General features: G+C 60.9%; 5 protein-coding genes across 21 annotated transcripts in view; 3 read left to right on the top strand and 2 right to left on the bottom strand.

Annotated features, from left to right (window-relative positions):
* Positions 1-111917, top strand: part of PRDM16 (PR/SET domain 16) — a 328143-nt gene extending 216226 nt beyond the window's left edge. The window contains exons 4-17 of one of the 3 annotated variants that reach the window (XM_081305191.1): positions 60833-60967; positions 71557-71659; positions 76826-77036; positions 78539-78686; positions 79179-79332; positions 86121-87522; positions 91486-91570; positions 94499-94668; positions 95251-95328; positions 100325-100494; positions 100620-100794; positions 104692-104928; positions 105682-105856; positions 107113-111917. In XM_081305191.1, coding sequence (XP_081161317.1) covers positions 60833-60967; positions 71557-71659; positions 76826-77036; positions 78539-78686; positions 79179-79332; positions 86121-87522; positions 91486-91570; positions 94499-94668; positions 95251-95328; positions 100325-100494; positions 100620-100794; positions 104692-104928; positions 105682-105856; positions 107113-107247 — 3378 coding nt within the window. In that variant the 3' untranslated portion in view covers positions 107248-111917. Of the gene's footprint in view, positions 1-60832; positions 60968-71556; positions 71660-76825; positions 77037-78538; positions 78687-79178; positions 79333-86120; positions 87523-91482; positions 91571-94498; positions 94669-95250; positions 95329-100324; positions 100495-100619; positions 100795-104691; positions 104929-105681; positions 105857-107112 lie in introns of all 3 variants that reach the window. The other 2 variants (XM_081305190.1, XM_081305192.1) reach the window with 2 other exon arrangements.
* A 9992-nt stretch (positions 111918-121909) lies between these two features.
* On the top strand, positions 121910-142405 carry ARHGEF16 (Rho guanine nucleotide exchange factor 16). Its single transcript, XM_081308601.1, has 15 exons — positions 121910-122245; positions 129013-129603; positions 131884-131929; positions 132821-132990; positions 134332-134388; positions 134738-134898; positions 136962-137114; positions 137192-137321; positions 137853-137927; positions 138194-138286; positions 139811-139962; positions 140260-140448; positions 140892-140965; positions 141518-141619; positions 141961-142405. Exons 2-15 carry the CDS (start codon positions 129031-129033, stop codon positions 142098-142100), a joined length of 2115 nt encoding a protein of 704 aa, XP_081164727.1. The 5' UTR covers positions 121910-122245; positions 129013-129030; the 3' UTR covers positions 142101-142405.
* Positions 142406-147612: 5207 nt separating this feature from the next.
* MEGF6 (multiple EGF like domains 6) lies at positions 147613-242275 on the bottom strand. 12 transcript variants are annotated; one of them, XR_014023505.1, is made up of 40 exons: positions 241999-242275; positions 235659-235793; positions 230283-230392; positions 218587-218691; positions 196645-196767; positions 176882-177004; positions 169052-169177; positions 167857-167979; positions 166829-166951; positions 166565-166702; positions 164711-164830; positions 164178-164300; positions 163776-163949; positions 163313-163444; positions 162481-162609; positions 160768-160896; positions 160065-160199; positions 159621-159755; positions 157295-157420; positions 156656-156787; positions 156440-156568; positions 156186-156317; positions 155627-155755; positions 155399-155527; positions 155035-155163; positions 154613-154741; positions 154323-154451; positions 153844-153969; positions 153564-153692; positions 153342-153473; positions 153058-153186; positions 152507-152635; positions 151357-151485; positions 151031-151159; positions 150522-150650; positions 150287-150415; positions 149526-149654; positions 148958-149031; positions 148464-148511; positions 148155-148247 (listed from the first exon to the last, which is right to left on the bottom strand). XR_014023505.1 is itself a non-coding variant. In XM_081305746.1 (39 exons), exons 1-39 carry the CDS (start codon positions 242133-242135, stop codon positions 148192-148194), a joined length of 4878 nt encoding a protein of 1625 aa, XP_081161872.1. In that variant the 5' UTR covers positions 242136-242275; the 3' UTR covers positions 147613-148191. The 12 variants fall into 12 exon arrangements, 11 of the variants coding, with proteins under 11 accessions (XP_081161872.1, XP_081161876.1, XP_081161880.1 ...); XM_081305746.1 differs by lacking the exon at positions 148958-149031 and having other exon boundaries at positions 147613-148247; XM_081305750.1 differs by lacking the exons at positions 148464-148511; positions 148958-149031 and having other exon boundaries at positions 147613-148247.
* Positions 242276-253738: 11463 nt separating this feature from the next.
* TPRG1L (tumor protein p63 regulated 1 like) lies at positions 253739-258718 on the top strand. 3 transcript variants are annotated; one of them, XM_081306034.1, is made up of 6 exons: positions 253739-254023; positions 254293-254384; positions 254499-254675; positions 256044-256197; positions 257531-257708; positions 258586-258718. In XM_081306034.1, exons 1-6 carry the CDS (start codon positions 253826-253828, stop codon positions 258696-258698), a joined length of 912 nt encoding a protein of 303 aa, XP_081162160.1. In that variant the 5' UTR covers positions 253739-253825; the 3' UTR covers positions 258699-258718. The 3 variants fall into 3 exon arrangements, with proteins under 3 accessions (XP_081162160.1, XP_081162162.1, XP_081162161.1); XM_081306036.1 differs by having other exon boundaries at positions 253740-254023; positions 257531-257752; XM_081306035.1 differs by having other exon boundaries at positions 253740-254023; positions 257531-258718.
* A 479-nt stretch (positions 258719-259197) lies between these two features.
* Positions 259198-273818, bottom strand: WRAP73 (WD repeat containing, antisense to TP73). 2 transcript variants are annotated; one of them, XM_081306031.1, is made up of 12 exons: positions 273664-273818; positions 270600-270752; positions 269780-269896; positions 265741-265813; positions 264227-264330; positions 263784-263870; positions 263365-263499; positions 263207-263284; positions 261680-261785; positions 260749-260874; positions 259822-260013; positions 259198-259538 (listed from the first exon to the last, which is right to left on the bottom strand). In XM_081306031.1, exons 1-12 carry the CDS (start codon positions 273730-273732, stop codon positions 259396-259398), a joined length of 1383 nt encoding a protein of 460 aa, XP_081162157.1. In that variant the 5' UTR covers positions 273733-273818; the 3' UTR covers positions 259198-259395. The 2 variants fall into 2 exon arrangements, with proteins under 2 accessions (XP_081162157.1, XP_081162158.1); XM_081306032.1 differs by lacking the exon at positions 270600-270752.
* Between the last annotated feature and the right edge of the window lie 2609 nt (positions 273819-276427).

The raw sequence follows: 276427 nt of genomic DNA, 5'->3' as shown, positions 1-276427 counted from the left end.
GCCGCGTTGTCACCGCTGCTCCGTGGACAGGTCTTTGTGAGGATTCCCAGCAAGCATGCAGCCATGGCTAGATCTGCTCTTTTGCTTTCTTTTACTTTTGGAGTAAACATGAGGAGCCGGGGACAGAGAAAGACAGACTCTTGGGTGGAATTCTGTTTCTTCCCGAAGCTGCCAGGAAACCCACTGCCCGGATGGCGCTCACCTCGCCGTCTGCTGTGCCCAAGGCTCTGGGGTCACCCTCGCTCCTGGGGGACTTTCTGGGCCACAGCGCTGCAGGCCCAGTGGACAAGTCAGCAAAGCCCAGGGCTGCAGTGGGAGAAAGAGAGGCGATGACCAAGGGTCCCTCGTGGGCCAAGGACCAGGCCAACCACAACACATACCCCTCGCTCTACCTCCTAAGTGGTGGGGAAACTGAGGCATGGGGATGTTAGTGAGTTGACTTGGGTGGCATGGCCAGGAAGGCTGAGAGTCTGTGACACCTGGCCTGCTGACCTCACAGATCCAGCCCTGGAGAAGAGCACTGGCCCTCCCACTGCATTGTCCAGGAGAGGGCCAGAGCTGAGGGAGGCCAGGTCCACCTGGGTCCCCCACATGCCCATACTGCCCTGCCTCTGAGTCCAGAGCCTCGGTATCTGGGTGCCCCTCCCAGCTTTGAGGGTCAGCTCCTGGGCTTCCAGCATCCGGGCTGGTGATGTCCAGGGCATGGCTTGTGCTGGGGAGCCCAAGCCTGAGAAAGCTCCAGAGCGTGAAACTCAGAAGTCGGCCCAAAGGGTCCAGCGCAGGTCCCCGACCCATCGCAGCCACACCCTGACAAGAGCCCAAGCGCTGGCCCTGCCCCTGGTCCTGGCTCCCCGTGGCCCAGGTGTGAAGGTCATACCGTGGGCCTCCTGCAGGGCTTGGGTTGAATGTGACTGTGCTGGAGTCAAAGGCGGAGCTGGCCTGGCCCCACTCGGGCACCCAGAAGGCAGCACTGTCCTCCACCCCCCATCAGGTGTGTTCCCAGGCCCACCCCCTGTCAGAGCCTGTGGTCAGAGTGGAACCCAGAGAGGAAGCAGTCCCAGAGCAGGAGCCCACAACCTGGCCTGGCTGGGTACAGCAGCCCATCGCAGGCCAGGCCATGTGGGGGCAGTAGGGCAGGCAGAGGAGCAGGACTGCAGACCCACCAGGCCAGGGGCCACAGCCCTCCCTCCCCAGACCTGCGGCAGCCACCCTTCCCAGCTGACCCTCACCCCCGCTTCCTTGGGCTGTCACGTCTGGCCTCCTCCTGTCCCTCCTGGGAAGCAGCATAAACCCATGGGGAGCCTGGGGCCAGCAGGCCAGGGTCACCAACAGGGCCAGCTTGGTGAGGGGCTTCCAGAAAGGACCCTCATCCTCTCCCCAACACCCGGGGAGAGCCAAGCTGCTTTGCTCTGGAGGCTGGAATTTCAAAGTGACACGAATATTCCGACGCTCCTGGAGCAAGTTCCAGAGAGACATTTACATTGGCTCCGGCTGTATTTTCCTTTTATTGCTGTTATGAGATTCAACATTTTTCCAGCAATAACTTCTGAAAAGTGTGCCTGGATCTTGAACATGTGTGATGCTAACATGCAGGGGAAGGCTTCTCAAAACACTGTGCATACACACGCAGGCGCACACCACACACGTGCCCAGGCCCACCTAATTGGACATGCCTGTTAGAGAGCCAGGGTGCGCTCGTCCCCACGAGGGCTTTCGGGAGGACCCAAGTTTTCCTGTGAAGGGTCATGTTCACAGGTGGCAGCTCATGCATGTGGTGCACGCACGTGAGCGCCAGGCCCTGCTCCCGGGCACCCCTCAGGGGAACCGGCAGACTTGGGCGCTGCTGCCCGCGGTGCAAGGGCTCTTCCCTGCCAGCTCCTGATGGGAGGATGTGGTTTCTGCTGCCTCCTCCTGGGCCTTCTGCCCACGAGGGTCAGACGTGGAGGCGAGAGTAACTGCTGAAGGAATTTAACTACTCTCTGTCTACGGTGCTCTGGAGCCCGGGGGCGGATCCACAGCCAGGAGTGAGAGTCACCAAGGCACTGAGTCATGGGGGCTGGGCTCACGGGGAACCTTAGAGATCCGCCACGGGGGTCTGGGCGGCTTTGGGCAGAGAGGAGGGCATCTCGGTGGGTCACAGCGTGACCTCCTGTTGCTCAACGGCTGCCACCGAGTTGGGCCCAGGTAAGAGGAACCGAGTGGAACTAAAATATGCACAGAAAGGCTTTCAAAATCAGGAATGCCTGTGGGGGCCAGTTGTGCCCGGGACCCACCCCAGGCTCAGGAGGCCATGCAGACCCCTCCTGTGCCCCTCTCAGGGCCAGAGTCGCCTCCCAGGGCTGTGGGGCGCGCTGCAGTCTCTGACCCCGGGCAAGCCTGGTGCTGCCTCCTGCGCCCGGGAGTGTGGGATCCGCGAATGTGTGAAGGTATTAGCTGCCAGTTAGGCCTGGAACGCAGCCTAGAGGCCCGCTCTCCAGCGGGGAGCTTGTAATGCAGCGGATCTGGCCCCGGCCCAGCGTCCAGAGACAGGAAGCATTAATGGGAGTAAATGTGCGCGCTGTTAGCACTCGGCCACGATTTATCGCCGATTGTAGGGGAGCCCAGGCTGGCTGCAGAGATCCGTCCACTGGAAAATAAAATACAATTAATGAAGCAAGCGTCGGGCTGGGAAGGAAGACTCACTGACCACAGGCCATCCCCGCCAGGGCCTGGAACACAAAGCAACCCAAGCCACTGTCCCTAAATCTAGGAAAGAAAAGCAGGGCTCCTGGGACAGCCCCGAGGTCAGGGAGTGTCTAAGGCTGGCCGCAAGGATGTCTGGGGCCAGGGACCCGTGTGCCTGGAGGAGGTGGGGGGGAGCTTGCCACTGGGTCACTCCTGGTGGCCCTTCTTGACCCCTTGCTGCCCAGCCTGTTTTTAAATGGTCCCTGGAAATTGAGGAGAGATAGGGACAGAGAGAGGCAGGTGGCATCTCGTGATGAGGGGTAAGGCTTGCCGTCCTGGCCTGGTGACCAGATACTAGATGAGAGGACCACAGGCCCGAGGAAGGCCAGGGCGAGGACCCAGAGTGCTGGGGAGACCCGCAGTCTAAGCCGCCCTCACCCGTCGCCCCTCGTCACCAGGGCCAGCTTCATCTGCCAGGCGTGTGCGCTCCTGTCTGTCTGTCTCTCCCGCTCCCCTGGAAGGCAGTTGGGGTTTCGGTGGCCTCTCGCCCCCCACCCGCCCACAGCCAGCTTGTCCTCCGAGGGCCCCTCCCCCTCCTCTCCTCCTGAGTTCTTTGATCTCCGTTCAGGTTCAGTGGCTTCATTTTTTGCAATTACCAGCCTAGAGGGAGGGTGCCCCCGACCTGCAGCCGCAGTCTGGCTCACAGATGGGGCAGGAAACCGGGAGTTTGCTCCAGCCCTGGCCCCTGCTCATCTGGATGGATTACAACGGTAGCAGCTCCAAACGTTTTCATAGCCCACTTATGATAAAGCGGTGGTAACATCACACGAGAGGAGAATGTGCAGATTAGCCGCATCCGGGGGAAGATGGATTGGCTGAGTCGGCTGCTCAGAGCAAACCCTCCCTCCCCAGAGGGAGCGAAGCCCCTCCTGGAGGCCAGGGGACAGGAGCCCCCAGCGGGAGGGAAGGACACTTGCCGCGGCGCTCCTGCTCTCCCGTCCTCGGTCTCTCTCCTCCCCGCCATCTCTGCCTTTCCAAGTTTTTGGAAGTCTACAGAGCAGCCTGCAGCAGCCCAGATAAATCAAGCTGCCGTGGTCGCTCCGCAGAAGGCCGGGGATTTATATTTGAATTTCAGAAAGAGGCCACTCCATCAGCCCCAAACGCTCTGCTGAGGTCAGAGTTTGCTGAGTGTTCTGGGGGGCTGCGTGGGGAGGAGGGGTTCAGAGTAAAACCCAGTAGCGCTGCTGCCCCAGAACAAGGACTTGGAGCCTGGGGAGCCTGGAGGGGGACGTCCCAGCCCTGGCTCCCCTCCATCCTCTGGAAGAGGAAGCACTTAACAAGTTGTTGTTCCTTGTTGTACTTTTCTAATGAGCCGGGAGAGCGGAGTCTTCTCCAGCCCTTGGGGGGGGGGGAGGGGCCCGCAGCTTCGGTCGTCTGCATTTTTCATCGTTTTACTTTCCATGAAAACTGACAAGAAATTCCCCCGTGCAGGAAAGCCGATCTGCCCAGACTGGTTTCAAAGAGCACCAATTTAGAGCATCCCCAGTGACTTCATTTCTAATCACGACTGTGCTCTCCGGCCACCAGTCACCAGCCGGAGCCTCCCAGGTCACTCTGGTTTATGTTGATTAGAGCTGTGCTGGAGGTGAGGGCCCAGGACGAGGGGAGGGGAGGGAGGCGCAGGGATGCTCCGGCCCACGGTGGCCCTGCCGGCAGAGCTATCTGAGGGTTTGAATGACATCTCAGGGGACAGTATCGGGCTTCCAAATTCCTTTCATCCATCAGATGAGAGAACAGCAGCGGCTTTCAGTGGGCCGGGGAGGGGCCTTTCTGCTGGGGCCACACAGATAAGGCTGCCCCTGCTCCCCCACGGACTGACTTGGGCAGGAATCGTCTGTCACCCACAGAGCCGGTGGGGGCGGAGGCACGGGCACCGTTCAGCTCTGATTAGAGTTGCAGTCCAGGGCCGCAGCTGGGCCCCTCTCCCGCCTCTGACCAGGTTGACCCCAGGCCACTAGGGCTGTGGGGGTGGTCGGCCAGCCTCGCCCTCCCCAGGGAGCCTCCCTCTCCCCCCACAGGGTCCAGCACAGCCTGAGAAAAGCTCAGGCCCCTCAGGCCTCAGTTGCAGGTCACCCACGTGCGGGGAGAGTGGGTGGTTTGTAGACATCAGGTGGCTGCAGTGTGTTTGGGAGGGCACCGGGACTCCGAGGAACAGAGGCCCAGGAGGTGCCATGCGGCCAGGAAGCTGAGACCGTCCACACCTGGAGGCGAGACAGAGGCCCTCCCAGGCCTCCCACACAGAGAGTGCTGGCCTCTGAAGGTCTGACAGTGTGGCTGACCTGGACCATCTCTGTCCTGCCATCCGACCCAAGGAAGGCTGGCCCCTGGGCTGCCTGCTCCCACGATGTCAATAGGTGTCCCAGCGGACACCAGCAGCCCTGACGGGAGAGGTGAGAGGGAAGAGACGAGGACAAGGACGTTCCCCACTGGCCTTCATGACCCTCACAGGCAGAAGGCAGTACAGCCTCTCTGGGGCGCATTCCTTGCTGCTGGCCTGGCGACTGAGCAGGACTGTGGGCCCAGCTGCAGGTGCAGTTGGAAGTCTCCCGGTCCGGCTCACTGGGCTTCAGTGATCACCTCCTGATCCAACTTCCGTTCAGGAACCAGCCTTGTGGTGAGTCCTTCCTGCCCGGCTTCCGGCCACCCTGGCCATCACACACGGCTGCTCCAGGAAGCCCTCTGAGGGCAGTCAGCAGGACTCACCAGCCTCACCCTGGCCCAGAGCCTCTGCCCACAAACGCCACCACCAACTGCTCCTCCTCCTCCGGACACCCCTGCACCACGAGAGATGCACATTTCTTATAGGATTATTTCCTTTAATAAAGACCCAAAAAAGTTTCCAAAGGCAAAATGACAGGCTGGTTAACTTTATATCCCAACTCCAAAAAGATACATTTTCCTTTTTGTCATGCGCTGGTTAGTGGTTACTGGCACATTACATTAACTAATTTGAGATCGAATTATCAAATTTGCTCATTGCTGCTAGCGCTAATTTGAAACCTTACAATAAAGAAGGGTTTGAGAGGCACATGAAAGGGCACCACCCACGGCGGCCCCCAGGCCCGTCCCCGGAGCATCGCAGTGAGACTCGCAAAGGGTTCGGGGTAATTGCAGTCATGAGCCAGAGTTGATTGAAGAAAATTATACCCCGGCTTTTTACTACAAGTTTTTTTTTGTGTGGCTTTTCTTAAATTATGCGGTGAAACTCAATTATAAGGGAAGACACACACAGGACTTTAATGACTGTATTAAGGTGTCCTTGGAGCCGCTTCCTGCTCGTCTTGTCGGGTGCTGACCCTCAGCTTCTCAGACCTGTTCCTGCACTCTGGGACTTTGGGGGTCCTTGGTTGGTTGTTTTTTAAGAAAAATATTATCTGGTTCAAATTCACTTTTTCCCAGATCCGCTTTCTTGAGTCTTTCACCATTTAGAGCAGAAAATGTGGGTGAAGAAGACGACCCATCGCATCCATCTAGAATCCAGTCTCCAACACCAGACAGCTCCATCCCGCCAGACAGGCCCCCGAGCCCTTGACTCTCCCCACAGGGCGACAAATCTCAATGGCCACGTCTCCAAGTTGCAAGTAACAAAAATAATTTATAAATTCCAAGCATCATCGGGATATTTAAGGCATGCCAAGAGGGAGGGTCTCCCCTGCTTATTGAAAGATTTGTAACAATAAAACGTCAGAAAATGCCAAGAGAGTTGAGCTTGCTGCCAGCATTTTCTACCCACTTTCCCAGCGAAAATTCCACTGAGTGAGAGAGACAGGCCTCTGGGCTCCGTAATTAATTCATTTACATTTTTAATGCTGCAAATGGCTACAAACGTGGCGTGACATTTGGAGTGACACCCAGGAATTCCAACCCTGAGCCCTGCCTGACCCTGCTGAGAGGACACTGCCCAGAGGTCCCCTCCCGAGGGCCCATCCTCCCCGCGACCCACAGGGACCAGGAGCCAGGCAGCCACGCGGGGCTCAGCTTGGTTGGCATCTCTTCCTCTGAAGGCCAAGGGAGAGATCAGGGGCCAGCAATGAGGCTCAAACTCAAGGGCCAAGGGCCACTGCTTTATTTTGGCCTGTGGCTTCGGAGGCCAGTCTTGGGCAGGAGGGTGGATGACACTGGGTGACAGGGCCTGTGCCTTGGATCCTGGTCCCAGTGCAGCTGAGCACAAGTCTGAGGTCATCGGCCAGGCTGGGGAGACTGTGGGGCAGACAGGGGAGAAGACCTCCCAGGACGGGCTGGGAGTCCACACCTCACTGCGGGCCTAGCACCGGGGTGGGAGAGAGGACGGGAGGTGTCAGGAGCACATCTGATGAATCACCGACAGGGGAAACTGAGCCAGGGTCCTGCCAGACCCCGGTCACCCTGCTCCCAGGCGGGGGGCCTCTTCTCTCTACCAGCCCACTCACATGCCACTCACCTGAAGCTACAGTCCACAGTAGGTACGTGACTCCCCACTGGGCTGAGGTGTCCCCTGCCCACAGTCCACAGTAGGTAGGTGACTCCCCACTGGACTGAGGTGTCCCCTGCCCACAGTCCACAGTAGGTAGGTGACTCCCCACTGGGCTGAGGTGTCCTGCCCACAGTCCACAGTAGGTAGGTGACTCCCCACTGGGCTGAGGTGTCCCCTGCCCACAGTCCACAGTAGGTAGGTGACTCCCCACTGGACTGAGGTGTCCTACCCACAGTCCACAGCAGGTAGGTGACTCCCCACTGGACTGAGGTGTCTTGCCCACAGTCCACAGCAGGTAGGTGACTCCCCACTGGACTGAGGTGTCCTGCCCACAGTCCACAGCAGGTAGGTGACTCCCCACTGGACTGAGGTGTCCCCTGCCCACAGTCCACAGTAGGTAGGTGACTCCCCACTGGACTGAGGTGTCCTGCCCACAGTCCACAGCAGGTAGGTGACTCCCCACTGGACTGAGGTGTCCCCTGCCCACAGTCCACAGTAGGTAGGTGACTCCCCACTGGACTGAGGTGTCCCCTGCCCACAGTCCACAGTAGGTAGGTGACTCCCCACTGGACTGAGGTGTCCTGCCCACAGTCCACAGTAGGTAGGTGACTCCCTACTGGACTGAGGTGTCCCCTGCCCACAGTCCACAGTAGGTAGGTGACTCCCCACTGGACTGAGGTGTCCTACCCACAGTCCACAGCAGGTAGGTGACTCCCCACTGGACTGAGGTGTCCCCTGCCCACAGTCCACAGTAGGTACGTGACTCCCCACTGGGCTGAGGTATCCTACCCACAGTCCACAGCAGGTAGGTGACTCCCCACTGGACTGAGGTGTCCTGCCCACAGTCCACAGTAGGTAGGTGACTCCCCCCTGGACTGAGGTGTCCCCTGCCCACAGTCCACAGCAGGTAGGTGACTCCCCACTGGACTGAGGTGTCCTGCCCACAGTCCACAGTAGGTAGGTGACTCCCCACTGGACTGAGGTGTCCTGCCCACAGTCCACAGTAGGTAGGTGACTCCCCACTGGACTGAGGTGTCCTGCCCACAGTCCACAGTAGGTAGGTGACTCCCCACTGGACTGAGGTGTCCTGCCCACAGTCCACAGCAGGTAGGTGACTCCCCACTGGACTGAGGTGTCCTGCCCACAGTCCACAGTAGGTAGGTGACTCCCCACTGGACTGAGGTGTCCTGCCCACAGTCCACAGTAGGTAGGTGACTCCCCACTGGACTGAGGTGTCCTGCCCACAGTCCACAGTAGGTAGGTGACTCCCCACTGGACTGAGGTGTCCTGCCCACAGTCCACAGCAGGTAGGTGACTCCCCACTGGACTGAGGTGTCCTGCCCACAGTCCACAGTAGGTAGGTGACTCCCCACTGGACTGAGGTGTCCTGCCCACAGTCCACAGTAGGTAGGTGACTCCCCACTGGACTGAGGTGTCCTGCCCACAGTCCACAGCAGGTAGGTGACTCCCCACTGGACTGAGGTGTCCTGCCCACAGTCCACAGCAGGTAGGTGACTCCCCACTGGACTGAGGTGTCCCCTTGCCACAGTCCACAGCAGGTAGGTGACTCCCCCCTGGACTGAGGTGTCCTGCCCACAGTCCACAGTAGGTAGGTGACTCCCCACTGGACTGAGGTGTCCTGCCCACAGTCCACAGTAGGTAGGTGACTCCCCACTGGACTGAGGTGTCCTGCCCACAGTCCACAGTAGGTAGGTGACTCCCCACTGGACTGAGGTGTCCTGCCCACAGTCCACAGCAGGTAGGTGACTCCCCACTGGACTGAGGTGTCCCCTTGCCACAGTCCACAGCAGGTAGGTGACTCCCCCCTGGACTGAGGTGTCCTGCCCACAGTCCACAGCAGGTAGTTGACTCCCCACTGGACTGAGGTGTCCCCTTGCCACAGTCCACAGTAGGTAGGTGACTCCCCACTGGGCTGAGGTGTCCTGCCCACAGTCCACAGTAGGTAGGTGACTCCCCACTGGACTGAGGTGTCCTGACCACAGTCCACAGTAGGTAGGTGACTCCCCACTGGACTGAGGTGTCCCCTGCCCACAGTCCACAGCAGGTAGGTGACTCCCCACTGGACTGAGGTGTCCTGCCCACAGTCCACAGCAGGTAGGTGACTCCCCACTGGACTGAGGTGTCCCCTTGCCACAGTCCACAGCAGGTAGGTGACTCCCCACTGGACTGAGGTGTTCCCTGCCCACAGTCCACAGTAGGTATGTGACTCCCCACTGGACTGAGGTGTCCCCTGCCCACAGTCCACAGTAGGTAGGTGACTCCCCACTGGACTGAGGTGTCCCCTGTCCACAGTCCACAGCAGGTAGGTGACTCCCCCCTGGGCTGAGGTGTCCCCTGCCCACAGTCCACAGCAGGTAGGTGACTCCCCCCTGGACTGAGGTGTCCCCTGCCCACAGTCCACAGTAGGTAGGTGACTCCCCACTGTACTGAGGTGTCCTGCCCACAGTCCACAGTAGGTAGGTGACTCCCCACTGGACTGAGGTGTCCTGCCCACAGTCCACAGCAGGTAGGTGACTCCCCACTGGACTGAGGTGTCCCCTGCCCACAGTCCACAGCAGGTAGGTGACTCCCCCCTGGGCTGAGGTGTCCCCTGCCCACAGTCCACAGCAGGTAGGTGACTCCCCCCTGGGCTGAGGTGTCCCCTTCCCACAGTCCACAGCAGGTAGGTGACTCCCCCCTGGACTGAGGTGTCCCCTGCCCACAGTCCACAGTAGGTAGGTGACTCCCCACTGGGCTGAGGTGTCCTGCCCACAGTCCACAGTAGGTAGGTGACTCCCCCCTGGACTGAGGTGTCCCCTGCCCACAGTCCACAGTAGGTAGGTGACTCCCCACTGGACTGAGGTGTCCTGCCCACAGTCCACAGTAGGTAGGTGACTCCCCAGTGGACTGAGGTGTCCTGCCCACAGTCCACAGTAGGTAGGTGACTCCCCCCTGGACTGAGGTGTCCTGCCCACAGTCCACAGCAGGTAGGTGACTCCCCACTGGACTGAGGTGTCCTACCCACAGTCCACAGTAGGTAGGTGACTCCCCACTGGACTGAGGTGTCCTGCCCACAGTCCACAGTAGGTAGGTGACTCCCCACTGGACTGAGGTGTCCTGCCCACAGTCCACAGTAGGTAGGTGACTCCCCCCTGGACTGAGGTGTCCCCTGCCCACAGTCCACAGCAGGTAGGTGACTCCCCACTGGACTGAGGTGTCCTACCCACAGTCCACAGTAGGTAGGTGACTCCCCACTGGGCTGAGGTGTCCTGCCCACAGTCCACAGTAGGTAGGTGACTCCCCACTGGACTGAGGTGTCCCTTGCCCACAGTCCACAGCAGGTAGGTGACTCCCCACTGGACTGAGGTGTCCTGCCCACAGTCCACAGTAGGTAGGTGACTCCCCACTGGACTGAGGTGTCCTGCCCACAGTCCACAGTAGGTAGGTGACTCCCCACTGGGCTGAGGTGTCCTGCCCACAGTCCACAGCAGGTAGGTGACTCCCCACTGGACTGAGGTGTCCTGCCCACAGTCCACAGTAGGTAGGTGACTCCCCACTGGGCTGAGGTGTCCTGCCCACAGTCCACAGTAGGTAGGTGACTCCCCACTGGACTGAGGTGTCCTGCCCACAGTCCACAGTAGGTAGGTGACTCCCCACTGGGCTGAGGTGTCCTGCCCACAGTCCACAGTAGGTAGGTGACTCCCCACTGGACTGAGGTGTCCTGCCCACAGTCCACAGTAGGTAGGTGACTCCCCACTGGGCTGAGGTGTCCTGCCCACAGTCCACAGTAGGTAGGTGACTCCCCACTGGACTGAGGTGTCCTGCCCACAGTCCACAGTAGGTAGGTGACTCCCCACTGGACTGAGGTGTCCTGCCCACAGTCCACAGTAGGTAGGTGACTCCCCACTGGGCTGAGGTGTCCTGCCCACAGTCCACAGTAGGTAGGTGACTCCCCACTGGACTGAGGTGTCCTGCCCACAGTCCACAGTAGGTAGGTGACTCCCCACTGGGCTGAGGTGTCCTGCCCACAGTCCACAGCAGGTAGGTGACTCCCCCCTGGACTGAGGTGTCCTGCCCACAGTCCACAGCAGGTAGGTGACTCCCCCCTGGGCTGAGGTGTCCCCTGCCCACAGTCCACAGCAGGTAGGTGACTCCCCCCTGGGCTGAGGTGTCCACTGCCCACGTTTGCAGGATAACAAGGTGAGACCAGCCATGTGAGGCTAACAGGGCTCCGGGTCCCTGAGGAACACAGCCGAGGGTGCCAGGGACAGCTGTTCTCCCGGTCAGCAAGACACTGGCCACACATGGCAGGTGACTGGAGGGAAAGACTAGCAAAGCCATCCCCTAGAGAAGGGGGCTCAGGGCGGGCAGCTCCTCCTGGGGGGCTCCCGAGATGTGCCTCCGTTTCTTGGAGGCAGCAACAGGCCAAGTGTGCACAGCGCCCTCTGCTGTTGGCTAGCTGCATTGTGGCACCGTGATGACACAACATGCATGTGCCAAATAACACGCCCCACACCGTGGACCAACAGCAAAAGAAGTGTCTGTCTGTGAAGGACCAGACCCTGCAGGAATTTGAGTGTGAGGCATTGAGGCATTGGGATTTGCAGGGTTTAACTCAAAATGGACAGTATTCTGGTTGTGTGCGCACGTGTGTGCATGCGTGCCATGGGTGGGTAGGTGTGAGTGAGTGTGGGGTTGGTTTCTGAAAGGTGGGCTCCCGTGTGCAGAAAGCTACTGTGACAGGAAGCAGGTGGGCCAAAGGGCCTCTGGTGGCTGTGACAGGCCTTCTTGGGGAGAGCCTCGTCTTCCAGGTGGCCCAGGACACGGTTATTATTGTCTCGGGGCACAAAGTCTGCTCAGGTCCCCCAGCCCGGAGACGGGAAGAGGAGGAGTTGGTAGTGCAGCCTGCCTGCTGGAAGAAAGCCCTCGCTCTGCTAGGAAGCTCTGTATCCATCCCCAGCACCCACAAAGGTCCTGCTGAGATAAGACAAAGTTCTTCCATCTCCATTGATCCCTAGGTGACTCAGGCCCTGCCCACTGCCCACTGCCACAGTGACAGGAAGAGCTTCTGGGCCACATCTGCCCTGTCTTGGCTCCAGTCAGGCCCTGGGAGGATCCAGGCCAGGTCGGGCCAGACAAGGCTTTGAAGGGCCACAGCGGACGTGTCCCTGCGTGCTCCCCATCCCTGGCAAACAGTGGGACCGAGCCAGACACCCAGGGAGATGCCCAGCTCCTCTCCCGCTTCACCCTGTTGCAGCCCAAGAGGGGTGAAGGCTAGATTCTGGCTTGCCCTCCTGAGCACTTGGGTTGTGTTTCTAACACCTGCAGATTCTCCCAGAGGACGGGGAAGGCAGGCATCTGAGAAGTGACAGTGCGTGAGCGTGTCCACCCCTGCGTGACGTAGCAGGGGAGGGCAGCTGTTCATGGGTGTGCGGGCATGCAGGGCACACGTACGCGGAGCGTGGGGGAGTGTTTGGAGTGCAGGAGTAGGTGTGAGTACTCGCGTGTGTGTCTCTGTGTGGCGAGTGTGGGTGTGAGTGTGGGGTGTGTATCCGTGCCTGGTGTGCTCAAGGGTGTGTGTTAGAGCACAGAGGGGTGGGTGGCTCTCTGCTAAGGCCTGGCGCTCAGCAGATGCCTCTGGACTTGGATGAGGACCCAGCCCTGAGTAGACGCCTGTTGATGGGCTCGGGTTTCACCGTTTTCTTCCCCTCCAGAGCTATAAACCTCACACTCCTTGTAAAAACAGAATTTAAAGACAGTCAAGCCTCCCGGGCGGGCGGCTCTTGGTCCAGCCCCTGTGGTGTCGAGAAGGGCTGTGGAGTGCTCCCAGGCCGGTCCCTCACCCTCCCTGTGCCCCAGCCCCTGGTGCCCTGCCTGGTGAGCAGACAGGGTCCTTCCCACTGCAGCCGTTTCCCAGGACAGACAGGCAGTTGCCCCGGGCTGCACCCGGGCCTCAGCCAGCGCCAGCCCACACTGCACTTTAACGGTGGCAACTGGTGTCCGGGCCTGTCAACTGTCCTCGTAGGCTGGGTCCCTCCCTGCTGGGCCACCTCCCATCACTTCTCAGGGCCTGAACTAGCCAGGGACAGAGGAAAGACCTGTGGCTCATTCTCCAGAATCAGGGTCCGCGGGGTTCGGCTGTGGCTTCCGGCTGTGGTTCCGTTGTCTGGTCTCCGCCATGTCGAATAACCCATGTGTGCTCCAGGTGTAGGTGGACTCAGAGGCCATGGGGGCTGCTTGGAGGGTCCCTGTCCTCACTGCTGGATGGCGCACAGCTCTCTCCAGAAATCCTCCACTGGCCGACCTCTGGGCCAAGCTTGGCTGGTGTGGGGACTTGGGGGGCTGCTGGCCCCCCATGGGTGTGGCACTGTTTCCTGGTGGGCTGCGTGTCTTCCACGTGCGTGTGGGGGTGTGAGATAAGACATGAGCGCCGTCTTCCCAAATCTGGGATTCTGTGCAGCTTGGGACTAAGCACTCGGGCATCTGGGACCCAGTCCTTAGGTCCCCAGGACCGTGCTGGTCTCAAGGCGGGCACCTGCCTACTGCAAGACCACCTTCACAGTCTGTCCTGGGGCTTAGAACAACTCGGGGAAATCTAGAAGGCTCAGGCTGCACCTGTGGGGAGCCGGCCTTCCCAGGGTTCCCACCTCCACACCACGCTCTGTGGTGGAGCTAGATTCTGGCCTTGCTGCCAGAGGAAAGGGACACTCCCGTCCAGCCAGGTGGTCCTGGATGAGCCCTGACTACTGACAGAGTGCACTTTCCAGCCAGAGCCAAGAGGACAGTGCGGGCACAGGCCAGTGTCCTGGGCAGCCTGGCAGTGTGGCCCGCTGGGGCTCAGGCAGCGCCTGTCTATCTGGGCCCAGTTCTGAGACCAGAAGTCCAAACCAGGTGTGGGCGGGGGGTTCCCTCGGGGACCCAGGGAGCCTCTCCCCTGCTCCTGGTCCTCAAGCCTCACTCCCACCTCTGTCCCCCCTTCTCCTGGCCTCCCCTCACCTGTCCCCTAGTGTGAGGACACCCATCATCAGGTCAGAGCCCATCCTGTGGATGACTTGTCTTGACCACTTACATCCCCAAGACCCTCTCCCCAAAGCGGCCACATCTTGAGGTTCCAGGAGGACATGAACTTGGGGGGACCCTGTCCAGCCTACTGCTTCCCAAGGTCAGCTTCAAGGAGGACTGAGGTCCAGGACAGTGGGGGCTGCCTGAGCTGGCTCAGCTATCTCTGACCTGCCCCATGGCCAGCCAAGGGAAGTGGCCAAAAGGGATCTGTCCCCTCCCCATGGCAGAACCTCAGCCCTGCCGCCCACAGCCCCAGCGAGGGCTGACCAGAGGAGGAGGAGCAGAGCAGAAGGCCCAGGAGGGAGGCCTCTGGGCAGGGCCACCTGCGGGCAGCAGCAGTCAGACCCTAGACAGGTGTCTCTCCTGGAGGCCTAGCAGTGCTGGAGGCTGCTTTGTCTTGGGTGGGGACGCAGAGGTGTCCCCTGCCCCTGCAGGCCACTCTTGGCCTCCCTGGGCACAAGGTATCCTCTGTCTCAGGCAGATAATGGCTCCTGAGGGGAATCGGCTTTCAGTCCCCCCCAGGCTGAGGCCCGGCAGATAACCTGCCCTGGGAGGAGCCTGTGGATGGGGCCCAGGTGGCTGGGTGGCCTCAGACCCCAAACCCTCTCGGAGTCCCGCGGACAAGGCGGGAAGCCCAGCGTGATCGGGAGGCGGATCTGAAGTGCTCTCTGCGTCTACACCGCGTCCTCCTCCTTTCTGAATCATCACTGGACAGGGAGTCCCCTCAGAGCCTTTCCTCCTGGCCTCGCAGGGCTTCAGGGACACAGACCACACTCACACGTCCCCTCTGTCCCCCCTCCATGGACAGTGTCCCCTCGGATCCTCACCGCAGCACACTCAGGAGTCATCTTTCAGTGACCTCTCTGTGCAGTCAGGACCAACAAGCGTGGTGGGTCCCCGGCAGGATTGTCACCCCGGCAGGAAGTCATTTGACCCGGCGCTGATCCGGTTACTGATGCTCAGCGGATCTGCCGCTGCACACGGCTGCCACCCGCAGACATCTGGGCGGGAAGCTGAGCCTCTTCTCAGAGGCCGAGGCCACAGTGGCAGGAGAGACAGCAGAGTGGACCCAGGTGTCCGGGTGGCCCAAGACCTCTGGTGCACCGCCTCGGCCTCAGGCCCACCTGCCCCGGGAGAGGGACAGCAAGGGTCCCAGTAACCCCACAGGGGTCTCAAGGCCTCCAGAAGATGCGGACAGCGTCCCGGAGGCAGGAGCTGCTGCCCCCAGCTTCACAGGGGGCGGAGGCACAGGCTCTGAGGTGAGCCGAGAAGCAAGTCTCTGGAGAAAACCAGAGAGGTGCTGGGTTTCCAGAGCCCCGGGGGGGAGCCTCCCAGTCCACCCACAGGAGGGGGGCTGGGCTGTGTCTGGCCTTAGCAATGGGGTCCCCCGGCAGGACCCTGCTCAGCTGGATGGGGAGCTGGCCAGGTGTGGAAGACACTGCCAGAGGCCCAGCAGTGTCCCTCAGGTGTCCATGGCCATGAGACCCCAGTGCTTCGGGTCAGGACCTTGGAGCCTGGGAACGGCTGACATCAGAGCCGAGTTCCATCATGGAAAACTGTCTCGTCTCCACCCTCAGTGACCCCCAAAACTCTGCCCAGTTGAGGGCTGTGGCAGGATGGCCTGTCCCTACCTGTGCTGGTGGCCTTCCTGGGGCCAGGGTCTTTAGTTGTGCCCCAGGAGCTGGGGCTCTTCAAAGCCAGGCTGGAACCTGCCGACGCTCTCCTGGATGGCAGCATCTGGGCCCCTGTCACTGCCGGCCAAAGGGTCCTGTCTGGCCGACGTGGTGGACCTCCTTGGAGGACCTTCCCCTCAAGGCTGGAGCACCTGGCGATGGCACATCCCCGACTCCTGACCCCACAGCACCCCGCTCAGGCTTCAGGGCCGCACCTGCCTGCTCTGCAGAGCTGGGACCGCCAGCCTCCGGGCCTCCGCGCCCTCCTGGGCCTCCTGCTCTGAGCCTGCAGGGCTTGGTCAGCAGGCCCACTCCACATGGGCACCATGGCTGGAGGAACGGGGCTGTGCCCAAGGCTGGTGGGAGGGGCTCTCCCGCCTTGGCTTCTCCAGGTGTCCAGGGGAACCTCCCGCCGGGGCCTCCACCAGGGACCACTGCAGCAGGAAGGTTGGGGGTCGCCAGGCTGCCGACTCCTCTCCCAGGGGCTCCCACACTGTCCCTGAGGCACCCAGACCACACAGCTCCATACGGGGGGTGGGGAGCAGCTGGGGCCTCAGACTGGGCCAAGGCAGGCAGGACCCAGACCACATGGTGACAGGCTCCTCTTCACCCAGGGACCTGTTGTGACCCTGTAGGTTCCCCTGAACACCTGGTGTTCCCGGTGGTCTTTGTCTACTCAGCTGCAGTGGGAGCTCAGGGGCAGGGCCCCCCTGGGCTGCAGGGAAGGCAGGAGCCTGCAGCAATCTGAGAAGGCAGGAGAGCCGCCGACAGGGCAGCGGAGGCCAGCCGTGGCCCAGGCCCCAGCGTGCAAGGCCGACGGGCCGTGTGCTGGGGTGGGGGCTTTCTTCTTGCTCATTCACCGGGGGTGGGTGGGCATCTAAGTAGGACACCCGGCTCCCTGCCACTGTGTCTCCCTGCCTGGACTTGGGCATCGACTCCGCAGAAACGGGGTGGACAGGTCCCTGGGTGTGAGCTAGGAGGCCAGAGACCTGGCTGTGTCCTCTTGTCTTGGCTGCACCACTGACCAGGGATGGTGTCCACCATCTCCATGTGGTCAACTGATGGGGCAGAGGCTCCCCACCCACCTCAGCATCCCCTGACCTCGCCGTAAGGAAAACCAGGGGCCAGACCGCGGGCTCATGAGGAGGTGGCCCTACTCGCCCAAGGAGGCTCCCAGGTGGCCCGCCGCCCATCCGGCTCGAGCGTCTGAGGTGAGCAGAGCTCCCAGGACAGAGGCCCTGACCCCCTCCTCACTTCTAGCCCCCGCTCAGGGGGTCGGCGGTGGTTCTGGCTGCAGGAGCAGGAGGCTCATGGGGGAGGTGGCGGGGAAGCGGGCTGGCGCTGAGATGACTCCGTCACTCGAGGGCCCCCAGCCTGGGCCCCCAGCAGGCACCTGCTGTCGGACTGAGCAGAATTCCTCTAGCTGAGAAGAAATGAGCGTGGGCCAGGGGCGGGCAGAGCTCTGGGGAGGAGGCTCCAGAATGCAGCCCCTCTCGTCCCCAACACCAGCGATGACCTCAGCCCTGCCAGGGGACTGCGAGAATTCTGGGCCAAGAGGGGTCAAGGAGGCCGAGGCCTCTGCCACTCACTTCACCTTGACTTGTCGCGTCGACAGCAGCACTTAACTCGCGCTGGCAGCTGGCAGCGGAGCTGGGGTCCGAGCCCACAAGCCTGCGCGCCAGGGGCCGAGGCCGCGAGCAGAGGGCAGTGGGGTCTCCTCCTCCTTCCTCTGCCACTTACCCCCTGGCACTGCCCACCCCACCCTCCTGGCAGGCCAGAGGGGACTCCTGGCCATCACGTCCTTTCTGTCTCAGGCTTCCAGTTCCGGGGGACTCTGGCGTGCCCTGAACCCCAGCTGCAGCTCCCAGGCCAGCACCCTACATTTCCCACCCTTCACGGCGACAGAAAAACGTCTCGGCTGCTGAGCCCAAGGGTCCAACTGGAGAAGCAAACAGCCCAGGAGAGGGGCCTTGGAGGACCTCTTGCAGCCCTGAGGGCTGAGCCTCAAAAGTAGGAGAGCGTCAGGCAGGGAGCCTCCGGTGTCTGGCCAGGCGGGGCCAGCTCAGGGCCCTGCAGTGGAATCAGGAACCAAGCCCCTGGGTGTGCCCGCCTGGGGTCAGGGGTGAGGCGATAAGGGGCAGCTTTTGTGTCCAGAGCTGGGCTTTCGGCTCACAGGAAGTACAACTGATGCAGGAGCAGCAGCAGCCGAGAGGAGAGGAGCTGGGCCCATGGACGTCCACGGCCCACCAGCCCAGGAGAGGGCCCAGCCTTCCCTGCAGGGCTGACGCCTGGGTCCACCTGCAGGCCGTCCTGCCGCCCGCAGACCACCTTCCCAGGAGCACCAGTGGGCCTCCTCTGTCCCACCACGGCCCACCCTCCTCGTTGGCCCAGCCCCACGGGACCGTCCTCCCTAAAGGTCTGCACGGCCCCCCTCCCAGCGCCGCGCAGCGTGGGGACGGGCTCTGCCTCACATTGTGTCCGAGTTCCCAAGAAAACCATCTATTAATTGATTCCAATTACTCTTAATTGTTTCTCATACATTTCAATTAGGGACCCTGTTGTTTCCCAGGAGCGGGATTAGACGAGCCGTCCCAGCGCTCTGATTGCAGGGCAGGGGAGGGACAGCAGGTGGCTCAGGGGCGGCGGGGTGGTGGGACAGCCAAGTGCGGCCCCCGCCCCTGACACAGTGGTAGGGAGGCAGCCTGGGCCTCGGCCCTCAGGCTGACCAGGTGAGGCCCAGGGGAGGGGAGAAGGCCCACAGGATGGGCCCTGGAGCTCCGGGAAGCTAGACTGGTTCCAGAGCAGCAGGGTGTCAAGCATTGATTTTGTTTTGTTTTGTTTTGTTTCTTTGGTGGCAAAACACACATATATTCACCATTTGAACCAAAATGTGTGATTTGGTGACATTCAGTACCTCAGGAGAGTCGTGTGGCCACCTCCCCTCTATGACACAGAGCGCTGGGTCCTCAGGAGCCTGTGACCTGGCCCAGGCCCTGGCCCCCTGCTCTCAGCTCTGTCCCACTCCTGTGACCTGCTGCTGTCCCTCAGTTTTGTCTTTTCAGGGTCACTTTGTGCGGGGTAGCTTCAGAGCCCCATTCCTTCTCAAATAGCACACGGGCTCGCTGGCCCCGGGCTCATCTTGGCTTCACAATGACACCCAGGTTGTGCCAGCCCTGGGGGCTGGGCACAGCTCCGCCTGAGCGCAGGGTTCAGATCCGTGGACGCTGCTTCTCAGCTCCTCAGGTGCAGATCAAGGTGTGGAACTGCGTGTCACATGTCTGTCTGTGTGTCCTGCCGCGAGGTTGGCAGGAATCTCTGTGTGGAACGGAGAGCTGAGGTGTCCTGGGGAAGTGGAATCCTGTCCCTGTGCAGACACCCTCCAGGGGAAGGGGGCTGGGGCAGCTGTGGCAAGGTATGGGGACTCCAGGCTGGCAGGGATCTGCTCAGGAAGCCCAGGGCCCTGAGAGCTCCCTGAGGGGTGGACGCATCAGACCCAGAGCCACAGGATCAGGGAAGAGGCGCTGCCTGCCGTGCCCACAGAAGGGCCCTCCTCCCGGGAGAGAATCTTGCTCCAAAGACTTCTGACGTCTTCTCTGCCAGAAGCCTTCATAGTGACGGTCAAGGACATGGAGCCCGGCACCTGCTGTGTGATCCCAGGCAGATCCTATGATCCCCCAAGCGTCCTCTTCCTCCACCATCAAGTGGACACAGGGTCACAAAACAGCCCTAACCAGGGACAGGCATCCACACAGCCCCATGCCTGACCAACGGGAGCCTTCGGGAAACGGCAGGGACCGAGCAGAGGCGCGGAGTGTCCTGGGCCCCATACCCAGGCCAGGGTACCGATGCAGGATGTAGGCATCACCTCTGCCCACTCGTGCCCGGGCCGGGGGAATAGCCCCCTCCTTCTCTGATAGGCCCCCTGCCTGACCTTCAGGTCACGTCCTAAGTCAGGTGTGAATAGGGCCAGGTCCTCAAGCTCTGGTCATTGTGGGGCCTCTGAGTCCCCAGTTGTGCTGGGCGCACGGCAGCCCATCAGCCCCAGCACCTCCCAGGAGCTGCCTGGGACCTCTTCTGGCGGGAAGGAAGCAGACAGGAGCCAGCCGTGTTGGCCCAGCTACTCCAGGGCTGGAGGAGACGCCGTCCCCGGCCCACCACCCTCCTGGAGGCGGCCAGGCTCACTCCCCAGGTACCCTCACCAGGGTCCTCCCCCTCTGGACTCTCCCCTCCTCCCAGCTTCTCTGTCTCTGCCCGTCACTGATGCCTGCTGAGTGTCCCCAGAGGCACACCCCCTCGCAGCGCACTCTGAGCTCACTGCACAGGTGAGACACAAGTCTCCTGAGGTCACCACCTAGGATGTCCTGCACCTTCACCAACCACCCTCCAGGCCCACCCAGGGGACTGTGCACGTGTGAACAGCCTAGTGGGGGGGGGAGGAAGGGACATGGAGACCCAGCACCCTGAGAGGGCCCAGGACTGCTGCGAGCCCTCAGCGTGCGGATGCAGGGAGCCACCACCCCCAAGCCCTCTGCTCTGTGTGGCTTGAGCGAAGGCCGGACCTGGGGAGTCAAGGGGGTGACTGGAATTCTAGGCCCAGGGTTCCAGAGCCAGGAGGCCCGAGCCTTTACACAGATCTCACTATGAAAGAGCATTATGGATGGAGGGCAGGGGAGGCCTGGGACAACAGGACACAGGAAGTCCCAACCCTGGGGCAGGCCCGGGAGCCGTCCCTACTTCAACCACAGTTTGCAGACAGCGCGTCCTAAGCGTGCAAGCGAGATCCTAAGAGGAGCAGAGCTTGTTTATGTTAACGTTCACCCGGCCAATCCAAACACGTAAACAGTGCTTCAAACAGGAGAGGCACTTGGAGACATCTGAACTCTAACGTTTGGCTGAGGTTTTAAAAAAACACGCCCTTGGACATAAATCTGCAAATAAATTTCCAAAGAAAAGCACCTACTTCTTTTAAAATCAACCCTTAGTGGACTGTCCATCCTGTGTCATGGTAGATGGTGCCCACCTGGCAAATGGAGGGGACTCCAGAGCTGGCCAGGTGGGCCATAGCAGGCCTTGCCGATCACCCTTTGCCCACACTCATCAGCATGATGGGTGGCTCCTACAGCAGAGGGGTTAGGACTCAGCCTAGCCCCCGTAACCACTGTCCCTCTGAACCTCCGAACCTGATGTCAACTGGGTGTGTAGTACATGCTTGTAATCCCAGGTACTGGGGAGGCTGAGGCAGGAGGATCACAGGTTAGAGGCCAGCCTCAGCAACTTAGTGAAACCCTGCCTCCAAATAAAACATAAAAAGAGCTGGAGACACAGCTCCATGGTAAATCACCCCTGGGTTCAATGCCTGGTACCAAAAACAGGACCTGATGTCACCACAAGTCCCCTCACTGGGTTCCAGATCCTGCGAGGAAGCAGGGAGCAGGCTGCAACATCCCCGTCCACTTACACCTGTGACTGACCTCCACACAGGGGCCCCGGGCAGCTGTGCCAGGACCAGTAAAGGGCAGGAGGATTGAGGTCTGACCGCAGGCCAGGCCCACCCATGCACGGGGCTTGAGACCCGCCAAGACTGTGGGGCAGGTGTGTTTTCGTCTTATGTACAGGTCTGCCTTCGCGTGCCTGCTTACACGTGTGTGTGTGTGTGTGTGTGTGTGTGTGTGTGTGTGTGTGCATGTGCACGTGCATTGCTGCCTCTGTGTGCGCACACACCCCTCTGTGGGAACTGAGTGCAGGAGGAAGGAGAGGAAACCTCGGGTGGCCGCGTCCTTCTCCCAGGGCTTCGGGCCTCCCAGATGCCCCGGCTCCCGAAGCAGGGTGACTGGCCCCCGGGAGCTGCAGCCTCCCTTACCCCAGCTGTGTTCCTGGAAGAGCCTCCTTCAGAAGCTGCAGTCCCACCCCGGGCAGGGCCTCTGGGTCCTGGGCAGGGTCGTCAGGTGTCTGAAGATTCTAGTTGACCCAGTCGTCACGCGTGTGGCCTGACACGTCCGTGCACACAGCAGCGGGTGGCGAGCAGAGAGGGGCTGGCAAGCCCTTCGCCTCCGGACTCACTGTTCTGTGTCCTGGGAGCGTTGGAGGTCCTCTCTGTGAGGGCTGGAGTTAGTTGGCTGTCACCGAGCGTGGCCGTCCGCTGGGCCGTGGAGCGCCTGCCGCTGTTCCTCCCTGCAGCCCCGAGCTGCCCCGTCCTTCCCCTCCCACCACCTGGCTTCCCAGCCTCTGGAAACCCCGGCTCTCTGCTCCTGTGAGGAGAAGCTGCTCTTTAGCTGCCACACACTGGTGAGGGCGAGTGGTACCCGTCTTCCCATGCCTGGCTCAGCTCACTGAACGCCATGTCCTCTGGGCTCGTCTTGTTGCTGCACATGACAAGACTGTCTTCTCTTCAGGGCTGAGTAATATTCCATGGGTATCTAAAGCACATGACACCTTCTCGTCCATGTGTCTGCCGGGCCCCTGACTTGGCTCTTGGGAACGGTACTGCAGGGCAGGTGGGATTGCAGGTATCTCTTGGGCTTGCTGATTTCAATTCCTCTGGGCATGAACCCAGCAGTGGGTGGCTGGCAGCTCTATTTTGGTGTCTTGAGGATGCCCCACACTGCTCCAAGCTTGCTGTCCTGTTTCACTCCCCGCAGGGCCAGAGTGCTCCCCTTCTACCCTCCAGCAGCTGTGGCTCCTCATCTTTTGGATGATGGGCGTCCTCCCGGGTGAGGCAGACTTCCATGCTGGTTTGGATTTGCATCTCCTTGATGATGCTGATGTTGCTTTTAACTTTGAGGTGAACCCCCTTGTCAGTTTTTGCCTGACCCGAACTCCCGGCCCAGTCTAACGTGCTGAGACATCTCCCCTGGTGTTCTCTTCTGGGAGTCTCAGATCTGACTTTTGAGTCTGTGATCCACTGTGCGTGGTTTCGTGACTCTGAGAGTTGGGGCTCCCGTGTCTTCCCAGAGCTGGATCCGGACTTTCCTGGCACCTTCTGCTGAGGCACCTCGAGTGCAGGCTGCTGCCCTGGGAGAAGCCAGTCGGCTGTCCACACGCGGGTCTGTTCCAGTGCTCGCTGCCGTCGACGTGGCCCATACCATGCAGCTTGGCCGTCAGGGCTCTGAAGCACGCTTTGCGATGAGGTGTTGGGTGGCTCCAGCTTTGTTCTCGTTGCTCAGGATTCTGGCTCTCTGGGGTCCGTTGTGGTTACCCGTGGATTTTAGGAGTGTTCGTTTTATTTCTGTGAGGCGTCCTCAGTGCCTTGGTAGGAATTGAGCTGAATCTGCAGGTCGCTTTGTGTACTGCAGACATTTTAGCAAAACTAACCCTTCCAGTCCATAAACATGGGTGTTTTCCCAGTTTCTGTGTGTGCCCTCTTAGATTTCTTTCATCTGTGTCTTCAGATCATGATAGCAAAGGCCTTTCACATTCATCTCTAGTTTTGCATGGGATCGCTTTCTGGATTTCCTCTGGGCTAGTTTACTGTTGATGTTCTCAAATACCATTGACTTTTGTGTGTCGATCTCATGTCACGCAACTTCACCGTCATTGATGGTTTCTGAGTTCTTGGTGGCGTCCGCATTGTCCCATACATTCAGTGTAAGGCAGGTCCTCTGTGCTGCCTCCTTCCAGCTGGGATGCCTCAGTCTGTCTCTCACGAGGACTTCCAGGATCATGAGCTCCTCCGGGCAGGACCTCATTGCTCCAGGTCTGCCTGGTGGAGCCATCAGCTGAGGGGACGTGCCAGCGAGGCATGACAGCTGCTTGGGGAAGCCTGGGCAGGCCGGGCCAAGCTCCGGCAGAGGCTGTGCTGGGCAGCTGACCTTCCCTCGTGGGATTCCTCTGCTTGGGGAGCCAGGGGGCTGGAGCTGGAGCCTCTCTCTGACTTGCGTTTCCGCCCCCACGTCCCCCGACACCCTGGGAGAAGAGCTGGAAAGAAAGAGGGAGGAAAAGAAGCGATCAGCCGCCAACCGGCCCCTGCACACACACAGACGCGCTAGACACAGGGCAGCTGGGGGTGGGGGCAACCTCAGCTGTCATTGGCCTGCCGGGACCTGACTGGGCTGCACTGGGAGCTGGCAACGAGGGGGACAGGACATGTTGCTGCCCCACCTTGCTGTGAGGGCCCGTGTCCCACCAGGAGCTGCTCTGCCCCTGGTGGCCCTCACGGGACTTGCCACCAGGACCAGCTGCTCCGGGTAGGGGAAGAAGAAGCCCGTCTAGGCCCCCGGACACTCAGCCTGGACCATACAAATGCACTGTCCACCAGCGTGCTCCATTACCCCCATTTATCTCAGTGACCAACCAAGGATGAAGGACCCCAGAGGCCACCTCCTCCCAGCCCAGCTCCCTGAACCCAGAGGCTCCATTTGAAGTCCAGGAAGGGTGGGAGCTGCCCGTCTTTCTGGGTGCCCAGGGCGCGGCCTCTGGGTGCCCAGACGCTCCATCTCCAGCCTCTATCTGCATGCCACAGGGAGGCACTTGGAACCCGGGGTCAAGGCCACCATGCCCTCGGGGACCCCAGATACAACCAGGGCTGAAGGTCTCTGAGCGTGGACAGGGCTGGGCCCTCCTGGAGCCGCTGCACAACTCACAGGCTCAGACCGAGGTTCCAAGCAGCCGGGTGAGGTTCCTGGCGACGATGGCAGTCAGACCCTTGGGGACCAAAGGGGCACTTGCTGTGTGTCCAAACCATTTCCACTCGGCTTGTGGGGCTGTGTTGAACCCCAAAGCCAAGAGTGCGGGAACGGCCCTCCCTGAGGGTGACAAGCCACCCACAGCCAACACTCAGGACAGAGAAGAGACGTGCCTCTCCCTCTGGGAAGAATCGTGGCTTCTGGCGTCCGTGTGGAGCCTCTGGTCTGCTCTTGCTGCCCTGTCCCTCCACACTGGCCCTTCCAGGCCATAAGGGCCTCCCCTGGCCTCTCGCCCCAGAGCAGTTTTCCGGACACACTCTCCTTTGGCCACTGGTGGCTAGCACTTCATAGGACACCGTCCCCAATGGGAGCTGACCGCCAATCGCCCCTAAAGGACAGGGGTGTACAGGACTTGGCTCCTTGACCCTGCCCAGGGCAAGGTTTGGGTCAGCCCGGGGGCATTGGTGCATGGGTGGGGACAAGTAATGACAAAATTCAGGCCTGAAAGTGCTGGGAGCGAAGAGGAGAGGGGCGTGCCCCCACCCTGCCCATGGGCTCCGGAGGTGGGCTGCTCAGCGGGGCTTAGCAAGAAGCCCCGTCCCTTCAGAGGACCCCAGGGGAGGCAGAGAGGGCAAGGGAGGGGCTTGGCGGAGACCATCGCCTGGCCTCAGGGCAGCGAAGATGTCACCTCCATGAGGACCTGTCTGCAGAGGGGAGTCCCAGGCCTCCTGAGAGCTGGGGCAAGGGGCCACCCCTGGACCCCGCAGCCAGGGTCCACAGGGACCCTTGTCTCTCAGAGGGAAGAACAGCCCCCCGGCCTGGGGGCGGAGGCCAGGAGCGCCATCTCCATCCCACAGAAGGGAGCCGCTCTGCACACACTCAGGGTGCAAGTGCCCTCAACAGGTGACCCGGGTCCCAGTGTGGTCCCCCGGCCCTCCTTCCCCTCTGGGACCTGCACTGTCTCTGCCCAGTGCCCAGCGGGCAGTGGATGCCCAGGGTGAATCCACGGCCTGGGTCTGGCAGGTCCACGTGGGGCATCTGCAGTGGCTCCGCCTCGCTGGCCCAACACGACCGTCCTCTTCCGGAGAAGCCCCCTGGGCGCTGGGGCTCGGGGCCTGGCAGTGCCACCTGAGTTCTCACTGGGGCACTGCCCACAGCACTTCCCCAGACCTCGGCACGGATCCTATGGGCAAGTCCCCCGCGTCCACCTGCCTGGGAGGGAAGGCCAGGGGAAGGGCTGCCCACGTCCCTCCTGAGGACCTGGAGGAAGGAGTCAGGATGCCGACCCACGTGCGCCCGCCCCGAGGGCCCGAGCCACGGATCAGCGCGTCGGGGTGTCTGAACACTCCCAGCGAAAACAGAACAATTATTTTTGACAAGGTGCATCGATACCCTCCACGCTCCCCGCCCGGCGCTCCTCCCCCACGCCCAGGCTGGGTCCCCGCGCTCGCCTGGATCTCCAGGAAATAGAGCTGGAAACTCAATAAGCCAATTGTCAGCTCCATCGATCTCCTCTGGGGCCGGAGAACGCAGCAGACAGCACAATGTTAAATTATTAACTAAATGTTTCCACTCGCCGGGACGCGCCTCGCAAAGACCATCCAGACGAACAACGGCCTCTTTATGAAATTAACAGCCGCAGGGGTCGGCGGGTAGGGGCAGAAGTCACCGTGTGGCCCAAGGAAGGCACCCCGGTGCCCGCCAGATGGGGGAAGTGGGGCCAAGCTGACCCTGGAGGGCTGTGCTCCAGGAGCTTCTCCCTGGGGACTCCATGCTGAGGGTGGGACACGTCCAGGCGCACACCTTGGCGGGCCAGGCCCGGCCTCTGTCTGAATCCCACTCCTCCTCGGCTGAGGGGGGATCAGCACCTGGACTCTACCAGGATGCAGTGAGGACCAAACCGGCTAGCCTGGTGACCTGCAGTGACCTGCTCCCGGCCCAGCTCGGCAGCTGACGGCCTTTCCCAGCCACTCCTGCCCGGTCGGCCAGAGGTGACGTGGGCACACTCACCTTCACACCCAGCAGGGGCCTCTGCTCTCTCAGGGAGCTTCCCGCCAGAGAGGGGACCAAGCTGCATGCTCCGCGTGTGGCCTGAGTGGGAAACCACCAGGACGGGGGCGCAGGCCAGGCTGGCTGCCCGACCTGCCTCGAGGGAGACAAAAAGGAGGACCCGGCTATCGGAGAACATCACACCTCTTAAACCGAAAGGTCAGAGATATCATAACTGATGTCCCACCAGGACGCTGAGCCCTCAGCTGGAAGAGCAGCTCGGGGAGCCGCGCACAGTGGCCTCAGCAAGGCCCCTGCTGCCCACAGGCTCCGAACAACCCCAGGGAGAAGCTCAGGGGCCGCCGTTCGGACCCAGGTCCCTGGGAAGCACACGACACTCCCAAGGAGGCCCTCCTGCGGCCCTAAAGCACACCGAGCTCCGTGGGAAGTTCCAGGAGGGGAACAACCCCACCCCTGGGGACACCCCGGGCAGGTGCAGCCACCAGGCCCCCGTCCAGAAGCACCTTCTGTGCCTGCGGGGAGGGCGCTGGCTGGACCGTGTCCACCGGTTGTGAAAGGACAGCAAGACGAGGCCGGCCCTCACAGCCAGGCACCTGGCCTCGGAGCCCACAGGGACAAGGCGTCCATGTGATAAAGTGCACACCCAGAGGCACGTGGCCCGGCTCTGACAGACAGCCACTCGCAGGGTCCGCACAGTGCTCTTCCGCCACTCTGGCCTCCTGTGGTCAGCATCCCCAGGCAGGCAGTCAGTCACTGTCCTGAAGCCTGTCGCCACAGGTGGTCCCACTGACTGTGACCTTCAGGAGGGCTCCCACGGGCGGTGCTGCTTGGTGTCCACCTGCTCTTTCTCAGCGCTGAGCTTGGGGATCCTCCCCCACTGCCTGTGCCCGAGCTGTTCCTTCTCACCGCAGAGCGGCCATCCCCCAGGCACAAGCGCAGGTCATGCCCAAACTTGGTCTGTTGTGGATACAGTCGCTGAAGCATCCCCTCTGCAGCCTTTCTGTGGAGCTGCATTCTCATTCCCTTGCGAGATCACCTAGGGTGGAATCGCTGGGTTCAGGGGAGGGTGTGTTTACATCCCTAAGACACCGATGGATGGTCTCCAACGTGTGGCACCGTCTTGCAGCCCTGAGTCCCAGCTGCACCCTCCTCACAGTGCCAAGGGTCATCCGTCTTCAGCGTGGCCCTAGGTGGTGGCTCTGAAGCAGCCGTGGTGCAGGGAGCATTTCCCGACGGGCGACCTCAAGCTTGGGCTCCTTAGCCCCGGGCACGACTGTCTCCGAGTGTGAGCTCGCGGCTCTGTCTGCGATCCGACTGATTGTGAGTTGGTTTGGGGAGAGCTTCCTAATCCCAGGCTCAAGCCCTGGTCCCCTGCAAGTGCCCTGCGCAGAGTGACGTGGCCTTCATTTCCTTACCCGAGCCTCGTGGTGAGGGCTTTAGATCCCTTTCTTTCCTTCCAAACTTCTTTCCTCTCCTTCCTGCTCCATCTCTCGTGCCATCTGCAGCTGTGCCCCAGCAGAAGCCATCCTGCGGGCTCCAAGGATGTTCCTTGTGTCCGACGTTCTCCCTGTATTTAATGGCAGAGCTCACGCCCTGTCCTTCCACCACCCCCGCCTTGCTGTTAGACGCCTGGGCAGGGACCAGGGACGAGGTCCGTCTTAGAATTCTAGAGTTTTCAGTTGCAGGATTTCCACTTGGTTCTAAGCTGTGGTCGCCGTCTCTCCGCTGGCATGTCCCATCTGTTCGTCCCTTATGTCACCTTTTCCTTGGTCTTTGGACTTCTCTAGCTACTTTAGGCCGTGGTAGCTCCAGCCCTGGAGGCTGAGCAGCGTGGGTTTGATTTGACTGATTTTCCCCGACCACGGGCCATGTTCCTGCCTCTTGTGCCTCCAGTAATTCTGTGATGACACCCAGCACCACAGTGACGCTGCAGGGGACCCTGTTCTGCGACCCTCTAAGTGGGCGGCTTTCCTTCTGCAGGCATCCTGGTCCCTAGCTGTCACCTTGGTGTTGCAGAGGCTCTATATAGTGGCCAGGTTGGGCCTGGCAGTCTCATCCTTTGTCCTACGACACCTTCTTGAAGCACAGTCCCCCGAGGTTTGCAGGGAAAGCCAAGGTTGTTCACCAAACCCCTCCCAGCTGCCGGCTCGGGTTCCACATGCCTTTCCTCGGCTCTGCTGAGTGCAGCTGAAGCTTTGCCCGGCCCCTTCAGCCTCCAGCAGCCGCTCTCCCAGGCTTCCAGCACCCCCCACCTATGGGCAACTCAGGAGTAAGCCCCAAATGTGAGGGGGTCCAGGTCCACATCAAGGGACCTCCTCCCTGTGGCTCCTTCCTCTCCCCGACTCTGTCTTCCATGCACAGACGCTATGGAGGCCTCCCGCTCCTCCTTGGGCACCCCAGGCCCACAAGGCTGCCCGGCTGAGTTCCAGCTGGACATGTCCTGGTGGACTGGGCAGTGGCCTCGGGGGGGAAAGATGACTGAGGGCCTTAGCAGAGCGGTTCCTTCGTCAGGGGTTAGGTGCCCTGTTTCTACCTGTTTGGGGGGTATTCTCTAGAGCCTTCAAGTACATTTTAAAATATTTTGTCCAGTGCATGTAAGCGCCATCTGCAGGGAAGTGAGACCCACAGGCCCACTCGGCCATCGCTGGCCTGGCAGCTCGGAGCACCTTCTCGGGTCCACACTGGCTCAGGTCCACTGTGCCTGACGCCCGCCCATGGCGCTCCTCACTCCTCGTCCCCACCACTGTCACGTGAGTGCCTCACAGGCCCCGTCCCGTCTCACAGGTGTCAGTGACGAGGTCATATCAGGGAAGCACTGCACCCATGGACAGCCTGCTGGCCAGAGAAGGGCTCGGGTCTGAACCCCGGTGTGCAGGCTGAGACCCCTGTTCTTCCTGAGCCACGTGGCTGCAGCAGGACCCCTTCCGTCACTGCCCCCCCCCCCAGTCTCCCCGCGCGGCCTCTGAGCCCTGAGTGAGTTTTTCTTGGCGTCCTCCCTGCTCCACCCAGTGCCGCTTGGTCCCCCACCCTGGGCTCCTGGGAGCCAACAAGAGCCCCAAAGAGGCCGTGTGGCTGCAGGCCAGGTCTCCCCCGCGTCGGGCAGTCGGAGGGGCTGCCTGCGAGCACCAGCATAGAAGGGGGCATTGAGGGGCGGGCTCCAAGGAGACTTGTCCTCCGTCAGCACCACAATGTGGGCTTTGTGAGCCCTGGCAGGGCCGAGCCGAGCGGGGACTTTCCTTTTTCTCCTGGGGAGAGATTATTTAATTTAAAAATAATTGAATGTGGAAAATGTTGGAGATGGAAACTGTTTATCAGGTTCCTTTTCTGCATTTCCCCTTGGCTTTGCCCCACGGCGGCGGCACAGCCTCCCTACCCCAGCGCGTCCGCTGAGGTGCTGGTGCTTGGACTTCTGCACCGAGCGGCAGAGGAAGCCTGAGGGTGCTAATGTGGAACCGTGGCCAGGGTGGGTCTCAGGAGGGTCAGGGTCTCAAGTGGACGTCAGGGCCTGCTGACGGGAGGTGGCGTCCCTCTAAAGGTACACGTCGAGCATCCTGGACACAGTGCTGACCCAGGGTTCCTCCCGGGAGTCCTGGGCTCAGCCAGAGCCCGAGGCTTCCCCGTGGCACACCCCCACCTCCGTTCCTGCCTGTCTTCCTATGTTAGTCTCTGCCTGGCCCAGTCTGCGGACGGCCTCCTCCTGCAGCCCTCTCCCGGTGGCCCATCCTCTGAGCACTCTTGGAACAGCGTCCGCCACCCTGGTGCACAGCAGAGGTGGCTTCTCACCCCGGCAGCCCCAGGCAGCACCCTCTCCCCTTCCAGGTGTGATTGGCACTCTGTGGGGAAGAGGCCCCCTCCCACATTCAGCCCATGCCCGGTGCCCGCCGATCCCTGGTGTGTCTGTTGAATGGCTGAACAGTTAGTTGACCAGGTTCCGAGCGAGCTCTGCTGCCTGTCTGTGTTACTGTTCCTTCATCATGTTTGCACCTGTAAAGTGAAGGGCACAGGCAAGACAGGCATAGCACCCAAGGCTCAGGGTGGCTTTGCAACCGGATCCTCCCCTGGAAGTCCTCAGCACTGGCCTCGGCCACCCTGGACTTGGAGGCACAGGGAAAGGCTTCCTGCTGAGCACCGTGACCTCAGACACGCTCTGGAGACCCAGCTTCCAGGCTTCCCAGGGAGGGTGGGATGCATCCCAGACAGGGTGCAGCCCTGGGAGCAGGAATCTGCCTCCCAGGCTGTTTGCCCCCGATGATGATCTTTCTGTGAGGTTCCACACCAGGCAGACAAGCCGCAGGCACGTGGCAGCCCAGGGCAAACCCTAATGCGGAAGGGATCTCGGCCATCCCAGGGAGGGAGATTCTGCACCCCCACATCAGCCCCTGAGGAGCCAGAGCCCTGCAGCTGCCCGTGACTGTCCCGGGGCGGGTGCTGCCTGTGTGCTCTGGAAAGCCTGCCTCGTCCTGCTGGTCCCTGGTGGTAGAGGGGTGCGTGGGACGAGGGCAGGGCAGTAGGGCCAGCTGGGGTGGGGCTGCAGTGAGTCAGAGCCGTCTCTTTTGCTGGGCAGAGCCAGCTCTCAGAGGACCTGGGACAGTCACAGGGGGGACCCCGCCCCTCCCCCATCCAGATCCTGTGTGATAGGCTCTGCTCAGACTTGTGGGATGCCCATGAGGAGTAGCAGGTTGTAGTCAAAGTTGTGAAGCCCAAGCCAGGGTGACAGGGAGTCTGGGGCTCCTCCAACCCCGCTCTAGCCCCATCCCAGTCCCTGAGAGCCCCAGACTGGGGGGAGCAGGGAGTCGCAGCTGCCGGCGGTATTGTTATAAGGAGGTTCACTCTGCATGGTGACCACCATGGGTCCATCTCCATGACTGTGGGGTTCTAGCACTGCCTCTGGGCATCCCCTGGGCCAGCCCAAGACACTGGGTGCCTGTGAGCATCTGGACCCTGGGCCATGTGCCAAGGGTTCACTCTGGTCCTGCCGAGGCCAGAGCTGGGCTACGGGTCAGGCTGCTCGGGTCTGGCAAGATCACTGGCAGAGGGAACCCACCTGTCGGCAGGAAGCAGGCTGAGTCACTCCAGCCCAGAACCCAGGCCTGGCCACAGTCCACAGCGTCCCCAGGGCTGCCGTGCCCATCTGGGCTGGAGGACTACACGGATCTGTGCGCCTGGTGCCCATGAACGCTGGGTCCTGGGCTCTGGGACTGACTCTGGGCGACGCAGGACTGGGTCACTTGTTAGTATTCGTGTGTGAGGCCCTGGGAGAAGCGGAGGGTGCCACAGAGGCGAGGGCGGGAGCAGCTATTCAGCACATCCCAAAACCCGCGGCCAAGGACACTGGGACAAAGAGCTGTCCTCATTCAGACAAGCAGCACAGCTTCTGCAGCCCACAAAGGCGGCTTGGATGTGCAGGGCCTGCAGGCGGCTCAGCTTCTCAAAGGCCCCCTCGAGGCTTCCCCAGAGCCTTTGAAGTCAAGAGCCCCTCTCAGGAGGTGACCTTGAACGTCAGGTGCCACTGAGCCCCATCCAGCCCCATCCTGACACCAGCCCTGCTGTGCTGGGGCCTGGTGTCCACCCTCCCACCCTCCCACAGGGCTCCGCTCACCCCCTGTTGGCAGCGAGCCACTTTCCTCCATTCTGGCCGGGCAGAATCAGCAAGAGGGCCAGCTGGGAGCAGCGTGGCCTGCAAAGAGCCCACAGGGACGTGGCTTTTGCTCCTGCTTGGGCCAGGCACACTGTGGCAGGAGAGGCAAGGGCTTCGCACACAGTCACCGTAGCCGTGACTGGATTTCAGGAGCCAGAAGTCAATGCGCTTCTGCACAATTTTTCAAGCAAGAGACAAACCCCCACCTGCTCCCCTGCCCCACCCTGCGGTGTCAGCTCCAATGGCCTGGCTGTCCGGACAGCATTCCTGGGCCTGCTCTCTGGCTCCCGGCAAGGGTCTCCGCCCCATGAGAGATAAGATAGAGCTGTGTTGGGGAGGAGGTGTGGACGGGGTGCACCGGCACGCTGTGAGTGATGAAAGGGGCTTTGGAAAGGTGCTGACGTGGCCACCGTGCTTAATGAGGTCATCGCCAAAGCTGCTGCCCGATAACCTGGAGGTCAGGCTCCCAAGGTGGCGGCAGCGGGAAGGGGCCATCTGCTCCTGCCTGTCAGCGCCCAGCACCCAATCACAGCGGCCAGCGCCCAGTGCCTGCAGGGCTCGGCTCCGAGCTCATTTCAGGGCTGTCATCCTAAACCCCAGGGTGCCCTTGTCCTGGGACAGCAAAGGGGAACCCCAGGCCCGGGTGCTGATGGGGAGGATGGGGGAGCCCCGGGCAGCTGTCAGTCAGGGGCCAGGCCTCCTGTCAAAGCCAGCCTCAGGCGGCCCTTCTCCAGCCCCCCAGTCAAGGGTCAGCTTCAGGGGTCTTCACAGCTCCCTGGCCCAGCTGCTCTGTCGGACCTCCACTGTTCTGAATTCTCAGAGGCCTGGGCTATGCTGGTCTCTGTGTTGGGCTTGGGGACTTGGGGACTTGGGCCTGACCTGTGCTTGCTTGGGCGCCCTCTGCCGAGACTTCAGTCCCGTTGTCTCCAACCATTCAAAAGGGCATCTTCCCTGCCTGGGGCAGGACAGTGCCACTCCTGGACCCTGCTGGGTGCCTGTCTTCCAGGGGGAGAATCAGGCAGCAGGCCTGAAGGCAGAGGGGAGGCAGCCTCTGCCACCCCATCTGGGTGTCCTTGGAGCAGCCGCCTGGCCCTCCGGCTCTGTGGCTGCCTGCATGGCCAGAGCCTGTGGCCAGGGCCCAGCCTGTGGAAGCTCCTTCCCAGATGTGACAGCTGGTCCCCATGCCTAGGTCCCTGCCAGGATAAGGGCAAGTGACTGAGGAAGCCAGGGCCTGGGGGTGGCCTCGACTGGGAGCAGCCCAAGGCAGGGCCATGTCATCATGGGGCTCTCCAGGTGGCCAGCTTGGTCCTCCTCCCTGGACAGAGCCCAAGGTCTGTGCAGCTCAAGGCAGCATCCAGTATCCCTTCAGCCTCAGCCTCCCCTGGGCCCCAGGTGGGGCTCAGTGCCCACTGGGCACTTCTGGGGTGCAGGAGCCCAGCTTTGCAGAGCCCACCCTGAAGGCCATTCAGGGCTCCAATGCAGCTCCCTTTTTACTCTGGAGCCTGGGAGAAAAGCAAACCACAAATCAATTTCCAAAAATAGCCGACAGAGAGTGGGAACCGTCTGGGTGGCAGTGCACTGGCCACCCTCCGGGTGGGCACAGGTGGGCCAGACAAGCCCTGCGTTCTGGGAGTGGCCCTCAGCTGGCTGGCCAGGGCTTTGGGAGTGAATTCAATTCATTGGCCTGTGGGCTTTGGAGCTGAGCGCAAGCAGAGGCACCTGCTTCCCACAGGGTCCAGCTGGGTCCTGGCCAGCACCAGCCTGGATCCCTGCTGGGCACTCATGCACACCAGGTGTCAGAGGGACCTTGCTGGAGCTTGGCCACGGAGTGCCACCTCTGGCCTCTCTGGATAGAAAGGACCTGATGCAGGTGTTCTGAAGACCCCAGGGAGACTTCTGGCACCAGAGCAGAAGTTCTCCTGGGCTATTGAGGGAGAAAACTCTGCCCACTTGGGGTTCCAGGTGTTGTGTAGAACCTCTGTGGGGATGTAGAGGACCCGTTTCCGGGCTCGGGGGCCGGACTCCAGAGGGGTGGTCTTCACCCCACCCGCCCACCCTGGTCCTGAGCAGGTGCCTGGACTGGCACTGCTCTCCCTGCTGTGTGGTGACTGCAGGGTTGGCACAGGCACCACAGACTGGGCAGCACTTGGACATCTGTTCACACAGGCTGGGGTTTATGTGAAAATCCAGAGGAATGTGTTTGTCTTCGAAAAGTTTTTCCCCAAGTTCATAATAACAGCTGCATCGACCCTGGAGGGTCTGCACCCTTCCAATACCCTCTGAGAAGCCCCAAGGCTGGAGCTGGGAATCTCTGCCCAAGAGCCACGTGACATGGGACAGCAGAGCCCTGACCGGCTCCAGAACCTCTCCTTCCCCTGAACGGTGCCGCCTCCTCCCAGACAGACACTCTGAAAACTTTCCCACAAAATTAAGCCTCCTGGAACTTGGCCTTCTTCCTAAATCCCAGGAGGGGAGCCTGTTGGGTTCCCCAGCACAGTCCCACACAAAGGGACATGGCTGCTGCTGGGTCGCCAGGAGCTGGGAGGCCGCCTCCATCTTGTCCCCAGGACAGCAGAGCCCAGGGCTGCCCGGGGGCTCCCCCCACCATGGCTCTCCTCCCTCTCCAGCCTGCGGGGGCCACTCTTGATCCAAGCCCCGAGGTGCCCGGTACAGGACAGGGTACAGAGAGCTGGCAGAGGGAGGGGTCAATGCCTCAGGGTGTCCAGGCTGTACCATGGGCTTCCAGGTGAGGGTCCCCCTTCCAGCTTCCAAGGACATCCTCAAAGAGCAGACCAGCCCAGGATTTTCATCCAAGAGGCCACACTCAAGAAGGACAGGGCGAATGCTCCATGAACAATTCCACTGGCTGCAGGTGAGCCCAACAGCCCTGGGCAAACAGGGCACTGGGTCATCCTGGGAGGGGACACCAGAGTGTCAGGGCTGATGGCCCCTGAAGACACACGCTCCCCCCAGGCCACCTTTCTCTCACTGAGCCTGGGCTCCAGGGCCGCTCCCCTGGCCCCCTGTCCCGCCCCTGCCCACGGGCTGGTTTATTTCTGCTCATAAGACTTCCCACGGCAGAGTCGAGGTCTCTGGATGCTGGCTTCAGGTTTTAATTGTTTTTCTCCCTCTCAATTCTCTGGTGGGCTCCCCTCGGGCCTGCCCCCAGCAGTAGCGGGGAGGGCGGGGCTGCAGGAGCATCTCCGCCCAGCTCTGCTCTGCGGCTTTATTTGTTCTCCTTCCCTTTCCCCTTTCTTCTCCCTGCAAGGGCCCAGCCTCTGTGATTAAGCCTCCAGGTCTCCTGCTGCTTCTAATAGGCCTGCGGGCTTGACCATCTGATGAGAACCGCTGCGCCAGCCTGCTCCGAGCTGGCGCTGGAATCTCCTGGCGCACGGTATTAATCATCACTGTCAGGCCACTCGGGCCTAAATACGTCCACCCAGCATAAAATTATACCAAACAGGAAAAAAGAGGCCATGATTGGCCACATATTGAAAACAGACATTAGACAGCCCCCGCCCTCAACCTGTCCCCCACACGCCAATTTCAGGGTCCCCACCAAGGCCGCTGCCCAGCTGAATGAACGGTCGACGGCTCAGGGTGTAGGTGGGACCACACTTGGCACTCACAAGGTCCCGTGTTGTGTGCTCCAGGGACTCAGAGGGAAGACGGGGGGCTCGCCTCGGCCGTGGGGCCTGTGTGCCAGCAGCAGGCGCCACTCTGGGTGCCCACCCTTGGGCTTTCCCCAGGGAGCCGCAGAGCATTTGTATACACACTGTTGGCCACAGAGGCTCCTGGGCCGAGCTCTGGCAGCGCCCAGGAGGAGAAGGAAACCAGAGCCTGGCTCAGGGCTGAGACCAGAGCTGCCTGAGAAGGCAGCCCAGGAGCCACGGGCTGGAGCTCTAGAAGCTGGCCCCAGGCCCAGACGCCCCGCAGCTCGGGCTGGCCCCCGGTAGCTGGGATTGTTTCCTCCCTCCCCTGGCAAATGGCGGAGCTGGTCATAAAAGTTAACCAGGTGTGAAATGCATGCTGCCTGAGGTGAGGGGCAAGCTTGGAGGACAGACGGTCCCCCTGGGTCGGCCTGCTCCCCACCTGGGTGGTTCTGGCCCAGACGGTTGTCTACAGAGCAAGCAGGGAAGCAGGGTGTTTCTTGTGACATCTCAGGGTGGACTCCGCCCCAGAACGCCTGTTCCAGAACCACCCGCAGCCCTCTCACCCCAAAACACCTGGCTGAGGAGTCTAGGTGCGAGTTCAGGCATCCCTGCTGGCCACTCCCTCGCATCCCAGTGAGTGCTGGACTGACCCTGGCTGATGTCTCGGCAGGGGATGGGCAGGACCCTGGGCAGCCTCCTGAGGGCAGAGCTGAGGCACCTCACCCTCACTGCCCCTGGGAGCATTGTCGAAAGAACTGGTGGCCCTAACTCGGGTCTGTGGGGCCTGGGGACATCTGGTCATGCAGCGGACTGCGGAGCTCGTGAGAGCAGCACTGGAGGCTGGAGCCCCTGCATACAGCCCCTGTGTCCCAATGACGCCCAGGGCCATGCTGGCGGCAGGCTGAGCTGGGACTCACGGAAACAGCCAGAAGGGCTACACAAGCCCAGAGGATGTCTTCAGACGTCCTGGAGGGCCCAGAGCACCTGCCCCATGGTGCTCTCCCTACTGGGGCTGAGAGAAAGGGGCACACCACAAGCCGCAGCCCCTGGAAGCTCTCCTGCGACCCCAGGCCCACAGGACGGTTCTAGTCGGTGCAGCCACCTCCTGGGACCACGTGACCTGCACCAGACACCTAAGACTAAAGTGCTATCAAAAGTTAAGTGGCAGGATTGCCCAATATGGGGGACTGGCTGATAAAGAGTCACCGCCTGCTCTTCACCCCTTGGGTGTCCTGGGCCCCTTGCCCCTGGACCGCAGGCATCTACCAGGGGTAGACCAGGTGGTGCAGGGCCTTAGGGCCCAGAGCCCCCTTTCTAGGTCATGTGTGTGGTGGCAGGGGAGGGCAGCACTGGGTAGGGCTGGGAGGTTTGCAGAGGGCGCCTTCCCCATACTAATTGGCTGAGTAGATACCGGTTGGTTCCGTGGCGTCGATGTCTGTAGTCCTGCCTGCCCTCCTCCCAGCAGGTCAGGGTCAGGACGGGCTAGGTAAGCAGCTGATGGCCCAGAGGCCGCGGTGCTGGACGCTGAGTGTGGGCAGGGCGCCATGTGCACCCAGGTGGGAGAGGAGGCCCGGCCTGCTCCCTGAAGGGCTTTGTGGCCAGGTTGGAGGAGGCTGGAGTGTGACCCAAGGCAGAAGGCCACAGTCGGCCTCTGAAGCCCAGCACTAGGAGGGGGGCACAGGAGGTCCTGGGCCACCCCTGGTTCAGGCAGGGACGGGGCACCAGGACCAGGCTGCGAAGGCTGAGAGTCAGAGTGGGGGATGGGTCTGGCCCACGGGACACCAGACCTGCAGGGGTGGGGCACAGGAGCTGCAGTCTCTGCCGCTGCACCTCGCACAAGGAGCGCAGGAAGGGGCCCCCAGGCCCCCAGTCAGACATCTTGGTGTCTTGTCCATCGAGCCAGGGTTACACGGGACAGTCCAGCAGAGCTTTCTGAAGGGTGTGTGTGAGGCGGCTGGACAGGTCAGTCCCTTCCCCAGTGTGATGTCCAATGCCGTGTTCTCTTTGGATGATGATGAAGGAAAGGCTCAGTGGCCCCTGGAGAGGGGGTGCCATGCCCCGTGTCAGTCTGTTGGTCTCTCAGGCTTCTGGACCACAGTCCTCACTTGAAGGAAGGTGTTTTGGGGGACCCCGAGTGAGATGGTGGCGCCACAGCCGAGTATGAGACACCAAGACCACCGGCGGCTCCCGCTGCACGGCGGCTCCCAAGGGCTGTTCTGGAGCCCCCAGAACCCCACCCAGGGCCCCTCGTCATCTCTCAGGCCACACAGGAGAAGCCAGCGCCTGGAGCGCCCCAACAACGCCCTGTGAGCCGGAGCCGGGAGGTGGCACAGGGCCGGGGCCATGTCCTGGCCACCAACACCTGCTGGGTCATACCCCATGGTCTCTGAAAGTTGGACACCTTGTGGGTCTAAGAACCTCCCCCCCAAAAAAAAAATCCCTGCCTAAGCTCTGCAATGAGTGGGGTGCAGACACCGAGGAGCAGCCCCCCTTGGGGCCTCCCGAGAAGACCGCAGGACTGCCCTCCCCGAGCGAGGCAAGCGCAGCCGTGGCCCAGGACCCCTCCGAGTTCTGGAAACAGCACAGTTTGCTTTTCCCAGGAGCCCCATGACGGCATTAGTAAAACTTACTTAATCTTAAGCACACACCGCCCTCACCGGCCTGGGTAGGCGGGCGTGTGGGTGGGCCACAGCATCTGGGATGGGTGGAATTGTTCCAAAGGTCCCAGCCCCCTGGCCCCTTCACCAAGTCCTCAGTTCCCAGCCCAGAAGCCCAGGGAGAGAGCCCCGGGTGCACTCGGGCCAGGCAGGATGACCTTATGACAGGTGGCGCGTGTGATCAGCCCAGGGGGCCTGGCACCTGTGTTTGCTCCCAGTCCCCTCCCAGGAGACAGGTGGGCGGCGGCTTTGGAGAGTCCCCTCAGCCGGGGAGAAAGCTGCAGGGACACTGCCCTCTGCCCTGGTGGCCCAGTCTGTTGGAAGAGCATTTCCACCCCAGGCTGCTGGGCCGAGCCGGGCTGCGGGATCTGCGGTCTCAGTCCACGCGTGCGGTAAGGTCGTGCCTTATGGAGCAGCTCCACAGGGAGGCCCCGTTGACCGGCCAGTGAGCCCGTTTCACCCATGAGCAAGCCGGGGAATCCCCGCTGCAGGGACCCACAAACCCAGGCTCTCTGCCTCTCCAGGCAGTGGAGGGATCCGCTCTCCTGACTGTGGAGCAATTTCACTTTCGACTCCACAGAGTGGGGCAAACACGCTGCACGGCCAGTTCACCCACTGCAGCCCCCGGAGTCCCTCAGCCCAGAGACAGCCACAGCCATCCTCACCCTGCCGTGGACCATGAGCTCTGCCATGCAGACAGCGTGGCTCATCTCTGCTGTCTGGGCCAAGTACGGGGCTGTCCCAGCGGCCTGTCCACCTAAGACAGACCCAGTTCCTGTGACTCCAGGGCTGAGGACTCCCACCTCAGCCAAGAACAAGGACCTTATTCTCAGGCCGGGCAGGCCTCCCTGAGTCCCAGGCCTGTCCACGTCCACACACGAATGGAACAACTTCCTTCAAGTCCCTGTGACAGCTGCACACCCAGGCCAGCCAGCCTCTTTCCAGCTGGAGAACCTTCCAGAGTCCTCCTCCTTCCTCCCTAGAGCCCAGCTCCAGCCCAGGGAAAGAAGCACTAGGCTTGGTGGGACTGAGAGACCCCACCCAGGGCTGGACAGAGCCCCACCGGGAGCTCACATGCACCCTTCGGAGTCCCCCAGACTCATGGCCTCTGCTTCTTTCCTCCTCTGGACCAGGAAGCACCATCTTCCCTGGAGGCTGCGGCCTGCGCTGGAGCAGGAGTGTGGACGGCTTGCACGGGCCATCTTCCCGGTCCACTCCCACCATGGACCCACCTCCCACCCTGCCGCTTGGCACAGCACGCAACAGCAATAGCTGAGAGCACCTTTTGTCTACAAGATGGCCAGGGGTCCTCAACTGGCCACTGTGCGCCCCTGCTGGGGCCACGGCAAGAGTTTCAAATGGTTGTGGTTTTCTGCTGGGTCACTACTGGCATCTGATGGGTGGAGTCTGGGGAGCCTCTTGGACATCCCACAGTGCCCAGGAAGGAACCCCCTGCCCAGGACAGAAGGCCCCAGACCCAGAGGTCCCTGGAGATGCAGTGCAGAAGCCCTGCAGGAGGCCACAGTCTAACTCCACAAAGCCGCTGGCACAGCTCACCGGAAAAGACGTCCCGAGCAGGATTCCTGCTGCACCCTGGGGGCTACGTTAATGATTCAGGTGTGCGTCAGCCATTGAAGGGAGATGTGCTGGGCATGACCACAGGGCTCATGTCCTGGCCCCGTCCATCTGCGTTCATCCTCAGAGCCGAGGACGGGGGCGCTGGCCCAGGGCCAAGGGGACAACACAGACATGGTGCACCGGGCCAGTCCCTCAGTCTTGTACTCAGACCAAAACCACAGTAAAACCCCTGGCTTCACGGGTCACAGGCTCAGCCCACCGGCCAGGGATCTTGAAAGGGGCCTTCTCCGGATGGAAGAGCTTCACTCTCACCCTAAGAGCGTGGTGGAGGTTGAGACCAGGGCAGTGGGCGGCAACCAGGGAGGTGAGGGGCTGAAGACCCCGCGGCTGTAGACAATCACCTGCAGCCCCTGCTCCCCGTCGCCCCGGGTGGACAGCCCGCTTGCTCCTCCAGGTGTGGCTCCGAGCAGGTAGAACACAGCCTGAGCTTCCTGCTCCTCCCCAGTCAGAGCCTGGGTCTCCCACGACCCCGGAAGAGGCAAGTTGTCAACCCCCTCCCCGCACCAAGCCCTGCTTAAAAGTCTGTGACATCTCTCCAGTGTGTCTGCAAGGTGACGAGCTCGGGGGAGCCACTCGGCAGCCAGCCCCGGGAGGCAGGCGTCGCACACGGAGGTGTTGGGCCGACAGTGGGAAATCGGGTGCAGTGCCACCTCATCCCAAGTCTCCACAGTCATCGTGTGATGGTCAGGCCAGGGGGAGGCCTGCCCCCAAACCATCTCCAGGGAATGGACGTCGGTGGCCCTGCCAGCCTTGAGGTGTGGAGGGACGGCCACCGCCACGGCAGCCCAGGTCGTCATCGATCTTGGGTCCTCCCACAGCCGGTCTGCGAGCAGAGTCTGTCACTACTGCAGTCCCCAGCAGACAGACAGACAGACAGGTTTTAAGTGAAGAGTTGTTTTCTAAGTACACAAAATCGGGGTCCACAGCCCAGCCGGGCCCCTCCCTTCATGCTGGCTCTGGGTTCACAGAAACAGCCGTCCCGACCCCCTCGGATTCCTCAGGGCGTCCCCTGGGCCGGGGCCCAGGAAGAGGCACCACCCTGCCCCGCTCCAGGGCCCCAGTCAGAAGCGCCGCCGCAGCCCCAGTGCCGCCGTCCACGCCATCTGCAACACATCTCTGCGCAGTTACTGTGCGGCTCGGGTTTCAGCCCCTGCTCCACCTGTCAGCGATGTTTATCCTCATCCACGCTCACGCTCCTCTCCGCAGCCTCCTCTTAAAGGGTCTTTAGAAAGTTGTTGGCAGTCTTCACTTCTCTCCCCCTGGAAGGAACAGCTTCCCCTGTGTGCTCAGAGAACATGCAGGGTCTGTCCGTCAGCAGCCCAGAGCCGGAGGCATGGGGGTGGCCCAGCACACACCAGGTTCTCCGCGCCCAAGTGACGCTCACGAAGGAGCTGGCATCAGACACGGCTTCACACGTGTCCACTGTGCAGGCGCTGGGCAACGGTGCCACGGGCGTGAGCAAGAGTTGGGCCTGCAGCGCCCTCGGAGAGCACGGAAGTGCCCAGCCTGCCTCCTAGGTCGGTCCCTTCAGCCAGCTCAGTGGCCAGGGAGAAGAACAGCCAAGTGTGCTGGCCCCATGCATCCTACTAGCAGGCCACAGTCCTTGTCCCTTGCTGTCACATAGCTGAGAGCGCTGGTGAATGAATCAAACGCTGCTTTTATCTGTCATCCTGGACACGATGGTGACGTCATCTCTGATGATGACCACATGGGCAGAGCTTGTGTGTTACTGATCAGGGACTTCAGGCCAGGAGAGGGTCCCTCCTGCAAGCTGCAGGCTCCTGGATCCTGGGCCGACTCTTTGTTCCTGAATGGCAGGCTCGGCTCTGCTGGGACAGATGTCTCCATGATCTGTGACGGCCATGTGCACCTTCATCAAGCCACGGGTTCGCCCAGACCACGGTCCCTCTCCGTCAGGGACAACCAGGACCTGCGTGCTGTCTTTGGGCACCAGCACTGCCTACAAGCCACCTCAGAGGCCAGGACAAGTATTGGAGAAGACTCTGGCACAAAGTGTTGGGGACAGGCACCCACGGCTGCCTGGCTGCCAAACTGCTGTCCCCTCCACCACTCACGGAGCAGCAGAGCCAGACACTGTCCTGAGGTCCTCCCTGGGTTCTCTGGGAGGGAGGGGGGAAATCCACAGGGGCCTCTGGGCAGCGAGACAAGAGCGAACCTGGCCCAGCCACCGGGAGCAGGCTCCAACACCAAGGACCACGCTCATGACACCAGAGGTCCTCGGGAGCTGGAGAGACGGCCCTCAGCTCCCAGCAAGACCCTCCCGTCCTGTGGACCCGAGGCCACTCCGCGTCTCCAAAGGGGAACCTCCCGGGAAAGCCACCAAATGGAGCCAGATGTGCGGTGCCCGGCTGCTGCAGGAGGGAGGGGCCCCGCTGGCCGGGGTGCTACACGCTCTTCTCCAGCGGAGCCACTTGTGTGTGACGGAGCGAAGACACGATGCAACAATCAGGGCAGTGTCTGCAGAACAGTGTTCCACTGAGCGGCCTGAAAGCCCTTCTGAAGTGGGGGCGGCCTCTGAGGCGGCATTCCTCAGCTCCACGGGGCGACGGCAGGACCTCAGGAGCCCCGCAGAGGCCCCGGGTGGGTGGCCTTGGAAGCACGCATCTGCTCTCACCGTCCCCAACTCCCAGCAGGGGCTGGAGACAGGGTCTCTGGACCTCAGGAAGCCATCTGCAGCCAGAGCCAACACTGAGCATGAAGTACCAAACCCTTCCCCAGGGTCTGCTGCTGGGGTGCCCTGCTTCATGCCAGCCGTGCAGAGCAGTCCCTTGGAGGCTGTGTGGGTCCCAAAGGGTGTTCTTGTGTGTCTCCGGAGCAGTCCGAAGCCTACCCACCGTAACCCTGAACCTCATCTGGGGAATAGGAAGCCAAAACCCCACCAAACCAGAGGGGAACAGACCTAAGCCTTGGGGAGGAAGACCCCAGTGTCTGGGTAAGGAGTGACCCGTCCACCTGGCACCACCCCAGAGGGAGTATCTGTCTGCTGGTGGCAGTTCCCTGGACCATCTGGAAGCAGAGGAAGGCACCCCTCTGGACTCAGCCCCACCCCTGGCAGACTGCCCCCCAATAAGCATGGAGCCCCCATCTAGCTTTGTCTTGGGTCAGCTCTGGGGACCTGGCCCTTCTTCTAGCAAATGCCCCGCCCAGTGTTTGTAGAGCAAGCCTCAGACTCTATTGAAAACCCTGAAACCAGCCGGGGCATGGTGACCGAGGGCTCATCACTGGCACCCCCAGAAGGCTTCCTGAGGACCGAGGTGACTGAAGAAGACGCAGGCTCATGGGGGCAAGGCAAGAGGAGCAAAGGAACTAAGGCCCAGAAGTCGTCACACCTGGGAGGTCGGGAGGCTCCCGGAAGGGAGAGAGAGGGGCCCGGAGAGGCCAGGAGCACAGCAGGTGGGGACAGTGACAGAGAACGGGTGGGTTCAGATGGCCATCTGGGAGGCCAGTCTGCGTCTCTCTGAGAAGCCACGCAGATGGTGGAGGACACCCACACTGTGGATGGCCGAGGTCATGGGAACGCCAGGAAGTAGGTGCCGTGGGGTCTGCAGGGGCAAATCTTGCAGGAGGATTCCCAGAATCAAGCCCTAACGAAGGAGGCGGCTCCTCACAGCCTCGTGGCTCCTAACTTCTCCGGGACTACTTCCTGCTGACGTCCTAGGCTCCTCCAGGAGTCAGGGACACACGGCCTACACAGCTTCCCTGCTGGCTGCTCTCGGCCAGCCCCCAGGGTCACAGGTATTTGCTCAGAGCTGAGCCCCCCTCCAGCTCCATGTCAGCTCAGGGTCATGCAACCTCATACCTAGGGACCAGTAAGCCAGCCCTCCTCACTGCTCCCCGAGGAGCCAGAGGGACCCTGGGATCTGGGAGGCTGGCAGGCAAGGACCTCTCTGAAGGGGCCACCTGACCCTCAGCTGGGTCAGATGTCAGGTACAGCTGTGGGACCTCAAGCCCCAGGTTGGGGCTGCAGGCTGCCATCTGCTGCTCGCCTCTCCCCCACAGAGCTGTGTCCCTTTCACACTGTGTTCACAGCAACACCCCACACCAAATGGCCGTGTCACCTCATCCTTAATTAAACATTCCATGGGAAGGTACTCATCTCTTTGACCCCTCCCACCTGCGGAGGGTCCAGGCCCTGTAATGCTCATGGCCAGAGGAATCTGGCCAGCTCCAAGGCCCTGTGGCTCCCGGGCGCTGCAGACTATGTGGGCTGCTGTCTCCAGCAGGAGGCTGGCTTCCTAGGGTCCCCTCGTGTCACTCATAGATGTCTTCATGGCTGAGAACCAGACACAGCCTGGATCTCCTGAGTGTGAGATGTGAGCTCAGCTGTCTTGGCTCTGACCACCTCCCAAGCCCCGTGCCGCTGCCGAGGGGGCACACAGCTCAGAGCTGCCCTTCCAGGCTCAGCCACGCAGCGCTAACGGGCAGCTGTTTCCCACAGCACGACAGCCACCGTGAAGAAATACGCAGGAAGCTGAGATGTTAGGAGCAGAAGCCTCCCGAAGAAGGAGAAGGAAGAGGTATAGGAAGAAGGAGGAGGAGGATGGAGAGAGACCCGACCCCAAACATAGGCACGGCAGCCTGGGCAGAGGGCCCGGCCTGGCCCACGCACTGCCCGGCACCGGGAACTGTGAAGAGGCCTGTGTATGCTTCTGTCCATGCTGTCCTCTCGCCGTGTGGCCCTGGGCATAAGAACTGGCGGTGAGGTGCACACAGAGCTCCCAGAGCTCCGTGCGCTGGCTCCCCATGTCCTGTGGGCATCTGGAAGAGCACGCCGTCCACCACCAGCCCCACCCTGCCCTTGACAGCTGTGCTAGTTAATGCCCCCTGGGCCAGAGCTGTGCTCAGGTGGTTTCAAGGTGTTGGGGGCTTCCTGGCTTGGCCATCAAGTAGAGCCCCAGTGGCGCTGCCCAGCAGCCTCGTCTTGACCTGGTGACTTATGGACCCAGAGTTGCCTGGGATCGGCTACAGCCTCACGAGGCACCTGAAGGCCAACGTGAGCCCCTCACCCCAGTCAGCCGGGTGATGGCACTCTCCCACTACAGCTCAAGTCACCCCTCACCCTGGGTGCCCATCACCCACCCCACACTCCTGGCAACAGCCTAGTAATGACCCACACGTGGCCCCTGGTGTGAGGGAAAAATTAAACCAGGATGGGTGACCACATGGCTGTTTGCTGCCCAGCAATTGCCTCCTCCCCACTTGGCTGCCTGGGGACAGATGGCCCCGTAGAAACAGAGCCAGAGAGTTTAATGATCAGGCCAGCCAGGGCGACCCGAGGTCTGCGGCACAGGCCCTGTCTCTGAGCCCTGACGGGACACGTTCACTGCTTCAGAGGAAGCGGCGTGTCTTTGGTGGCCCTGCTGGTTCTGAGCCTGCATGTGCCACCAACAGGGCTGTGTGCTCTCCCCCTCTTCCCTACCCCAGCTCCGGCCAGGTCACCAGAACTTCCCCCAGGAGATCCCGAGGAAGGGACCACCAGGGATCTCTAGGGAATCCCTGGTTCACCTGAGCCAGGGACCCACTTGTCCAGGGATCCAGGGCAAAAACCTGGGTTCACTGGGCATCAGGAAGAGGAGAGCTGGCCACAGGTCTCCCAGAGCTCTGCAGAGACCAGGGGGCCGAGGGTGGCTGCTCAGGTGGGAACTGGCCTGGGGGTCCCATGTGCAGACAGCTCACCCTCAAGCTACGGCACTGAGAGTCACAGGTGGTTAGATGCTGTCTCCACCCTGGGTTGGGGGCCCTCCGTCCCCTGAGGATCAGAGAGAGGAAAGGGGTGTGTGGCTCTGTTTGGGAAGGAAGGAGAGGCACTGAGGAGGGGGCTTCCTGGCTGTTCCTCCTTCTCGTGACTGGGGCAGCAGCCTGAACTGCCGAGCCACTCGCCTCCTGCACTGGACCCGAAAGATTGGCCACTTTTCTAAGCTGTGGGTAACAGGGGTCCCAGAATCTGCTGGCATCCTCCAAGTCAGACACTGGAGCACTCTGGGCAGCTGGTGCCCCAGATGTCAGCCCTGATGTCAGCCACAGGCCAGAGGTGTCAGGCCCCAGTGCTGCTGCTGTACACACAGGTCATAAATACTGCCTAAGTGGCTCCTGTCACTTGACCGCAGCCTCATTTCCATTCCGCAGCAGCAGAAGGTGATTAATGAGAATTATCATTAGCACTAATCAGAGCCGTTTGGAGGAGGTGGGGGGTGGAAGGAAATGCCCTTTGTGAGGCTGCGGAGCCCACTTTGAAGGGTGTGTGTTGCATGTGTGTGGAGGGGGGCACACGCTCATGCCCTCGTGCACACAGGCACAGGACCAGGCTGTGGGGCTGGCCAGCAGGAGAGGGTCTGGGAAGATGGGGAGGAGGTGAGGATGAAAGTCTGAGGGGCCCTCACAAGGCCGTGGCCGCCCCGGCATGCCGACAGCCCGAGAACACAGGCTTTGCACAGCTTGGCCCGGCTGGAATGAATTCTCTCCTGCCGCCAAACACGACCATGACTTAATGCGCTTGGCGGCTGCTCGCAGACTGGACGGGCTTGGCCAGAATTAAAACTGGGCTGTGGCTGAGGCCCTGACGGGAGGTGGGCATTCTCTGTGGGTTCCGTTTCCTCCTTCCCACCAGCGCGGCCCTGACCGCTGCCCAGGGCCTCCTCCTGCCGGGGACGCCCTCTCCCTCCTGGCCGAGGAAGTGGCCGACCAGGGCCGTGCACCAGCCGTCCTTGCTGAGGGGGGGCCTGGAGTGGCTTCCAGATACAAAGTGTCCTTTTATTGGAAATATCAATTCAGAAAGGGGCTAGTAGTAAGCCGAGAATATTTGGATAAACTTGACAGCCCCAAAGACTGAAAAAAGACCTTTTGTTCCCCACAAGAAGAAGGCTGCCGTCCCACCCTGGGCTCCTGGAGCAGCTCCAGAGAAAACTGAGGTCGGAGTAGAAAAACGATCAGGGCGTCTCGCGAAAGATCTGGACTCTCGGCCCAAAGTTTATTATTATTTATTTTATTTTTTTATGAGAATGTGTGGTTAACATCCTATTGCGTAATACCAGACTGTAATCATGTCCACGAACACCACGGCCAGTCTGCGCAGCTCTGCTGGCGCACAAAGGGGACCTTGTGGCATTTGCGGGCGGCGGGGGGCTGCACCTGGGTTATGTTTTGCTCGGCTTTGTTTTTGAGATATCGATGACCCGTTTGCGAGGGTGTGAGCATCTTCTAGCGTTTGCACCCTGATCACAAAGAGGCTGCCGCGGCACGTCATCTCAGTGCCAGGGAGGGTCCCCTCTCCGTGCGGGGACAGGAAGCCACAAGTGTGGTGCGTGGTCATGGCTGGGAGGGGTCTTCCCCAGCACAGAGGGGAGCTGACTGCAGGCTGTTTGCTGTGGCTGGGGGCTGGGCACCCCTAGAGACTGCCTTTCCACTGAACCCAAGCCTGAGGCACCAACAGGCTTCTGGGGAGACCCTGGGATATGATGGGTGGCAAGTCATCGCACCTCCGCAGAAGAGCCAAGGTCAAAGATACACACCCAGCATGTGGCTCCTGGATTTCTTGGCCGAATCTCTGCCTCTGCTCTAGAACACGGTCGTCTCTTAGTACACGTGGGAGATGGGATGCTCCCCAGGGACCCAAATCTGCAGTGTTCAGGTCCCTTACAGGAAATGGCCTAGTATTTGCTCAGAACCCCTGCGTCGTCCCCCCACAGACTGCAGACCATCCCTAGAGGACCCGTAACACCCCAGACCCCCCTCCATGTGGGACAGCAGCTGCTACACCGTGTCATTCAGGGAATGATGGCAAGGAAGAAAGTCTGCTCACGTTCGGCACAGATGCCGTGGTTTCTGGAATGTCTTCAATCCCAGCTTCGTGGAATCCACGGACATAGAATCCAAGGCTAAGGAAGGCCAAAAAATGGAGGAAGTATATTTTAAAGTGATTACATGTGAATTTATTTTTTGAACTGATAATACTTAAACAAATTACTGGAACAGAGAGAGTACTTATTAAAAAGGTTATGATTCTGTAATAGTTCTCATTAAATTCTGTAAACGTTAATTTGGATATGAAATTGAAAAAACAAGCCCGTCTTCAAATCAAGGCACATGAGCACGATTCAAAGTGATTATTTTTATTTAAAAAGTCATCTAAAGCTGGGTGTGGTGGCGCGTGCCTCTGATCCCAGAGACTCAGGAGGTCAAGGCAGGGGGAGCCCAAGCTTGAGGTCAGGCTGGGCAATCAGTGAGACCTTGTCCTAAAACTAAAAATAAAAAGGGCTGGGGATGTGGCTCAATGGTAAAGCACCCCTGGGTTCAATCCCCAGTGTTAAGGAAGGAAGGAAGAGAGGGAGGGAGGGAGGGAGGGAGGAAATCACTTAGAAATGCCAGTGTTTAGATAGGGAGACTGACAACAGTGGCATGTGGAAAGAAAGAGGAGGTCCAGGAGAGGAGGGGGGTCAGGACACTGTGCCTCTGACATGCCAGAGCCGAATCTCCTCAGAGTCCAAGAACCTTCTAGAAAACAGTCCATCCACCCCCCCCCCAGGGGGTTGGGTAACATACAGAAACCACCTGGGACCACGGGGACCTGTTGTCCTTCCACAGCTGCCGAGGGCTGCCTGCTCGGGTCCCTGCCTGGACAGCGCTCACAATGGACTCCGGGATAGAAATCCTGGCTCAGGAGCCACTCCAAGTTCTGCTCTGACACCTCTCTCTGGAGGGAAGTTTGGGGACGAAGGCACAATGGTGGGGCTCTGGGTAGGACTGCCACTAGACCCAGAGATCCCCAAATTGAGCAGAGACCATTAGCCTTGCCTCCCCTTAAACTCATCTCCCCTGCTGCACCTGCTCCCCGAGGGGGAAGGAGCCATCTTCGCACGGAGCCCCCTTCTGGGGAGAGTTCAAGGCAGTCACCAGGGAAAGTGCCCCAACTCAGGACAGCCAGCGATGACATACCTGCCAGCCACATCTGCTCTGATTCTGCAGGAGATGCCCTTCCCATGGGCTTTTCTGCACATCCCAAGACGGTGGAGAAGCAGCCCCCCGGAGCATGTTCCCCCCTCCTGCTCCTGAGGGAGGACCAGGTCTGCTCCCATGTTTGTCTGTTCAAAGGAAAAAGGAGAGTAGCAGAATCCCCAGAGAAAGGTGCTGATTCAAACGCTCCTTGGCCCCCAGTTTGATTTCTGGGTAATGGGCTACACTGTGCCCTCTGCCCTGCAGCCCCTCCACTGGGTTGGTGGAAGCAGTTCGGGTCACCGGCATCAGGTGAATGCTTGTGATCAGACGTTTAGTAGACCACTTTGATTCTATTCCCTGGGCTTGAGTGGATGTTGGGGTGAAGCTGGTGAAGGGGATCTAGGCAATGCCGCTGTGGGGGATGCATTTGGTCCCTTTGATGTAGGTTGTCAACAATGACTAGCTGGGACATGGGAAAGAGGGACAGCTGCTGGTTGGTTCCACCCACGGCACAAGATTGATGTGGCCACACCTTTGTCTCTGAATCATTTCAAACTTGCTGATTCAACCTGTCCTGCCCAGTTTGGGAAGGAAGTTGGCTTTCAGCCCCAAGAGAGACATCACTGGCTGAGCCCACATCCAAGGGTAGACCTAGCAGGCAAAACCATCACCAGGACCCAGGTGGCCTCTGGCTGGGACAGTGCCACCCGAGAAGCTGATCTGACTTCCCTCTTGTCTTGGCTGCTGCATGTCCTGCAGCTGGGAAGGAGCAAGGGTAGGGGGGCACTGGGTTCCAGTCAATGGACCCTGGGGCTCATCCTCACTCTAAGGTTGGGCTCTAGGACCCCTGAAGACATCAGACATTCTGGAAAGCAGGGTCATCACCACAGACCATTTGGAGGAAGAGCACGTTCTGTCTCTACAGAGCCAAAGCAAGCCCAGGCCCCAGCGTCACTCTGTGCCACATACCTGGGAGAAGCTGGAGCTGGCCATGTGCAGTGCCTCCAAAGCCAACCCTGTGTGCACCAAGACTCCCTTGCCAATGACCATTTTTGTCCTTTGAAGAGCAGCGAGAGCTGTTTCTTGTGGGGATTGGCAAGGTATTTGCTTGGACTTGGTCTGTTGAGATTTGAGCTATTTGCAAGAGCTGACCTCAAAGCATCAGGCTGATATGGAAGGCGGTGAGTCACCAGGCTACCCTGCACTGGGGAGAAGGAAGAGGGATGGGCTCTCGGGGATGGAGTGAGTGGCAGGGAAGGCACCAAAAATAACCTGGCCACCCACCAGGCCTTTGCCAGGCACCCACTGTGTGCCAGGACCCACCAGCCAGCCACAGCCTCTGCTCTGGAGAAACAGGCCACCCCAGAAAACATCACAGCCACGGCACTGTCCTCAGGACAGGGACTCTGTAACACCAGCCCAGGAAGAACTGCAGCTGTGACTCCCACAGTGAGGGTCTGCAGCTCCTTCGGCAGAACACAGGGAGGGATTAGAAGGAAAAAGGCCCGGACCAGAAAGACAGAAAGACCAGTGGACACAGGAGAGCATAGGGAGTAGTCGGGGCTGTTCTTGGTTGTCTTCAAGTGCCGTGATCCATTCATTTGTTTCCTACCTATTCACACTGTCTTCCTGGCTCCGAGAAACAACCAAATGAACACTTGAGGTCCTTGCCATCTGTGAGGGGGAAGTGAGGCAGGCCATCATCATGGCCAGAGTATGCCATGTGATGAGGATCCTATTGGTGGGATATCAACTTAGATCTCACTGTGGGAGCTACAAAGGTTATGGGGGACACTGCCTCTCCTCCAGCCAGCCAGCCACTTATCCACACTTCTGTAATCTGTCCATTCAACATCCATCCGTTCACCCATCCATCTACCATCCATCCATCCACCCACCATCTATCATCCATCCATTTATCCACCCATCCATCCATCATTCATCTAGTATCCATCCATCCACCACCCATTATTCACCCACAATCCATCCAAAATGCATTCACCCACTCATCTATTCATCATTCATCCATCCATCCATCCACCCATCCATTCTCCATCGACCATCCATCATCTACCCATCCATCCATCCACCATCCATTCAACATCCATTCATCCACATATCACCCATTCAACATCCATCCATTTACCCTCCACCTGCCATCCATCCATCCCTCTATCTACTATCAATCTGTCCACCACCCACCCATCCAACATCCATGCACTCACTCATCCATTTATCTATCCATCATCCATCCAACATCAATCTATTCACCCATCTTTCATCCACCATCCATCCATCTACCATCCATCCATCCAGCCAGCCAGCCATCATCCATCCAAATATATTCACTCATTTGTGCATTCATCTATCCATCATCTACTCAACACTCATCCAATCCACTCATCCATCCACCATCTATCCATCCATGCACACACCCATCCATCCATCCATCCATCCATCTATCTTCTCATGGAGACCTTCAGTGAGTCTCAATGGACACTTGTTTCAGGCAAGGCTCTGGGGAAATTCTGGCTACCCTCGGCCCATCCTCAAGCAGAGGAGAGATTACCAAGGGAGGACAATGGGTATGTGTGATACTGGTCTTGACAGCATGAAAGCAGCCAGGAGGGCAGCCATACCTGCTGCCCAGTCTGTCCATCCCTTTTTGCTGTGTGACCTCTGGCCAATCACTAAAGTCCTTTCTGCCTCAGTTTCCTCACCTGCAAATGTGGAAGAAACAGTGGCTGCCCTGGAGTGGACGTGAGCATTCTGTCACTGGGTGACAGGTCTCAATGACCATGCTCAGCTGGAGCAGTGTGGGCTACAGCATCTGCAAACTCTAGGGGTGCAGAGGAATGGTGCCCTCCTCCTGCCCAACAGTGAGCTGGGAGAGCCCCCAGGACAGGCACGGTGGGCCTGGGTTCTGTACATGGCTGCCCTCTCTAGGAAATAACGGGTGGGAAGACTTGGAGCCGCGTCCAGCTGAGATCTGGTTCTCCTGAAGGTCCATTTGGAAGTCCCTTCCCATGTGAAGCCTGTATCAGGGACACACGAGAGGGTATGAGGGTTGGGAGCCTCCCTGTGGTTGTGTGCCAAGTCCTACTGGGCACCTGGCAAGGGTGCTTCCCAGCAAGGGGACCTGGCTGGGGATGCCCAGGGTCCCTGGTGGGCTCCTCATCCTGGTACTCAGCTTCCACTCAGTTTCTGTCCAGCAAAGCTGAGGCCCTGCTGCCATGGTGCCCAGGACCCCACATGCTGCTATATTTAGAAGCCTCTGCCGGTGACATGGGCTTAGCTGGTTGCAGGGGACTCCTCCAGCATCCGCTGTGGGGGTGGCCAGGTCTGCAAGCTCTGCAGTTTGTCACCATCTAAGAAGCAGAAAAAGGTTATGAGTGTGACACTCCCAGGACCTCGCCCGCCCCCCACGGGGGGTGGCTTCCTGTGGCAGCCCTGGCCCCACATACCCTGAGCAGGGGCGCAGCCACAAGCATTTGGTTTGGGGTTGTGGGACCTTTTCTTATTAATCTTCTTTATGATCAAAAACCAAACCAAAGCAAAAGCATCTCACTTCATAATGTCAGGGCTGAGTGCTGGGTGCCAGCTCCAGGCACAGGGCCGCCCGCTCCCCGCCTGACCGCACGCAGGCTCCAGTGTGAACTACTGATGGGCCCTTGGTGTCTGCACCCTCAGAAGAAGCAGAAACGGCCCTGTGTCCCTCCCTCCCCCGGGCCTGGGCCAGGGCTCTGGGCCTCACCCAAGACCTGCTGGTGGTGGGGGACAGGGGATAGGACAGGCCATATGTGGACACTGCACACTGGGGAAATACTTTGCAAACCAATTGGGGACCTGGAGGATGCTCCGAGGGTGGCCGTTGCCAGAGCAGATTGCCTGGACACTGCTGTGGTGGTGGCTTGGGCATTAAACTCTGGGTGCAGTCTGCCAAGAGCAGCAGGTCCAGAGGTGGGCAGCAGTGGGTGGGCTGAGCTCAGCCACATTCAAGAGGCTTCAGGAGAGGGTTTTTGTTGTAGCAGGCACAGGACTTGTCTTGGGCTCTCCCAAAGCAGTGCCTATAGGGGGTGAGACAGGGTGGACAGAGCCAGCCCTGGACCCTGCAGGGCCCCCCTGAGCAAGCAGACCCTGCGGCTCCAGCAGCCCCCACAGCTGTCAGAAGTGGTGTGCTCTGTGCCGGCTCTTTCATGGGCCCCTAAGCCCTTATTCTGACCCCGTTGTCCACACAGCAGCTAAAATCCCACCTATGCCCACACAAAATGCCCCCAGAGAGCAAAAAAGAAGCTCAAGGGGTCCTGAGTGGCCAGGGCTCGACTCACCCAGGTGGCCCTCCCCCCAGGCTGACCACAGTAGGGACTCAGGATGTCCTCCTGGGGTGGCAGGCAAGTGAGCAGTCCAGTGGAAAGGCCACAGGGTACAGTGAGGAACGAGCCCCTGGTACCTGCCTCCTGCTGCGTCCCTGGCCAGTCCCAAGAGGCCCTGTCGGAGGCTGTCTGCAGAGAGTGGTCAGAGCTGAGAGAGGCTGGAGCTCTTTGCTGGCATCAACAAGTCACCCAAACAGTTTTTGCTTTGAATTCTGGGTGTCATGGGACCTACTTGTGACCTGCTGGGCTTTCTCACGTGTGTAAGGCTAATGTGAGCGTCAAGAAGCGTTTTCATAGGAGACGTGTAAGCTGATCCTGTGGGAGTCGTGGGTACAGTGCTCAGATTCACCGGAATTAAACAGTTCAGAGAAGGATTTTGACAAAAGTAGACTGGGTATTTTGCGCATCAAGATCATGAAGTGACCCTAGGGAAAGGACGGTGGTCAGGGCTCTCACTGCACAACACTGGTAGGAGAGCCACTCCTCCTCCTGGCCAGAAGTGACCTGAGGGAGTGTGGTAGAATGGTCAGTGCTGGGCATGGCTTGGAGCTCCGAGTATTGCCAGGGCCTGGGGGGGCTTCTCAATATTGCCGCTGCCTCGACTTCCTCCCCTGGAAAGCAGACCTGCCCGCCATCATGACCAGACCCTTCTCTACCTGTCACACATCTCAAAGAGAGACTGGCACAACCAGCAATGGCCCCAGTCAGCTCACCTGGGACGTGCCCAAGACCTAGAACCCACGGCAGAAACCCGGGCTCGAGCAGCCTCCATGGCAGAACGCGGACTCCGTGACTTGTTTCCAGCAAGGGGGCCGAAGGCCCAGACCTCCTGGGCACACTTGCCTTTGGGGCACAGGCTGTGACAGCTGTCCACCACTCAGTAGGAGGGCCCTGGACTCCCATCAACTGGCCCCAGGCTCAGCAGGCACCCAGCAATGGGCCCAGTTCTGTGAAGAGCCCCTGGGCCCCACCCAGGAATCTCTCCAGCGACAGCGGGGTTTCACTAGGTGACCGACCCTCTAACCTGGGTGTCAGGGGGAGCTCCCCACCGCACCCAGGGTAGAGGGGACCCCCCCTCCAGGCAGGGCTGGACACACAGGGTTCCATCCTGGGTGCCTTCAGCAGGCTCTCCGGGCGACGCAGGTGCTCCTTGGAGCTCACCACGCGGACAGCACCCCCAGCAGCCGGAAAGCAGAAGTGGGGCTTCCTAGTGTCCAAGGGGCAGTGAGGCAGGACCCCAGGGGGGCCACGTTGGTTGGAAATGGCTGTCAGGGTGGGCCCCTGGAGGAGGGGACAGCCTCCAAGGCCTCCTTGGTCTCCCCCGGTTTGCACTCACCATCTCTGGCGGTTCTCGTCCACCCCGCTGGCTGCCAGTGCAGGCATCTGCCTGCTGGTCCCAGTTTCAGCAGACCCTGTTTCTCCTGGCCATTGTCCATCACCCCGAGAGGTCTCTGCACTCACACCAGTCTGTACCGTATTCCTGTTTCGCTGGGACAGGGAGCACCACGTGAAACTCCAGTTTGCCCCTTTATTTCCAATGGGTCAAGAACCACGGACCTGGCAACATGGACAAGCCACGTGCTACGGGGGAAGCCCCGCCCCCAAGATGCCTCACTGAGGCCACAGGGGCATGATGGCAGGGCAGAGTGTGGGGACACCCCTGGCATATGCTTCTGTTCAGGCCACAGGAAGGGCCTGAGATCCAGCTGCAGCAGGTGGCGAGAGACGGCCCTTGAGGCCCCAGGTTCGCACAGCCCCCTTCTTGGCCCCCTCTGCTGTTTACCTGAGATCCGGGTGCAGCTCGGGTGAGGCACACAGTCAGACCGCTGCCCACCTTCTGCTATTCAGCAAAGTTCATGGACAGCGGGCCTCTCCCTGCCAGGTGTAGCCCCAGCCCCAGGGGGGAGGGAGAGGTGCAGGCAGCTAACCTAGAAAAGATGGAGGGGACCTAGTGGCCAGAGGAGGAGGAGGAGGCCCCAGGGAGAGGGCTCAGGCTCGGGAACTCAGCATTGGGGGGCGCACAGGGTGTCACCCTGGTAGCTCCCTGGCACCTAGAGTCTGAGAATTTGTGGGAGTGACCCGTGAGCCCTGAGATGCTTACACAGCACCCCAGAGTCTGAGGATTTGGGAGGAGAGTGTCTGAGAACCCCAAGGTGTTCACATGCTTTTTGAGGTCTGATTTCTGATTGGTGGCTTCGATCAAATCGGGGACAGGATTTAGAGGCTCTTTTTCCGACATGTGTACTTCTTGGCCTGGCTTTGGGTAGAGAGGCTCTTCCCACACCAACTCAGATGCAAAGCCAACGCCTTCGCGGTCGGCAGACCCTCACCATCAGGCAGCAGGCCCCTCCTTGCAGCATCTGAATCCAAGGCCTGGGACCCTGGCCTTCCCTCCCCCACAGAGACCACGGCCCTGGGAACTCTTCAGTGGAGACCAAGGTCGCCTGGGGCCTAGGAGGCACAGCCAGCTTCCTCTAGGAGTGGGCCCCAGGCCTGCTGACCCCGCCCCAGGGCTCCCGTGAGCTTTGCAGCCCTGCCCTGCCAGCCGAGTTTCTCCTTCACTTGATCAGGTCACCACCCAGCCCTTGAGCGTCAGGATGGGGATTTATGAGCTCGTCCGGGCTCTGCGTCCACACTGGACAGAGGTGTTTCCAGAATGCCTTTCCCTCCTCCTTCTGTCACAAGAATGGACTCTCTGTTTCAGCTGCTGTGGTCGCCATAAGTCGTAATCCGTGTGTGCGCCTGTGCCCGTTTGCACAAGCATGCGTATGTCGTGTGTGTGTGCACCGACCGTCAGAAAAGGAGCCACCAGGCCGAGCACCCAGGCTGTTGCTTTGAATCACCTTGGGGTCCTTCAAGGAGGGGTCAGGGTGAGAAGCAGAGCTTCCCCTGCTTCCCCCTCACTGCTGCTGGCCCCTGAGAGGGTGGTGTGGCCATGGCACTCAGGACACAGGCCGAGGGTGGACGTGGGGCCTGGCTCCTCCCGCCTGCTCAGAATCCATCAGGTGAGCTGACGACAGACGCCTCAGGTCCTGGCTGCACACGCCCCGGAGGCCAGCCGTTGGCCATGCCCATTAAATGTGAGAGAGCCAGCCCAGCGGAGGGCCACAGCAGAGGCACAGGAAACCTCAAATGACGTGCGAAAAACATCGTCAAGGTTAAGAGAACTTTCCATCCCTTCGCTTCATAACTCAGCATTTCTGAGGGGGATTTATGAGCGGGGGGGGGGGGGGCTGGCAGCGGGTGGGGGTCCTGGGGGGGGCTGGCAGCGGGTGGGGGTCCTGGGAGGCCGGGTGGGGGTGAGCGGGCAAGAGGGCGGCTTCATCTGGAGGGTCTGGGACTCCCAAGGCTCAGCCCCAAACAGCCCAAGAATAGGCTTTCGGGTGGCTACGTGGACAGGGGGCCGGATTCCAAATCAGGAGGGAGGCTCAGTCCTGCTGCCACATCGGCCACCAAGCAGCTGGTCACTAAAGCTGACCAGGGGACCCCATGGCTGGGTTACCTCCCTCCTTCCCACCCCACGTCTCGTGTGTGAGCAGAACCAAGCACCTACCTCCTCCGTCCTCTCTCCCACCCAGTTCTTGTCTTCATCTACCTCCTGTGAGGCCCAAATGACCCTGAAACTGTCAGAGATAAATGACCTCATGCGGAGCTTAGGCCCAGGCAGTGGCCTGGCTTCTGGGCATGGCTGGACATGCCTGCCCCAGCGGGAGGCAGTGGGCTTCCCTGCCCGGGACGGGTAGGCACCGCTGTGCTGGCGTCAGAGCCTCTGTACAGACCACACTTGGCAGGCGAAGGGTCCCTCTGGGCGGCCCGCGGCCCCCTCACCTCCCCCGCCAGGCCTCCTCTTCCCTGTCCTTCCTGCAACAGCACCCGCGTCCAGGAGGCCCCATCAGAGGCTACTGGGGCCTGGAGGTTCACCACACCGAGGACTGGGGACAGGGCTCTGTCACTGTGGGGACTGGTGAGTCCTGCCCCCAAGGCAGCAGGACCCACTGGGCCTGCTCTGGATTCCAGAGCACAGAGAATCCTATGACTGTCTTCCCGGTGGCTCTCGAATGGCCTCCAGAGCAGTCTAGGTTGGAGGGGAGCAGGCGGCCCAGGGCTCAGCCTGGGTGCAGAGCTGAGCCCTGCGGCACGTATCCCGTCCCCTAACGTGGGGAGATACTGGGCACCTGCACACTAGTGAGCCCTCTCTGGAGTCGAAATGGCCCAGGCCTGTCGATGCTCCAAACAGGAAGGCAGCCAGGAGCCAGACCTGCAGCAGCCCCAGGCTAGGGCCGCCTTGGGCACATCCCCAGCTGGACAGAAAAGCTGCAGCCCAGGGCCCTGCCCCCACTCCTGCCCCTCCTGCGTCTGCCAGTATGCCCAGCTGGGCCCGGCAGTGCAGCTGTGGGGCTGGACTCCATGCTGGAAGGGGAACTGGCATCTCAGGTGAGGCCCAGCCACCAACCACTCACGCCCAGCCTCCAGCTCATCCACTGCTGGTCCAGGGCCCTGGGACAGGAGCTTCATGGGCATCCCCAGGGGAAGGGTCAGCAGTTCACTCGGCTCCACTCAGGCACTGAGGCTCTCAGCCTCTGGACAAAAGGAGGTAACTAGCCCAGGGTGCCCACCCAGGGAAAACATCTTGAAGCTTTAAGAGCCACCAGCGAGTAGCTGTGCGCTGTAACAGTGCCAAGAGCCGAGGTCTGGGCAGCGGGCCTTCCAGACATGAGGACAGGCCTGGGAGACAGGAATGGCTAGAAGGATGGGCTCTCAGCCCCGAGAGTGGTGCCTACCTGCTGGGTGGGAAAGGGCAGCCTGGCACTTGGGGTCAGTACCCTGGAGGACTCATTGCCTCTGGGATGTGGATCTCTGCACCCAGGAAGGACAGAGGCATACCAGAGGCTCTGGATAGTGTCCCATGCAGAGCAGCTGGCCAAGTCCATGTTCACACACTCTCAAAGAGCTGCAGATGTTGGCTGGGGCCTGGAGACAGCTAGAAGGACACGGGGCTGGGTCCAGATCCCTGCAGGTGTCCCAGGAAGGAGGCCTGCTCTGTACAGTGGGGGACACCATGGGAAGGTGGGCAGCCCACCCACCAGGATGCCGAAGCATGCTGCGTGCTGGGTCCAGGAGCACAGTGCTGCACTTCACCAACCTGCTGTCCAGGTCATGGTGGCAAAGAAGGTCATGTGCCCTGGTACAGCCACTAACCCAGGCTGATGGCCTGGGTCTTCTTAGCAGCCCCGGGTCTTCTTAGTGGTCTTCTTCATGTGACCTCATGTTTCACGTGAGGTCCTCAGTACCCCCACTCTGAGCCCTGAACAGTGGTCATAGAACTCCCTGTACAAGGCCCAAGCCTTCCACTGGGCCCCTACAGAAAAAGGTGCAGGCCACACTCTTGTCCTGGAGCTGAGGGTCCTGCTCTTGGGAGGCATCCTGAGCCCCTCCTGGTCACTGGGCTCAGGGAGGAGTGTGGTTGGGGGCACAGGGTCATGTGCCCTTATACACCAACAGGATGTGCCAACCTGGTACTGAGCTGGCCTCCCCACCCCCTGTGTGCTCAGGGTCCAGCTTCTGCCAGAGTCCCTGGAGAAGAGGAGCAGGAGGCACAGACGCAGGGTTTGGGACCATGGGTCTCCGCGTTGCCTCTGGCTGCTGTTGACCTTTATGAAAATAGAACTTCAGTGAGTTCCAAAGACTCCCATGGCCCACAGGGGCTCAGAAACCCAGCAAGCGTCCGCTGGGCAGGGGAGTGTTACATACCAGGCCAGGGATCTGCACACTGGGGATGGACACTCAGCACCAGTGGTCAGGGGCATGGCCTCCTGGGGCTGGAGGGCAGGGACAGAGCACCCCCCTTCTCTGCCCTCATGCTCTCCCTACCCCATCCTGGCTGGCACAAGGCCTCAGAGATCTCAGAACCAAGACCCCGGCCCCGTTCCAGGTTGGCTGGGCCTGAGCATTTCCCCTCAGAGACTTGCAGCTTAAAGCGCACCCTCCCACAGCGGCACCCCATGGGCTCCGGAGGGGCTGTGGTTTGGGGTGAATGGGGAGCCGTGCATAGACGGGCCCGACAGCACGGCCATGCACCCCAGCAACACTGGTCCCTGCCATCTCCGGGGGTGGCACTTCCCCAACAACTCTGAAGCCAGGCAGGCCCAGGCCATCAGGAAGGATCCCCGCAATTATGGGGGCACCGCAATCATATCCAAAGCACCTGACTGTGCGTGGAAGTGGGCAGTGCAGGTGGACAGGCCCTTTCCCACATCCTACTCCTCACAACAGAGTACCTGGGAGGACGTAGCTCGGGGCTCAGGATTCTGGAGTCAGCATCCACGGTCCCATCTGATGGTCACTGCCTCCAACCCTGACTCCCTGGGACCCTTTGGATTCCCTGTTCCCATCACCCCTGTCCACCTGGGCACACTGCCCACCTGAAACCTCCTGCATACCTGACATGCCTGTCTGTACCTGCCTGGATACACCTGTCCACCAAGACACACCTGCACACCTGGACTCAGCCTCTCTCCACATGATAGTGGCCTTATCCCTTGCCCGCCAGCCTCTCTCCCCCACTCCTGCCCTCGTGTGTCTATGACGCTGCTGGTTCAGAGGCTCTGGACCCAGAACCTGAGGCCGGCACCGAATGGGCAGGAGAGGCCGGGAGGCTGGACTCAAGTGCAGCTGCCCCAGTGGCCAGCAGGTCAGGTCAGACCTTCTCCCATGAACGGTGCTCTCAGAGGCACGACGGTGACACAGATCAGAAATCAAGCCTGAGAAGGTGCCACTTGCCTGTCAGGAGTGGGATTCAAAAGACAGCCTCGGCCACACCAGAAAGCCAGGCCAGAGCAGGTGTCCTGGGAGGGTGGTGAGAGCCGGGCATCCGCCACCGCTCGGCACCGGGAACGTTCCGATTTCAAGGAAACGGATGGTTTTCTGACTTCCAGGGCCATGTGCAGGCTGGTGTGAGCGTGAGCACAGGGTGGCAGGCACACACACTCGGTGACAGCACACACCCAGGCTCAGACACAGCTGCACCCCCAATGACACCTTTACCTTCAAAAGCGTTTTTTTTCCTAGCCCGACGCTCGGGCTGTCTTTAGCAGAGGGCTCTGTTCTTAGACGCAGTGGCCTCTGCTCACTCACACCTGGGTCAGCCTTGCTGGGGAGATTGCTGTGCCGAGACCTGCTCCGTGAGAAAGGAAAAGGGTCCCCCGCCCCCAAGGTCGCCGGGCTCAGCAGCTGGGCCAAGCAGGGCCTGGCTGATAACCACGTGGCTGGCTGAGGCCGGTGCTCACGTGCTGTCCCCCTGAGCCTGCGGGGACAAGGCAACGTGCAGCCCCAAGCACACTGGGTACCTCTGACCTTCGGTTTGCTTCTTCCCTGGCAGATCTCTGAAGACCTGGGCAGCGAGAAGTTCTGCGTGGATGCCAGCCAGGTGGGGGCCGGCAGCTGGCTCAAGTACGTCCGTGTGGCCTGCTCCTGTGATGACCAGAACCTCTCCATGTGTCAGATCAACGAGCAGGTAGGTCCAGGCTGTGTGCAGGGGCTCTGCCCCTCGGAGTTATCTTAGGGGACATGCTCCAGGGTGGATGGAGGTGCCTCGGTGAGGGACAGCTGAGCCCATGCCGGGGGCTTCTGTCCTGCTCTGGGGCAGCTGCCTGACACTTGGCCAATGCTGGCTCTCTGGGGTGCTTAGCTCCCCTGGGACACTCCCCTGGAGCCTTCAGTCAGCCATCTTGCCTGAGGCCAGCAGCACTGAGAGCTGAAAGGTGGTGGCCTTGAGAAGGGCAGCAGGGCAGGCAGGGTCCCAACCACAAGACCCATGCTCCCTGCGGATGCTGCTGCCCACGAGACACGAGAGAGGTGGGAAGAGAGGCCAACCGCAGGAGCCCTGTCTGAACCCGGGTTTCACCAAGCTCTCCAGAAGGGTCAGTGCTGGCCAGCAGGAAGCTGCTGGGGCACCTCCTAGGCCAGGCCAGGCTGAGACACAGCCCCTCCCAGAGCCCCAGCCTGGTGAGGGCTTGGCCTTGTTTTGACACGGTCCCTTCCCGCCAGGAGCAGGCCGGATGCCTCCTGAGCTGTGAGGTGCTCTCTCTGGCCTCAGCCCCACAGGGGTGAGAACCCCTTCCCTTCTGTTCCCAGCCCCGGGGCCAAGGGTTCTGCAGGCTTGTGGACCCTACCCAGGGCGGTCACCGAGGCCACATGCCAGCTGGGAGTGGAGATGTGTGGCTTCTTTAGACTCCAGGAGGCCACCCATCCATGCTGGTCGCCACTTCACCTCGCTTCACCTGGAGCTTGCAGGTGGGCTAGAGACCTCCACATCCAGCCAGGCCCAGCAGTGGCCTCCGTCCTGTGTTCCCAGGACACTGGGCTCCTCTGAGGTGCTGGACTCCCAGCCCCTTCCAGCAGGGCTATCTGCTTTGCCTGTCTTGGGGCTCTAAGGGAGATTTCATTTGCAAAATGAGGTCCTACAACTTTAAAAGACATTCATGGAGACCTCTGTTAAAAGACAGAGGCCACATTCTTGTGTAGACCATGCCAGCTGTTAAAGGCGCTTCAAGGCTCTTGACTCTGGAGAAACATTCTGTGTTAAGAAACAGCGCCTGAGACCTGGGCAGCCCCGGGCTGCCAAAGGTCCTTCCTCGTGGCTGGATCTCCCTTTGACTAAGGCTCGGTCTGGACCAGGCAGTGATTTTACCAGACACTGGACACCAGCTGGTTCCAAACAAGAGCATGGGTCCACCTCTCCACTAGACTTCCGTGGCCTTTGGTTAGAACCCAAAGCTTTGAAAACAACTTTTCCTAACTGCAAATAATAACAATACAGAAATGAAGCAAAAGAATAACCGTGGACATTAAAACAGAACTTTAAAGGGGAGACCTTTCCTGCCTCCAGATGAAAGTGGAATGTGAGTGAGAAGGTTCAAGGCACCCAGAGCTCTGCTGAGCCCTCCTGGAGCAGGTCCGGGGACGCCCTGTGCTGGCCTGTCTGGAGGATGCCGAGGGGCAGCGGCCAGTGCACCCAGGCTGGCCAGGGCAGCATCTGTGAGACAGACCAGGGTAGTGAAGGAGGCAGGCGTTTATATGGAGGGAATGAATGTTACTAGAACATCAAAATAAACCGAAGCAGAAAGGTGGGCAACTTGTGAGGCCAGGTCTGTAGAAACCAACCCTAAAGGGGAGGCGTCTACAAAGCCCTATCTTTATGGGGAATATTCCAGGGACTCGTTTATTCAGGCTCCACCCGGGCCTGTGTGGAACTGGCCCTGCAGCTCGCTGTCCTTCCACTGGCAGGACCCGAGGACAGAATGACAGACCTGCCCCTTCCTGTTGGCCTTTGTTAGCCCCACCTCCATCCTAGGACACTGCCGGCTCTGAAGCTCTGTGCTGGTGTGGGGCGCTTACCAGGCTCTGGCACCTACCCCACTCGACAGCGAAGCCCCTCCAACGCCCCTCTGCCTCCCAGGAGTGACTCTCCCTGCTTCAGGGCTGTGGTGGATCCACAGCCACACATTAGGGGCACTCGGGGTGTGCGGTTGACAAACACAACCCCTAATAGCCCACAGAAGTGGCCCCTCCTCCTGGGCATTTCCAGTGTGCCCAGGCCGAGGGAGAGAAGAGCAATGACCCCTCCCACTGCAGGTGTATGGGGCACCCGAGATCCCCTCCAGTGTCTCCCAGACTGAGCCTCGGAACTGGACAGACCACAGGGCAGTGGCCCCCGGAGCACAACAGAAGCAGGTGCAGAAGACCTGCAGGGAGCTGCAGGGGACATTGGGTCCAAGAGCCATCCCAAAACCTCAGCTTGGAATCCCAGCAACCAAAGGCAGACGAGCAGCTGGGGGATAGCAATTTCCAAACTATAATAATAAGAAAGTCACTCCCCGGAACCCACAGACTCCCAATAAATATTTGTTGGTTGAATGAAATGACTTTTGAAAACACCTTGGAAGGGAATAGTAGATCTCAAACTGCGTGTTCAGTAGTGGCCAAAAGCAGAGCAGCTCTCTCCCAGGACAACGCGGCCTTGGCAGAAAGCAACTTGGTTTCCTGGTCCCTCGGGGACACACATTCCTTCAAAGTAGCCTGCTTTGACCCTCTGTGGAGCTAAAATAAAAACCCTCCTCGAATATTAACAATAAAAAAGGTTCTGAAGACAGGTTTCTCTTTAAGAAGGAAACGTCACACAATATTAGCGGAGTTTCTCAGATCTCCATGGTCCCAAGGGCTTCTACCAGGATTTCTGGACAATTACAGACACCACACACTGACTCCCACACCTGCACACACACATGCATGCACACACACACGTGAGCACACATACACATCCATGCATGCACGGACAACACACACCCCACTACACATATGCATGCACACACACACATGAGCACACATACACATCCACACGTGCACAGACAACACACACACCCCACTACGCACATGCACACACACACGTGAGCACACATACACATCCACACATGCACGGACAACACACACCCCACTACACACATGCATGCACACACACGTGAGCACACATCCACATCCATGCATGCACAGACAACACACACCCCACTACACACATGCACACACACACGTGAGCACACATACACATCCACGCATGCACGGACAACACACACCCCACTACACACATGCATGCACACACATGTGAGCACACATCCACATCCATGCATGCACAGACAACACACACCCCACTACACACATGCACACACACACGTGAGCACACATACACATCCACACATGCACGGACAACACACACCCCACTACACACATGCATGCACACACACGTGAGCACACATCCACATCCATGCATGCACAGACAACACACACCCCACTATACACATGCACACACACACGTGAGCACACATACACATCCACGCATGCACGGACAACACACACCCCACTACACACATGCATGCACACACATGTGAGCACACATCCACATCCACGCATGCACAGACAACACACACCCCACTACACACATGCACACACACACACGTGAGCACACATCCACATCCATGCATGCACGGACAACACACACCCCACTACACACATGCACACACACACATGAGCACACATACACATCCACACGTGCACGGACAACACACACCCCACTACACACATGCATGCACACACACGTGAGCACACATACACATCCACGCGTGCACGGACAACACACACCCTACTACACACATGCACACACACACGTGAGCTCACATACACATCCACGCGTGCACGGACAACACACACCCCACTACACACATGCATGCACACACACACGTGAGCACACATACACGTCCACACGTGCACGGACAACACACCCCACTACACACGTGCACACACACGTGAGCACACATACACATCCACGCGTGCACGGACAACACACCCCTGCCTTCACTACAGCACCGACACTAGTGGAAGGAACCTGTGACACTCGGGTCAGCAAGGCCTGAGCCTAGTTTCAAAGTTCAAGACCCATGATCTCAGCCCCAATTTTCAGAAGATAAAGGAGCCAAGCAACAAGAGGCTGTCACGTCTTAACAGAAAGTTTGGAAGCTAAGTCCCCAGAGGGGATGTGGCCTCCAGATGCAGGGGAGCCTTCTGAACCGAGGACCAGGCTTTATTCTCCACCTGAATCTCCTGCTGGTGGTGGTCAGGACGTGTAAACTCGGAAGCCTGGCCTCAGGGACTGCAGGAAGCCCTCAGAGGCCCTGCTCCACGTTTCCACCCAGGTGATGGGATTCCTCTCCTGGTGCTCTGTGGCTGCAAGAGTTCCTGCCCAGGAGACCTCCTGAGAAGGGACAGGCCCTTCCATCACACCCACCTCAGCCCTCCCGGGCCTGACTCTGTCACCTGCAAGGAGACTTGTGGTCTCAACAAGCATAGAGAGACCACAGATGGCTCATGGCCAGGGGCAAGCACCTACCCCCACCTCAATTTGCTTTGGGGGCCTCAGACTGCTTACCCCCACCTCAACCTCATCTTCCAACTGTTCTTTGGGGGAAATTGAAGACATTTGGGTCACCCCTGGTGGTTCTTTCTCCTGCAATTATGAGCCAACGAGTTGGTTGGAAATGTCTGGGGAGACAGAGATAGGGTCTGTTCCTGAATTTGTTTTAATGTCGAGAGAAGAAAACAAGAGCTAGGAAATGAGGTCACAGAGCAGGCGGGCGGGAGAGGCCACTCTCCAGGGTGCTCTGTTTCTGTGTCTTGCTTTTCTCTGATGGGGCAAGAGAGTCTGTGGCAGGACATCCGCTGGCCAGAAGGTGTGGAGCACAGGCCGAGGCCACTCTCCTCAGCACACCTGGACAGGCTGGCCCCACAGTGCTCTGACCAGGAAGGGCAGCAACCCTGACCAGGAAGGGCAGCCCTAACCTTCCCTGTCTGGACAGCCCCTGGGCAGCACCAGCACATCCGATGGGCAGGGCGGAGGCCAGGGTGCTGCCAGCCACAGCTGATGAAGCTGAGCATGAGGGGCCGGGTCTCCAAAGTAGAGCAGATCATGGTGACCCCTCCTCAGAGCCATCAAGTAAAGACGCTGGCTTAGATGCCTGCTGTGGAGCTGGTGCCTCTCAGCAACCGCAGCCTGTCGGCCGAGGGCCGTTCTGCTCTGCTTTAGCTCCCCCTGGCCCATCAGGGACGCTCTTTCCATCAGAGCGTGTGGGCTGCCAGAGTGGGAGTTTGACTCAGGGTGTGTGACACCCACAATCCTGCTCTGACCTCTGACCTTTACTTCTTCTTTGACTTTATCTCACATTTTTTTTTAATTCAAAATCATAAATTTTTCATTCTGGTCAGTTCCAAAATTAGCCTCCAACAATTGGATGCGATTTTCTCTTTAGAGACGGGGAGGGTGGAGTTGGAGTTGGGGGACTCTCAGGCAGCTCACAAGACTGTTTTGATTCAGAAAAGCTGCCACCTGTTATGAAGCTCTCTTTGGAACAAACTGACCGTGATAGCAACAAGGTTTAAATTCAACCACGCCGTCACAGTGACCATTTGCCAGAATTCACTTCCCGCCCCTTCTTAACCAAACGCAGCATTTTATTAGAAGAAGCCACTCAAGAATCTTGATCATTTCACTATGGACTAATAATTTATATTTTTACAAACTGTACACAAGGAATAAGTATGTGGATTTTTTTTTTCTGTCTGAGCTGCTGGGAAGATGGCAGAATCTACAGCAACAAAATGATAATAATTTAGGCACAGATAAAATTGCATCTGCATGGCATGGGAAGAGAGGAACGTGGCGAATCCCAGGGACACAGATGAGCTTTTTCCTCTTGGCCAGAGGAAGGAATTGTCTGCATGTCTCTGGAGCCTGCCCAGGATGCTGAGCCCAGAACTGCTGTCCCTTTTCTCCTGCCCAGCTCTGAGAAAGCAGGCAATAACACAGACCAGAGGAAGGCCCCTGGGGTCACAGCATGCATCTGGGGAAGGAGAAATGAAGACCTGTGCTCAAGCCGCAGACAGCTGCAAATGCTGCTCCTGCTGGATCTTGGAGCATCTTTTAAAGTTGGTTTTTCAAAACCAAACGCTCAACCCTCAGCTGGCCTTAACAGCCCTGACCCAGAAGGTAACAGCTCAGCTGGGGGCCAGCAAGCAGTCAAAGTAAAGAGTGAGGCTTCCAAAGTCACCAAGAGACAGTGCTGGGACCCACCAAGTCTCTTCAGAGGTCTTAGACTCACAGGAAAACCCCCAGGGATGGTCCAGTCTGTCTCTAGGGGGACAGGAGAGAGGCATGTGGGTTGCTAGGTGAATTTTCTTCTCAGCAATGATTTTAGAGGAATCCAAATTCCACTTGCCAATGTGGGTTGTGGTGGTAGAGGCCTTGTCTGTGCCTCACAAAACCTTTGCTGGTGCAAGTCAGGGGGATTCCCAAGTTTGGGATGCTGAGAGATTGAGTTTTCTTTTTCTTTTGAATTTTTTTTTTGTAGTTGTAGATGGACAGAATGCCTTTACTTTATTTGTTTATTTATACGTGGTGCTGAGGATCGAACCTCACAGTGCCTCACACATGGTAGGCAAGTGCTCTGCCACTGAGCTACAGCCACAGCCCCAGGTTTTCGTTTTCTAAGAACAGGGAAGGACATTTCCATCCCCTTAAAGTGTCTTATACCTAGTCAAGGAAGAGGAAAAATACAGTTGTCCAGGACTTTAATTAATAGATTGGAAAAAATCAATGATTCCAGGGAGGAGACGGCCACCTGTCTTTGATCCGCTGACTTTGAACCTGACTTTGAATCTAGTCATTCAAACCCCCACATAATCTGGATAGAGTTTTTCATTTATTTAAATGTTAAAATTCTTAGATTAAGTGGGAATGAAAACTGTGGCACTTAACTCTTCAATCCAAAGGTGGGGACTCCGCTTGTGAATTGATCTGATACTAAAAAATATCCGTCAGGAACTCTATGGAGAAAGCACCTCAAAGCCTGGCGCCACTGTGAAACGTGTCTTCCAGAACACTGCTGGGGACTTAACAGGGACTTGACTGGCACTCAGGGTCACACACACAAAGCTGGTCCCTTGGCAGAACCCGGGCTGCACCCTCCTTCCCTGAGTGATTGCTCGGCTTTTGCAGAAAAGGTGGTGGTTGTCTGTCCCCGACCTCTGCTCACTCTGAGGAGCCGCCTGCAGGTCTGGAGAGTGACAAAGGGAGAAGGAACAGGCCAGGTCACACTAAGCATGGCTGTGATTCCAAGGACCTGTGCTCTGGGCTGTTCCCCAAGTTCAGAAAAGCCCTGTGGCTGCAGAGAGAAGCCGAGGGGAGGAAACGGGGCTGCCCTCCAGGCTGGTCTAGAACAGACAGCTCTGGGCACTAGCAACCTCAGCTATTGGTGGAGGCCACCGGCCACCCCAGGGTCACAGAGGATCCCAACCTTGCACAGGCCCAGGACCCACACCCACCTAAACAGTGCAGTGGACGTGTCCAGAAAAAGCCCGTGCGCTGGGACGCTGTCACCTGAGCAAGACGTGGTCTGGTGCCTCCCCAGTGCCAGGGGGTTGGGGGCTAAAGGATACCAGACTCCGGGGCTTCATTTTGCTTGAACGAACTTTCTTCCTTCCTGTGAAAACTCGGCCACAGCTGCGATGCTAATTTGCCGCCACACAATAAACCGTCTGCAGGAATTTTTAAGGGGCTGCAATATAATTTACGACGGGCCCTGCACGGAAGGAGCCCCGGGGCGGTAAGGCACACGGCCGTCGGTAGCGCCCGCCCTGCAAGCGGGAGATGCCCAGCCCCAGTCCGCCGCCGCCGCGCGTCCCACCGAAGCCGGCCTTTGTCCCGGGAAGTGCCGGACCGCGGACAAGGAACCCTGGCGCTCGGCGCGCGCCTGGCGGATAACGCCTCTTGTGCCATTTGGAACAGGCCGGAAACGCGGGCGGCTGTTCCGCGTACCTCGGCGCCGTTGGCAAAGGCGGGGTCGGCCGAGTTTGGAAACAGTGGCTCTGATTCCTGTTCACCTCCATGCCCACCTCCAGGTGGAGGCAGGTCGGGGACACCCCCGGCCCCGCCCTGGGCCCTGCGATTAGCGCTAATAGCGATTAATTCCGTCCGCGGCTCAAAGTCCCAGCGGCCACGGCTGCCCGGCCTGCCGCCCTGTGTCCCCTACGCGCCCCCGCCAGGCGCCCCGCAGCCGCGGTGTGGGTCCCGGGCCCAGGGACCCAGGACCGGGCGCCCGCGGCCGAACGCGCTAGATCGCGGCTGCGGCGCGGTGACCGCGGCGGCAGGGAGGGTCCCCCGGGAGGCTCCCGTCCTCGCAGCCAGGAGTTGGGGTCCTAGGAGGCCCGGCGATCCCAGGAGCAGAGGTGTGGGGGTGTGGGGTCTCGGGGTTCCTCCAGCCCTGGGAGGAGGCAGGAGGAGGAGGGCTGGGCAGTTTCCAGAGCCCGGGTGGGGATTCCAGGAGGCGCGGCTGCCCTGAGCCAGAGTTGGGAGTTGAGGTCCAGGGATCCGGGCAGCCCAGAGAGAAGCGGGTGGGCTGGGGCGGGATTCCTAGGAGGCCGACAGGCCCTCCCACGGGGTGAACGGGGTGGGGTCCCAGGGTTGCTGACGGCCTGGGGGGGTGTCTCCCAACCTCTGCGCCCACCTAAGTAGGCAGAGCTGCGGGAGGATGCACCCACCGCGCAGGTCGCCGGGTGGGAACGTGCTGGCCTCACAAGTCCCGGGACCCTCTAGGCTGGGGCGGGGCGGCAGGGAGGGTAGGAGCTGCCTGGGCGCACCCTCTGCTCCCGCCGCCTACGCTCTGGGGGTCCTTGGAGGCGCAGCACATCCACCTGCGGCAGCTCTGGCAGAGTGGGGGGAAGTGTGGACGCCCTGCTTGGTAACAACCCCTAACCATGCCTGCCCCTGTGGCTCCAAGTGGCCACTTCCTGGCCTTCTGGACTCTGTGTCTGAATTTGAAACACTGTGGCTTAAATCTGATTTTTTTTTAAGTTCAGCCAATGAGAGGTTTTTTTTTTTTTTTAGATGATACAAAACTGAGATTTTAATTGGTTTCATTAATGAAGTTAATTTGGTCCCCTTTAAAATCTACTCATTATTTTATCAATCTACCTGAAAATAACTGCCAAACAAAATAACTACTACCGACTGCTGGTAGAAGGACTTCACACACTGATAAGATATATGTGTGTGCACCTGTGTGTTTTCTACCTCGTGTAGGGTGGCCGCTGGGAGTCCTGGGAATAGGCAGCCAGTGAGTTCCAGGCTGTGGGGAGCCTCTCTTTGTGTCCTGAAAGCTCACTGGTGTCCTGTGGAGTTGGATGGGTAACAGAGCCCTCAACTTGGGGGACAGCATGTGCAGCCTAGAGAGGCAAGTGGCCAGCTGGTGCTCAGTTCTGTCCCTGCAGTGCTGACCACCTCTAGCCACCCACCCCAACCAGGGCCAGCTGCTATGGAGTCTGACCCATACTAACTGGAGAGTGCAGGGAGAAGTGTCACTCACAGCAAGGACAGCCCCTCCCCTCAACCCCTGGAGAGCCTGAGTCTACCCAGCCCTGTCTTCCTGGTCAGGGTTCCATCCTCTGCCCATTCAGTTCTATCCTGGACCCCTTCTCCAGGAGGATGGTGCTGAGGATCTCCCAGGGCAGTCCTCAGGCCAGGTGGCAGGTTCCCGGAAGCTCTTTGTTCCAGGTATCAGAATAGAGCCCCAAACACCCCTGTGCCACAGGCAGGCAGTCGATGGCCCCGACAGAAAAGTGCCCACACCTCTAGCCCTTCCAGCCTGAAGATGTCACTACGCCCAGGGAGGAGTGGCCCACATGGGGGTCCCGAGTCCTGGTGTCTTCAGATTGGGTCCTCCCCAAAGTCCCTGGGGACCTGCAGTGACAAGATGGCCTGCCTCCCTTTCTAAATTGCTAGAGGTTTCTTCCTCTGGCCCTTTGCCTTCACCACTGCCAAGAGAAGACCACTTTTCTCAGGAGACATGGCCCAGGTCAGAGCTGCTGGGCAAGACATTCCAGATGTGGTTCCCCTCGACCCCATCCTGCACCCCCACTGTGTTCTCAGGGCACCCCCATCTCCAGCCCACTGCCAAGTGCTGGGCATTAAGCTATGGCAGGTCCTCCATCCTCCCACACGCAGCCTTCCGTGACTCTGGCTGCATCTCTCCTGTGGGAATTTCAGGCAGTGTCCTTACCCACAGCCTGTGCCTGCCCTCGGCCACCTTCAAAAACAACCAGATGCACGCTGCACTCTGAGCCCCTGGTGGCCAGCTGGTGCTCAGTTCTGTCTCTGCAGCACGGGGCCTCTCGCTTCTACCCACAAAGGAAAGGACACGGAAGGGATCCAAACCCTGCTCCCAGTGAGAATTGCTCCAATCTGGGGGTTTCCAGGAGACCTCCTGACTGGGGACTTGACACTGACCCTCACCTCTTTCACCCTCTTCTATCAGTATCCCAAAACAGGATGAAACAAATTAAAACGGACTCCATTCCTTTTGTGCACACGCTGCTCAGCTCCTGAGGGAAACCTCTTAGCAGCAATTAGAAGCCAGGTCAAGTGGCCTGTGGGGCTGAGTGTGCCTCGGGCTCTGCGGACAGCAGCAGTGCCCAGACTTACCCTCCTCTCTGGTCTTTTCCTTCTAGATTTATTATAAAGTCATTAAGGACATTGAGCCGGGTGAGGAGCTGTTGGTGCACGTGAAGGAAAGTGGCTACTCCCTCAGCGCGGTGCCACCCAGCCTGGATGGTAAGACCCCACTGGGCCGCCGCCTGGGCCCCACCCCTCGCAGGAGGGTACCAGGTGTTTCCTCACGTCACACCACGTGCTGGGGGGCTGGGCGCCTGGCAATGCAGTGTCCAGTGTTTGCAGACCCCAGGTCAGCTGATGGAGTGCTGCTGGACCCCTCAGCCTGGGGGCCTTCTCCCTCCTTCCTTGGGACCTCGGAGTCTCACCCCAGATGTGAGAAGGGCTAGGACAGTGTGGCCATCGTAGCCTGCCGAGTTCTGTCTTTATGGTGATTTGTAAAGCTCTATTAATATTATTTCCATGATGAGTTTTCCCGCCCCCAGAATGATACATAGCCTACTTTGTGACTTGGAAGGCTGTCCCTGCCTACTTTGGGGCTTCCTGTCATCTCAGATAAGAGGGACATGGCTACCTATGGGTCTTTAGAAGTGATGTTCACTCGCAGTTCGAAGTTCGGGAGAGTCAGGAGCCTTTCCTGGGTGGGAGGGCAACTCGAGGGTGGAGTGGGTCTTCTGCTCCTCCCTGCAGGCCTGGGCAACCTCTCTGCTCTCCTTCCCTCTCTGTCATCAGAGTACCTGTCCCCTAGGATGTGACCAGCCAGTGCCCCTTTCTGTCTGTCTGTACCCCTCGAGGAGAAGCCAGCTCCCACAGACGCGGTTCCAAAGCCCAGGCTGGCATTCCTTCCTGGTGCTGAGCAGCCGGGGCTCCTGGGCCAGTGGTTTGAGGGGGGGCCCACACGGCCTATGAGCACAGGTCGGTGGCCCTGAGTGGCTTTGCTAAACAGATGTTCAGTAGCTTCTTTTTGGATGAGACCACACCAGTGGACAGAAAGGCCTTCTCTCCCTCCGTCTAGCTGTTTCCAGAACTAGCGATTCCTGCTCACGCCAGAGAAAGGAGGGCGGTTGGGCTCCTCCTCCCTGCTTCCTCTCCCTCCCCTGCAAACATACCGAGGTTTAATGATTAATGCCATTAACCCCGAGTTCCTCCAAGGAGCCCCTCCGACTTCCCGGTGACGGAGCCGTGTGGCTGGCCAGGCAGCTGGAATTAGCAGGAAGGCTTTAGGACCAGACCCCCAAGACTGCCTTAGTTTACCCCTCAACCCCTGCCTGGCCCAGCAGTCAGAGTCCCCCTCTGTGGGGCAGCAGTCTCTGTCCCTGACTCGGCAGAAAGGAAATCGCCACAGAGGACAGTTTTGCCAGCCGGGTGCTGTCTGTGCTCTCCTCTAAAGTTTGGTTTTAATTAGGCCGTTGAGAAAAGAAAAATAAATCTGCAAGATTTGAGTAGCAAGAGGGAGGTCTCATTTTCCCTAAAATAATTGTTGAGAAGACCTGTGAATCTTAGATGTTGCATGAGAGCTCCGGGAGATAAATCTACTTAACTTTAAGGAGAGCACTCAACTCCGGAATTTCATTTGTACAATGAAATTTCTTTCTTCCAAAGGTTTTTTAAAAACCTTGATTCCTGTTCCCACCTGCCTCCAACCCCCGATATTAAATAACTTGAGTCTACATTTTCCTAATAATCTATCAAACGTCTGTGGGCTAATTGCTTTCCACACACAATAGTCCAACATCAAATATTTGACTTTTCCACCCTCTGCTGTCAAGGTCGCTTCTTTGCCGCCCCAAAAGCCACTCCCCACCCCCACTTAAACTCTGAATCCAGCAGAAAGAAAATGCAAAAACGTTCCTCACTAAGATAATTATCATAAAAACTCTTTTATGCCAGCCTGGCTAAATGCAGAGGCCCCTTATCACTGCAGGAATTTGGAGTCAGCTCTCGAGCTCTTTCGAGGCTGGAGTCATAGATTAGCGTGTGGATGCCGTGTAATTGTGAACCCCTCCGTTCTTGAAGCCATTAGGCACTGATTTATTTTTCTGTTATGTTCCTGCTCTGCCGTGAAAGTTGCTGATGGAACTTGAGCTAGACAAGGAGGTGCAGGTTTGATGGGCAAGACACAGGCTGGGCCCGAGTGGCTTGGTTTGGGTAGAAGTTAGACTCTCCACTGCAGTTAGATGAAGAGAGCTCGGTTTCCAATCATTCTCTTTTGTGCTTTTGGGAGAGCAGGGCTTGGCTGGGGACCACATCAGGTGAGAGGTTGAAAGGGAGCTTGGTTTGCTGACCACGTGCAGATTCCCGGGTCCAGCGACCTTTCATTTTCTTTAGACGCTAGTCAAAAAGAATTCTTTCCCATGAGAACTGTCTTGGTCTTGGGAGAGAATAAAGTCCTTTGTATTCAAATGCGCTTTTCCATCTAGAGAGGCTCATAATAATGCACTGCCCCCTCTCCAGGGAAGGTCCAGAGGACACTGTGTGTGCGTACAGTGTGAGACAGACACACAACACCATGGGTTGCCACAGGACGCGCGTCAGGGTGTCGCACACACTTTTAGCACTTCTTTAACATGGGGTTGCTGTTGCTGCTGAAGGGAAACCCATGTGCACTCGGATCCCGCCTCCCCTGCCTGCAGGAAGCTGAAGGGCCCGTCCACACCACACACATGGGCTGGGGAGGCTCCGCTGTGTCTTCCAGGGAGGACACGGGAGTTTGCAGAAGAATGGGGCCCAGGACGATGGAACACCGTGTGTCACCATGGCCCACTGCACTGCCTGCAGTGTGCCCTCGGACACCACCAGAATCAGAATCTGGACTTTCATTCTAAACCTGTCAAGTCCTCTGCTGATTCTGTTGCATGGTGTCTTGTGTGCTGCTGCAGGACTGGGGATTGAACCCAGAACCTTACACATGCTCACGTGCTCTGCCCCTGAGCTACACCCCTAGCCCCCCAGATTTTTATTTTAAATCCAAATTTCAAATCAAAAATGGAAAAATGAGTTGGTCAGCGGGATGGGTGAGTGGAGGTGGCACTTCTTCTTGTCTTTGTTTTCAAACCTCAGCTTCTGCAGTTGTGCTTCTTTTTGGGTGGGGTAACTTAGTTCCGATGCTGGTGGTGTCCCTCATCTATTCTGTGATAAAGTGGGACACACAGATAGCACCCATGGCGCTCGGGTTAGTGCAAGGCTCAAATACATGAATCCCATGAAGCTCTTAGGACAGCACCTGCCCCACAGGTGCCCAGGGAACCTCCCATGTGAACATCGCTGTTTGCATAATTTTCACAGCAAACACCTCTTGAAAAGATACTGCACACTGGGTTATATTAAAGCCATCGTGTAGACCTGGAGGTGATTATTTCTGTAATATGAGTCACCTTTGCCCTCCTCCTCCCCCTCCTCACTCTGAGGTTCCCATTGGGGGTCACACCCTGGCACCCAAGGATGAGTCCAGGGCCTAGGAGGGTTTTTCTGGCTCTGCACCTGTCCAGGAATGATCCCAGGTGGCCTTGCCTACAGATGCTGGGATAGAGACTTGGGTGCCCGGTGTCCAGCATGAGGCTGCAGAGCACACCCCGTGTGGCCCAGCAGGGCTGTGTGGGTGAGGGTCTGCAGATCTGGAGGGCTCACTGCATTCTTTCTCTGTGGTCTCGTCCTCCCCAGCAAGTTCCTTGTTGGCCACAATCTCAGATGAGTCAGCAGGGACAGGACACCTGGTGAAACTGGGTTATCTGGACTAGAAGTGGCATCTGCCACGTGGCCCCAAACCCACGCAGGCCCAAGGCCCTCTTTTGGCCTGGCAGCCCTTCCTTGCCACCCAGAGATTAGCCCCTTTCCAAAGATTTGGCCAGGAGTCACAGCTGGTGGGCAGCACTGGTGTCCTGTAGGTATCACCCTGTGGGCTCAGCAGCAGCATCTTAGGGACTCAAGGGCACTGGGTTCCCACCATTAGGGGTGACAGTGCAGCCCAGGCCTTTACCCTTGGGCTCAGGAAGCCTCCAGTATCAGGAGGTGCCCCTGCCCATGGCTATCACAATGCCCAGGCTGCAGAGCATCTCGCCTCCTCCAGGACTTGGAGGTGGCCCCTGGTCATAGCTATCTCCAGCTCCAGCCTTCTCAGTCAGCCCAGTTCACCGAGGCTCTGCCCAGGCTGGGCACATGCACACCCACACGTTCACTTGAGCACATGCAACCCCTGACACACATCCTCACATCCGAACCTGTGCACACATGTTCATGCATTCACAATACACGTGGATGCACTGCACACGTGCACATGCGATGCGCACACTCAAAGCATACATGTGCACATAAGTATGTGCCTACATAACACATGACACAGTTATGTGCTCACAAGTGACAACACAACACAACATGCATGCATGACCCACCAAAACACATGCACACATGCAAAGTGCGCACACGTGGACACACAAAGATGGATACAAACATGTATATACCCCAAATGCAGGCACATTTGCACAGTACATGCATACTACACATGTGCAAGCTTGGAAATATGCCAGTACACAAATATTTGCACACACAGTTGCCTAGAAACCCATGAACACATGTTCACGTACACACATGTGCATGTAAACACAAATGCATGCTCATGAGTATGGGTGCAAATACACAGACATGCGCACATGTTCACACAAAGATGCACAAACATGGTACAGTTGTGCTGGGCTGGTCAGACTCCTGCAAATACACCACATGCAGCTGCACACACCATGCACAAGCATGTGTCTGCACACCCACACGTGCCCACAAGCACACGAATGTGCTGTGCTACTGTGAGAGGTCAGAGCAGGTGTTCTCTCTCCAGCCAGGTGGCAAGCAGGGTTCCTGGGTGGGGACACAGGCTCTGGGTGGAAGCTGTCCTCCAGCAGCACAGGCAGGGGAGGCGGGAGGGGGCCCAGACCCACCCCCGCGGGGTGACAGCTCCAGCCTGATTGTTTGGCTTGGCACCGTGGTCAGGATGCTGCTCATAAACTTAATAATAGCTGCCCCCCTTTTAATTTGTTTGACCTTGATGACAATAATTTATTATACGCGTTGGCGCTCTGTCGTCTCTTCCCCTGATTCATAAACAAAGCCTTGGCCTGGCTTCCTTCTGGCTCCCAGGCAGAGCCCCCTCTCGCCCACAGTGGCTGCCTGAGGCACGGCCAGGGCCCCCGTGCGGCTCAGTGTTTCCCAGGAGGCAGAGCCGGGGTCTTCCGTCCCTGTGGTTCCCAGGCCCCGGGGACCCTGGCTCCAGGATGGAGGCAGAGGAGAGCCAGGCAGGGGGGCTCTGGCTCTGCTGCCACCTCCTGTCCTGTCTTGCAGAGGAGCCCACGTTCCGCTGTGACGAGTGTGACGAGCTCTTCCCGTGCAAGGTGGACCTGCGGCGCCACAAGAAATACGCCTGCGGCTCTGCGGGGACTGCCGTCTACCAGGGCCTGGGGGAGGGGCTCAAGCCTGAGGGCCTCGGTGGCGGGGGCAGCGACCCCTCCCACGAGTGCAAGGACTGCGAGCGGATGTTCCCCACCAAGTACAGGTGCCACCCCCCGCCAGGCGGGCACCAGGGGCAGGAGGGCACCAGGGGCAGGAGGGCACCAGGCCCCAGCACAACGCGGGGACAGAAAAGGCACACCAGCAGCCCGTGCCGGAGCCTTGGTGTCGCCCCATTCCCACCAGAAAGTCTGAGCCCCAGAAAGACCTGTTCATCCCTGACAGGGAGGCCACTGCCCCTGCCGGCTGCAGGCCTGAGTTGTGGAGACCGCCTGGCAAGGATCAGGACTGTGGGCAGGTCCTGGGCATGCTGCGCTCTAGCCCCAGTTGATGCCAGGGGCCACAGTGCCCACTGCCAAGGACTACATGGGCAGCCTCCCCAGACCCCTCCTCAGGCCCAGGAAGGCATCATCCAGGACCCCTTCTACCCCAGACCCCAGGCTCTGCTCCCCTCAGGTGGCAGCCACCTGCGGAGAAGGACATCAGAGTGCCAGGCCCACTGGACAATGGCTGGACACAGACAGCAGGAGCAGGTCCACTGGCCCTCCTCCACCCTGAGGCTGGACAGGAGTCAAGACCCTACGACCCACTGGGGACCTACATGAAATCCCCAGGGCAGATAGCACCCAGGGCTCTGTGGGGAAGCAGGACACCCAGTCCCAGAGCTCCAGGAGCCAGTGGCTGAGGCTCAGGCCTCTCCCGCCTGGGAGGGCTCCCGCCGGGCCCGCCCTGCCCAGTGAGCAACCATCAGGCCGCTAACGGCCTGTGATTGCTGGGGATTTACAGCCCGTCCAGTCCCAGCCCCCTGGGATGCAGACCCTCCACCCAGACGACTGAGAAATGAGCGTGTGGGCGAATCCCGGCAGAGGCCGCCACAGAGCGCGCTAAAGAGGGTCCCTGTTTTCTTTACATAAACACATAAATCACAATTAACAACAGGCAAAAGATACAATCTCCGGGTGCCGGAGGAGCAGGCGTTCCTGATCTAAATGGATGGCTGGGCCCCGTAATTAGCGGGCCGTGATGTATTACTGCTTTGCTCATGAAGATTAACGGATATCCCGGGGACAGGAGGGGAGGCAGGGGTCCCCTGAGAGGAGGGGTCAGAGGCTGTTGGCTCAGCTGGGAGGGGCAGGACCCTGCAAGCAGCTGCTGTCCCCACCCAAGTGCGTCACCCTTGCAGACCCTCTGCCACTCCCGCTGCCTCCTGGGTGGCAGGCCACTGCAAGGGGCAGCCCCGGTTCCTGCTCAGCACCCCCCCCCCCCCGTCAGCTCATGGAAGCGTCCAACCTCCGTGACTCCTTTTTCCCTTGGCCCAAGTTTAGTTCAAAGTTGGGATTTCCCAGAAGGGTGGCCAGGACGTGGGACCTGGGGTCCCGCCCTGCCCCTGGCTGACTGGGGGTGGCCTTGGATGAAGGACTGAGCTCTGGGTAGGTACCGGCTTCCTCCTGACACAAGGGCGAGCTGTGTCTGCCCATGGGCAACCCCCAGAGGATGCAGCGGGAGGGGCAGGCAGAGGGCACCAGTGACTCTGACCCCTGTCCCCAGCTTGGAGCAGCACATGATCGTCCACACAGAGGAGCGGGAGTACAAGTGTGACCAGTGTCCCAAGGCCTTCAACTGGAAGTCCAACCTCATCCGCCACCAGATGTCCCATGACAGTGGCAAGCGCTTTGAATGTGAAAACTGCGTGAAGGTACCGTGCCAGCCCCGCCAGCCCGGCCCCGATCCCAGCTCCTCCGCCATCCTGTGAAAATGCCCAGGGTAGCGATAGTAGCTTAGGTCAGATGCCCCGGGGCCACTGTGGTCCTTCCTCATTCCTGGGGAGGACAGGAAGTCAGAGACCCTATCGCACAGCTCAGGAGGAACAGGGCCCAACCAGAACCACGTCCTCTCCAGGGAGGCCCTCGTGCCCCTGCCAACCCAAAGGAAGAGGCTGGCGGGGGTGGCCTCCCAGGTGCCAGCCCTCAGGGTCCGTGTCCTTCAGCAGAGACACTCTGCGGGGGTCACGTGTGGCCTGACGGCCCCCAGGTCCTCAGGAGTGACTGTGGGACCCAAGCCCAAAGGCTCTGCGGCTCCCCGTGGCCCCCAGCAGCTGCCCCGGCCAGCTCGGGCAGGGAGGGCAGCGCCAGAGGGAGGCAGGGCCCGGCCTTTCTGGCTGGACCCTGCAGCAGAGCGTCTCTCCCAGGTGTTCACGGACCCCAGCAACCTGCAGCGGCACATCCGCTCGCAGCACGTGGGCGCCCGGGCGCACGCCTGCCCCGACTGCGGCAAGACCTTCGCCACGTCCTCTGGCCTCAAGCAGCACAAGCACATCCACAGCACCGTCAAGCCCTTCATATGTGAGTGCCGCCCGCCGCCCGCGCCCGCCTGCGCCTGCCCGTCGGCCCATGCGGCCAGGCCTGAGGCTTCTGCCTAGTGGCTGGGTCCTGGCAGCCCTCAGGGGCCACTAGGACTGCCCACTCGCTCCACCCTGCTCCCCGCCCCCCTCCTGCCTGTGCCCCCTTTGTGCTTCCTCCGGTGGCTGCAGGTAGGTGGTGGGGCAGCAAGGACCTCGGGTCCTCGCCACCCCTCTGCCCCCAGCACTGGCTGAGCCACAGAGTGCAGCCGGGTGGGGCCAGCCACGGAGCAGTGTCCTCCAGAGCCACAGGGCAGGCCCGCTCCCAGGTGCCCTGTCCTGCTGTCCTCGTGTTCACATGCTAGAGGGAGGAGACGAGGTGACAGACACCAGCTGGGGATAGCAGTGCAGGGCTAGAGCCTCAGGGAGGCCAAGCTGGTGCTGGGTGGGCACTGCCCCTGCACCTTTGTGGGGAGGAGCCCAGCACAGCGGGGAGGAGCACGGGCCTGGGTGCCTGCTGAGAGGCTCAGGGTGGGGAGACGGGGGGCAGAGGTCACCAGGGACCAGTCCCGCAGGCTGTGGGCCTGCACAGGGCCTTTGACCCTGGTTCTCAGTGAGTTCAGCCACAGAGAGGCCATGTCCCCGTGTGCCATCGTCATTGTCACAGCAGGCCTAGTCCTCACGCCTCGTGCAGTCACACACTTTGTGCGTTCTCAAGCACATGCCTGCCCCTGCAGTCACCAACACACACATGCGTAGTGCAGGATCATCTCACACACACACGTGTGTCCAAGTACACGCCTGCCCCATGCAGTCACCTAACACACACACACACGTGTGCATCTCGCACACGCCTGCCTCGCACGGTCGTCTCACACGCACACGTCAGGCTGTCACCCCTCGCAGACCTTTGGCTGAGCTGTGTCACCTGTCTGCGCACTGTCCCCCATGTTATCCTGACACCCAGATCGGGCCTAGTGAGGAGGAGGAGAGCGAGGCCCTGTGGGCGGGTGTGCGTGTGGGCGTGAGGTGAGGGCTTCGAGGACTGGTGCAGCCTGGCCAGGGCAGGGCCCACTGGGGGAGCACCGTGGTCCTCCGGACGTGCAAACCGGCTTTGTAAAGCCCACTGGGTCCCGTGGAGAGCCTGAGTTCCAGGCTGCCGCCTGCCGGGCGGGCTGAGCCCACGGTTCCCCCGCGTGGCACAGGCTCCCCGCGGGGTGGGCCTACTCCAGGGTGGGGACACGTGCCCTCATGGGTGTCCAGGCCCCGCTCTGGACATCCTGGAGATGGCTTCTGGCAAAATCAATCCAGCTCTCAAGATGGAGTCTGTACCCGGGTTGATGTGGGGCCAAGGCCAGAGCTGGGCAGCACAGTCGGAGCCCCTCCGAGGGCTTCAGGTTTGGACGGGAAACTGCAAGGAAGTGGGGAAGTCCACGTGGGTCACTTGGAGGACAGTGAGGGCACGGGCACTGAGTACACACGGACGCCGTGTCACCCAGTGGTGAAACCTGTGTGCACGCCCAGAGCCCACCCGACTCCGGGAAGCCCCAGCCCCCGCCAGCTCAGAAACGGAGGTGATGTCTGTCCCCATGGGGAGCTGGAGTGTGCCCTGTGGGTGCCTGAGGGAGAGGTGGGAAGGAGGAGGCGAGAAGGCGCGTGCAAGTGGGTGGCTCCTCGGGAGCACTTTCCCGAAGAGCACCGTCCTGGAGAGGATGGGCGTGTGCAGTGAGGGTTTGTGAGTGGGTGACCACAGGGGGAGTGGGGGGACGTGTCCTGGAGACGGTGGGCGTGTGCAGTGAGGGTTTGTGAGTGGGTGACCACAGGGGGAGTGGGGGGACGTGTCCTGGAGATGATGGGCGTGTGCAGTGAGGGTTTGTGAGTGGGTGACCACAGGGGGAGTGGGGGGACGTGTCCTGGAGACGGTGGGCGTGTGCAGTGAGGGTTTGTGAGTGGATGACCACAGGGGGAGTGGGGGGACGTGTCCTGGAGAGGATGGGCGTGTGCAGTGAGGGTTTGTGAGTGGGTGACCACAGGGGGAGTGGGGGGACGTGTCCTGGAGAGGATGGGCGTGTGCAGTGAGGGTTTGTGAGTGGGTGACCACAGGGGGAGTGGGGGGACGTGTCCTGGAGAGGATGGGCGTGTGCAGTGAGGGTTTGTGAGTGGGTGACCACAGGGGGAGTGGGGGGACGTGTCCTGGAGAGGATGGGCGTGTGCAGTGAGGGTTTGTGAGTGGGTGACCACAGGGGAAGTGGGGGGACGTGTCCTGGAGAGGGTGGGCGTGTGCAGTGAGGGTTTGTGAGTGGGTGACCACAGGGGGAGTGGGGGGACGTGTCCTGGAGAGGATGGGCGTGTGCAGTGAGGGTTTGTGAGTGGGTGGCCACAGGGGGAGTGGGGGGACGTGTCCTGGAGAGGATGGGCGTGTACAGTGAGGGTTTGTGAGTGGGTGACCACAGGGGGAGTGGGGGGACGTGTCCTGGAGAGGATGGGCGTGTGCAGTGAGGGTTTGTGAGTGGGTGACCACAGGGGGAGTGGGGGGACGTGTCCTGGAGAGGGTGGGCGTGTGCAGTGAGGGTTTGTGAGTGGGTGACCACAGGGGGAGTGGGGGGACGTGTCCTGGAGAGGATGGGCGTGTGCAGTGAGGGTTTGTGAGTGGGTGGCCACAGGGGGAGTGGGGGGACGTGTCCTGGAGAGGATGGGCGTGTGCAGTGAGGGTTTGTGAGTGGATGACCACAGGGGGAGTGGGGGGACGTGTCCTGGAGATGATGGGCGTGTGCAGTGAGGGTTTGTGAGTGGATGACCACAGGGGGAGTGGGGGGACGTGTCCTGGAGAGGATGGGCGTGTGCAGTGAGGGTTTGTGAGTGGGTGACCACAGGGGGAGTGGGGGGACGTGTCCTGGAGACGGTGGGCGTGTGCAGTGAGGGTTTGTGAGTGGGTGGCCACAGGGGGAGTGGGGGGACGTGTCCTGGAGAGGATGGGCGTGTGCAGTGAGGGTTTGTGAGTGGATGACCACAGGGGGAGTGGGGGGACGTGTCCTGGAGAGGATGGGCGTGTGCAGTGAGGGTTTGTGAGTGGATGACCACAGGGGGAGTGGGGGGACGTGTCCTGGAGACGGTGGGCGTGTGCAGTGAGGGTTTGTGAGTGGGTGACCACAGGGGGAGTGGGGGGACGTGTCCTGGAGAGGATGGGCGTGTGCAGTGAGGGTTTGTGAGTGGATGACCACAGGGGGAGTGGGGGGACGTGTCCTGGAGAGGATGGGCGTGTGCAGTGAGGGTTTGTGAGTGGGTGACCACAGGGGGAGTGGGGGGACGTGTCCTGGAGAGGATGGGCGTGTGCAGTGAGGGTTTGTGAGTGGGTGGCCACAGGGGGAGTGGGGGGACGTGTCCTGGAGAGGATGGGCGTGTGCAGTGAGGGTTTGTGAGTGGGTGACCACAGGGGGAGTGGGGGGACGTGTCCTGGAGAGGATGGGCGTGTGCAGTGAGGGTTTGTGAGTGGGTGGCCACAGGGGGAGTGGGGGGACGTGTCCTGGAGAGGATGGGCGTGTGCAGTGAGGGTTTGTGAGTGGGTGACCACAGGGGGAGTGGGGGGACGTGTCCTGGAGAGGGTGGGCGTGTGCAGTGAGGGTTTGTGAGTGGGTGACCACAGGGGGAGTGGGGGGACGTGTCCTGGAGAGGGTGGGCGTGTGCAGTGAGGGTTTGTGAGTGGGTGACCACAGGGGGAGTGGGGGGACGTGTCCTGGAGAGGATGGGCGTGTGCAGTGAGGGTTTGTGAGTGGATGACCACAGGGGGAGTGGGGGGACGTGTCCTGGAGAGGATGGGCGTGTGCAGTGAGGGTTTGTGAGTGGGTGGCCACAGGGGGAGTGGGGGGACGTGTCCTGGAGAGGATGGGCGTGTGCAGTGAGGGTTTGTGAGTGGGTGACCACAGGGGGAGTGGGGGGACGTGTCCTGGAGAGGATGGGCGTGTGCAGTGAGGGTTTGTGAGTGGATGACCACAGGGGGAGTGGGGGGACGTGTCCTGGAGAGGGTGGGCGTGTGCAGTGAGGGTTTGTGAGTGGGTGGCCACAGGGGGAGTGGGGGGACGTGTCCTGGAGACGGTGGGCGTGTGCAGTGAGGGTTTGTGAGTGGGTGACCACAGGGGGAGTGGGGGGACGTGTCCTGGAGAGGATGGGCGTGTGCAGTGAGGGTTTGTGAGTGGGTGACCACAGGGGGAGTGGGGGGACGTGTCCTGGAGACGGTGGGCGTGTGCAGTGAGGGTTTGTGAGTGGGTGACCACAGGGGGAGTGGGGGGACGTGTCCTGGAGAGGATGGGCGTGTGCAGTGAGGGTTTGTGAGTGGGTGGCCACAGGGGGAGTGGGGGGACGTGTCCTGGAGAGGATGGGCGTGTGCAGTGAGGGTTTGTGAGTGGGTGGACACAGGGGGAGTGGGGGGACGTGTCCTGGAGAGGATGGGCGTGTGCAGTGAGGGTTTGTGAGTGGGTGGACACAGGGGGAGTGGGGGGACGTGTCCTGGAGAGGATGGGCGTGTGCAGTGAGGGTTTGTGAGTGGGTGGACACAGGGGGAGTGGGGGGACGTGTCCTGGAGATGATGGGCGTGTGCAGTGAGGGTTTGTGAGTGGGTGACCACAGGGGGAGTGGGGGGACGTGTCCTGGAGAGGATGGGCGTGTGCACTGAGGGTTTGTGAGTGGGTGACCACAGGGGGAGTGGGGGGACGTGTCCTGGAGAGGATGGGCGTGTGCAGTGAGGGTTTGTGAGTGGATGACCACAGGGGGAGTGGGGGGACGTGTCCTGGAGAGGGTGGGCGTGTGCAGTGAGGGTTTGTGAGTGGGTGGCCACAGGGGGAGTGGGGGGACGTGTCCTGGAGAGGATGGGCGTGTGCAGTGAGGGTTTGTGAGTGGATGACCACAGGGGGAGTGGGGGGACGTGTCCTGGAGAGGATGGGCGTGTGCAGTGAGGGTTTGTGAGTGGGTGACCACAGGGGGAGTGGGGGGACGTGTCCTGGAGACGGTGGGCGTGTGCAGTGAGGGTTTGTGAGTGGATGACCACAGGGGGAGTGGGGGGACGTGTCCTGGAGAGGGTGGGCGTGTGCAGTGAGGGTTTGTGAGTGGGTGGCCACAGGGGGAGTGGGGGGACGTGTCCTGGAGAGGATGGGCGTGTGCAGTGAGGGTTTGTGAGTGGGTGGCCACAGGGGGAGTGGGGGGACGTGTCCTGGAGAGGATGGGCGTGTGCAGTGAGGGTTTGTGAGTGGATGACCACAGGGGGAGTGGGGGGACGTGTCCTGGAGATGATGGGCGTGTGCAGTGAGGGTTTGTGAGTGGGTGGCCACAGGGGGAGTGGGGGGACGTGTCCTGGAGAGGATGGGCGTGTGCAGTGAGGGTTTGTGAGTGGGTGGCCACAGGGGGAGTGGGGGGACGTGTCCTGGAGAGGATGGGCGTGTGCAGTGAGGGTTTGTGAGTGGGTGACCACAGGGGGAGTGGGGGGACGTGTCCTGGAGATGATGGGCGTGTGCAGTGAGGGTTTGTGAGTGGATGACCACAGGGGGAGTGGGGGGACGTGTCCTGGAGAGGGTGGGCGTGTGCAGTGAGGGTTTGTGAGTGGGTGGCCACAGGGGGAGTGGGGGGACGTGTCCTGGAGAGGATGGGCGTGTGCAGTGAGGGTTTGTGAGTGGGTGGCCACAGGGGGAGTGGGGGGACGTGTCCTGGAGAGGATGGGCGTGTGCAGTGAGGGTTTGTGAGTGGATGACCACAGGGGGAGTGGGGGGACGTGTCCTGGAGATGATGGGCGTGTGCAGTGAGGGTTTGTGAGTGGGTGACCACAGGGGGAGTGGGGGGACGTGTCCTGGAGATGATGGGCGTGTGCAGTGAGGGTTTGTGAGTGGGTGACCACAGGGGGAGTGGGGGGACGTGTCCTGGAGAGGATGGGCGTGTGCAGTGAGGGTTTGTGAGTGGGTGACCACAGGGGGAGTGGGGGGACGTGTCCTGGAGAGGATGGGCGTGTGCAGTGAGGGTTTGTGAGTGGGTGGCCACAGGGGGAGTGGGGGGACGTGTCCTGGAGACGGTGGGCGTGTGCAGTGAGGGTTTGTGAGTGGGTGACCACAGGGGGAGTGGGGGGACGTGTCCTGGAGAGGATGGGCGTGTGCAGTGAGGGTTTGTGAGTGGGTGACCACAGGGGGAGTGGGGGGACGTGTAGTGGGCATGCGTCCACACCCGGCGGACGAGGGAAATGAGCCCTTGTTTCCATGATTAGGAAGCAAGCTGTCCTGTGGACACCCATGCTTGCATGTGCTCCTCACTTTCTTGTTAGAAAAGCAAGAGGAAGACGAGCGGGTGCTTCACTGACCCAGCTCACAGGACCCCTGAGCCAGGGGCACTTGACCCTTGGGAAGTGGGAGAGATCTGAGCGGTCAGGTTTGCTGTCACCCGTGGGGACAGCCGTGTCTGGAGCGGTGAGGAAGTAGGAGGCTGTGGAGCCCAGACCCCTGCGGCAGCCAGCTGAGGGGGCCTCACCCTGCTGTGGGCCCTCGGCCAGGCCTGGGCTGCCTCTCCCTCCCCCTGGAGACAGCCCCAGGGTGGGACACCTGTGCACACACATGCACACGCATTTATACGTGCACATCTTCCCTATAGTACACACAGACAGGTGAGCACATGCCTGTACATGCATGTTAGAGATTCATAGCACATACATGAAGAGGCGCGCACACAGAGGCACTCTCGCCCACACAGCTGCTCCCCCCTCGAGGTGCGGGTCCCCTGTAATTTCATACGGCCTGTGTCTGCTCTCTGCTGATGTTCCAGGTGAGGTCTGCCACAAGTCCTACACGCAGTTCTCCAACCTGTGCCGGCACAAGCGCATGCACGCGGACTGCCGCACGCAGATCAAGTGCAAGGACTGTGGGCAGATGTTCAGCACTACCTCCTCCCTGAACAAGCACCGGCGCTTCTGCGAGGGCAAGAGCCATTACACGCCGGGCGGCCTCTTCGCCCCAGGCCTGCCCTTGACCCCCAGCCCCCTGATGGACAAGGCAAAGCCCTCCCCCAATCTCAACCACACTGGCCTGGGCTTCAATGAGTACTTCCCCTCCAGGCCCCACCCCGGGAGCCTGCCCTTCTCCACGGGCCCCCCGGCCTTCCCTGCACTCACGCCCGGCTTCCCGGGCATCTTCCCTCCATCCTTGTACCCCCGGCCGCCTCTGCTACCTCCCACACCATTGCTCAAGAGCCCCCTGAACCACACACAGGACGCCAAGCTCCCCAGCCCCCTGGGGAACCCAGCACTGCCCCTCATCTCCGCGGTCAGCAACAGCGGCCAGGGCGCCACGGCGGCCACGGGGCCGGAGGAGAAGTTGGAGAGCCGCCTGGAGGACACGTACGTGGACAAGCTCAAGACCAGGAGCCCCGACATGTCCGATGGCAGCGACTTTGAGGACATCAACACCACGACAGGGACTGACCTGGACACCACAACGGGGACTGGCTCGGACCTGGACAGCGACGTGGACAGTGACCGAGACAAGGGCAAGGACAAGGGCAAGCCCGAGTTTGGCGGCGGCTCGGTGCCCCCAGGGTCCACCCACAGTGGGGCCGAGGTGCCCGTCTTCTACTCACAGCACTCCTTCTTCCCGCCTCCCGAGGAGCAGCTGCTGACCGCCTCGGGCGCCGCCGGAGACTCCATCAAAGCCATCGCGTCCATCGCGGAGAAGTACTTTGGCCCGGGCTTCATGGGCATGCAGGAGAAGAAGCTGGGCGCGCTGCCCTACCACTCTGTGTTCCCCTTCCAGTTCCTGCCCAACTTCCCCCACTCCCTGTACCCCTTCACGGACCGCGCCCTCGCCCACAACCTGCTGGTCAAGGCCGAGCCAAAGTCGCCCCGGGACACACTCAAGGTGGGCGGCCCCAGTGCCGAGTGCCCCTTCGACCTCACCACCAAACCAAAAGAGGCGAAGCCCATCCTGCCTGCGCCCAAGGTGCCCCCGGCACCCGTGTCCAGCGAGGAGCAGCCCCTGGACTTGAGCATCGGCAGCCGGGCCCGCGCCAGCCAGAACGGAGGGGGCCGGGAGCCCCGGAAGAACCACATCTACGGGGAGCGGAAGCCAGGGGCCGGCGAGGGGCTGCCCAAGGTGTGCCCAGCGCAGCTGCCCCAGCAGCCCTCCCTGCACTACGCCAAGCCCTCTCCCTTCTTCATGGACCCCATTTACAGGTATTAACATGCCCCGTCCTCACCTCCTCTTGCCCGGAGCCCACGCCGCAGGAGCTGGCCACATCCGCCCAAGGTTCTCTGCCTCTGTGGGCTTCAGGGAGGGGCCTCAGCTCCGGGGGCTCCGTACCCCTCTGGAGGGGCATCTGGCTTGGCCACTCCAAGGGTCGGTGGGCCGGGGTGGGGCCTCCTGGACACGTGTGGTTCCCTTGCACTGACTGCAAGTCAGATGTCCTCTGCCCCACCTTGAGCCCCTCCTGAGTACTGCCATCATCAGTACCCACGCCTCCCTGGGTCCAGCTGTCTTTCCTGAACCAAATCTGTGTTCCGGAAGAGGCCAGAGGGGCCTACACTGGCTCTGAGCTCTCTGTCCACCTCCCTGAGGCTCCACATCCCCAAGGCTGCCCCTGTGGTCCCACCCCACTCTTGAAGCCACACTAAGGGGCATTTTGGTGGCCTGGGAGAAACCACAGAGGGAGCTGTTGGTCCCCAGAGGGGACGAGGGAGAGGATAGGGAAGTTCAAGAGGGTCTGCAGGACATCAGCATCCCATCTCTCTGATGTCCTCCCAGCAAGGGGCCGGCTGAGTCCCGTTCCCCAGCCAGTGGGCAGGCTTTGCCCCTCCCTAGGTGGGGTCCACAGGGAAAGCGGGACCAGGTTCCCTGGCAGGGATCCTACCCTGCCAGCTTGCACCACCATCCTCGGCATGAAGGGAGACCCCAGGGGCTGCCCCCAGCGGGTGCCCCCAGCAGAGGCCGAGCACCAGGGCCAGCCCAGGCCTCGGAAGCCTGTGTGCTAAAGCTGCAGGGAGCGGACGGCGGCCCCTTCTGAAGACCGCGTCTGCTGGCCCCGCAGTTCAGCCCCATGGGGGGACAGAGGACAGCTTATACTTGGGTGAGGAGGTCTCACCTGCTGTGCTTTGGGATCTAGGAGGACAAAGATGAGAACAAGTGATGTCAGAGTGTGGAGGCCAGAGAGCTGCCTTCAGGGCTGGGCTGGCCTGGCCGCTCTGCCAGGGACACGGCGCCCACAGCACCGCTGGGGCCGAGGCCGCTCCCACCCAGACCAAGCCGCATCTGCAGCCAGCTCCTACCGTGTGCAGTGTGCCAGCAGCCTCATCGCAGGATCGTGAAACGTGCCCCCTGTGTTGCTTGGAAGAGGCCCGTCCACCGGCTGCGTGGGACGGGCCAGAGGCTCAGCAGGGAGGGTTGAAGCAGCAGCTCTGCTTCCAGGGCGCAGGTGGCCAGCACCAGGCCAGGGCAGCGCTTGCCAGTTGATTAGGGGCTCGTAAGACGGGGGAGGCCCATCCTCTACCCAGTGCCTCACTTTCTCTAGGGTGTCCTGGCTGTCAGGGAGTCCAGGGTGGCACCTGCCGTGACAGTTACATTGGCCACGTAGGCAAGTATGTACAAAGGGCCTCAACCTTGGAAAAATAATAATAATTAAGTAGGATCCCAGGACCTTCACAGGCCACCTTGGTGTGCACAGGACCCAGGCGGGTGACGAGCCTTCTGGCGGGGCCCCAGGGCTGGAGCAGAGAGACAGGGTGATCTGCCTGAGCCTCCCTGGCCTCTCTCTCGTCCTCTGCCCTTCCCCTTCAGACACCCCTCCCTCCACACCACTGGTTTAGGGCCTGGGCTTCCCAGGAAGCTGCAGGGGCCACGGGCAGCCTGGGAGGTGGAACTGTGAGGACCACAGGGCCCGAAGGCCCCCTTCACACACACCCTCACACATACACACCTGGGCACACCTACGTTCATAAACGTACACATACACTACACCCATGCACATGCCCACACATGCACAGTCGTATGTACATATGCACACATGTACACATCCATGTATACTCACACACATACACACACTCACCCTAGTCATACATACGTACATTCATACCCATGTGCATGCACACACATACGTACACGTTCACATACACAAATCATGCTCACATATACATTCATTCACATCTCACATATACACACCGACATGCACACTCACACACACACTATCACACACACACACCATCACACATAGACGCACGTGCTCACATGCACTCACACAACCACATACCTCCATGCCCACACTCTCGTGTGCTCTCACATGCCACACGCTCACACACTAGCACAATCACACATACATGCCCCTACAGGGCTCCTGGTGGAGGTGCTCTGGGGCTGGACGTGTCTGAACTCTTATCCTTGGCCATCAGGGTCCAGGCTGCTCACAGGGCTACCTGGGCATCCCTAAGAACAGAAGGCAGGGAAGAGATTGTCCACTTAGGGAACACCAGCCAGGGCCCGAGGTGGGTCCCCTCTACCCACCCCAGGTACAACCTGGGTAGACGTGGTGTGTGAAGGCACAGGGCCCAGCTGCCAAAGCATGCCAGGCTTGGGGAGAGGTCCCTCAGCATCCCGGCCCCTTCTACTCCTGGGTACTCAGCAAGACTCCCAAGCTTCCCCTGGCCACCCCCCATGGGGGACCCCCAGTCCTCCATCCCTGGCCAGAGGAGTGTAAGCATCCTCCCTGGCTGCTGCCCCTCCAGCCTCTGCCTCCCTGAAGCCACGCAGTGGCTGCATCCATCCTGCTGGGCTTTGTGCCCACGGGACACCCACAGCACCTTGGCTGTGTGCATGTCCACTGCAGTGGTCATCTGGGAGCCGGGTGTCAGGGAAAGGCAGAGGAGGACAGCAGCATCTGAGTTTGCTGGGCAGGGTGTCAGCCCCTCTGGGGGCACTGGCCTTGGGCTGAAGGTCAGAGAGAAGCGCCCACTCGTCCCGACAGCTTGTCCCTCCCAGCAAGCCCTTCCCCTCCCAGGTCCCATCCTCTGCAGGTGCCATCGGCCCAGAGCATGGGTGTCCCAGGAGGCCCTGCACAGCCTGCCTCTCCTGCAGGGCCACAGCCTTGCCGTCTGCCCCGCCATCTCAAGGATCTCCAGGGCCCTCCCCTGGTGGTCTCCCTGGGTCCCTGGTGGGAACGCCTGTGCCTGGGATCTGGCCAGGGCTGGCTGTGCTGCCTTCCCCTCTCTCTGCTGTCACTGGCCTGTCCTGCTCTGGTCCACTGGGGCTCAGAGCAGCATGGACTGCCCTTGGTGGAGTGTGGACCAGGGCCCGGGGGGCGGGGGGTCCCCACAGATAAATCATACATGGCCTCTCCCAGGGGTCTTCAGAGGGCACGTGGTCAGGCTGGGTTTGGCCAATGCCGTGGCACTGGGAGGCTCACAGCAGCCCTCGCTGGGGATGGGGCAGGGAGATCAGGCAGCCCGCTGCTGGGAGGCGTCGGCTAAAGGAGGCAGCATGGAGGCCCCCATGACCACCGGGTCACCTGGGAGAGGCCTATCTAACAGAGTGTCACCGGCCTTTGGAGAAGGTTCTAGAATTGCAGTCTCCAGCTGCCATCCAGAGTCTCAGATAGAGCCCTGCCTGGGCAAAAGCCCACAGTCACCACGGTCATCAGCAAAAATGGGCAGGCACCCCGTGCCAACGTCCAGGCAGGAGAGGAAGCTGGGCCCTGGGCCTTCAGGAGTGAGCCACACTGTGCTGTGGGTGGGCTCTGTGCCTGGACAAAGCAGCCTCCCACCCAGGCTGGCCCATCCAGGGCCAGTGGATGGGAGCTGGTGGCCCTGGCCAGTGGGCAGAGGGCTGGTGCCCAGGGCCTTCAGAGAAGTTTCTGGCCCCTGCACCAAGCCCCCATGACATGCCCAGGAGTCGGCAGCTGAGGTTGTTAGGGGTGACCTAGGGGAGCATGAAGGTGACGGGAGCATGGGAGGGAATTGACTATTTGGGTAGGAGGTGGGCTGGGGGTCCAGGCAGGTGAGTAGGCGAGCCAGGACCCCCACTGCCACCAATAAGGCAGTAAGAGCCAGCAGGAAGCTGTAGTGAGCCCCACACCGTGCCAACGGGCACAGATGTGCTTCTGCAGAGCAGGTGGCTCAGTGGGGCACGTAACCCTCTGTGTTGCTGTCCAGCAGGGTAGAAAAGCGGAAGGTGACGGACCCCGTGGGTGTCCTGAAGGAGAAGTACCTGAGGCCGTCCCCGCTGCTGTTTCACCCCCAGGTAAAACCCAGGCGGGCAGCTGGGCAGGCTCGGGGCCAGCACCCTCACCTTTCAAAGGCAGAGGATCCTGAAGGGTTGGAGAGGATGAGGAGGGGGTCCTCACAGTGCAGGCCAGCAAGGCTGTCCAGAGGCCTTCTACCATAGGAGCCCTACCCTCAGGGGGCCACTGACCCAAGACTGGTGCTCCAGGAGGGCGGGAGTGTGCACTGGCAGGCTGGGAGGGAGGAGGGGAAGAGGTGAGCAGCCCAGGTGGCTCCGGGCAGAAGCTGGTCCTCCTGGGTGATACCTGAGCCTGACGAACTGTGAAGTCCAGAGAGGACAGCTGCACGCAGAGGGGCAGGAGTGTGCACCTTCCCAAGAGCAGAGGGCCCCAGGCTCTCCTCAGGGAGCTGGGCAGGAGTCTGCAGAGGGACCCCTGCAGAGCACCAAAGCCTGGACCCTGGACTCAGCCCTACCAGCCTGCAGGCCCTCCTGCCCGCCCTCCTGCCCATGTCCTCCTGGGGGGTGGGCACAGCCCAGTTCAGAGTCTTCCTGGTGTCCCACCTGTCCTCCCTTCAAGGAGCCCAGGCCCCTCCTCAGAGCTGCAGGCCACTGCCCCAGGCCTCCCCCACCACCCGGAGGGTCCTGGGGCCTCCCAAGCCTGCCTCCGGAGCCTGCACGGGCATTGTTTGTCTGCCTTTCCCGCCTGGACACCCCTGGTTTGTGAAATCTGCGCCCTGGTTGAGTTCACAGCTAAACTTAGCACCTCCCATTGTTCTGCTGGGCCATGAGTTTGGTTAATGACTTCCCCTGATTTATCCTCGGGCAGGCTGGAGGGGCAGACAAGCCAGCCGCACATCCTGTTGGGGGCGGGGTGTCTCCACTGGGAATATTATAGGGCAGACCAGGCCGGGCAGGCGGACCCACCCAAGCCCCAGGAAGAGAGGCCCAGCGGGGGCCCAGCTGCCCATTGTCCCTCCTGCCCACCCCTTGTGGGCCTACAACACCCCTGGCGGTCCCTGTGTCCCTGAGCCAGGAGGAAGGGGCAGGGGAGAGATGACTGATTAAGTGGTCTGAGGTTGGGTTGCCACCTGGTAGCTGCTGGTCTCTCCCAAGAGGTCACGACTGTACCTGCCTGGGCTGCTGAGGTGCCCAGCAAACCCTCTGCCTCTGAGTGCCACGCGGCAGGTGTGCAGCCCTGGGGGTACAGAGCCAGGCCCCACCCAAGGGCAGCCCCTCACTGCTCTGGGGTTCCTGGGGAGTCTCTGGGTGGCTGAGAGTCAGCGTGTTCCTAAGCACTGCTGGGCCTGAAGGCAGGTGAACAGCAGTCTCTGTGCCAGGGCTTCAGTGCTACCTTGGGGCCCAGGCCAGAGGGGCCAAAAAAGGCTGGATGGTGGCCGAGAAAGCCAGGCACTTTCCACCTGGGGGTCAGCAGGTACAGTCTGGAAGCATCCCATGTCCTCTCGAGGGCTGTGTGCCTGCCCGTTCCGACAGGGTGAAGATGGAATCCCTGTGGCCAGGGCAGAGCCCAGAGCAGCATCCGAGGGGAGGCCCCACACAATCTCCATTCATCAGTGGCTTCCCCTCTGTCCCCCCACTGCCAACATGTCTCCACCACTGGAGCACGTAGCCTCGAGTCGCGCTGGGGCTGAGCCCTCTGTTTCCTGCCCTGAATAAGTGCCTGGCGAACAGCACCCTCAATGGTGCATGCCAGGCACTTGGACAAGGGGCCAAGGGGCAGAGGGGTGGATGCTGGCTGAAAGAACCCCCAGCCGCACCAGGGGATGGCTCTATTCGCCCAGGGAAGGTTGGGGCAGAGACTTGGCTGTAAATGAGCAAGTGCCTCCTGCAAAGACCTCCACCCACGCCCCTCTGTGGATGCTGGCTGCCAGGGCCCTGCCCAGGGCCAGTCTCTCCCAGTGATCACTGCACTTGAGACCTTGGGTGGCTCCTTCCCTCTATCTCCATCCACCCACCCTGCCTTCCTTCACCCCGCCTCACCAGTCCCTTCTCTGTGCCCTCCAAGGCAAAACAGGTCCTATGGGTGCGTGGAGCAGAGGTGTGTGGAGGGCTGCAGGGCCCCCTCCCAGGGCTAGTGACTGCTGCTGGGGCCTAGGCATCACTGCCTGAGTTCTCTCCTTAAACCGGGAGCTTTGGCTTGATGAAGCCCGTCCTTCCTGTGAGCCCCTGCACCCAGCTTTCCCAGTGTCCACAGAAGAGCTGGGAGAAGCATCACTGAGACCTGAGCAGCTCCTTCAGCCTCTCCCCTCTCCTGCCAGCACAGTCTGGGGTGTTGACTAGAACTCCACCCAACAGGTGGGAATGAGCAATCCTACCCCTCCCTTCCCCTTGAGCAAGCCCTTGACATCTCCAGAGAGCAGAGACAGTGACCTTTGCCTATAGTATGTGACTTTGGGCATTTTCCAGGGGATCTTGTCTTAGCTGTTGAATTCCTTTTCTGCACTTTGCCTGCAATTATGAGATGCAGCCACTAGGTGGCAGTGGTTCCCCGGGCCAGTGGTCTGTTTTAAACAGATTCAGGTAGCATCTTAATTTTTCAAGGCTTATAAACAAAACAGATAAACAAGAACTAGGTGTAATTCTGTGTATAACCCAAACTAGCCCACCAGGAGCGCTGCCAGGGATGTGCCAGCTGGGCATCGCTGACCTGGGTCAAAATAAGAGATTGGGTGATCCTGAGCATTGGCAGACTTCATGACTCATTTCCATGCAAACTGGACAGTGAGGCCAGACTTAAGGGCAAGTTCCAGCTCCCTCTGGCTAGACCCTGGGCTGTAGCTGGGGCTCCACGGTAGGGACAGGGCAGGCTGCAGAAGGTGTAAGACACTGGAGGCCCCTGGTTCCAGTGACCATCTGAGAACCTGCTGCTGTGCTCACGTCCCATGACGGAGGTCCACGCACTGAAGACAGCGTTTCTTGTGCCAGCAGATGTCAGCCATCGAGACCATGACAGAGAAGCTGGAGAGCTTCGCAGCCATGAAAGCAGACTCGGGGGGCTCGCTGCAGCCCCTGCCCCACCACCCCTTCAACTTCCGGTCCCCACCCCCGACGCTCTCGGACCCCATCCTCAGGAAGGGCAAGGAGCGGTACACGTGCAGGTGAGCCCCTGCGTGCCCCTGGAGGACTTGTGGGAAGGTGCCCAGGTGCCCACCTATGGCTGTGAACCTGTGCTTCTAGGAAGATTGCCATGGCCACAGGGAAACATGGAGGCCATGACTGGTCGGTCAGTTAGCTGCTTGAGGCATCCTCTGCAACACATGACACAGCTGGTTCACGTGAGCCCAAAACACAACCTTGGCTCACCAGCTGGAGGGGACCAACTGACCAGTGTTAGACCCTGAAGGACCCCAGCACTGAAGGACCCCAGCTGCCAGTTTCTATGGGAGGACACTCCCCAGCTGACCTTCTGGCTGTGCAGGCCTGTCCCTGCCGCTGTGTCCGTTGCTGGGCAGAGGGGCCGAGAGGCTTCCAGGCAGGGGCTGGTTCACCCTCCTCTGTGGCCCACATCACCAGTCTCCATAAGCCTGGGCCAGGCTCCAGGGCCCACGGGGAAACTGAAACCAGGGTGCAGAATGGGCCCTGCCCCGGGGGAGAGGCCTCCGGCGCTGCTGACCCAGCATGGAGAGAAGACGTCAGAAAGGACAGCCTGTCGCCTCCTCACACTTCCTCCTTCCACCCAGGTACTGTGGCAAGATCTTCCCCCGGTCAGCAAATCTCACGAGACACCTGAGGACGCACACCGGGGAGCAGCCGTACAGGTAGGAGCCGGGGCAGGGCGGCGGGGCTGAGCTCCGAGGGCGGGGTGGGGGGGCTGCGATTTTGGCTGCCTGCTTCCGCCTACCATTAACTCCCCTCCTTTGAGCAGGGACCCCCACCCTGCCTCTAGACCCTCAGAAGGGCCACAGCCCCTGGAGCGGCAGTGGGCAGGAGCCAGGGTGGTCTCGCTGAGTCCTGGGGTCTGGTCACTCTCTGGGCCTCTGTCTTCTGAGCCCACTGCTATCCTGCTCCCTCAGAGGTTGTAAGGAGGAGGCAAAAGTTACCCAGGAAGCTTCCAGAAGGCTCCTGCCATGCTCATGAAAGCAGGTGCAGGTAGCTGCTCTCCACCTGTGGCTGGAATGTCCATGGGGACAGCAGCCCAGAATCCGAGTGCGTCCACCTGAAGCTGGGGCCCCAGGGTGTCTGTGGAGCAGCTCAGTGTCATTGGCACCCACAGCTCCTCGCCTCTCACAACGGCTGCGGCTGCCGCCCCCTGTGGTGGACCAGGGAGTGGGTGGACCGCCGGGCAGGAGCTCTGAGCGAGCACGGGTCCCATCCTGGCTTGGGGGTGCCCCAGGGGTTCACTCCGGTTCGCAGGCAGGCTGAGGGGGGGGCACGCACCTGCTCCCACCTCACTCCTCTCTCCTGGATATGGGGGTCATTGAAGCAGAGCTCACAGCAGCCCCCAGCGAGTCCCACCACCCCCACTCCAGTGATGAGGAAGCCGAGGCTCTGAGATGTCCCTCAGCTGACTGCTGTGTCCCCAGGTCCCTGTCCTCTCTGTCCCTTGGGCCTGTGGGAAAGGAAAGGGCTGAGGGTGGCACCCTGACTCTCCTGAAGCCCTGCCCAGTCAGGGAGTGGACCTCTCAGACAGAGCCCAGGCAATTGTGACCCCGAGACGAGCGGGAAATGCCCGTTTCTCTGCCAGGACCGTTTTAGTAACGTCCTGGGGTGTGTCTGGCTAGCCGAGGCCTTGGGAATAAAGAGAATTTGGCACAGTTGAGGTTGACAGCAGCAGATGCCTGTACTGTGGCCACACAGAGCTCCAGGTCACCAGGAATTGACCCTATGATGCTATGCGCCCCGGGGATTCAGTCTGTGTGCCCATCCCTGGGGAGGGCGGCCACGGGGGCACGGTGTGCGTGCTGGTCCCCGAGCCCCACACAGATATATGGAGAATCTCCAGCGTCCATGGGGCTGAGTCCCTGGCAGGGTAGGTGACAGCCCTGACGGGTCCAGTGTCTGTGCCCTCAGCCCTCCCCACACACCGGCACCCGGCCCACTCTCCAAAACAGTGACTTACAACTTAACAAAGGTGAACAGCAGAAAGATTTATTTGGTCTGGTCCCCTCCCAGCAAACGAGCTTGTGTTTTTTCTGTAACGAGAGCCGACTTTTGGACAGTGTTGCGTGCTAAGAGCCCCCAGAGGGTCGAGCCGTGTTTATAGAAGAATTTAATTATCATTGATTTCTTTTGCTCTCTCCAATCTGTGAGTTTCGGCTTCGGTAACAGTGATTGCTTCACAAGTTTGTGCTGCAAATCCTGACTTGGTCTGGCTCAGGCAACCTGCTCTGAGGAGTAGCTGCCCTCCGTTTGGGAGCCCTGGTGGTCTCTAGGCTTGCTTTGATCAGCACAGGATTTTAAGTCAGAAGAGAAAAATTCATGGACCCTCTCAAAAGCCCACTGTGCAGGACACAGTCCCGCCACGAGGTGCTGAACCCTGATGCCGGCCCAGGTGCGAGCCCCTCCTCCATGGCAGCACTACGTGCATGCCCACTGCATGTCAACGTGCACATATGTGCCTCTGTGTGCCCGGGAGGGGCTGGCCCCTCACCAGCAGGAGGACACGGGGCTTTTGGCAGGATAATCAAAGCAGAGGATCAGAAGCATCTTCCTTGTAAGTCCTTGGATTATCTAGAGGCATCAGAAGGTGTTTCAGGCCCTGGCGTGGAGGGAGGCTGCCTCCCACCATCCCGGCAGCAGGGGGTCCTTGGCTGCGGCCTCCCCTGGGTGAAGCGGAGGACCAGGTGTGGCCGAGGTTGCTCACTTCCTGAAGCTCCAGCACTGGGCAGGGCAGGATTGGGGCTGGAGAGCGATGAAGATTGAATTGGGACACCAGGGCTGCCCCAGGGTCCTTCCTCCCAGCCACACTGAGCCCGTCTCGCCCTGACGGGAGACGAGCCTTCGCCGGCGCCCGGGTGCAGGCTGCTAAGCAAGGCAAGTCGTGTTTCCGTCAGGGGCTCCAGAGGCCCTCACAGGCCCTCGTTCTTGTTTATTTTAATTTTTAGGACTGGGCTTCAAAATCTCTTTTTTTTTTTCTTTCACTCTTAAAGTGACCAACAGCAGTTCCCTGGTGATGGCTGGCAGTGGCCCCGCAGGTCCCAGGGAGGGGCCCACTGGCTGGGGCCTGTTTCACCTTCCGCTGCCACCCCGTCCCTGCACACCCCCAGCCCTCCCGGCCCGGTGGCGTGGCCAGGTGCAGCTGGGCCCTCTCGCTCCCTGGCGTTGGGCGCTGTGTCTCCCAAGACAGCTCCCAGCACAGGCCCCACGGCGGGCGAACTCTGCTCCCTCACAGCCCTGGACTCGCTGCTCCCCTGAGTTTCACATGGACGTCTCTGTCTAGGCCAAGAGAGGCCACAGGCAGGACACCACAACCCAGTGGACTCTGGCCCTTCCCTGACCCCCAGACGCACAGCCCCACCCCCCACACCTGCATCAGGCTTAGTCTCTGCTCAGTGTTTGTGGGGAGATGCATCAGAGGGTCCCCACATTCCCAAAGGAACCAACCAGGAACTGAACTGGCTGGGTGTGAGCATGTCGCCTTCAGACAGGCTGGCCGGCGCCAGCCACCCCAGGGCTCTCAGTGCCGCTGCCCGGGAAGCCTTCGCTGGGCAGACACCAGATCAAGCTTGTCCTTTCGGAGCGATGGCCCCGAGGAACCAGAAATCCGGGGAGCCTGGCTCCCCGGGGTCTGCATGTTGGGGGGCTATGGGCCCCAGCGGGACAGTGCACTGGGATTAAAACGCCTCCTTTCTGGGATCTTTGTGGGTACACTGGTTGGAGGAACCCCAGCCTTTCTGGCCTAGTACTGGGGGAGCTCAGACCATGGCCTGCACCTGTTATTGCTCCGGTAGAAAAATCCAAGTCAGCCAGCACCTCTGGCCTCTCAGATGGTCAGTCAGGTTGCCGACGGTCCCCAGGTTGAGCCGGGAGAGGCTGTGAGCAAGCCCTGTGCTCCCTGGGACATCCACATGCCTGAGGCCCCTCAGCAGAGCCAAGGAGGTGCAGGGTCCTGCAGAGAGGTGCAGCCAGGATGGGGGACAAGGGACCGAGGAGGCAGGCATGCGGAGGAGCCAGTGCACGGCCCTGGAGCAGCATGTTGCCCATGCGTTGTAGAGAAGGCTGGGGTGGACCTGGCCTCAGGCAAGAGTGGGTGCACCATGGGAGCCGCGGTTGGGGCTGCCAAGCCCAGACAGAAGGCCTGGGCACGGGGGCCACTCCTTCCTGTCAGCACGGCCCCCCCATCTTCTGGGGTACTCGTTATCCACCTGCAGGGTTGTGTCAGGTGGCCTGTAAGTGGGGCACTTGCAGGCTGAGTCCAGGGACAGTTTAGTGCACCTGCACCCTTCACACAGGGTGTGCTTCTCTCCAGTCCAGCAGTGTCCAGATGTGGGGCCCAGGACCTGCCCTGAGGGCATGCTTCTGGCCCCTCAGGCTCCCTGGGCAGGGCCTAATCCAGACCCCTCCCATGGGTGGCACAGGGCTGCAAAGGCCACTCCTACAGAGACCCTCCCTGCTGTGTCCTGAAGTGCCCTCGGGCAAGTGTCCACATGACCAAGGCTCGTGACCAGCATGCTGAGCTGGAGTGTCCACCAGCACCAAATGTGGGTGAGGTGGGGCCTCACAGGGCCCTGGCCTGTGGGACTTCTGACTTTACAACAGTCAGACATCCTGAGCAGAGCCCCCACCCGTGCCCCCACCAAGGCTGGCTGCACCGGCCCTGCGTCCCAAAAGCCTCAGCCAGGCAGGGCCCACGGCCCAGAATGCCCTGTACCTTACACAGTGGACACAGCAGCGCTTGCTTTTCAAGCATGCAAACGCACACCTCATGTAAACAAAATTACCCAGTGCTCCCGCCCGAGACCCTGATGAGCCTCCCTTGAGGCTCTCTGAAGGCCAGGTGCACAGCATCCGCGGCCACCTCCTGCACACATGTGGCGCCCCTGCTGGCTCTGGTCACCTCCCCTCCACCTGCCCTCCACAGTGCAGAACCTGCTCTTCCCAGGGCACTCGCGGGTCTACAGAGCTCAGGAGACCCCTTCAGCCCTTGCCCCTCTGCTCGGCTCTTTTTTTCGGTTTGGGCTTTCTTGCTGCTCAGTGTGCGGGTCACTTCAGGGCCTTCAGGGTGGTGCACAGCAGGGACCCTCCCTGGGGAAGCTGTGCAGAGGGTGGGCTTCCTCACTTGTGTGTCAGGGCTCTGCTCTGAGGAACGGGGAGTCGGGACCGGCGTCCTCTGGTTGTGCAGAGTGCAGGCTGGTGAGACCCTGCTGCCCAGATGGGACATAAAGATAAACTGAGCCCAAGGGTGGTGACTAAGAAGGTCGGCATAGCCCCAGGCCGTCCTCAGCCTGCTGGCTGCAGGTCGAGAAGCCCCCCACCCCACCCACCAGGGCAGCTAAGCATTAACAGGTTTGTCACCCGACAGAGGGCCGCTCAGAGGGCACTTGGGAGCCTTCCTGCTGCAGAGCAGGGCTGGGGGAGGGCCTCCCTCCGCCTGGGAAGCTGGGGGCGGCTCTCAGCTCCTGCGTGTTGTAATGCTGCCCTCGTGAGGCTGCTGGGAGCATGTCGCCCCAGGCTGCGGACATGCCCGGCCCTGGACGCTGGAGGCCCAGCTGGACCTGCGGCACACTCAGGGCTCGTTCAGACAGGATCTGCTGCTTCAGGTGGTGGCCTGGGTGGAGGCCAGCCCCTGCCCACCACCGGGCGCCTGTCTTCCAGGTGCAAGTACTGCGACCGCTCCTTCAGCATCTCCTCCAACCTCCAGCGGCACGTGCGCAACATCCACAACAAGGAGAAGCCCTTCAAGTGCCACCTGTGCAACCGCTGCTTCGGGCAGCAGACCAACCTGGACAGGCACCTCAAGAAGCATGAGCACGAGGGCGCGCCAGGTGGGCCGCGTGGGGCGCCGGGGGCGGGCAGGAGGGGAGGAGCTCGGGGAGGCAGGCAGGAGGGCAGCTGAGAGCGCTCAAGGCAGGTCCTGCCGAGGGTGCCTCTGACACCTGCCTCTCCACAGTGAGCCAGCACGCGGGGGTCCTCACGAACCACCTGGGCACCAGTGCCTCTTCCCCGACCTCCGAGTCGGACAACCACGCACTTTTAGACGAGAAAGAGGACTCCTACTTCTCTGAAATCAGGAACTTCATTGCCAACAGCGAGATGAGCCAGGCATCCTCGAGAACAGACAAGCGGTAAGGGAGACGCACCGGCCCAGAGGGCTGACCTTGGCTACCCTCTGCCAGGGCAGGGGACCTTGACCCTGGACAGGACCAGGCCCCAGGGCAGAGGAAGGCCCCAGGCCGTGAGAGGCAGGCCCCTGCCTGGCTGTCCCCCCACCCCCAGCATCGCAGAGCCACCAGGTGAGGGACTTGGTACCTGGCACACAGCTGAGCGGCACTGGCTCTACCGCTGTCAACAGATGCGTGTGCAGAGTTCCTGCCACAGCCCAGCCACGCCCAGAAGCCCAGGGTGCTTCTGTCCACTCCAGGCACTCACTAATGGTCCCAGCAAGACTGCTGCCCCTTTAAACATGCTTGTACACACACACACACACACACACACACACACACACACCTACCTACACAGGCACACTTCAACTTACAGTGGGGCCATGTCCTCACAAAACATCCCGCGTTGGACATGTTGTAAGCAGAAGCTGCCGTCCGCAGCCTGACCTCTGAACTCCAGTGTGACCACACCTGCTGAGGTGTGTGCAGAACATGCACCTCAGCCTCAGGTGAGTGCTAATGTCAAATGTCATCCCTACATCCCGCACTGTGCAGGCCTGGCTGTCCCTCCTGACCATAGGGCTAATGGAGGCAGTGACTCACTGCCACTGCCCAGCGTTAAAGACATGTCCTCCTGTCTGAAGTCCAAAACTCAAAGTAAGGTTTCCAGCAAATACAAATCACTTTCATTCCACTGTAAAGTTGAGAAATCCTGAGTGGAACCACTAAGTCAGAGACCGTACACACAGCAGGCATGTGACACACGTGTACACATGTGCATGCATGCAGGGCACACACATGCACACACATGTGCTTATGCATATGTGTGCATGCACGTACCGTGTATGTGGGGGCATGTGTGGGTGCACATGCGTAGCGTGTGCATGTGTGGGCATGTGCGTGTGTACAATGCTCTACACGTGCAATCACAGAACAGCAGAACAGTGGCAGGACTCGGCTTCAGGACTTGGGTGTTCTGTGCAACCTCGCGCCCAGGGCTCTGTGTGTGGCCTGCCCAGGGCCCTCCTTCCAGAGGGCAACTCAGAGCCCACGAGACAGGATGCAGAACATCTGCAGGACAGCCAGGTGCTCAGAAGGGCTCAGGCAGGGACCCCCGGGTTCCGCACAGGGGTGCCTGGCCCAGCCCGGCAGCCAGCCCAGAGCCTGCAGCCCAGCCCCAGCCCCCATCCCAGTGGCCCTGGTGGCTGCAGCTCGGGTGTGAGGACGGTCCCTGGAGACCCGGCTGCCCCAGGCCTGGCTGCCCTTCCAGGACAGGGCTGCATCCTCCTGCCCTTGGTGCTCCTGGGACCTTGGGGAAGTCCCTTTGAGCAATCAGTGACAGAGAATTTAGCCTGTGCTTCTGCCCCTGGCAAGGAGAGCTCACCTGTAGGGCCCTCTTACCCTCATCCGGGGCCCAGGTGCAGCCCGAGTCCTGCTCCCCATCCGTGGCTGCAGACACAGTGACTGAAGGGCCCTCGTCCTGCCACTCTGAGAACACCTCCTCACTGCCAAAGACCACCCCACCCGGCCCTCTGAGGCCCTGGGCAGAGCCAGACAAAGAAGGAATGAGAACTCGCTCTTGGTGTCCTCACTGGGTGACCCAGGACCAGTGCCAAGGTCCTGGGGCAGTCTGAGGACAGCAAGACCCCCACGCACCACAGTGGCAGGCCAGGCCCTCCACGGAGCCATGAGGACGGGGGCATCTCTGGAAGGACAAGTGTCCCAGCTTGCGGATGAGGACAGGAGCTCTGCCATCCCAACCCTGGCCTGGCCATGGGGCTCTCCAGCAGGCCTCCCCACTGCCCCTCCCCAAGCCAGAGGGTGAGCAGCCCCAACCCCAACCTGGGCACACCTGGTCCCACGCCCCCCAACGCCCAAGGTTGGGCCTCACCCAGGCCCGGGACAGCCGGTCCTGCTGCAGCGAGGCCCAGGGCCCAGCTGGCTTTGCTCTTCACTGTTCCCTGTCCCTGTCACCCATGATAGCGGGGCACGGTTGACTTTAGTCAGCCCGCCTGGTGGGGACGCTGGCGGTCCCACTTGGGGCTAGAAGCAGCTAACACCATGTGGCTCTCCGTCAGTAGGTGGGGCCAAGGCTGCCAGGCTTCCTGGCCCAGCAACCCCCTCAGCCCCTGGGTTGGACTGTGTTCCCAAAGTTCCCCCGTGGAACCCTCACCCCGGCGCACCTGGGCATGACAGTGTGGGGACAGGGTCTCCACAGGGGAGGGGGAGTGACCGTGAGGACTGCTGGAGTGAGGTGGCCTCTGGACCCTTATGAAAGGGGCAGTGTGAACACACAAGGAGAGCCCTGTGGGGACAGAGGACAGAGACGCCAGGAGCCAGGAGCCAGTTTCCCCTCAAATTCAGAAGGACCTTGAGCCACACCTCACCGACTCGGGAGCGTCAGCTTGCGGAGCTGTCGGCACCCAGGCCACCAGCACGTCGCCAACCGGAGTGGCCGTCCTCCTGTCTGAAGCCGAGAGCAGCCTGCCAGACCTGAGTGGACCCTGCTGGAGCAGTGTTCTGTGCAGGGTGAGCAGGCAGGAAAGAAAGGGGGTAATCCTGCTCCCCAGAGAGCAGGGATTCCACACAGACCTACGTGGGACCCGCCTGGGACGTCTGCACCTGGCTGCCCGGCGCACCTGAGGAGGCGTCAGCCTGCGGTCCACCTGCCACTCATCCTGTCTGCAGAGTGGACTGTGAGGGCCAAAGGCCAAACCCCTGCCAAGGTCACCCCACAGAGAGCCAGGGCAGGCAGCGGGACCCAATCTCCCTGGCACCTGAGCCTCCCGCTGCTTGACCAACGTGTGCACGGAGGCTCCTGGCCAACCAGCCAACAAGGTGACTCTGGATGTGTCCCTGAGCCCCTGACCTCTGGAGACTCTGCGCATCCCACAAGGCAGCTCTGGGGACAGCTTCGCCAGCACCTTCCCGTCTTGGGAGAGCTGGCCATCGAGGGTCTCCCGTTCAGCCAGGTGCTGTGGAGGCGCCACCTTCAATGCCAAGAACCGACCCCTGTGTCCACCTGAGACCGTGTGTGCTGCCCAGTGCTGCTGCCGACAGTCCCCCAGGGCCCAGCAGGACGAGAGTGGGGGCTCTGGAAGCCGCAGTGGAGGACACCTTTGCCCCTCATTGGGGCCCTCTGCCAGCAGGAGCGCCCGCCGGTGGCTGCAGCCCCGGGCCCTGGCGGCCTTGGGCGTGAAGAGGAGTGCACCTGGGCGGGACTTTCTGCGGGGCCTGAGAGCTCTCCCCCATCGCTGGCCTCGTGCCCGGGACGCAGTGACCTGGGGCTGTGAGGCGGGATCCGAGCCACAGGAGTCCCGGGGTCTCTGAACAAGCTTGGCCGGGCTGGTGTAGATGGCTGACAGCAGGCAGCTTGAGCCCAGTGTCCCACATGTCCCTCGGGGGGTCCCCTCGTGGCCCCGAGTCCCTGTGCCTGGCTGGGGAACATGTGCAGATGGACACCACGGGCCCTGGACAGGGCGTGCAGGCACCCTTGGGCAGTGCCCAACCCTGTCACAAGCACAGGACTACTTCTCCAGGCCCAGCCACAGCCTTTCCCCTGACACACGCACTCCCCAGGAACCCCTGAATGGCCTGGTGTCCACTGCTGGGGGACCTGTTTCTGTCCCTGCGTCCCCCCACGACCCTCTCCTCTCCGGTGACCTTCCCTCCCGCATCGCTCTCCGTCCATGGCAGGGAGCATGGCTGGGCCCAGGGAGGCCACCAGCTGCCCAGGACCCAGAGCTTAAGGATTCTGACATAAATGCCAGGTCTCCTGCGCAGCGCTGGGAGCCCCTGCTGGCCTTGGGGGCGGGCGAGGCAGGGCCCTGAGCACAGCCGGCTTCCCCCCTGTCGCTTCAGGCCAGAGATCCAGGAGCTGGGCAGCAACCCCCAGTGTCCAGGCTTAGCCAGCGAGAAGCCAGAGGATGTGGAGGAGGAGGAAGAGGAGGAGCTGGAAGAGGAGGACGAGGACAGCCTGGCCGGGAAGTCGCAGGACGACACGGTGTCCCCCACGCCCGAGCCCCAGGGAGTCTACGAGGACGAGGAGGACGAGGAGACACCCGCCTCCCTGGCCGTGGGCTTTGACCACACCCGAAGGTGGGGGCGGCTGGGGGCTGGGGGATAGCCGGGGAGGGACTGGGCATCTCCAGGTGACCGTCCTCTTCAGGACGTCCTCCTCTGCCAGGAGGCACCTCCATCCAGGGCTCCTCCCTGCCCAGCAGGTGTGGCTTCTGCAAGCCCCTGTAGGAAGCCCAGGGGGTCTGGAGCCTCCAAGAGGCTGGAAGGAGAGGGCAGTAGGGAAGGCGTCCTCTGTCGGACAGGACCTGAGGGTCCAGGCACTGCCATGAGGCTACTCACTGCTGCGTCCACCCCAGCAGTGCTGTCCAGCCTCAAGAGGGGCAGTAGGTACAGGGAAGTCCTACCAACCAGAACCACTTCCCTCGGCACTGGGGTGACATGGCCAGCATTCCAAGACCCCCAGGGGAGGCCTCTGGAGATGGCATTCCTGGGCAGTTCTGGGTCCAGGGAGGGCAGCCTGGGCCCCTGCAAAGCTGCCTGGAGTCTCTCGAAACGCAGGCCTCCTTCCCAGCCCTCCATCTCTAGACCAGAGACCACACCTGCTGTCAGTCGTGTGTGTGACCCACTCGGCCCCGTGGGGCCCTCTGTCCATCCGCTCTCCTGCGTCCGTGGCTTCCGTCTAGGTGTCCTGTGTCCATGTGTCTGTCTCCTTGTGCATGTGGCTTGTGGAGACCCATGGCATGCAGGCAGGCACACAGCCAGCCATGCAGCATCAGACGGGCGGCCGGCGGCCAGACCAGCTAACCCCGGCCCCCCTGGTCCTTGGTGCAGGTGTCTTGAGGAGCCAGAGGGCGGCCTGTCAGCTTTGGAGCCGACGCCGGCCTTTGGGAAGGGGCTGGATCTCCACAGAGCAGCTGAGGAAGCATTTGAAGTTAAAGATGTGCTTAATTCCACCTTAGATTCTGAGGCTTTAAAACAGACCCTGTACAGGCAGGCTAAGAACCAGGTAGGTACCGTCAGAGCCCTGCCCTCCCTTCCGTCTCCACCTGGCTCCGGGCCACCGCACCTCTTGTCCGGGGGACAACCCCAGTCCTCCCCTCCCTCCGTGGCCATCCCTTGCCCCAGGGAAGCTCAGGACCCCTCCTCATCATGCCCACCGAACTGAGCTAAAGTGAAGCCCTAGTGACCACCAGGGTCCCACAGCCAAGGTGAAGCAGGAAGAGGTTGAGAACAGAGAGTGGGCAGCCGGGTCTCAGACGCAGGAGTATGGGTCACTTTCGTCCCATCCCTAGTGGGTAATGTCCCAAGAACAGCTGCTTGGGTCTCCCTATCTCTGATCCAGCTTTTCCTGGGGGACGCTGCCCTACCAAGTGGTCACCACTCCAAGCTAGCGCAGCATGGGGTGAGTAAGGGCACCAGGCTCAGCCTGGCACACCTCATCTCCATGCCTAGGGCAGTGGCCACAGGACCCTGCCCGCTGTGCCTCTGCAGCAAGAGGCTCAGGTCCCTCCACTCTCTGCTGCAGGGCGTGGCCCAGCCCAAGAGTCTCATCAAAAGCTGTCTGCATGTCTGTCTTCGTCTTCTACTAATGCTGTCCAGAATGTTTGCTTGGGGGGACCGGCACCTGCTTCCCCATCACCCCACCCATGAACACACAGAATACTCTGAGTGTCCCAGGCCTGGTCACCTCCTGCCCTGGGGCCTGGGCAGAAGGACGTCCTGTTGCTGCCTAAAGCCGGGAAACACATTCCCTTCCCTAATAACTCGTCAGCTCAGAAATGCTGCCCTTTTTGTTTCTAGAAGTAGCTCTGTGACGACGCCACAGCTGCCAAGGCAGGTGTCCCCAGGCCCCTGCCCCTCCAGGCAGGGAGGACCCTGTGGGTGTGGGGTCTTAGCAGTACCTCCCACCAGGTCCCAGGGCCCTCCCAGCACAGACACCTGTCACCAGGAAGATCAAAGTGGGGGATGAAAGACGAGTGCAGGGAGCACCACCAGGAGGCCACGGGGTTCTGTGTGCACTAGAGGCCCCTGGCCAGGCCACGGTGTCTTGGTGCCACTCTGGACAAACACCTCCTGCCCTGTTCTGACCCTTCACACGCCTCTGTCTTCCAGGCCGGGGGAAGACCCCAGGCACCTTTGCCCACCTCTCCCCATCTGACAGGGCCAGGCCAAGCTGGCCAGGGGCCAGCGGAGGTTGGGGACAAGGTCCTGCCCTTCCTGTCTGTGACACTGCTCACCTGTCCTGTGTCGTCCCCCTGCCAGGCATATGCAATGATGCTGTCCCTTTCCGAGGATGCTCCTCTCCACGCCCCCTCCCAGAGCTCGCTGGACGCTTGGTTGAACATCGCAGGAGCCACGTCGGAGCCTGGAGCCTTTAACCCCATCAACCACCTCTGAGGGGCCAGGAGGCCCCGGGGCCAGAGTCCAAAGTCGGGGTGCCAGCTGCGGGGAATGGCGGCGGGCCCCCGGAAGCCCCTGCCACCTGCACTGGAGCACTGCTCGGCGCCCAGCCCCCACCCTCCAAGTTCGATTCTGACTTCTCCAGGGAAAACTTGGAACCCTAACTCCCCAAAGCAGCCGTGGCACCTCCCTGCCTCTGAGGACCGGCCCTGGGAATAGCCTTCAGTCTCTGCGAGCAGCAGCGGCACTCAGGCTGCTCTCGGAGCGGAGCGGCCTTGAAGAAGAGCATGGCGGGCGAGGGTGGGATCTCAAGCCCGGATGGGAGCCCTGGGCTGCTTCTGGGAGCCTGCGTGGCACCAGAGAGTGCACAGAGGACGCAGGTGTGCCCGGAGGAAGACACAGGCGCAGTTTTTATAATGAAAATGACCAGAATGACCCTTTTGGTAATCTTATTGACTACAGAGTCTATTTAAGCATGTGGGTTTTAAAAAAAATAGACAGTATTTTTTAAAAAATCAAACAAAATGACTTGCAAATTGTTTTTTAAAAGTAATTTTGCATTGCTTTGGAATTTCAGCTTATTTGCCAACCCAAGCCTGCCTGGGCAGCCAGCGCTGTGCTTGGGGTGTACCCTTTATACTGTAGATAATGGAGAATTTTCTATCGTTGATCCTATTTGTACAAGCCAAGGTGATTCTGGGTGCCCCCCCGCCCCCGCGAGACAGAAAAGAGGCCCGGGGACTCTCCTTTGAACGTGCGCTGACCCTGCTGAGGAATTCCTAGACTTGGTGCCTGGCTGCAGGCTTGCTGGAGCCGGGACTGGGAGGTTGCCTGCCCGCTCGTGGCCTGCAAAGAAATCCACAGGCCCCCACCCATGACCCCCCAATTGTATGGGGATGTCGGGAGCCCGTGGCTCAGGTCCTGCATGCAGAGGTGTGGCAGAGCACCTGATGATCCTCCCCACAAGCTCTGTGCCTCCACCACCCAGGCTGGCCCCAGCCGCTCTTCTCAAGGCAGGGTTTGTTGGGACACTCTGGGTCCCCAACCTCCTGCTCTCACCTGACCCCCAGCAGCTGGAGTGTCCTGCCCGAGGCCGAGGCTGCCAGGTGGGGTGCCCTTCCCAGCCGCAGCACTTCAGGACGCCCAGCGCTGCCCGTGCCTGAGACTCCGCACCGACCACCCGGCCGCCGCTTCTGCTCTTGGCGCAGGTTCTTGACAAGACAGGGTCGGGAGCAGAAGGGGTCGGGGACCTGCTGCAAAGAGCAGAGACAGCACAGTCCCCAGGATGGGCCACTCTCTCCCTGGGGATGTGTCACCTCTCCATTCGGACCGGCTTTAAATTATTCCCATAGGGGCCAATTTCAAATGATTTTTTTCCCGATGGAATTTACCTTAATCTGTATATAACTTGTAATTTTTTCTAATTCATTTTTTTTTCTTATTTTATTTCTTCCTTAACAGTATTTTTGGCATTAGACATTCTTATTGTGAAGAAATAATGTTAATATAAGTATCTAGTGAAGGACCAAAACCGTGTAATAAGGTTGTGTGTCGTGTGATCACTAACCAGGGAGTGGGGCGGTTTTTAATGTGCCAAATACCCCCGCGTCCCCCCCTCACGAATCCTGCTGTCACCGCTACCCATTTACCAGACAATCATGTGTTTTGTTAAATTTGAGTTTCAGCTGCATTTAAGACAAGTGTTCTATTTATTTCTTTTATTGTTTGGAAGAAAAAAACAAGAAGAGAAAAAAAAATTGCCCCAGTTTCCCTTTAAACAAAGAGGAGCAAAAATGCACAAAACCAGGGCACAGGGCCCTGACATAGTGTAGCTCTGTGCCCTGCGGGGACCTCCCTGTGGTTGTCCCCAGGGGCAATAGGCAGTATTGAAGCCGGCGTGTTCCCTGAGTGTCCCAGTGGCTCCAGGCCAAAGATGACCGCCTCTTGATGCCAGGTGGCCAGGTGAGCTCTGGAGACGCCCACCCCAGACGGAGGCCCCTGCAGACACCAGGGACCTGCAGGTCCCAGTGAAAGGGCTTCTCCCCTTGCTAAACGAGAGAGCCAGCCTGCCCCTGGACTGGCCCTGCGCACCTGTGCGCAGGCTGGGAAGACGCCCTCGGGGGAGCCGGGGAGCCTGAGCCGCTGGCCGACCTGCAGGGACTCGCAAACACACCTGCCCAGGACGGCTCCTCACAGACCCGCCAGGTCCGCCCAGGAATTTCCACTTCCTCCTTGAACTAGGTGGGACCCTCACAAGAACCCAACCTCAGATACAGACCCCCATTTCTGTAAACCCCAATTATATGATTTCTTCTGCGAAAGAATAAGGTGTGTGCTTTTCTTTGCGATGTGCTGCTCTCTCCCAGCGGGAAGTTTGGATGGAGGAGGCCGAGGTGTGTCTTGGCAGCGGCAGGACAGACAGGCCCTCCTCGTCACCCTGGGGTGCCCTGGCCAGTTCTGCCATCTGGGGCGCATCTTTCCGCGCATTTTCTCTTCTCTTCCTTCTCTTCTTCCCTCTCTCCAAAGAGCCCTGGCTGCACATTTGTCGTGTATTTTTGTCCCCACAAGGATAGGAGGCCCAGCTTCTCTTGAACACCCCTGGGCCCAGCACTCGGCATTTTGGGGTGCTCTGCCCTTAGACCCCCTGACAAAGAGAGCGTTCCCTAAGTTGCGTAAGTGCTTGGTACTGCCCCAGACCCAGCCAGCTCCAGGCTCCTGGCTTTCCTGTGCCCAGGTGGCAGTGCCAGCCCAGAGGTGTCTGGTCACTCAGGCCCAGTGTCCTCCACACTAGGAGACCAACTGGGGGTCAGGGGGCCAAGCCAAGACCCTGACCCCCAGAGCACCAAGCCCAAACAGGGGGCCGTGTGGCTATGCAGCAAGGGCAAAGAAGGGTCAAGGCGGCTGGCTGGCCAGCCACCCTGGGCGGAAGGTGGCTCAGGTTGAGGCCAGTCTGCCCAGTGCGTGGCCTGGAGGATAACGCCTTTGGATTGTTGGCCCTTGTCCCCTGCACCTTCCCTCTACGTCCTGGGGACCCTGTCCCTGGTGAGGCCCCACCTGTGTCCTGTTGCTGCCCCCACCCCAGGATGCTCAGGGAGGACATGTGGGGCTGCCCATCCTACTGAGCAGGCAGATTCTGCATGAGGGAGCCCCGTGATGTCCCTGAGCAAACCCAGGGAGGTGGACTAGTGGATGGGGTAGGCACAGAGTGGCCTGAGAGACTGCCCAGCCCGAGGGGCCCTCCTTTCCCAGGCCAAGAGTGCAGCTGGCCTTTCCAGACCCTGCTGGACCCAGACCCCCGGGACCCAGAGTCCAGCCCTGGAGACCCGAGGGCCCTTGGCCCCTCTGCTTCTGCTACTTCCCCAGCGAGTATTTGCAAACACCCTCCTGATACATATCACGTGTTTTAGCACTGGATTATGGTCCCTGTCCCCATCCTCCTCCCCTGCCTGAGTGACTAAAACCTACTGAGCTCTTCCAGGGAGGGGAGAGGAGGGCTTGCCCCATACTGCCACAGGATAGGGACGGGGGTCAGGGAGCCGGGGTGGCGCTCCCTCCCAGCTGGGAACACCGGACACCGTTCCTGGTCAGTGGAGGTCAGCTGGGTGTCCAGAGCCATGGAACTGTCCGCCGCATTGAGTGATACTGTGACGAAGACGTCTTGCGTCATTCCGAGAAGAGTCCCTTTCTCTTTCATTCCATTTTTCATTTGTTTGTTTATTCATTCTTTTCTGTCACGGATTCATAGTTACCACTTTTGGAAAAGAAAAAAAAAAAAGAAATCCCAACACATACAGGCAGCTTGAGTTTCCAAACGCGCAATTCACCTGTGAACAAGGTAACTCTAGAGATGTCCTTCAGCGCCTCCGGTCTCGCCGCTTGTTCAGCACAAGGGAAGCGGAGCCCTGGTGTCAGAATCTGTAATTTAAAGCGTGTATATAGATATACTTTGTAACTGAGGGTCTGTCTGCATTTCTGCATATGCATTGCCCCGGCCGCACGAGGACCACAGACCTGTGCGTCCACGCCATTGTTACATGGCAGATTGGGTTGAGTTCTGTTTTGGGGTTTTTTTGTTTTGTTTTGTTTCTTTTAGAACTGTATAGTGTTGAAAAAGAAATCAAATGTAAATGTCTGGTTTTCATATATTGTTTTTTTTTTTTTAAAAAAAAAAAAAAAACCATCGAGATGGAGGGCGGTGCTCGCCGCACACCTCCGTGGTTGTAAATTGCTTCTGTTGTTTATAAGCAAACTGTGCATGACTCGTGTTTAGCGGTCATTATCGTGTCTGTTTGTGAAATTTTATTACAAGGAAAACTCCGTAGATGCACTTATGGACATGTGAGTAGGGTCCACGTCCAGACTGGGAGCCCTAAGCCGCCCACGCAGAGGGCCGGCCTCCCTGACCCGAAGTCGCTGCAGGAGGGCGGTGAAATGAGAAGACTTGGCGTGTAGTAGAGAATCCAGAGCCATCTTGCAGATTTCATTTTGATGCTCGTGATGAAGACACATGTACTTGTGTAGAGAGATTTCTTTAAGGTGAAGCCTAGCAGAAGCTGATTTTGAGGTTAATGCTGTAGAATAGGACTGTATACCAAATGTAATCTTTCCAATGCCACAATGAATTTATACATGAGATTGATATGCAATAAATCTGTGTGGTTTTCTAAGCCTCGCTGCCGGGAGCTTCACTGGGGGAGGGACCCAGACCTCTGGGGAGGGTGGGGCTTGGCCCAAGCCCAGGTCCCCAGCTATGACAGAGGAATCTGGTCCCCAAAGCCACCTTCCCTGTGCCAGACAGGTGAACAGGGATGAGCAAAGGCCCTGGGGCCGGGAGGAGCAGATCCAGCCTCCCCCAGGGGCCTTTCTGGTCTTGTGCAGGCTGCCCCTCCCCTGGGGACCCCTTCCTGATGTCCACCTTCCTTCAGGCCCAACCCGATCCTGCTCTAACCAAGAGGACTGTGATGCATACACCTCAAAAGGCCAGGGCCCAGCCCTTCAGAGCCCTGCTGTACCAAGATGGGCCTCCCGTGGACCAGAGCCCTCCCAGGGCCCTCACCACCTCAACTTCCCGCTGGCTCTCAGGTCAGCTCATGTTCCTGGCAGCCAAGCTTTGCTTCTGGACGTCCACCCCTGCCCTGGTCACTGAATTTCTCCTCTGCTCCTCCCTGCCAGCTGCTCCATAGACCCCAGCCTCTGGGCAAAGCCCCTTCTTCCTACCCCTCCACCTGCTCCAAGGTGGGCCCGGCCAGGGTTTGGGTGGCAGATGGCCATGAGATGGCGGTGCTATGTAGGCGAGGCTGAGGGCTGGCCCTCTGGTGCCTCATCTCCTGGAGAGACCCCATTCTTAGTGGCCTAGGCCTGGCCTTGGGGTTCTGACGCCTGCCCTTCCCGGGCCATCGCCTGGCCACCAGACCCGACTCCCACAGGGAGCTTCTCACCTGCAGGTGCAGCCTGGCCTGGGCCTCCTCCAAGCCCTCTGCCTGGCTCCCCACCTGCACCTGCCACCCTCCCTCCACCATTCGCATCTCCAAGTGGCAGCTCCCAAATTCCCAGGACTCACACCAGCCTCCAAGTCTCGTGGCCTCTGCCCTTCCACCAGGCCCAGCTGGGGTGGGTGGGCATCACAGCTTCCCTCCTGAGGCCCTCGCCCAGTGAGGCTCCTGTCCCACAGAACCTCCCCCCCCCACCCACGGTGGGCCCTCGGGGGTGTCCAGGGCCCTGCGGCTGCAGGTGGTGGTTTGGCTCTCCTCCTCCAGCAGCTCTGGAAGTGCTGGGGTGTCCAGACCCTGGGATATGCAGGGACCCCTTTGCCTCTGTCCACTGCTGCCCATAGCACCACTGATACAGCCCTCAGCACCCAGGGACATCAGACGGGCGGACCAGCGGAGGGATGTTTGCTGAGAGCCGTCTCTCAGCATGAATTCTGGAAACACTAGGGCCTCCAGCGTCCACTGAGGGGCCAGAACATGCGCTGGTGACAGTCACCAGAACTGGGGGACCTGGAGTCCCCTGAACAGTGAGCCCCAGCAACTGACAAAAGGAAGGGGTGGGAGTCGATCTCGGTGCAAGATCCCCAGACCCAACCGGGCACCGAGCTGTTCTGGCTCCCAGACCGTCACCAAGTTCATTTCCCCAGCGCGGTGCTCGGGAGAGTCCTAGCATTCTAGACTGTCCACCTTCCTGACGGGACTGGCCGAGCCTGGTGTGGCCTGGAGCCCTGGCGGTCAGATGTGGGTTGGCCCAGAGCTCAAGGCCCAGAGGCGGCTGGACCGGCCTCTCTTTGGAAAAGAGGCTTCCGTTCTCAGGGGATAAATGGTGTGAATCTCAAACCAGCAGATGGCTGTGCTCCCAAAAGTCATTCACAGAGATGGAATGACAGCCCCACAGCCCCCAGGGGGCCCCTCCGGGAGCTCGCCACACTGGGGCTCCGGCATGTGACACTCTCCCCTCGTGTTCAGCCTGGCAGCGAGCTGCCTGTTAGCCCTGGAGGGGAGCGACTGATAATGGCCCCATTGTTGGGCCCCGCCGGAAGGCAGAACAGCGGTGGACAGAAGGTTGCTGACAAGAGGACTCTGTCTCCCCAGGGCCGCTCCTCACACAAAGGACTGAGGGAAAGGCCCCGTTTGGGGAACAGGGGGAAAGAAATGGACAGGAAGGGTAAAAAGTGTCAATGAAGAATCTGTTTTCTGGGCCTCCCGGGGCCAGGCGGGTCGCCAGGAAGCTCCAGAGGGAACGTCACCTTACCTCTCGGGGCAGCAGGTGTCCACGGACCCAGAGGAGGGCGAAGGCGGGGCCAGCGTGGCTTCCTAGCGCTGAGAGGACGGGGAGAGCCCCCTCGGCACGGACGCTCCAGGGGCACCGGGTCCCGGGCGGCACTGCAGGTGGGGTGGCCCCTGCCCACATGCCAGGCAACGTCCCCAAATGACGTGACCAATTCAGGAAAGGGAAGCTGGATGGAGCTCGCCCTCCAGCTCAGGGCGTTAGAGGATGGGACTCTGTGGTGACAACTTTCAGTGGTGGCCTGAGGCCGTGCCATGGGGCCCTGAAGACCCAGGAAAGGCATTGGCTCCTCCTCTGCCCAGGGTGGGCCTTGTGGCTGCTGAATTCCTGAGCCCACAGGGACACTGGGAGGGTCCAGGAAGCCAGAAAGGCAGGTCGGAGCAGGATCCAGCCTTTAAAATGCAGAGACCTATGTGCCGCGGGCAATGCGTAGAGCCCCCGCTGGAAAGACCCCGAGTGTCCATCCTATGGTGAGCAGCAGATGAAGGAAGGCCTCGGGTGGGGACACGCAGAGGCCGCTCACTAGCTCACTTGGAGAGCGCTGCAGCACCTTGGACAGGCCAGGGCATGGGGAGCCGGACACGGGAGGCCCCCGGGGAGCCCTGGCCCCTGGGGTCCATGGGACATCCTGTGCGCTGGACATCAGCATTTGGGGCTTCTTCTATTTATTCTGAGGTAGAAGCAGAAACAAAACACAGGACGTGAGAGGTCCAGTCCTGGCCACTTGAGGCCTTTAGCGGCCGAGTTCCTGTTTGGCTTGCTGGCTGATTGCTGCAGACCGCGAGTCACAGAGCTTTTTAAAATATTATATTTAAATAAAATATTTAAAATAGTCTTTAAAAGACTTTATTTTAAGTTGATTGTCTTGGGCATTTTGTCACAGCAATGGACGCTGAGGCAGGTTTAGTTCATGACAAAACTGAACAGAAGTTAGAGGTTTGGTGTGGACCTCTACCAGTGTCCCCCACGGGAGCCACACGTTTGGCACAGTCGACGAACCTGCAAAGGGCACACTATCACCCAGACTGCACGGGGGTCTGGGCTGACTGCTGTGGTCCCAAAGGGCACTGGGGCCTCATACGGCCCCCGGTACGGCTCCCGGGCTCCTTCACTGGAGCAGCCGCGGCACTTGTCCTTCTTTTTATTGTTTTTAGTTAAACCTGTCTTTTTCTGAGCTCATGGTTTTATTCAGGTGAACTCACCTTTGGGCCTGTTTGGATTAATCTTGTTTGGTCTAACTGGGGTTTTTGGCTTTTTCCTGCTGTCTTTCTTTGGGGGCTGCACTGGTGTGACATACGTGGATTCTGACGAGCGGATGAGACGTGTGCACTGAAGGATCAGCACGGCTCTGTGCCCCACCTGTGCACTGCCCCCACCTCCGACCACCCGACTGTGCCTTCAGGGTCGCACACTTCTTCACCATCTGTGTGTGCTTTATGGCTCTTTCTCAGCTCATGCACGTACTTGGACTGGCACAGAGTAGATGTGGTCAGAGCCCAAGAAGGTCACCTCCAGGCCTGCTGTCAGCTGTGGAAGAACCTCTGTGGGGCTGTTCTGCACTGCTAAGAGTCCCATTATGAACACGTGTGGGATAGTGTCAAATGCTTCTCTCCACCTTCCGAAAAGAATGCATGATTTTTCTCCTGCATTCTGTTAAAGGGGTAAGTTACACTGGTTTTCAAACATTAAACCAACTTGGCATTCCTAAAACAAACCTCACTTGATTAGGATATGATCTATTACATACACACCTGGGTTTGATTTATTAATGTTTAGCAAAAAAATCCTGCACTTTTGTCTACAAGGAATATTAATTTGCAATTTTATTTTTTCTTGAAATGTGTTTGATATTGGTATTAGGATAACACTGGCCGCATAAAACAAGATGAGCACTGTCCTCTCTTCCTCGGGTTTCTGAACGACTGGGCCAGGCTGGTACTACTTCTTTCTTCCAACATAATGTCTCACTAACCTCAACATGACATCATCAGGGTCTGGAGTTCTCTTTGCAGAAAAGTGGGGGTTTGGGTTTTTTTTTTTTTTAAGAATTCTATTTCTTCAATAAATACAGTGCTATTTGGATTTTCTCTTTGTTCTTGTGCCAGTTTTGATGACATGTTTTTCAAGAAACTTGGTCATGTCACCTAAGTTGTTGAACCTACTGACAAAATTCTCTGCCATGTGAGTGCTGTCAGGTCAGTAGTGATGGCTCCTCGGCCCTGATGCTGGTTGTTGGAGTCTTTATCTCTCCCTTTCTCTGGCAGACTATCAAACAACAGTTGTTTTATTGATTTGCTATGATAGGGGTTTCTTACTGCACAGATTTTTATTGATTTATTATTTCATTCCTTCTATTTATTTTGGCTTTAATTTCCACTGATTTTTTCCAACATTTACAGATGGACGCATAGGTCAATGATTTTGAACATACCTTCTTTTGTAATATAAGCACTCGAAGCTACAAATTTCCCTCAAGGCCCTGCTATAGATGCATCCCACAAATTTTGGGTTTTTTTCATTATAATTCAGTTTAAAATGTTTTCTAACGTTTCCTGTGATTTCTTCCTTGACCTTTAGGTTCCTTTAAAATGTATTCATTAATTCCCAAATAGTTGGGAGTTTTGCAGGTATTGTGTTTTTATTGGTTCCTACTTAATTGTGCCGTGATCAGAGAACATGGTCTGCATAACTCCTGTCATTTAAAATGTGTCAAGGCTTGCTTTATGGCCTGACTTATGTTTATCTTGGTGAACATCCATGTATTGCCATCCCTGCATGGTGACTGTGTGAGTGGGTCAGGTCCGGTTGGTTAACCTTATTGAGTGTCCCATCTACTTGCTCCATCCAGTGTTGAGAGAGTATTGAAATCTCCAACTACAGTTGTGGGTCTGTTTCCTCTCTCACTCTGGTCAGTGGTCATTTGTCCTCGCAAGCCTGCTGTTGTGTGTGTAAATGTGCAGGATCTCTGTCTCCTCAGTCAGTGGAACTCCTCATCATTATAACATGTCCCTCTTTCCCCACGGCAGTATTCCTGTCCTAAAGTCTACTTTTTCTTAACCTAGAAGCTACTCCTGTTTTCTTATGACAAGTGTTTACATGAATATTTTATATCCTTATTTCACTGTTTCTTTATATGTGGACCGGCCATATCTAATAGTCATCATATATCAGGTCTTTTTTTTCTAGTCTGATAATCTATATCTTTTAGCTAGTGTTTTTAATCCATTTACATTTAACATAATTATTGACTGGGTTGGATATAAGCTACCATCTTGCTTTTTGTTTTTTAATGGTAATATCTGTTGTCTTTCTTCTGTGTCCTAATACTAGAAGATATTAATCCTGTTTTCTCTTGGATTAATATTCCCAGTATTCTATTTTACCTTTTCCCTTGGCTTATTAGCTATAAGTCTTTGACTTAACTTTCAGTGTCTGCTCCAGGGCTTTCAGCATTGTTCTTTAGTTTATTATTTTCTGTCTTTAAGTGATATTGAACCACTGCATGTGAGTTTTATAATGTCTATTCTCTTCCCCTGTCCTTTGTGCTTTTAATGTAATATGTTTCACTTTACAGATGTCATGAATTTCAAAATGAAGTTGTTACCTTGACTTTAAAAATATATCATCTTTAAATAATTTTAGAGCACAGGAAAAAATCTTTCTCTCATTTATCCATAGACTTACAATTTCCAAGGTTTATATTCCTTGTCTGAATTGACACCTGGTTTTATTTTCTTCTAACCTAAAAAAGTCACTGTGACATCTTTTCGTAGAGCAGTTCTGTTGGTCATGGATTCTCTCAGATGCTCTCCCTGAGATGATCCTTGTGCTTGAGGATCTTGTTTTCTTTCCGTCCCCTGAAGACCTGTTCTGCTCTCAGCTTGCGGCACTTCTGATGGTAAGCCAGAAGTCCTCCTTGTCTCTGGGCCCTTAAGCCCCCCGCCCAGCTGGTTCCCAGCCACTGGAGGGCGAGGCGCCTTGGGGCAGCTTCTCCTGCACATAAGGTGCCGTGAGGCTCTTGGCTCTGTGGATCTGACTTCCATCCCATTTGGAAATCTTTCGGCCATCATTTCTCCCCTCGACCGTTCCTGGATGGTTCCACACTGTCTCCCGGCCATCAGGCTCTGCTTAGCCTCCCCGGCCTTGCTTCTGGGTGTCAGGGTGGATGGCTTTGGCCTTGATCTTTGCTTTCTGCGGTGCCTGGGCTGCTGCTGATGCCACCCACTGGCTTCTTATTCCACGTTGTTGTTTCCATCTTTAGAGTGTCCCTGTCCCTTCGGCTCATCACCACACTCTCCATCTCCCTCCGGGTTATGGCCTTGCTTCCTGCTCCCACCTCCGGGGCTGGGTGCTGGGTGCTGAAGGCTGCAGACACTGCTAGTTTCTGGACCTCGTTCTCTCTCCTTTCACAACTTGAGTTCTGTGCTGATGGGTGTCTCGCGTACTTGCCGATCAGGCCGGCCCCTCCTGAACTTGGCCCCTCCTGAACTTGGCCCCTCCTGGACTTGGCCCCTCCTGAACTTGGCCCCTCCTGGACTTGGCCCCTCCTGGACCTGGCCCCTCCTGAACTTGTTCTGAAGCTTTTCTGGTCACATCTGGAGGAGCCCCTGCTCCAGGACTGCTTCAGCCGGCCCCTGAGACCTGGCTGTGGTGGTGAGTGCGCTGGAGAGCAGTCGGCCTCCTCATCCCGGGTGGCTGGGTTGAGTGGCTCCTGCCCCATGGACGCAGGCGTGTCTTGGCCCACAGAGCTCCTGGGGTAGCTGCTGCCCCCCTCCCGAGGCCTCACTCTGTGGTGCTCAGCCAGCGTTTGGTCACAGGTGCAATTGGGATTTCTGCTCTCCAGGGCTCTGCCCACAAGTCCCAGGCCCCTGGCCTCCCCTGGCTCTGCCTCTCCTCCTGCAGGGTTGGGCAGCACCCTGCTGTCCACACCACAGCAGCTGCTTCTTGTGCTTTGGGTTCAGTTTTCTAGTTGCCCCTGGCGGGAGGGGAGTCTGGTGCCCACCGCGGCCACAGTACCCGAAAAGCTTCAATTTTCAACTCGAGGGAGACGTGGGGTTTTGATTTGCTTGTTTTTAATCACGTGCACTTCTCTGTCAGCCTGAGGAGTCCCCGATCATTCCCAGGGGTCCTGGGATCAGGGAACACAGTCACTCTGGTGCCCTAACAGCAGATGACCACGGTTAGGGTTAGGGTTAGGGTGCTCAGCACCCACAGGGCCCCAGGCCTGGCGGGGGGGGGGGGCTCTGCAGGGGGTCCTTGCTGAGTGTTCCCAGAACCCCCCCCCCCTGCAGAGGTCATCATTGCTCTATTTAACCAGGAGGAATGTCTAGCCCATTGTCACCCAGCCAATAGGTGGCCTGGCCTGGGCTCCAGAGCACCTGGCGTTCCTTGGCTTGTGGCCGCCTCACACAACCAGCCCTGCACCCATCTCCCAGGGTTGGTCTGCACCCAGGTGGGGTCAGGGCCCACCGTGGGGCGGCACAGCCTCACCGTAGCTTGGCTGCACTGGCAAAGACACCGTTCCCACACGAGGAGGTCTCACTCGCAGGTTAGGGGTACGACTTGCACATATTTGCGGGGACAGCACTGTCCACCCACTCGAGAGCTACTCGGGCTGGGTGGGTGGGGTACAGGGTCCTGGCTTCACGGGGTCATCCAGGAAGGCCTTCAGAGGAGTGCCCTCGGGGCAGAGACGCGAAGGCCTGGGGCAGCTGTCCCTGGGTATGGGGAAGGCAGACAGGAGCTTTGGGGTTGAACATTCTTTTGTACCTCAGGATCCTTGTTTATTCAGGGGGAAGTGAGACCCGCGAGGTCACCCTGGGGTCTCACAGAGGAGGAGCGTTTGGCTCCCAGGCCAGGGACTGAGGCTAGGAAGGGAACTTACTGCCATCCTCCAGGGCCATCGGCTCTGTGCCACCCAGTGCCCACTCCCTGGACCCCATGCCCCTGGCCCTACCATGAGTGCAAAGTGCACGGACCAGGCCTGTTGGCAGCCCTCCCGGGGTCCTTCTCTCCCTGGGGGTCCCTCGCAGCTCTCGGCTGGTGCCTTCCCACCTCGGCACCCAGCCCAGCCCTGGGTTCAGCCTCGTGGGCAGGTCCCCAGCATCCTCTTGGGACCCACTGGACAGCTGAGAACAGAGGCACAGGGAGGGGCGGCCACCTCCCTGGACCTGTAACCAGCAGGAGTGTGATCCGACCACGGACAGCTGTCTCTGGGCCCGTGGGCGCCAGCGGGGGCCAGGTAATGGGTCCCCAAGCCTCCCATCTGGAGACAGAGCCAGCTCAGGTGGCTGAGACGCCCATGTGGGCATGAACGGCCAGTGGGCACAACCGGTCAGTGGTACAAGTGTGGACAACCCTCAGGGGCTGAGTCAGGTTCTCAAGGAGGGCTCCACAGGGCAGTACCAGTGGCCGGGGCCAGGCTCCATCTGGGCTCCTGCCAGGCCGTGGCCCCCCCCTGGGCCTCAGCACCCCCAGCAGGCTATGTTGCTCCATCTGGCTCCAGTCCCCGGGTGGCCTTGTTTCCCCTCTGGTCCGGAGGCTCCGAGACCACCCAACCCCATTCCCTCCTGGAGGCTGGGCCTTGTGGGTGCAGTGCCCAAGATGACCACTTGGGGGCAGCAGCCACCAGCCTTTCCCAGGAGCTGCCTGGAGGTGAAGGGCCACCCTGGTGGTGAGCTCTTGGCCCTCCTGTCCCTCCAGCGGGGCTGGTGCCAGCCTTTGTCCTGCTCAGGGGACAACCACATACAGGGGAACTACTGACACCCAGGTAATTCCAGCTTCGGGGCAGCTCTTGGGGAACTGGAGGTTGGGAGGGCTGGTACAGGGCCAGGGACTGGGTAGGACAGTGGAGTGACAGGCAGGGCCGTCCCTGAAACCATGACATCTAACAAAACACCAAGCCTGAGCCTCAAGGGCCTGTGGCTTCCCCTCGCCCAGCCTGGGGCAGCAAGCATACGTGCCAGCACTGATGAGTGGGCAGGTCAGGCTCTGGCCAGCTCTGGCTGGGCAGTGCCCGCTGACTGACTGCACCAAAGCCTGGGGACAGTGCAGGAGCGTGTGGAAGCCCACCCAAAGGATTCAGATTGAATCCTAGCAACAGCCTCTCCTGAAGAACAGGTCAGAAAGGGCACTGGCACTGCCCTGGGACTGCAGGTCCCATCTGGGTGTCACCAGGCCCTTGCTGTGCCCCTGCCATTCACAGGGTCCTGGGCTCTGCCGTGGGCAGGCACAGGTAAGAGCCACAGCAGGAAGACGCTGCATTAACAGAGGTATAGTCTCCAAAAGAGGGGAGTGTTCTCCCTCTACCTGGTGTGCACTGGGTCTGCTCTGATGGCCGTATTTTGAGGGGGATTTGGGCCGACTGAAGTGTCTTGGGGATGACAAAGAATCTGGATTCAGCGTCATATCCAGAGTGACTAAAAAAGTGACGACAGGGGACAAGGTAACAATCTGACTTGGATGGTGCCAGCAGAGGCAGGATGGCCAGGCGGCATCTCAGGCCCCGCCCCCCAGCTGGCCCTGCGGCAGACCGGCCCCAAGAGGTGTGAGGCTCTTGCAGCGCCCAGGGTGAGCCTAGCCCCTGTCCTTGGTCCAGTCTGACCCCACCTGCCCCCAGCCTCTTATCTGGCCCGGTTTCCTCCACCTGAGGGCTTTGCTCCTGCTGTGACCTCAACACACCTTCCCCACCCCACCTCCAGGGCTCTCGGCGGCCCTTCCCAGGAGAGTATGCAGTCCACCCGCCCCGGGGGCAGCCTGGACACCCGGTGCTGCAGGCTCCTCCTGGACAGCGGGACCCGGGGCCAGGGAAGGCGGCGTGCTGCACGCGGGGACTCGGAAGTGCGACCACACCACCAAGGTGGCCAGAGGGCCCCGCGTGCCGCTGACCGCCAGGCGCGCCCTTCCTGCGGCCAACTGTTCCCGCGGCCCGGTCTCCTTCCCGGGAGGCTTCCTGGAGGAGGCGGCCGCGAGAGCGACGCGGAAGGAAGCCTGCGACCCAGCGGAGCGCGGGGCGGGGGCGCAGTGCGTCACGTGGGCGGCCCAGGAGGGACGGCGACGCGGCCGGCGCGCGGCAGGTGCCCGGGCGCCCCGCCCGCCGAGCCCGCCCCGCCCGGCCGCACAGGAAGTGGGAGGGTCGCCGGGAGGAGCCGCCCCTCCGCCCGCCGCCTGCGCGCCCCGCCGCCCGCCGCCCGCCGGCCTCCGCCCCGCGGCGCAGGTGAGCCCGCCGGCAGGTGAGTCGGGAGGCCGCGCCCGGGCCGCCCGCGACGACCCCGCGCAGCGCCCTCCGGCCCCGCCGCGCCCCGCCGCGCCGCTGCCCGGGCGGAAGGAAACGCCGGCGGCCAGGGAGCCGCCGGTGACCCTCCAGGAGCCCTGCTCTCGCCCGAGTTCAGAGGGGAGAACCCACCTCGGCAGCCACCCGACGGTCAGCTCCGCTTCCCCGGGAAGGTGGGGAGGGTTGCCTCCCAAACTCTGGGAACCGCGGGCACCTGTCTTAGCGGCCCTGCCTCCTTTCCTCGTCCGTGAAATGGGCACAGAGGTCCCTTGTGAGGTTGAGTGAGCGCTGGCCTCTGCGTGGCACCTGACAGGGGGAACTGGAATCAGCTGGTGGCTGCCCAGTCCCACCTGGAGCCCAGGCAGGTCTCTTCCTTGTGTCCCTGTAAACAATCCAGGCACTACCCAAGGTGGAGGTTAGGGATGCCTTGAGGACAGACAGGCCAGGCCTTGAGTGGTCCCTGCAGCAGGACCTGGCTGGGACCAGCCGGAGGGTCCCAGGTGGCAACCGTCTCTCTGCCCTGACGCCTCTGGTGTGGTGCCCAGCGTGTGTCCTCGGGGTTAGGGTCCTGGCTGGGTGTGAACTAAGGCAAGTTTTATAAGCCTCTGAGCCTCAGTTCCCTCCTCTGTGACATGGGGTGATAGGCAAGTCCCCTTTGAGGGCAGCCGCTGCAGAGGTCCTGTTCTGGGGACACATGCACCAGCTCCGGTGATCCCACAGCCTGGAGGAGGACGTGCAGGGGAGAGGTGCTGAGGGCCGGGGAGGCCAGAGTCTTGGGGGCTTCCTGGGAGGAACGTGGTCTAAGTCACCTGGAGGTGCCACCCGGAGAACCGGGTGAGAGTGGTCAGGTACGCCTACCTGCTCCTCACCCTCTGGGCATATCTGGGGAGATCTTTGCTGCCAGGGCGTCCCCAGGGCTCGCATGAGCACCTGAGGGCAGTCCCTCTCCACCCTTGTGGTGAAACCAGGCACCGACGGGAAGCAGCCTGTTGGGGTCCCCGCCGCTGGCAGGGCCTGCTACCCCTGGGATCGCAGCCTGCCTTCATGTTTGGTGGAGCGGCCACCCAGTCTGGGGGTTTTGGTTTCGGTTTCTGTCTGCTCAGCCTGGCCCTCCCTTGCTCAGGTGACCGTCCCTCTGCAGCATGGAGGACGGATCCAGAATCCCTGCTCACCAGGTTCCAGGTGAGAGACACCATCTAGGTCAGCATGGGGCCTGGCTCCTCGCCTGGCTCTCGCTGACAGGAGGCCTGACCCAGGAGCTCAGGTTCCCGCTGCACTGGCTCCTCACCTGCCAGAGAGGGAGACACCCACCTTTCAGAAGCTGAGGAGGGGCCAACAGAGTGGGCGAGAGGACCACTGGAGGCACCGTCGGGCTAGCTGTTTTACAGCTGGTGACTGGGGCAGCAGGTGACCTGTCACCTGTCCAGATAGCAGTCAGGGTCAGGGCTCTGGTCCATCCTGTACCTTTGGGGTTCCCTCGGGTACCAGTCAAGCCTGGGCCGGGGCCTGGGTTTATGGGGGGTGGAGTTAAAGATGGGAACCACAGAGCCACAGCTGGGTGGCCACTGGCTGAGCCAGGCTCTGTGCAGAGCTGGGCTCTCCCACTGTGAAGGGTGACCCTCTACGCGGCCATGAGGGCTCTCTCCACCTCAGCACTGTGCCAGCTAAGGGTGTGGGGCTGCCCCCGGTACAGCAGGTGCCAGCAGCATCCCTGGCCTCAGCCCACAGGTCCCAGACTGGTGACTACCTGCACAGCGTCTCCAGGCATTGCCAGGTCTCTCCTGGTGGGCAGAGCTGCTTCCCGCTGAGAGCTGCCGAGCCAGCGGAACCCGCTGGTGTGTGCTGTGGTTTACCAAGCCAACGCCTGTCCCTCAATCATGTGGGACTCCAAGTCCCAAGCTTGGCTGGGCAGAATTACCAAGCACAAGGGCATCATTGTGGGCTGACCAGGGTCGGGATGACATGGAGAGAGGCCAAGCCCCGCCGGATAGGGTGAGGGCAGCTGGACTCAGAGCTGGGATAGAAGGACAGGGTGTCACACATTCACCCATCAATTCAGGATTTGAGCCCCACTTTGGGGGCCGGCTTGAACGGGAGGTTGTTCCTACCCCGCCAGGACTCACAGACTTGTAGGCCATCGGGGACAGGCAGCCAGACCACCTGAAGCTCTGGTGCAGTGTGTCTTTGTAAGGGCTTCACAAGGCTCCCCGCTCAGAGTCCAGGCTGCCTTGCTGGGGAGCAGATCTGCCTCTGACCCCCAGGTGGCCTCTGCACCGCATATGGCCTCTCTGGGAAATAAGTCTTGCAGACTGTGTGGCCAGCTTCTGCTTGGAAGGCAGCTGGAAGGAGGGTCTGAGCTCTTGGCTCCTGAGTCGGACATCCCGAAGGAGTCCGCTGGACGCAGACATGGGGATAGGACTGGGTGCCAGAAAGTACTGCAGAACATGGGCTCTCAGGTGTGTGCACTGAGCACATTACCTCCCACCAGCCTCTTCCCTAAAAGGAAGCAGAAGCTGCCGCAGATGTTTGAGGACAGCCTCGTGCATGAGTATCTGAGACACAAGAGGAGAGCGTATGTACAGGAACTGAGCTCTAGCCGCCAGCTAACAGAAGAAAATCTGTTCAAAAGAAAAAGTGATCCTGTCCTCTACGTAAATAGAAGACATTATATCCATAAAACAAGAACAGGGTGCTATGAATAAAGAGTAACGAGAAGGCAGAAGAGAGATCTCTGGAGAACATGGAAACAATATGGACGATTAAATAGAGGGATTTTCCCAAAAAGAGAACAAAGAGATGAAAAAAGTAAAAGAGAGACAAGAAACAGGGAGAACATTTCAGAGGTTTCAGTACTGTTAATCACATGTGGCCAGCCCTGCCTGCTCACCTTTAGGGAGGGGTCCTGGCAGAGGCTCAGCACCAGAGGCCAGGGGCAGGCGGAGTAGAGCAGGCTGGGGCTGGGAGCTGCTCGGCGGCTCTCAGGTGTGTGCTGGTCTTCCTGGGGCCCTGAGAGAGAGCGCGGAGTGGAAGAAATGACCGAGAAATAATATGAGAAATCACATGCTGCCCCAAACAGGGGACGCCGACCGGAGGTTCCACCAGGCACCTAACTCAGTGAATGAATGGGGGGTCCCAAACCCTTCACAGGGCTGGGGTGGAGAGAAGCACAGGCCACAGTTCAACAAGAGAAATCAGAAGGGGGTTGGGATGCTCCACCAGCAGCAAAGACAAGGGAAGGGAGCTCCATGATTCTGGAAGAAAACAACCTCCGCCGGGAGTCTCTGGGCTCGTAGCTCCAGCCAGGGGCAGGCAGAAGGAAGACCTGCACGTCTTCAGGCCACCAGAAATCTGGAGCCTAAACTGCCTCCCGGGACAGGGCGGGGATGTGCTTTGGCACAGCCAGGGAGGAGGCCTGGGGCCAAGTGTTTGGTGCTGGGGAGAGGTCAGCGGAGGCCCGGGGCTACCTGGAGGCCTGCAGGGTACCCAGCCGAGAGTCCGTGGGAAAACCAGGAGGGGCTGCTGCCGTAGGGACTGTGCTGTCAGGAGGCACCGGCAGTGACCCTGGCACTCACCAAGAGGAGCAGGGACAGGGCCGGGAGGGGGTCATTGACCAGGCAGGCTGGGGCTCGGCACTGTGTGGCTGAGTAGGCCAAGTCCACATCTGGGCAGGGCTGGGGCTGGGGACCAGCTGAAGGGCCCACAGTGGTGGCCTCTGGAGATGGGCAGCAGGGGGACACCGGACAGGCTCAGAAGGCATTCGGTGCGATCTGGTTTGGAGACAGGTGCGTGTAGCTCTTCCGTGTTGCTGAGACTAGAGCACAGAAGCCACAGCAGTGCCCGTGGCAGCCACCACTCCCGAGGACTCCTGCGGGCAGGGACAGGTGCCCATCCCTTGGGGGCACTGCTGTGCTTTTACCCTGGGTCCCAGGCAGGCAGCGACCCAGGCCTGTGGGTGTGGCCGCCTTGCTCACCTGACAGGCTCCCTGGGGGCAGCTTCTGGGCCTGGAGTGGACTTTACCCTCTCTTGGGAGAGGCTGCCACTCTCCAGGGATGGTGCCATCTGCTAGAGGCCACCCCGCGTGCCAGATCTGGGCACTGGCTCAGAAAGCTGACAGACATCTGTGTGGTGGGAGACGGGGCCAGTGAAGACTCTTTGGTGCCTCCTGCCCCTTGTGGCCATGAGGAAGGCCCCAGTCCTTTTTATGGTCAAGGACCACACAGGGCGTTAGTGCCTCCGGCCGCATACCCTGGGGCACTGATAAAAGTCCAGAATAAACCGCTTTTCCACCCTGGTGAGTCCAGGCAGGTTAACAGGGGCCTGTGATCCTGGGACAGCCCTGCCCGGGTCTGCCCCTCGTCACCATCAGGGAAGTCACCAGCTGGGGGAGGCCTGCTGCTGCTGTCCTCACAGGCCAGGCTGCAGGGAGGCCGGGAATGCTCTGAGGAATGTGCCCGCCCTCCCGGGCAGCCAGGGCTCCCAGGGCCACCCCTCCCCTCGTGGGGGCCCTGGGCGCTCCCAGCACTGGCTCCCTGGGTGGTTTAAGTAGAGAACTTGTGTCCTGGGAGGGGTGGTGGCTTCTGGAGCTGTGGGGACAGCCAGCTTCCTGGCGTCCTGCAGTTGCGTCAGCCTGTGGCCAGCTCTGCCTGCCGCCCATCAGGGAGGGGTCCCCGCAGAGGCTGAACAGCCTGGCCGCAGCAGACGGTGGCAGTGTGGGATGTGGCTGTGGGCCGTGCCGTCTTCCTGGAGCCCAGGGAGCTCACCAGTCTGCACCTCTGGCTGTGACCTCCCCTGGGAAGGAGGTGCTGCTGGCCTCCCAGGGCTGCCCTCCTCTCCAGAGGCATGGGCAGATGGCAGGGGACGTCCCAGCCCTGCTCTGAACCCAGAGTTCCACCTGCAGCGTGGGCGGAGGACTGTGCCTCGTCTTCCCGTCTGGACTCCAGGCGGCTGCCCTCAGTGACTCTGGGCGTGAATTTAACACTCAAGGCTCTGGACAGGGGGCCCTCTGGGTGGAGGCTTCTTGGTTTGTTTTGTTTTTTAATCAAAGGGACCTGGTTAGAGCCGGGACGTCTCCACATGGCCTTTGGATCCTCAGGCCTCCCAGGCGGGGGCCTCCTACTGTTGGTGTCGTGTGGGGAGCTGGCACATCCACGCTCCATGCAGCCTGTTAAACAGCCCCGTCCACCTCGGTGCCCGCAGGTGGGAGCAGCCCTGCGGTGCCCGTGTGCAGGCTTCGGAGCTGAGGCAGAGGCAGTGTCCTGGGCCCTGGGGACATGGGGTCTCCAGGCCTCTGCAGGGTGGGCCCTGTGCAGGGGAACGCGGTGGAGAGCAGGCCCTCTGAGTGCATGGTCAGTGGCCCGAGGCGGCCTGGCCCGGCCCGACCTGCCCGGGCATGAGGGCCCACCTGGCTGCCTGTGCACCGACCCTCAGGCGAGCCTCACACAGCGTCCACATGGGCCTTCCGGCTCCTCCTGCTCCTGGGTCAGTCGGCACCACACGTCTTGGCCACCAGGGTCTCAGGCCACTGGGGCTCCACCTGGACATGCTCCATGCTCCTGGGTCCAGGGCTGTGAGTTTGCCCCCGAGTGGTGTGTCCCTTCTAACCACGTCCCTCCTCGCTGGCCAAAGCCAGTCTTGGGACTGTGTTGTTCCCAAGTGGGTAGAAGGTGGCCCTGACTTGTGCCCAGAAAAGGACGAGGGCTGGGCCAGGGACCAGCACCCGTGGCAACATCGAGCCTGTGCTGCCCATGGCCGCAGGAGCTGCTGGGCCAGGGCTGGAGGGTGACAGGCAGGTCGGGGACGAGAGAGGACAGAGGGATGGAGGGGCTGGGAGGACGTGAGCTGCCAGGAGGGACAGGCCAGCGCGTCCCGGGGAGGGACATGCCGTCCAGCCTCAGGCTCTCGGCTCCTGGGGCTTCTGCCCTGGGTCAGGAGGTGTGAGTCCTGGGCTGTGTCCCCGGCTCTCCGGCTCGTGCCCATCTCCTGTGCCTGGGGTCGCCTGCTCCTCTGCCATCAGAAATGTGGGACGGCAGAGCCACGTGGCAGGGGCTCGTGGACGGCCAGCCTGGCTGCAGGGTGGGAGGCAGGATGTCACAGGCCTGGCCCGGTGCTGGTTCTGTGCAGCAGTGTGTGTCCCAGGCAGGTCCTGGGGGCGCTGAGCCAGGTGGGGCCGGGTCACAGTCACGCAGCCTCGGGGCGGCTCCCAGGATGAGCTGTCCTATGTCCACCACGTGGAAGTGGCCCCGGGAGGCCCAGTGGCCATGCCACCAGGTGTCTCAAGCAGCAGCGAGGGCTGAGCCAGGTTCTAATCCTGGTCTGTGGGTCCCTAGGGCCTGTGTACCCAAAACGCACCAGCTCGGGACTTGGTCTGTGCTGTGGTCAGAGGACGCAGAATGGACTCCAGGGTCTTCCCTCCACCACGGAGCCTGGCCCAGCCTCCATCCTGATGAGCCCCTGAACAGGAGCAGGTGTGAGGCTGTCCCCGCCTCCGTGCAGGCCGCCAGGGGTCCTGGGGACTGGACCTGCCGACGACCTGCCCTGCTCCGCTCTAACCTGCGTCACTGCCCCCTCTGGCCCCCACCCTGCCCATGCTGCCCCCTGGGGCTGCAGCAGGGCTCTGGCGCATCGGACAGATGCTCAGGCGTGGGAGGGCTGACCCCCAAGAGGCCTTGGGAGGGAGGCCCTGCTGACCCTTCTCTGCCCTCCACCCCAGGACCCGTGGCCGCCCAGCATGTCCCAGCGGCACTCGGACGGCGCTCTGGAGGAGAAACTGCTGGAACACCGCTTCCACTCCGAGCTGCGGCTGGACGCCCACGGGGACCCCGTGTCCCAGCTCCCTGTAGCGCGGGGCTCCCTGAGGTCCAGGACCAATGCTGCCTTCGAGCCCGAGGCCTTGCCACCCCCAGGGGACCAGGAGCCCCCACACATCGTCCTCAGCACACAGAGCCCCGCAGCCCTCAAGAAGGGCACCCAGCAGATGATCCCCAGGAACTTGGCCGTGGCCAGCAGGGCCAAGGCCCCAGCCCGTCACCAGAGCTTTGGGGCAGCTAGGCTTAGCAAGGAGGCCGCACGGAGGGACCCCCAGCTCCTCTCGGTCCCCAGCTTCTCCGTGGACGACATGGACGTGGACCTGGGCCCCGTGGGGATGCTGAAGCGAAACCTGCGGAACCAATCCTACCGGGCGGCCATGAAGGGCCTGGAGGCTCCCCGCAGCAAAGAGGATGCCCTCCATCTCAGCCCCAAGCTCCAGGCTCTGGCCGAGGAGTCCAGCCAGCCTCCCGCCCGGTGCCAGGCCAAAAATAAGGTAGGGGCCTGCCTCCCAGGCGGGCAGGATGGGAGGTGCCCTCAGGGCTCAGGCGCCCGCAGACAGGAAGGTGGCCTGACCCTCTAGACCCCCCTCGCCTGCACCCACATCTGTGTCACTGAGAGCCTACTGTGTGCCGGCTCTGGACAAGCTCACTGAGCCGAGACTTGTGGTCAGACCCTCAGTGTGAACGTCCTGTCCTGTCAGGCAGCGGAGCCGCGAAGGCTGACGGTGTTGCCAGGTCTCAGGCTGTAGCATCCCTCCTCCCACCCAGGGTGGGCAGCAGAGGCCCCGAGGGACCCACCCCCTCTGAACCTGGCAGTTGCCGCCTGTCTGATGGCTTTGTAACAGCGACCACCCTGGCGCAGGCCGCCTGCAGCCCCGACATCCTCAGCCTGACCCCTGCTGCTGCTCCCCCACCCCCTGCCTGCCTCAGTGGCCCTGGGCCAGCAGCACACACTTCCCTGGGCGGTGGTGTGGCCAGGCTGCTCAGGTCACTGTGGCCCCGGGGAACAGAGGGACCTGAGGGGCTCCTGGACCCATATCCCTTGCCCTTTGTGTCATCGTTCCCCCATGGCTGGAGGACCAGGCCTCGGCTGCAGGCAGCCACGGAGCAGGACGTGTGTTCTGGCCGAGCTGCCCTGGCCCTGACCCAGCTCTGAGGGCCTCCCGAGCCTGCTGCCCGTCTGCTTGGTCTGCTCACCCGGGGCGGGGTCGGGAGGGGCCTTCTCCATTCTCGAGATGGCTGACTCAGAGTTCTTCCCTGTGCAGAACAGGGGTCTGTCTGGGCTGGTGCTTTGCTCCGACTTGTCCAGAAGCGGACCCAGGCTCAGGGGCAGGCAGGCCTTTGTGAATGTCCTGGGGTGGGGCTCTGCAGCGGTGTGGCCTCAAGCAAGTAGAGCAAGTTCCTGGGCCTCCTGGGCCTCGGCACCCGTGTGTCAGTGGAGGGGACAGCCCTCCTCCGTGGCATGCTCCAGAGAGCAGCATGCAGCACATGGGCGCAAGGAGCAGGCTCCGCGTCCGTGGGAAGGCTGCGTGCGCTTAGGGGCATCTGCTCCCAGCTGCAGCCCCAGAAGCCAAGACCACCTGTCAGAGCAGTGGCCGCCACCAGCCTCCCCGTGGGCCCGTGGTGGCCGAGGCAGGTCCTCATGCTCCCAGAGCCAGCCACAGTCCTCCATCACAGCCACCCCTGCTGGGACTCCAAGGTGGACAGACCCTAGACCCTGCGGGGCCTCTGCAGGGGTTGCTCTGGCCACGGTCGGTGCTCCTGGGGCACACTGTGTGCCCCCACACAGTCCCCAGACCCACATGATGTGTCCCACACTGTCCACCGGCCCATACTCTGTGCCCCCCCACACTCACTGCCCCTTACCCTCTGTCCCCCACATGTCCCTATCCAGTTTCTAGGACAGAGGGGCCGCAGTGAGACCCCCAGGGCTGGTAGGGGCTGCGGGAGCACAGGAGGGCTACAGCAGTTAGGAGGGCCTGGGGGGACAGGAGGAGGGACAGGGGAGGCCCGGGCGGGAGGAGCAGGCCGGGAGCACCACACCCCACAGTACAGGGCTTTCTGAGGACCCAGAGACCAGCTGGCTTCCCTGGAACCATGCACCTGTGAAACCCTGTGTCCCAGCAGAAGCGTGGGCTCTGAGGGGCAGCTGGGCGGGCACTCCCTAAGAGCCTTGTCCCCTGGTCACCTCTGCCATCCCTCCTTTGGCTCCTGGGGTCCTGGCCAATTCCAGTCCTGCTCCTCCTGCCGCACCAGGTCCTCTTCTCCAAGGCCTGGGACAGCCCAGGTCCCACCCCACCCTCTGCTCCTGCTCTGCCCTCTGCCAGCCACCCCTGTCCACCTCGGCTTCCCACAGTCACCCCGGGCTCCCAGCCTGCCCACCTCGGCTCCCCTCCTCCCCCCTGGGTGCCCACCCCTGCACCCCTCAGCTCCTCTCCGTCCCTCCCAGGCGCCCACCCCTGCCCACCTTGGCTCCCATCCGTCCCCTGGGTGCCCAGCCTGCCCACCTCAGCTCCCCTCCGTCCCCCTGGGCTTCACCCCTGCCCACCTCGGCTCCCCTCCGTCCCCTGGCGCCTAGCTCTCCACACCCTCTTTCCCTAGCATGGGGCTAGCTCAGCCCTTCCCCCAGGCAGTCCTCCTGGATCTGCCAGTCCAGGCCTCGGCTTGGTTGCTTGGCCTTGCAGGTCTCGCCCGGGTCTCTGGGTCCCCAGAACAGAGTCCCTGTGACCCGCCTTCCCCTTCCCGGCTGACTGGGGTGTCCCCTCTCTTGCCAGAGGACTCTGGGTCGGAAACGAGCGCATAAGGGCTCCTTCAAGGATGGTAAGTGGCCCTGAGGCAGCTGGGGGCTGGGCCTGCCAGCTGGAGCCAGACTCACTGGGACTTTCCTGGGCGGGGTTGGGTGGCTCAGAGGGGGCAGCAGGCCAGAGACGGGGGTCCTAGGGCTGATGTGACTGTGCCACCTGATGGATCCACAAAGTCTCAAGGACAGGACAGGACAGCCCCACACTCACCCAAGCACCCCACCCAGCCAAATCAGAGGGCACCAGCCCTGCCAGGCACACGCTCTGCCCGCTGTGCTCTGCCTGGGATGTGTGAGGTCTGAGGGCCGCCTGGTGGGTGTCAGGGCTAAGGAGGGGGGTGATGGCTGGTGCTTTGCCTGCTCTGCTGAGAGAGTGAGGCCCAGCCTCTGCTGAGAGGTCCCAAGGCCCAGTACCCCCCAGGAATTCCACCCCCCAACCCCTGGAAGCTTTGTGGATGGCCATAGCCTGGGAGCAAGGACCTGGGCCTCCTGTGTGATCACCTTGGGAAAGATTGTCCCCAGGAGAGCAGCAGCAGTGCCCGGGCCTCAGGGCGAGTTGATGGCAGCAGCCTGAGCTGGGAGACAGCCTGGCCATGTGGGCATGCGGTGTAGACAGGTGCCCCAACAGCACCTAGCACCCCAGGCCCAGCCTGCCCCCCAGGCCAGGCCCCGCAGACCCTGCAGAGCTCCGATTTGTCAGCTGGCCCCTGGCCCAGAGGTGCCACATTCCGCACCAGGCTGCCACCTGCCTCCAGGGCCATCCCGCTAGGCATGGGAGCCAGTTGGCCAGAGGGAGGCCTGTCTTGAGAGCCCACACTGCCTGATGCTCTCAGGGGAGCTGGGGGGTCCAGGGGAGGCCTTGGCCCGCTCCCAGCCCCCAGGCATGGGGGTAACTCTGCTCCCCTCTCCAGACCCCGGGTTTTACCAGGAGATCCGGGAGCGGGGTCTGAACGCCACCCACGAGTCCGACGATGATCTCCTGGATGAACCCTCCAGCCCTGGGGGAACCCGGAAGGTGGACACCACCATCGTGGTCAAGAGTTACCGGCCTGCCCAGATCACCTGGAGCCAGCTCCCAGAGGTAGGGTCAGGGCGGGCCGAGGCCAGCCGGGTGGCTGCAGGAGGTCCCCTGGCATTTCCCACTCCAGCCAGGACGGCCACGTCTTCACAGGGAGGTGGGGCAGGTCCCCTGCTGTGCCAGGCCCACCTGGGGGCTCCGGAGCCTTGAGCTGTCCTTTCCATGAGGGCACCTTGGGGGTGGTCACTGGGGGAGGAAAGCACTTGGGGACACGTGAGCTTATCTTCTGTCATCATGCGTGAGGGGGGCATCCTGCTTGGACTGACCTGCAGGGCACTGTGGGTACAGGGGCCCGTCCTGCTGGGAGAGCCCGCCAGGGCTGAGTAAGGAAGTGGCTAGGGACGGGGCTGCCAGGGCCGGGAGCAGGCCAGGCCATCCCCTCCCTTGTCCGACGTCCCTGCTCCGCGGGGCCCTGGGCTCATTGGAGAGCAGGTCCAGGAAGTGGTCTTGATGCATGAGGGGTGCTGGGGGCAGAGCTGGCCGCTGTGGACAGGCTCATGAGCCTTGTCCCCCAGGGCTATGGGTGTGGTGGCTGTGGGAGGGTGGGCCTGGCTTCCCTTCCTCTCAGAACAGTGGGCTTTCTGTTTGCGGTCCCTGTGGGGGACCTTCCGTGCCTGCTATGGGACCCCCTGGGGGCCCAGCAGAAGGGCAAGGCAGGGCCCTCCCCACACCCCAAAGTGCGTGTTTACTGCCTGCTGGGAGTTGAGCTTGGGCCCCCCTGGGTGGGGCCGCCACGCTGCACCCAGCAGCACGGCCGGATACCCAGACCAGGCTGGGCAGGAGGTGGCATGGGGCCCGGGCACTGTCGATGGCCTCTGCCCAGCCCCGTGGGAGGAGAGTGCCAATCAGGGCAGCCCTGGTCCTGAGAGGCAGTACCTCAGGCTGTGTGGCAGGCCACCTGTCCTGGCATGCTCGTAGGGACAGGGTGTGCCGTGACTTGAGGGAGCCACGCTCCAGCCAAGGCAGCTGGAGCCATGGCCCTGAGGGCGGAGCGCTCTTGTGGCCCCACCTCAGTGTCACCGCCTTCCCCTGGCCAGCCCCTCCCCTGGGCTCTGCCCCTCTCCCAGCTCAGGTGCTTAGGAGAAGCCTGCCCGCTTGGCCATCCCTCTGGTGACCCCGGGGGGTCAGGGGCTGTGCCTGCCCCAGGACGGTGTCCAGAAAGGAAGAGGGGGTGAGGGGCTTGCTCGGCTCTGAGCTGGGCACAGGTGGCTGCGGGTGTTTCAGTGGGGTGACTGTCCCAGTGCCCACCCTCCCCGGGCTGTGGTCCAGGGCGAGGACAGAGTGGGGACTTTGGCTCCAGCCTCCAGGAGGGGCAGCCTTGCTCCCCACGCTGTGCCCCCGCAGGTGGTGGAGTCGGGCCTGCTGGACAGCCTGTCCACGGAGGAGCGCAAAAGGCAGGAGGTAAGGCAGAGGGTGCTGCCCACCCCCTGTGGGCCACCCAACACCCTGGGGAGAGCCACGGAGATGTTCACCCCCATGGGCCACCTCCAGGCCAGGCACAGTCAGCCCCTCAGGTCAGCTCATGGTCCTCAGGCTTGGACGAGGATGGGAGCCCTGGCCTGTTTCACGTAGCTCACAAGTGGCTGCACCAGAAGGCAGACCCGGGGAAGTCTCTTGCAGCTTGGGAAGGCTGTCCTGATGGCCCTGTCCAGCGTGTCACCCAGGGCCCCACCCCACCTGCCCCTCCTCCACCCCATCCTCAGTGGCACACTCCTCCAGGCGGGCAGCTCACCGTCCACTCCCCCCACAGGCCATCTTCGAGATCCTCACGTCCGAGTTCTCCTACCTGCACAGCCTGGGCATCCTGGTGGCCGAGTTCCTGCAGTCCAGGGAGCTGCGGGCAACCATGACCCAGACCGAGCACCACCACCTCTTCTCCAACATCCTGGACGTACTGGCCGCCAGCCAGAAGTGAGACCTGGCTCAGCCTTCCACAGTGGGCCATGGCTTGCGCCGCCCACACGCCCAGGTCCCTGGGAAGGCCACCTTGCCCTAGCCAGTCATCACTGTGAGGCCGGCTGAGGCGGTTGAAACCTGGCCTGTGACCCTGGGGCTGTTTGAGTGGCCACTGGCTGGTAGAGCTGAAGCTCTGTGGGCCCGTGAGGCCCCTGCGAGCTGACCATGGGGACAGCAGGGGGTGGGAGTCCTAGACTCACACCAGCTGGGGCACCCCTAGGGCACAGCCCGGGCCCACGCCGTGCCGGTTCCTATGCGTGCTGGGCATGGAAGGCCTCCGAGAGCGTGTGCCAGAGGTCTGCAGGGCACAGGCAGCAGTGCCCGTGGTGCCCGGTCTCCGGCAGCCTCGAGTTGCAGCCCCAGGTCGGGTTCTGTCCAGGAGTGTCTGGTGGCCAGGCTGGGCTCTGGTTGCAAGGCCTGGGCAGGGAGGGCCAGCCGTGCAGGCTCAGGTCCAAGGTGGGGTGTGTGCGTAACCACGTGGAACCCCTCAGAGGCCGGCCCGGCCCAGGAGACCCTGGGCCTCCTCCCACTCTCTGCCCTCAGGCTGGTTGACCTGGTGGGTGGGTGGTCAGGTGAGCCCTCGGGTTGTGTGGTTCCAAGTCAGAGCCAGCCTGGACTTCCCGAGCCCCACGCAGAGCCTGCTGCCTGGGGCCACCCTCCCCCACAAGGAGTTTCAGGGGGTCAGAGAGCAGGGAACTGGCCTGTCCCTGGAGACAGGGACTTCCTGTAGAGCGTCCGTTACTGCTGTGGGAACCTCGACAGAGGGGGAGGGAGGCTGTCTGGGTGGCAGCTGCCCCTCAGGCTGACCCCCACCCCCACGCAGACTCCTGTCCCCCAGGGCAGCCCTCTCTGTGAGGCAGCGTCGTGTTTACTTCTGGCCTCTGAAGGCTTTGGACTGGCCATTGCTGGGATGGAACTCCCTGCCACCTCCCCCGGCCACTCACAGTAGCCTCCCCTGGAATTCAGCACTGTTTGGGGTCAGTGTCTGATGGCCGTATCTCCCAGACCTCGCTGAAGCATCCCAGCTGACTGGCCCGCCTCACCCAGGCAGCAGGGCTCCTCAGGGTCACCACCTGCTCACCTGGGGCCATCTGCTCCTGACCCACTGTCCTCTCTGCCCGGCCTCCCTGGGCAGTGCCTCCTGAGGGTTCCTGCTCATGGGAAGTGAGGTCCCTGTGTGAGTGGAGGGTCTGGCTGGCCACATTTAAGCCAGGAGGGGGCTTCTCAGATGAACAGAGGTCTGGTGGGGAGGGGATACCCCACCTCCTTGGCCAGGGCATGGAGCAGTAGACAGGGCTCGGGGTCTGGCACTGTGAGCATCCAAAGGATGGACTGAAGGCCCCACAGGCCAGGCAGCCATCACAGGTCCAGCCGAACCCAGGGTGGGACAGGGGCCTAGTGACAGCAGATTAGCTCAGCTTCATTACCCTGGGCCAGGGTCTGCCTCATGGAGGAGGTCAGGGGCTGGTGGTCACTTCCAAGGAGTCTTTCAGGAGCCCAGTGTGCCCCCTGCTATGCCCTGGGCTGCCCACTTAGAACAGGGTGTCCGTGAAGGTGGACCGTTTTGGAAGCCTGATGCACCCCCCAAGCGGCCTCTAGCCAAGTTACGGAGCTTGGCTGGCGGGGCTGCCCTGATGTAGGACCTGTCCTGGGGGCGGTGGCCTGCCTTGTCCTTCCAGTCTCCACGTGCAGCCCCTCTGTGTGCCCAGGGGGCTGGATGCTGTGTCTCTGTCGCTTATTCCCAGGGGCAGGCCCAGGGCTGCAGGTGCTCAGGGAGCGCCCCAGGGAGGCCTGTGAGGAGCTGGTGTGTCCCGAGCTCCCCGGGCAGGGCTGAAAGCCTCGCCGCAGGACACCCGGCTCTCCCACCTCGGCCCGTCAGGCTGGGGATCTGGCCTGCTGAGCAACCTGCGTGTGCACATGCGTGTGTGTGCACCTCTGTGTGCCTGTGCTCGTCCGTGTTACGTGTGTTCACGGGGTGGCCCACCAAGATGGGCCCTTCGCCCTGCCTCCCTCTGAAGGTTCTTCGAGGCCCTGGAGCAGAGACATAAGGCACAGGTGTGTGTGGAGGACATCAGTGACATCCTGGAGGAGCACGCCGAGCAGCACTTCCACCCCTACGTCGCCTACTGCTCCAACGAGGTCTACCAGCAGCGCACCCTGCAGAGGCTGACGTGAGTGGCCGCCCCATCTGTACAGACCGCCAGGCCCCCGCCAGCCCCTGGAGGGACAGCTGTGTCCTCTGTTGCAGAAGCAGCAACAGCTCCTTCCGCGAGGTCCTGCGGGAGATCGAGAAGAAGCCTGCGTGCGGGGGCCTGCCCATGATCTCCTTCCTCATCCTCCCCATGCAGAGGGTGACCCGGCTGCCACTCCTGACGGACGTGAGTGTGCAGCCAGGCCAGCCTGCGGGGAGATGGCCTGGGCACAGCCATCCCCTCGCCCGTGGGAACCCACCCAACACCCCTCCTCCACACTGGCTGGTCTGCATTGATTGGTCAGTTATGACAGCGGTTACCAGATGGTGTGAACCATCAGGGTCACATGTGCCACCTGCTGCACGAGGACCCAGCTGAGCCTCACCGGCTGCACACGGAGCGCTCAGAGAGGTGTCCTCACTGAGGCGTGGCACCTCAGACTCTTGGGCCCCTGGACGTGTAAACCCGGGCCTCCGGGGGCTGCTCCCAGGCTGGGGGGAGATGGCCTCGGGTGGGAAGGGGTGGGGTGAGGTTCCACTCCTCCCATCAGCCTGGCTTGCTGAGCCCCAGGGGCTAGAGGTCACCTGGGGGCTGTGTACATCAGTAGGGACCCTCGGGAGCCCTCGACCCCCCGCAGCCCACCCAGGCTCTGGAATAGGGGAACCCTCCCTTCTTGCAGACCCCCAGAAGGGCCCTAGCATCTGGTGTCTTCCTTAGACGCTGTGCCTCAAGACCCAAGGCCACCCTGAAAGATACAAGGCCGCCAGCCGGGCACTGAAGGCCATCAGCAAGGTGAGGGGTCAGGGCAGGGACTGCCCCCACCCCACCTGGTGGCACAGACCCTGGGGCAGCGTGGGGGGGGGTCCTCTGTCCCGAGCTCTTCATAGAACTGTGGAGACACTGAGGCCTGGGGCCAGGGGACTTGCCCAGTCAGTGAGACCCCAAGACGAACCAGGCCCACCCAGCGCCACCAGAAGGGGAGGGCGGGCCTCGAGAGCTGCAGAGCCAGGCGTGGAGGGCAGGCTGGCTCCCCTGCTGACCACCGGCCTCTCCTGCAGCTGGTGAGGCAGTGCAACGAGGGGGCCCACACCATGCAGCGCACAGAGCAGATGTACACGCTGCACACGCAGCTGGACTTCAGCAAGGTCAAGGTAGGGGCTGCCCCAGACGCCCTCAGACCCCTGCGCACCCCAGGCCCCTCTCCCTGCTGCCGTCCGCCTGGGGTCAGGGGTCCAACCTGTGGAGCCTGAGCTGGAGAGAAGCTTTGGGGGCCTGGCCTGAGGGACCTGGGGCCTGTGCCCGTCCCTGTCCCTGGGGCAGTTTCCCTGTGGGAACTTGTCACCACCCCCTCAGCTCGCAGCACTCCTCCGAGGCCGAGTGGGCAGAGGGCAGGCCCAGCCCTCAGGGAACTAACCTAGGTAGTGGGCAACAGGCCTGGCCTGTGGCTGTTCCTGGGCCAGGGCTCCCTGCTGGACACACTGAGGACAGAGGGGCAGGAGTGGCCAGAGGCCAGCCCAGACCTGTTTCTCATGGGGCTTGCATTCTGGGGAGGGGGCAGATATCACCATCTCGGGTCTGGACAGCCTCCCCAGGAGGCAGGACTCAGATCCAGGCCTCCACAGACCACCCCTGAGCACCCACAGCTGGCCTCACCCCTGTATTGCCCAGGCTCAGCAGCCACCCCCCAGAGTGGACCTGTGTGGGCCTCTGGTCCTGGTGTTCTGTCCAGTTGGCACCCCTTTGTCCATTCAGAGGTGCCCTAGTTTGGGTGATAAGTCACAGGCCCCCCAGGTCAGGACCACGCAGTGGAGCCTCAGAGGTCCTGACCAGGGCAGCAGGCTCCTGGGCTGGTTGGGGTGGAGTTTGTGGAGGAGGCGTCCAGTAATGCTGCCCTTCATGTGCTCAGCTCTTGATCCTGTCACATTTGGGCCACGGCACACCCAGCCTCAGCAAGATCCTGGTCCCAGGCCTGGCTGACCCTGAGTGGGGCTCTACCCCAGCCTGGTCTTGAAGCCAGCACTGCCATGGGCCTGGGTTGGGGAGGGCAGGTTGGTCCAGGTAGGGGACGCATGGCCAAGGCCCAGAGGTGGGAGTCTCTGGCGCGTCTTTGGGTGTCCAGGAGGAGAGCAATTGGATGGGGGTGGGAGCCAGCCCGGGAGCGGGGCCCCCAGCCCAGCAGAGCCCCATCTTCCTGCCCCCTCTTATTTGGGTCCTTTGGTCCCCATCCCTCTCCACCAGCTTGGCCCCAGGCCCCCAGGGTGGGAGGCAGCTCTGTTGCTGAGTCAAGGTCAGCACCAGGTACTAGCATGTGGCCATCCCAAGCTGGCCCCCGACCAGGCCTCATGCCAGGGGCACAGCATGGTGTAAATGCCATCAGCTTTGCCACTCCGGGATGAGGTGGTGTGCGCCCTCCCTGGGACTGGTCTCTGTCCCCAGTGCAGGCTGAACGTTGAGCCAGTGCCCAGTGGGCATGACTGGAGGTTGCATGTGGCCGTCCTGGGCTGTGGGCAGGGTCAGAGCCCAGGGCCCAGCGCAGCACCTGTCGGTCAACTGGGCAGCCCTGATCCGAGGCCCAGGGACCTCTCGCCCCAGCCTGCCCAGCCTCCACGGGGCAGCCAGCTGGACGGCCGATTGCCCCCTCAGGGGCCTTGTTCATCTGTCCTCTCTGTCCCTAGTCCCTCCCCCTGATCTCTGCCTCCCGCTGGCTGCTGAAGCGCGGGGAGCTGTTCCTGGTGGAGGAAACGGGGCTTTTCAGGAAGCTCGCCAGCCGGCCGACGTGCTACCTGTTCCTGTTCAGCGACGTCCTGGTGGTCACCAAGAAGAAGAGGTGGGCCTGGCCATGAGCCTTGGGTGTCGGGAACGACAGGGGTGAGAGGACCAGGAAGAGGTGGGGCCGGGGAATGGAGGGAGCCAGAAGGACGAGGGCAGCCGAGCCCAGGCTCGAGGCTCAGCACTGCTGCACGCGAGGTGGGGTGGCCCTTGGCTCCTCCAGCCTGGGTGGCTGCCCCGGGCAGGGCTCCAAGGCCGTGGCCTCTCAGCTCAGGGGAGGGAGGGAGCCCTCGGAATGTCTGTGGGAGCCCAGCCCAGCTGTTGCAGGGCAGCCCTGACTGCCCGTGTCCCACAGCGAGGACAGCTACGCGGTCCAGGATTATGCCCAGATGGACCACATCCAGGTCAGGAAGCTGGAGCCCTCGGAGGCCTCTCTGCCGGGGGGTGGCAACCGCAGCTCCTCCGTGCCGCACCCCTTCCAGGTGACCCTGCTGCGCAACAGTGAGGGCCGCCAGGAGCAGATCCTGCTGTCCTCTGACTCCGCGTAAGACTGGGGGGCTTCCTGGGGAGGGGCGGCCTGAGGTCCACACCTGTAGGCATTGCCACGGGTGCAGAACCCCGGACAGTCTCACAGCCCGCCACGTGGTGCTTGTGTTCCCCAGAGGGCACCTCAGCAGATAGAGGACTGAAGTGTCCAGTGACCAGGAGGAGGAGTGTAGGAGGGGAAGAGCAGGCAGGGTGGGGTGTGGGTGGGGTTGGTGACCCCAGGAGAGGAGCAGGGAGTGCTCAGTAGGGGACATGGCTGTGTGAAGGCCCTGAGGCAGGAGCACCCTGCCCTGGAGCAGTGAGGTGGATGGCCAGAGGCTGGAGCCCATGAGCTGGGGACAGTGGGCAGGTCAGCCGCAGGGAGGCTGGCGCCACCTGGGGGCTCATGGCATCCCCCGGGAGGGAGGAAGCAGGGCCTCACTCTTGTTCTGCGGCTCCCAGGAGTGACCGGGCCCGGTGGATCACAGCGCTTACCTACAAGGAGAAGCAGTGGAAGGGCCTGACCAACAAAGGAGGTGAGCGGGGGGGCTTGCAGACGCAGCCCCAGGGTGGGAGCAGCCTGCAGGAGAGGCACTGTACAGCCCAGGGCGCACACCACACCCACCCCGGCAGCGTGCCCAGGTGTGTCTGCATGTGCACATGCGTGTGCGCGTACCTGAGCACACACACCCCTTCAGAGGCCTTGGCCTGCCCCATAGCTGGGAGCACAGGCCACACAGCTCTGGCCCGGCCCTGTCCCCTAGGGGAAGGAGTGCCTTCTGCCCATGCTGGGTGCTTTGACCTTGAAGGCAGGGTCCTGTTCTGCAGCCTCTGGAGGGCCTGTGTTGGCCTGAGGGACATGTCCGTGTGCTGGGACCCCTGTGGCCTGAGGGACACTGCCCTGTCCGTGTGCTGGGACCCCCTGTGGCCTGAGGGACACTGCCCTGTCCGTGTGCTGGGACCCCCTGTGCCCTGTAGACCATGGGGTCTGTGGAGGCGGTTGGCGGGGACCCTGCTGCCTCAGGCTGCACAGAGCTCCTGGCTGAGCCTCGCCTGGACTTCTGATGGCCAATGCCCCTCTCCACCAGAGCTGCCCCAGGTGGAGGTCACCAAGGCCTACTTCGCGAAGGAGGCGGATGAAATCACACTGCAGCAGGCAGATGTGGTCCTGGTCATGGAGGAGGAGGCCGGTGAGGGGGGGGTCAGGCGGGCGTGGAGCATGCTGGGTGGCAGGATGACGTGTGCTCAGGGCCTGCTGCCTCCTCCCTCGAGCATCTCGTCAACGGGAGGACTGTTCGTCCCCAAGTCACGGGATCAAAACCAGCTCTTGCGCACTCTGTGCCCTAGGTGGGGAGAGGCTCTGCTCTCCTAGGGCTCCCCACTCAGCTGGGCCCGAGTGTGCCTGCAAAGTGGGACAAGCACAGCCCTGACGTCCCTCTTAGTGGGCGGCCTAGGGGTGGTCAATGCCAAGCACTGCCCAGGCTCGGGGGGGGGCCCGAGGCCCGCCTCTCATGCCCACTCTCTCTGTCAGGGTGGCTCTTTGGAGAGAGGCTGCGGGACGGAGAGACGGGCTGGTTCCCCGAGGACTTTGCCCGCTGCATCACCAGCCGTGTGGCCGTGGAGGACAACATGCGCAGGATGGAGCGGCTGCGGGTGGAGACCGACGTGTAGGCAGCCCCCTGCGGCCCAGAGCCACCTGTGGCTTCTAGTCCCAGCCAGAACGTGGCCCAGGCTCCAGGGAGCCTGGTGGGACACTCCAAGGCCCCACATGCTGCCGGCTGAGACCCTGCCTGAGGACCCCACCCTCCAAGGAAGAGCCTGGAGGCAGCATGTCGCCCCCCAGCCCCTGGCCACCTGCCACCCACCTGCTGGGCACCCGTGGGGCAGCCACGCCCAGGCTCAGTGATAGAGATGACTGAGGCCACCACCTGCCCACGCCCCTCCTGTCCCTAGTGACAGGAAGGCCTGAGTGCTGAAGGGCCGTGTCCTGAGAGGCGTGCTGCCAGCAGGAGGAGACCTAAGGGCCAGCAGGAACACTGTGACCTTGAGGTGTAAGATGACAATAAAGTGTTTCTTCAGAACTTGGATTTCTGCAGTGAATCTGAGTCCGGGCGAAGGTCACGTTTGTCCTGGTGAAATTCTGAAAGTGCTGTGGGTTGGGGCTGGCCCCTGAGTGAGGTCACCTCCTGCTCGTCCTTGGCTCTGGCCATTGTTCACCAGCTGGAGTGCCCTGGGCAAGGCCTGTGGCTCCTGCTCCTGTGGCGAGGGCCCAGGGGGAGTGACAACAGGACCTTGGAGGGCCCATCCTGGCCACTGGGAGGGGGGTGAGCACCCAGATTCCACGGGATCCCCTCTGGGGGCCTGCAGTGAAGGCAGCCCCCTTCCTCACGCACCCCCAGCCCTCTGGGAGCCCTCTGGGACAGAGGTAGGAGAGGCCCCAGAGCCCACCCGGGCTGGCCAGGTGGGAGGACGGTCCAGCTCTCTGGGAAGCCCGCACTGGCCCTCCTGCATCCTGTGCTGACGCCCTGGCCTTTCTGGGCCTGGGTGCTGCTGCTGTTGGGTGGGGGCCCCACACACGCTGGAGTCTGCCCTGACCCTGCATCTGCAGAGGCCCACCCGCCATGAAGGTCGGGTGCATCTTCTCTGGGTGCGAACCAGCAACAGTGATGGAGCCGCGCGGGTCCTTCAGGCCCCGGGGCGGCCCAGGAGGGGTGGGCACGGCCTGTGGGAGGGCACTGAGTCAGGGAGCTGCCGCCCCAAGAGGGAGAGCCGGCTCCTCTCTGTGGTCTTCGTGGCCTCTGGCAGCTGGAAGGGCCGAGCCCAGGTTCAGCCCAAGTAGGACCGTCCTGGGCAGGGACTGTGGTCAGTGGCTGCACTGCACGAGGAGATGGGCAGGTCTTGGAGAGAGAGGCCAGGTCTGGGGGTGACCCACGGGAGAGAGGCCCCGCTGCCCCTGCTCCTGGACACGTGGGCACATCAAGCCTCCAGTCCCTGCCTGAGGCTTGAGCCGGGTGGCCTCTTCTCTTTCCTGCAGCTGCTGTGGGACACGCAGGCTGACCAGGCGTGTGTGTTGAGCGCTCACGTGCCGTGGCCTGCCCTACTCAGGAGCACGGGCCTTGTCTTCATGGCAACCCAACTGCCCCACAGTCCTCCTGCCAGTCCTCACCACTCAGCCCCAAGGATCAGGGTCCAGGAGGCGCAGGCGGGCCCTGCACTTGACTCCCCCAACCACAGTCCAGCCAGCAGAGCAAAGTGGCCACAGGCTGGGCTCTGCCTCTGAAGCCTGTCCTTGCTTGTGGTTAGGGCAGTACGGCTTCATCAGCAGGGGAAGGACAGCCCTGGGCTGGAGGGTGGCTGGGGCCACCTCGGTCCAGCCCAAGCCAGGTCTGCTCAGGATAGGCCACCCTCCCTAGCAGTGAGGAAGGACAGGGTCTGGGCTGCCAGCAAGGCATGGGGGCTGTCAGCAAGGCAGGCCCAGCCGGGCCCCGCCAGTCCCAGTCCACAGCCGAGGCAGCCTGATGGAGCGTGGTCCCCCGCTGAGAACCCTCAGCCTCAGCCCACCCACTGTGTCAGGTACTCCCCTCCCGATAATGGGGGTCCTGTGGAGGACCCTGCCACACCACCTGGCTGGGGGGCAGCTGGCACCCGGGGCAGGCCTGCCGAGCCACCCTTCCTCCTGTCCAGATGCGTGACGCAGGGAGGCCCTTGCCTGATGGAATCCCCACTGCACTCGGGGAAACGGAGACCCCAAATCTCTCTACCCACTCCTGGGGTCACCGGGCTTACGGAGGACTCTCAAGGCTTTTAATGACACCAGCCATCTCCAGCAAGACCTGTCTCAGGACGGGCGGAGTGGGACCAGGCAGTGCCTGGTGTGCCAGCCTGGGGCCACATGGGCACTGCGTCTGCAGGGAGTGGGGACAGGGGCTGTGGTCCATCTCAGCAAACATCAGTGTCCAGCCCAGCCAGTGAGGACCCCTCCCAGGCCCCGGGGCGCCCCGCCCTGTGTGCCCTTGTGGGCAGGGCTCCCGTGGAGGAGGCCGGCCCCTCTGTGGGACCCCCGGTGCTGCTCTGCACCTCTGGCTCACTGGTTCCAGCCCCCCCCCTCCTGCCAGCCACAGTGTACCCTTGGGCGCCCCTGCTGGCTAACAGAGGTATTGCTGCCGGACCCTGGGACACGGGCCCCGGGATCCCAGAGCCCCAGCAGGTCTGGTGGTAGCAAGACTGTCCCACCCCACACACTGCTGGCATGTCCGTGACCCTGCTCATGTCCTCATCTCTGCCTGCCAACCCACTCGACATCAGACCTGGACCACTTTAGACATGGCAGAGGCTTCCCCAGAGCCATGTGCATTCCATTGCCGGGCCTTTGATTCAACAGATTGGAATCATGTCAGGTGCAAGGACTGGGAGGTCCCCTCTGTCACATCACAGTTGTCCCTTGTTTATGTATAGATATGCTTCTGTTTAGGTCTTTAAAAACTCAGAGTAGAAATCCTTGTGCCAGACTTGTGCCCACGTACCTGTGGGTTTGTTGCCCTGGTGATAGTGTCTCAAACTGCTTCCTATTTGGCTATGGCTAATGTTGAAGGGCTGGTGACTTCTGTAGGCTTTATAATTTATATGACACATGGCTTTATTGCCAACCTTGGTGAATCTTATTAACTGCAGCCCTCGGCTGGTGCTTTTCTAGAGATAATCCAACCCCCTGAAAATCACAGCAAGTTTGTCTCACGGCAGACCCTGGCACCTAGTGCTCACCGGACAGCACTGTTGGGGCCTCTGAGCTCTGGGGGCTGCAGGCACTGTTTTCCAACTCTTGGTCCAGCTCCAGGGTGTCCAGCAGGGCACTGGCAAGCCCCTGCCTCCCCAGACCCCGCGTTCTAGTGGGGAAGGGGGGAGGTGGGAGCTGAGCAGAAGCCGTGGTGGGCACGCGGTAGGTGTGGGAGGCCCTTGGATGGCAGGGAGTGGACAGACCCAGATTCATTTGTGGCTCCACTAACCATGACCCTGGTACTTGGCCACCATTATTAGTGCCCCTTCTGTACTCGGTTTCCCGAGAGCTGGCATCCAAACGCCTCCAGCCTGACTTCTCCCCTTGCCGGCGCTCTTCCGTTTGACCAGGAGGACATTAGCTGTTTTGGTTTGTTTGTTTGATGGCGCCGAGGACGGAGCCCTGGGCCTCACGCAGCCTGGGCCAGCGCTCTGCACGGAGCCACGCCTGCCAGCCCAGACGTTAGTTCTGAACCCTGTTATTTGGGTAGCTCATGCTCACTTGGGAGTTCGCTTCCCTATTTCATGCTGGCCTGGTTTTAGCCATCAGTATCCACCCCAGGCCAGGGAAGCCACTTTTCCTCTATTTAAAGTCCCCAGAACCAGTCACATTAGACTAGTCCACGGTGTCTTCGGAGCCTGGGCCCCCGTGCCAGCATCTGCATCAGGCACGGCCGGGGCCAGAGAGAGGGTGCAGACCTTCCTGGCCACTTGCATTCACTCCGGGGCTGGCGTGCTCCTGGCTGGTTCTCCGGTTTGCCCCTTTCCTGTTTTAAAGACTCTTGATCTTTTTTTATGTTTCGCTCTCTACCGCAGGTGGGTTCATTCTCCCTCCTTCTTCTGTATTGTTTTTCTTGTTTCATATTCAAAATCATCAGTCTTCTACGCTTTTTTTTTTCTTATTAGTCTTCAAAGAAGGAAAGTCTGGTTTTATTAAATGTGCCACTTGTCTCCATGCTGAGTATAAGGTTCACAGGAGTGAGGGTGAATGTGTGTGTGTGACACATGAATAAAACGCACCTGGGGATGCACTTAGCTTACTCAGGTTCGATCCTCGCCATCTTATTTGCCTGAACTATTGGTTTTTGTAAAGAGCACAGTAAAACCACCAGGTAAGACGATTTATTTCATCCTGTTTTACCCACCATTGCTCTGTGAATTCTGAACCTCTCGTGTGTGTGTGTGTGAGTGTGTGTGTGTGTGTGTACAGTCTTGTCACCTTGAAATACTAAAACTCTTACCCAGCCTTCCTTGGCATGGAAGTGGATTAGTTGGGTCCTTTTTCTCCTCTCCTCATCAGTCCATCAGTAGGGTCTTTTTTTGTTTTTTTGGTGGGAGGCAGGTACTGAAGATTGAACCCAGGGGTGCTTACTCCCTGAGCCACATCCCCAGCCCCCCCTTTTTTTTGAGACAGAGCCTCACTAAGTTGCTTAGGGTCTCACTAAATTGCTGAGACTGGCTTTGAGCTTGCGATCCTCCTGCCTCAGCCTCCTGAGTCACTGGGATTACAAGCCTGCACCACGACACCTGGCCCATTACTCAGGATCTGTTGACAGTTCAGGGGACCTGTTTGGGTCCTCCCTTATCACCACGCGCACCCTGTGTTTCCTTCCTAGGCTCTACTGTCCCTTCCTTCCTCCCACTGGATGGTCCTGCTTCTCTGGAGGGTGTGAGGTGAGGTGTTCCACCAGCATCCTCAGGCCAGCTGACCCCAGGCTCTGCCCCTCACTTCCTGTGGCTGATCACTGGGTTTCACCAGCCAGGACGGGTGACATTCCCCCTCCATGTGTCCCTGCCTACACTCTCGCACCATGGTGACAGAGTGCAGGGGTTCTTGTGGATTAACAGGACTATTCCGGTTCTCTTAATCACTAGGGCACATGGGAACGTGAATAATAACTCCCTCCTGGGATCCTCTCCCTCTTGTTGTAATTTTCCAGTGAGCGTTTTCAAATCAGGCTTGTATGGGTGACTTCATGGATCTTGATAGTTTAGCTGGACATAAAAATTCAGGTTTCAGAATTCCTCGCCTCTTGAAGTTACAGAACAACGCTGTTTGCAGCCTTCGGGATTTCTCTTACAGAGTCCACCGCAGGCCTGGTTCCCACTGGCCTTTCTTCTCCAGGCACCTTAGAGTTTCCCTTTGCCCCTGATGGTCTTGGATTTGTTAGACTCGGGGGTTTCTTTTTGCCTTCCCTTTGGGATCATTCACCCTTCGGGCTGAGAACTTCCTGTGGGTGGCTTTATGCCGACAGCTTCCCCTTTTCCCAGGACCACCATTAGAGGGATGCCAATGAACACTCCCATCAGAGCCCACAGAACCCATAAGAACCCACAGAGCCCAGCAGAGCCCAGCAGAGCCCACGAGAGTCCATTAGAGCCGATGAAAAGCAGCAAAGACACAGGCCACAGAAGCCCACATTAATTTAACTTGCTGGGCTTTACATGGAACCTGAGCACATCTGCTGGGGACCCCAGGGCCCTGCCAGCCTGAGTCCAGGCTTCCTGGGACGGGCAGCGGGGCGTGTGGCACTGCCCATAAATACCTATACATAACCGGCCAGACCACATCTGCAAGTAAAGAGTCAGTCGGCCAGGCTGCAGCAGTCCAGGGCCTAGCACCAGGAGGGCCTGCTCGGAGGGCAGAGGCCCACACCCACAGCTGCCTTGGTCCCAACCCAGGCTGCAGGGTGGGTCAGGGCGTCCTCAGCCCAGCTAGCCAGGTGCCTGATGTGGGCGATGCAGCCTGAGGTCCGTCCACTGCCCTGGGCTACTTGTGGCCACATGAGGCCTCCCCTCCTCACAGCCACAGGGCCCTGGCTGATGGAGAGGCTGGGCAGCTGTCTACAGCCCTCCCCTGAGACCCACAGCTGTCCACAGCCCTCTGGAGAGAGGCAGGAGTCCTAGGTCCACGTGTGTTCTCTTGCATCACCAAGGCCGGGTCCCTCAGCTGGAGCTTTGTGGCAGAGCCTCCATGGCAGGGGCTGCCTCAGCTAGTGCCTGCAGAGCTGGGTACCTGTCTGCTGGAGACTGGCCGTGTGGCCGCTGGGGCATGAGAAGAAAGGAGGGTCAGTCCTGGGGGTGGCAGCTCTTGAAACAGCCAGGTCCTGGCTGGCCCGTCCCCACCCTCCTCCCCAGCTCCACGTCAGGTCTAGATTCTGAGGTCCGGGAAGCAGAGATGTCTACTGCCAAGCCTGGACCTTTGGACTTAGCCACAACACACCCTCCCGGAAAGCCCGTGGGGCATTCCCCACCCCTTACCTGTGCCCCGTGCTGGGGACAGGCTCTCGAAGAACTGGGAGGGCCCACCTGTGAGGGGACACACAGCAGTTCACATGGGTGCCCTCATTCTTGGATGTCACTGTACTGGGGCTATGAGGCCTCACCCACCCCTGCCTGCAGGGACCCCCTCCCCAGGCACGGCCTCCTGCTCCATCTCACTCCGGCCCAAGCCCGACTCCTCCCAACGCACGCTCCCAGCCTCTCCTTTCCAGAAGGCATGAGAGGCAGGGCTGGATGGGGAGGGACTTCCCCCAGAGCTAAGCCAAGCCCACTCCCGGGCAGGGAACAGGGTTCAGGACTCCACAGGCCAAAGAGGCCCTGCCCAGAGGGGCCCAGCTTCAGAGACCTCAGCCTCCATGTCTGGGCTAGGGTGCCCCAGGGTGCACCACCACACCTGGCCACTGGGTGCCGCTGTGGACAGCGTTGTGTGCAAGCACCAGCAGGCAAGTGGCTGCCTGGTCCCCAGGACCCACCCCACTGTGGAGCCGGGCTCCCTCCTCCATGCCTCCCTCCCTTCACAGCTCTTAGGATCTGAGGCCAGGATCATCTTGGAGAGTTCAAGAAGCACTCATGTCAGGGGTCTCCAGCTGGGATCCCTGCTCAGCCCTACCAGAGCCCTGGGGTGGGCACCTCGCCTCTGTCCTCATGCCCTCTGCAGAGACCCTGCCCAACACCTGCAGCATCCCAGGCCGGGGGAGCCAACCTGGGCCAGCCAGGGGGTGTGGGCACCCCAAGCTCTGCGCGCCTGCACTGCCTCGCCCAGCCCGGCCTGTAGGGTGGGCTGTCTGGGCTCCCACTGGGTTTGTGCTGGCCCTCGAAGCTGCTGGGCTCGGGAAGGTGGGGCTGCTGGCTGGCAGTGCCCACCCTGCCCCATGGTTAAGTGGCCTGTCAGGAGCCGCGTGGACACTGTGGGTACTGGGCAGGGATGGCTGTGGTCTCTCTGGCTGGCTGCACCCACTCAGTGATATCAAGGCCAGGGACAGGTCCTCAGCCAGGGTGGGGGCCCAGTGTCTTCCCTCCCTCCCCAGGAGCACAACTCACCTTCCCGGCACGTGGGCCCCATGTAGCCATCCACGCAGTGGCACTGCCCACTGACCGGGTCACAGTCAGCCCCCACTGAACACTCACAGCGCAGGGCACAGCCGGGCCCAAAGCGGCCTTGTTTGCAATCTAAATGCAAGGGGGGAGGGGAGAGGCCTGAGCAGGTCCCTGTCTGCCGGGCTGTGGGCAGAGAGCTCGGCGAGTGAGGGCCTCGTGTCCCCTGGGAGCAGGACAGCCCCTGCCCTGTTTTCCCAACAGTGTGCTGCATCTGAGGGCTCCTGCATGGGACGGGTGCCTTCCCAGAATCACTACCCATGTTCCCGCCCAGGCTCCGGGTGGGCAGAGGGGGACCTGTGGCCGAGGCGGCTCCCCCAAGGCTCGTCAGGCCCAGGAACCCTCCAGTCAGTCCACTGTGCAGCCCCAGTAGGGCAGCCCCCACCCTTGGGTGGCCCTCCCACCCTCTCAATGCCCCCACCCCCAGCCAGCAGATAGGAACCACCTTCCACCTATCAGGGGCTTCCTCCCATGATCAAATGTCCCGGCCCCAGTAGAGGGGCCTGGGACTCTGGCAGCTGCGGGGCAGGGCAGGACCTCTACAGCTCCAGCTCTGGTGAGCACACCCTGGTGCCTGCCCCCACAAGGACCCAGGCTGGGGCCCAGAGGTCGCAGGAGGGCACGTCAGTCAGGTGGCACAGGTGGCGCTCAATCCACAGTCAATATGGAGACCCACTCCACAACCCTCCAGCAAGACCCCCACTCACCCAGGTCACACGTGGCTCCCGAGCGCCCTGGTGGGCACAGGCAGAGGCCGCTGACGGGGTCGCAGGGCGCCCCACCACTGCAGCCACACCGTTGGTGGCAGCCTTCTCCAAAGGAGCCTGGCTCACACCCTGGAGGGGACAGTGGGCTCAGCATCCCCTCTTGTCCTGCACCCAGACGGGACAGGGACAGAGTTGAGGGGCTGCCTGGGGAGCCTGTGGGGCACAGGACACTCACCCCTCTCACAGAACTGGCCGTGGAAGCCAGCTGGGCAGAAGCACTGGCCACTGACGGGGTCACAGGAGGCTCCCTGTTGACACTCACAGGCCTCCTGGCACCCAGCTCCATGGAACCCGGGGGGACAGGCTGAGGGGGGACCCCGGTTACAGGGAGCCAGAGGCAGGGGCAGCAGAAAGCTCCCAGTGGCCCAGAGAGAAGTCCCTCCCCTGTGTCCTCACGCCCCACTCCCTATGTCCCCATCCCAGTCTGACAGCCCGGCAGGGCTCACACAGGACAGCTGGGGTGTCCAACTGGGTGGCAGCCCAGACCCTGCTCCCCGAGTGACCCCAAGGAGCCACCTCTGACGTGAGAGCCTCAGTCACAAGTCAGGTCAGGCTCGACTCCAGGACCCCACGAGCAATGACATCTCGCTGTCGTAAAGCAAAGGCCAGCCCAATGGCCCACTCCGGGCCGAGGACAGCCACTGGCCACAGCCCAGCCGGCAGAGGCCCCAGCCCACGACTCACAGTGCTCGCAGGCCGGGCCATAGAAGCCAGAGCCACAGCGGCAGGCGCCCGAGGCAGGCTCACAGGTGCCGTTGTTCTGACAGGCGCACTCCAGGAGGCAGGCAGCACCGTAGCGCCCAGGGGGACAGGCTGGGAGAGGGCAGGAGGACAGCCCCTCAGGCACAGACTCGGGGGACCAGCCCCTCAGCCAGCCCTCTGTCAGCCCAGGCCCCCCAACAAGGGCCCCAAGCCCTGCTCCCTCAGGGGCACACAGGGCCACTCCCCTGCCATAGCTGCTCCTTCCTCCTGCCCACTGCTCTTGGGGACACCTCTGGCCCCTCACTCACCCTGCTCGCAGTGTGGCCCCATCCAGCCCGGGCGGCAGGAGCAGCTGCCATGGGTGCTGTGGCACAGGGCTCCGTGTCTGCAGTCACACTGGAGCTCACAGCCCGCACCAAACCGGTTCTGGGGGCAGCCTGGGGGCAGAAGACAGGTGCTGCCCAGAGCGCTGGCCAGGCTAGACTGCTCAGGCCACGCCCTGCACAGGCTCCCATTCCTTCAACGGAGGCTTCCTGGGATGTCCTGTGCCAGCCTCACTCGCCAGGCACGTGGTGCCAGAGGGACAGCAGACCCCAGGCCTGGCTGAGGGCTGAAGGGACCAGTAAGCAAGGGGCCACGCCCTCCAGAGGCTGGGAGCACCTCCCAGGCAGTGGGCGGGTCAGGAAGGCTTCCTGGAGGTGGTGGCCCTCTCCACACAGCCTCGGCCAGCCTGGGAGCCAGGGCACACCCTCCAGGCCTGTGGCCCTCCTGTTCAGAGCAGAATGCAGCCGAGGGGGACTGGGGCCCGGCATGGAGGAGAAGCAGGGCCAGGCCACCTCCTGGCGGGAGCTGGTCCCTGGGTTCTGACCTCTGGCTGCACAGGATCCCAGGGAGCCCTGAGGCTGAGGAGTTGGGGTGGGGAGACCCCCTCAGTGAGGACTAAGGGGAGCCAGGCCTGGGGACCGGGCACAGAGCGGAGAACACAAGCCACCGCACTGTCCCCCTTTTCCCTGTCTCACTGGCCTGTGCTCGGCTACCTCCTCCTGGGAGCCCTGCGCCTGGGCCTGGAGACATGGCCGGGGCCGGCTCCCCCTCAGACAGAAAGCAGCCAGCACTCTCCTTCCAGGAGGGGCTCTGGCCAGACCTGAAGCCCCCACTGGCCACAGGGACACTGCCAAATCACTAGGTGGCCTGAGCCTCTAGCCAGTAGGGGGAGGCAGGGGCTGGGGTGGGACGGGGCCCTGTCCACCCAGCAGGGCAGTACTGGCCGTACAGCAAGGGTGCTGCCCTCCGCCCACAGGGTCCTTTTGGGAGCCCATGGTGGCTTTGGGGACAGGCTGGGAGAGGGCAGGAGGACAGTCGCTCAGGCACCGTTGTCTGAGTTCACCCCACTGACCTCCCATGGTTAATGGAGGGACATCGGTGTGGTGCCCCTGTGCCACCCCCATGGACACTCACCATGCTCACAGTGGGTGCCAGTCCTCCCCGGTGGGCAGATGCAAGTGCCGGTCACAGGGTCACAGGTGGCCCCCTGCCCGCATGCACACACATGGGCACAGCTGAGGCCAAAGTGGCCTGGTGGACAGGCTGCCAGGAAGGGGGCCGATGAGTTGGCAGACCCCAGCCGTGCCCTGCCCGGGGACTGCCCTTCTCTCCCTGTCACCGGCAGGCTCTGCTGGGAGCTGGGCTCTGAGGTGACTCACGCCACCCCTCCCACCCCAGCTCCCCCGGCCCCAGACAGGGAGAGTCTCCATGAGTCAGGAGAAAGGCCCCTCCTTGGCAGCACCAGTGACCACAGCTGCAGCTGGGGACAGTAGGATCCCATTGCTGTCCTACAGAGAGGGTTGCTGGCCTCTCTGCCACACAGGTTAGCTCAGCCTGGACCAGCAAGAGCAGGTCAGAGAGGCGGTCAGGGTGGTGCCTAGGAAACGGTCCTCCTGCGGGCTGGCTGGCAGGGCCTTGCTCCCCAGAGATGCAGGAAGAGCCCAGGCCTATAGCTGGCCACTCACTCAGACTGCAGTCAGCTCCGAGGAACCCGGCAGGACAGTGGCAGGCCCCTGTGGCTGCGTCACAGGAGCCCCCGTTCTGACACCCACACTCCTGTCCACAGCCTGGACCGTAGCGCCCAGGTGGGCATCCTGTAGGGACAGGAGCCACTGCCAGGGGCTGGGAGCTGGAGGCTGACCCCCAGCAGCCCTGAGCTGAGCATGGCAGCCCCCACATGCCTCCTCCAACCCCCTCAGGCAGAGGCCGTCCAGGGCGGGCAGGCCACCAGGCCTCAGGGGGCACTCACGTTTCTGGCAGCCAGTGCCGTGGTAGCCGGCCATGCACACGCAGGCCCCTGTGGCAGGGTGGCAGGCCTGGGTCTTGCCAGGACACTGGCACAGGTGCCTACAGTCCTCTCCAAAAGTGCCGGGCCAGCAGGCTGGGTGAGTGGGGTGGGGTGGGGTCAGTCCTGGCCAGCCTCAGGAATGGGCAGCCTGTCCAGGGGTGCCCCAAGCCGGGCAGCACCTACCCTGCTCACAGCCAGGCCCGGTGAAGCCAGGAGGACAGTGACACTCCCCAGTGACGTGGTGGCAGGAGGCCCCAGGTGGGCAGCGGCAGCTCTGGACACAGGCCTCCCCGAACCAACCGTGTGGGCAGGCTGCGGGAAGGGCGTGGGCTGGGAAGACTCCCGTCAAGGCCACGGCGGGGAGCCCTGGGGCCAGACTGGGCTGCAGGCCGCCACCCTGGGCAGGACCGTCCCTCCTTAGCCAGGGGCCCCGTGAGCCGGCCACACTGGGGGCTGCACTCACCATCCTCACACCGTGAGCCCCTCCATCCTGGGGGGCAGCGGCAGGCCCCTGTGACATGGTGGCAGGCTCCCCGACGACAGGTGCAGCGCTCCTCACAGTGAGCCCCGAAGGTGCCCTCAGCACAAGCTGTGGGCAAGGAGACAGATGGGAGGCAGAGCCCTCTGTGCCCCCTGCCCCATGAGAGAAGGGTGGACAGGGATTCAGGAGCCCAGGCTCGGCCACAGGGCCCAAGGCAGGGGGGAGAAGCGACTGGACCAGCTGAGAGCACAGGCCAAGCAGGCCCACCCCAGCCCAGGGCAAAGTGAGGCTCCCCAGCCCGGTCAGCCTGGGCCCCCGGGTCCAGACCCCCCACGGGGCCTTGTAGCTCAGACAGCAGCCCCCCCACCTCCATGGTGAGGACCACTCTGCGTCCTCATCTGGGTGAGGCTGAGAGGGCCCTTGGCAGCCCAGCAGGGCTCCCAGCTTCCTGCCCCGCTCACGTCTCTGGCACTTGTCCCCAGTCCAGCCAGCAGGGCAGAGGCAGCGGCCCGTGTGCCGGTCACAGAGGCCTCCACTGAGGCAGCCGCAGCTGAGCTGACAGCCAGCTCCGTAGTGTCCGGGGAGGCATTCTGCAGCAGTGGGGCAAGGATGAGGGTCCTGGCCCTGGGGCAGGGGTGTGTCCAAGACCAGGCTCCTACCTCCTTGGAGACCAACCTCAGGAGAGGCACCCAGGACCACCCCCAGGTGCTGCCCTCTGGCCTGGGAGTCCTCCTGGGCCACCCAAGCTTACCATTCTCACAGGCCAGGCCGGACCAGCCCTCTGCACACGTGCAGCGGCCTGAGACAGGGTCACAGCTCCCTCCGTTCTGGCAAAGGCAGGCTTGTCGGCAGCCCTGGCCATACTGGCCAGCGGGACAGGCTGGTGTTGGGGAGAGGGAGCAGTCTACTGTCCAGCTAGCAGCACCCTGGCTCTGCTGGCTCCTGGCACCCTCACAAGCCCAAAACAGACCGGGGGTGGGGACCTCGACTGACCCCAGGCCCAGTCAGGACCCCCCAGTCTGGGGGGCACAACACTGAAGCGACCCCCTTATTCTCTCCCATAGGGCCAGGGGCTTCTGGGAGTGAACAGGCCCACCCCTGCCTGGATGCCAGCACCCCACACCGTGAGCCCGCAGGGCTTGACCAGAGACTGGACTCCTGGGCAGGGCTTACCCTGCAGGCAGGTGGGCCCCATCCAGCCGGGGGCACAGTGGCACTGCCCGTGGACGGGGTCACAGGAGGCCCCATTAAAGCAGGTGCAGGGCTGGCTGCAGTTAAGGCCGTAGGTAAGAGCTGGGCAAGCTGCCAGGGAAAGGGGTGGTCAGGGCTGAGGAGGGCCACCAGAGGGCGTCAGCAGGAGGCTCGGGCACTGGGCAGGTCTGGTAACCCCCCGTCCCTCTGGCCTGGGACTCCCTCTCAGACTGGGTCCTCAAGAGCGAGTGACTGCCTGACTGCAGGGAACACCCAGGGTGGGGACCCGGTGAGCCTCCTGTGGAGGTCCCGGGCCCTCCTACAGGCTGCGCAGGGCCTCACGCACTCTGGGTGCAGCGGGGTCCCTGGCGGCCTGGCGGGCAGAGGCAGGAGCCGTTCACGTGGTCGCAGGCGGCCTCCGCGGAGCAGTTGCAGGCGCCACGGCAGTCCAATCCAAAGAAGCCAGCTGGGCAGGCTGCAGAGGCAGGGTGGTGTGAGCCCAGAGGTCAGGGGACGCGCCCTGCCCTGCCCTGCCCTGGAGACTCCTTGGGCCAGCAGCCAGAGCCCAGCTCACCTCGCTCACAGAAGCTTCCCCTCCAGCCTGCTGGGCAGGTGCAGGCCCCGCTGACGTGGTCACAGGCTGCCCCGTGCTCACACTGGCACTGGTGCCCACAGCCTGGTCCAAAGTATCCTGGGGGACACCCTGAGACACCCAGCCCCAGCCCACTGTCATCCAGGGGGCCAAGGGCCTGAGCAGGCCCCCAGAACTGGCAGCAGGGCCGGTTCCCCAGGGAAGCCCCTCACGTGGCTCCTCCCCCGCCCCCCCAGGGGTGGTGAGATACCCAGAGGTCACCTTCAGACCTGGGCCACCCCTAGGACAACCCGCCCAGCTCCCTGGGCCCTCCCACCTGGGAAACACACACAGCGCCAAGCGCCACGGCCCAGGCGCCAGGTGTCCTGTGCAGGCCCTGCTTGGGTCTTCTGCCTGACCTGGGCAGGTGGGGCCGGGCATGCTCGGTGGGGGCAGGCAGGCAGGCACTGTGTGCACATGCAGATGTGTGCCCCTCCCAGCACGCCCGTGCACCGCACGCCCGTGCACACTCCGGGGCAGGGCCAGGACCCCCAGGACTCACGCTGCTCGCACCGTGGGCCCACGTAGCCAGCCTCACACAGGCACAGGCCACTGATGGCATCACAGCTCCCGTGGCCTGTGGTGCAGTTGCAGGGGTAGCCGCAGTCGGGTCCCCAGTGCCCACTGTCACAGGCTGCAACAGAGCCCAAGATTGCCCTGCGCAGGCCCGGTGGAGTCCACAGGCTCTGCAACCAGGTGGGGGCCCAGGAGCAGGAAGCGGAGGGACAACCGGGAGCACAGGCAGAGTCTCCGTACCTCTCTGACAACGCAGGCCAGTCCAGCCAGGGGCACAGCTGCAGCGCCCAGTGGCCGGGTGGCAGTGCCCATCGTTGCCACAGGAGCACCTCGTCTGGCAGCCAGGTCCAAACCAGCCTGCTGGGCAAGCTGTAGGCAGTGGAGGAAGGTGAGGGCGGTGGCCAGCACACCCACCAGGCCACCGCCGGGGGCTGAGGTCAGGTGTGAGCCACTCACCGTCCTGACAGCGGCTGCCCACGAAGCCGGGGAGGCACAGGCAGGCTCCCGTCGCGGGGTCACAGCGGGCACCGTGCTCGCACACAGGGCAGATCTCCTGGCAGCCGAGCCCCCAGTGGCCCTCAGGACAATCTAGTGCCCCCAGCACCAGTCAGTCTCCCTCCCTGCCCTAGCTGGCAGGTCAGCGTGTGCCTGGCACCACACTGACCCCCTGGAGCAGGCCAGGAGGGGAAGCAGGCTTCCCATCTGAGGCTGCCAGGAGAGGAGGGGCTGCGTCCTCAGGGCCCTGGGCACCTCCTGGGGCTGCAGGGCACCACCCACAGCAGTGAAGCCCCAGTTCCAGGGATGGCTCAACAGACAAAGAGGGCAGCCAGAGGGAGAGGCCAGATCTCCACGCAGTGCGCTGCCTGTCTGGGGGGACTCTGCAGGCCCCAGGCTCCCTGCCCACACCAGGCTCAGTCCAGCACAGTTCCTGAAGCTTCTGTCGAGGGCCTGGGATCTGTATGGCCTGTGACAGGGTCCCCAAAGATGGCCCAGGGGTCTTCAAGTATGGTCCAGCAGGGATCTTTGAACACAGCCCCAAGCTGACCCCACCTGCAGCCCAGGAAGGAGTGGTCTGAGGGTGCTGCCGCCACTCACCTGCCCCACAGTCCTCTCCGGTCCTGCCTGGTGGACACAGGCACTGCCCTGTGATCCGGTGGCAAGAGGCACCCCCACAGGAGCAGGAGCCTGAGCAGTTCACACCGAATGTCCCCTCTGGGCACTCTGCAGGAGGGACAGTAGGGGCCTCAGCCACCCCATGAGAGGCTGCCCAGCCAGGCAGTCTTCCCTGCCCTCTGAGGCTCCTGGCATCAATACCCCCCGCCCGGGGCCCAGACACCTGCTCCAGCTCCAGCAGAGGCCGCTGGACACTGGGAGCTGGGCCCAGGAGCAGTCCTTTACCTTGTGGGTAAAGGACTGGGGCAGGTCAGGTGCAGGGCAGCAGGAGGGCAAGGTGCCTTTCAGGTGGAAGCCACAGCCGTCAAACCCAGACAGGGCCCCAGACAGTGCCCCGGGAAGGGTGGCAACCTTGCATTCCTCCTCCCCCATGGAGACCTGCCCGGGGTGTGCCAGTCCCGTCTCCCCACCCCCCAGCCAGCTGGGGACACCCCCACAGCCTCAGCCCCAGGGGCTGGGGGAGGATTTGCATCCACCTGGTGACCCGGGGTGGGAAAGAACAGTGGCCAGAATGCTCTGCACACTGAGAGTGGGCCCGAAGGCCTCGGGTCCCCCACCCCACCACTCAGTAGGAGCAGAGAGCAGCAACGCAGAGCCCCTATACCCTGGACAGGACCCCGCAAGGCCCCCAGCAGGGTCTCAGGAGATGTGTGGTACCCTGGAGCCCAACTCTGCCCTGGGAGGCCTGCAGTGGCTGCTCCCCACACCTGCCCTGCCCTCGGGCCCAAGTCCAGGCTCCTGGCCCCAGGAGGACAGTGCCTGAGTCTGGGGTGGGAAGTCCGGGCAGGGGAGGCATCCCACTGCCCTGGAGAGCCAGCGGCCCTGATAAGGTGGACTGCAGGCCAAGGCACAGGTGGGCACCCAGCATTTGGGCACCCTCTAGAGGATCGGGTGCACGAGGCAAGCACCAGGGGTAGCACACACCTGGACCAGAGAAGAGGGCCCAGCGCTACCGGGGAAGCAGCCTCCCCAGCTCCTATGGGCAGACGTGGTGGACGGCAAGTTTCCAGGCCCACAGAGGGAACGCCAACTCTACAAAAGTGTGTGTCCATTCCCGTGGCCATCCTGAGGCCACTGCAGGCTTTTAAATTTAAAAAGTTAAAAAAGAAAGTGGTGGGAGATAGGGAGGGCCAGAAGGGCCTCTTAGCAGATGGGCCAGCAGGGTGGGTGGACAGGCCTCCTCACTGGGCCCTGGCAGGCAGTGAGTCTAGACGGGGTGGATACAAGGGATGGCAGGCCGCAAGGGAGTGTGCCCATGTGCCTGTGTGCCCATGTGCCTGTGTGCCCATGCACATGCCTGCCCGTCCAGCGTGTGTGTGTGTGTGTGTGTGTGTGTGCACGCATGTCAGGTTGTCCAGAGGACCTCAGTCCTTCAGTATGACCCAGCTCCCGTGGCAATTGCAATCAGGTAGGAAAATGGACACTCAGCTGCTGACTGTGGCCTGAGACCACAGAGTTCCTGTGAGTCCACTCAGGTCTGGGGACTCCAGGCTGGGCTCTGAGCCTGTGCTGTCCCTCCTGTACCAACAGGACCAAAGAGCCTTTGACAGCGTCTTTGCCTCAGAGGAACTGGCCTGGGTCAGATGGAGACATCGAGCCTCAGGTCACCTGGCCCAGGTGGCTGAGGGTCCTTAAGCCAACATGGTGCCCTCTCAAGGCACGCTGTCCAGGCCAGGCTGCTAACAGGTCAGGGTGCTGGACAGCCAGACCCCCAGGGACACCTGAGAATCGGCGTCATGATCCATATCCCAGGTGGCCATTATGACCTCCTCTTCTAGCTGCCACATAACGTGGGGCCCCCAGGCTCTGTGTTCCTCACGTGCCTGAGCCACAAGATCCACAGGGAGGGGCCTCCATCTCTGCCTCCGTGGCCCCTCTGGGAGAAGGCCCTTGGAGACTCCCCAGGGCAGCTGCCACCTCTGCTCCCGGTGGCTGCTCACACTCGAGCCTGCTGCCCCGGGCTCCCGTGCACGGCGCTCCCCGTCCCGGTGGAAGGGAGGAGTGCCCAGGTGCTTCCTCAGAGGCACTGACCCTTCCTCTGAGCCAGACCTGGGCAGACAGGCAGCTGCTGCCCCGAGCAGCTCCTCAGACACAGACCAGTGGCCTGCCACTGCCTGATGAGGGAGGGGACACCATAGGTAAAGGTGCCGCAGCCGGCCATCCTCCAGCTGAGCAGCACTTCTGGGAGTCAGCCTCTGCAAGGGGCCAGATGGCCTCCAGCACTGGCTCCCCCTGGGGCCAGCCTCACCTTGACCACAGTCCTGCCCCTGGTAGCCAGCAGGACACTGCTCCCGACACTCGCCGCTCACAGGATCACAGGCCACGCCTGGGGGACAGGTGCACGTATGCTGGCATCCTGGCCCGAAGAAGCCTGGCTCGCACTCTGCAGGGTGAGGGGCACCAGAGGGGTGGATGGGTTCGGCCGCCTTCTCAGTGGGCCCCCCACACACCATGCTCACCTGCCTGACACCGCCTGCCCCAGGAGCCCCCCCCCCATGCTCACCTGCCTGACACCGCCTGCCCCAGGAGCCCCCCACCCTGCCATGCTCACCTGCCTGACACCGCCTGCCCCAGGAGCCCCCCACCCTGCCATGCTCACCTGCCTGACACCGCTTGCCCCAGGAGCCCCCCACCCTGCCATGCTCACCTGCCTGACACCGCCTGCCCCAGGAGCCCCCCCCCCCATGCTCACCTGCCTGACACCGCCTGCCCCGGAAGCCAGCCTTGCAGGAGCAGGTGCCATCTCTCCGGTCACAGGACTGCGTGTGGGACTGTTCGCAGAGGCACTCCTCGGAGCAGCCCGGCCCGAAGGCCCAGGGCGGGCAGGCTACACCCACATAGTCATGAGAGGGCTGCCCACGGCACCCCCTGTCCCCAACACAGGGTGAAGGTGATGGGCCTCTGTGGCTGTGCCCCTTGGGGGACGTGTCTGGGAATCGGGGCACCTCTCGGAGCACCTCTTCTCATGCCCAGGGGGCTGAAGCCAGTGTGTCCACTTGACAGATGAGCCCCAGGGTCTTTGAAGTTTAGGGACTTGCCCGGGTCCCACCACTTCCCCTAGGCAGGGGGCACACTCCTTTGCAGATGAAGGAGGGAGCTTCTCTGCCTCTCCTGTCAAGCCTCTGTCCCTTTCCTGCCTGCCTGTGGCCCCTGGGGCTGTGTGACCACCAGGCCCGGGAGGACGCTCAGGCCTCTGCCCTCCCACCTCTCTGGGCTGGGGCTGGGGGTGCCACAGGCTGGGGACAGCCCAGTTGCAGTGGAGGACATGGATTGGCATTCCCAGATCAGGAACAGAACCTGGACCCCGGCTGGCAGTGTGTGGCTGGCACAGGACGAGGACTGCCCGCCCCCCACACAGCAGTCAGCTCAGACATCGCAGGGGCAGCAGGACTCACCCAGGTGGCAGAAGCGGCCATAGAGCCCCGGGTCACAGAGGCAGGCTCCGTAGAGGCGGTGACATCGGCCCCGGTTGGCACAGTGGCATTTCTTGCGACAGTGTTTGCCATAGAAGCCCTTGGGGCAGCCTGAGGGTGGGGGCCCAGTGAGACTCACAGAGTGACCCCTATCTAAGGGACATGCAGGCCTAGTCCAGCGTAAGAGTCAGGAGCAGCATCTGCCAGGGGCATGAGATGGATCTCCTAGATGAGGCCACCAGCTGGGTCAGCCAGGACCCCCAGGGTCCGTGACAAGGATGGGTGGCCAAGTCCATCCCCCAGCACACCCCTGAGGGACTGGAGCTCGTGTCCAGTGCTCCAGCACCTGACCACACCTGGAGCACCAAACCCGACCTCCCTGCCTCAAAGCAGGAAGGACACAAGGCCCCTCCAGGCCAAGGCCCAGCCCAAACCTCAGGAGGCCCCGGGCAGCTCTGTCCTTCCCAAAGCGCTTCCCTCTGGCTCTGCCCTGCCCTGTCCTTCCTCCCATTCAACTGGCTATAGTGGGTTAAAGGTGGACCCCAAGAGCTTGTCCACGTCCTCGTCCCCAGGCTCTCAGGATGAGACGGCCCTGCACTGCCCAGCCGGACCTAAATCCAATGACCAGCGTCAGGGTCCAGGCAGGCGGGTTTGAGACAGGAAGAGGAAGGCAGGGGGCAGAGGCAGGGCCCTGTGAAGTCTCGAGCAGAGACCACAGCCAAGGGGAGCCTGTGGCCTGGGAAACCAACAGCACCCTGAAAACTCACCTTCCTGTCTCCGGGGACAGCCCTCCCTCCGCTGACCTGCACAGGAGCACTCACTAGCAGGGCCTCTGGTGGCCCTCCACAGGACACCCCAAGACCCGTCTCTGGGAGGCCAGGTGGATAACGCAAAGCAGAAGCACTGAGATTCAGATCCTCACCTGCCAGGTGTGCCCCGCCTACACCCACCTGTGCACTCCGGCCCCCAAGTCATGGGATGGTCAGCCTCTGCGTGACAGTGACGGCAGAGGAGGGGGAAAGGACAGCAGGGACGCTGACCACGGGGAAGAGTTAGAAAGCCACATGGCAGCCTGGGGACTCCATTGCCCCCGAACAACCAGCCCGCAGAGCCCAGCATGTGCCACAAAGAGCGTGGGGGTCAGTGTCTGTCAACTGTGCCTCCTCTCGCTCAGGCAGGAAGTGAACTGGCATCCCCTCCTCTCCAGCCAAAAGGGCAGGCCCGGAAGGTCTGAAGGCCCAGAGACCAGCGTTATCTCCTAGGAAACTTATTTCCGCGGGCCCTGATTTCTCCATAAACTGAGATAGCCGAGATCACCCCACGCAGGGTCACCCCCACGGCCACCAGCCCAGGCAGAACACCCTCTTGCACACCCCAGCCAGCCAACAGCCAGCTCTACTTGAATGCTTCCAGGAACAGCAGGCTCACTACCTACCCACCGTGCCCACTGCAAAGACATCATCCCTCAAGCCTATACCATCTAGAGTCAAGCCCTGGAAGAGGAGCAACACTGAAAAATGAAGGCTGTCCCACTGAATGGCCTCCTTCCCTCCCAGCCTCAGCCCTGGAGGCAGGGGCAGGGGTCTGAGCTAGGACTGCATTCACGGCTCCTGAGCACAGCAGTGCCTAGGAGGATGCAGGCGGGGAGGGTGGTGGCACATGCCCCTGCCCCCTTGCCCCAGGGGCTGCACGCACCGTCCTCACAGTGAGTCCCGCTGACACCTGGGGGACAGCGGCAGGCACCCGTCACAGGATCGCAGGTCCCTCCGTTCTGGCAGCCACAGGGGGAGCTGCAGTTCTTTCCAAAGGTGTCCGGGGGACAAGCTACGGGGGAGAGGGAAGCACCAGGGTCAGTGGCCAGTGGGACCCTGGACCCAGAGTCCGCCCCACCCTGGACACTCAGCAAACCTGACCGCGGCAACTCTGTGGCTAGAGCAATTTGTGCTAGGCGTCCACCACACTGCGGCAGAGACCCTACGACCGCCAACCTCTCCCTCCAACGAAAAGACTCGGGTCCTTCTGAACCAGCCCTTTCAAACCAGGCATTGCCCGTGGCCCTGGAGAAGAGCCCTGACCTCCAGGGCCACCCTGCTCTGGGGTGCTGGGCAGGGAGTGGACGGCTCTGGACCGAGGGAGTTTGAAAGTGCTTTAGCTACTAGCTTGCCGTGTGGCCCCCGGGTCCCTGCTCCCGGGGGACGCAGGACATCCTGGCTACCTACACCAGAGAAGCCCCCCACCACTCCCTTCCCAGACGCCCCTGCCCCGGGTGCCTTGGGGTATGGCTGCAGCTGAGCCCCTGGAGACTGAGGCGGAGCCTCATACGCCGGGGGCTTGTCCCTGGGCAGTACCAAGCAGTGCCCGGCACAGATGCAGGCCGAACTTATCAAGAAACGAGGAATGCACGGATGGACGGACCCACTCAAGTCCCCTGCCCAGGGCTCCCAGGAGGAGCAACACCGAGTGGGCTGCCCTCAGGTCTGGGCCCAGAGGCCCCCTGCCCGGCGCCCAGCCCTGCCCATGGCCTCACTCTCATTGCAGACGAGCCCGGTCCAGCCCTCGGGGCAGTCGCAGCCGTCCAGGCCTGGGAGGCAGGTCCCTCCGTTCATGCAGTCGTCGCAGGTCAAGCTGCAATCCTGGCCGAAAGTGTCACCCAGGCAGACTGGGGTGGACAGAGAGGGACTCAGAGCCTGGCCCCAGCCTCGTTCCCTGCCTGGGCTTGGCAGGCACAGGGGCTGGACTCGGGCCCTTGGGTCAGGAAGAGGACCAAGGCACACCCTTAGCCGGGAGGATCCACAGCATGAGGTGGGATGAGCCAGGCAAGCCGACTTGGGAGCCAGGGACCTGCTCTAGCCCCCATTGGGCTGTGCAAACTAGGCAAGGAGCTGCACTTCTGTGGGCCCCGGCAGCTCCCTCCATATACCCAAGGCCACAGGGTGAAGGAGCCTGGTTGGCTGTCCCTGAGGACAGGAGCACCAAGCCGGGCCCCTCACCAAACTTCTCAGTGAGCGTGTGCTCTCCCCGCAGCTCCGCCTCCTCCTTCTCCTCCTCGGCCCCAGAGTCGTCCTGGAAGAGCTGCGGCAGCCCGTCCCGCAGCACCGCGATGTGGGGCAGGGGCCGCACGAAGGGCAGCTGGCCATCCAGGTCCACCGTGGGCTCCTCCAGAGCTGCGGAGGGACACAGAGGCCCAGAGTCCCGGCTGCCCCCTGATGTCCCCTCACCTGGTCAGGGCCCAGCTAGACCCTGTGCACTTGGCCCTGGGAGATGCCTGTGTGGCCTGCTCCCTTCCCCACCCCCACATTAGGGGGCAGCACCACGCGGGGCCACGCAGGCCCAGGAGGCAAGGGTGTGGGGCCAGCCACAGTGGCACAGGGGTGCCGGGAGGGGAGACTCACGGGTGCATCCCCTGCGGTCCTCGTCCAGCCGGTAGCCGGCCTCGCAAGAGCACTGGAAGGAGCCGGCCATGTTGGTGCAGTGGTGCTCGCAGCCTCCGTGGCCGGAGGCGCACTCGTCAACGTCTGCGGGAAAATGGGACCACTTGGACTGTGCGCCTGGGTCAGAACCTCAGGGGCCACGCCAGTCCTGGCCCTGCTTGCTGGACGGAGCCGAGCAGCTGTCTCCCTAAGCTGGCTGGTAACACCACTGCGGCCTCTCCCACTGTCCTCACCCCCAGGGGCAGAGTGACACCAGACACCGCCTGAGGGCGGCCACAATGGGAGAGAAACTCAGGGAGCAGCCAGGACTGCAGGTCCAGCCCCGGAGAGTGGCCAGGGACCCCAGGCCAGAGGGAGGGAGGGCGGGTCAGCACGCTGCAGTCGGCAGGCACTCCAGGAATGCCGGGGGGGCACAAGACGGGCACCATGGGAGGGCTGCGCTGGCCTGTCCTTGCCCTAGTCGCCCAGCTGCCCGCGGGCCGGCAGGCGCTCACCCTCACAGCTGCAGCCATCGGTGCTGAGCCGGTAGCCGGCGTAGCAGCCACACTCGTACCCGCCGGGGCTGTTGGCGCAGACCTGCTGGCAGCACGGGGAGTCGGCACAGTCGTCAACGTCTGCAGGGCACACGGCAGGCCACTGGCACCCGGCGCCTCCACACCTGCCCCACAGCCCCACAGACCGCCCTGCACACGCTCACCACACGCCCACACAGCTACACACGCCTTCAGCCTCCTGCCCTCCAACCACTGTGCACATGGCCACGTCACCTCCACACACACCTGCGACAGCCACACTGCCTCACGCCTACACCCAGGGGCACGCACCTGCACACAGACACACACAATCACAGTCACACACCTGCACAAAGCCACACACGGCACACAACTACACACACCTGCACACGACCACACACTGCACACGACCACACACTGCACACGACCACACACCTGGATGACCACACACACCTGCACACAACCATACACACTGCACATGACCACACACCACACACAACCACAGACATCTACACACTACCACACACCGCACATGACCATACACCTGCATGACCACACATACCTGCACACAAACACATTTCACACACCACACACAACCACATACACCTGCACACAACCACACATATCTGCACACAACCACACACAACCACACAAACCTGCACAGTACCACATACTGCACACAACCACACACCTGCACACTACCACACACCTGCACACTACCACACATATCTGCACACAACCACACACAACCACACACACCTGCACACTACCACACATATCTGCACACAACCACACACTGCACACAATCACACACAACCACACACCTGCACACTACCACACTGCACACAACCACACACAACCACACACCTGCACACTACCACACACTGCACACAACCACACACAACCACACACCTGCACACTACCACACATATCTGCACACAACCACACACAACCACACACCTGCACACTACCACACACTGCACACAACCACACACTACCACACACCTGCACACTACCACACATATCTGCACACAACCACACACAACCACACACACCTGCACACTACCACACATATCTGCACACAACCACACACTGCACACAATCACACACAACCACACACCTGCACACTACCACACACTGCACACAACCACACACAACCACACACCTGCACACTACCACACATATCTGCACACAACCACACACCTGCACACTACCACACACTGCACACAACCACACACTACCACACACCTGCACACTACCACACATATCTGCACACAACCACACACAACCACACACACCTGCACACTACCACACATATCTGCACACAACCACACACTGCACACAACCACACACAACCACACACACCTGCACACTACCACACATATCTGCACACAACCACACACTGCACACAATCACACACAACCACACACCTGCATACTACCACACACTGCACACAACCACACACAACCACACACCTGCACACTACCACACATATCTGCACACAACCACACACAACCACACACCTGCACACAACCACACACAACCACACACCTGCATACTACCACACACTGCACACAACCACACACAGAGCACACTTCACAGCTAGGGCCAAGGTGGGGCCAAGTGTGTCAGGTGTGCCCTGCAGGCAGCCAGGTCCTTCTGGACTGTGACGCGGCCCCTCTCCAGGTCAGCACCCCCTGGCCAGCCCAAGCAGCCAGGGCAGGGACGGGGAGGCAGGGGAGGCCTCCGAGTCATGGTGTCACCCCAGCCCCAGGCCCGCGTGGCAGCCTGTGTCCAGTGGGCAGGCAGCTTGCCCTGGACGGAACCCGCTCCTACCAACACAGGTCTTCTGGTCCTTGTCCAGCTCGTAGCCATGGGGACACGTGCAGAGGGGCCCTGCGCTGGTGTGGCTGCAGCCGTGGGAGCAGCCGCCCCGGCCGGCCTCGCAGCTGTTCACAATCTCCATCTCGATCCCTGTGACGGGACAGGCCAGCAGGTGGGGGACGGGGACTGGAATCCAGGGCCTCCCCATGGGCCCAGAAGCTAGCCCAGGGTGCTGAGGGCGGCTAAGTGGCTGAGGGCTGAGGGCTGCCCACTCACGGTAGCACTGCCGGCCATCAGCACCCAGCTCGTAGCCTGCGTGGCACACGCATTTGAAGGTCCCCTGAGTGTTGAGGCAGCCGTGGGCACACTGGGCCAGCCCCGAGGCACATTCGTCCACGTCTGGAGCGGAGAGACCAAAGGCAGGTCTAAGGGCACGGGAGATGTCTTTTCACTCCCCAGGGAGAGTGGAGGAAGCTCATGACCATGGGCACCACGGGCACCCCAGGCACAGTAATGCTGGCCTGGGGCTACACACACTGGCGGTCAGGACCAAACTCCACTATACCGGCAACAGCAACAGCCGCACCCCAGCAGATTCCTCAGGATGAGGCTGACCCTGAGCTGGGCTCATCTGAGCCTGCGGCGGCCACCTGCACCCAGAGTGACAGGCTCAACCTCCACACCAGCAGTAACTTCCTGGTCCTCATGAGGAGGGGAAGCATGCACTCCCAGACCCTGTGGGCAGCTGGCCATCTGGTGGGACACCATGGAAACTGACCACTGCCTCTCTGGACACCCAAAGGTCGCAGGCCAAGGACAGCCGCCACACACCACGGGGCTGCTCTTCCCAGCCGTGCTGGCCACGGGCGAGAGCCAGGGATGCTGGACACCCAGGCCTGTGGTCGAGCCCAGGCACAGCAGGGCCCTGCAGCTGGACAGCAGCAGGGAAGCAGAAAGGCCATCAGCCAATATCTCCCGACCGTGACCTGACACTAAGCACCATTTAACAAGGAGCCCCAGAGAACAGCACCAGGGACGGCGGCAGGTTTCTGTTGGGCTCCTTGGGCAGCCCCACTCTGCTGCCCTCTCCCCAGTTCCCAACAGCAGCTATGGCTGCCTACTGCAAGAGACCCCGGAGTGAAACCTCAGCTGCCCCTGTCAAAACGAGCCTTGCTGGAGGCAGCTCCCGGGGTGCTCCTCACCCAGCCTCCCACCCACTCCATCCTGGTCACCCAAGGGTGGCAAGGTGAGCCACGTGTCCAGGGACACTGCAGTGACATGGGCAGGTGGAGCGGGGGGCCCACCTTCACAGGCCTTGCGGTCAGCAGCCAGCTGGTAGCCCGCTCGGCACCCACAGTGGGCAAGGCCCCGCAGCACCTGGCACGTGTGCATGCAGCCACCATTCCCATCTGCACACGGGCTTCTCCCTGCAGTGAGGGCAGAGGAATGGGGAAGAGGAGGGATCAGGGTGGGACCAGCAGATTGGTGACACCAGCCCTGGGACCTCCCGCCGCTTCCTGCTCCAGCCTGGGCCGAGGGTCCCTCCCAGATGTGGGAAGCCCAAGGCCTCAGGAAAGGCCAGGGCTCCCCTGAGCATCCACCGGGACACCAGCTGCCTGCATCCCAGGAACCCCCAGCACTCGGTCGTGGGCTTCCCAGGAGGCCAGGGGGACACCAGGAAGGGAGGCCCAACCAGACAAGGGCCTTCAGCAGTGGTCAGCCAGCCCCGGCCTGCCCAGCAGTGGTCAGCCAGCCCCTTCAAAGTCCTGTCTTAGCACTGAGGTGCCAGAGTGGACACCAGGGCTGTGGACCCTGGCTAAGATACCCTCTGCCCTGTGACACCCAGCCCTGTGACCCCCAGCCCTGTGACACCCCAGCTGTGACCCCCAGCCCTGTGACAGCCTCAGCCCTGTGACCCCTAACACTGTGACAGCCTCAGCCCTGTGACAACCAATCCTGTGACCCCTAACCCTGTGCCACCCCCAGCCCTGTGCCACCCCGAGCCCTGTGACATCCATGGCGCTCTAACCCCCTGGCACTGTGACTCTCGGCCCCGTGACCCATTCCATCTGTGCCCACGGCTGGCGTGGACCTGGAGCCACACTTCCTGCTGGGAAGGCCCCGGGGCCAGGATGCAGAGGGCTCTCAGCACCTGTCCCACTCCTGCTCTGCCCCACCCTCTCAGCACAGCCCCCAAGCGGGCAGCTCGAGGTCCCACGGGCACAGGCTGAGGGGGCCTGGCTGCCTCTTCTGCGCAGGGCCTGGGCTCCGGGTGGGCGTCTGGCGTGCCATCCCCGTGCTGGCTTCCTGCCCCTGGTGTCAACCCCAGAGCCCAGCCTCCAGTCCCCGCTCAGGCCCTCCCTCCCTCCTGGACCAGGTCCCCCAGGGTCCCCTCCAGCCTCCGCCCAGCTCTCCAGCCCAGGCTTCGGGTCCTGGGCAGGTCTGTGAAGGGCAGGGTGTCTGGAGAGTCCCCGCCCCTCCCAGGAGGGTGGCACTCACAGGCACAGCGCCTGCCGTCCTCCTGCAGCTGGAAGCCCGGCCGGCACTGGCAGCGGTGCCGCGTCACCGTGAGCTGGACGCACTGGTGCTGGCAGCCGCCATGGCCCAAGGCACAGGAGTTGACGGCTGGGGACACAGAAAGGAGCCCAAGTCAGCTGAGGGGACAGCCTGCTCCCAGACCTCACCCCAGGCTGGCAGGAGCAGGATGAGGCGGCCACCTCCTGCAGCCTCCAGGCCCTCTGCCTTTGTGTCGCTGTCCTGGACCTGGGGACTTGGGAGCAGGAGCGGCAGGCCCCAGGCTGACTGAGCTCTCAGCCACCCTCAGGTCTGGAGGTCAGTGGCCATGCTCAGGACCCCCCAGTTCTGTCCTCCTGAGGGCGGGACACAGAGGCACTGCGGACTGTCCTGCCTCAACAGAGCCCTGCTCTCCCCACCAGAGAACGCCAACCCCAGGCCTCTGAGAGGCCCAAGAGGGACAGTGGCCAGGAACAGCCAGCATGCTCCCTGGAGGATGGGACAGAGGGGCAAGTGTGGAGCCACTGTGGGTGGCCACTGTGCCATGCAGGCCTGGCCACCAGCTCCTAGGACACCGGAGCCGCCCCCTCCCACCCTAGAAGGGCCACGCCTCACTGGAACCAGATCCCAGTGCCCAGTCCCCTCAGAGGTCACAAGGATGGTACCAGGTGAGGCCACAAGCAGAGGCCGCATCTCCATCCTTCATGCTTGAGCCCCTCAGGCACAGGCCCCGTGGCGACAGTGGCCCAGTGAGGAGCTGTGTACCCCACAGATGGATAGCAGGCATGGCCTTGGCTGGCCCAGGTGGCCCTGTGCCTCCACCAGAAGCAGCAGCCAGCTCCTTGGTACAGATTTGGTTACAATCAAGTCACTGGCAATCGCCTTGTGGTTAGAGAGGAATGGGCCCCAAGCTCAGCAGGGAAACCACAGATATGTGCTGCTCCCCGGCCGGGCGGGTGAGACCGTCTGCCGCCGCCCTGCGCCAGAGCTGTGCTGTCCGAGCCAACCTGAGCCCCGTTACCGAAGTGCTGAGCGTGGGGGCCAGGTGTCACCCCAAGATGCTCCCTGGGGTGGAGATGCTGCCAACCCCAGGGGCAGCCAGCCTGGCCTGAGTTTGGGAAACAGTGACCGTCATTGCATATAGGATTGGGGGCTAGAGCTGGCACCATGGAGGAGCAGGCGCTGGAGGCCAAGGTGCTGGTGCGGTGTGGAGCGCATGAGCTGCTGGGGCTCCGTGAACCCGGGGAGCTGTCGGCCAGAGCAGGGCTTCCCTGGAGCAAGCTGGCTCAGAAACCACAGCACTCGCCAAAGCGCCTGCCTCCCCACGGCCATGCTGGAGAGCACTGCCCAGGGTCCCCCACCACGAGTACCCAAGCAAAGCCGCTGCAGGAGAGGCAGTGGTCACTCCGTGGCTGGGGCACACTCAAGCAGGGCAGAACCGAGGCAAGCCTGTCAGCCGGAGCCCCCTCCCCAACTCTGCCCCCCACCTGCCAACCTCACCTCTCCAGCTCTGCTCAGCCCTGGCCCTCCCTTCAGGGCTCTCGAGCACACATGGCCTGAGCTGGCCCCACATTCCTGGGGACTCTGTTCATCTGTGCTCACCACACCAACGGCACCCCTCCTCAGGAGCCTAATGGGAACCAGACGCGTCTGGCAGAGCAGCAGGCAGAGCAGCAGGCAGACCAGCAGGCCCAGAGGGGCAGAGCCTGCAGGCGAGCAGGGAGCATGGACCACGGACAACAAGGACCCAAGGGGCTGTGCAAGACTGGAAGGGACTTCTCCTCAGTACCCCCAGACGGGCGTAGCCCCTGAGGTGGGCTCAAGGGTGAGCCCAGCAGGGGCAGACACAGGGGAGGGCCTGGGGTCCTCATGCAGGCTCCCTACCAGGGACAGACGCAAGGGAGGAGTTGGGGTCCCTGTGCAGCCTAGAGTCCCAGGACAGAGCTTGTCCTCTGGTCCTCTGCTTCACAGCATTGGGACATCCCAGATGCTCTCAAGCTGTGCACACCAGGGAATCGAGCCAGTGTCCTCTGCTCATCCTGCGTGGGGGATTCCCAGAAGGCTGAGAGGCAGATCCTCCAGTGCTGGAGGCCAGCCTGTGGGGCTGTTCCCAGGCAGTCTGGCCTCTGAGCCCCAGCTGTGGGACATACAGCCCAGGGATCCTACACCAGCCACACCAAAGCCTCAGCCAAGCTCAGACCTGAAGCAAAGCTAGGTGCGTTCATCAGAAGGCAGGGCCTGGGGACTGGCCTCGGAGGGACAGGCCTGCCCTGCCTCCCTGTGCACAGGCACATGCTCACGGAGCTGCCTCCATGGCCGCCGATTCCCTTCCACCTCTACACCACAGAAGTGGTTTATCTCAAAGGGAAAGCTACAGGCAGCGGGGTTTGCCGCTGTGTGCGCAGTCCTGGGGAGCGGAGCCAGTCCTGCCCGCCTTCGGCCCTCGTCTTGGGGCCTTCCCCACCAAGGCCTGGCTTAGGTCCATGCCCATGTCCAGAGAAGACCCAAGTGAATATATCTGGGGACCCAGCGTGTTAGGAACTTGATGTTTCTCCCTCGAAAACACATTTGTTGAAGCCCTGACCCCAATGCAACCACATTTGGAGCCAGGGTCCTTCTGGAGGGGATGAAGGTAGAGTGAGGTCAGGCAGGTGGGGCCCTGATCCCTCCAGGACCCAGATTTGCCAGCACCTTCATCTTGACCTCCAGCTGCTGTGACAGTCACCCAGTCCCTGGCGTCCCGGCACGGAAGCCCACACTGACCCGCGCTCCCTGACTCCTGGCTTGCAGACTGAGGCACTGCCCTCCGGCCAGGCTGCCTGCAGGACCCAAGAGTCAAGCTGCAAATCCGCCTCGGCCAGCAGGCACCACTGGGGGACACGTGGGCACCCACCCCTGCAAAAGGAGGAAGAAACTGGACACCCTGGAAAACTTGCTTCCTACAGGCCCAGGACCTGCTCCAGCTTGCTGGACAGAGGGCACCGTTCCAGCATCAGGAGGCTCAGCAGGTGGGGCTGTCCATGGTGGACTGGGGGCAGCTCTGCTGGCAAGGTCTTGGCCTCCAGGCCACCAGGAGCTGGTCACCAGGGGCCACACCGCAGGAGGCCTCTGCCTACAGCATGCCGTGCCCGCCAGCTCGCTCTGCCAGAGCTCCAGCCCAGCACTGTGGTTTGGGGCTGACCCAGGGCAGCTCTGGTCCTCCTGGTGTCACGAGGTTCTGTCGTCACTACCCTCTGATGAGTGTGGTCTCGGGGTCCAGAGAAGGCCCCCCACCCAGCCACCGCACCCTTTCTTCTAGGAAGCCCTCCACTGGGCAGAGCCAGGGAGGCAGGAGAGGATGGGCATTCAACCCCTTCTGCCCATGGGCAGCCCCTGCCTTGGGCATCCTGCCCCCACCCCAGCTCTCTCTAAAGGGGGCCTCCTGGCTGCCAGAGTGCACTGAACACACCGTGGGGGCACCTGCAGGCGGCCCACTGCTGCCCTCCCAAGGGCACCATGGAGATCAGCAGGGGTGGCACCCGTGACCCCACCAGTCATGCCGCCCTCCTCTGTCCTGGCCACAGACAGCACCAGGACCCTTCAGTGTGGCCTGGAGAGGCGACAACAGCAGCAGGGAGAGCAACACGCACCCCCATGCCCTCCACCAACCCAGCTGTGCCAGCCACCCCCTGCCCAGAGCCCTCCTCCATTCCCTGATCCTGCGGGAAGTCCTGCAAGCAACATCCCTTTTTCTTTTTCTTTTATTTGTGAAAATGTCTGGTTTGTCATTTAAATCAATCTTGGTCTCATCCAGCAGATATGAAGTTCCAGAGGGCAGGCCATGTCCAGGGGGCAGGACTGTGCCCACGGCTCAAGTAGTGCCTGGCACCTGTGAGGGCCTCTGCAGGCCCCAGTCATTCCTCGACCTCCGCACGCCACTCGGGTCCTCACTGGGCTCGCTGACTCTAACCCTGGGAGCTCCCTCATTTGCACCCCCAGCTCTGCTGCCCGCCTTCCCCACTGGTTCTGCACCCAGCCCGGGGCCTGTGCTGAGGAGTCTGCCCCCGAGAAGGGGCCAAAGGGGAAGCAGGGCCAGTGCAGTCCCTCGCCGTCCTCACAGATGACCCAGGCCTGGGGACGGAGGGGTCTGCCCCAGGGTCTGCAGGAGTGGCAGAGCCAGGCAGATGGCGAATCCCGTCCAGCCATGCACACACTGGCTGCATCTGACTCTTGGGTGGGGCACACAGGCAGGGGCAGCCAGGCCACCAGGGGCCTTCAAGCTGACAGCAGAGCCCTCCGCAGGGGCGTCGTGAGGCCCAGAGGAGGAGGCCAAAGTCGTGGGCCTGGCCAGGGCACTGCACCTGAAGGGGACCTCTGTGGGTTGAGCCAGTGACATCTGTGGGTCCTCAGACTGGCCCCACTGCTCAACCCAGGGGACAGGAGGAGACAGACAGGTCTAGGCCAGAGTCTAGAAGGTCAGAGAGGCTGGCCCCTGGGCCACCAGGCAGGGGGCGTGCTGGCTCAGAGCATCCCGTTAAAGATCTGGGGCTGTTTTGCACACTGGTGCTCTGCAAGATGTCATGGAAAACAAGAATGACAGCCCCAGACCATCAGCCAAACCACCGCCTGCCCCCTTCCCGTCACCGGGGAGAGCAGGCGCTGGCTCAGGCCTCTGTGGTTGGAAAGCCTGGACCAGCCCTTGGGCTTGGCGGGGCCTGCTCTCCCCATCCCAGAAATGGGGCACCCCAGGAGGCACCCTGGGCCACGTAGTCCCCCAGGATGCTGGCTCCTGGGCAGGAACCAGGTTCCCCCGTGCCAGGGGCTGACTAGCAAGGTCCTCGTAGGCTTCTGTTGTTCAGAACGGAAACGGAACCTTCTGCATTTTCTTCCCGTAAGATCATCTGGAATCAGGGATCCGCAGCTCATGCACTTCCCGTCCTGTCCCCCTGCCCCGGAGGTGAGTTCAAATGTGTTTCTAGGCCCCCCTCAAAAGCCGCCTCCTCTGAGGTCTTCCCAGGCCCCTCAGCCCTCGAGGGGGCCCACCCTGAGACTCCCACTCACGCTGCAGGGAGAGGGCCGAGCCTCTGGCACCTTCCGCCCCCAGCCTCAAGTCTCCACTCTGAGCTGCTGGGGAGGGGGGAGCCCAAGCCATGGGGGCCCGGGCTATGGGTGAGCCCCTGCCTCCTGCCAAGCCCCAGGGGAGCTCGCAGCACCCTCCTGCCAGGAGGAGCCCGCGGCCGCAGCTGAGCTCCAGCTGTGTAGCCTGCCGGCAGCTGGCCCCAGGGGGAGAGCACGGCGCCCGTGTTGATTCTTCCTGTACACATCCACTGAGGACCTACTGCGATGCGGGCAGAGGGTGCCACTGTGAACCAGATGGAGGCCCACAGCTCCGCCCCACCCTGGGCACCCTGGGAGAAGGGAGGGCCGTGGAAGGGCAGGAAGTCTCACCCCTCCCCCTCGAGCCTGGCATGGCCTGGGCAGTGCCCTTTAGGACCCAGGACAATGGATGGGGAGACTCCCTAACTTCTGAAGGGAAGTCCCTCGCCCATGACCTGACTGCAGATATTCCCACCCCCAGACCAGCATCTCGGGAAAATGGCAGCCAGGAACGAGTCCCTCATCAACAAGAAGGGACTCAGAGACACCCTGAAATTCCCAGAAGTCCCCAGAAGACCCCATGTCCACTCTTACAGCCTCTTAGTTGCCCACAGGGAAGACAGCTCTCGGTAGACCCAGGCCAGCAAGCCCATGGGAGGCCCAGACTCTCAGGGATTCCAGATACAGGAACCCACCAACAGCCAGACGCATGGACTGCGGAAAGGGAGGCCACCAGATGGGGACAAGTTCCAGTGTCCCAGAAAGCCCTGGGAAAGGGGTCTGGGTGTGCCCCGGCAAAGATGGCTTGATAACAGGGCCCATCTCATGTGTCCCCAGGTCATTACCAGAGTCTTGCCAGGAGAGGAAGGTGTTTCCCAGCTCAACTCGGCCGAGGCCATCAGCCCCGAGTCACGGGTGGTGCCGGGGGAGCTGGCGTGGTGAGTGCCCACCAGCGTTCCTCAGCCCGAGGACAGTCCTCGCTCAACAGCCCTCAGATAGATCACACAGGGACATTCCACTGCATGAAGCTTCGGCCAAACCCCTTGCTGAGAGTGGCAGTCCAAGGAGAATCTGAGGTCACTACCCTGCAGCCCACCGAAGTGCCTGAGTCCCAGTGGGACCTTCAGCTGGGAGAGGCCTGGAGGTGGGCACCAGTACCTGGAAGGTGTTGAAGCTCTGGAGAGCCCAACCACACGAACAGGCGGAGTGTTGGGACAGCCAGGAGGGCTGGGGGTCCCAGAGGCTCCCCACAGCCAGGAGCCCTGGCATCTGACCCTGCAGAGACCCTTTAAAACACGCCTAGGAAGACTTCTGGCCCAAGTGCGCAGATCCCAGATGGCCTAGCTCCAGGAATGGCCCAGACAGCAGTGGGCAGAGGGGGCAGGGGACAGGCCAGGCTGAGGGGCATGCTTCCTGGGCTGCCTGAGGCCAGCAGCTCACTCCAGACCTCAGGAGCGTCCCTCATTTCTGCAGGTTAATGACCCCTCCCACCCTGGTCCTGGTCCCTTTGGGAGCACCTCAGGGAAGGCGACCATCAGGCAGTGGGAACCGGGATGGGAGTGAGTGTCCCACCCCACGACAGCAGGGAGCCAGCAGCAGGGGACCCCACCTCAGACCCCAAAGATGACCCTATCTAAAGGGGAGTGGGAGGACATGTCCCTCCCAAAGCCACTCTTCTAGGAGGCCGCAGGGCACCAGGGGACCCAAGGCCACTGAGCCCCTGCCAGGGCTCCCAGGAGCGGCAGCAGGCAGCCGGCTGGGCTCAGCTCATCTGCCCTGAAGCACGTCACAACATTCCCGCAGTTGCTTCTGCTCTCCCGCCCAGGGCAGCTGCCTGGCTCCCGGAGCAGCGAAGGACATGTGCTGCATGTGGGGGAGCGGCCCCCTGGGGCTGGCGGGCTGCCAGCCACAGGAGCCAGGACCAGGAGGGAGCCCGGGCTCCACTCTGGATCTCCAGGGTGGAAAGAAGGGGCGTCTCATTCAGTCCCCTAGAGGCCAGCGGGAGGGTCAGGCCCATCCCCAGAGCACGGCGTCCAGAGCCGGGGCAGAGTGCGGGGCAGCACGGCTCTTCACCCGATTCCTGGGCAGCCCCCTTGCTCAGCTGCTCCTGGCCTCCCTTTGCCTCCCCTAGTGGTGGAGGCCAAGTCTGTGTCCTCAGGCGCCACTGAGCTCACAGTAGATGCCGAGAGGACCCTGGGCGCCAGGGGCTCACGCCCCACTCCCCACCTACCGCAGCGCACACTCCGAGTCCCCGAGAAGCCAGCTCGGCAGGCCAGGCAGGGCTCACATGCCCGCCTTCCGCGGGACCCAGGCAGCCTCCCCGACCGCTGGAGAGCAGCCCAAGGCTCCGAGTCTCGAGGGCAGCACAGCCTGGCCTGCGTCCTGCTGAGTGACCACCACAGACAGCCTCGGCTTTCCAATGGAACTGGGCAGGCTGCAGAGGGAGGGCAGCCTGGGGTCTCAGGGGCCTGAGTCAGCGCCTCGGGACACACTCTTCACCTGCTGGCCTCACCTCACCCGGGTGGAGCCGTCACGCCCCACAGCAGGACAGGGCCACATTCAGTGACAGCTACACTCCCTCCACAGCGACAGCTGAGGCCACCGAGGCCATGCCCAGTGAGAGCCCAGTCAGGCCTGAGTCCCTCGGGGGCAGGGACCGGGCCTTCCCCAGACCTGGCACTCCCAGGAGCACAGGGCAGCCGAGGTCAGAGGCGGACAGGGTCCCCAGGGAGCACTTACCCAGGCAGGTCCTGCCGTCGGCGTGGAGCCGGAAACCGGGCTTGCACTCGCAGAGGTAGGACCCGGGCATGTTGACACACCTGTGCTGGCAGCCTCCGTTGTGCACACGGCACTCGTCCACATCTGGGCAGGGAGGGGCAGGATTACCAGCCAGGTACCCACCAGGCCAGAACAGCCTTCCGAGCCCCAGCCCGTGCTTGCAGAGCCAGAGTGCAGAGGCAGGGCCCATCCTCCCCACAGCTGGCATGTGTGGGCAGGAAGAGCTGCCACCTCCGGCCCAAAGGGAGGTGGGGTGCAGCAGAGGGGAGCAGGCTGGGGAGGTGAGGCCCCAGCACCTCAAGGCTGAGCAGAGAGCACAGCCTGCCCCCTCGAGCCCAGGTCCACTCCACCGTGGCCCACGAGCCCAGAAGCTGATGACCCTCGAGATGCCCCCCAACCCCTTCCCCAGGCTGAGGCGAAGCCACAGCAGGATGGGGGTGGTGACCTGGGCTAAGCACGCCCAGTACACGTCCCTCTGGAACCTCAGAACACGGCCTGTGCTTTGTAGGTGCGCTAAGGGGAGGGTGGGGGTCATTATAGGAAAGGGCGAGTGGACACCCAGCAGAACGCAGTGAGGAGGCCACCACCTGGGCATCCACGGCCGCCGCCAGGGATGGGAAGGACGAGGCAGGAAGGACCCCACACACTCCGAGAGGCCCTGGGAATCCTGGCCTCCTGGCTCCGGGGGTCTCGAGCCACCTGGCGACTTATTACAACAGTCCCAGGACTTGAATGCAGCGATTCAGACTGGGTGCCCCCTCCTGGCCCCTCTCCCCTGCTGGGCCAGGAGGACAGCAGGGCCATATCCCCAGGACAGCAGCCCCTGAGCAGTGCCAGTCCTGAGGCCCCTCCTACCTTGCCCCTGCCACATGCCACCTGAGCAACCTGGCCCCCTCAGGCCCTCCCAGCGCCTCGGGGCAGCACCTCCAGCAGGGCTCAGATCTAGAGATCCTGGGCCAAGGGGCAGGAAGCGAGGTCGGGAAGGAGGAAGAGGGCAGCCTTGACTTCCACACCTGGGGGCTGACAGGTGGGGTCTCTGCTAGCCACAGAGAACAAGGGTAGCAGACGGCAGCCCAGCACACACACCCCCTGTGCCGTCCACCTGCTGCTCAATGGCCGCCCACCCCAGCACCCCAGCACCCCAGCACCATGGCTCAGGCCAAAGGGCAAGCAGACAGGACAGGATGTGAACTGGAGGCTTGGGAAAGAGCTTTCCTGGGGCCCTTCTCCAGTGCTGGAGGCCAGGACGCTGCCCCCAGGCCTCGTCACCCTGTCAGGACTGCATCAGGAAAGCACGCGTGTGCAGAAGGCTCAGGGTGCCCGGCCTCCTGCCCTGCCCTCCGGCCTTCCTTCTGTCAAGATGGACGAACTTCCAGCCAGAGAGGGAGGCAGGTGAAACAGAGCACAGAAAGTGGGGTCGTCCCCAACACCAGTGTGCACACCTCCTGGTGGACCCTCTGCCCAGCACTGCCCAGAGCACTCCAGTGACCCCTTTAATGCTAAGAAATCCAGAAGAATTCCAGGGGAGGCTTGTGAAGTGGGGCACGACTGTAATCCCAGGGACTCAGGAGGCTGAGGCAGGAAAATTCCAAGTTTGAGGCCAACCTCAGCAACTTAGAGAGACCCTGTCTCAAAATAAAAATAAAAAAGGGCTGAGGATGTGGGTCAGTGGTAGAGCATACCTGGGTTCAGTCCCAGAACCAAAAAGGAAAAAAAAAATTCAGGAGCTCTCTCCTGGAGGTCCTGGGCCTCTGGACATGGTAGAGGCTTTGAAGTGCCAGCCATGCCCTGGGCACAACTGAGGGGCAGCGTTCTGGCAGAGGCTAAAGAAACCTGAGAGAAAGGCCATGTAAGGCCTGACTGCCCAAGTGACGGAGAGCAGCTGCCCCTGGGTAGGGATAGAAACAGCCCCCGGAGCAGCAGACACAGGACTGAAGTCCACACCTATTGCTCAGGCAAGGTGACGCTTCATCTGCCAGCCTCACCAACCCAGACCAGTGTCCCCGATCAGAAAGAAAGGGCAGTGTGGACTGCTGGAGCAGGGGCCATACGCCCTGTGTGTGAGCCACAGCCCGGTGGCGGTGGCCCCCAGGCCAGGCACGACAGCGACCCCAACTTCTGGCGAGTCTCCGGGGGAAAGAGGAGCTCAGCGTGGCTGAAGTGCTGCAGGATTTCCTCATGGAGGTCACACCAGGAGAAAGTGTGACATCCAGGGGCAATCGGGCGGCTGGCTGGCAGGGGCCTGGCCCGAGGGCTGCCAGGAAGTGAGGGCTCTAATTCCACCCAATGCTCGGGCAGGTCCCCTTCTCCGCTGTGACCACCCAGGCCTTCCCCACCTTCTGCCTCCCATCTGCTGCCCTCCCTATTCAAACGCCAGCCCCAGAGTCTCCCACCCCAACCCCAGCCACCTGAGCCCGGTTGTGAAGGTGCCGAGAGCCTAAAGCATGGCCAGAGCAAGAGCATCCCGTCCCCAAGCTTGCCCCAGGCCTGGCCACTCAGCAGGTTGCAGAGAGGCTGCTGCCCACCCCTTCAGAACTTGCCTGGCCACCAGACAACGCAGAAGAACCCCAGCAGGCCTGCGTCTCTGCCTGGGCCTCCAGGACCATCTGCTCCACGCACAGGCCACAGTTGCTCTGGACAGACTCCAGGGTCCCTCCTAGGCCCCGAGGCTGCCTACCAGGAAGTCAGAGGGAGGCCAGGAGGACTCTCGGGAAGCTTAAAAACAAAGTGGCCCCCAGCAGGACCCCAAAGAGACAGAGGGACCCAGGGCATAGTGGGGTCAGGACCCTGACCCCCACGATGGGAGAGTCAGTTGTGGGGGTGGGCAACAGCACCCACCCCACCCACAGCTCAGGGCTCCCCTAGCCCAGATCCCTAAAAGGTGACAGTGAATCACACAGCAGCGCTTGGCCAGGCAAACAGTAGGGGCTTATTAAGAGCTGGCCAGCCCTGGAGGCTGTGTTCTCACCCAGCCATCGGGACAGTGAGGGAGGCAGTCAGCCTGCACTCAGCCACAGGGTTCCCTGGAGCCCCGGGGCCGGCCCAGGACTGGGTCCTGCTGGCTGCAAAGGTAAGGTCAGTAGGGCCGTTGGCTGGCTCCCCACTCCTGGGCTGCACTGACCCTGCACAGCAGTGGTCTCCCTGCTCACACCCACCTGCACGTGATGGCAAGCGGCAGCCTCCTGCAGTGCAGACAGGAACACTCAGCTCCCAGTCCCCCACCCCGGCACTCCCCTCTCCTAGCCCCAGCTCCCTCCTGAAGTACACAGACCCACGCCTGCCTGGCTCATGGACCCAGCCCCAAGCCCTTCCTGGTCATGAAACTTTTGTGTAGGGATTCGGAACTGCCATGCCAGGAGACAGAGTCCATGACAGGGGGCACACAGGGCACCCTGAAATAGCACATGGCTTCTGGACCCAGAGTCAGCATCTAGACCCAGAAAGTCAGTCCAAGGCTAGAGGGTTTGGGGTCTCCCCACGGGATGGCATGGGCCAGATGATTTGCTGGGGTCCCCCAGCTCTGAGAACCAGGACCCTGTGAACGGAGACAATCCCCCTTACAGGAAGGTGGGCATTGGGTCAGCCAGGCAGGGGTCTCCACTCCATGGGCCCCTGCATGTCCCCCTACCCTGAACTTCCAAGGTGGGCCGACACTGTGGTAGAGCAGAGCCACCCCCAGATTGCTGAGCCTGCCGCGGCTCTGGCCGTATCTGGGCAGCCACAGGCACAGGGCCTTCGTGCAGTGTGTGCTGCACGTAGCACAGACCTGCAGTCCCACAGGAAGACCACAAGTCTGAGGTTTAAAAAATTAAAAGGGCTGGGGAGGTGGCTCAGTAGGAGAGCACCCCAGGATTCAATCCCCAGCACCAAAGAAAGAAAACCAAAGAGCCTCATCCCCAGAACCTTAGAGAGACTTTGCAGTTGGGACCGAGAGCATCCTGGGTTACCCAGGTGGGACAAAGCAACCCAAAGATGAGAGGGAGGAAGGAAGGCTGAGCCGGAGGAAGGCCTGTGGCAACAGGAGCAGAGGCCAGAAGACCAGAAGGCCCTTCGCTGCGGCTCTGAGGGTGCAGGAGGGGCTACCCTTCCCTGTAGCCTCCAAAGGGACCAGTCCTGCCTGCCTTGATTTTAGTCCATTTTGGACTCTGACCTCAGAGCTGTCAGGTAACATCTGTTGTTTTAAACACCATGTGGGGAAACCCGACGTGGCCACTGGAGGGCACAGAGCACAGACTGTTAGCTCAGACCACGCAAGCTGGCGACCCACAGTTCCCAAAGGTCAGCTCTGGGCGGACTCACCAGCTCCCACACGGAGGCCCACTGTGTCCTTTCAAGCACCATCCATGTGGCCGGGCCCACAGGAGCTGCCTGCCCCCAGCACCTGCTGACGCTTGGCTCCCTCGACTCTGGTCCCACAGGCCTGCACCCTAGGTACCTGCCACTCTGCCTACACACACGCAGTGCAGATGGGGTCATGCAGAGGGACCAACTCTGAGATGCCCCAGCAGGGCCAGCAGAGCGTGGGCACCTCAGGCTCTGTGACTCTAGCAGGAGCATCCTCCTGCAGCACAAGGGGCCCAAGCTGAAAGGAGGGTGAGGGCTGAAAGGAGCAAGGACACAGATGTCCCCATGTTTACCTTCAAGTCGGATGGAGCTGCTCACTCCAGGGACGCCAGGCTGGCCCAGGGGCAAACCCACTCTGCCCCATCTCCCTCAGAGCACCCCAGGGAAAACCCAGGAAGCACCATCTGGAGGGGCGAACTGGTGGGGTCTCGGCACAGCCAGGCCAGGGCGCCACAGAGATGCCCTGTGGTCTTGCTGCAGCCCTCAGTGGCTATAAGTGACTGAGGACTTGGCAGCCTCATGAGAGGATCAGTAGCACACACTGGCACATGGTGACATCACGGTGACAACCCAGGCTGGCTGGGTGAGAACTGCAGTGCCTGCCAAGTTGGGGCTGGGAGTACCACAGCAAGCCCATGGTGGTGCTGTTGGGAGCCTGTGGGGTGCCCACCAGCCCTCACCCAGGTGCTGCCAGCTCCAGACCCCACAGCACATACCAGGCAGAGAGCTGCCTCTGCAGAGACCACCCCACAACCCTTCCAGAGCTTTCTCAGAGCCTCCAGGGAAAACGAGCCCCTGGGGCCCTGCCAGCAAGCTTTGCCCTGCGCATGCCACGGGTTCTCACAGGCACACGGCTGCCCACAGGCCCTTCTCTCCCTGCCCCTCTGAAGGCCATGGAGCAGGGCAGGAGCCCCGGCTCCCCAGAGCTCAGCCACACTCAGCTCAAGACCCTGAGGTCAAGGCACCTGTGCCACTGGTGGTGCACTGACATGCCAGCCTAGTCTTGTCTGTGCCAACAAGCAGGAGGGGGGCTTCCTGAGGGGTGGGGAGTGGGGGATCTGGGCCAGCTCTGCTCAGTGCTCAGGTACTTTGGGCATGAGAGGTAAGACCTGCCCCAAGGGACTCCTCTAAGGAGCCACACTCAGGAGACCGTGAGGGCCTGAGGGCTCGGTAGGCAGCGCTGGTGGCCCCTGCCTCTCCAGGTGCTGCCTCACTGGGAGCCACACGCCACACCTTCCACCTCACAGTCCTCAGGGTGCCCACCTCCAGGCTCTGTGGAGCCACAGGGAAGGAGGCTGGTCCAGTGTGGCAGATGCCAGCTGCAGAGAGGCAGGATGGCTTGGACAGGATGCCCCCTGCCTCACAAGCTGCTGGGACTGCAAACCCAGGGCCTCCCAGGGAGGGTGCCGCCCCCCTCTGCTGGCCTGTAGGGTGAGGCACCTGCCACACACCCACACCCGGCCAGGAGGGTCCCGGCCACTTGGGACCCTGGACAGGAGACAGCTCAGAGTCCCTGAGGACCTCTCTCTCTGCCTTCTCACTTGACTCTCAGAGCTGCTGGGGCATTGGAGGGGAACTCCTGGGACCCAAGCAAAGGCGAGGGTGTTTTTCTTCCCTCGGGCCAAGTGACGTCTGTCCCTGCTGTCAGCAACTAGAGGGATGAGAATGTATGCGTCCTCAGGACAGAGGGCCCTGTCCCAAAGGCAGGGGCTGCCTGCCTGGCACTGCCCCAACCTGCTCCCTTCAGCCTCTGCGCTGTCAGCGACCTGGCGCAAACTTTGAAAATCAGAGGAAACAAAAGGAGCACGCGCCAGAGCGGGCACCCTGGTCCCGCCCGCCCCTGCCGCAGCTCGCCCGCGCCCACCTGGCCTCTGGTCACCAGCGCTTACGGGGTAGCCGGCCTGGCCCAGGTGGCACGGGTAGCAGTTCCTCCAGAGGTAGCGGTAGTGCGTACCAGCGACGCGCGCCAAGCCCCCCAGGAGCCCCAGGCACCAGAGCGCTGCCAGGCCGCCGCAGCCCCGGGACGCCTCCATGCCTGGTCCGCTGACCAGCGTGCGCCGGGAGCGGAGCAGGCGGCTCGGGGCTCAGACCAGGCTCAGGGTTGAGGCTCCGTGCTCCAGGAGCGCACTCGCAGCCCCGCCGCCCGCTCCACACTGCTGTGCCCGAGCCTCCGGCGAGCGGCTCGGGATCCGGCGCGCCCCGCCCCGCCCCGCGCCTTTATGTTCTCAGTTTTCCCTCCGCCCCCTGCAGGTAAAGGCCAAATCCTCAGACGCCCCGAGGGAGTCGCCCCCGCCCCCGGCCCCGCCCCCCGCTCCCCCAGGGGGCCGCGTCGGGTCCGCCAACGCCCGCCCCGTGCATTCCTTCGCGCCCCGTGCATTCCTTCGCGCGCGCTCACAGACCAGACCCGACCCGGACCCAGACCCACGCACCAACGCAGGCACCCACACGCACACGGACCCACGTGCACAAACAGTACGGGTGCGAACACGCACGAACGATACCCAGACGCGCAAACTCAGACACAGAGAGGCGCACACGCACTGGCACATACAAACGTATGCACAGACACAAGCACCAACAGGGGCCGGCGCCAACAACAGAAGAGAAACCAAAGCGAAAAGGAAGACATTCTGCAAGGCGGAGGCCCTGCAGAGGAGGCTTGGTGGGGAGAACAGGAAGGCGGACAATGTGGATCCTGAGGCGAAGACTCCCCTGCCCCCCAAGCACAGGGCCCAGTGTCCAGCAGTATATCACTCTCCACTGGACCAGGGACCCGTACAGAGGGAGCCTGGGAAAGAATCCCCCCAGCGAGGAAGGGGTACTGCAACACCCCCCACACACAGGTGTCCAGGCAGAAGTCTCTGCTCAGGGACACAGCCTTAGCCCCCAGCTGTGTGGGAAACAGCCCTCCCAGGGTGGGCAGTAGCTGTCATCTGAGGAACTCTACAATCAGGCCTTGTGGGCACTTGACCTGCCCCCACGCATCTCACCTTTGCAATGAGATGGGAGACTCCTGAAACCCCTCTCCAAAACCCCTCTCTCACTTACACTTGGGGGTTACCAGATTTGCCCTCTGCCCAGGCTCCGTGAGGATGGAATAACTGTGCCCAGCCAGCTGGGGCGCTCCATGTCTGGTGACCATCAGCAGTGACCACTGTCTGGGACCGACCCGTGCTGACTGGAAGACTCCAGCATCAGGCTGAGCTCCTGCACTGGGTGGCGGGGGTGGTGGGGTGACCCGCCAGCCCACACCTGCCCCAGGCCCCTCCAGAAAGATCCTGCTCTTCTCCCTGCGGCATCTCCGGAGCAGCCAGCCCCTTAGACAGGATGGACGTCTCCCCTCTGAAGACCACAGGTGGTGAGTGGGCACAAGGCCCATGACTGGGGTAATTCAGCGGCGTAAAGCTTGGGGACACCACCCATCCACCAGGAAAGGAAGAGGATTCATGTTCCCTGGGCCCCCCAGACCATGGATTGGAGAGGGGGGACAGCTGCATAGCCACTGGGTTATTTAGAGCCTAGAATCGTGCAGGACCCACAGGCACTGGGCTGGTGGTGAAGAATGAGAAACAACCACTCAGTGCCCTGTGGGTGCCAGCCCTGGGCTCTAAGGACACGCCCACCCTCTCACCATGTCCCTGGAGGTGAGGGCCACTGTCCCCACTTTAGAGATGAGGAAATCGAGGCCAGGGCAGCTTAAGAGACTGTCCTCATGACACGATTCGAGCAGAACCCCAGCCCGGATTCAGGTGAGAATGAGCCCATCCCTAAAGAGCCCCCAAAAGCCTCTTCCCTCCCTAAGAGGACCCCATCTCGGGAGCCCAACACCCTGCCGAGATGTGGCTGAGGGTATTCTCTACTGGCCAGTGGTCTCACCCAACAACCTTAAGCCCATGGGAGAGAGACAGCCTCCCCCATGGGCTTAAGGTTTCCCACCTTGTCCAGTCCTGTCTGCAATCCAGGGCGCAGCCTGCCAGGTACTGCCCACTAGTACCCAGCAGTGTGGATATGGTCCTGCCTGTTCTCCTGGGCAAAGCCCCCTTCCCTGAGAGACACAACCCTGGCCTGGGGGAGCCCCCACACACTCCCAGGAGGACAGGCCACTGTGTGCACAGAGCCCCTCCGGGCAGCACTGCTTAGTATCATAGTGTGCACCTCCTTTGTGAAGGCCCTCTGGCCACGGGATGCTGGGGCTGAGAGGCCAGGGTCCAGGGGGTCCAGGCCCGCAGGGAGACAACAGGTGTGTCACAGAGAAGTGCGGAGAGACATGGGAAGGAGACTGCCAATCAGGTCACCTCAGCAGCAGGTGATGGGCTAGGACCCTGGGGACTGTCTCCTCATGGCTACGGAGGACGCAGAGGCCTGAGGCTCCTGGACATGTTGTTCAGGAAGGAGGAGCAAGGCCCAGGAGGCACAGCCGTGTGCCCAGCTCCAGGGGTCAGTCCTCAAGCTCAGCTAGGCCTGGGGCACTCGGTGACCACATTTGGGCAGGGGACACACTGAGCGGACCCTTGCCCTGGACACCTACAGGACCTCTGTGAGGCCCCAGGGCTCACACCCCACCCTCCCTCAGGGTGGACCTGGTCACTCTGCAGAGGGACGCCCCCCTGCTGCCCACTCTCTGCCCATACCACACCCCGCATCTGCCCTGCCAGCCCCACAGCCCTGGACCCCCGTGTTTCCTGTCCTCCCTCACCCTGCCCAGCACCTCAGCTCTCCCCTCTGCCCTCCAGGAGTAAAGAAGGGCCCGAACCCTGTGCTCTGAACATGAGCTCCCAGGACCGCTCCCAGAGGCCAAGTGAGATGCTCAAGGTCACACGGGGGAGGTGCTACCCAGAGGGGCCAGGTCTAACCCCAGTGCCACTCCTGTCCTCACCAAGCCACCACCTTTGGCCTCTTCCCTCAGAAGAGGACGCAACAGATGCCTCCCATGCCACCGGGAAGAGGTGGGGTTTCACCCTCCAGGCCACCATCCACACAGGTGCCCCACAGACTGCCACCAGAGCTCAGGGTGGTAGCCACGGGGCAGCACCCAGAGAGGCTGGCTCTGGCTTCAGTCCTGCCTCTGCTGACCTGCTCTCCCTGGTCCTCGGCTCCTGCAGGGCTCTACACGGCCCCCTGCCTCCTGCCTGAGGGGCCATGACTTCCAGTGCACTCTTCAGAGAGCTGGCCCACACCCACCCCACGCTGCTCGGCTGCCCCTGGCCCTCCTTCCTCCACGTCCCTTCGTTCCCTCTCACTCCCTCATCTTGCCCTTCTACAGTGATGCCTGTGCCCACCATGAGCAGGACATGGTTCTGGGGGGCCTGATAGTCCCCACTATGGAGATTTACACCCCAGTCCACAGTCCAGGGCAACTGGTGGTTTGTAAGCCCTGCAGCGCCTCTGTAAGGGTCCGGGGGAGTGGAGGGCTCTGGGCCCTGCATCCACTTGGCCTGGTCCGGGAACTAGGGAGCAGACGCCAGCCAGTGCAGAACGCTGCCACAGCCTAGCAGTACCCAGAGCCCTGGTGGGTACTGGCCCCCACGTCCCTGCTCGGTGCCTCCAGGCACACTCAGGCCAGGGCCGTGGGTCTGGCTGCCGTGGGTCTGGCTGCCGTCTGGGAAATGCTTTCCCGATGCGGAAGCGCAGCTGGGCGTCTCTGCCCGCCGGAATGTCTGTGTCAGCAGAAGGGGCCTGCTCCCCAGGCCCGGCCAGCTCCAGCTTCCTCCCCGGGCTGGGCGGCCACCAGGCCCCTTTGTCAGGGTGGGAGAGCTGGCGTGGGGGGACAAGGGCCCAATGCCACCTCCCAAATGCCACAGTTTCCCCTCAGGGCTGGGCCAGTCCCACAGGAGGCCCAGTGCCAGGATTGTGGGGCAGAACTCCCACTTCCTGGGCCAGTGGGAGCTGGGAAGGCGGGACAGGGCCCGGCCGGCTGCTGCTGTGTGGTGTCTGTCCCTTAGCATCCTCTTCTGACACCCCCTCTGTAAAGTCCTCCCTGAGACCTCACGCCAACTCCAACCCGCAGTTCAGGCACCTGAGCACATGCTGCTAATTCCCCAAGAAGGCAGCAGGGCCCAGGTGGTCCAGGCTACCTTGGCCTCTGGGCACAGAGCAGCGAGGGCAAGGGTGGCTGGGCTGAGAGGGCTGGACACCCCTGGTCATTAGGTTCTGCCCCACCCCTCTCCCAGACTCCTAGAAGTTAAGGCCTGGGGTGGGGGCCGATAGGGAGACGGCAGGAGGCCAAAGCACAGGCTCCCTGTCCACACGTCCATGTGCTGGCCATGCGCCTTCCCAGAGTGGAACCTCCTACTTCACACCTGGAGAGGGACAAGGGAGGGAGCTAGCCCCTGGCTGGCAGGGGGTGGGATGGAGGCATGCGAGAGAACAGTGAGAGAGGCCTCTAGAGACCACCACTCAAGATCCCCAGGTGCCCCACTTTAGGGGTGAGGCTCAGCACAGCTCCCCAGGAAGCAGCAATCCATGAGTGTCCACCAGTATCTGCCTGTGCCCTCTGTGCTGGCCAGCCTGTGCACTGACAGGAGGACAGGAGGACCTCCCGTGAGTAGGTGGGGGGCACTGGGCCCAGGGCACTACCCTGCAGTTTCTCCTCTCTCCACCCACCCAGGAGGCACCGTCTGTCACGTGACTGGTGTCAGCTGCGACGCGTGAGCAGGCCGTGCTGTGGCTTCTAGTGAAAGCCCCGAGATGCAGGCATGAGACCCTGGGCCTTTCCTCAGCCTGACCCCCATGGCTCTGGACACCCATGGGGGTCCCCGTGGTCTGAGGTCTGGATGAGATGGAGGGCCAGGGACACAAGAAGGCAAGGGCGTGCCCCAGTCTGGCCAGGCTGGGAGGAGTCGAGCCCCAGGCTGGAGGACAGTGGAGGAGAGAAAATGGAGCCCCAGCAGGACAGGACAGGACAGGACCGGCGGCACCCGCTGGGCCCCCACCTGCCGGGAGAAGGGCCAGGAAGGGGCTGGGGGAGACTCCTCCACCACCTGCCCAAGGAAGGGGAGCCCAGGGCCTCTCTGCCCAGGAGCCCTCCTTTGCCACCCCACGCCACCCTGGGTCAATCTGCAGTATGGGGTCAAACTCAGTCCCACCTGCCCCTCCCCAGAGACCCGCCTCCAGGCTTCAAGGCCTCGTCCACTGCAGCGTAGTCTATTTCAGGAGCGGAGGGCACCGGGGCCCCCACCAGGCCCGAGCGCAGGAGGCCTGGCTCCTCCACCTCCTGGTAAATGGTTACCCACCTTGTCCCTTGCCCAGGCCCCTGGAAGGAGAATGAAACCCAGACCCTGCCAGGCCAAACACCCTTCCTGATGGCAGCCGTACCTGGGGGGGCGGCAGAAACCAGGAGCTGCTTTCCTTTTCAGATGTGGGCCAACTGGGAGAGCCCAGACCCCGCAGCTGTGACCCACGGCCCTCCACCAGAGACCCCACAGCTCAGGGGGCATCCGACCTGGCACGGCACCTGAGGACTCAACCCCAACTGCCCCAGGGAGGCAGCACCCAGGCCACAGCAGAGCGATGGCAAGGGCCGCTGCTCGTGTGCACAGTGGGTGTGGGGCCAGCCGGACTCTCCCCTGTGGTGCAAGGCCCGACACGGGAGCCATGAGTGCGGACAAACACCTCAGCAACGTGGTCCCTCCACAGGGGAGGCCAGCCACCCCCTGGTGCCAACTCACAGGGATATGAGAGCTGCCAGGGAGTAGTGACCGCAGGGTGTGCCCATGGATACCAGGTCTCAAACTACACTCAGATAAGGAGACAGGTTAGGGACAGTGACCAGGGAGGCTTCCTGGGGAGGCAGGCCTGACCTGGCCTTTGGGCATTTTCAGGGACAGAAGGAGACTGATGAGGATGTGGGGCAGGCTCAAGGTGGCTGGGCAAAGAGGCAGTAAGGGCCAAGAGGCAGACTCAAGGGAGGACTGGCTGTGGAGGGCACCTGGGCACACCACCACATGGAGCCGAGCCCCTGGGTCACAACAGGCACCAGCTGGCCAGAGTGGACTAGAAAGTTGGTGGCCTGAGAGCATCACCAGGACTTCACCAGCAATTCATACAGCCCGGGGACCTGTCCTTCACTCCTCTGGCTGCCCTCCGCTGTACCTGGGGACTTCAGGGTCAGAGGGTTGGCCCCCAGCTCCTGCCCACTGCCTGAGGCCCAGCTAGCACCTACTGCTTTCTGAGGTACCCCCTCACCTCTGACACCCCAGACGCCACCCTCCCTACCCCACACATGGGATTTGCTGCAGTCTGCCAGCTCCTGCTCCACCCGGGAGTCCCCAGGCCACCCGCTGCACAGGCTGAGCTGGAGAACAGCTCTTGTCCACGTAAGACACACGGCAGCCACCACTAAACTGCAGGGGCTTCCCCTGGGCTCTGAGCATCCACACCCTGCCCTCAAACCTTTACACTGGAAGACACTTGGGTCCCACAGGTGACATCACACGGCCCGTCAGGAGGAAGGACGCTGCCCCTCTCATTCCAGCTCCCCACCTCCTGCCCCTGGAGCCGCCTCCATCCAGAAGTGAGGAGGGGGATGGGAGGGTGAGGATTCTGGCTTTTGGCTGAGGGCTCGGTGCAGTCAGAAGCCCAGCCACAGCCCAGGGCCCAGAGAAAGGGGGTAAGAGGATCGAGGGTGGGGGTCTGGGCCCAGGCCAGTTCTCAGGATGCCCTGGGAAAGAGACAGGGTGTGGCAGGGAAGGTGGCCCACGGGACTGCTGAGCATCGTCATTACAAACCAGAGGCACAGAGAAGAGCGGCAGCCAAGACTCAGGCCACACGAGGACCCAGACAGAGGTCAGAACTCCAGACAGAGGCCAGGCTGGACGAGAAGAGGCCAGGGAAGGGAAGCAGACCAGAGGCAGATGACAAACGAGGAGGGGAAGACACAGGCTGGCTGAGCCGAGGCCCGCCCTGGGGACTGGCCATGAGGAGCAGCCCTGGGCCTCGGCCCTCCCAACAGGGGCCTGTGGTGTCCACTCTCAGGGGGCACAGAGATGGACGTGAGTAGCTCCAGGTCCGGCATGATGCACCCAGCCTCAAGGCCTCCTGGGGACTCCTGCCAGCTCAGTCACTGCCCCCTGCCCTCCAGTCACCCTGCCTTCCAAGAAGGAGATCCTAAACCACTAGGCAGCAGTCCAGGTCCCAAGAGGACAGGAGGGACGGGGGCCTGGACCTGCCTTTTTCCAGTCCACGAGGCTGCTGGTTCAGTGGTGGAGCTCCCAGGCCCTGGGTGAGATCCCCCCAGGTCATCTGCTGTCCCAGGGCATATCCTCTCCAGGAAGACTGGCCCACCAGGATGTGCTGGGGTTTGCCACTTGGGTGTCGACCTGCACTCCCTGGACCCTGAGTCTGAGGATGTGTCCCAGGTCACCCCTGTCCTAGTCAGTGCTCAGGGATTCAAACCTGGGCTTCCAGGCCCCAACATCCAGCACTTCCCACCTACACCGACCTGCAGGTCCCCGTGCCAGCCGCGGGTGTCCAGGGGTCAACACCCAGAGGCAGCAGCTGTGCACGTGGGGTCCTCCAGACACTGAGCCAGTGTCCTGGACCTTGGGAGGGTGGTGCAGGCCTCCTGTCCTGTCACTGGGCTGGCTCTAACTGCTGACATTAAAAGCTGTCATTTTCTTGCGCTGGCCTCAACCAAACCACACCTGCCAGAGTTGGCCACCACAGGAACGCAGGGGAGCCAGCAGAGGGACAGGGGCTTTCAAGTCTCGGCACCTGTGTGGAGGAGGCCTCGGTGGAAACACTGCCATCCTCCTGGAAGCAGCCCGGCTTCCTCGCTGCCATCCAGAGGACAGCCAGCCAGAGGACGCGGGCCCAGGAAGGCCAGGCTTGGCCCCAGAGGGAGGAGGCTTTGCCTCGGGAAGACCAGGGCCTGCAGGTGTGTGGCTCCGAGGCTGCCCGAGCCTGGTCTGCAACCTCAGTCTCTGTAGCGACAGGCCACGTAACTGACGTCTGTCTAACTGCTGTAACAAAATCCCTTCATCCGTGTAACTTAGAAACAGCCGAGTTTGTTTCTCAGAGTTCTAGATGTTGGACGCCCAAGATCGGGGTACAGCAGATTCAGTGTCTGATGATGGCGCTATCCCTCAGTCTCTCCTAGAGGCCCCACCTCTTACCAGTACCACTCTGGGCATTCAGTGGAACCCAAGAATTTAGGGCCCAACATTCAGACCATGTCAAAGGTGAAGCTGAAGGCCCCCGACGTCCAGGCACCACCAGCAGGAGGGGTAAGAGTGGACCAGCAGCCCCAGAGTGCAGAGGGGCAGGGAGATGCTCCCCAGATGGGGCTGGGGCCAAACGCAAGCAGCTGAGCAGGAGCCCAGTGAGGCCTGGAGCTGGTGGAGCCCTCGAGGCTGCTCTGGACTTCCCCACGGGCTGTGGGTGCTGTCCTTCCCCGTCCCCTGCCTGGACCTCTGTATCCACTGCCGCCCTTCTCTGGGCCACTTGAAAACATGGGAGCCACCCAGCAGCCAGGAGCTCGGCACAGCGGGCTCTCTCTTGGTCATGAAGACGGCCCTTTGGGTCCATCAAGGCCAACATACCCCAGGGAGGGTGAAAGTCCTCCCAGCAGGAGGCGTTGGAGACTCCTGCAGGAGAGCTGCGGTGCTGGGAGATGGGTCTCTTCCCAGCAGGCAGGCAGAGAGAGCTCGCCCTCCCAGGGCCCCGAGCTGCAGACACCTGGCCACCCGAGGTGCCAGATCCCTGCCCCGGTGGCAGGACGAGGGTTTGATTGGCTTCTCTTGCCTCCCTCCTACCCAGGCATGGCGGAGGACAGCACAGCTGGCCTGGGTCAGCTGCTGGCCAGCCCTGGGGCTTCCTAATCAGAGGCTCAGGTCCCTTCCCACATTCTTTTCCCTCCCTGGGGACAGCAAGGCCTGGCGGGTGTGAGGGAGCCGGGATAGAGCCCAGCGACAGCCCAGGGCCTGACTCCCTGGGGACACTGCGAGGCCAAGTCTCCTCGAGGTCATCACAGTGTCCTCTGGGCTCTTCACTCCAGTGAGGACAACTTTACCCAGGAAGCCCTTGCAGCTGAGCTGTAGAGGGGCAGGGGTCAGCAGACCTGGACTCCCCCAGAAGAGCTGGCAATTTCCCGTGAGAAAGCCCTTGCCCAGCCCCCACAGCCACTGGCTGCCCCCCCCCCCCAGGCCTCCTTATCTCCCGGCAGGAGCAAGGTCAGCTGGGGCTGGAACAGCAGGGCAGTCTCAGGGCAGAATCCCACCCAGCGTGGGAAGGCTGGCCTGCCGGCCTGGACGGGGGAAGCCCACCCAGCCATGGAGACCAAGGGCCCCTGAGACTCCTGTTCCCTCCACGGACCGACCCTGGTTTCTCCCACCTGGAAACGTGGATTTCTCAGACGGACAGGAACTCAGACCAGGGGCAAAGGGGGGAGGGAGTGACCTGAGGGAGCCCGAGGGCCTGGGGCTTGCCCAGAGACCTGCTGGGGTCCCAGGAAAGGTGCTGACCACCCCTGAGTGGGATCCAGGTCCCTGGAGGATCCTGCTCCCAAGAGTCTCAGCCAAGGGAATGCCAAGGCTGGTGGGGGGCCTGGCTCAGGAGGGGCAGCTCTTCTGTCCACCCACTGCCCACTCCAGGGAGTATTGCTACCAGCAGGCGCAGGGCCACAGGCCTCGGGGAAGTTCCTCCAAATCCTCTGGAGCACCAAGAGGTGACAGCATCGTTTTACAGATGGAGACTGAGGTTCAGAGTAGTGGAGTTATTCACCCAAGGCCACATAGTGAGGACCCATGTGGAGCCTCAAACTCAGCTACCCCTGGGGTGGTCTTTCTAGAGGGACTTAAACAGGAAGCCAAAGCCACTCTGGCCCTGGGGCAACCCAGAAACGACCTTCACAGCAGAGCCTACGTTTCTCCCCAGAGCCTGCCTGTCCTCTCAGGTGCCAGCCAGAGTCCATCTGCTCATAAGGGCTGGCACGGGTCAGAGGCCACACCCTGCCCAGGAAGCGGAAGCCACAGCTGGCATCCACCTAGCTGGGAGATGCGCCCACTCAGGTCACCCAGTCCAGCCAAGTGAACTCACTCTGGCTCCAGGATGGTCTCCTAGAACATGACACATGGCCTGGAGAGGGTCCCGGGCGAGGACCCAGACACCCAGGCTGCCGTGCCAGCACTCGGGGTTTACAGAGTCAATTCATCACGCGGAGCAGTTTCTGGGCCCCGCCACCAACTCGTGCACACGGCCCTACGTGTGAGCAGGCAGAGCTGAGCCCTCTGGAGTCGTCTCGGTTTCCCAGGGCCTGCCCTCACACAGGCAGCGGCCGTCCTGAGCCTCCTTCGCACTTGCTCTCCAGAGCCGCGATTTCAGGGGAGGGAGGCTGGCAGGCGGACAGAGAAAACAGCAGGCTCTTGGCTCTCAGCAGGGCCCCCTCAGCCACATGGTGACTCGGAGCCACAGCCATCCCAAACACGCAGAGCTGGGGCAGCAGACTCTCGGGGGACCGGGGCCAGGCAAGGGGCAGCCGTGGGCGTGGGAGGCCAGTGCGGGGTCTGAGGCCAGATCCCTGGCTGAGACACCAAGCAGCCTCCCACCTGGGCCCCTGACCACCTGGTCCATGACCCTGCCTCCAGCCAACTCTGCGGGATGGCGAGAACCGGCCTGTCCTTAGGGACCCCCAACAGAGACACGGAGGCCTCCTGAGCAGTTCAGGCGGAAGCCAGGGTGGATCTGCTTGCTGACACTGCGCTCAGCCCTGGTGGAGCTATAGCCATAGCCAACCACGTCTGAATGGTCATCAACACAGGACAGCAGCCCCAGAGCAGGTCATAATCCCCCAGCTTCTGAGAGTAGGGTCTGGGGAAGCCTACCCACCATGGGAACAGCTCTGTTCTAGGAGAGCCTCATCTCCACCCGCCTCGCAGAATCAGGAAACAGACACAGGCAGGCTGGAAAGAGAGCAGCTCCGAGTCTGGGGTGCCACAGGCCCTCGGGACCCCCTTTCCCAAGCCTCAACACACCTGCCCAGGAACCCACCCAGAGAATCAGGGAAGGCAGAGGCACAGGTTCACCACCTCAGCCCTGCAGAACAGCTCCTGGAGCCTGGAGCCCAGCTCGGGACAGGCAGGCCCTGGCCCCTGGGAACCATCTTCATCCTTGACATGGACTCTCAAGCCCAGAGCAAGGTCCCTGTGTAGGGTCTGAGGCTCCTCCACCCACTGTGATGGGCCAGCCGAGGCCAGGCCAGGAGCTCTTCCCAGGAGGGACCCTAGACAGCAGCCCAGTAACTGCCACACCTGGGAGACAGCAAGAGCCCAAGTATCTGCCTGTGACAGGCACCGACTGCAGGGAAGGATCGGTGGGCCAGGCCAGAAGCTGGCTGGACACCCAGGGACTGGCATGCCCTCAGCCCTGGAGCCAGCCAGGAACCTGACCTGCAGAGTGGAGCTTCCCAGGGTCCAGGCCCTCTCCCGCAGGGCCTCTGTCTCATGCTCTGCCTGGTTTCTCACCAAGGGTATGAGGACATCTTGGGCAACCCCTGCCCCAGGCCTGGCTCAGCCCCAGTCTAGCTTCCTGGGCACCATCAAGAATCCAGGTGTCAGAGCCCCTCGGCCCAGGTGCAGTGAGCAGGCCCTAGGGGAACCAGGCCAGCCGGACCTGGGAGGCTGCAGGGCCAGGGCCCGATTCCACCCCCAGCTGGGAGGCAGTGGTGGAGCAGTACTGACACTCCCCAGTTCACCGCAGAGCCAGGAGGGAGCCCACCCAGGGCCAGGCTCTTACCACATCAAACGGAGCATTCGAGGCCCTTGGCAGGTGTGGGAAATTGCCCAGCCCTCTGGCTGATGGGAGCTGGTTATCCCTGACCCCACAAAGTGTCCGTCAGTTACACCAGAGGAGTCTATGCCCACTGGGGTCCTGGGTGCTGTCCCAACAGTGACTCCCAGCCCCTGGCCCAGGCCTGCCAGGCAACACCAGGCGAGGAGAGGAGGGCTGCTCCCAGGGTGGGTGTGAGATCCGCTCAAATCATGAGCCACCCACAATGCCAGAGGCCAGGCAAGGGTTTGGCTCTAAGCCCAGAGAGAGGGAGAAACTCTGGGAGATTAGGGGACAGGCAGAGTCACCTCGAGGAGGACATCATCTTGGAGGGGCTGGCTGCCTGGTCAGTCCAGGTGGAGAAACACAAGCACCACCCTGAAACCCACCCCCCCTCCCGCCTCCCACCTGTCCTGGAACCTCCCGCCCAGGGCTGTAGCTCCCTTCAGACCTGCTACATGCAGGGGCGCCAGGTGGACAAGCCAAACTTGGGGCACGGCAGCCAGGCAACCCCTCCTCACCCTGGATTTGGGGGGAGATGCTCCTGGACAACTCCACCAGCACTCCCCCATCCTGAGGTTTGGACCTTGAGAGCTTTATTGTCACCCCAATGGTGTCCATTTCAAGAAGGGGAAACCGAGACACAGGCCGGGGCAGGTGGGCTTCCGGGAGCTGGTGGAGAATGCATGGCTGAGGCCACTTCCTCACTGTGTCCACTGTGTCCAGAACCCTGGGTTCCCCCAAGGCCCAGTGGGTCCCCAGGGCTGGAGTGTGAGCAGGGAGGTCACAGCAGCTTCTCCCCTTCCCCAGCCCTGCTGGCCACTAGAACGTGACATCAAGGAGCACCAGAAGTCCACGATCCCAGAACATCCCAGAAGGCAGCCTCTCCTGTCTCCTCTCCTGTCTCCCCCAACCCCCAGTCCATCAGCCTGGCCCCCACCCTTGGACAGGCAGCTTGCAGGAGCACAGCTGGAGACAGTGTGGAGCTCAGCTGAGGATGTTCTAGAGACCGCCTGCCGGGGAGAGCAGGGCTGGGGCCCGCTGACCTGTGCTCAGAGACCCACTGCGAAGGCCAAGCTGCCCCACGCATCCCAGGGTCAAGCTAGAGCAGGCCACGGAGGGAGCGGCAGGCAGGGAGCGGGAGCTCGGGGCCCCTCTCCCTGCCTCCGTCCTCAAGGGCCGCTGTCTCTCAGGGATCTTTCTGTCTGGTCTGGATCTTACTGACAGATTGCCAGCACTGGTGGGGTGGGGTTGCAGGGGCCGCCCAGTGCTGGCGAGCACTTCCGCCCTGGGCCTCTGAGATCCTTGCCAGGCCAGGCGCCCCCCGTGCCTCCCAGCACAGCCGGGCACGTGGCTCCCTGTGCAGCCCCTCCCTCCCCCTGCACAGCCCCAGGGTGCCTCCCGCCAACATCAGGTTCTGAGTCCTCTGAGGCAGTTTGGGGGGTGGAGATTAGACTGTGAGGTGCACAAGGGGGTAAGGAACACCCTGAGGGTCTGGGTACCCCAAGGACCTCAAGTCCCCCCACCAGAGCAGCCTGGTGCTGGGAAGGCGGAGCCTCGCGGGTGAGGTGGGGCAGGAACGTGGTAGCTGGGGTGACCGTGGGACGAGTCCTCCCTACCTTGGCAGGTCTTGCCGTCACCCTGCAGCTGGTGGCCAGGGGGGCAGCGGCAGTAGAAGCCACCCACCGTATTGCAGCACAGGCCCTCACAGCCTCCGTTGGCACTCGTACACTCGTCCACATCTGCAAGGGGAGAAGCCAAAGAAGCTCAGGGTCCCCGGGTCTCGGAGCACATTGTCCAGCGAGGTAGGCCTCACGGGAGACCTGAGCCACACTGCCCAACAGGGAACACACTCGGATGCAACACGTTTGCAGATGCCATCTGGGCAGCTTGGCAGAGGAGGTCTGCCCCATAAGAGCAGCCACACGGGGTCTGAACCCCAGAAGGCAGCTCAAGCTGTCGGCTGCAGCTTCAGGTTCTCCAGGGAAACCAAGCTGCCTTCATCTCGGAGACCAGCAGGGGTCCCCCACAGTCACCCTCACAGCTGCCTGGGACCCATCATGAGAGCTCCAGGCCCAGCCTCCCCTCATGGGTCAGTTAGACTCACGGGGCCTTGGGTCAGACCTGGGGCAGGCCAAGAGCCGTGACACGCAGCCCAACACAAGGTCCAGGTACTCCTGCCCACCCACCTCTAGATGCCAGAGTCCCCGGTTCCCCCCGGCTATATGGGAAACATAACCTGGAGCGGGGCTCAGAGCAAGTGGGGACCTTGACTCGCCCCAAGCACAGATGGCCAGATGGCCAGATGGCCAGGCATGTGCCCTCTCGTCAGGTGCTGCTGCTGGCGGGGGAGCCAGACCCTTCCTGGACACACATGAGAAGCTCACGGAGCTGGGTACCAGCTGGGTCCCAGGCCTGACCCAGCCCCAGGCTCCCCCCGGGCCTGGCATCTCTCTGTGCACCTCCTCAGAAGGGTCCTTGGAAGCCCCCCGGCTGGGCTAAGGGTCTCAGGGATGGCCATAATCCCGTGAGAAAAGCTGTGGCCCAGACAGCAGACAGCAGTCTCTGGTGGCTGAGACAAGCCGCCAGCCCAGCCTCAGAGGTTAACAGTGGGAATTCCTGGGAATTCCTAGAGAGTTCCGCAGGGTGAGACAGAGGCCTTCGGCACAGAGGTCAGAGCTGGGTGCTCAGGGAGGGTTCCAGGGCCCCGCCTGGGGAGGCAGCCCAGAGGCCAGCCCAGCAGCCTGGGAGGGGCCTGTCCTGACATTCAGGCAGCCACAGAAGGCAAGTGGCCAGGTGGGCGAGGTCAGGGATCCCGAAAGTCATCTCACAGTGCTGGCACGGCTGGGCTCCTGCAGGCCACAGGAGCACTGGGCAACTCCATCAGGGCAGGACAACCTCACGGGGCCCTGCCATGATCCTGGGGGGCACCAGGGTGAGAGGCTGCAGGCTACAGCCTCAGGGTTCCCCTCACCCACAGGAGAAGTCCTCAGCCTGGCACAGCACCGTTGGGGCCACAGGCCTGGTACTCAGGATGAAACCTTTTGCCCTGTCACTGTCAGAGCTGCTGGGGTCCCCCTCTTCCCCTGCCTAGGCGTATCCATGCTGGGCACCCCCACTCCTGGGACGGGCTGAGCCCTGCTCTGAGAGCCTGCAGCCCTGTGACTCTGCTCTGGGTGATGTGCCCAGATGTGCATGCAAGCCCCAGGGCAGGGATGAGCTGGTGCCTGGCCCAAGCCGCGGGGCCACAGGAAATCCTCCAGGACAGGAGCCAGAACAGACTCCCCGGAGGAGCCTCACCCCAGGAAGTGGCAGTCCTCAGCCCACGCTGGGGGCCAGGGAGCAGGCAGAGCCAAGCACTGGGCTGGTAGGGTGGGGACACAGAAGGAAGCCCAGCTGCCATCAGGGCACGGGGAAGGAACAGAGAGGGAGAGCGGGCATGCGTGGGGGTCGGTCATGGAAGGACCCACACTGCACTTCAGGTTCAAAGTTCCCTGCTCAGTGGGGTTTGCCACCTGTACCCCAACCCCCCACACCTTTGGAGACCCATCCTTCCCCCCGGGGCACCTAGGCACGCGGTCTGTCCATCGCCTGATCCCCCCAGAACGTTATCCCCTGGAGGGCAAGATTTCCATCTTCTTTGGCTTAACTCCAACAAAATGGAGTTGCTTGTGTCAAGCCCTAAAACACACAGCTAGGGGTGGTGATGGAGAGGACCAGACAACAACAAGCAGAGGCCCCCGCACAGGCCCGCTGCCCAGTGACTACCCTCCCAGACCTCAGGCTGGCCTGGCCTTGTTCATCCCGTGGCCAAGGGTTACTGCCCAGAGACCCTCAAGCTGCCCTCGCCAGCTGCCTCTAGGCGCTCCCTCACTTCTGCCTCCCTGAACGCACACTCAGCCCCTGGCAGAGCCCCCTGTGTCCAGCACACAGCACGTTCCCCGGAGAATCCCTCAGATCACGCCAAGTGCACGAAGCCAGTCCCAGAAGATCACATACCGCACGACTCTTCAGCAAATGTCCAGAAGGAACGAGTCCATGGTGAGCGCTGGCCCAGGCTGGGAGTGAGGGTGATGGGCGGGGTCTGCACCATGCAAACACTCTGGGAGTAGACAGAGGGGACGGTGACACTGCACAGAGGATGTGCCAACACCACCGAAGCACGCGTGCCACCGTGACTTTCACCTCCGTGTCCACCAACAGCAGCCCTCAGACAGAGCCACACCCCACGTCTCCAGGGGCCTTGGTACAGAGGGAGGGCTGCCCAGACCCCTGCAGGCCCGCTCTGGCCCCATCCCAGGAGTCCTTGCTCAGAGGCAGCAACTCCACAAATGTCATTAGTACCAGCCACCAGCAGCCTGGGAGAGGGCCCTAAAGACCAGGCCCTCAGCTAACCCGGCAGCCACGGGCATCCTGAGGGGCAGGAGGAGGCCCATGACCCAAGGTCAGGGGGTGCACTCAAAGTGGGTGCCATGATGGGGTCCTCAGGTCAGCTACCTGGTATGAATGAGGGCCGGGATTTGAGGGGCCCGCCATGGCCTTGGCAGGCACTGTGAGCCTCGGAGCCCCCAGGGGTGAGGCAGATGAGGAAGAGCCCGCAGGACCCACCTCAAAGAGCCACTGCCCAGTCGCAGGGCTGGAGCCCTACCAGGGAGTACCCCCTCCTGGCAGTGACCCCAGACTCAAGCCCGCCATGCCCTGCAAGCCCCTCCACACCGTTAGATGCCACAAGGCTCTTGTTGGGGTACACCCCTCCCCCTGTGCTGGTGACAGAGACGTCTCCAAGGCAAACAGCCCAGGATAAACAGCCAGGGCCAGCCAGGGCCAGTCCAGACCCTGGGGACAGGAAAGAGGCTGGTCCCCCTCAGCCATGGTGAACCACCAGGGGAACGATACCAGGAGTGGCAGGGCCTGGAAGAGGTGTGACATGGGAGTCCCCAGGAGTCAAGAGGCGGGATCAGGCCCTGGGTGGGGCACTCTGCATGGGCCTCTGCCCTGAGCAGTGTCCCTCAGAACAGAGGCCAGCCAAGGATCAGGGACAGCTAGAGTCCCCCCTTCCCTGTGCCCTGACAGGGAATCAGGTGTCACAGCTGGCTGACTTGACACCCCAATTCCGGGGGACCTGAATCACCATGGCCCACCCAGGATAGGGCACAGTGGCTCCCACCCTCCCCTCGTACCGCCTTCCCTCAGGGCAGGAGGCAGACTCCCAGGCACACGGTCCTGCAGGCCAGGCTGAGAGCCGCTCGGGGAACTCGAAGGGGCCGTGGCCAGAGCCCCAAAGGCTGCAGCTCCCACCAGGAGACAAGCCTTCTCCGGAGGCCAGGCCGGGAGCTGGGGACTCACCCTCGCCTCCCACTCCTTGTAAGGCAGGTCCCGAGAGCCAAGCTCCTTCTAGGTCCACACTCCACACAGCAGCACTGGGCTCTGAGCCAGCCACCGTCAGGGACCCTTCTCTGGACGGGTCTGCAGCTCCTTCCTTGGGACCCCTACTTCTCTGTGACTCCAAGCCTGGCCACTCAGCCTGAGCTCGGGGCCACCTGGGCTGCCAGCAGATGTTCTGTGCTTTCCAGGCTCTGGGGACGAGGGCAGACACCCAGGCCCCACAGAGGGCCAGAGCACTGGGTCTGACACCAGGAGGGCAGTGGGACCGCGGGCTAGGACTGAGCCCCCAAAGGCAGAGGAATCCCGTAAAGAAACCCTGGAGACTCCCTTGACAGGGTGGCCATGGCCTGCGAAGTGGCCCAGGGGACCAGGCAGCCTTCTCCACCCACAGGGCCACTCCCCCGGCAGCTCTTCCCCCAGGAGCTTGGCACCCCCAAGCCCTGTGGGCTCTGCAGTCCCCACCAGGCAGGGATACCCCTTTCCCAGGCCCAGAGGGGAACCGAGCAGAGGCAGAGGCCCAGCTACCCTCCACCACTCAGGCTCAGCCCAAGGATGGGTGCCAGCCAGGCCCAAGGGAAACCTGCAGGCCCCCACCCCAGCCACCTCAGACCAACCCAAATGCCACGCAGGGCCAGGGGGCTGAGGACCTCAGAGAGGGAGCCCACCCCATTCCAACGGTACCGGGAAAGGCCCAGCCCCCCGCCCGAGACCAGGCTTCCCATCCCCGACCCAGGCCGCCCTCCCAGGCTGCCCGCTTCCCTGACCTCTTCCCTCCGCCCTCCTCCTGGCCTGAGCAACAGGACCCACAGCTGGCTGGACTTTCCTGCCTGGGGCCTAGGCTGGCCCCTGGCTCCTCTCACCAGGCCACTGTGGGTGACCTGATGACCTGGGGCCTCTGATGGACCCCTTAGCCCGTGGGGACTCCCTTCCTGGGAGTTGTCAGGAGGCACCTGGCCGGCCCACCACCCTATCTGGTGACAAAGAAGAGCAGCCCAGGGTGTGGGGGTGGGTGTTCTTGCAACAGAAGCAAGGCTGGGCACCCAAGGAGGGCTGACCAAGCCCACCAGGCAAGGGCCAGCCAAGCCTCGACTTGCTGGGTCTGGGAAATGCTGTCCCTGATCCATCCGCCCACCTGAGGCCTCAGGCTACCTGTCAGGAGCCAGGATTTATGAAGCCCTGCCTGCCCACGAGGCCAAGAATCCCCCTTCCCTAACCAGGTGTCACCCAGACAGGCCAGGGCTGCTCCCTAGATCTCAGCCAGGAGGGAGGCTGACAGAAACCAGCCAGACCAGAGTCGGCACAGGGGCTGCAGCGAGGACAGGCCAGGAGCTGCAGGCAACAGGGGCTCACCAAGAGCCTGGGATGGGGGCTGGAAAGCCACCCCGGAGCAGCGGGCAGCCCCTCACCTGCTGTGGAAAGGAATAGAGGGTGCCCGCGAGCATCGCTCAGCCAACCCTCCAGAGGCTCCCGTGTGGGCAGGACGCGTGACTGGGGCCTCCTTGTCTACCTCCCCAGGAATGTTCCTCCCCAGGAATGTTCTGCCTCGGCCTGGGTGGGCCCCTCCTTCCCTCCGGGGGCAACGGGACAATTGGGGCTCCCTGTGCGAGCTTGCTTTGCAGGTCGGCGTGCCCGGTCAGCACCCCGGGCAGAACAGGCTCAGGGCCTGTCCCCACCCCAGGAAGCCTGTCACCCCTTCCCCTGCACCCTGCATGCTGGGGGGCAGGTGTTTGGCTCCAAGGGTGCATAGGCCTCTTAGGGGGACACTGAGGCTCAGCCAGCCTCGGGAGCACAGGGTGGGCCAGGCTGGGAGCACTGCTGCCTGGCACAGTGCCAGCAGGGCACTGAAAAGGCGGGGTGAGGACCCTGCCCAGGACAGGCTGCAGGACAGCGGTGAGCTCAGGGTGCCAGGGAGAGCTGGGGACAGCGCTGCAGCGGGGCTCGTCCTGCAGCTGCCGTAACCAAACACTGCCGCCCGGGAGGATCAAGCAGCAGGATCATCCGTCTCGGCTCTGGAAGCCGGAAGTCCAGACTCACATCAGTGGGCACAAATCAAGACATGCTCAGGGGCCGTGCTCCCCCAGAGGCCCCAGGGCAGGTCCTCCGGGCCTCCTCCACAGCTGACCTGCTTTGGCGGTAGAGAAGTCACTCCAACTTTTCCCTCCAGGGTCCCACCACCTTTCCTTCTGTGTCACATCTCCCTCCCCTGACGGGGACATCCGTGATGGCAATTAGGATCTCTGGACAATACAGTCTCCCCATCTCAAGCCCCTCAAGCTGGCCATCCTCTCCGTCTTCACCACACAGGTGGGAGTCACAGTCGCGAGATTAGGACACAGACGCTTTGCTGATGGCCGGGCGGTGGCAGCCTAGGCCACTGGCTCAGGAGCTGCGGGTCCCCACATCTCAGCCTTTACCAGCCTCTTCAGAGCAGAGAAAGTGGCCGTTCCGCCCACCCTCTCCTGTCCTGGGAGGGGAGAGGCAGAAGGGACCCAGGCCCGGTTCTTGCCAGGCACGGGTTCTAGGGGCTGCAGAGACGCCGGCCAGGACCCACCGGTGGCCACACAAAGGAGGCCGGGGAGGTAGCAGCAGAGGGCAGAGGTCACCCATTTTCCCAACTCCTTCCATGGCAAAGCCACCAGAGCCCAACTGAAAAGGTCCCCAGGCTGCGCCCAGGACCGGTGGCCGGCCTGCAGGAAGAAGCCTTCCAGGTGAGGCGCCACGCTGCGGAGCCCTGAAGTTGAGCACTGAGCCTGGACCCTTGGTCTCTGAACACGCCCTCCAGGCCTCACCTGGAGGACAGGAGACCCCGCGTCCTCCTGTGTCCTGCCATCTCCCACCAGAGTGGGCGCTGATTCCCCTGAGGCTGAGGGACCCCTCCCTCTCCACCTGTGCCCCACCCCCCTGGCAGCCAGGTGCCCACACGCAGAGCAGGGTCCTGCAAGCATGGGTTCTGCCCTGGCTGGGCCTCCAGGCTGCCAGGAGCACGGTGCTCCCCAAGTCCTCTGCGCCTTCATTTCCTCACCTCGGGAGGAGATAAGAATAGCCACGTGGAACCCCAGGCACCGCATCCAGCAGGCTGTTTAATCAGTTTAAATCAAAACAAGAGCCCAGGGCAGCACAGCCCTGGGGCCAGCCTGGGACAGCTTCCGGAACCAAGGGCCCTAGTCCTTGTCTGTACCTGCAGGAGACCCCAGGGAGCTGGGCCTACGGGACCACGCTGGCACCCACAGGGCTGCGCAGAACCTCGGCTCCAACAGGGCAGAGTGGGATCAGGACCCTGCCTCAGCGTGTGCCAGACGTCTTCCCGGGGTTTCAGGCCATGGTTGAGTTTTGTGGTTCCCAGGAAAGCATCTGCCCCCCAGTGAAGACCACCTGGACCACAGGAACCCCGAGTGGGGTGAGGTGGCAGTGATGCCCCTCTCGCTCCGACTTCCTGTATCTAGCAGCAGACAGAAGGATGTGGACACACACCTGCAGAGGAAAGTCAGTGACAGAAAGAGGCAAGGACACGGGAGAGACGCCCACCGGAGGCTGACTGCAGGCTTCAGGGATGGAGGAAAGGGCCACCAGCCAGGGCATGCGCCACACATGTGGCCGCTGGGGAAGGCCAGGAAAGTCCTGCCCCGCGGCCCCCAGAGGAACTGGCTCTGAGGACCGCGCCTCTAAACCCAGGAGACCAGGGAGACCGGTAGGAGTTCTGGAAGGTAACGAGTCTGTTGTTTCAAACCATTGTCTGTGGTGATTTATTACAGCAGCCAAAGAAAAGCAGGGGTCACCTTCAAAATGGAAAAATGACCCAGCACTTGGGTATAGGCTGCCCCAGCTGCAGCTTGCCCTTGATCCCCGGGTCGGCAGGAGGCATCCAGAACATTCCAGCCTCATTCCCATCAGACCCTGCCCACCGGGACCCACCAGGGCCACTCCACACTCACTCCCACAGCAAGCATCATGGAGCCGACGACCTGCCCAGCCCCACACAAGGAAAGCCAGGAGAGCCCAGAATTCCAGCGGGGACAAGAAGCCAGGAAGCAGGGCCACTGGGTGGGAACTGGGGCGAAGCTCGGAAGTGCAGCCCAGGGAAGGATTCCTGAGGGCGGTCCCTCGCGAGCTCTCGGAGGAGACAGCTCCACAGGTAGGTACAGCAGACGCGTGGGCTTGCACACCAGCCGACCGCTGGGTCTCTGCAAGCAGCACCGAGACCCTCTGCAGAGCGACTGGTCCACCCTCCTGCGGGCGAGCAGCTGAGGTGGGTCCTGCCGTCTGGGTCTGCTAAGGGACGCCCTGTCCTTCAGACCTCTGGCACTGTGGAGACACTCAGGCACCTGGGGCCTACCCCACAGCGCCCCGGCTGTCCTAGCCCACCATCGCTGCCTGGTGGCAGCTCCAGGAACAACCTCACAGTCTCCTACTCTGGTCCCAGAGGCCTGTGCACAGCACCCAGGGCCCCTCCCACCCCTTCTGCATCAGAGAGGTCTGGGTGACCCAGCAGAGAAGTCCTTCCAAAACCATGGCCTTCCCCTGGACCCTACTGCCCCGCGTATGCAACCAACTTCACAATGGGACAGCCTGCTCCTGTGTGCTCCGGAGACAGTCAGCCAGGCCTCAGCTGCTCTGGACTCCCAGGATTGTCCAGCTGTCCACCTGAAAGTCTCAGTGTTCCAGGGGCTCTGCAGGGCAGGAGTCAGCCCCTAGCAGGGATGGCTCTGGGCACCTACAGCGTCCACTGTTCCCAGCAGGGGTGGCTACAAAGGGAAGGCCCTGCCTGGTAGGAAAGACATCTCAAGAGGACAGCGTGGTCCTGCCGGGTGGAGGCCGCCACTGGCTGTGGCCAAAAGACGTGGAAGGAGGAAACAGGCTCTGAGCCAGGCCTTGGGGGGCAGCGGAGGGCAGGGCACGTCACACTTTGCTCAGGCATGGGGGTCAAGGGAGACCCGGGGCCTCCAGTCCAGCCAGGAGCTGAGCGGACCCAAGACAGGTGGGGCCAGACACCACAGAAGTGGGCCCATGGGCAATGGGGTCAGGACAGGAAACAAAGTGTCCCCAGCAGGGCCCGGGGCTGTCAGAGCAAAGACGTCACTGAAGGTATCCGATGGACAGAGGGATCCATCACCTTTTCCCAGCACCCAGGAGCCAGCACCCCATTCCCAGCATGAGGCAGTGACAGCTGCTGTCCTGGGCAAAAGCCACCAAGTGCCGAGGACAGGGAGGTTCGTTCATGCAGACACCGACGCCCCTTGGAGAGGAGGCACGGAGCTCCAGGAGCCGGGGGTCACCTGCATTCAGTCAGGTACTCCGGGGGACAGCCCGCTCCCTCTTGCACCCTGTGGCCACCCAGGAAATGAGCCCCTCGACCCTGGGCAGCAGCAGAACCCTGGGGACGTGGTGCAGAGCAGTGTGTGCGGGGCCAGGGCGGCCTGGGCTCTCCTGACCTGTTCTCTGCTCGCTCCCAGGCCCAGGTCCGCCTGTTTAGACACAGCCTCCAAAAATGTGGGAATGGGTTTTTTTTTTCCATTTGTTTCCCAGAAAACAAGACAAGATGTAAAAGGCCCAGAGGATGCCAAGAACATTCCTCTGCTCCCCCCAATATCCAGGTCTCACTCCCCCGCGTGGCCGAGGTCCTGGGACCTTCCAGTTCTCTGGCAGAGCTGGCCCGGCTGCAGGGGGCCAGCGCCAAGCAAGCGCCAGCAGGGCTGGGTGGCCCGGCCAGGCGGGCGCTGGGCCCCTCCCCTGCGTGCACACGGCTGCCTCTGTCCCTCTCCTGCCTGTCTGTCCCTCTCGTTGCAGCTTCAGGACTGACTTCTGCACTGGCTTGGGTCCCCCAGGCTTAGGAGGGTCCGACACAGGTGTCACCCTCCAGCTGACAACAGGCGCTGGAACCCTGCAGGGAGGGTCTGGGCCCCTGCTGGAAGCTCGCCCTGCAGGGAGAGCACTTGCCCAGGCTTGGCCGGCCACTGCTCACAGCTCCCTGGTTTGAATCAAGGGTTGGGCATGCTGGAGTCCCCAGCCAGCCAAGCACCTTCCCCACCCTGTCCAGAACACAGCCAGGTGGCATCGCCTCCTTCTGGCCACTCAGGGACAGAACCATGGTGAGAGTGGAGGTGAGGAGCTGGCCCATTGTCCTGGCTGTCCCTGCAGCCCAGGACCTGGCAGAGGAGCTCTCCAAAGGCAGCCCCAGGCCCCCCAAGGCTTCTGCCCTCCCCTGGCCTGACGCCCATCTGCAGCCCTTCTTAAATCTTCCTCTCTGACCAGCTCAGCTCCCTGCTGCCCCTGGCCTTGCTTATGTGTCACCTCTGCGGGTGGCCGGTCCCATCTGCCTCCCCACTGGGCTGCAGTTCCCTGAGAATAGGCCACATCTCAGAGTCAAGTCCCCGGCTGTGTCTGGTGCCCGGGAAAGGCCAGCGGATATCCACTGGGAGAATGCTGGCTGCAGGATGGACAGCAGACCTGGGGCTACTCTGGGTGTGAGTGTAAGCTCTCTGTTTTGTGCCAAGAGCCCCCCACAGAGGATCTGTGAGGCTGACGTTCAGGTTGTAAGAACAAGGGACCATGGGGGTCAGCGGGTCCCACCCGTTCTACAGATGGGAACACTGAGACAGGGTGTGAAGTTGGCCCTGCAGGCTCTGTGCCTAGCCATCTGCCTCTGGGAAGGGAAGGCTGTGACCTTGCCCGGCCCTTCCTAGACAGGACTCCGGAGCTCCTGGCAGCATGTTTCTGCCTGACAGACACGTGAGCCCCCAGCACCCCAGAGCCCTCTCTTCCTCACACCCTGCAGAGCCGCTCAGCGATGGACACCCACTCTCCCCTCCACGTCACCAGGCTCCGTCTCTGTCCCAGTCTAATGTCTCTCTGGCTACCAGCCACTATCCTACAGGCAGCCCACGGCCTCTTCCCTGGGCCTCCTGCCTCCACCTCGGCCTCCAGCAGCCAGAGGGAGCCCCTAAAGCAGAGGTTGGACCCTGTGTCCCCAGCTCAACTCTCAGCAATCCAACAGGAGTGAACTCTGCAACCCTCGTGGGGTCACAGTCCTTTGTGACTGGCCCTCCCACCATGCCAGCCAATCCCTCCAGGCTGCAGTGTCTCCACCTGGACCTGCCCCAGGTCCTTCGAAAGTCAGACCAACGTCAGCTCCTCCTGCCACGCCACCCCACCTGTTCTGGTCTGCGTACCTCACAGCACGCAGCTCTGATCCTAACCTGTCTCCTGCAGCCCCCCAGGATGCAGACCCACAGGACAGGGGTCGTTGGCCTTGATGGCCAATCCCCAGCATGGAGCCTGGCACACAGCGGGGTCCAGCAATGGACGACTGGCTGGATGGATACACGGATGAACAAATAAACACCAGGGCCACCTCACCCTCTTCTTATCCAGGACCCTCTGCCTGGGGGTCCTCTCTGCAGCTGCCCCTAGGGCATGGGTAGTCAGACATCCCCACAGTGCTCATGTGTCAAACTGTCACGGAGATGGTTTCAGGAGTGAGTGACAAATGCAGGAATGGAGGCTGCATGGACCTCAGACCCCTGTCCCCAAGCTAAGAACACACTCAGCACCTGCAGTGGCATCTCACTGCCACCAGGGGGCGCCGACACCCTGCCCTGGACCTGAGGCTGGAATGCCCCTGAGGACCAGGCGCAGCAAGCTGCAGTGGCAAGGGGCAAGCGCCCCTCCCAGGAGGGGGTCTGAGCCCCTAAACCTGCCCCGTGCTGGGCCCGCTGCTAGGGAGCCCTTCTCAACCCTCCCTGCCACCAAGGGAAAGGTTTGGAATTGCGGGGACACAGGGCGCCCCGACCTTGGGCTGCCCCAAGGAAGGGAAGCTGTGTGGGCTTTCAGGTTCTGGGCAGCCCCTTGCCTGGCCCACCCTGCCCCTCCAGGGCACCAAGAGCACCAGCTAGGGCCACCACAGGCCGGGGGGCTCAGGCCCCCCCGCCCCACATGGAGAGGCACATGGCGCACAGAGCCATGGTGGACCACACCTGCCTCACCTGGGACACAGCCCAGTTGGACACGGTTTAGTAGATGGGGCAGTGCCCTCCTGCTCTGCAGGCCTGTGCCCCAGGGCAGCTGACTGCCAGGGCATCTTCCAGTCCCCTGCGGCCTCGGCCTTCCAAGGGTCCTCAGGCAAATGTGCCCCTATAGGCAACAGTCCAGGAGGGGCTTTGGCCAGACAGCCCCCTGAGGCCCTCTGACAGTGGGCAGCCCCCTTGACAGAAGTGCCATCTCAGTCTCAGGCCTGGGGGAGACCAGTGCCCACCTGTGGGGAGAGGACACCGCCCTGCGAGGGCCAGGCCTGGCCAGGAGGCTGCAGCCCCAGCTTCACAGGCACTCAGATGATGGCCCTCTCTCAGCTGCCTGGAGTTGAGAGGCTCCTGTCTGTGTGCCAGGCTGGCCACGGCTCCCAAATAGGTGACAAGACAGTGTTCACGTGGGCTCAGCAGGCACCTGCTGCTGCTGGGGACAGCACTATCCAGGCTCAGTCCCCAGCCACCCTGATGCTATCCCCAACTCTCTAACAGCCCTGGCCCCTCAGGCCACAGGGACCACACGCCCAAGCCCTCTCCTGAAGACAGAGCTCAGAGGCTGCCCACTGGACACAGAGACCCCTCCCTCCCTGTGTGCGCAGTCTGGCTCCATCACGGCCTGTCTCCCCTCCCTCCCAGGACAGCCCTCCTAGCTCTTGGGGACGTCACCACACTCATCCTAACATAACCCTGACTGTGGCCAGTGCACATCACAGGACAGAGGGACACAGCCCAGACCTGCCCTGGCTGGCCTGTCCTTCCACCCTCAGGCTGCGTCTCACCCTGCATCCTGCTGCCTCGTGAGCTGCAGATCCTGTCCCTCATCACCAGGGGCACTCAGAGACCCCACCCAGGGGCCATGCAGCTGGAGAAGGCTGGGGTGGGCAGGCCAGCACAGGGCACAGGTGTGAAAACCCTCAAGAATGGGGTGCAGAGGCCACCCCTGCCTGTCCCCTTGACAATGTGATTGGGGACAGAGGCACACATAGCTGCTGCTCGATTGGAGGTTCTCAGAGCATTAGCCCAGACCTCCAGATGGACCCAGCTGTGAGCCCAGTCTTGCACCCAGGGTTCCCCCAGAAAGGCAGAGGCCACCGTGAGCTAGAGATCCTGGGCACCACTGGCCGGCATCGGGCTGGGAACAGGCTCGTGGCCCAGCCAGCGTCAGGGGACCTGCCTGCTCTGAGCTCACCTCCCCAGGCTGTGAGCCAGCGCACAAAGGGAAGCTTCTGGGGGCGAGTGACACTTCCTCCTGTGTGAAGAAAGCGACTGTCCGTGGGACACACCGCTGAGCACAGTGGAAAGGACTGAGGTCCAGTCCTCTCGTCCTCCGCAGGTCTGCAGCCAGGCCTTGCCCTTCCCTTTCCCTTTCTGTTGTGAGCAGAAAGCTCACAACAGCCCTCTGCAGCCGAGTCCGCCATCCCCAGGGAGTGGAGAGGTCAGCAGGTAGGCCTGGGATGGAACCCCACGCTGGACAGTCCTCTTGGGCTCAGCACAAGGCACCTAGTGCCCGAGAGCCTTCTGAACTGCCCGGTTAAACCGAGTGACCTGCCCAGGTCTCTGCTCTAGGCCCAAGCACTGTGGTCTCCTGAGGATCCCCAAACCAAGATGGCCACATCCATTGAGGGGACAGGGATGCTAAGCTGTATCCCCTCTGCCCCAGTAATGTCCAGTCACTCCATCCTGGCCTCAGGGCCAGCATTACGGAAACCTGACACCCGGCAGGGAGTCTTCAGAAAACTCCGTGGAGACCGGGCCTCCCTCCTGAGGCCTCTGGCCAGAGGGTTGGCTGCCGGATGGCCCTGATGTGGATACCGTGGAGGGGCAAGCTTCCCCTGATGCTCCTGGCTCCCACACCGCCCCTGGGCAGCAGCTCCCCTGCAGCTGGCAACAGCTGGAGGCCATCTGGGAGGCCATGGGCCCCTGGCTGCCACCTCCGCCCCTCACCATACCAGGCTGTTATCAGCTGGCCTCTCCTCGTGATGTTGCACAGACCCGGGCACAGCCGGGCACCAAAGGCCAGGCCCTGCTCTGGAATGCCTGGAGCCAGGACCAGGAGCAGAGTGGGACGTGCACGCCAGCTCCCTCCCCACCGCCCCTCATTAATTATCCTGCTGGAGGCCGGAGCACAGCACGCGCCCCCGGAATCCTAAAAGCCAGCGGTCAGCAGGCTGCCTGGAATTTGCCTCCCTGAACAGCTACAGCTCTGGGTGGCCATCACTTGGGTAGAGTGGACAGGAGATGCCAGCCAAACTCGAGCCAAGGCCAACAACAGGAGCAGCTCACAGGCCGTTCTGGACATCGCTGGCATCTTCTTTCTGGAAGGATCCTGCAGCTGTGAGCCCCGGCCAACCATAGTGGCTGGAGGTGGCAGCCCTGCCTGAGGGTCAGCCACAAGCAGGTGCAGGCAGGCCCAGAGACCTGGGTGGGGGCCTCAGCTTCGGGGCGGGGCCTGCAGAGCTGGGAAGCAGCTTGGGCTCAGTCACTACTCAGTGCTCACTGAGCGTGCTCCATACAACGTCCCCTCTGACGCTCACAATGGCCTCCTGTTTCCCAGGGAGGAAAGAGAGGCATGGCAAGGCCATCCCCCACACCTAGGTCCTGGGCAGGATTTAGTGTCACATCACCCAGGGATGCCACACCAGCAGCTGGGGCACCTGGGACCTGTTGCTGTCCTGTGACAGCTGGCAAGCTGTGCCAACCTCACACCTAGCAGCCCACCAGGGCCGAGGTATGAACAGGACCTGCCACAACGCATCGTGAAGCCCAGGCTCTCTGGACGGCACACAGGGCAGAGCCATCCCCATCTACAGGACTCACCCAGCCCAGAACTGGTCCCTTCACAGGGCCCCTCTGAGTCCCCTGCCCAGGACTGGCACCAAAGTGGACTCAAGGAAGGCCAAGGGCTGGGACTACAGGGACCTCGATGACACTGGCAGTGACTGCCCTCTGGGGTCTGCTGCAGCTGGACTCGGGGCCTCTGTGGTGCACACAGCAGGGTTCGGGTGATGAAGCCCCTGGTCTTCCCTGGCGGGGGCCAATTCTACTGGCAGCTGAGACCCTCCAGCAGACCAGCCTGGGCTCATCTCGCCTGGGGCTGCTGCTTGAGGCCCCCTCACCGGCACCGCCATGATGCAGGACAGGGACCGCTCAGATGAGGATCCCCAGGCCTGGGACCAGGCAGCCCCCTCCACACTGGCTCTGCAATGGGCTGCACCCTGCTGACCCCTAAGGTGCCTGCCTGGCACAGCCAGTGTGAGGGGTGAGAAGTGACCACCTGGGGCTCAAACCTCCAGAGGCCCTCTGGCTGGGGTTCAGCAGCCGGCCCAGGCACCTCAGGGAGGGCTGAAGAGGCCACCCCTCTGGCTGGAGCAGCACAGTGGAGCCCAAAGAGCGTTGGCTCAGACCAGCAGGTGGGCTCACACGTGGCTGAGGGGTCCTAGGAGGGGCCCATTGCCACACCTGAGGGGCCGGCTCCAGGTGAGGAAGACACACGCCACCGTCCCCTCCCTAGCCCTTCCAGCCACCCTGCCCTGACCTGGATGCCCGCCTGCCTGTGCCCTGTGACGTCAGTGTCCTTCGCCGCCCCCCCCCCCCCCCCCCCGTGACAGCAGGCTTCCCCGTGTTGACCAGCACCAGCTGCCAGCACCTCGGGGACACTGTCCTCCGTGCCTTCTAAAGCCCACGGCTGGGGCTGGACCCTCTGCCACTAGAGGAAGCCCAAGCCTCGAGGGTCTGAGAGCTGGCAAGGAGAGTGGCCGAGGCATCTCCACACCGCGCCCAGCCGCCTCCGGGCCCCTAGGCTGTGCCCAGCCTTTCCTCTGCTCAGAATAGAAAGTGCTCTCCCTCAGCCTGGCCAGCGGGGGCTGCTAAATCCGGCACCACGGCTTCTTGGTGGGTGGGCAGAGGCTGGGCTTCATGGCCAGGGCGGCCAGGAAAAGGTCTGCCAGAGGCCAGAGGCCTGGGTGTGGCCCCTCTGCCCCAAACACTCCAGAGAGTGCCCCTGCAGCCACGCCACCTGATAGGGCAGGACGGGCTGGAACCCGGCACGAGGACCCGGCCACGCAGTGCTCCCAACTCTCCAGGCTCCTCCGCCCCTCCACGAGCCCCCAGCCCAGCACTGGGGAGTCGAACACGTCATCGAGACCCCATGACACCCAGGCAGCAGGGGACTCAGTGTCCCCAGCTGTGAAACGGAACAAGAGCCTGTCCCACTGGCACACACCCAGGCTGCCCTGTCATCCAGGGAGGGTTGCTGGCCCCCAGGGCCATGGACAGGATGCTGTGGCCGAGGCAGGGGGACTCAGGAGGCCAAGGCCCAGCTGGGGGAGAACTGTCCCGTCAGATCACCTGGAGAAGAGGCTGAGGCCCAGGGGGACCCGAGCCTGGGGCAGCCCCAGAGCCCAGGGGGCCTCAACTTCCTCTGAAGACAGAGCCGTCTACTCCTGCGCCTCGACTGCTGCTGGACCAGCCACCTGAGACGCCCACTCACCAAGGCCCCAGTAAGTGGGATGAGCTCACAGACACCCCTACCCGCCACCCCTGGGAGACCTGCTCCTCAGTGACCCTGCTGTAATTATGTCATTAAAAGACCACCCATCCCTGAAGCCGGCCTGGGAGAGGCCACACAGCCCCATTGTGCACAGAGTCAGGCCAGGCTGGACCTCGCCATTCTGGAGAGAGACAGGGGTGGCAGGCGACGGGGACAAACCTGGTAATTAAACGATTCACTGGACCAACGTGAATATCCTCCCACAGTCAGCCCCTGGAGAGAGCTGGGAGCTCTGAGGGAGGGCTCCATTCTCCCAGGCTGCCTGCCAGCCACCTGCGCCAGCCAGGGGGACCTGGAGCAGCCACACCTGCCTAACCCACCCTCCCACCAGGAGGGACCAAGGCCAGAGTCAAAGCCACCATCCCTCCACGCCACTCCATCTCAGGCAGACACGGCTGCCGTCCCAGGCAGCAGGGGCCACGGAGGCCCCTCCGGTGAGGAGACTGGAGGATACCATGTGTAGATAAGCAGGGGCCATGGCCACACTGTCCCCCCGGGCAGGCAGGCAGAGTGAGGGACAGCTCTAGCTCCTCTGTGGCAGAGGAGGACACAGCGGGCTGTGGCTCTCTGGGGGTTTACATCACCCAGAAAGGCCTTGACCTGAGGGCCGCCAGACTGGGGCTGACCAGGAGGGGTCAGGGCCAGGTACTCCGAGGAGCAGAGCCCAACACCTGAGTCCAGAGCTGGTCTCCTCTGCCCACTGCCACCCCTCTCTCAGGGTCCTGCACCACACGACGCCCCTGTCCCGGAGATGCCCGTCACCCATTCCCCAGCAGCCCACGACTGCACACTGTGGCCCGGCCCACCCTCCCCAGCACAAAACATCCACACCAGCTCTGAGCCCTGACAGGAGGTGGGCCAGGACCACTGTCAGCCCTCCATGTGCCTACCTGGCCACTGCAGATGCTCTGGGTACTCTGCTCCGGGAACCTAGCCTTCAACAGAGACTGGGCGCAGGAATCGCCCAGGCCCGGGCCCCCTGCCTGGGAGCCAGGGAGCAAGACCCCAGGTGGGCCGAGTCCTCCCCAGGTGCTCCAGCCCTCCCAGTGCAGGCTGGGACCCCTCCCCAACCAAACACAAAGCCTCCCTGGACGGGCCTCCTCACAGCCAGCGTCGGCCCCAAGTGGGACACCTTCTGCTCACAGGAGCCTGGGGACAAGCACAGGGAACAGCGTGGATGCTGGGAACTAGCGCCCAGGATCAGGGTCCATCTTCACATCCTCAGGACAGGAGCTAAGTGGCTCCCCGAGGAACTGGCCCAGGTTGGGGCCTCTGCAGCTGAGGGCCTCAGAAGAGCCACCCCAGGCGGGCGGCAGGTGGAGAGGGGCTCAGGTGGGCCAGCCTCAGCTCCTCCAAGACAGGGCTTCTTTCACATGCTGGACAGAGAGGCCCTGCCCAGGGCCCACCCCTACAGGAGACACCAAGGGAGTCCCTTCCCAACCTCACCGAGGGCCACAGTCCTGGGGTGGCAGGGTCTGCTCCCGGCCTGGTGGAGGCTGGTGGCCAGGAGCAGCACTGGTGTCGTCTGCACCCGGGGCCAGGTCGGGCTCACCCTCAGACACAGGACAGCATTGAGGGAGCTGGCCGGAGGCTTTCTCCCCACCGAGCCATATTCCAGCCCAGGAACAGCCGCCCTGAGTCAAGGTCAGGTGCTCCCACCCCTCACCCTCTGGGGCTCTGCTCCTGGCCTGGCTGCCTCTAGTCCCTGCCACAGGGTGCCCACCACGCGCTTCCTGCTCGGGCAGGGACACCAGCTCCCCAAGGGCGGGAGGGTCAAGGCCCCAGGACAGACTGGGAGCAGAGGCTGCAGGCAGGACCGCTCCTGCTGGGGGGGTGCGGTGGGGCAGAGGAAGCAGCACCCAGGGCACTTGCCAGGCCAGCAGAGGTGGCCCCCGCCACATCCCACCCAGAGTGGCTGGGACCCCAGATTCCTGGCTGACCCTGCCCTCCAGCCCAGCCCTCCAAGTCCAAACCACTTCTCTCTCCCATCCCCCCGCTCCTGCCCCCATCTGGAACTTGGCCTGATCCCCACCCCCCACCTTCCCTTCCCTTCCACAGGCCCACCTCCTCCAGGAAGTCCTCAGGACCCTCTCCTGACCATGCTGCCACACTGACCAGCCTCCTGGGCCCAGGAATGAGGGGCCAGCACTCCCGTGTGGAACCGCCGCAGAGCCCCACACTGCCTGCCCGATTTATAGAGGAGGACACTGAGGCACAGCCTGCCCACATCCCACAAGGTCGGCTGAGACAGACATGGGAGATGACCCGTCGTCACGGTCACAACTTGTAGCCAAAAGACCACCGTGACAGCAGGACTGTGACCTGAAGTTCGTCGGCCTGTCCTGTCCTTGAAGACTCAACGCAGCCAGCCCTGCGAGTACGGCTCACCTGCAGGTTCTGGGGTGGGGCTGGGCCACCTGCCTGCTCTCAGGAGTGGCACACAGCAGGGCTCCAGTGTGGAGGCAGGACAAAGCCGGATTTCTGGCTGGTGAAGACCCTCCTGGCGGGTGGGTCGGAGGAACGGAGGTTTGGAGGCGATCCTGGAGGCCTATGAGGGGCAGGGTGTCCCATTTGACAATCAAGGTGCTAACCTGCGGAGTACAGGCTGGCTGTCCTGCAGAGAGGCCACAACGGAGCTGTGCCTCACCCCGGTGCAGGGTCCCGTGTGTGGTCATCCCAAGAACCAGCTGAGCCCTGGGTCCACCTCGGTGGCCCACCTAGAACTTCCTCATCACTGCCACGGTCAGAGCCACAGACCCTTTCCTGACCCTTCCACCAGGCCAGCACTGGGCTCATCTCCACCCATGGCCCCAGAGGCTGAGTAGGCCACCCTGTCACCCAGGCACCAGAGCTAGTCCTGGACAACTGAGCTGCAGGCCGTGCCCCGGGCTGTCCCCCCACCTCCTCCTGGGGGGAGCTCTGCTGCAGGCCGTGCCCGGCATCTGACCACCCGGCACAGGCTCTGCTTTGTGCGCCAGAGGCCTCCTGTGCATCGACTGGCCTCCGAGCCGGGGGTGGGTCCACCCAGCGAGGCCTGACTTGGGTTGGGGGAAGGAGGGGCACTGAGCTTGGGGGAGAGGGCGCCAGGACTCCCTCCCTGCCTACTCCCCACAGTCACCAACTGAGACCCCTCCTCCCTCCCCCACTCTTTGGTCCAAATGAAAGAATTTGGGGGAACCAGAAAAATATGGCTTTTACTTTCAAAACTGGAACCAATTATAATTGTGGGGTTAGTTAAATACTCCCAACTGGGCCTGAGCCCAGGTCTGCGGTGCCCAAGCCCCAGCTGGGGAGCATGGCGGGAACAGTGGGAGGTTTGGGTGGGAGAAGAGGTGCCCCCGCACCCCTGGATCAGCCCCACAAGCCCAGCCCTGCACACCTCACCCTTTCTCCTAAGAGAGAGGGCGGCCACTCTCCCACAGCTCTGCCCCCTCTGTGGCCACTCTCCTGGGAAGCCCACCTCAGAGGGCCACAAGCTGGTCATGGGTCCTCCTGGTGCAGATGCCCTGCCCCTCTCATCTCCAAATCCCCAGATCTCAGGGGCCCCACCCTGACCAAGGCTCAGCCCCCACGGGAAGGTTCCAAGCGCTCGCTGCAGCAGACCTCTCTTGGGCCCCGGCTCTCTGCTCAGGAAGAGTGGCCTCCCTTACCTCAGTATGCTCTCCCAGGAAATGGACGGAGCCAGGTGACAGCAAGGTGACAGAGCTAGAGAGAGCCAGGCAGGCGTCAAAGCCACAGGCTTCCCTCCCCAGCAGCAACCACCCTGTGACCAGGAGCAGGCACCAGGTCAGGGACCGCGAGTCTGGGACACTCAGCCGCATCCCCGAATGCGACCTCTGTGCCCGTCAGAGGGGCTGCCCTGACCCCAGGCCACACAGATCCTCCTGCTGGATGCCCAGGCCCCTCCCCACAGGACGCTGAGCCCTCAGTAGAGGCCAAGTCCCCCCACCAGGTGCCTAGACAAAGAGCCGCTGCGAGCCCTGGTACCCTCTGGTACCCAGGAGGCCACGTGTCAGCATCTCTGGGATGGGGAGGCTGCTCGGGGTGAAGGGAGCCCTGGCCAGCAGGGCTCAGAGCTGGGCAGAGGAGAGGAGGGGGCTGGGGATGGTGGAAAGCAGCCCCGAGGGGAAGGTCAGGAGCCCTCACCCCTCCCAGAGGACATGACCAGGGCAGATCAAACCCCCAGTCACCACCTCGCCATCTGCCCACAACCCTGCCCTGAACCCCCAAGGCAGCTCCCAGGGGTAGCCCCCACCAACCCCCAGCCCCACCCCTCTCCAGTCCGACAGCCCTGGTGTTTCCCCCAAGCTGGAGGCAAGAGCACGCGTCCCAAAGAGACAACTGGACAGAGGAGCAGAAAGGCCCGAGGGGCCTGCACCACCCGGGCCACAGGCAGGACTCCCAGGAGTGAGGTGGGCTCCGAGTCCCTGGTCCTGCTGCACCCTGCCTGCCACTGGGCAGGGGTGGCACCTGGGACCAGCCCACAGAGGGACTGGCCAAGGCCAGGAAGCTGAGGCCTCCGGCAGCAACGAGGCAGGGGACCCACCCTCCCCAGCACTTAGAGACAGCCTTTCAACCACAGGGAAGGGCCACCTGCTTCCCAGAGCCCAGGAGCAGCAGCAGAGGCCCTCAGCCCCAGGGTGGCCAGCAAGAGGGCCAGAGGACAGCTGGCGAGCTGGCAGAGTCCCCAGACCCCAGGTTTCCCACAGTGCTAAGCGCCCCAGGACCTCGTCAGAACCCTGTCCTGGGTCAGATACTCAGAGGAGGACATCAGGAGTGTCCCACAAAGGGAGTGAGTGGGGTCACCTTTACCAACATGGGGACCTCTGATTTCCTTCCAACTTCCCAGGACTTTCCTCCCGAGAGGAATCCTGGGGCGAGCAGTCGAGCCTTCTCACACTGTGCCCTGGCATGCAGCGGGAAGGACCCACGTGCCCACCCAGGAAGCAGCCCAACACCCGGGAGCCGGCAGGTCCAGGCTTCAGGCCTGCGAGCTGGGGGGCAGAGACTTGGCAGAGCAGGAGGCTGAGTCAGAGCAGAGCCACGCTTCAGTGGCCCCAGGAGCCTGGGACGCCCGCTGGCGGAGGCTCTTCTGACGCTTTCCGACCAGGCCCTGAAGGACTTCTCTTCAGAAGGTCTGTCGCCCTGCGGCCTGCTTGCAGCCCTTGCCCCTGCTGTCACCCACCAGCACTCCCTGACCACGGGCACCTGTGCTGCAGCCCGGTTTTCACGGTCTGTATGGGCTTGCGGTCAGTGGTGTGCCACTGTCCATTCACCCGTCACCTCACCTTGGCTGGGAACAGTACGACAGTGAGGGCTCTGGTCGGGGGCGGTGCCACCCAGGCCCGGGCCCAGTCCCCACTACTCGCCACCCTTCTCTGGGCCCTGCATTCTTGTCATGTGGCTGGACAAGGTGGGCTCCGAGACCAGGTGGTGCAGAGGTATCTGCTGGAGGGCCTCTCCTCCTCCCACCTCCCCCAGTCAGGCTGCAGAGAGCCAGGAGAGGGGATCAGCAGAGGTCCCCAGGAGAGTGCCCGCCTGTCCAGTCCCCAACTTCCCACCCCTCCACCCACCAGCTGGCCTCAGGTGCTAGATGGCACTCCACTCACCGTACTGACAGCGGGGACCCTGGAAGCCTCGGGGACAGCCGCATAGTTGAGCTGAGCCTGGCACACAGCGGCCACCATTAAAACAGAGCCCAGAAGTGCATTCAGCTGCAGAGAGGACAAGAGACCATGGGGGGGGCAGCCCCGACGACCTGCCAGGACACAGTCCCAGAGGACCCCTCCCTGGGAAGTCCCCCCTCCAGCTCCAATTCTGTCCTCTGCTTCTGAGAGACTGGGCTCCATTCCCGCCCAGCCCTGCAGGGAGATGGGGAGGGGGCAAGGCCCGGAGCCTGGACAGAGAGGAAAGCCTCCTCCACACCCCCCGAGCCTGCGGCGGCTCACAGGCTGCAGCCCTGGCCCAGCCTAGGGTCACTAGCCCCAGCCCACTGTCTTGGGTCACACATAGCCACTACCCCAGAGCTGGCCCCATCCCCAAGGAGGGACCCTCTTTGGATATCACCACACTCCAGAGTGCAGGGTGGGGTGGAAAGGCCGTGCCCTACCCCCATGGGGTGCTTGCTGGGCAAGTGGACACTCCAAACGGTGAGTGAACCACCCTCACCCCTGAGCCTCCTGCCAGGAGTGAGGAGGGACGCACTCTACAGAGGAGGGCCCTCCTGCAGCCAGGGGAGCACCCCAGCACACCCGGAGCACAGCAGAGCCGGCCAGGGGAATGAGCAGCTGTCCACACATGGTCCAAGCAGCCCTCGGGCCAGGCACATGGTCCAGGCAGCCCTTGGGACCAGGCACTGCCTAATGAGGAGACAGAGGCTCAGAGCCATTCAGTATGTGGCCCCAGGACACACAGCAAGGTGTGAGCAGGGCCCAGGCCATGCCTACTCCCAAGCCTCTTCAACTGAAGGGCTGGGTCAGGAGGACCCACCTGTGTTGCCACTGGGTGGAGACACCTCCCCCAGTCCATAACCACCCCTCCACCACAGAACGGTCCCAAAGGACCCTCCCTCCCCAGGCCCCTCCAGGCCCAGCCTTCCACACCCACCTGGCCTCCTCCTCCCTCCATCCCAAGGCCTGCAGCCTGAGGCTGTGTCCGAGGGGGGGAGGGGGGCCACAGGGGAGCTGGGACATGGGAAGAAGCCCACAGTGACCCCAACACACACGGGACGGGGTGCTGGGGCGCCAGGGCCCGTGTGGCAGGAAAGCATCAGTGCCCGCGGCTCTGTGACCTGGAGAAAGGCCAGCCGTGCCTGCTCTTCCCCAGGAGGGCTCCACTGCCCAGAGACCACAGAGCCCAGCAGCCAAGATGGTCACCCTTGGCAGGCAGCAGGTGCAACTCTGGGGCCCAACCCTGGGGCTCTGCCTTGTCCACGCTCATCCTGGGCTCAGTGCCCTGCCTGTGTCCAGTTCTGACCATGGGGTCTTAGAGGTGGGGGCAAAGCGGTCAACTGGCCATCAGGCCCCTTTCCCTTCCAGGCTGGGCCTTCACTTCCAAGGTGGGGCAAGTACCCCTGTCCCCACAGACTGGGTCCCACCTCCCTCTTCTCAGGGCCCCCTAAGGGGGTCTGTGCCCGCTCTGTGTTCTCAAAGTTCCCATCACACCGGGCAGCACAGGGACAGCAGCTGGCCCTCATGAGGAACGTGATCCCTGGAGCACACCCGAGGGACTGCTCTGGCCTCGGGCCTCAGTGCAGGCGGGACGTGTGGCCTGCTCCGTGAGCTCGGGGTGGGGCACGTGGGGCAGAGAACAGGTGCCCAGGAGGCCCGGCCCCAGAGGCTGCGGAGCGAGGACCTGCTTCACTCCTGGCGTGCCGGTTTCTGGAACACCCATGGATCTCATGAATGCCAGGTGGTGGCTGGGGCCTGCCTGGGGACCTGCCCTCGTGGCTGCTGGCTTGGAGGAGCTGCTCCCACGGGACCTCAGGGGCCCCGGGAGAAGCTGTCTGAAACGCCAGGCCAGGCAGAGGGGACCTGGGCCCACAGCACCGCGGGGCCTGCAACTACCAAGGGGCCCTGTCCCCTGAGGGCCGGGCAGGTGGAGGGAAGGCCAAGGCCGGGGGGAGGACATGCACGGCAAGGAGACTTCCTCCAGTGACCAACTGTCCACTCATCCCCAGCGCCTCCCTCAACTCCCCACTGTCCCTGAACCTGGGCCAGTGCCTGGGCGGCACAGGTCAGCTTGGGGTCTAAGACCTGCTCAGGCCCCAGCCCTGATACTCTGTCACCCGTGTTTTCACCTCTGCCAGCCTCAGTTTACCCCTCTGAAAAATGACGTCCACATACACAGAGTGACACCCTCGGGCCCTGGAGCAGCGGTCAAGCCCACAGAGCTGAAGGGCGTCTCCCCCTGGTTTACAGACTGGGACCCAGATGTGTGGACACTGGTCCCTGCCAACTGTCCCCGCCTCCCTGGGCCAGGTGTTGCTCTGGGCGAAGCTGGCAGGTCTGCCCCACATTCCTACAGCCAAGCCTGGGAGGGACTCAGGCCTCCAGTCCCCAGGGTGCTGGCAGGTTTGGAGGGCCATGCCGTGGTCAGCATGTGAAGGCAGCGTCTGTGATATCTCAACACCCTCTGCACAGCTGGGTGCTGAGGGCCAGGCCAAGAGGCCTCAGGGGACCCTGGGGCCCTCCCTACCCACCTTGAATTCCCAGAATGTTCCAGATGTGGAACAGCCTCTCCCTCAGCTGGGCCTGGGTCCCTTATCTGCACCTGGGGGTCAGCCCAGCACCAAGACCTGTGATGGACAGGATGGTAAAGGAGATGGCCCGGGAGTGCTCCAGCCAGGCCTGGCCCGCATGCGTCTGGTGAGCCCACACTTTGGCTAGGGTGACCACCGGGGACCCCACAGGTGGCTCTGATGAAGGCGGAGTCACCTATGGGTAGACAGAGTGTGGGGTCCTGGATGGCAACAGGTGGCCCTGATGCAGGGGGACTTACAGACCTGGCTGAACAAGGAGGGACCCGTTCCTCAGCGCGGCCTGTGTCAGGAGTGAGCTCTGACACCCACACCAATAGCCAGCTTTCCGAGGTCCCCTTGGTGGGACAGGAAGGCCCACTTCACAGGGGCTGGGAGAAGGGGCCAGAGCAAGGCAGGACCCAGGACTGGATCTGTGTCCTGTGGACACAGAGGGTCCACTTCAGCAGGCAGTGACGGCGACCCAGCTCCCACCCGCTGCTCCCACCAGCTTGAGGGGCCCTGCCCGCGCCAGCCAAGGAGGAGCTGGGGGCTCTCGCAGTGCCCAGGGCATCCCGATCAGGGCAAGAGCCCAGCAGGTGCATCTTCCTCCAGGGTCCTCCAACCACCAGCAGAGGAGGTCAGAGCTGGACTGACCCGGGCTGCACCTGCCCAGACCCCACCCGCCAGCCACACAGGGAAGGAACAGGGTGGTCGCACAACACTGGCCGAGACCAGCCTGGGAGGTGAGAACCAGGCTCCACCGGGGGGCGCGGGCCTGGCGGGCTCAGGGCAGCGCAGCTCAGGAGGCCTCGCACACCTCCCTGGGAGCCGAGGAAGACGCCCCAAGTCCCCATGCCTCTGGGCTCCTCGCAGCCAGTTGAGAAAGCAGAGACTGAACACCCAGAATCTTCCAGAAAGAAGGGCCCCTGTGGCATTCAGGATCACCCTGCATCCAAGGCCACTGTCATCTTCTCTCCCGTAGCCTGTGCTCCGCACTGCACTGCAGCCCCGGGCAAGCTGTCCCTGTCACTGCGACCCCCAGAGCCCCCGGGGACCAAAACCAAACATAACCAACACCTGGCCGGGGCTGGAGGTGAGCTCAGAGGAGAGCACTGGCCCTGGGTGTCACCAGCCTGCACAGACAAGCCACCTGGCTAGACAGACAAGTGACAGCCCCCCATGCCCACCGAGGCCACCAAGTAAGTCCCCAGGACTGCACCTGAGATGGCAACAGCACAGAATTCTGGGTAGACCCCAAGCACTGGGAAGTGCTAGGGAGGTGACAAGACCACTGCCCCGAGCGTGCCCTGGACAGATGGCTCTGGACAGGTCCCAGCTGCAGGGCTGGGGTGGAAAGGAGGAGCTCTGGGTGGGTGAGCGCACAGGACTGTCCGTGGGTGTGGGAACACGTGGGCTGAGTGTGACTGTGAGTGTGCAGACCCTGTGCCTGTACGGATGAGTGAACACAGGAGTGTGAGCCTGTGGCTGAGCGCGTCTGTGCGTATGAGCTGGGTACAACCGTGAGCACGTTTGAGTGGGCATGCAATGGCAGAAGCATCTTAGCTTAAATGTGTGTGTGGGAAGCCATTTCTGACACGTGATTGGGTGGCTCCCGTTAAGGGTCTGAGGCGGGCACTGTAGCCATGTGTGCACACGTGTGTGAGTACAGTGTGCACAGGTCGGTCCGAGGCAGTGTGTGGCATGAGCTCGCAGGTGGCTGGCAGGGTCAGGTACAGGAGAGAGCAAGCTGCCAGGCTCAGGCCCACTGAGCCAGGCTAACACCCCACAGCTGGGAGAGACGGGGGCTGCTGGGGACAGTGAGGAGAGCAGAGGTCATGGTGCAACACAGGGCCCTCTGGGCTTGTGGACCCTGCATTGTGTCCGCATGGAGGAAGGGAGGCCCAGGACCTGGGATCAGGCTCTGCCAATTCCCACGCTGGGGCATGGGCTGAGGGACGTGTGGACAGATGGGAAGAGGAAAGGCCGAGGGCAGGGGCAGGAAAGCAGAGGGCAGCCGGGCCCTCCTGGGCCTTCCTGCAGCCCCTCCAGCAGCCGGCCAACCAGGCCCAACGGGACACAGAGGGTGCGGCTGCCGGGCCCTGGGCGTCCCAGGAGAGGAGGAAGACCTGCAGGGCCCACCTGCCTGGTGGACTGACAGCTGGACACAGGGGCTCCAAGTCCAGGCCTTGGCTCCGGACACTCCCACTACAGGCTGCTGGGTGCTGGGCCCCTTCCAAGTCAGCATCCAGCAACCAGGCTCTCATCCCTCTTGCCAACCCACCTGTGGGCAAGATCCCAGGCACCTGTGGGCAAGGTCCCCTCCTGGGCCCCTCAGTGACGGCCTTCCTATTCTGCTCTGTGGATGAGAAGGCCTTGCAGGTGACAAATTTTTCAAAGAAGGTGTGGCCTCTTCCTGGACAGCCCAGCAGCCCTCAAGCACCAAGACCAGGACCAGCCATGAGGAGATCGGGGCAGTGACACTACAGTGTCCTTCCCAGACTATGGTCACCTGACCACAGAGCTGAAGGCCAGGCTGGCCCAAGTCACCCATGCTGAGCACATACAGGGGACCGGGCACCAAGACCCAGGCTTCTCAGAGGTAGAGACATTCCCAGAGTCCATGCCACTCCGTCGGCAGATCCAGAAACACCGCCCCCCACCCCCCCCCCCCGCCAACCGGGTCAAGCCCTCCCCTCTCAGCAGGTCCCTCCACCCAAACTCTGGACAGTTCTCATGAGGACTCGGGGACTGTGCTGGGGACACAGGAAGACGGTCCCCTAGAGCCTCTGGGGGAGCACGGCCTGCAGGCCTTGACTTCAGGCGTCCGCTGCCAGCACTGCAAGGGCCCAGCTTGTGGCCACTGCTGAGGTGGCCACAGGGACCGTCCTCCACCCTGGCCTTACCACATCCTCCTGCCCGGCTGCCTCTGCCCAGCTCCTGTCTCGCCCTTCCGTTCCCTGCCAGGACCCCCTCCCCAGCTCGCGCCCACCCTCGCCTCCTCAGGGCTCTCCGCAGCCCTTACCCACGGCAGGGAACTACCCCTCTCAGACCTGGCACCACCCGACCTCGGCCCAGGGCCTCGCCTCCCCGTGTTTCTCACCACACGTGAGGGGCGCGCTCCCCTGCTTGGATTGGTTGCTTCCGCGTCTTCCTTTTTGAGAAGGCCCTGGGTTTGGGGAATACACTAGCTAGTCTGTCTCAGGACACCACAGTGAGTGTTGGCACATCAAGGACCTGAGAAGTCCTGCAAAACGACTTAACTCTGCTCCTTGAACAGCGCACAGGACGCGACTCCCCTCGCGGCCTCTCCACACCAGTCCTGATGCCCTCCGCAGGCTCCACCTCCTGGCCTCCTCAGTGGACCTCACTGCAGGGCTGAGTCCAGCCCAGGAAGGGAGGGAAGGGGCCATAGGTCTTTCCGGTTCCTCATCCCTGTGTCCAGCTAGGGTCGGCGCGCAGAGGGACTGGGGAGTCGGCTGCTCCCTGCCAGGCACCTGGGCGGCCACACTGCCCATTCCCCGTCTTCAGGGAGGCCGCCCAGGTGGAGGGTCCTGCCAGGACCCAGGTGGCAACAGCTGGAACATGGGGGGGGCCTATGCAAACCGTGTCACCCGACTGGAGGAGGGTGGGGGCCAGAGGACCTCTGAGCAGAAAGGACTCGCCCCGCGGTGGCACACGCCTGCTGCCACGGGGCTCTCAGGAAGCCCCAACGTGGAGCCCACACCCGATGCCCCACCCTCCACTCCTCTCTCTGGTCACCTCCGACACCAGTGCTGGAACCGGTCTGGGAGAAACCGCTTGCGATTAGCGGCTTCCTGCCATTCTCTCCGGGCTGGGGTCCAGGCATGCTCCCCTCGCTCTCCTACACAACACGTGGCTCCCACGCCCACCCTCTGGCCTGACGCGTGCTCCAGCCAGTTTCCAGGTCACACCAGCAAGGAAATTTCACAATGGCTGTGAGGGGGGGTGTCAGCAGCTCGGGGTACCCTGCCCTTCCCCTGCTGGCAGGGTCTGCAGGGTGACAGAAATGAGGAGAGGCCCAGGGGAGGGTCCTGAGTGCCTCTCCTGCAGGCCGAGGGTGCTGGGGGGCACCATGGCATGGGAACCGGGAGGGGACCATGGGCAGTCACTTACACTGTCACCTGACCCCAGGGAACTCGGGCCCCCACAGGACCACGGGCTCCAAGCCCTGCTGGGACCCCAAGACTCCCACCCAAGACAGAAGTCCCTTGGTCTGAGCCCCACCTGCCCCGTCCTCCTGGCATGAGGCCCTCAGTGGGGACTCCGCAGAGCTGGAGCAAGGCTTCCCCAGGCTCTGGCCCCCCTCAGAGGCTCCGCCCACCTAGCAGTTCCCCCAGAGCTGCAGGGGAGACCCCGCGGGCTCTGAGCTTGGCCAAGCCCTTGGGGCCAGGGGGAGGAAATGCCCCCAAGCCACCCAGCAGTGAGCGGCCTGGCGGTGGAGGGCACAGCTCCTCACAAGTCCTGCCAACAGAGCCCTCAGCCAAGGGACACTGCAGCCAGGGGTCCCCCACCCCCAACAGTTGTCCTGCAGCCCAGCTGGCGGGGGCCAGACCTCCTTGTGCAGAGCTGCTTCAGTGGGTACCAGGTACCAGCACACAGGAAAGCTCCACTGGCTGCCATTCAGTCCGTGCCTGAGTTGGGTGTTGTCACACCCATGTCACAAGCCCAATCTCAGTGCCAAGCCCAGGACCCAGCTGTGGTCTCCTCCCTGCACTGCTTTCCTCACACAGGGGGGTGCCCAGCTCAGCAATGGACGCTTGCCCCATGCTCTTGCCTGGGCCAGGCCAGGGTCACAGCCCTGCCATGGCCCTCCTGTGGGACGAGAGAAGCCCCCAGCCCTGCCTGGCCCAGACACTTCACAAGCAGGACCTGGAGAGAGGACAGAGCAGTGACCACTGCCTGCAGTTCATGGCAGGAAGCCCACTGCCCAGGGAGGGGCAGTCTGAGAGGCCCCTTGCAGTCTTTTCGACAGCCGCACTGGAGGCCCCACAGAGCTCCGAAACCCCAGCCGTCCAACCAGCCTCCCATAGGTCCACCTGCTGACCCAACTCAGCACTCACCTCCTGACTGTCTGGGGTCCCAGCTGGCACCTGGACACTTGTGCCATCCCCAGATACTCCCCCAGCCCAACTGGCCTCAACTGCCTGGGTCACTCCCTGGCCACAGGACAGGCACCTGCTTGGGTCTGCCACCCACCAGACTGTGGACTCGCCATGGGCAGGTGCTGCCCCTGCCAGGTCCTCATGACTCCACAACACGTGAGAGAAGCAGGGGAAACCCGAGGGATCCAGAGAGTGGGTGAGTGGGCGAGTGAGCGGGTGGGTGAGTGGGTGAGTGGGTGAGTGGGTGGGTGGGTGAGTGAGTGAGAGAGTGAGTGGGTGAGTGGGTGAGTGGGTGACTGAATGATTGAGTGAATGAGTGAGTGAGTGAGTGGGTGAGAGTGAGAGAGTGACTGGGTGAGAGTGAGTGAGAGAGTGGGTGAGTGGGTGAGTGAGTAGGTGACTGAATGAGTGAGTGAGTGAATGAATGGGTGAGTGAGTGACTGACTGAATGATTGAGTGAATGAGTGAGTGAGTGAGTGGGTGAGTGAGTGAGTGAGAGAGTGACTGGGTGAGTGAATGGGTGAGTGGGTCAGTGAGTGGATGGGAGAGTGAGTGAATGGGTGAGTGAGTGGGTGAGTGTGAGTGAGAGGGAATGGGTGACTGAGTGAGTGAGTGAATAGGTGAGTGAGTGAATGGGTGAGAGTGAGAGAGTGAGTGGGTGAGTGTGAGTGAGAGGGAATGGGTGACTGAGTGAGTGAGTGAATAGGTGAGTGAGTGAATGGGTGAGAGTGAGAGAGTGAGTGGGTGAGTGTGAGTGAGAGGGAATGGGTGAGTGAGTGGATGGGAGAGTGAGTGAGAGGGTGAATGGGTGAGTTAGTGAGTGGGTGACTGAGTGAGTGAGTGAATAGGTGAGTGAGTGAATGGGTGAGAGTGAGAGAGTGAGTGGGTGAGTGTGAGTGAGAGGGAATGGGTGAGTGAGTGGATGGGAGAGTGAGTGAGAGGGTGAATGGGTGAGTTAGTGAGTGGGTGACTGAGTGAGTGAGTGAATAGGTGAGTGAGTGAATGGGTGAGTGAGTGAGAGGGTGAATGGGTGAGTTAGTGAGTGGGTGAGAGTGAGAGAGTGAGTGGGTGAGAGTGAGAGAGTGAGTGGGTGAGAGTGAGAGAGTGAGTGGGAGAGAGTGAGAGAGTGAGTGGGTGAGTTAGTGAGAGAGTGAGTGGGTGAGAGTGAGAGAGTGAGTGGGTGAGAGTGAGAGAGTGAGTGGGAGAGAGTGAGAGAGTGAGTGGGTGAGAGTGAGAGAGTGAGTGGGTGAGAGTGAGAGAGTGAGTGGGTGAGAGTGAGAGAGTGAGTGGGAGAGAGTGAGAGAGTGAGTGGGTGAGAGTGAGAGAGTGAGTGGGTGAGAGTGAGAGAGTGAGTGGGTGAGAGTGAGAGAGTGAGTGGGTGAGAGTGAGAGAGTGAGTGGGAGAGAGTGAGAGAGTGAGTGGGTGAGAGTGAGAGAGTGAGTGGGTGAGAGTGAGAGAGTGAGTGGGTGAGAGTGAGAGAGTGAGTGGGAGAGAGTGAGAGAGTGAGTGGGTGAGAGTGAGAGAGTGAATGGGTGAGAGTGAGAGAGTGAGTGGGTGAGAGTGAGAGAGTGAGTGGGAGAGAGTGAGAGAGTGAGTGGGTGAGAGTGAGAGAGTGAGTGGGAGAGAGTGAGAGAGTGAGTGGGTGAGAGTGAGAGAGTGAGTGGGAGAGAGTGAGAGAGTGAGTGGGAGAGAGTGAGAGAGTGAGTGGGTGAGAGTGAGAGAGTGAGTGGGTGAGAGTGAGAGAGTGAGTGGGAGAGAGTGAGAGAGTGAGTGGGTGAGAGTGAGAGAGTGAGTGGGTGAGAGTGAGAGAGTGAGTGGGTGAGAGTGAGAGAGTGAGTGGGAGAGAGTGAGAGAGTGAGTGGGAGAGAGTGAGAGAGTGAGTGGGAGAGAGTGAGAGAGTGAGTGGGAGAGAGTGAGAGAGTGAGTGGGTGAGAGTGAGAGAGTGAGTGGGAGAGAGTGAGAGAGTGAGTGGGTGAGACTGAGAGAGTGAGTGGGAGAGAGTGAGAGAGGGAATGGGTGAGTGAGTGGATGGGAGAGTGAGTGAGAGGGTGAATGGGTGAGTTAGTGAGTGGGTGACTGAGTGAGTGAGTGAGAGAGTGAGTGGGTGAGAGAGTGAGTGGGTGAGAGAGTGAGTGGGTGAGAGAGTGAGTGGATGAGTTAGTGAGTAAATGGGTGAGTGAGTGAGTGAATGGGTCAGTGTGAGTGAGTGTGTAAATAGGTGATTGAACAAACAAGGAGTGGACACAGGTCACCACAGAACGTGCTGGAGCCCCCCAACCCTGGGCGGGGACAAGCCCAGCGAGCACCCTGCCGTCTGGGCCCTCCTGCTCCCCTTCCCCAGCCTCTCGCTCTGGGGCCCAACCCCTGGGTGAATGGGGAGAGGCCGGAGAAGCCAGATCACGTGGCTGGACTGGGATTATTCAAACGAACAAAATGAAACACGTAAGTGAGCCAACGCTGCACTAAAAGTGAACTTCAAAACAAACAACTAGAGAGCCCAGCTCCAGGTGGGTACCTGCTGCGTCACGTCCCACGTGACAAGAGACCCACCTGCTGCCCCGCTGCCCAGCCCAGCTCCTCCACAAGCTGCCTGAGGGCACTGGGTGATGTCCCTGGGCAGTGGCCACTGCCAGCACCTTGCCCACTCGAGCCCGAGGGTCCCACGTGGGGGAGAGAGCTCCGCAGCGGGTGCAGACAGGCCAGCAGGACCTTTGGGACACACCCAGAGCTCATGCCAGACACAGGGATGGGAGAGAGGGACACAGTCAGTGGGACCTGCCACACCGACCCCAGGATGGCCTCACTTTCCCAGAAAGCCAGCACCTGCCCGGCCTGCAGTAGGGGTTGGCCCTGGCCCCATCTGCCTCCACCCCTGACCTTGGTTGGTCACTCCAGACAGTGAAAAGCAACCTTCCCCAGACCCAGCAGGGGGCCCAGGGGATACCGGTGGCTAGCACTGCCCTGCACACCTAGCGGGGCCTGGACAGCACACCCCGCTTCCTCTGCCACCCTGCTTCTGCCCCAGGGCCGTCATCAGTGCCCGGTGTTCCTCCAGGCAGAGACGGGTCAGGCGTGATCAGAGAGCCAGAGAGAAGTGCCCTCCCTCGACTGTCCGCCAGGCTGGGACCCCGCCCCCTGGCTCAGGGGAGCAGGCCAGTGTCCCACCCTGTCCCGTCCCCTGGAGTCAGCCACTGCTCCCTCCTTCCTTTGCTCATGTCCTGGACGGTGACTCACTTCCCTCCTGGAAAACACCCCGTCCCTTCCCTTCCCTTTATCCTGCTAGCGCTGGGCTCAGGACCAGTGGCTGTGTCCCCAGGAGGGGACTCAAGAAACCCAGGAGCCACGGCCCGTGAACCTTCACCTCCCAGCCGCCCCACAACCTCCCAGAAGAGGGGGCTGACTCCTCACCCCGTCAGCTTCACCTGCCAGGGCACCTGCCCCACACCCACCTGCCTGTCCCCTGTCCCCATGCCAGCAGGCCAGGAACCCTTCCCACATGGTCCCTGTGGCCAGTCCTACAGCCACAAGCCGCATCCTTTCACAAACCAGGCTTCAGAGCCTCGGGTCTCAGAGGACGCGATCCTGGGCCCAGCCTGCTCTCAGCCCCAGCCACCCGTCCTGATGTCCCAGGTTGCACAGCACCTGAGCCACGCTGGACGCACGGGGCTGCCCACACCTGTGCCACAGCCACAGCCCTCCCTGGCCATGCTCCTGCCAGCTGCAGTGCCGAGAGTCGCTGCTCCGTTTTTCTCTGTCACCTCCCTTTAACAGCCCCTGGCAAGTCGAGCTGCCGGACCAGTGACCCTGGTGCCTCTGGCATTGCTGTGGGGAGTTGTACCCAGTTCAGAAGACCCCGGCCTGCAGCCCCGGGGCCAAAGCCGGGAGGGCACCCGCCAGACAGGCCTCTGCTGGGCAGCAGGCGCAGAGGGACAAGCACACTCACCTGAGAGGCAGCCCTCCTGACCCGGCTGCTGGCTCCATCCCGGGCAGCACCGGAACACCGTGCGGGCCTCCGCAGCATACACCTGCCTGTAGCCTGTGTAGTAGATGGTTCTGGAAAAGAAGGAAGGACACATTGGCCACTGCGGAGCAGCACACCATGGCTCCCTCCACACCCAGGAGACTGGCTCCCACGTGGCCCAGGTGGGGTGGCTGCTGCCTACACCCATGTGCCCCTGCGGCCAGGTCAGGGTGCAGCGTGCAGGAGGAGCCATGCAGAGCCAGCAGCAGTCTCAGCCTGCACTCTTCCTGCCCGGTGCTACCCCACTCCCTCTGCCCGGCCCCCAACTCCCACGGTGGGCCTGCTCCAAGCTGGGGTCAGGTTCCCACCTGGCCCACGCCCCGGTCTCAGCTCCGGCCAGGCTGGGAGGACTGGGGGATTCAGAGTGGATGCGCCCAGCCTTGGGGGGATGGCTTTTGGAGTAAGCTTCATGCCTGAGGGGCCCAGGGCTCTGGGTGGCTGGTCCAAGGTGGTACCAGGCGTCCTTCCTGAGGGGTGACCCTGCTCTTGGCCCTCCCCCACCCAAACAGCCTCTAGCTGCAGTCAGCAAGGCCCCTCCCAGGCCATCTGCCCCATCCACTCCAATGCCGCCTCTTGCTGCTTGTACTGGGTTGAACAGTGTTCCCCAAACTCACGTCCACCTGGAACAGGGCTTGATTCAGAAATAAGGTCTTTGCTTAACCCTTACTTAGTTAAGATGAGGCCGTACTAGATTGGAATGGACCCTAACCTCCTGGTGTCCTTACGAACACACAGGGAGAAGCCGTGTGAAGTAGAGGCTGTGATCCAGGGACACTTCTGCGAGGCCAGCAGCCGCAGCCCGAGAACCGCAAGAGGCTAGGGCAGGGCCCCCCCACCCCCGTCTCTCCAGGGGCAACCAGCCCTGCCCACACCTGGCCGGGGACTCCAGGTCTCCCAAACATCGAGAGGACAAATTCCTGGTGCTTTAAGCCACCTGGTTTGTCATGGCTTGTTGTAGGAGCCCCAGGAAACACAGGGGCTCAGAGCTTGGCACACACCCCGGGTCCTGTGGCTGAGAGGCCTTTGTGCTCACAGTGACGGAACCGGGACGGAGAGACAGACAGAGAGACAGGTACAGAGACTGAGAGACAGGAAAGAGTAGCCAAGGAGGGACGATGGGAGGCCCAGCCCCAGCACAGCCTCCAGCACAGCACCCCCTCCAGTCCCCCACGGTCCACAGGGATGGCATCCAGGGGCCAGCCAACAGCCACTGTGTTGGGGCCCTCGAGGCTCTGGGAGCGGCCAGGCAGCCTGAGTTGTCGCCTCCAAGTGACAGACCACCTCCTTGCTGGGGCTGGCGCATGGGAAGCAGAGTTGGCCCAGGCCCCAGGCCCAACAAACAAACAGGGCGGGGGCCACTTCCTGGACGCACACGTCCACGCCAGGCACTGCACTCGGAGGTGCTGGGAGCGCCTTGCACAACACCTTGGCCCGACATGAAACCACTCGCCTGCGCAAACCCACCCGCGGCAAACGACATGGAGCAGAGCCCGAGCGCACGCCTTGCAGTGTAAACAGCATGGCTGCTGCAGGGCCAGGGTACGAGCTGCTCTTCCCGGCCACGGGTCATCCCATCTCATGGCCCCTAAAGGAAGGACCCTGGGAGAGGAACCGTCAGCCCCTGAGGACTGATCCCCGTTCCCCTGCAGCCAGTGCCACCAGGAGCTGATTCCCACAGGCTGGGGTCAGGGATGAGGCTGCTGGGAGGGAGGCCCAGTGGAGCCACAGCTGCAGGGTTTGGGCCTGGCAGGAGCATGGCCAGCTCCGTGCTGAGGGCCACGGGTCGCCCTCCTTCCTCTGGAGGACCTCGCTCCTCTCTCGCGGCTTCATGCAGCCTGAGCGGCCGGCACTGGCTCTTGGGTTTGCTGGGGAAGGCCCTGTACGCTGGCGGGATGCCAGGTGCCAGCGCAGCCTTACCTGTTCTGGGCCAGGCCAGGCGCCCTGTCACCCACACGGCCCTGCCCGCAGCCAGGCACAGACTCGACAGCCCAGACCCAGACACAAAGCCAACTCCTGCCCAGAGGGTGCAGGAGCCACCAGGTAACAGGCACTCGGGGAGCCTGTGTGTGGCCCATGATCCTTACCCCAGCTCAACCAGACGGGGAAACTGAGGCCCCCATGGCCCTGAACCTGGCCTAAGCACGTGGACACAGAGTCTGTCCTGTGACCCCTGGCCCTGGTGGCCACCCCCAAAGAGCTGGAGGAGATGCCCTTGTCTGTCCAGGGAAGCTGGGGTGCAGCTAGTGTGGGGGGGGACACTGATGGCCCTCACATCCGCTCAGCCCCTTTGCAATCTGCTCAACAAACCAGGGAATTCTCTGCACAGAACTGTCAGAGCGAGAAGGGCTAGAGGCCAGGCCGCAAGGCCAGGGTCCTGGGGCCCAACAAGTGGTGGCCGTCGCCTGCAGGCAGAGCCCACACCTGGGGCCCGCTGGCCTCACAGTGTCTGTAGCACAGTCACCTGTCACTCGCTCGTCCAGTGGCCAACGGGAGCAGCCTGACAAGCATCCCTGGCCCAGGCATGAGGACATGGGGCAGCAGAGCCAAGTCCCCACGCTGAGGGACATGCGTGGCGCTTGCCTGCCAACACCAAGGCCAGGCGAGGTGCCCATCTCCTGGTCCCAGCTGAGGGAAGCGCCTGCCAGGCCAGGCCAAACCCAGGCCCAGAGGTGCTCCTAGAGCTGGGGCCGGACTGAGGCCAGCTCTGGTGCCCACCAAGGCCAGGCCTCCCTGCTGGGCTTTCATCATACTCCCCACCCTGCTGCTCCGGGCCCCTGGCAGCCTTCAAGCTTTAATGACCCCCAAGAGAGATGCGGGGACATGAAGACGACCGCTGGTCCCCCAGAGGTGGAGGAGGGCTTCACAGAGGGCACCTCTGAGTGGGTTTTGGAGGATGGGTAGGAGTTCAGCAGACTGTAGGCCTCGCTGCCAGTGCTTGGCGCAGAGCCAGGGCCCAAGGCTAAAGCTTCAGCCCTGCCACTGACTCCCGGGAAGCCACAGCTCAGCGCCCAAACCCCTGGGCACCGGTTTCCTCAGATCAAAGCGCTCGCTGCCTGCCTTTTAGGGTCTGAAGAAACGCAGCCTGGCTGTCCTGGATGCCCACACAGCTGTCCAGGAAGCAGATGACACAGTGGGTCCCCCCAGCCGGCTATGGGGACAGCTCCTGCCCTCTCCCTGCCGCAGACACTCGGCTTCCCTGCCCTGCTCTGTGCCCAGCAGCTGGGAAGGCCACTCCAGGGCACCTCCGATACGCGCCTGTGGCATGAGGTGCTGTCCCCCCACGTGTGGGTCAGCCCAAGAGCTGAAACAGCAAGTAGGGCGGGGAGGGTGACGAAGCCCACAACCCGGCACTGGCTCCTGTCAGCCCACTCAGCGCCCACGCTGCTCAGGGACCCACCCAGGGCCCCCCCAGCCCGGGCTGCGGGGCCAGAGACCCGCCCTGCCTCTGAGCCCTCCTCCAAGCCGAGCCCTCCTCCAGGCCGGGGACCTCCTTCCCGCCCTCCCCAGGACCAGCTGTGGCTCTCCACATGCAGCATGTGCTGTCCCCACAAAAGCAGGAGGGATGGCCTAGTGCCACCTGGGACACTGCAGCCATGACCAGCTCCTTGTCACGTGACTGTCTTTAGGCCCAGGACTCAGGGGCACCAGACAAGGCCTCAGGGCTCCAGGACAGGAACTCTGGTACCATTGCAAGGAGGAGTGGCGTCCGTGGAGGCGACTCACTGGGCTGGACTGGGCAAATGGGGAGAAGAGGATGGGGTCAGGCCAGCTCCTGGGGAAGGGTAAGCAGGAAGGTGCAGCAGACAGACCTCTCAGCTCTACCACCTGGGCCGGACAGGCATGGACAGGCGTGGACAGGCATGTGGAGACATGGCCTGCAACTCGGCCCAGCTGTGCCCAGTTCCCAGAGGTTGGGAAGGGACACCAGAGGGGAAGAGAGACTGCGCATGCCACGCACACTGAACTGGGGCAAGCCTGGCCACCACAGCCAGGGGTGACAGTGCCTGTAGGCCAGGCAGAACACTGTCCCCATGGCTACCCGGAGTGGGCGTGGAGCAAAGGCAGACCTGAGCCACATTCCAGAGCCAGCCAGACTGCACAGCTGCCCTGCCCCCTGTGACCCAGAGCCCAAACTGCTCCCACTGAACCCCATGGCAGAACTGCCACATTCCTGGGAGGGAGGGTTGGAGAAGAGTCCGGACATCTTGAGCTGAACCATGCCAGGGCCGGAGTCCTGGAGCCAGACCTGCACAGGCCCCAGCCGCCCAGGAAACCCTGACAGCATGGCCCAAGCACAACCCCGGCAGGGAGGCTGTGGACGTATCAGCACTGACCCAGATGGTAAGTCCTCCAGATTCTGGGGCTTCCTGGTCACCTTGCCTACCCAGCCACCTTGGAAACACTGCACCCTGCGTCCAGCCACCACAGGCCACAGCGGGGAAGTCATGGAGGCTCCTCCAACTGGCCACCCACCACAGAAACCACCCTCCCCAAGGTGGGGATGGGGACCCGCATCTAGGCTACCGCACACCCTGGAAGCTGCGGGGAGCAGCCCCTGGAGAGCAATGAAGAATCTGTCCTTCCTGCCCAGGCCATTCCTCTGGATGCACAGCTCCTGTCCCCCAGCCCACCTCCCAGCACCAAACCTGTCTCCAGGCACTGTGGGGTGGGGGACGACAAAATGGCCCCAGGTGAGAAGCGGCCACACTCAACCACACTCCTCCCCCTTCACTCAGCATATGAGGAACTAACTGTCCAGCCAACAGACCTTCACTCGCCGCCCCCGAGCAGGCCGAGCAGACATGGAGCCACCACCCTGCACCCCAGGAGGGCAGCCCAGGGCAGGGCCAGGACCCCTGGAGCCCTGGCTGAGCACCCCTCCTCCCAGGACCCCTCCTTCCTCCACCCACTGGGGGCCACAGCCATGCCCCCCCAGTCTGCACCCAGGCAGGTTCCACGGTGCTGAGTCTGTAAACAGGAGAGGCATCAAAAAGAACTCCTTGAGCTTGGTTTTGAAATTAAATATTGAGCAATGAAAGCTTTCACGTGGGCTTGGGAAGAGGCCCAAGGGTCAGGCAGCAATGGCCTCCAGCCGGAACTCAGCAGGTGAGCTCGGGCTCTCTGCCGGGTGTGCCCAGCACCCCTCCCTGGTGGGGCCCCACACCTCTCCACAGAGCTGTGACTTGGAGCCTCCCTGGCACTCTGTCCTCAGAGGGAGCATCCGGTGGCCCTGATGGGCACAGCCCCAGCCCCCCACTGCCCAGCTCCTGCCCACAGCCCCAGGTGCCCAGCACCTACCTGTGCTCATGGCGAATGCACCATGCCTGCCGCCCACAGCCCGGCTTCCACACGGACACGACGCGACTGAGGGCCTTCACACAGGGCTGGCGGTGGCCCACCAGGGTCAGCTCCTGCTGGGCACACACATGGGGCCTGGGACAGAGAACAGGGACAGTCAGCATCTCACCACCCACCACTGGTTGGCACAGACCCCTCCGGCACATGGCCCTGGGAGGCCAGGCCTCCAGAGCACAGCCCTCCCAGTGCCCACCCAGGCTCGAGGGTGAGGGGGGTTCGAAAAGGAACCAGGACCAAGTGTCCCCACACAGGGACCACACACTGCCCGAGGTGCTGCCTGATCCCCTAGGAGCCAGGCCAGGAAGACCCCACACCACTTCCAGATAGGGGGGTGGGGGAGGACACAGGGCCCGCCCAGCCCTCAGGATGGCTCAGTGCTTCTGTTCTTTCCTCCCGGCCCCATCCCTGTGGTCTCAGTCGCTCCCAGCACCCTCTGAGCCATGCAGGTTGTTGGCACAGTGAGAAGGGCATCCCCTCCGAGGAGCAGGAAATGGAAAAGTAGAGCCATGGTCCCCACCCCTGCCAAGACCCATAGGACTCCCCTTTCTGCAGGTCCCCACCCCAGGGACTGCATAAACCAGGCCAGGGAAAAGCCAGCGCCGGGAGCGGTCAGCGTAAGACAAACCCCCACGCCCATCAGACTGTGAGGTGGGGAAAGGTCAGTGGAGGGACGACCCCAAGCAAGTTAGCAAGGCCCTGTCTCAAGATAAAAAATAAAAAGGGCTGAGGAGGTGGCTCAGTGGTAGAGCATTTGCTTGCACAGGTGAGGCCCGGGTTCAAACCCAGCCCCCCCTGCACATAATCCATGCCCTCAGGAGGTGGTGGATGCCCAGAGCTTGGGCTCACCCAGGTCAGGTGGCCTCCAAAGACAAGTTTCAGTAAAAGAGGACACGACTTAAGTGCTAACAATTGAGTCGGACCAAGTCAGAAGCCAGCAGGATTCTGTGGGACCTTAAGGAAGAGGAGACCAGGCTCTCCCAGCAGGGCCAGGTTCTGGGCTTGATCCCCAACACGAGGGGCAGGGCCTGTGGAGTGGACCACACTGCATGCTACCTGGGGTACACTGCAGTGAGCCTGGCAAATCCAGCACCTGGGCCCCACCACCGTTTTGGGGTACCAGAGCAGGCAGGAGGCCACTTCTCTCCCAACCTCCTGGCTGAGCTCCCTGCTCTGCAAGGGGACACAGCCTATCCCTAGCCTCTGTTTTCAAACCGTCCACCTGGGCAGAAGTTCCTGCTTCCCATACGGCCCCGACGTTTGTCTGGTCTGCTGGGGGTCCCCAGGCTCAGCCCTGGAAGACCCTGGCTGCCCTGTCCCAGGACCCGGCCCTAGGCCAGCCACCCCCAGATGGATGCTCTTGCAACCAAGGACTTTATTCCTCCTCCTCTTGCTCTCGCTGGGTGGGAAGCCCGCCCCTCAGGGAGCCACACAGCAGCTCTGCTTTGCAGCCAAGATGAAAGCGCCAACGAAGCTGGGTCCCCAGCCTGGCCTGGCCACAGCACCAAGGCCGAGGTCCTCCGCCCCCAGCTGACCATCAAAGACTGGTGGCCAGGGCAGAGCCAACCCCAAGTCCCCAGTCAAGTCCGCAGGACCAGGCTGCCCAAGACGTCCCACTCACACCCCTCCTGCAGTCTTCCGTGGCAGAGGCCAGCCAGCCCACGTCGGGGTGACTGCAGGGTGAGGATCCTCAAGGTGCAGGACAGGGCAGCCCAGCATCAGGATCCAGGCTCTCCTGTGAGCTCCCAGTGGAACCTGCTGCTCCGGCCTCACAGCCTCCACACCCCCGGCTCCCCCAGCCAGGAGTAATGAGCCAGGTGGGACGGATGTCCCCAACACTCCTGGAAGGAGGTAACGGTGGCTCCCTGCATTACCTGCTCCAGGTCACTAATAAGATGTGGAGCCAGGCCTGCTCTGGGGTTCCATGCCTCTCAGATGACTGCACAGGACGCGGGCCCCAGCTTCCCAGGGGCTGTGGCAGGCCAAGGATCCCAGCCTGAGTTTATGGGGAGAGGGCCAGGCAGGGGAGTGAGTCAGGAACGGGGGTCCCCTCGTTAGGGAAGGGCTCATCGGCCTTCCTCGGGCTGCGTCCTGGACACAGGGCCCTGAGTCCCCCCAGTCTCATGCCTGATCCCACCAATGCCAGAGGACCTCACGGCCTACCAGGACCACCCTCTTCCCCCTTCACTCTGTGCCCCAGGAGGCGACCTCACAAACTGCACACCCCCCACGTGAACACACGGCCCTCTGGCTGGTGGGTTTGGCTGCTTACAGGACCAGCAGAAGGTGGCTGGGGTGCTGTCCCTCCCCTGGGCAGGGCAGCCTAGGCAGGCCGCCGCTAGGGGCTGCCTCCCCACCCCAGGCCACAGCTCTGCCCTCTGGCCCTCGGCCCCACATCACACCTGGGACGTTTCTCTCCCCCTCATCACTAGGCCCCTCTCACTGACTCCTTCGTGGGGGGCTGCTCCCCACCTCCCTCCCTCTGATAGAGGCATTGTGTCCCCAGATGTCAAAAACAAAAAACAGGCTGTCCTGTGGCTGACCCAAGGTTATAAGTCAGACATCTTAAAGGACTTGCTCATGGTGGAGGACAGAACTGGTCCACCCATTCCCCCTGGCATTGGGCTAAAGTGGTGCAGCTTCACTCAGCGGTTCTCAAAGCAGGGTCCCCAGGCAGGCACCCAACCTCAAGGGAACTTGTCAGAAATGCACAGCTCAGAAGGTCACCATGGTGCACATCTGTAATCCCAGTGATTCAGCAGGCTGAGGCAGGAGGATGGCAAGTTCAAGGCCAGCCTCAGCTACTTAGCACGACCCTGTCTCAAAATAAAAATTTAAAAAGGGCTGGGGATGTGGCTCACTGGTAGAGCATTTGCCTAGCAAGGGTGAGGCCCTGGGTTCAAACCCAGCAACACACACCCCCACTCTCAAGCCTCCCCACGCCTCCCCCAGACCCACTAAAGTGGAGACTCTGGGCATGGAGCCTGGCATTCCTCCAGGTCTCAGCAGCGGCTGCTGCTGTGAGGAGCCCAGGGAAGACTGTCGCACACCCAGTGTGAGCCCTGGTCTGGCACCGGAGCCAGCAGAACAGGCTGTGCCGAAGGTGCCATCTGATTCCCAGCTCCCCATGCACCTTCTCCAACATGTGCAGGTTCCTGAGCCTCTGCCCAGTTTCCCCACCTGTAAATGAGGGCTCACAGCTCTGACCCCGCCCACTGGGGGGGGGTGAAATGAGCCAGGATGGAGGGGATCCCTGATGGCCCCAGGAGTTAGCTGGTGTCCCTGCACACTGGGGACCCCATGTGAGAGGGCCACCGATGCAGGAAAAAGCATCATCTGCCAACTGATGCTGGCCACTCTGCCCCTCGGCTCTGCTCACCTGCACTGTCCCTGGCCACCCATCCTCACCCCAGGGTGGAAGGGCAGGAAGAGGAGGTGGGGCTGGCTAAGGCACAGGACCTCTGAGCATCAGGCTGCAGAGCTCAACCTGGAAGCACCCTCACCTGTGAGACAGTTGAGTCTCAAAAGGGAGCTCAAAACAGCCACCACAGGGGCTGGGGTCACGGCTCAGCGTGGAGTGCTCACCTAGCATGGGCAGGGCCTGGGTTCAATCTTCAGCCCACATAAAAATAAATAAAATAAAGGTATTGTGCCCAACTACAACTAGATAATAATGATAATTTAAAAAAAAAAAAACCACGGCCACCACAGCCTCTCAAAGCACAGTTCAGCTTTCTGTCACCCACAGGTGGCTCGGCACAGCTTCCTGAGAGCCAAGCTAGTGGAACCAGCCTGGGAGAACGCGGGCCAGGTCCAAAAACCTACATGCAGAGGGGACTTGAGCTTGAAGGCCCAAAACTGCTGCAGGACAGAGAGAGGGGTCAACGTCATTAGCTGATCTTAGCAAAGCTGCCCAGAGGGGACTCTAGTCCTGGGGAAGCCTTGTGCCCTGGAGCAGCTGCACTTCCTAGGACGGAGCTCGGACCTCAAGTCTGGCCAGCGCTGCAGCATGTGGGTCATTGGCCTTCCCACCCGATACCCTGCTCCCGGTGGCAGCATCACCATCCCCTCGTGTGGTCAGCAACTGCTCCAGGGCCCAGGAAAGAAAGGCCAGCCATTCTCCCTGGGCCACAGAAACTCACTCAGAGGGAAAAACAAGCAGACTGGTAAATTCTGCCCACTCCTGGGATGGCTCCAAATAGGACCACCTGGACAGGGGGAGCCAGAGAAAGAGAACCATCCACATTGCCCCAGCAGATTCACAAATGTCCAGGGGCACCTGGGGCTGGTCAGTGGAGCAGCCCGTGACTTTTAGCACCAACCTTGGGAGCCCTGGGCAGCAGGTCACAGAACTGATTAAATGGAGGAGCTGACAGACCAGGAAAACCAGGCAGAGGGCACAGCTGCCTGGGCCAGAGCCTCCCAGCTCCCAGGAGCTCTCCGAGGGGAAGGATGACAGGGGACACAGGAGCAGCACTTTCTTGCTTGTCCAGCGCCTCCCCGGCTCCTCTAAGGCAGAGAGCAAAGTGCCTGCAGTCTACAGGTTTCCACTTCCTTCTGCTCAGCAGATCAAACGGCTCCTCTCCCAGCCAAGAGAGAAACCTCCTCTGTTCTAATTGGAGCTCCCCCAGCCAGCCAGGGCCCACTGCAGCCCTACTGTGCATCCAGGCACATGCAGGTGGCGAGGTGACAGAAGGCCTGTGGCAGACACACAGCCACCTCAGCCAACCTGGAACTCAGACCCACCTGCAAGGGGCAATTTGCGAACAAAGGCCTTATCTTATGGAGACAGGGCCAGGAAACAGTGGACAAAGGCCCCCAGGGTAGCAGCCACAGGATTGAAGAGCAGGGAGAAGCAATGGGAGGGGAGGATCTGGAAGGAGCCACAGCTCTTCCCAGCCTGGCTCCAGGCTTCCCAGAGGCCAGGTGAGCGAGTAGGACACAGGAAAGACCCCTGCTCCACTCCTGGAGAGAACAGCAAGTTTGGGCAAGTTGGATGGGGACCCAGAAAGGCAGGCAGCCAGCAGTTTTCGTGAGTGCAGCAGGGGCAGAAGCCTCTCTCAAGAGCAGAAACGTCCACCATTGAGCTGCTGCCCCCCAGGATCAGAGCCCCACGTCTTCTGGCAGCCGTATGAGAAGCAGGCAGTCAAGTGGCCCGAAGCCTGTGTGCTAACCCCTTGTGGGGCTGCAGCTCCCCTTGGACAAAGGCACAGGGACCACAGGAAGCAGAAGTGTCCAGCAGAAGTCCCCTGGAGCTGAGGCGCAGGCCTTTCAGTTTCTGGATGAAAGGTCCCCAACACAGAGGAGGCCCTCTGTGGAAGAGACCACAGGAAATCTTCCTTCTTGGAGCAAAGCAAGACCCAGAGTAGAGGCCCTGGGGGAAGGAATCTGCCTGCCTCCCCCCAGTGTGGAACCCTGTCCACTCCATCCCCAGGGGCCGCCTCTCGATCCTCCACAGCCAGGTACATAGAGGGGCCCAGCGCCAGGCCCGCTTCCAGAATGCTGGATAGGAGGAGCCTGAGGAGCCCCTTTGTGGCCCCTGAAGGGGGTTTCAGGGTTGCGGCTGGGAGGCCCCAACGTGAGCTGAGCCCAGGCCCTGGCCAGCCCCTCTGCAGCTGGCAAAGGCCTTGCCAGGTTGGCCGGCCCCAAGCCCAGGCACCCTGCAGGGAGCGCTGGAGTGGGGGGCAGCCAACAGGCTCTCCCCACCTCCTCCTCCTCCACTTTCCTTTGAGGCCAACACAGGGATTGCTTTGCTGTTTAAGAGAGACCGCTAAATGGCCCATTGGGGAATCATCTTTCAAAATTAAATTCATCTCGGCTGGCTCCCTGACCCTCTCTTCCTGCCCATTCTGGTACTGAATTCCTTCTCCCTGCAGCTCCAAAGCACACGTGTTTAACACACAAACCAGCTCTGCTGCCCCGTCTGGGTACACCCCGCCCCTGCGAAGGCCCCCAGACCCCAGGAGACAGGCTTTGGAGGAAGTGGGAGCAGGCCGCTTCCTCTGCCGTCCAAGCCGGCTCCCAGGCTAGACCCTGCCGGGCAGGGGGCCCGGATTCCTCACCTCCCTCCCCAGCTCAGCATCTGCCTGAGCAGGCAGGACGCACATCACAGAGGCCGTGAGGGAGGAGGCACAGGCCTGCCACAGGGGCTCCCAGACCCCACCGGGAACCCTGTCCCCAGTTAAGGCAAAGAGCCCATTGTTCTGGGGCCCCGGGACAAAGCCCAGGAGCTCGGTCCTGGTTTCCGACGCCCCGAGGAGCCTCTCCTGCTCCCGCGACTCACATGCTGGGCTGCAGCGGGAGCAGGGGTCGCAGCGGGGCAGTCGCACGCACCGCGGAGAGCAGCAGCAGCAGCAGCGCCGGGGCCACCGCGCGCCCCGTCGCCCCCGGGGTCGCCCTCGCCTCCGCTGGGAAAGGCATCGTGCGCGCGGCCAAGCCCCCGGTGCCTCTCGGGTCCGAGGCTCACAGACCGGCCCTGCGGCCCGGAGCCGCCGTCTCCGCGTGCGCCATGACCGGGAGAGTGCGCGGGGCGCAGCACAGGTGCCCAGGAGCCGGCTTCCCGCCCGCGCCCGAAGGGCCGTGCGGAGACCAGCTGACGCAGGTCCAGCCGGCCACTCGCTCCCTGTAAGCGGTGGGCAGACTGCGTCCAGCCGGGCGCGGGAGAGGCCCGCCCCGCCCGCGACACGCCCTGGGCCCGGCCGACCCCAGCCCCGGCCCCGCCCACAGCCCTGCCCCCACCCGCCCAGGACGCGCCCCCGACCTAGGCCCCGCCCCACACGCCCTCGGCCCCGCCCAGGGCTCCTCTTCCAGCGGCTCCCCTAGCCCTGGCCTGCCGGCAGACCGCCGTTCCCCGCGTCCCCCAGACTCCCACCCCGCAAGCAGAGCCCCTTCGCGCTTCTGCTTATCTCAGGCTGAAAGTCCCAGGCCTGGTCCCACCTAGAGCCCACCCCCGCGCCCCGCGGAGAACAAGAGAGGCACGCCTCTCACACCCTGCAGAGACAGGTCTCTACGGACCCCTGGGCCCAGACCCCGGACTCCGGGGACAGCCCTCAGCCTCCCCTTCCTTCTCAAGATTCCCAGGGAAAGCAGCCTCAGTTTGTCCTCCTCGTGGACCCTCCGTCCAGCCCTGGCATCTCATCCATGCTGGTCCTGCTTGGGGAAGAACTTGGGGATTGGGTGGGCAGCCTCTGCAACCCCCCGGGTACCTCCTACATTGTTGGTCAACCACTCCACGCATCTTTATTCGTGTTTCTGTGCAGAGTGCTCTTGGAGGTGTGCAGAGTGCTCTTGGAGGTGGCGGCCCAGGCCCAGAGGCACCGCCCGAGGACAGAGCCCTTCCGTGATGTGCTTTTCTTCTTTTACCCCCGGTTTTGGTTTAGAAGTGACCGGCTCCAGTGCAAGGACCAGCTGTCCCAAGGGTTGAAATCGGAGGCCCTGGGCTTTTGAATAGCCTGGGGAGGTCCAGTCTGGACAGGATCTGGTGGAGCCAAGAGTGAGTGTCACACCCAGGTGTGTGAGGGCCAATGTGCCAGTCCCAGCTGGTGCATCTGAGGCACCCTGCTGGCAGGCCCTCTGCCTGGGACCTCCTCCTCCCACACCCCCGGTGGTCTGAGTAAGATGAACCCTGAAGGCTCCAGAATCCCCCTCCCCTAACAGCCAGCTCTGAAGAGAGCCCCTGGAGGGGCTTGGGAGATGGAGAATCACAGCTGTCCAGAAGCAATGGAGACACAGGCACTCGTGCATACACACACACACACACACACACACACACACACACACGGAATCTGAGCTCTTCCCACCACCTGGAGGGGCACATCTGTCAGGTCAGCCCAGCAGTAACTCCTGCTCTACACTTGAGGAACCTCAGGTCAAAGGAAAGGAGGAGGCAGCCCTGCCCCTGGCTTCTGGCTGCCGGTCTGGGAACTGAACACTGGGAACATGGGGGTCTGGCTCCAGGACATTTGCCAGCCCCATGCTCTGCTGCCTGAAAGTCAGAAAAAAAACACTGAAGGCACAGAATAGATGGCAGGCAGTTCACTGGACTCTGGATCTCAAACACGGGTTGGCAGCTCCGCTTGCTGATCCTCCAAACAGGACCCATTCTGCCCCATCCTGCCCTCGATCTCACCCCTCCACCCACCCCTCCCTGGGATCTCGGTAGTAGCAGCTGTCCCAAGCCTGGTTGGCCCATGCCCCAGCTCAGGAACCGTTTCCTCCTGATCTACCCTCACATAGACCAGGGTCTGCCTTCAGGAAAACCTCCCTAGTGCCCACCTCAGCACCCCGCCCCATCCTGTGGGTATAGACACAAGTTAGTTGAGTGTTTCTCTAACTTTGGAACAGTGTGATAGGACCATCCATTTTTTCCCACCTTGTTTGAGGGGAGGGGTACTAGGGATTGAACCCAGGGCCACTCTTCAACTGAGCTGCATCCCCAGGCCTTTTCATTATAAGAAAGGGTCTTGCTAAATGGCCAAGGCTAGGACTCTCTTGCTTCAGCCTCCAGAGTCACTGAGATTACAGACGTGTGCCACCACACCCAGCTATTTTTCCCAACTTTGCATCTCATCCTCTCTCTGGAGCTGGCTTGGCACAAAGGGATGGCCAGTAAGGGTACGTGAGTGGACAGATCAGCACCTTGGAAAAGTTCAGGGATGCTCTCTGAATTGCACCCTGCCCCCAGGGCACAGATGACTCACAGCCTCAGACGTGTCTCCAGCTTATCTGAGGAAGAAGGAAAGAATGTGGACAGATTCTAGGTTAGAAGGAGATCTCTGGGCAGGGCAGGATCCAGGTTTTATGGGGCTTACAACATAAAATTCAGAGACTCTCTTGAAGCAGAGTCATAAAAAGAAGTTATTTTGTCAATTTTACAAAGCCACAACCACCCCCTGCATGAATTCCTAACCCTCCCCTCCCAGGGTGAAAGAGCTACTGCAGCGAAGCTTTCTTGACCTCACTGTGATTCTGCCTCTGTCCACTCTCATCAGCTGTCAGGTGGACAGTCCCCAGCAGGCGTCAGGACAGAAAGGACAGGTGCTTCCTGCTGGGAGTCCCTGGTTCAGGACACCTGCTCTCACCTGCTCCCAAGGCACCCGCAGCTGGGGTCTGCCCACTGTCCCCAGGCAGAGCCCTCCTTCTCAGGCCCAGAGGTGGACTGGTGAACCTCCAGCCTAGAGCTCACTTCTCCAAACAAGACTGGTGCAGAAGGAAGGCCCAGTGCTATTCTTTCCCTAAGTCTCATGCCCTTTACCCAGATCCTGGCTCCCCTGCCCAGCCTGGCACAGAGGGCATCGGCAACCATCAAACATCCAGCAGCCAAAATTCTCAGGTGCGTCTTTCCTCACAAATGACTGACATGACGACAGACTAACGAAGGTACCTGGAGTTCATATCTTAAAAGTCAGACTGCACACAGGTGTCTAAGACACTTGTTTTTTACTATTTATTTATATTTTGGTACCAGGGTTTGAACCCAGGGGCTCTCAACCACTGAGCCACATCCCCAGCCCTTTTCACTTTTTGAGATAGGGTCTTGGTAAGTTGCTAAGGGCCTCGGTGAGTTGCTGATTCTCCTGTCTCAGCCTCCCGAGCTGCTGAGATTACAGGTATGCCCAACCATACCTGGCTATGAGACCCTTTTAAACGGATTTAACTCACAATAAAGTTCATAGCAATCAAACTAACAAAATGCAGAAAACAGTCTCAAGACTTGGCTCTTCTTCACAATAAAGTGACAGTTCATGGGACACGTGATCTTTGGAGTGACGTTTTCCTTTTTTTTTTTTTTGGTGCATGTGTGTGTGTGTGTGCGCGCGCGCGCACATGCATGTGTAGTTCTGGGGATGGAACCCAGGTCCCCACAAGGGCTAGGCAAGTGCTCTACCTCTGAGCTACATCCCCAGCCCCCCTGTATTTTTTTGAGACAGGACTTGCTTAGTTGCCTAAACTGTCCTCTAACTTTTGACCCTCCTGCCTTAGCCTCTTGAAGGGATGGTTTTCATATAGTTAATGGTGCTGTCTGACTATAGTTTCTAACTGTATGTGCTCAAATGTTGCCTCTATTGCTCAGAAATAGGCACTTAACTCAGAAAGTTCACTGATATTTATTCTTTTTTACTTACTGAATTTTTGCCCATGTTTATCTCATGGAATTCACCCTGCTGTCAGCTCTCAGGAGACTCTGACCAGGCCAGGCACCATTGCAGGTCAGCATCTTCTCTCCTGTCTATCCACAAATAGAATCTACTTCTGGGCATTCCCACTGATCCTTATTCCAATCTCAAAGTCTTAAGGGTGTACCCCGTGTCACTAGAGTGAGAGACCGTTGTGATTCTCGTGACAGCTTATGGATACTGGCTTTACGTGACTGCCTGGTGAGAATGGCCCCCTTGCTGTGGCTTTTCCCAAGTTATACTGGTGATTCTTGTCCGTCACACTTCCACATGGATTTTGGAATCTCTTTATCCAGGTCTTTCCGGCTGCCTCGAGACTGAATTGCAATTGCCTTCCTGAGCACTCTAGGAAGGACGGACGTGTGCACCACACCCACACTTCGGGAAAGGCAGCGTGATCAAAGGAAGCAGGGAGGGCAGTGCCGGAACCGTGGGCACTGCCCCTGCGGAGAGCAGGGGTATTGAAACCCACCTGTCCCCATGCCCCAGAATCCCACAGGGTCACCCCTGCAGCTCAAGATCTGGCTGGTGGCTCAGCTCAAGTCTGGATTCCCGGACAAACCGCATCCCGAAAGTCTTTAGCAAAACTGCAGCCAAATGTCTGGATTCCACCTTAGAATTTGCTCACTCCATTTACAAGGTACCAGTGGGATTCGCTCCTTACAATCCTGAGGGTTTGTGGGGTATCTGATCCCAAATGTATGGCACACATGCCCAGGCTCAGATAGGACCCAGCAGCACACACCTCCCTGGCCAGAGGCCTCAACCCTCCCCTTCTTCATCCACCTGGTCACCACACCTGGGGCTGCTCACTGGTCGCCCACAGAGTGGGTCTGGTTTGGAGACCCACTGCAACAGGCACAAGGTGGGGACAACCCCCCCCGTTTCATCAGCTGGAGAAGCGTCACTGCAGCCTTCCTGGAGACGCTGTTAACGTCACTTCTGTGTGATGTGTTTTTCTGTTGGAAATAATAAAAATAGCATTTGGCCCAAGGAAAAATACTGTGGGGAGGGAGAAGCATCAAACCACCCCTTGGCTGATGATTCTTGGAGCGAAATTCCAAAGCAAACTGCCCCCCTACTTTCCCAGAGCCGGACCCGCCAGCCGCCCCATCCCGAGTCTGACAGGATCCTTCAGGAGTTGAAAGAGAATCCCACAGAGAAACTCAAAACATCCTCCACAGCTGCCGGAACTGATGTCTCCACCAACCCAAGAAAACAACCTGGCGTCCTGTCTGAACCTTACCAAGCTCCTCTTGACAGGTAGAAGCACCTGCCAAAGGCGCCTTCAGGTCCTCGGATGCAAAGTGACCATCTGCCTTCCGGCCCAGTACTAGTGACCATGCATCCCCCAGTGCTGCAAAGACCCCCACTAGTGATGTCAAAAGCCAGATGAGGAAACTCTCTAGAGAGCAAAGCCTCACACCTAAAGTTCTGTCCCCAGTACTGACCAATTCCGTGGAAGCCCACAGTCTCTGAGGCTCAAGAGACTTCTGACCCTCTCATCTGCTGCAGGAGAGAAATTAAAATGGAAGGGCGAGTCCCTGTTGAGCTCACAGGGGTCATGGGACGTGACCCTACATGGGGGGAGGGAATGGGACTCTGCAGCACTGGGCCTGGATCGGGGTCCCTCTGGTGGGGCCCACCTGGCCATTTCTGTGCCTCAGCACTCTTGGTGTGAAGTGGGAACACAGAGCCACTTTGGAAGCGGGCTCCAGCCCTGCTTCGGGATCACTCTGCCTGTGGGGTTTTGCAGGGAGTACAGCTGCTGTCCAGTGGCTTCATGGCACCTGACCACACGGGCCTGGCCCTCACCCCTTTACCACGGGGCAGTGGCAAGGATGGAGTGAGGTCCAGGCACAGTGGGTGTTTGGATTGCCTTCCGACCTGCACATTCATGCAGCAGGGCCAGGCATTGGGAAGACAGTGTGTAGGGATTGAATTGAGCCCCCAGAAGACCAGCCACAGCCTTACCTCCATATCTGCAAGTCTGACCTATCTGGGAAAGGGGTCTTTGCATCTCAGGATGAGATCACCCCTAGATTGTATCAGAGGGCCTACATCCAGTGACAGGTGTCCTCACAAGAGAAGGGAGGGGACCCCAAAGAGGGGACGGCCGTGTGATGGTGGGAGCTCTGGTGTGGTGAGTCGAGAAGGACGCAGGAGCCAGGAGGAGCTGGAGAGAGGCCAGAAGCAGGCTGTCCTCACAGCCCTCAGCAGGAACCAGCCCTGCCCACACCCTGGTCTGGGGCTTCCGGCCTCTAGAACCAGGTCTGTGAGTTCAGCCCCCAGCTTGAGGTCATCCATAGGAAACCAGCAGAAGCTGCAGAGGAAGCAAAGAGCATCTGTCCTCAGAGAGCCCTGTCCTGGACAGGAGATGGCCCCAGGGGGCCACCTGCCCTGGGCCCCTGGGCTGGGCAGTCTCAGCATCACCACATATGGGGCAGGCAGAGGCTTCTCTGGGGCCACTTCTGGGCACAGCTCTCTTGCTGAATGCACTTTGCACATGAAGGCCATGCATTTTGGGGGGCCATAGCCATGTGCATCCTATCCTCAGCCCCCTCCTGTCATGGTCACCAGAGGCACCTATTAAGGGCAATGTGGCACCAGAGCCACAACAACACAACAACAGCCACAACAACAGCCAAGTCAGAGCCCTGGTTCCACAGAGTGGGGAAAGGCTGAGAGATACTGGAGAACTGGCTTAATGTGCAGTTGTCACTGGAAGGGGGCTGGCCATGGGCCCTGCATGCCACTATCTCTAAGTTGCATGCTGACCCCCATGCCAGAGGAGCTGTTGCAACACCTGCAGAATCCCAGCAGCTCTGAGGACCCACCCTGGGCTCCCACGTCCCTCAGACAAGTGTCAAAGGTGGGGCTAAGTTGGGGATATAGCTCAGTGGTAGGGTACTTGCCTAGCATGCTTGAGTCATGGGGTTCAATCCCCAGCACTGTCCCCCTCCGCCACACACACACCAAAAAAGTGGGACTCCTTGATTTTGTGAAATGGTGAATCACAACATCTGGACATTAAGAATCTCCTCTTCCAAGCTGAGGTTTTGAGTCTTCTTCAGGAACTAAGATAAATAATGACTTTGTCTTGGATGCAGATCCACCCCAGCTGTGGAACTCTGCCTCTGTTTGGGGCTGAGCATGCCCGCGCTGCCACCTCCTGGTGGATATGGGAATGGCCTCTCAAGGCCCCCCACCTGGAGGCCAGTCACATCCATCTCCCTCCCACTCTGACAGGTGCAGGTACAGTGACCTTCCTCACACACAGGAACGATCCACCTGCTGCCAGCAGCACCTGTGGACTTATTGGGGAGCAGAGTTTTTGTGGATGATCCAGCTAAGATGAGGTCACTAGGGCGGGCCCTGATCTAGCATGAGTGGTGCACATGAAGAAGGGTCACCTGGGAGAAGATGGCCGTGAAAACAGGACAGAGGCCGGGAGGTGGCCACAAGCCAGGGAGCACGGAGGATCACCAGCAATGCCAGAGGCTGGAAGAGCAAGGAAAGCGCCTCCCGGGGGCTTCAGAGGGAGAGCGGCCCTGCCCACACCTCAACAGGGGACTTGCCGTCTCAGGAGCTACGAGAGTAAATTTCTGCAGTCTGAAACAAGCGGCTTGTGGCTTTGTCGGTGGCTATTGCACATCGTGGAACGCTACTTGTTTATGGTCTGCATGCATTTTTCAAGTTGATGCATGTCCAGGTCACGCCCCATGGCCACAGAAGGCTAGGCACCCCCATCACCTTGACTGCTCCTGCCAGCAGCGGGCCTCTGCACTGTCCTGGGCTCAGGCTGCCCACAGATCTGTATTCCACTCACTGGGGCTCCAGCCCCACGTCCAGACCTAGATATCTGCCACCACCCAGAACTGTCCTCTCTGCAGAACCAGTTCCAGACCACTGTGTCCCGGCCACCAGGCCATCAGGGCTGTCCTGCCTCCCAGCGCTCAGCGCCCTCCAGGCTCGCTCTTCATCCCTCAGTGCTCTCCCTTGCCCTCTCCCTGACCTCAAGCTCCCCAGGGCCATACCTCTCTGAGGGGGTCTCCTCTTCATCCTGCTGCCCAACCCAGGCCATTTCCCAGGGTCGTGTCCCAAGGAAGCCTTTGGGGAGAGGCAGTGCCTCCCTCCCTCGCTCGCTGGCTCTGGGATCCTGTCTGGAGAACATGGCGTGGGCACACTGGTGCACCCGGTGGGGACCCAGGCTTGGAGACACTCGCACGGCTCTCCCTCGAGTCCTCTTTCCCTCTGGCCTGAGCACCTGGTGTCCGCTGCCAGTGCCTGTGCACTATTCTAGGTAGCCTGCTCACCTGCAGGTCCCCAGCGGTGGGGACTGTCCTCCTGCCCTACGCCAGTCCTGACCCCAGGATCTCCCGTTCTCCATCTCCGAGCTGTCATTGTCATTCCACAGATGCTGCCGAGCTCTCCGAGCTGGCTGCGCAGGGCACTGGACGTGCTGAGTGGAGCCAGGGGGCCTTCCATGCACACTGCTGACCCAGGCCTCACGGCAGCCATGGCACCCACCCAGGCTTTGCCTACCTTTTGCCTTCTGGGCGAGGACAGGGAATCAGGAAGGGTAAGTAACAGGTTCGAGGGCAGCATGGGTGTGGAACGAGGTGGCATTCAGACCACAGGCTCTGCCAGGCTCCACTGCACCCCTCCCACAGTGGCTCCACCGGGGACTGGCTGCCCCTCTTTCTACTGTTTGGTCTCCATCCCAACATCTCCCAAGTCCCCCAAGCACCCATGGAAACTGCTGTTCACTTTTTTAAAAAATTCTAATTTGTTATATCTGACAGCAGAATGCACTACAACTCATATTACACACATAGAGCACAATTTTTCATGTCTCTGGTTGTATACAAAGTTTATTCACACCATTCGTGTCTTCATACATGTACTTAGTTAGGGTAATGATGTCCATCTCATCCCACTGTCTTTCCTACCCCCAGGCCCCCTCCCACCTCTCTGCCCTATCTAGAGTTCGTCTAATCCTCCCATGCCCCCCAACCCCAGTATGAACCAGCCTCCTCATATCAGGGACAACATTCTGCATTGGTGTTTGGGGATTGGCTAATGTGTTCACTGTCACCCTCCCTCCTTCAGTGCTCCTCTTAGGAGCCCCAGCTGCCATTCTCTGCCAGGAGACCCCAACCAGGACCATAATCAGTCCTGCTGTCCAAGGAGGGGACTGCCCCTCCTGCTCACCATGTTTGATGGTGGCTCTGGAAGTTGGTGGCACGTGGGTCAGGTGAGGCAGGAACAGCCTCCCTGCCACCCCTCCTGGGAGCCACTGGCACAGAGACAAGTGATGGGGGCTCTGCTGCTGCTCAGGCTCGGGTTCTCACAGGCCCAGGGGAAAGTCCTGGCTTAGTCCTTTGTTGATAGGACAGTGACGACCTCTGGGACTAGTGTTCTTGGTAATGTGCCCTCAACCCCATACACAGGTGGAGAGAGCAGAAGCAGTTTTGCAATCTCCCCAGATGCTTTGAGGTTAGTGGACCACCTCTGCTGAGCCAGGCCAGGGCTCAACAGGCCACCGGAAACATCCTAGGATATCCCACTTGACACAGAAACCAAGCACAGAGAGCTCACGTGGCCAGGTCCATGTGGACAGAAGCCAGGGAGCTAGGATTCAAACCCAGAAGCTCTGGCTCCAAGTTCCCCTGCCAGCTGCCCACGAGGGCTAGCTCTGCACCACCATCTCTAGGATGAAAGGGACATGGCTCTTCCAGCCCAAAGGCTCAGGCTGCTCCCCAACAAGGACTGGGCAGGGGCTCCACTGCCAGAGAAGAGGGGCTTCCTCCTCCAAAGGGCAGGGCCCACAGCAGGGGTGGGGGTATGACCTGCCCTGGTCCACTGAAGGTGTAGCAGCTAGCTGAACTTCAGCCCCAACTCCACAGGCCCATGGTGCTAGCAACATGCCATCATATATTTGCACACTCACTTTGCCCACTTCAAAATCTTGAATTTTTCAGGAAGCAAAGTATTCTGGTGTCTCTTGCTTCTATCAATGCTGACCTCTTGTGAGCAGCTCTTAAGGAACTGCTGTGTGGTCCCCTGCGAATCCCTGCTCTGGGAGATCTTGGGGATGATGGTCTCACCAGCCCTTGCATTTTACACAAGCCAGGAGGGTCGCTGCTGGTCGGCACAGTTGTGCTGGTTGTGCAACCTCAGACAGTTCCAGAAACTCTCCAGACCTAGACCTGTTTACAGGTCTGCAGCAAGCACAATAGCATTTACATCCCTGCGCTCTCATGAAAGGTAAAGAACTCTGAAAGCGGTCATGAAGACCCAGAGAAGAGGGGCTAACTCCAGAGACTCCCAACATGGCAGCACACACAGCACGATGACCCAGGGCACAGCGAGTGACCTACATGAGCCAAGAACATGAACAAAGCAAGTCCTGGTCAATGGCGGAACATCTCCCGGGGAGGTGAGCACACGGAGTTGACAAGAGTCTCATGTGTGTGTGTGTGGGGGGGCAACAGGGACATGACAGGGCAGTGGTCAGAGGGACCAGCGAGATGTACTGATACACAGCCTTGGAGCCTGTGAAGATAGTGCCAAGGAGGATGGCACTGGGATGGGTTGAGTCTCCCGAAGGGATAGCAGAATCCAGGGCAGTGTGCAGCTCCTGTGCATATCGCTGGGCTGGGGGAGGACAGACAACCATATAGTGACCCTCGGGACAAGAGCAGGTCAAAAGAATGCCCATCCTGACCCTTGGTGGTGTGACACTGGCAGGTGGCTGATCCTGTGCCTCAAGTATCCTCTTCTGCCTGCTTCCTAAGGTCCCTATGAGGACGCGAAGGAAGCCTGAATTCAGCACCGCTCTGGGCCCCCCTGTTCCTGGGGAGCTCCAGTTTCTGGCCCAGGCAGAGCTCTGCAGGGGATCTGCGGTCCCGCTTCCCCGATGTTGAAGAATAACACCAAAGAAGCACGCCGAGGCTAGGTCAGAGTAGAAATTAGAAGTTTATTAAAGGACAGCAGAAAAGACGTCTCCCGGAGGAAGAAGGGGACCCAAGAGGTGGAATCCGTGGAAGTGCGGTTGTCTCCCCTTCTTATAGTTTTGGGGATGGAATGTAGGTTGGAAGGCCCGAGGGGGTGGGACACAGGTGGGCCAAAGAAGTAATCTGGTCAGGAAGGACTTCATTATCACTTCTTTGGGATGGACTTTGGCCTAGGGCCTTTTCCGGACTTCATGAACATTCCATGAATGGTCCTGTTTTCCCAGTCATTCCCGGCATGGCCTCCATTTTAGATTTCACTCGTATTAGACCCGATTTACCTAACCACACTGACTACCTAACTTTAAATCTGGCTTCACCGCCCCGAGGACCGCTGGATCCAGGCAAACCTTCAGCACCGCGCAGCCTTCCGCCAGGTGCCGTTCACAGGCACCTGGCTACGCACACGCCCCACGTGCTCACACCGCGAAGCGTAGAGGCGCTTAGGTACAGCAGCCACTCCCGCCCAGGAGGAAGGGGCGTTACTCAAATGGGCGAGTGCGCACGCACACCCCGCTCCTAGAGCACCAGCACTAGGAGGTCCCGGTTCCGAGAGTTCCTGGCTCCTCCTTCCCGCGGCCCTCCCTTCCTCCTCCCCCGACGCCCGCGTCTCCCTGGCAACACTCTTGGTGTGGTCCGTTTCCAGTTCCGTAAACAGGAAGTGGGTCTGCGAGCCACAGCTGCTTCCGGTGCGGCTAGGGGTGGGAGGGAATGTGAACAGCGGAGGGCCGGAGCCAATCGCGGAGGACGGCTGGGAAAGAGCCAATCCCGAGGGGGAGGCGGGCGCTTTAGGGGCGGAGACTGGGGCGGGTCCGACGGCTCTCAGCCAATCGCGACTAAAGGGCGGGGCAGCGCTGACGGCTGCGGGCGGTGGCCCTAAGGCGGCGGCTTCGGGGTAGGGTCCCGGCCCGGAGTGGCGATGCTGCAGCTGCGGGACTCGGTGGACTCCGCGGGCACGAGCCCCACGGCCCTGCTGGCGGCCGGCGAGGACGTGGGGCCGGGCAGCGCGAGCGGGGCCCGGGCAGGGGTGGGCACGCCACTGCGCCAGACGCTGTGGCCGCTCAGCGTCCACGACCCCACGCGGCGCGCCCGCGTCAAGGAGTACTTCGTGTTCCGGGTGAGGGCCGGGCCGGGCCGGGCCGCGGGAGGGCAGTGGGAGGACAGGGGAGGAGGGTCGGGCACGGGGAGGGCAGCTGGAGGGCTGGGGAGGAGGGTCGGGCACGGACGGGGAGGGCAGGGGAGGAACCTGGGGCCGCGGGAGGGTCTGGGAGGCTGGGGAGGAGGACCAGGCCCTGGGAAGCAGGGGAGGCCCGGCAGGGCGGAGCAGAGGGACAGGAGGAGAGGAGAGCGCCCGCCCAGAGTGACCTCTGCCCCGGCCGCGTCCAGCCCGGCACCATCGAGCAGGCCGTCGAAGAGATCCGCGCCGTGTTCCGGCCCGTGGAGGACGGCGAGATCCAGGGGGTGTGGCTGCTGACCGAGTAAGCGAGCCTCCGGTGTTGGGGGGGAGCTTCCCGTGACCAGGCCCTGCGAACCACTGGAACACCCCCCTGAGAAGAAGAGGGTGGGAACAGGTGACTTGTCTTCGCCTCTAGGGTGGACCACTGGAACAACGAAAAAGAGCGTCTGGTGTTGGTCACTGACCAGTCGTTGCTCATCTGTAAGTACGACTTCATCAGCCTTCAGTGCCAGCAGGTGGTCAGGGTGGCACTCAGTGCAGTGGACACCATCTCCCACGGAGAGTTCCAGTTTCCCCCCAAATCTCTCAACAAGTGAGTGCATTCAAAGAAGCCCTTATCTTGCTGTTGGGACCATTGTGACCTTAGAACTCAGCTCTTTTAAACCCCTAGGTGGTAGTCCTGTGTCTGCTGTTCTGTGTAAGCTAATGATCTCAGCCTGAAGGATGGATAGAAAGATCCTTAAAATAGAAGCAAGTGACTTTCTGGGAGTCGAGTGCTACTGAGAGGGATTTTGGCATGAAAGACAGCTTTTAGGCTTGCAGTGGAAGTGGTTTAACTGGGTTTCAGATACATCCCAGCAGAGCCACTGTCAAAAGAGAACTGGATGTTCCTCAGGGCATTTTATCTCCATCCAAGGAAAAATTACATGTTCAAGCCTAGTGATTTTGTTGGTTGATTTTAAAGAGTGCCAATTTAATTTATAGATATTACTAAGGGTGGATATATTTGCAAATATCTGGGGGTAGCCAAGCACAGAGGCCCACACCTATTATCCCAGCCACTTTGGAGGCTGAGACAGGAGGATTGTGAGTTTGAGGACAGCTTAGGCAACTTAGTGAGACCCTATCTCAAAGTAAAAAGTTAAAAACAAAAAAGGGGCCAGGGATGTAGGTCAGTGGTAGACCACCCCTGGGTTTAGTCCCCAATACCACCAAAAAAGAAAAAGAAGAGAGGAAAAAAAATACCTATTGCTCAACTTTCAAGAACTGATTATCTTGGGGCAGGGGTGCTGGCTCAGCGGTAGAGCACTCGCCTAGCATGTGTGAGACCCTGAGTTCAATCCTCAGCACCACATAAAAATAAATAAATAAAATAAAGATATTGTGTCAACTACAACTAAAAAATATTTTTAAAAAAGAATTGATCATCTTTAATAGGAAAAAAACCTAAACTGTAAAATTCAGAGGTTTTATTTTGCACCCAGCTACAATTTAGAGTTTGATGTAGAGATTTGAATGGAGAATTCAGTGAGCCAACATGATTAAAAATTTTAACCAGCATTTAATAATACAGAAAAGAAACAGCAAAATTATGAACACATTAATCACGGGCTAGGCTATCTATGATGTATTTCTATTAATTTTTAATGCATAAGTAAAGATAAAGTTTAGATAAACAAGAGAATATATGTAACTTGTCATATTTAGAAGTCCTTAAGCCAAAAAGCTGGGCATGGTGGTGTACATCTATATCCCCAGCTACTTGGGAGTCTGAGGAGGGAGGATCATGAGTTCAAGGCCAGCCCGGGTAACAGTGATACTCAAAGCCACTTTTGGTTGGGAAGTGTCTCGGGTCTTCCCAGGAATACAGAGCTACATTAACTGCTGCTTTTCGTCTCTGGCGGGTGTGAGAGCCTCCTGTCTGTGGTGTTGAAGATGGCTGTTTGTTCTCATGTGTCAGGCGAGAAGGCTTTGGGATTCGCATCCAATGGGACAAGCAGAGTCGTCCTTCTTTCATAAACAGATGGAACCCCTGGTCCACAAACGTGCCCTACGCCACTTTCATAGAGCACCCAATGGCTGGTGTGGATGAAAAGACGGCTTCTCTGTGCCAGGTGAGCAGGTGGTCAGCAGCCACTGCAGCTGCACGTCCAGCAGTGGGGAGAGGTCTGTGTCACCCCGTCTTGTGGCCACATACAGGGATGAGAGCTTGAAGAATGACTGCTGACCATGAGGAAATGAACTTCTAGCTTTTAAAATTTTTGGTTAGGGCTGGGGCTGGGGCTCAGTAGTGGAGCGCTCACCTAGCACATGCGCGGCCCTGGGTTCGATCCGCATAAAAAATAAATAAAGGTATTGTGTCCAACTGCAATTAAAAAAAATATTTTAAAAATTTTATTCTGGTTAAGCTATGCACTTTGGTGCCCACTTGTAATCCTAGTGATTCTGGAAGCTGAGGCAGGAAGATTGCAAGTTTAATGCCAGCCTGGGCTACTTAGCAGGACTCTGTCTCAAAATAAAACGAAAAGGCCCAAGAATGGAGCTCAGTGGCAGAACGCCCTAGGTTCCTTTCCCATTACTGGGGAAAAAAAAATTATTTCATTTGTGTGTGAGGAGCCCGTATGACTGCTGGTCTGTAACATGGCCTCTTGCTGCTGCTGATTCTCTTGGAGAATAGCCTAGACACACGGTAGGGAGTAGCAGCCGACCCGCCATGTTGAAGACACCTAGTCTGGGTGCTCCCTGGGCCTCAGGCCAGGTTTGGAGCAGAGATGGGTTGGGTGCACCTGGGAGCCTGCCTAGGATGAAGTAGGCCTCTGTGGCAAAACACTTGCCACCCTCCAAGTCCTGTCGGGAGGAAAGGCTGATGTCTAAACAGACGAGCACAATGGCAGGTGTCATGCCAATCAGAGAGCCACGCTGAGTGCTGTGGAGGGACGCCCAAGAAGTGGCTGAGAGGTGTCTTGTCAAGTGAGGGCCCTGAGAGGCTCAACAAAGAAAAAGGCACACACCATAGAGTCACGTTGTGCCACAGCAGCCTGCTCACACAGCAGTGGTGGGCACTGGGGCAGACAGCTGCAAACATGGCATCATCGCCCATGGTCCAGGACGCGGTGCCAGGCAGCAGTACCCAGGACTGGCTTACGTGCCTGTTTTTCTCTGATCAGCGTTTAGAGGGTGCTTCTCCCTACACGAGTGTGCTGTGAAGCAGTGTGCCACACTGGCCACGCTGGCACCTGAGTGACCTGCGTACTGGTTGTATAAGTACTGTGATATTCTCAAAATGAAATCACTTAAAGACGTTTTTAGAACATCTCATTACCATTAAGTGACACATGCCTGTGTGTGTGTGTGTTTTGAGAGAGTTAAATGTCTCAAAATGCAAATTTTTCCATTTAACAGATTACTCTTTTGTTGCTTGAAGCTCCTTGTTTTTTCTCTTTAAAGTTGGAAAGCTTCAAGGCTCTGTTAATCCAAGCTGTCAAAAAAGCCCAAAAAGAAAGTCCTCTGCCAGGACAAGCAAATGGTGTGCTGGTCTTGGAGCGGCCCCTGCTCATCGAGACCTACGTGGGATTGATGTCCTTCATCAACAACGAGGCCAAACTGGGTTATTCCATGACCAGAGGCAAGATTGGCTTCTAGACAGCTCAGCGTGGAGCCATCCCCAAGGAAAGCCTTGTTGAGGGGGAACTCGGGAATGCGGGAGACCTCAAGCCAGCCCGCTGCTACTGGAGGGAGGACCGGGGTGGCCACCTTTGGGGAATCTGAGTGTTATTAGCATGGTCCAGTGAATTCCTTAGTGAGCTACAGAGAGGGGCAGAGAGACGTAGCTGACCCCGTGCTGCTGCTGTTCGTGTCCCCTCAAGTGCCCATTAGCTTCTTGTGGTTTCCTGCCTAGCCCCTGCAGCATGCTTCGAGTCTGTGGGCGCATCTGTGTGCCTCGCTGTATAGACCTCAGTACGGGAAGGAGCCTGGCATCTCCAGTGCCTGCACTTGCACATGTGTTTACACTCATGTCAAATTTTGTATTTTTGAAATTTTATCCATTTTTTTAAGCAAAATACAAAGCAACCTACAGACTGGTCACAGCAGTCTGTGCCTTGTCAGAGCCTAGCGGACAGTTCTTTTTTGTAAATATGGTTGACAACAGTTGTATGTTTTCTAAAATTAATCCAAGTTGTTAATACTTTTTCCCCAGGCCCAGAAAAGTTTACAGAGAATCATTTAACACAATTTGTTGAGGAATTGCACATAATTTTGACAACTATAGGTATCCTAAGCTTTTGTTATTTTGTTCATGTTTAAAAGGGAAATAGGTAGTTTGCTCTTTAAAGGATGCACTTTAAAGCAAGGACGTGTTAGATCCCCAGAGACGCGCTGCCACCCTGGCTCCTGCAGCCCGTAGGTTCCAGGTGCTATCAGACTCCCAGCCCACACCTAGTGGGGCTGCAGCACTTGCGACTTGAGCGCTGGCTCCTCAGTCTCCTTCTCCTCACTTACAGCTCTGTCATGGCTTTACGCTTGCTGGCACAGATGCGACCGGGACACGTGGCCTGTCCAGTGGAAGGCTGTCTCAAAGCACCCAGGTCTTCAGCCTGCTCTTGCAGTCTTGTAGTAAAGATGTTTAGAACCAAATGGATGTTGCTGTTTTTTGAGGTTATTGTCATTAAAATTAGTGCCCAGCCAGGGGAGCAGCTCCCCAGTGAGTGAGTCTCAAGCCTCAGCTTTGAAGGTCTGTCTGTAGGCTCTGCAGGAGCAGGAACAGGATCCTGCCTGGCATGTCCCCCATGAAGAGAGACAGTGCGGGCAGCCGGGCAGCCCTCTCAGCGCCCCTGGTGCTCCAGCCGCCGCCTCCCAGCTATCATCCCCTTGAGAGGACCCAGGAGAGCCCTGCCCTCAGGTGCTTGTCCCCCTCACTCCAGAGTACACCCTACCACAGAGGGCAGGCACACCCATGCCCTCCTGAAACCACCAGTGACTGAAAAGAACCCAGAGCAGCCATGGCAGTGGGGTGGGCTCTGCAGCACAGCGTCCTTCACGTCCTGAGATTGACTAGCAACTCGGCCTAACCTGGGAAACCTGCCGTGATGGCAGTTCAAGGAAATAAGCATCAATGTTTTATAAATTAGCAAATATTTATTTTAACTAGTGAAAATTACAGCTTTATACCACACGTATTTACAAAACCCCCTTGCTACAGAAAATCTGAGTCAAGTCACTGAGCCAGCACATGACAGCCGGAGAGCTCCCAGGGGAACCTCTTCCTTCCAAGGTCAGGGACATGGAGTCCCTGCTGAGGGTTCCACCAGGTCCTACACATGGCGGTCCCGTTGTTCCAAAGCTGTGTGGACCCCCTCTTCAGTGTCCAGGAAACAGAGACAGAAGTGACCCTTACTGAGGAGGGCCAAGGAGTCCCCACCTGAATGCCAGCACAGAGAAAGCACCGGAAAATCACCTAGAGACAGAAAAGGGTAGCCGAAGGGTCAGAGCAGAGAGACGAGGGTCCCCGGGGAAGGCAGCCTGTACCCCACGGGCAAACAGAAGGGACCTGGGTGACCCAGAGAGAGCTCAAAGCCACCATCCACCCTATGAAGCTGAGGGTGGTGGGTCCTGTCAGGTGCGCACACTGGGCACAGGCCTTGAAGTTTCCTGAAAGACGTGGAGGAGCTCCCCCGGGCAGCAGAGGGCCTGGCAGCTGCCCCAGAGGCTGCAGCTCCACGCCCACCGGATGCACTCACCCTCCCCAGGCACCTGCACCGACACGCAGCCTGCCGGGGACCACAGGTAGACCTTGCTGCCTCCTGTGCAGATGGCCAGCCGAGGCTGCTGTGGGTCCCATAGGAAAGAGCGCACGGGGGCCAGCTGCTCCAGCACCACGAAGAGCCTGAGCTTCTGGATGTCCCAGACCCAAACGGTGTTGGGGACATTGTCTGGGAAGGAAGAAATGACAGGGCATCATGTCATCCGTGCTCTGCTGACCCTAGGTAGCCTGGCCCCTCTGCAAGAAAGCCCTGGAGAGGTCAGTGTTCCTGAGCCTGCTTCAGAGGACCAGGGTTCCAGAGCAAAGCTCAGGCTTCAAAGACCATCCACCAGTGTTCTTCTTTGGCTTTGTTGTAAGAGCTGCCATCATTAACTAAAAAAAAAAAAAAAACAACCAGGCCTACAGGGCAGACTGCCTGCCCTATGCCCTATTCTTTCTTTTTGTTTTTTGGGGAGATGGGATACCAGGGATTGAACTCGGGGGCACTCGACCACTGAGTCACATCCCGAGACAGGGTCTCACTGAGTTGCTTAGCGCCTCGCTGTTGCTGGCATTGAACTCATCTCCTCCTGTCTCAGCCTCCCCAGCGATTGCTGAGGCTGGCTTTGAACTCAATCCTGTTTCAGCCTTGCCAGCTGCTGGGATTAAAGGCGCGTGCCACTGCGCCTGGCTTCAGTTCTTTCTTAAGGAGGAAGGAGTGTGCAGAGGCCAAGGTACTGCTGCTGACTCACTGGCCTGCTGCCTCCGCAAAGAAGAGCTGGACTCCTGAGGGGCCTCTGCAGCAGGACACTGCATCTCGCCAGGCAATCGAGCCCACGCACGGCCCCTTCACTTGCTTTTTCTTTCCCATGGTTTCTACCCCTGGAGCGTGGGGCACAGCAGATAGACACCAGGGCATACTGACCATTCCTTGTGGCCAGGAAGTAGCTGTCAGCACTGAAAGCCAGCATCCCCACGCCCATCCTAGGGTTCGCTCTGTCAGTGGCCGGCTTCAGGGTCTGCAGGGAAACTGGCACAGAGGCGATCTCATCTGGAACGTCACAAGGGAGAGATGCTGAGCTCGCCTGAGTCGGCTACAGCACGGAGGCCCGGGGAACTCCCCCCAGGGACAGTAGCACCACTGCCTGCCAGGCCTGGATGTCCCAGACCCATACAGTGTTGGGGACATTGTCTGGTAAGGAAGAAATGACAGGGCATCATGTCATCCGGCTTGTTCCGGATCTACCCAGCCTCGCTGCCCTCACACCTCAGCGGTTGTTTTCCCACCCGGTCAGCGGTCAGTGGTCAGCGTCCTGGTTCAGTCAAGCTCAACCTCGTTGTTTCTGTGGCTTTCAGATGCAGAGAGCTTTATAAAACCAGCAGCAGGAGGCTGCAGGACAAGTGGCGGTGAGCTGCTTCCTGGGGCCAGGCTGCCCTCCTACCCTCCACGCCTGCAAAGGACTAGGTGCTATCCCCACATGTCCCTAAGGTCCCTGTGTCCTCTGGAGCACAGGCTCCTTGCCTCCAGTGCATGGCCAGGACCAGCACGGCCGAGGGGTCACCACTCCCTGCTGTGTCCAGCTAGTCCCGCTCACTGCACCCCTGCAGGCTCTCTGATCCCCCTGGGGCACCTCACTCTTGATGTCAAGCCCTGCCCTCAGTGAGTCAGCTGTCAAACTAGACTCCAGCACTTACTCCATCGCTGGCTGGAGGCAGCACAGGGAAGGGAAATGGACTTTTAAAAAAATAAAGAGCACTTGAAATGTATTTGGACAAAAAGGAATCTTTCATTTTAAAAGAAAAACAAAAACAAGCGAAGTGTCCCATGCAGAGGACAGCAGCCCTCTGCTACTTACATTTGCTCTCTGAGGCTGAGAGGGGGGCCGCCAGTGGTAGGGGTGGTGGGAAGGACAGGCGGCCCAGCCCCAGCGGTGGGCCCTTCTCCGCTTCCTTATACACAACCTGAAAGACAACCCGGCCACCAGGTAGGAGGGACAGGGCTGAGACCCGGGAGCTGCTATGGGGATGCCCGAGGGTTCTGGGCAAGCAGCTGTGGCGTAACGGTGCCACCTGTGGAGGGGAGGCTCCCCAGGGCCACCTGAGCCTGCTGGCAAGTGCCCCTTGAGAAGCGAGGAGCCAGTGTGCAGCTGTGTTCAGACAGCACCCGGTCACTCCTGCAGTCAACCATGCAGGAGTGAGCGGGGCGTCCACTTCCCTGGTGACGGCCAAGGAGAGTGGGCACCACCAGATGCCAGCAAGCAGCATGCGGAGGAACCTCCCCAAGGAGGTGGTGGGTGTGGCAGGCTCGGGCCTACAGTCTGGATCTTAAAGTCCCCCAAAGGCCCATTTGCTGATGGTCCCCAGCCTGTGGCCACAAGGGGAGGTCGTACCTAGGGGAGGAAGGTAGGTCACTGGGGGCGTGGCCTAAAGGGGACCTGGGACCCAGGTCTTCCCCTCTTGCTCTGCTTCTTGGCCACCACGAGGTAAGCAGCTCTGCTTTGCCTTGCCATAGGCTCAAAGCAAGAGGGCTAGGTGACATGGACTGAACCCTGAGGCCGTGACTTCCCACCTGCAAGCTATTTCTGCAGGCATTCTGTCACAGCAGGGAGAGCTGACCAACACTCGGGGGCCCTGGTGCAGGGTTCACCTGGTTTAGTTTTAAGGCATACATGTGAGAGGCCCTGGAGAGATGCAGCGGCCACGGGACATCTTTGGGCCCTTATGGTCAGCCTTCCCTCGGCCTTCCCTCCCAGAGCCTCCCTCACCGCTCCCTCCAAGAGGCACCTTCGCCTGAGATCACCCATTCCTGGCACCTGCAGCTCCTCTCTGCGCCTCCTCCCAGTATTCACCTTGATGTCACCTCCAGGAAGGTCCCTGGCTGGCTGGCCTGGCCCTGTGCCTGCTGGCCACGCCACTCGTATTCTCCTCCTCAGAGCCAGTGCAGCCCTATCAGGGAGGCCAGCATTTTTATCTCATCTTCTACCATCACCCACACAGACCAGAGGCCAGGAGGCAGTGGGCACTTGCTGCTGCTGCACAAATGGACACCAAAAGTCCTCTCCATCAGAGGACTGTGTGTTTCCTGCTCCCTGGGCCTGGAAGGTGACCTCCTCAGGCCCTGTGGAGGTGCCCAGCTCTCCCAGCCCACTATGCAGGGGCAGGGGCAGACTCAGGTCCTCTTGGAAAGAGGCCTGAAGTGCAAGTGCAGTAGCTGGAAGAGCCTGTGGGCAGCACAGCTCGAAATCTAAGCCTGCACTGACAGAACCAGCAGAGCACAGAAAGATGCAGGTGTGGGGACAATAACATCAGCAGGGTCAGAGTGCGATTGCAGCTCCTCCCCTCCCCAAACACTGCTCAGACCCCAGCTCAGGACCCGGACTTACTATCTTGGGGTTGTTGATGGCTGCAGGATGCCCGAACTCAGTGATCATTTTCCAAGTCACATGATTAAGGAGGCGCACCTGGAGAAAGAAGCACAGCTGAGGTGAGCCGTGGGGCTAAGCAGGGCCGCTCACTGGGTTCCCACCCCACCTGTCTCCACCTTTCCGTCGTAGCTCCCCACTGCCAGGAACTGACTGCTGGGGCTCCAAGCCACCGACTTGATGCCCAGGGACCACTCGTAGGCACAGTAGGCGGACAGCAGGCGGCCATCCAGGGAGTATAGCAGGATCTTATACTGCAGAGGAGACATGCAGGCGTCACTTTCCCGGGAACACACAGCAGTGGCACTGCAGACTCCTGCAGCCCATGGGGAGCAGCACAGGAGGAAGTGTCCTCCACCCGCCTGGGAAGTGGGATTACATCTTGCAGTGGCACAGGGAAAGGGGAGACTGTGGCATACACCTGACGACAGTCAACTGCGACGAGGCCAAGCCCACTGTCTCACTGTCTGCAGAGAGCACCGGGTGAGGAGCAGGTGGGCGCTCTTAGAAGAGGACTGTCACTGGGCACACTCCGTACCTCCAAGCAGGTATCCCACACTGCCAGCACACAACCGTTCGGGGCCCACTCGATCCCTGCCAGGTCCTGGGTATCTGTATCAAAATGCTTCCAAGGGGGAGAGGAAAACATGAAGATCTGCCAATCTTTTCCTAAATAAGTGTTTCTTTTATTCATGTATTTTCTTGAGATGGGAGCCCCATCACGTTGCCCAGGTGGGTCTCGAATGCCTGAGCAAATGCAGAGCTCCTAAGTGAGACAGCGCATGCTTCCGGCCAGCTGCCTTCTCTGTACACTTACTGTTTTTAACACTCATGCATTTGATTTTCTTACACACAAATGAACGAAAATATCTACATTCTGTCCCTGTGGTTAAAATCCCTCCACACAGCGCAAGTGCCAGCAGCAGTGCTGGGGGGCCCACTCCGGGCGCCTTGCTCCCCCAGAGTGAGGAAGCGCCGTACCCTCAGGAGCTGCCAGTCGCTGCACACAAAGATGCTCACGTAGTCCTTGCAGTCCCGCCTCTCTGCCAAGGCCATGTAGCGGCCATCCCTGGTGAAAGTGACCCCTGCCAGGAAGGGGAGAGCACCCAGTTAGGAAGTAGCCAAGCAAGAGAAAGGAAGCGGAGGGCAAAGGGGGTGCCCAGTGGGGAGCCCTCCGGGACACATCCCGCACCTGGTGCCCACCAGCGAGAGCACCACTGGCAGAACTCGGGGCCTGAGAGCTGCTGGGCGGCCCACAGAAGCCCAGGCTCCTCTTCAGCGGGTCAAGAGTCAGTTCTTAGTACACTTCTTTTTTTTACTTTTGAACTTCATAGTTTAGAAGAAGTAAATTTAACATGACTACTTAGAGGGCTGGGGATGTAGCTCAAGCGGTGGCGCGCTCGCCTGGCATGAGTGCGGCCCAGGTTCGATCCTCAGCACCACATACCAACAAAGATGTTGTGTCCGCCGAAAACTAAAAAATATTAAAATTCTCTCTTTAAAAAAAAAAAAAAAGATGACTACTTAGAAAAAAACTTTGGTTGAAAATGTAAAATTGTATTTTCCAGTTCTATATCGCCTCACAAAACCTAGGCCAAGTTTTCAGGCTTTGTGAATAAAAAGGTCACCTTCAGGGCCGGGGCTGGGCTGAGTGGTGGAGCGCTTGCCTGGCATGTGTGAGGCTCTGGGCTCCACCCTTAGCTCCACGTAAATATAAATAAAATAGAGGCATTTTGTCCATCTACAATTAAAAAATTTAAAAAAGAGAGAAAGAAAAGAAACCACCTCCAATAACTTATGACTTCCACTCAGGCAGTGCGCACCTCCTCAGCAGAGCTGCTAACATTCAAACTCTACACATCAAAAATAATCACACAATTGCACTTTCATGCCAACGCAATTCCCAGATTGCTGATAGGATGGCAACCGAAAAACAGTAACACCATCAAACCGTCTAGTCAGGTAACACTACTTCCCTCTGTCTCGACAGATGCAGCAGTCACTAGTCCTGCCCGGCATGCTAGGTGTGTCTGCCCCAGCAGTCCACCTCCTCCCGGAGGCCGTAATGGGGAGAGGGCCCCCATGCCTTAGCCTGCCCCTGGGTGTGACCAGCTCAGAGAAGTCCCCAGAAGAGCCAGTGACTCAACATTCATGTGGATGCTGAGCCGTGTCCTTGCCGGGCACCAGCTGGAGGGTCTGACCACCCGCTCTCTGGAAGGCCAGGGTCTCCTGTGAACTCCACTTTTATCTGAAGTCTGCCTGGCTTCCTCTTGTCACCCAAATGGTGGCGAAAGGGCCTTGACTTTTATAGAGAAAGATGGGAACATGCCTGGGAGACACTTCAAGTATACAAGGGCTGAGTGGGGACAGGAAGAAGGTCCACTAGGAGCTGGTGTGCTGCTGAGTTTCTAAGTTGGAAATATTCCATGGAAGAAAGTCCCCAAATCCCCAAACAGATGCAAAGAAGTAAGTTGGAGCGGCTGTGGCAGACTCACCCTGCTGACAGGCTTTGGGATACTTGATGTAAGACACGGACTTTGTACACAGGGACCAGACAGTTATCCGCAGCTATTGGGGAAATGGGAGAGAGAAAGGAATTGGCACGGACTTAGCATCTTCAGAAAGACTGTCCCGAATCATAAACCAGATAACTAGTCCCAGGAAAAGATTTACTGACACAAGGCTACTGATCCTTCCAGGGACTCTTCTCTACAACTGTGTCCAAATGCAAAGTTTACTGTCCTCCTACTAATGTTCTTAGAATTGTGTTCTGGAATGATATTGTCTGAGTGAGCCAAGTCAAGTGGGTGTGTTTCTAAACGCTAGGTCTCCTGGCTTGCATATTACGACAGGCACAGAAATGTCTGGATGGAGAAAAGTCCTGACCCAAGGGAGCCTCTTTCAGCCTCTAGAGCACTGTGTGGACTCAGGTGGTTCTGGCTTAAGTCCCCGGGACAGCTGCAGCCTATTGGGGGGTTACCAAGAGGAGGACACTAAGGGCCCTGGTTACCAAGAGGAGGATGTTAAAGGCCGCGCCTTCTGCAGAAGAGCTCTGGGGCCACCACTGTCACTGTTCCCCACCTCCCCTCTCCCTCCCCTGGCAGCTGGGAGGCCACTGCTGTCGCTGCTCTCCATCTCTACTCTCCCCTTACGTGGTAGCCAGGAGGTGACCACTGTTGCTGTTTCCACCACCCCTCTCCCTCCCCTGGAGGTGAACAGGCTGGTACAAAAGGCCAAGAGAAGACAAGGTCCCAACAAGTGACTGAGGAGGACACCTGCACCAAGGGGAACGCCCCTGGATGGGAATCTGACCTTCTGGGATGTAACAGCAAATTCCACACCTGATTACATGCTGACCCTCTATGACCCCACCCTGTGGAGCAGACCAGAATAACTTGTTTCCGTAAAGGTTCTCCACGCCCTTCCCACTGGGCAGCGCGACAGGCCACTGATCCTCAGGTCCCTCAGCTGCTCTGCTGCATAAGGAGGGCTGTTGCAGCACGAAGTGCAGCAAGTGCTGGGCACAAGGAGCCGGGTGGCGCTCCACAGCCCTCCTAGGAAGGATGTGGCCCCAAGGGCACGCAGTCGGGTAAGTGCCACCTGAGGATGCAGTGTGCCCTTTTCAATGCTGCCTGCTTTCAGCTCATCAGCTTAAAAACTCAACTAACTTGATTTCTCCACTCACCCTCCTAAGACATAAGACAGAAAACCAGACCGAGGCGGCTGTGTCTAGGAGCCCACAGGCACGTGGACGCCTGCACACAGTGTGGAGGAGTGACAGCAGGCACTGCCCTCTTGTGAACTTGAGCACTGAGGACAGGGCTCGTCCTCCAGAGCCTCTGCCACGCTGGGGCCTGGGGAGGGTGGTGTGCAGTAGAGCAGGAGTCCCATGAGGATAGCAGGGAACTGTCTTCACCAGAGGCAGACTGCCCAGTGGCAGGCCAGGTGCCACAGGCCCGGAGTGCAGGAGTGGAGACCACCCCACAGAGCAGGCTGGACAACTCAACGAGAAACTTCCACACCCAGGAGCACAGGCAGGTGTCAGAGACAGCATCTGCTGCCTGCACCTTACGGAGGCCCCAGCAGGAAACGCACTCAGCCTGGCTTCTGCCTTCACCCCACCAGGAACAAATAAGTTTAGAAACCTCCAGGAGGAGGGAGGGCTGGGGATATAGCTTAGCAGCACTCACGAGGCCCTGGGTTCTATCCCCAGTAAACACACACACACACACACACACACACAAACAAAATCCAGTAAGAAAAAATAGTTAGGGGGCCGGGCACAGTGGTGCTGGCCTGTAACCCTGGCAACTTGGGAGGCTGAAGCTCAAGGATCATAGTTCAAGGCCAGCCTCTGCAACTTAGAAAGACTGTTTCAAAATAAAAAGTGTTTGGGATGTGGCTCAGGGGTAGAGAGCCACCGGGTTCCTCAAAAAAGAAAAGGAAAGAATACACCTCTGTCAACTCTACCCGCTCCACTGACAGCTGAAGAAGCATGCTGGCCCTGGGCACAGGCCTCTCTATGGCCACTTCCATCAGAAGCTGGCCCACAATGGTACAGGGGCCATGCAGAAGGGTTCAGAAGCACTCGGCAGCAGGAGGGTGGCCACAGGACACCATGATGGGACAGCATGGTGCAAGGGAGAGCCAGAGCTCTGGGCAGCAGGCGGCTCCAGCAGGCAAAGCCGCAGAGACGGAGGCTGCAGGTGACGGGCAGGACAGGGACAGCGATGAGGGGCCCCATACTCTGGTGCCGAAGTCCTCAGCCCTGCTCACCCAGGACTACCTGCAAAACAATCTCCAAACTGCAAGCATCAAGTGGGTGAGTTTCATTGCCTGTGAAATACGTTGTCTTCTCACAGGGCCTCGCTCCTGCTAGGCAAGGCTCTGCAGCTTACTCACACCTCTAGCCCTTGTTTTTCTCCTAGTCCACTACAGGCTACTTACTACATCCACACTAACATGTAAGGGCACGAGGGGTTGGGAGTGGGGCTCAGAGGTAAAGCACTGGCCTGGCACATATGAGGCCGTGTGTTCCATCCCCAGCACAATAAAAATAAAAGTAAATAAATACATAATGTGAAACCTCAACCAGTTAACAGTGGGACACAGGCACTTAAGTGGACCAACAATGGAAGAGATTGAAAATCAGAAATGATCCTGAGGGCATAAAGGAATTCAGTACTTACACCACGGTGAAGATGGATGAAGTAATTATTTAGAGTAAATAACTCAGGGAAGAGATAACAATGGGTCCATACCTCATACCACACACAGCTATACACTCTACTTGTCTAAATTAACGTGTGTAAAACAAGATATGAAAGCACTCGACCTCACCGATAATTAAGGACATGAAATTAAACCAGAGTAAAGGCCAGCACAGTTCCACTGGATCGCAAAGCTCCGTCCGGAGAGATGAACACATCGGTGCTGACCAGGCAGGACCCTCCCACGGTTTCTGGATATGTTACAGGGGGTATGAACCACAGCATGACAGCCCTGTGCCTCTGACAACCCAAAATGCCCAGAAACAGAATGGCTAATAGACTGTGGCATGGTTTTTCTTACAAAGAATGAACGAACCAGCTACACCTGTCTGCATGGGTGAATCTAAAAACAACGCTGGGCGATCTGTGAAGCAAGCACAGGGCCATTTAAATGAGCTGTAGCCACTGCAAACCAAACATCTGTGCAACATATATGATGCCCCCCAGAAGAGCAAGGAAATGAATAATGCCAAGTGCCGGCTGAGGAGTGGCCTGGAGAGGACAGCAGGATTCCAGGGCTTGACAGCAATCTGCTGCCCTCTGCGGCCTGTGGAACCACACAGCCTTCTTACTGACACGCAGGAGGCAGAGCCCCCTCTCACCCTCGGCAACACCCTCCCACAGGGTTGTGCATCTGGAAGGGTCCAGTGGCACAGGTCTGAGAGTGTTCCATCCTCCCTGTCAACTAGACTGAGGCACAGGTGACCACAGGGTCAATTCCTGGCCAGGGACATCTGCATCCCTGTGTTGTTCTTCACTGTGGCAATGGAAGTCTGCTTGAGTATCGGGGTCAGTTTTAGTATTGTCCCAGGGTGCCCCGTGCCATGAGGTTCCTGATGTTCCTCCACCACTCATCTTGACATTTACTCTAATGTCACCTACAAAGTGGCCACAACCTTGGTCTTAGGTTGAACAGTGTCATCCAAATGCACTCTAGGCAATTAACTGATTCTGTATAAATTATGTTTCAGAATTAATATATGTGTAATGTGGGATACACAATAAAGCCATTTCTTTAAGGTTTATAAACTCTGTAGATGATAACTTTTCCTTTTGAAAATTTTAAGTTAAAAACCTAGTGTCACAAAAAAAGGGAAAAAAAAGTGTTTTCTTCAAAATTGGCCTAAAAGGTTATCCAGTGCTTCTGGGATAGGACTTTTGATAGACATGCTGCTCCAGAGCCCAACAGTGACAGTCCCAGGCCCCTTGGGAGCAGAGTGTGGGCTCCCACTGGCTGACAAGGCTCACAAGGCCTGACACTCACATGGAATTCTGTTGTGTTCAGAATGTGGCGCCCGTCTGGGCTCCAGCACGAGGCCACCAGCCCTGCAGAGCCCTCGTCGATCTTGCAGTGCCACTCTGGCTGCTCCAGAGACCAGACCTGGATTTGCAAAGAGAGAGATGCACCATTAGGGACCAACTGGCACACCCAGCATGCCTTCTCCCAGGGACCGTCCACTGCGCTGGATCAAGATAGGACAGCTCTGGAGTCTGCCCTCAGGAAGCACTGGCACTAGGCCCATGGCAACATAAGCTCGCTTCTGGGCGATCTTTCTCTCGCTATCCTGTAAAACGATGTGTCCAGGTTGCCCTCCCAGGCCCTCACTGAGCTGCTGTGGGTATGTGACAAAGCACTGCCTTATCTAGCACTGCCTGAAACACACAGCACCCCAGCATTAGACTGCAGTGGCAAATACCTCCATTTCTGGAATTATATTTGCTTAGAGATCAAGAATATTCTAGGGTTTACTCATTTTTAAAGTATTAAGGGGGCTGGGATTATGGCTCAGCAGTAGAGCACTCGCCTAGCATGCACGGGGGCCCTGGGCTCGATCCTCAGCACCACAAAAAAATTAATGAATGGAATAAAGGTATTGTGTCCAATTACAACTAAATAAATAAATAAATAAAATTTGAAAAATAAAAAATTAAAGTATTAAACTATTAGAGGAACATTATGATTCTAAAAGAAAACTGACTTTGAGCTGCACTGCCACTGTTTTCCAAACTGGAAGACATGACACTGGTGACACGACACTCCCAGGGAGGTTTCCTAACTCTGACCCCAACACAAGAACACACACCTGCACAAGCCCCCGTCTGTACATGGCACAGAGGATGAAGAGGGAGTCTGCCGACCACTCTATGTGCTGGATCTGGTCCAGGCAGGTGTACAGCTGATGGATCTGCAAGGTGCTCACATCCCGGACGACTAACCGGTACTGGACACAGGAGGCCTAAAAGACATAAGTGAGGAAGCACTGGACTCTTCTGCTCTACAGGAGGGGCATGGGGCATCGGTGTGGCCCTGCATTCAGCGCCATCTCCTTCCCCTGCCTCATGAGCTTTATGTTACACAGCTTCATGTCTACACAGCTTTGCTACACAGCCTCATGTCTACACGGCTTCACGCCGCACGGCAATCACAGAGCTCATTCCCAAAACAAGAGGAGGTAATACAGAGACTGAAGCTGAAATATACAAAGTAGGTTTTATTTTATTTTATTTTTTTAATATTTATTTTTTAGTTATGGTTGGACACAATATCTTTATTTTATTTATTTATCTTTATGTGGTGCTGAGGATTGAACCCAGGGCCTCACATGTGCTAGACGAGCGCTATACCACTGAGCCACAATCCCAGCCCACAAAGGTTTTAAATTGTTAGGCTCCACTACTGACTTTATCACTAGATGCTACACATGTCAAATTATCATTGCACCTGATAAATCTGCAATTAAAATAAATTTTAAAAAATAAATTATGCTCTAGTATAAAGTGTGAGACTATTAAGACTCTACTTAAAGCACTTCTACTCCTTTCTGAAGTTAATACTAAAAACTAAGCCCAAGTGGGACAGAATACTGGGAAAAGCTCTTCTGTGACTTAATAACCAGAGCCTTTCCCACTGTCACTTCTAGACAGTTTCCTCAAATTTATAAAGAGTTAAAACCCCAGGGCTCAGGGCTGTTGGTGAGAAGCAGCAAAGCCCTTTACATGGCACCACTAGCCAACCCAGAACAAACCAAAAGTGAACACATGTGACTTGTCCCTGTCACTGAACATCAAAAAGTTTGTTTTAAATGTATTTTCTTAAATGTTTCTTAAATATTTCTTCATGTCCATATTTATGCAAATAATTTCTGAGTAACCACCTGCTGACTATACGTTATAGACTAAAAATCAAGACTGGATTTTAAAATGTTAATTGCTTCATTTCTGTACTTATCAAGGTCAAACTAGACTTATTAGCTTTATTAACTTCCACAAGGAAAGCCTCATTGGTGGAGAAAAAAAAGAAAAAGGGAAGGTGGTGACTGCAGACTTGAAGAGCCAGCATCACAGAACTTATTTTCTCACACTGTAGCTTCCACAGCTCTGATTAGTTACAATGAATTCCTTAAGAAATGGAAACTTTGGCACTCACAAGCACCATCTGATATCTATAGCATGATACTAAAACTGGGCTTTCTTTTTTTTTTTTTTTTTTTTTTTTTTTTTTTTTTTTTTTTTAAAGGTTTATTAGAACACAGCCACTCTCCTTCATTTACATTTTTTTTTTTTTTAGAGAGAGAGAGAGAAATAGAGTCTAGAGAGAGAGAGAGAGAATTTTTTTTCAATATTTATTTTTTAGTTCTCGGCGGACACAACATCTTTGTATGTGGTGCTGAGGATCGAACCTGGGCCGCACGCATGCCAGGCGAGCGCGCTACTGCTTGAGCCACATCCCCAGCCCTAAAACTGGGCTTTCAAGAACAGGATTCCAGTAACAAATTATTACCAAGTGTTCCACAATATTCTGATGAGGGCACACAAACCAAAAAACAAATATAATCATTCTCCTTATAAATCAATGAAACTTTCATAAATGGATTTAAAAAAAAAACACCTAATTTGTGGAGGGGGCACTTTGAAAAACATACCAAGGTTTCTGGATGCCACTTTAAGCTAATGAAATTTTGTACTTTGTAGCTGAATACTATTTTATGTGATTTAGAATAATACCTCCATAAAGAAAGTAAACATGCATTTTGGGAGTTATATTCTCAAAGGTCTAGACAAAGACAACAGAAATGTTAATAAAGATGCAAGATAACAGGAATGTTAACAAAGGTGCAAGCTGAAAAAGAATCAGAAAGCATCAGTTGGTTAATACAGGACAGTGAACAAAAAAATGAAGCACACTTTCTTTAAGGCCTGATGTTTTTTCTTTAATCGTTTCCCAATATCAATTATTCTCCCCACTTCTTAGGATATACACTGGTCATATTGCTTTATTTCAAAATTTGAAGTTGTAGCTCTGCAATCTAAGCATTGTCACTCATGTAAGGAGCTGTTCAAGTCTAGCCTTGAGGACATTACTTGAATGTGGTGAGGACAGGGAGGAGAGTTGACAACAAAGTAGACATATTATTTACCAGTTAACAGGCAACTTTTGTGACAAAGTAACAATCAGCTAACATCTCTGGACTCTCAAGTGAGTGAAAGAGACACAGCTTTATCCCTAATCCGCCTTTGACAGCCAAAAACAGCTATATGGAGTCACCTGCGCAGATCCCTTTCTAGTCTGGAGAACCAGCCCAGGACTCCTTCTGCCTGGAGTTGCACACCTGCACACCGAGCTGCAGCTCGGGGTCCAGCACACCTGCTCAGCCCGCCCCCCCCCCCCCCCGCCTGGAACTGCACATTTGCCCAGGTTCACCTCCAGACTGAAGCACTTGCCCAGATGGCCCTTCTGCCCAGGGCTGCGCACCGTCATGAACCCCTCGCGCACCGGCTCAGGACCCTTCCTGCCTGGGACTGTGCACCGTCGAGTACCCCTCCTATGCGAAGCACCTGCCCAGGTCTCCCTCTTGACAGGGGCTGCGCGCCTGTGCAGGACCCCTCCCGACCGGGGCTGTGCACCTGCCCAGGACCCCTCCTATCTGGAGCACCTGCCCAGGTCTCCTTCCCGCCCCGGGCTGCGCACCTGCCCAGGGGTCCCTCCCGCCCGGGGCTGCGCGCCTGTGCAGGACCCCTCCGACCCGGGGCACCCACCCCGGAGCTCCTGCCTGTTCCCGCCCCGCTCGCTCAGCCCGCGGTGCCGGAGTCCAGAGCAGCGTCCGCCCGGGCTCCCGCCGCGGGCGCAGGCCGCGCGCCGCCGCTCACCAGGTACTTGCCGTCCGGGGAGAACCTGCAGAGCAGGCTGGAGAGCTTGAACGCCTCCGAGAAGTTCATGGCCGCCGTCCGCCGCGGGCCCGTCCCGCGCCCGACAGCCCGCGGGGAGCCCGCCGCCCGCAACCGCCCGGCCGCGGCCGGAAGCAAGGCGGGGAAGGCGGCCGGAAGTGGGGCGGTGGAAGGAGGCCGCAGCCTATCGGCGCTGCGGGCGGCCGCGCGGCATTGTGGGGCCGGGAGTCCGCGCCCCGCCCGGCGCTTAAAGGCGCCGCCCGCCGCTCATCCCTTCGGGGTCCCAGATATCGACGTCGGGTCTGCGAGACCTCGGATCACAGACAGCTGGGGCGGCAGACAAGATGCAGGACGCACGGCTAAATTCAAATTTCAGATAAACAACGAATCATTTGTAATATAAGCACGTTCCCAAATATCGCGGGACAAATTACTGGCTTATCTAAATTCGAATTTAATTCAATATGTAACTGGGCTATCTCTCTCTCTGTAAGCATATATTTATATATTAGTACATATATTCAATATGTAACAGTGTCTGCCACAATTATTTTATTTATAACGTATAAATTTGCTAAGTCGAGCAACTACCTGCAGCGTGACTTTCTTAGGCTCAGGGGCTTTTCAGATCAAGGACAGAACGAATTCGAGGCTTACCGCGCCGAACGAATGTGTGGATCGCGCGCACTTCATTCCAAGCGCACTTGGGCTTAGATGCGCGGGAACCAGGACGCTTCAGGGCCCGCACCCAGAGTCCACAGTCTGTCTTGGCACGGAGATGGCCCTGCGCGGGCACTCGCTTATACCGACGCTCGCTCCGAGTGCCATGTCTCGTCTTCTCGTCCTCTCGCAACCCCAGAGCCTCTTTCCGGGACAAAACCTTCCCAACTCCCTCGCTCAGTCAAGTCGTTAGTGGTCCCCGCGGGTCCCAAACAGAGGCTGTGCCTCTGCAGCCTTCTGGGTCGCGCAAATCCTGACATCCCCTGTGTTCTGAGAGAGGAGCCACGGCCTGCGTCCAGCTCGCACCTCTTAACGCCCCACCCCCAACCCCCTGTCTGTGTATCCAACTTCTCCTGAAGGAACGCCTAGGGGTGCCTAAACGCGTCCTGCTCTCGTCCTGACCTTTTCGGTCCCCAGCCAGACCCAACTCCCTGAGTAGAATTGGTTTTTGAGCTCCCAAACCAAGCCTTGCAAACAGTGAGCAATAACTATGGAAATATGGAAGTCAGCAGGGCCAGGGCAAGTGGGGTCCCCGTGCAGCAGGAGAAACCGGTTTGCACCAGCCCAGCTCACTGGCAATGCCAGGGGCCACACTGCGGGGACCTCCCAAGGGATGGAGGTCACCATAGGAAAGGGGCATCAGTGCAGAGCTAGGTAACGGGTCCCATGAGCATCGGAGGCAGTGCAAGTCAGACTCGCCCTCTGTCAGGTCCTGCAGCCTAGTCCCTAAGAAGCCGAATCAGGGCCTTTGAAGCTCTCATTTGCCCAGGAAAAGCCGGCTGCGACCACAGCAGGTGTCTCAGACCAGAGCAGAGTCGCCCACTAACCCAAAGCTGTGTGCGAACCCAGAGCAATTTCAAGCTCATGAGCACCAGCGTTGCCGAGTAAACCCATTATACGATTTCGGAATCATGGAATCCGGTGCCCAGGATCTGGAGGCGGCGACCGTCCAGGGACCAAGCAGGGTGCAGTGGAGTCATTCCTGTGGTCGGTGGGACACAGCTCCCGCTGGGAGAGAATGGTCATATCCAAAGTATCTCTGTGGGATCCTGTTTGCCTGCGGAGTCGAGCCGCAGCCGCTGTGTCTAGGAGACGCGAACCGAGGGTGGCGTCCCCTTCTTCCCCGGCCTGGGGCCGCAGCCCTCAACCCTGTCCCCAGTCTGCCACAACCAGTGCAGACCGGGGTGGGGCATCCCTACCCAGCGTGGTGCACTTTTCTCTCCCCTTGGAGACCACACGCACGGCAGCGGGAGCAGCGTGGGGAGATGGAGTGTCGGGGCGTTGGGGAGAAGAGACCGTCGGAGGTAATCCAGCGCGCAGAAGAATGGAGTCTGCCCCATGACCATGTCCCCACCGCGGCTCGCGCGCGCCCTGGCTGACGCCCTCAGACCTGCCGAAGGTCGCAGTCCAGTCTCCTTAGCCCTAGGGCCCCCGGCGCCGACCTGTGTGCAGCCCTGCTCCAGCGACCCCGCGGGGCTCAGCAGGGGCCACGCGCGCCAAACAGCGGCGGGAAAGAGGCGGGGCGGAGTGCGCTCCGGGACCCCGACTCGGACCCGGCCAGCTGGGGAGGCGGAGCACCGGTAGAAGATCAAGGCCCCAGCCGGGCCCCGCCACCCGGCCCTCCTCGCGCCACGGCTGAGTGCCCGCGCTGCCTTCCCGCCGCCGGGCTGCGAAAGGCGCTAAGGCTGGCGGCCGCCCCCCTCCCCGCGGCGCCTCCCCTCCCCGCGCCCATATAACTCGCCTCCGGGCCGGCCGCCCGCCCTGCCTCCTGGCCCGCGGCCGCCGGTCCGCACCCGCCTAGAAGCCCGCGATCGGCTCGCGCCCGCCCGGCGCCAACCCAGGGTGCACGGCCAAGCCCGGGCCAGCTCCAGGCCCGCTCGGACGCGGATGTCTCGGGCTCCTGCCGCACCAGGTAGGCAGCGCTGGAACCCGCTCCAGGGGTCCGCCGTGCGGTTCCGCCCCGCTCCGCTTTCTAGGAGGGATCGCTGGGCGGCAGGCGCCCGGGCTCGCGTCTCTGAAGCTAGAA

Source organism: Spermophilus citellus, assembly GCF_964194105.1.
Source record: "Spermophilus citellus genome assembly, chromosome: 9".
NCBI lineage: Eukaryota > Metazoa > Chordata > Mammalia > Rodentia > Sciuridae > Spermophilus > Spermophilus citellus.
The sequence above is the reverse complement of the archived record's forward strand: the minus strand, read 5'-3'. Positions and strand labels throughout refer to the sequence as shown.

What these genes read in the sequence shown, in the direction of transcription:
- MEGF6 (XM_081305746.1), bottom strand. Translation starts at nt 242,135, where the DNA reads ATGCCTTTCCCAGCGGAGGCGAGGGCGACCCCGGGGGCGACGGGGCGC. An exon ending in TGCATTCGCCATGAGCACAG is followed by an intron (nt 230,393 to 235,658) that starts GTAGGTGCTGGG and finishes CTTCTTTTCCAG; the next exon opens with AACCATCTACTACACAGGCT. An exon ending in CGGGCTCGTCTGCAATGAGA is followed by an intron (nt 162,610 to 163,312) that starts GTGAGGCCATGG and finishes TCTCCCCCGTAG; the next exon opens with CTTGTCCCCCGGACACCTTT.
- TPRG1L (XM_081306034.1), top strand. Translation starts at nt 253,826, where the DNA reads ATGCTGCAGCTGCGGGACTCGGTGGACTCCGCGGGCACGAGCCCCACG. An exon ending in GGGGTGTGGCTGCTGACCGA is followed by an intron (nt 254,385 to 254,498) that starts GTAAGCGAGCCT and finishes CTTCGCCTCTAG; the next exon opens with GGTGGACCACTGGAACAACG. An exon ending in GGGTTATTCCATGACCAGAG is followed by an intron (nt 257,709 to 258,585) that starts GCAAGATTGGCT and finishes CCTCACTTACAG; the next exon opens with CTCTGTCATGGCTTTACGCT.
- ARHGEF16 (XM_081308601.1), top strand. Translation starts at nt 129,031, where the DNA reads ATGTCCCAGCGGCACTCGGACGGCGCTCTGGAGGAGAAACTGCTGGAA. An exon ending in CCTGGAGCCAGCTCCCAGAG is followed by an intron (nt 132,991 to 134,331) that starts GTAGGGTCAGGG and finishes GTGCCCCCGCAG; the next exon opens with GTGGTGGAGTCGGGCCTGCT. An exon ending in CGCACCCTGCAGAGGCTGAC is followed by an intron (nt 137,115 to 137,191) that starts GTGAGTGGCCGC and finishes CCTCTGTTGCAG; the next exon opens with AAGCAGCAACAGCTCCTTCC.
- WRAP73 (XM_081306031.1), bottom strand. Translation starts at nt 273,732, where the DNA reads ATGAACTTCTCGGAGGCGTTCAAGCTCTCCAGCCTGCTCTGCAGGTTC. An exon ending in CTCAGCCTCAGAGAGCAAAT is followed by an intron (nt 260,875 to 261,679) that starts GTAAGTAGCAGA and finishes GTGACGTTCCAG; the next exon opens with ATGAGATCGCCTCTGTGCCA. An exon ending in CTTCCTGGCCACAAGGAATG is followed by an intron (nt 260,014 to 260,748) that starts GTCAGTATGCCC and finishes CTTCCTTCCCAG; the next exon opens with ACAATGTCCCCAACACCGTT.